The sequence below is a fragment of the Artemia sp. Qi Xiang Cuo genome, chromosome 13 (genome assembly GCF_049724085.1).
Source record: "Artemia sp. Qi Xiang Cuo chromosome 13, ASM4972408v1, whole genome shotgun sequence".
Taxonomy (NCBI): Eukaryota; Metazoa; Arthropoda; class Branchiopoda; order Anostraca; family Artemiidae; genus Artemia; species Artemia sp. Qi Xiang Cuo.
The window spans coordinates 29,378,996-29,667,353 of record NC_142806.1 but is presented as its reverse complement, the minus strand read 5'-3'; the positions used below and the strand labels follow the sequence as shown (position 1 = coordinate 29,667,353).

The following is a 288,358-nucleotide window of genomic DNA, read 5'->3' as shown; positions in this document are numbered from 1 at the left end:
GTCATAGCCTAAGGCACGCTACCAAAGTTTAATTACCTTAGGGCCAGGGTTTATCCCCTATAAAGGGAGAATAAAGGCATCTACGACTACAACCCCTAAATATCACAAATAAAACTTCACAACAACAAGATAAAACTAATGAAAAAACAACAAGAAATTACTTTAATTATTCTGTTACGAAATAATCCTTTTATTGGCTATCATTGAAGCAAATCGTTTCGGTCTAGCAGGTAAAATAGTCCCTTTGTGATTATTTAAAATCTTAACTCCCTTATTGACTGTTATCCACTCTTTACAAGATTATCATAAATCGGGTCAATATTTAAACTACCTGTGTCCATATTTATCGACAGGTTAGCAAACATATGTTTTTTTTTAAAATTTCAATGGCTTCTCTCGCCCATTGTGTGTACCCCTTATCATTAGAAAAACGTAAGGCGTCATCAAATTTTACAAAGTGATCTGGTTGAAACCAAATATGTTCTGCTAAAGCTGAAACAAAAGTTTCCGGAGGCTTGCTTAATTGTAGGTTTTTTTTTTATTGAATTTCGATGTTCAATAAATATTTCAACAATTTGTTGGTGAGTCCTACCAATATAGAACTTCCCATACGAACATAAGAATAGGTTAAAACTTAAAACGAACAGAAATTATTCCGTATATGAAAGGGGCTGTCCCCGCTTCAACACGTCGCGCTTTACGCTAAATTTTTTTTTTTTTAAAACAAATAGAGTTATGAGAAAGTCAAACTTTAGCGTAAAGAGCGAGATGTTGAGGAGGGGACAGCCCCTTTCATATACGGAATAATTTATGTTCGTTTTAAGTTTTAACGTCGTTCCTTACTCTCAGTTAAAAAACTTGTTTTTTTTATTTAATTTTTGAACGTTTTTGAATTAATGCAGGTTTTGATATTGAATCACCGCACATGAATAATTAAAACAAAATTTGTATATTAATTTTACTTTTATTTGGTTAACTGGCTTTCTCGAAACTTGTTTAATTTATTTACGAACGTTTTTATTAGTAATGAATATGCGAATTAACATACGTAACGAACGTCTATATTCATAGATTTTTAATACGTAAATTAGGGGGTTCGCCCCCAGTCAATACCTTGCTCTTTAAGCTAAAATTCGATTTTTGTTCCAATTCTTTAAAAATGACATCTTATTCACAAAGGCCGCTATTTAGAATAAATAGGTCTTATGAAAATACTAAAAAATTCATTCACTTACCGGGTGAGGTATTGACTAGGGGGTGAACCCAATCATATACGTCATATTTTCTGTTCGTTTTAAGTTTTGATGTTGCTGCTTACTTTCAGTTGAAAAACTTTTTTTATTTAATTTCTGATCTTTTTCTTTAATAATGATGGGAAATCCGGCACCCCCTTCATAGCAATGTCCCTTCCCCCATGAAAACTTCCTTTATGGAAAGATCCTTCCATATAACATTAACATCCCCCCTGAAAACGTCTGTATACTTCCCAATAACCAATACTATATGTTAACATTGGGTAAAGTTGATAACTTTCAGCCCTCGCCTTTTGGACTTCGGAGGATTACGTCATCCTGAAAGATATAGTTACCATACTTCTCGACCATTCTGAACAAAATAGCTATCTCAAAATTTTGATCTGGCGACTTTGGGAAAAAATAAGCGTTGGAGGTGGCCTAGTTGGCCTCCATTTGTTTGGTCACTTAAAAAGGGCACTAGAACTTTTCATATCCGTTCTAATGAGCCCTCCCACGATTTTCTTTGACCACTGGGTCGATACGATCACCCCTGGGAAAAAAAACAAACAAATAAACACGCATCCGTGCCGTGATCTTTCTTCTGGCAAAAAATGCAAAATTCCACATTTTTGTAGGTAGGTGCTTGAAACCTCTACAGTAGGGTTATCTTATACGCTGAATATGATGGTGTGATTTTCATTAAGTTCTATAGCTGTTAGGGGGTTTCCCCACCTTTTTTCGAAAATCAGCAAAATTTTCTCAGGCGCGTAACTTTTGATTAGTAAGACTGAACTTGATGAAACTTGTATACTTGAAATCAGCATTAAAATTTGTTTCTTTTGGTGTATCTATTGGTATCAAAATTCCGTTTTTTAGAGTTTCGGTTACCATTGAGCCGGGTTACTCCTTACTTACAGTTCGTTACCACGAACTGTTTGATCTGTAGGATCAAAATCAAGTTTTTTGTATGTAATAGTGTCAGAAATAATGGTTTACATTTGATTAATATAGTCATCAGTGTTCTTAATTACAATAGTGTTTCCTTTATCGGCTCTGGTAATAGTAAGGAATTTATCCTTTTTCAAATCTGAAAGTGTTTTAATGTTATTTTTCGTGAGATGTCTTTACCAATTACGCTCATATTAAAGGTTTTTAGTTTTCTTACGATCTTGGCTCTGGGTTTTTGAGGAGTGTCAACTTTATCCATAGAAGCCATAATTCCTGACTCCACCTTTGAAATTATTTTTGAATAGGAGATTGGTGTTGGAAAACAGAACTTAGAACCCTTCGACAAAACTTCCTCCTGTTGAATATTAAGAGGTTTAGAAGAGAAATTCTTAATTGCTGAACCCACACAAAAACGAGGATAAAAAACATCTGAATCTTGGAACTTATCAAACAAAAGTTTATTAAACTTGTCAACTGTTTTAGGATAAGTGAAAAGCAGACTCCCAAATGGGGTGGGAGTACGTCGCAAGAAAAGAATTAAGGGAAATGGGAACTTTATGGGAAGGTGAGAAGAGAAAGGCTTTAGAATAGATTGGGATCGAGGACTTGGTGTACCAAGTTAGGCAACTTGGCACTGCAGTGATTTGCTGGTAGTAGAAATATCTTCCAAGAGAAGGAATTTTAAGGTGGGAATTTATCTGCGGGGGAATTTTCCGGGGGTGGTTTTGGGGAATATTAAATGTAGGGAATTTTGTGGTGGTGATATGCCTAAGTTTTTATCCTTTTCTAAGCTATGCAAGTTCTTTAGAAAGCTTTATTGATGAAATCACTCACTTATAACAACATCTGAATTTTTTAGAATATTTAAAAGTTTACAATATTTTACGCATAGTTAGTCGTCCCAAAATGGAGGGACGTATGCCTTTCTAGTTTTCCATCGACGACTGTGAAGACTAATATCATGCATTATTAATAGGCCTTGATTCCTTGACTTTTAGCCGTCAAAGTTTTGAACCAATTACGAGTACTTATAAGACAGGTTGAATGTTGGGATTAGTCTGAGTATGCCTTACTACTGATGTTAAACATCTTTAAAGATTGGACTTTATTTTCTATGGTCATATTCAAACATTTTATCAGCCATTTCCTTGATTAGATCTGCTTTTACTTCCATCAGCGCAGATAAGTGTATGAATAATGTCTTATCAGTGCATATTTCTTTTCTTTCGTAACCACTGCTTAACAAAAAAAGCTAAGTAAAAATTTTTTCTTATAGCTAGTTATACCTTACTTTTCGACTGGTAAACTTATAAGAAATCGTTAGAAGATATATAGGAAACATTCCAACAAATGTAAGTGAAAACAATACTTACGGTACCAAGGATATCAAAGAGCTCGTGGTAACGAACTGTAAGTAAGGAGCAACCCGGACTGGTGAAGATGGGATGGGATGGAACTGGTGAAGATGGGTTGCTTTGGAATAGATTTATTCTGTTTTTATATAGGCCATGTTGAGGTTTTTTTTTTAAATACAGGGATAGAACAAATTAATTAGTAACAGAGGTGATTATGAAATAGTCAAATAAAAAATCGAAATAAAACCAAGTGTCAGAGCAAGAAATGTTTTAACAATTTTTTTGTTAGTTTTCAAACTATGCAATTAAATAACAGTGAAGAAAATAAATAAATAATAAATGTAATTGGTTTTAAGCCAATGCATGGCCTGTGAAAAACTCCTTTCTTTGGTAGATAGTAATTATCTTGTCTAATTGTGTAGGTTTCTGTCTCTTTTCAGAGTTGGTAATATGTTAGGTATATGGTGTCTGGTGAAAAAAAGGTTTAGAAGCGATTCTAACTTGGTAAGAACCCTGGTGGAAACCCAATCTTCCTTCTACGGTTATAATTTCTAGCTTCTTCTTGTCGAATTTTAATTTCCCCAAGAAGAATTCCACCTTATCTAGGCATATTTTTGTTGTACATTATAAATCGAGGTTAGTCTGTTTCACAGAATGTTTATTGTTAAAATCAATCATAGAGATAGACGATGGCTAATATTTTTTCCAAAATGATATTTAATGACAATTTTGCCTAAGTCACTGTATGTTGCAACGAAGATACAACCATTTAGTAGCATATATTTGTTTGTTTTGGGTAGAGCCTGCCTTCGTGCTCGTATTGACGTCCTTGACGTCTTGAAGATACAACCATTTGGAAGCATATATTAGTTTGTTTTGGGTAGAGCCTGCCCTCTTCCCCCTGGCGTCCATTTTTAGCATATATATTTGATATTATAAGTTATTCAGAAACATTGAATTTCTATTTTGAAATTATCTGTGATTCATCTGTGCCTTTTTGCGCAATATAGGGTGTAGTAGTAATGACCAAAGAAGATAGAAAGGTAGACAGATACAAGCTGAAATTTTTTGATTTAATCCGGGTTGCAGCGGTGGCTAGCAACCTAGTAAGAGACGATCACGGCCAATGTTAACAAATGTAAAAACCCAAAACTCATAAAAAAAGAGTCAGATCAAAACAAAAAGTACACCCTTATAACCACCTTGTTCGATACCCTGCTCTCTACGCTAAAGTTTGACTTTCTCACAACTCTCTTTTTTTAAGACAATAAAAACTTTTAGCGTAAAGAGCGATGTGTTGAGGAGTGGACAGCCCCTTTCACTTACGGAATAATTTCTGTTCGTTTTAAGTTTTAACGTCGTTATTTGCTTTCAGTTAAAAAAAACTTTTTTTTATTTAATTACAATAAAGAACGAACTCTAACCTATAATACTTACTGAAAGGTATTTATGGGTGTTTGGAGCAGTTATCCGGTTTGCAGCAGTATGTTTGTCAAAATTCAACTCTTGACAAGTCTTTTTCTATGTTGTAATTTTGATAAGAAAATAAGAATTATGGAAATGTCAAAAGATTCCACCTCCATCAAATAAACATTAGGCTGAATGTCAGTGATATCATTTGAAATTCTCTTTAAAAATGTTCTTGTGTAGATTCAATCAAGTTTTTTCAATGTTATGAATATGACGTAGCTAAAACACAATTTTTGCTTTACAGATAGTGTTTCCTCTCAAGTTAAAGAACAAATAAATAGACCAAATTTAAAAAGTGCAAATTTATTTACTCTCTCTTTAAATAGTAGCAATTTTGTCTGAAGCCAAAAATCTAGCCGTACAAAAAATTAGAGCCAATTATGTGAAGTTATTCTAATGTATCTGGAAAACTTAACTAGCTTGAAGGGTGCTGTTTGAAGGTCATAAATGTTTAAGATGATTGATAGTTACTATAGTGTTAAAGATAACAACCGTCATAGTGAGATGCCGTCAGTGGCAATCGAGATAGTTTCTGATGACGTTTCATGTTTAAAAAGTTGGGAGGACATGAATTTGAGGATAAACCTGTTGCGTGGCATTTACAATTATGGCTTTGAATCACCAACGGAGGTTCAATCACCAACGATTATGCCGTGCATAGAAGGAAAGGATGTTGTTTTCCAAGCAGAGTCTGGGACTGGAAAAACTGCAACCTACGGAATCGCCACACTTCAAATTGTAGATCCGAGCAGAAAAGCATGTCAAGCCATCATTCTTGCTACAACACATGAACTGGCCCAACAAATTTGTAAAGTTATCACAAGTTTAAGCCAGTATGAGAAAATTGAATATTGTGAATGTTGTGATATTAAAGAAGACACTAGAAATATTCAAAATTTAGGAGTACAAGTTGCTGTTGGAACTCCTGGTCGAATACTTGCCCTTATTAAGCCTAAAAGGGAGAATCCTTTCCGTGAAAGGGAGAGATACACCGGGTGTATCCCCTATAGAGATATGCGTCAAAGGGAGGATGAAAAACCAATTTTGAATACAAAGGATGTAAAGCTTATTGTCATTGATGAAGCTGATGAAATGTTTTTAACCAATTTTGCTGACACGGTTCGAGAAATATTTGCGGTTCTGGACAGAAACACTCAAGTAGTACTATCATCAGCAACCATGCCCCCTAAAATTTTTGACATTACTGATAAGATATTGCGAAAGGGTCTAACAGTTTATATTAAAAAAAGCAATGAGGAGCTGATATTACCGGGGATAAAGCAGTATTATGTTGAAGTTAGAGATGAAGAGGAAAAAGTTGAAGTTGTCGAAGACTTTTACGATACATTATCCATTGGTCAGTCTATAATTTTTGTAAATACAAAAGCGAGAGTAATAGATTTAGCTACGCGGCTTCGGGAAGACAGATTTACAGTTTCTGAAATTCATAGTGACCAGTGCCAGGATGAACGAAGAGAAGTCTTGGAAGATTTCCTGTCGGGAAAATCACGAGTGCTGATATCAAGTGCTATTTTAGGTCGTGGCATTGATATCCCGCAAGTAACGTTTGTCATCAATTACGATTTGCCAGTCAACGAAGAGAATTATCTCCATAGGATTGGCCGGGTGGGGAGGTTTGGACGCCCAGGTATCTCAATCAATTTTGTCACTTCCAGAGACAAAAGACGCATGGAAAGATTTGAAGAGTATTATGCAACTAATATTAACCCTTTCAGTCCCGAATTTTAAGAAAGTTGGTAGGTTTTTTTTTAATAGTCATTTCTGAGAGAGGAAAATGCGCTCTTTCTAGTGGTGTAACTTGCATCTTTGCATCACCGCTTGGTGGTGCAGAAAAAATATGTCCTCATATGTGGACGGTGGGAACTAAGGTTTCTAATTTTTCACAATTTCCAGCAGAATTATTTGCGAACAAAAGTATCATCTATTTATTTTCAATTACAAAAAACTGACACTTAGCGTGTGTGAAAACTCTCAAAACATTCAAGGCACAAAACCTTTAGGTAGTAGATAGTAGGCTGAAAAGATGTGGTGTTGGGAAGAGGTGCTTAATAAGATTTGAGCAGATTTAAGCAAAGGATTTGGAATGCACTTTACACTTTTTTACTTTACAAATTTTAGTGAATAAATGTAGCTAAAGAATAAAGCTAATTTTAGGGTTATTCTAAATTTGGATTGAATAGAGAGAATTTGAAGTTTTGTTTTTGGTGGGAAATAGTTTGGATTTGTGAGAGAGAAGAAAATACTTTAAGAAAGCTTAGGTTCGCGGGCAGCCTTTATTTTGGCCCGATGTGTAAATGTGTGAATGAGTCTCTTGCATCTGTGTCCGAGTGCGACAAGCTGTCTGAGCTACGGCATGAATGTCTTGGAACAGTGTTCAGGAGTAAGTAATTGAACGGATGTCTGAAAGCAACGCGTTTGCTACTAAACAATTGTGTAAGTTTCTTCCTAAGTAGAAAGGCCTTATTGACTCAAACCCCTCACTCCTGCTGCCTTCTACAATTTAGTTTAATGCCGACGGGACTCCAAATATGGGCATAGCCTCCCTAGGGGAAATTTATTTCTTAGAACTTGGTAATCGTCCAGAAAAATTGTTTCCGGGCGAAGTTTATTAATGTCTTTGGAGTTCGTCCGGGAGAATTGTTTCCGGAAGTTTATTAATGTCTGACAGGTGATGTCAAGGTTGATTGATTTGTCATGAAAGGGGAATTGTTTTCGGGCGAATGTTTTGATCTTAGAGATGAAGAGATTAACGCAGGAAGGGGTTTCCAAGTAATTTGAATGTGACAGCGCAGGGATGCTAAAAACAAAAAGAAACACGCAGAAATTACGTTTAGCAGTTATTTGAGAGAAACCGTTTTAGATATTTTAGGGAATTATTTCGGCGAAACAGTTAGAAACATTTTAAAAGATGTTTTAGAAGAGGATTTGAGGGTGAAACTCTGTGGTCGTTATAATACACAAGTTGTATTTGAACAGTGTTGTGAGGTCCTCTACCCCAGCCCCCAAGGGCTCCAGTCCCCCTACCCCGACCCCGAAGGAAGCTCCCGGACTCCCAAAAGACCACCAGGCCCCCAAGGGCCCCTCGGCCCTTGGGGGCCATTATTATATCTTTTCAGAACAAGTTATTTTCTTAATGTCCACCCTAAACCCATTTTACAAGTTGAAGTACCCATCCTTCTCACCAAAACTTTACTTTACGACTTTTTGCACACCCCAAGATCAAGCACTACTTTTCAAAAGGCATTTCAGAACAAGTTCTTTTCATAATGTCCTTCCTAAACCCATTTTAAAAATTGAAGTATCCATCCTTTTCATCCAAAACTTTACTTAACAGCTTTTTGAATGCTCCAACACCAAGCAATACTTTTCAAAAGGCATTTCACAACAAGTTCTTTTCTTAATGTCCTTCCTAAACCCATTTTACAAGTTGCAGCATCCATCCTTTTCATCCACAACTTTACTTTACAGCTTTTGAATGCCCCAACACCAAGCAATATTTTTCAAAAGGCATATAACAAGTTCTTTTCTTAATGTCCTTCCTAAATCCATTTTACAAGTTGAAGCACCCATCCTTTTCTCTGACAACTTTACTATACTGTCTTTTTGAATGCTCCAACACCAAGCAATACTTTTCAAAGGCCATTTCACAACAAGTTCTTTTTTTAATGTCCTTCCTAAACCCATTTTACAAGTTGAAGCATCCATCCTTTTCATCCGCAACTTTACTTTACAGCTTTTTGAATGCTCCAACACCAAGCAACACTTTTCAAAAGGCATTTCACAACAAGTTCTTTTCATAATGTCCTTCCTAAACCCATTTTACAAGCTGAAGCATCCATTCTTTTCATCCACAACTTTACTTTACAGCTTTTGAATGCACCAACACCAAGCAATACTTTTCTAAAGGCATTTCAGAACAAGTTCTTTTCTTAATGTCCTTCCTAAACCCATTTTACAAATTGAAGTACCCATACTTTTCACCCACAACTTTACTATACTGCCTTTTTGAATGCTCCAACACCAAGCAATACTTTCCAATGGGCATTTCACAACAAGTTCTTTTCTTGATGTCCATCCTAAACCCATTTTACAAGTTGAAGTAGTCTCCTTTTCACCCACAGCTTTAGTTTACAGCTTTTTGAATGCTCCAACACCAAGCAATACTTTTCAAAAGGCAATTCAGAACAATTTCTTTTCTTAATGTCCTTCCTAAACCCATTTTACCAGTTGAAGTACCCATCTGTTTCACCCACAACTTTACTATACTGCCTTTTTGAATGCTCCAACACCAAGTAATACTTTTCAAAGGGCTTTTCACAACAAGTTCTTTTCTTAATGTCCTTCCTAAACCCATTTTACAAGTTGAAGCATCCATCATTTTCATCCACAACTTTACTTTACAGCTTTTTGAATGCTCCAACACCAAGCAATACTTTTCAAAAGGCATTTCAGAACAAGTTCTTTTCTTAATGTCCTTCCTAAACCCATTTTACAAATTGAAGTACCCATCCTTTTTACCCAAAACTTTACTATACTGCCTTTTTGAATGGCCCAACACCAAGGAATACTTTTCAAAGGTCATTTCACAACAAGTTCTTTTCTTAATTTCCTTCCTAAACCCATTTTACAAGTGGAAGTACCCATCCTTTTCACCCGTAACTTTACTTTACATCTTTTTGAATGCTCCAACACAAAGCCATGCATTTCAAATGGCATTTCAGAAAACGTTATTTTCTTAATGTCCTTTCTAAACCCATTTTAGGAGTTGAAGTATCCATCCTTTTCACACACAACTTTACTATACAGCCTTTTTGAATGCTCCAACACCAAGCAATACATTTCAAAGGGTACTTCACAACAACTTCTTTTCTTATTGTACATCCTAAACCCATTTTACAAATTGAAGAACCCATCCTTTTCACCCACAACTTTACTTTACATCTTTTTTCAATGCTCCAACACCAAGCAATACTTTTCAAAAGGCCTTTCAGAACAATTTCTTTTCATAATGTCCTTCCTAAACCCATTTTACAAGTTGAAGTGCCCATCCTTTTCACCCACAACTTTACTATACTGCCTTTTTGAATGCTCCAACACCAAGCAATACTTTTCTAAGGGCATTTCACAACAAGTTACTTTCTTAATGTCCTTCCTAAACCCATTTTACAGTATTTTTTTAAACTTTTTTACGTATCTTAAAATGACATGAAATATGCTTACGGCTCTACCAATCGTACTCTGTGCTTGTTCATAGACACGACGCGGCTTTCCCACTGGTACTCTATGGCAGATTATCAAAACTACCATGGCAGGTTGAAAAGTATTATTAAATGTAAAATATTTTAATAGTAAAGACAATCAATTTTAGTTATTTTCAATGTAAAACTATTAATAATATTCAAAATACAAAGATTTAAATTAAACAATAGAGTTACAATGCTTACATAGGCAATGATTAATTCAGGTTTTGTAAAAAGAGCCATGGTAAGCGATGCAACTAAAGAAATAGCTCCAAAGGGTTTTAAATTATTATTTTCTGACGAGGCAATATAAATTCTATCGACATTAGAAAATGACCCTAGTAAGAAAACAACACTAAAAACGGTAATAAGATGTTTCGGCGGACATAGAAAGTGATCACAGACATTCAGGCTTGTAATTGCATAAATCGTTTGCATTAGAATTTAGAACCGTTAACGTACCCAGGCTTCAAATCAAATCCTTTATGTCTTAGGGATCATCTCGTTACCATTGTGCTACGCCAACTGTTATTAAATAAGATATTATCAAATACATCATGATTTTACAAACAAAATTATGGGTGACATCATAATCACAGGTAACAACCATCATGGTTGAAGGGGTAGCTGCAACCTAGTAAAGGACGAACCTCAGCGCTTAGTAGCAATAAAAATTGTTGTAAAGAATAAGTTCCTGCCCATAATAACTGAAATATTAAATAAAATACAATTTTTGACGAAAACGATACGGCCATAGTAACCAAAAGTCCATCTTTAAGGACATTTTTTTCTTTTTTATTGCTTTTCCAGGGTTCAAAGCTTAGGGTGCTTTGATAAGTTTATGCTCAAATTCTACCATCTATTCTTCAATACAGTTTTCTGACAACATTGTTTGAAGCAAGATAGAAATATAGAATTAATCAAGTAAATGAAATAATGAAAAGGATAGATACTAATAAAATTAAAGTTAGCAATCATTTATCTGATAAAGTCTTACTGTTTCGTGTCTTTGTATTTTTCTTAGGCGAATAAAAATTCAGCTTTCGTGTCCATATTTGAAGCAAATTTGATGATTTCACAATACAGCTTGCATTGTTACCAAGTAACATATATGAATACCAGTGGCTTTAATTGGAGGACGGGGATTTTTTCTAAAAGACGTTTTTCCTGTAATCCCCCTCTTATATTCAAAAAAATCTTTTTGCGATATTATCATTGAAAAGGGGCTTGTTTTTTTACGTTTGTGTGTTAAAGAAATTGAAAATACAACAAAATTCCCCTCCCTGGACTCTGAAGAATACTTCCCCCCCTCAGGGCCGTGTATGGAGGGAGGGGTACAAAAAAGTTAAAAAACCCATCAAAAATTTGTTTAAATGCATGGTGTTACGTTTTAACGAGCCAGACAAAAATAGGGGGGGGGGGCACTGGATCTGGCTTTGCCCCCCTAATATCCATAAATTGACGCTTTTGATCAATACTAGTGGTATGAACTGGCGGAGTGACAATTTTCATTGCAAATGAGTGTTTTCTTGGGTATTTTTGTAAAAGAAATTAAAAACACAAGAAAATTCTCCTCTCTGGATTATGTAAAATACTTTTCTCTGCCCCCCCCTGAAATACCGTGAATTAAAGTCATTCATTAATGCTAGTTTTGACTATTGTCACCTAAAGGACCAAGATCATATATCTCTGATTTAAGGCCTATCTTCTCTGATTTTGATTTTGTGGATAACTATTTTGTCCAAGTCGTAATTGGAAAATTTTCAACTTAACATTAAAATTTTGAAATAAACTTTGATATTATTGGAAATGTCTTATGCAGTTTAGGAAAATCTAGAGACAAACTGATGAGTTTATTGAATGTTATTTGAGCATTAAAACCGAAATTAAATTTGCAACAAACATTGTTACTTGTATTCTAATAAACTCTTTATCTGTTCTTATCAGCTACTAGAAAGGAGAATGTCATTGGCCATCAGACTCTTGTATTATGACATTAAAGCTAGGAATTCTAGGAAGGATAAGGACACTGGCCAGCAAAAATTTGTGTCATGACGTCACATTTTCAGGGTTTTTTAATATGTGTCCTCCATTTTCATTTTCATGGTTCCAAAATATTAAGGCTAGAAATAGCATACATGAAGCTAATCGTTCAGCATCTAAGCCACATACTTGATCAAGATTCATTTGTGTCTGTAACATCTTCCCAGCCCCAGTGTGATCCCTTAAAGACCATTACTTAAATCCCATCTTTCGTGTGTGATTGCTCTTGATCATCTTCACAGCCCAATCAATATCCAAATGCCTTTCATTCCCACGGTAAGATCAGATTTAAAACCCATGACTGCGCGTCATACTGTTTGGATTAACCAGGCTCGAAGTCCAACTAGAATCGACTCGAGATGCCGCTTACTTGGCATCTTTAAATGAACGACAAACAATTTTTGGGTTCAGTTATACTTATTTCTCTCCAGATTTCGTATTCCTTCATTGAATTTATTTTTCGTCTCTATTTCTGGGTCAACTGTTTGATGCTGTGCTTACAGGTAAATAAATGTATATGTTTTCTTTCTTCTGTCCCCTTTTGTTCGATCTTGCTCTTCTGTAACTTTTCTTGGACTATTTTCAAATCCCATCAAGATCCATCAATTTCAATGAATTGTCCAGAATTATCCTTGTCATTTTTCCATTTTGTCATTTTGTCATTTTTCCTTAGATAAAATGGAGGATGTGAAGATTGGCTGATTAGAATAAATTTGACACGTACCAAAATGAGAAGGATCTTTATTTTATTTTGATTTATCCGTTAAAAACTTTTCTGTTTTATTTCTACTTTGCTTTTTAAAACTTATTTTTTTCCTCTGTGAACTGGTAAGCTAGTTCATCTAGAGGTCAGGAGGTAGGTCGAATAAAATGCTTGGTGGAAGTTTACAAAATCAATTACAAAATTTTTTTTTCCTATTTTAGTTTTTTTCAACTTTTTCTTTTTTTCAAAAAATCTTTGTTTTAGCTATAAAAAAAAGAAATTTGGCTTTGGGTTTCTGTGAGAACACCTTAAAAAAAAAAATTTAAATCGAAAAATTTGAAATTCCTAAACATTTTGAAAACAATAGTAACTTTAGATACCAAAGGCCCAGAAGTTAATATTTAAGCACTTCTACTGTCTCTTCTCTGCTTTGCGAACTCGAGTCAATTTTGAAAGGACTCGTAGTAAGCACATATGAAATCAAATTTAAATAAGAAATTAAATGCATTTTTACAGAGGGTGGGGGGGGGGGGCACCGGTTGAAAATGCTAAACTTAAAAAGTTACTCATATCAATTCAAGTCTCCCTATGACAGGCCAATAGCTGTAACTTAAAGTTACAGGACAATTTACTTATATTCTTGGATATATTCTTGAACTATCTATCCACAAAGCTAAAACCCTTTCAAGTTCAAATTCGTATATTTACAACAAATGTAAAACAATAAAAGGAACGGAATCAAACATTCCCCACACCCCTCCCCAACAGGATCTGTGGCCCAGAAAATCGAGAAGGAGGAAAGAAAAAAAATTTACAAAAGCATATACAAATTTGATGCCACGTAACATTCATTAATCAACCAAATTCGGGGATGCAGGCTATTAGGTGATTATAGCTGTCGCTTGTTAAATGCCTTTTGCTTCAGCCATTGAGAATCATGTGTCATCTTGTATAATTCCGCATATGAATAAATAAATTCTGGCGTGAATTAAATTCCTTCTTCCTGTTTATCCTTCCCCGAACCACTCATTTTATAAAGTTTGTGTTCTCCTGGGATTCATTGTGTGTTGCTTCTGTTATATCCGCAGATTTTGTTTACGATTCGATGTGATCGTCTCTGTCACTTGTCTTCTAACCGCAGATTATGTAGTCAATCTTTTTCATCTGTAATTCGTCGTGATGCTCGCTGTCACAGGTCTTATAACAGCATATCTCGTTGTCTTTCATTTTCATTCGTCATCACTTCATATTTTTGTTTCATGGAGTTTGCTATGGCTGTTCGGATTCATTCATCAACTAGCATTATTTTGCATGACATCATAGATACCAAAAAGCCTTCTTTGTCAGCTTTTCACCAGAAACTATTGAATTGAATTATTGTTATGTAATTCAGTAACAACCGAGCATGCTCCATTGCATGTACCCTCTGAAACATCTAAATTAGGCATTAGCATAAATAGTCATATTATTGTTTAGTTTGAGTCTTAGGGTGGCAAGTCAGCGATTTCAGTTGAAATAAGAAATTCTGGCGTGAAATCAATTCCTTTGCAGACGCTAAAATAACGTCTAACCTCTAAGACGCTTCCTGTTTATCTTAAATAACGCGGTCCTTCATTCCATTGTAATATTCATTTTTCTTCTAACCACAGATTTCGTTCTGCAACATTTCCGATTGCAGCTCAATGTGATTCTCGTTGTGCTTCATTTTTGTTCATCGTTACCTTAAGCTGTTCGGATTTCAATACAATTATCATGTTATTCTTTAATTTTAAGTCATAGGATGGTAAATCAGCAAAGTTGAATGTAGAATTTCTGGCGTGAATTCAATTTCTCCTTCCTGTATATGTATCACAGGCACTGAAATATCATGCCCCTTCATTCAATCCTCAGGTTCAAGTCCATCATTTTGATTCGGCTTGTTGCTGCCTGTCTTCTAACCACAGATCTCGTTATGCTTCATTTTCGTCTAAGATGTTATACAATTAAGTAACGATATGCATCTTCCACTGCTCATATCCTCTGAAATATCTAAATTATGCATTAGCATAATTATCGTGCTATTCTTTAGTTTTAAATCACAGGGTGACAAATCAGCAATTTCAACTGAATGAAGAAATTTGGGCGTGAATTCAATTCCTCCTTCTTGTTTATCCTTCACAGTGTTGCACTTTTTTCGGGATCTGTATTCTCGCGTGATTCGTTGAGATTCCCTCTGTTGCTTCTCTTCCAGCGGCGGATATCGTTGCGAGTCATTTTTTTGCGATTTGATCAATCTTCGCTGTCTCTTGTCTTCTGACCCCAGATCAGTGTGGCCAGATCGTGAACAAAAAAGTAAGCCTCAGCCTTTGAAAAACAAGCCAAAAATAAGCCAGACAATTTTTTGCCCAAAATTTAACTTTACTTTTAATGGTGTCCAAGTTTTGACGGCCGTTTTATAGAAATATTGAAAAAAACTACGTTTTCTAAAGAGTTAAAGAGGCTGAGTTACAAGGTTGAACCTTAAAACGTACAGAGATTAGGAGGCACAGTTGGGGGGCTGCAGCCCCCCAAACCCCCGCTTTCGCAGCCTTTAAATATAAAAAAAATTCTTTAAACTGAAATTAAGGAGCGACATTAAAACTTAAAACGAACAGAAATTATTCCGTATATGAAAGGGGCTGTGCCCTCCTCAACGCCTCGCTCTTTACGCTAAAGTTTTTATTGTTTAAAAAAAAGAGTTGTGAGAAAGTCAAACTTTAGCGTAAAGAGCGAGGCGTTGAGGAGGGCACAGCCCCTTTCATATACAGAATAATTTCTGTTCGTTTTAAGTTCAATTAACTCTTTAGAAAACGTAGTTTTTTCAAATAATTTCTGCCCGTTTTTGTACAGTTTATTACTTATCAAGATAAAGTCGGAAGAGGATGAAATTTTGCAAGTTTCTTAGTTTGAGCTTGGGCTACAAAATGCAATTACCGCCGTCTCTCTGCGACCTCTAGGACCTGAAATCGCTTAACATTGTGGTGGGTCGCCTCTTTATAGAGGCACAAGTGTGCCTCCTTGACTCACCACTATTCAGGTCCTTTGATCCTGCTGGCATTATCCACCTTTCAATTCGTTCCCTGGTTTGCGGAAGTTCAGTTCCAGTGTAGAGATTATTTTGAGGCTGTATTTAGTAGAATTGCGATAAACCGCTACCCCATGTGGAACTCTAGAGACTTTACAGAAATTCCCGCGCGCTAAGTTCAGAAAATGCTCGACCGTGCTTACTTTCCTGTCCAACAGTTCGGGGAAAATTATTGACGAGGACGCCCACCGGCTCGATTTCCCCTGTGTTAGTTCAAGCACTGTCCGTGTGTGCACCGCAATATCTGTATCCCATAATTTCACTGAGTCGGACCTCCGATTACTATAATGATACTCTGTGACCCAATGCGTTTTAATGTCAACATTTCGATTCAGTCAGAGGTTCTTTTTGGCGCAATAGAGTTATTACCAGAAAAAATTGTTAAAATTGTGTCCCAGCCCTTATTTTTTGTTTGTACATAATTATGCATTCCTTAATAACGACCGTAGCCCGCAGACAAAAAAAAAAAAGATCATTATTTCATTGGTTTATTGTCACATAGATACACAAACGAAAATCAGATCATTGGATATTATCACATATAGATTCATAAAATTGTGGAAATCACTTTGCGTAAAGTCAAAGCTTTGGAATATAATCCTTTTCCCAATGCTAAATGCGAGGCTAAAACGCCCTTAAAGGGCTACGAAAGGTATACAAGGAACACAATTGTACTTTTGTCTTTATCACAAGTCCATTCCAGGGTCATAATTGGCTATCACGAACCACAATACGTCCCTGGGACCAAGAACAAATAAGACTGAGTAGAATCTCTGTCTTTGGTCCAGGAACTGACTATTGGATAACACGTAAAATCTGAGAGAAGGTGGAGCCGATTTGAGAACTGGCTGAGATATGAGTTGACAACCGTCTACTTTCCCTCATCGCCGCCTCACATTTGCAAAGATAGGACCGTAGCAGGACTCCCGGCGTGTATGATAAGTGTAATCAAACACTTTCACTTGTTCTCACTCAATTTTTCTTCTCCGGGGCTGCACTGCGAAGAGCTAGTTGTTGAGGTAACGAATTGTAATGTTCCGCGCCAGCTCCACCTCCGCTTAAATTCGCCAGGTATCAGCCGTATTTTATTCGACTCCGCATGGTTGTAGTATCGAGATAGGGAGACGAAGGTTCTTAGTCTTTATTTGTTCGTGCTGGGACGGATCTCCAGGTTCCTGTTTGATGAGCCACATTTTAACGAAGTCCGAACATTCCACCACTTTAAACATGGATGGGAAGTATCGTGGGCCAGATTGGGAATGACACGCGTTATAAATTTAGATACTTTTAAGTAAGACAAGCTAAGAATTGAATTTTGTTGCTGTGCTGCGAGAGCCAACTCACTCATCGATTTCAGAAGTTTACAACTTATCATAATTATATTGACCTTTAGCGCAAGATAGCTGTCCGAACTCTGGCTGCCAGGCGTTGAGTGTGTGCGTACCTTTTAAGGCACTTTATGACGGGAAAACTAAAAAAAGTGGCAGATTGGAAAAAAAATGCTCCAGGGTGGAATTTTTGGTGATTAAGAATATTCGTCTTTCATAGCCCTTTAAGATTGACCAAATGCCTCTAAGATGTCACTGAGTTCATCTTCTTCCCTGTCAGCGTCAGGCGCAGCAGCTCTGCTACATCATCCACTGTCAGACGCATTTTCAGCTCCATTTTTTGAAAATATGGAACTGTTGAACGGACTCATTTTGGCTGATGGTACGAATGACGAACAGCACTGGCCACTGACAGACATCCACAGTCGAAAAATCAAAATTGCGTTTAGGATTGGTAAAAGCATTCTATTCCGAAGCTTTGACTTTACACAGTACATCATAGAAAACGCTCTCTCAACGACTGCGTTGCTGATAAGCAAACTCAGCAACGACAATGCCCACTTTGCCAAATTCTGAAAGTCTGGTTCTCCAATAGGGTCGCGAAACTGAAGCACGTGGATCCAGAACTCAGAGGAGTCTTTTGGAAGTTCTCCGCCACAATGTTCATTCCAGTCAACCTCGAGCAGGCGTCTCCACTGGTTTTCTATGTCTCCAAAGTTTTTCACTGGAATAAGTATAAGTGGTAGATTGGTAAATCTGGGTCTTGTCGGGGATAAGTAGGGTCTCGGCAAGAAAAGTCTCAATTTCAGAATGTACTCAATGGCACGAGGTCATTGTTTCAGAACTGAACTCACAGCGTTCTTGAGAAAGCCATGAGAGTGAAGCTTTATTTCCTCTTTCATCTCTCTTGGAAGATCAGCTTCGCTGAGTTCAGAAAGAAACAAATGCCCAAAGTCTACGTGGTCGACAGGAAGGTAGTAAATTAGAAACTCAAGGTTGACGTTAAGGGACACTGCATAGGGTTGAAGGATCCTGTGCAGGATGCACATGACCAAATCTTTCAGCTCTTGAAACAGACGAAATTGGTCTCCATTCAAATGTTGAAATAGTATGTTCACCCTCTGAAAGTCGGCCAATAGTGGTTTCAGAAAGACAATGTATAGATGGTTGCACTTATCACTGTACATTTCGTGTAAAGTTCTTGCAGTCTAGCACCGCTCTTTTTCCTTGGCACTGCGGAAATGTGTTGTCAGTTCGAGGTATTGCTCACCAACTCTACACACTGCGGTGTATAGCGAGAACCAGCGTGTACTTGAAGGGGCCACAATTTTAAAGGGAAAGTTTCCATGATTTATCAGCCTATATATCTGGCCGTACCCTTCCCTTCGCAACGGGCTTACGCTAAACCACTTGTACTTTTTCGAGAGCATACATTCTAGGTTTCTCGGCAACTCTTCCACCGCCTCGGAAGCGCACAAGTGCAGAGAGTGGCAAAAACATTTGAAAAGCTGAAGGTGGGGTAACCCATCTGCTTTCAGCAATGTAAATAGAGAGTGATTTGCGCCACACATGTTATTTGCCCCATCAGTACCAATACCAATCAGGTTTTTGAGAGGTACTTTGCACTCTGCAAGAAATTTTGTGAGTTCTGCGTGGAGTATAATAGCTGTAGTTGATGGAACTTCAACTATTACTAACGCAGTACACACTATCTTTTTCAACTTCGGGCTGTAATATCGAATGCAAATACACATGAACTTCTTTGTAGAGACATCAGTTGACTCAACCAGTATTAGAGAGTACTCACCATCTCCAATGTCAGCCACTATCCCCTTCAGGGGTTTCAGGTCCAAGCACATTCTTAATGAGAGCGAACCATTTAGTTTTTTTTTAGCCTCACCGATTCACCAATAAGCCAAGGAAATAAGTCTTTTATGATAGTAGAAAGATGGTCGAGTTTTCTCACCGACGAGTGACAGGCTACATGAGTAGCCAAGACCAGCTCCGCTTTCCGAGAAGCCAAGTTCGTCGACGTAATATCCCTAACTGCCCCATACTGATTTTCACGTGTGCATGCATTCTGAGAAAACCCATGACCAGTTTGCTTCTTCCTTTGAGCATAATTAAACTGAAGTGATGCAAAGAAAACCTCAAATATAAATAAATGTATTGTCTTTATGAAATAAAAGTTGGCCAGTAAATTATTATTACCTTAAAGTGCATTGTCCCTAGGCTATCCTATAGGCCTAGGCTACACAAACAGTAACAAAGAAATCAGACATCAAAGCAAGGATAACTCATCTACTGATCCTGCTCCTGTCACAAGCTGATACTTATCACTGCTAAAAATGGGGGTGCAAACCAGTCATATACACCAACTATTTTTCTGTGGCATGTACCCAATTTTCTGGTAGCCAATGCATTGAGCTACGCACCTCACTGCATTGGGTACCTCCCCCCATACCAGTTAGGGATTATTTGTTTTATGTACAACCCTCAACATATAATGTACTCCTTCACCACTGTAGCAATATACAACAGGATCTGTGCCTCAGAATTTGATACCTACATCTACCCAAAGGTACTACCCCATATATAGCAAAGCAGAACCTACTCCATATATAGCGTAGTAGGACCTATGAAATGTTCAATGTAGTACTAATTGTGGGGAGTAGCACTCAAATTCTTAGGTACAGATCCTTTGGGGTACTACTGAAGGGGTGAAGTAGTACATTATGTTGATGGTAGTACATAAAACAATTAATATCCCCAACGGCCCCATAACGATTTTCACTTTTGCATGTATTCTGAGAAAACCAATGACCAATTTGCTTCTTCCTTTGAGCATATTTAAACTGAAGTGATGCAAAGAAAACCTCAAATATAAATAAATGTATTTTCTCAGACTAGGCCTAGACAAAAAGTGAAAACGGGTATGGGGGTACCCAATATATTGGGGGCAGTACCCAATGCAGTGGGCTGTGTACCCAGTCGGCTAGGCTGTGTACACAATCTGATTGGACAGAGATACAATCCACAGAAAATAGCTAGTGTGTATATGGCGACTCACATGAACTATAAATTTAAACAGGATCTGTAGATGTTACCGACATGCCTGTTATAAGTTTGATTCCCGGCGCTATTCTATATTAATAAGTAACAACTAATATACTGTACCTTCAGCTGTATTTCAACCCCATGACTTAATGGCTAATACTTTTTATGCTGTTGTTACGAAGCCACGTGTCTCTAAGGATTTGAAAACTTCACTGCATTGCCGCAGTTAGATTCGTATTTTGACCATAGAGTTAAAACGTGATTTTGACCTTTCGTGAGCATTCGTTCGTTCGAAAATCGGATGAATTGCCAGAAAATAAAAATTCTTCCCGAAAAAGTAAATCACGCCAAGAAATAAGCCAGCTCAAAATAAAAATAGCCAAGTTTTAAGCCACAAGCCAGTTCCAAAAATTTTCACGCCAGTCGCCAACAAAATAAGCCAGTTTGGCGTAAAATAAGCCAATCTGGCCACACTGCCCCAGATTTCATTTCCCATCATTTCCAATTAGATTCGTTCTGATTCTTGTTGTCGCTTGTCTTCTAACCACAGATCCTGTTGCGCTTCGTTTCTGTTCATCATTACCTTACACGTTTTTTCCATGCCTTTTGCTTTTACCGTTCGGATTCAATCATCATCTTGTTTTCAGAAACACCCATCCATCTTATTTCAGTAACACCCATCCATGTTGCATTTCACATACCATTTGAAATATCTAAATTAAACATTTGCATAATTATCCTGTTATTCTTTAGTTTTAAGTCATATGGTGACATTTCAGCAATCAATATTGAACTAAGAAATTCTGGGGTAAATTCAATTCTTCCTTCCTGTTTGTCCTTCACAGTAACACAGCTTATACAGGATTTATATTCTCCTGGGAGGCGATCATCAATCTCAGCATTAATTTTACTTACTTTTTTTGAGCGTCGCTAAAATAACACGTTCCTTTATTCTGTCGTAATTTTGATTTGTCTTCCACTGCAGTTTTCAATTTGCAACGTTTACATTTACAAATCAATGTAATTCTTATTGTCACTAGTTTCATTCCTTTTGCTTTAGCTGTTAGGATTCATTCATTATGTTGTATAATTTTCCATGCGTCTTAGACACCAAAAACGATACGATAAATCCGAATAAAAAATTCAAAATTAAGGCTTTAAAATACGTAAATTTTGGATTAGCATAATTATCGTGTAATTCTTTCACTTTAAGTCATAGGTGATAAATAAGCGATTTCAATTTAACTAAGAAATTCTGACGTGAATTCAATTCCTCCTTTCTGTTTATCTATCGCATAGCTTTTATAGGATTTATATATTTGTATTGAGACTATAAAGCAATAACATTGTCTATAATCTGTTAATCTATGATGGCAACTCTCTTTTCTTTTTTGCCTAAATGTTATCCGTTTATTACCTAAATATTTTCATTGACACCACAAACCGATAGTACCATCTATAATCAGTTAATCTATGATGGCAACTCTCTTTTTGTGTTTAAATGTTATCTTTTTATTACATAAATATATTAAATAACACAACAAATAGTTAGCACTTTCTATAATAATTTAATATTTGTTGGAAACTATCTGTTTTTTTTTTGCCTAAACTTTATATGTTGATTAAAAAAAAATTTCAATTTAAAAAACAAAAAGATATTAAATTAAATAATAAGTTAATATATGATTGCAAATATCTTTTTTGGTCTAAATGTTATCTGTTTTATTACCTAAATATTTTCACTGACACCACAAATCGTTAGTATTATCTATAATCAGTTTATTTATGATGGTAACTCTCATTTTTTTTTGTCTAAATGTTATTTGTTTATTACATAATAATGTGAAGAAGGGAGGTATTTAGACTTTTGTAGTGTTAGATTTTCCCTACCTGGTTATAGGCAGTAGTATATAATTGAATTTATGTCGTTTGATAACCAGCTGAGCAGTAAAGTTGAACATACACTAAAGGGGATGCTATAAGAGATGGAACCTTGAGAGGGTAAACCGAAATTGGCATAGCAATGTGTGATGTAAAGAAACGAAGAAATTAGTTTCGAAGTTCAACCCCACGTTGACTAAACGTCTTTGTCGATTTTAAAGATTTGAAATTTGAACGGTTATTGAAACTATTACAGGGATTGGGAACTTTTGGAATGATCTGAGTCGAATTGGAAGGGCTTATTCCCCGCTACCAAAGATATCAGGCTGGAGATATTTTATAAATTGGATTTGAAGCTGGATTTTTTTGATTTTTTTAATATTTGTCTAAGCAATGGCACCTTGTAGTCTAAGCTCCGACTATGTCTGATGAGTCCGTCGATATTTAGAATAATAGCATACACTCAAGCATCTTTCGAGAAAAAAATCTCAGGATATTAAAAATTCTTCTTTTTCTTGACCTAGTTTTATAAACACTTCACTTTTTTCGAATTGATTTTTCCCTTTACTTGCCTCAGCCAGTTTTAATGCGATTCTTGTTAAATATAATTTTATTAGACTATTTGAGTTGAACTTTTTAGGTTTATTTTTCAATTCTGTTTCAAAGCAGTCCTCATTTTTTATAGGTCAAAGTTTTATGCTTCATCAAATTCGTAAAATGATTGGAACAGTCATAGCCATTATGCGTGGCTTAGCTGCTAAAGAGGTCATAGATAAAGCGTGGTTGCAAAGCCGTATAGATATACCAATAGCGCCGGCATTAGGACTTGTATTAGAAGAGCCTCACTATGATAAGTATAATACCTGATACGGTAGTGATGGAACCCACGAACCTTTAATATGGGATAGCTATCAAGATGATATTAAAGCTTTTTTTAATGAATGGATTGTACCGACACTAGTTCGTGGTGAAGTCGAGGACAAATCAATGTTCAATTGGTTGAGTACATTAATAATACGTTCTTTTGATGTAAGGGAAGAAGTAGATTTCTCTGCGAAATCACCCTATTTTAAAGCTCTTCGAAATCTTGAAGAAAATGAAGAAATAATAGGTGATTCTGATTGATCATTTATTTATATATGTGAAATAAATCTGGACAGACTGCAGTCTAATTTTTATTTTAGTTTTGTTTTATTGGACTTTGCCTGAGTGCACGGGCTTTACGGTTTACACCTGAAGAAATATTTTTCGCTTTAAGCCAAACTCCATTAATGTAGTCATGTATCCATTTGTGAAACTTTACAACTACCTATATAAGCCCTAATTTTAGTAACTCTGAGTTACAAAAGAACCGTGTGAGTCATTGAACGGGGACCTTAAACCATACTTCGGAGTATGCATTTCTCATTATGAATGACTTTTATTAATAACTGTCTTATAATCAACAGAAAAAGACCAAACGAAAATGATAAAGAAAAACAAATACAATAACAGCCAATATGGCACACAAAAATTTGCCTTAAAAGGTGGACAGAGACTCTAGTTTTTTCTCATAGGTTAGAATGGCCTCCTCGACTGTACCAAAGACTCAACATCACCATTTTTGGTAGATAAATAGATAGATATATATTTATTGGCAAAAATACTATCACAATCCTTAGTGGGCCGAATTCACATTTCTTAAAAAAAAAAGTCTGAAAATACAAAAGTAATAAATATAGGTCATAATTAGAAAAATTTTATAGGTCATAATATGAAAAGATATAAAGAATAACAAATAAAATAACCAAATTTTCAAAAATTAAAAAAAATTTTTTTAAGCCTAGACTGTTCACTCGCCTAACAGTCTAGGCAGACAGGGCCTTTCAGGTTTTGGACGTCTATTTACCTTGTAATTCCCGGCAACTTGTTGATCCAACTTATATTGAATTAAGTTTTTGTTAGTGCAAATGTCTGAGTTTATAAATTGGGTCACTTGCCTGCCTGACACTAAAGGTAGTTAGGACCCCGCACTATTAGGCTTTAAACACTTGTTTGCCTGTCATTCCCAGTAATTTAACGGTCCTGTGTCAATTCTAAATTCTTGGTCAACCTTCCTAAGACCATAGGCGGGCGTGCCTCGTTTGCCTCTTATTACAGGCAATCTAACGGTCCTATGTTAATTTTAAATTTTTGGTCAACCTGCTTGAGACTCTAGGCAGGCGTGCCTTTCCAAAAGGCTTGAATGCTAAGCGATGGACATGGGCTAGATTCGGACCCCACGTGAAAATAAAAAATATTGTTGGTACGTGTGTAGCGCATGGTTACTGCTAGGGAAACGGTCTAACCATTCACGGCTTTAGGCATCCGTAAATAAGTTCTAAGACGAGAGATAAATTTGGGGCAATTTTTGGAGGCGCCCACCTGCCCAGTCTGGCAAATGACCCAAAACTTAAAAAATTTGTGAAAAGTTGAAAATTGCTCAGAATGCTCGACTAAGCTGAGGCATTGAATAGATACTATTTAGAAAGCGATTGGTGACGGCGGGAATCCGTGAACAATTGCTAAATTGAGAGAGGAATTTGGGACAATGTTTGGGGGCGCCCAGCCGCCGAGAGTCTCGGGCAAGTGACCCAAAAATTTGAAAAAATTGTGAACAATTGAAATTTACTCAGAATGCGGGGCTGAGCCTAGGCAATGAATAAGTACTATTTGGAAGATGAAGATGGCTTTAAATGATTGTTTGCCTGTTACTCCAAACAAATTAATGGTCCTGTGTCAATTCTAAATTCTTGGTTAACCTTCCTAAGACCAAAGGCGGGGGTGCCTTGTTTGCCTCTCATTCCAGGCAATCTAACGGTCCTATGTCAATTTTAAATTCTTGGTCAACCTGCCTGAGACTCTAGGCAGGCGTGCCTTTCCAAAAACTAACACACAAGTATTTGTCCAATAAACGAGTCATACTTACTCCCGCCATTTACCCGTACCATTTAAACATTTGCCTCTCAATTACTCGGACTATCTGTCTTGGCTTTTTTCTACAATTAGCCATGTCTTGATGCCTACTGCAAAATAAGACCGAACGGAAAAATAAAGAAAAACAAATACAAAAACAGCTAATATGGCACACAAAAATGTACCTTAAAAGGTGGACAGAGACTAGTTTTTTCTCATAGGTTGGCCTCCTCGACTTTACCAAAGGCTCAGCATCACCAGATTAAGTTGATAAATAGATAGATAGACAGATATTTATTGGCAAAAAGACTATCACATACCCTAGTGGGCCGAATTCGCATTTCTTAGTCAATAAAAAAAAATACAATAACAACATATAGTTACCACTGTAACGAAACACAACAGGTAATAGTCAGAAAATACAAAAGCAATAAATATAGGTCATAATTATAAAATATTTTATAGGTTATAATATAAAAAGATGAAAAGAATCAAAATAAAATAATCAAATTTTCAAAAATTAAAAAATAATATGGACAAAGCAATTTAAATTTTTGGCAAACTTACGGGTCATGATTTTTGTTGATTTTATTTGTAAAAAAAAGAATAAAATTTTTTTTATAATGCAAGGTCGAAAAGGGTCTGGGAGAAAGGATGGGGATGGGGTTGGGATACTATACGGGGACGGTGATATCTTATGGGTGAGTGGTGGCTAGGAAGGAGTTTTTCAGTACGGAGGCTTATTTGTGCTGACTTCCCGAAACGGATGCACAATCTTTTTCTTCTGGACTCCAGGGTATCAAGTTTTAAAGTTTTAAGGAGGTAGGATTATGGGACCTAGTCTTCTTTATAAATAATCCTTATGGGTCTTTTTTGAATATTTTCGATTTTTTGATTGCTTCAATTGAGAGGCCGGGATGCCAGACAGGACAAGCGTACTTGACCAAAGGACGTACAAAAGAAATATATACCTTTAGTAACTGAGATGGTAGGCCACTAAATTTATTCAGAAGAGAAAGTGTCAAGTTTGCTTGACGGAGGATGTTATTATTGACAAGAGGGCGATCTCCCTTATATACGTAATAATTTCTGTTCGTTTTAAGTTTTAATGTCTCTCCTTAATTTCAGTTGAAGAAACTTGTTTTGTTTTTTTCGAACTTCTATATATAAAGTGCAAATAAGTTTGTCTTGGTAGATCTGCATGACTTAGCTGTAGTGCTGTAAATGGTAAAATTAGTCACGGCAAATTCAGTATTTAACGTGTTTTACCGTAAGTTCACAGATCCCCGTAAAATTGATATTTTACCTATTTTTCCGGTAGATTACGGATATTTTACTGACACATTTTACGGTGCCTTGTAATTATCATCGTGCAAAACTACCCAAAGGCTTGGATAAACAGGTTTGGATATGATATTGCTATTTTGTATAGTTTTTTTAATTTTTACTGGAGACATAGCAGAGCAAAAAAAAAAATATAATTGTTAATTGCACTCATTAATTTCGTCATTAAGTGTGTATGATTGAGTGATGAATTGATAATTGACTAGCCTTTCTCTTACAGTGTATTACCTTATTTGCATTTGCTTACTCTCTTTTAATGAACGGTTTGCGTAATCTTTCCACTAAAATAATTATAGACAGGAATGTAATTTTGCCTGTGAGTCTGTAGCAATGTTACCCAGTTTAAAACCTAAAACAAACAGTACCTTTTTCCGGCGCCAATTTGGTGAATCGGTATCTATTTGCAAAAAAAACGGGGCCGATTTGAGCTTGAACAACTGTTCAGTTTTCGGTGCCGATTAACAAAAACAGCGATCTTTCTTCTGGCAAATGAAATACTAAACTCCACATTTTTGAAGATAGTAGCTTGAAACCTCTACAGTCGGGTTTTCCGATACGTTAAATTTGATAGTGTTTTTTTTCATAAAGATTTTTTGACGTTTAGAACGTGTTACATCCTTTTTTCGAAAATCAGGCAAATTTTCTCCGGCTTGCAGCCTTCAATTGGTAAAACTAAACTTAATAAAACTTATATATTAGAAAACAGCATAATAATCCAATTCTTTTGATGTATCTATTGATATCGTAATTCTGTTTTGTAAAGTTTTATAAAGTTTCTGTTATAATTGAGGTGGGTTACTCCTTACTTACAGTTCGTAACCACGAACTTTGGATACACTCTATCGCTCTGCTTCGCTTTGTTAAGTCAGACTCCGCGACACAATTGGGGATTTTTACCGAGCGGTTCTTAATGGTGTTTTGCGATGGACACATTGGACAAAAAAAAAAACACGCTTGGTAAAACAAACGTCGACGACAGCAATGCAGCCGTCCATGGTCAAAACAATAAACGAAGTGCAAAATAAACGATCGTTTCTTTTAACGCCTGCGCTGAAATGGAAGTGGACACACCCTGTTATCCTATTATTTTTTTTTTTGCTGATGAATGAGTGTATTTGCAGAGGGTATCAAACAGTTCATGGTAACAAACTGTAAGTAAGGACCGACCCGGCTCAATGGTTACCAAAACTCTAGAAAACGGTATTTTGATACCAATAGATACATCAAAAGAATTTGATTTCAATGTTGACTTCATATATGTAACTTTCATCAAGTTTAGTCCTACCCATCAAAAGATGCGCGCCTGAGAAAATTTGGCTGATTTTCGAAAAAAGGAAGAAAGACCCTAAAAGCTATAAAACCTTAATGAAAATCACACCATCATATTCAGCGTATCAGAGAATCCTACTGTAGAGGTTTCAAGCTCCTATCTAAAAAAAATGTGGAATTTTGCATTTTTTGCCAGAAGAAAGATCACAGATGCGTGTTTATTTGTTGTTTTTTTTCGTTTTTTTCTCCGAGGGGTGATCGTATCGTCCCAGTGGTCCTAGAATATCGTGGGGGGGGGGGGGCTCATTAGAATGAAATTAAAAGTTCTAGTGCCCTTTATAAGTGACAATAAAGATTGAAGGGCAACTATCCCCCCTCCTACGCTCATTTATTTCCCAAAGTCACCCGATCAAAATTTTGAGATAGACATTTTATGCAGCATGTTCGAAAATATGATAAGTATGTCTTTTACGATGACTTAATCCTCCGAAGTCCCCGGGGGGAGGGCTGAAAGTTATGAACTTTACCCAATGTTAACATATAGTATTGGTTATTGGGAAGTATACAGACGTTTTCAGGGGGGATATTTTCTCATAGTGGGGGGGGGGGGTCGGGGTTATGAGGGAGGATCCTTCCATGAAGGAAGTATTCATTTGGGAAGGGACATTGCTATGAAGGGGACGCCGGATTTCCCAGCATTATTTAAAAAAAGATCAGAAATTAAATTAAAAAAAACAAGTTTTTCAACTGAAAGTAAGCCGCAACATCAAAACTTAAAACGAACAGAAAATATTACATATTTGATTGGGTTCACCCCTAGTCAATAACTCGCTCTTTAAGCAAAAGATTTTTTTAGTACTTTCATTAGAGCTATTTATTCTAATTAACGGCCTTTGTAATTAAGCGGTCATTTTTAAAGAATTGGAAAAAAATTCGAACTTTAGCTTAAAGAGCAAGGTATTGACTAGGGGGTGAACCCCCTAATATACGCATTAAAAATATATGGATATAGAAGTTCGTTACGTAAGTTAATTCGTAAGTTACGTATATTTATTACAAATAAAAACGTTCGTAAATAAAATTAAACAAGTTTCGAGAACGCCATTTAACCAAATAAAAGTAAAATTAATATACAAATTTTGTTTTAATTATTCATGTACGGTGAGCCAAAATCAAAACCTGCATTAATTCGAAAACGTTCAAAAATTAAATAAAAAAAACAAGTTTTTTTTAACTGAAAGTAAGGAACGACGTTAAAACATTAAACGAACAAAAATTATTCCGTATATGAAAGGGGCTGTCCCCTCCTCAACGCCTCGCTCTTTACGCCAAAGTTTGACTTTATCACAACTCTATTTTTTTAAACAATAAAAAACTTCAGCGTAAAGAGCGAGGCGTTGAGGAGGGGACAGCCCCTTTCATATACGGAATGTCATAAAAAGAACTATATTGGAAGTCATGAATGAATTTGTTTTCCTGGGAAGGGAGAGGACGATTGTAAAAACAAACAAGATAATTGGATTTGGGAGTGTCCACAAATTCAAAAAAGTTTGAAATGCCAGGGGATTGGGCCCAAATTAGCCCCTGTTTTCGGCCCTAAGCGAATTAAAGCACATTTATTATAAATAAATGAAATGAGTATTAATCAAATTTATGTACCTTAAACTAAATACTATTATAACTAAACTTAAATTAATTTACATTAAGAAAATCTATACCTATTGATAGAAGCACGCTCGTCCATAGATTTTACTACTGTCAATTAGCTTTGCTTAGGGAAATCTAAATCTAGGAAAATCAAATTCGTTTCAAAAATTTCGTTAAAAGCTGAAAAAACATACAAAAAAAAATGCTCCATCATACAGTAATTTTACCCCATCTTTCCTAGGAAATACCTTATTTTACCAATTATACTGACCGGGATTTTATTTTATGGTAATTTTACAACAGTCCTTAGCTGAATAGCGAAGCTGGCTGAAAGTAATACAATCTATGGACAAGCATGCAGCTGCTATTTGAAGGGGAGATTGACGCAAAAGATTCAATTACTGACGGAAAGTTTTACAGGTGAAAATGAGGTGAATAATATAAAATCCTAGGACAAAAAAAAATATAAAGCAATATTGTCTACTTATAGTAATAATTTTTTCTCTTATTTTTTTTCTATCAAGTAATTAAGAAAACATCCTTTATAACGTCTTCACGTTAGACGTCTCTTTCCGTTGATCAATTTGGTCAAACATCCTTAGAATTTGGAATAATAAAACAATTATCTGAAGTGAAAATTCCCTCGATTTTCAGTCAAATTGTAAAAAAAAACAGCTTTCTTTAAAGCTTGTTACATATGGTTCAAACACAAATGTTAATAAGCATCGTTTTACTCTCTTCCAGCATAGTTTAAACACGAAACAAGTAGTTTAAATTGTAGCTTAATTGCCAAGAATTGAAATGTAAATTCTGGAAACTAAGAAACTTGCAGTAATGCAAAATATACAAAAAAAAATCATGATAATTCTAGAAAAAAAAAATACAAAAGTAAGTGGAATTACAAAGTCTAAATGGTTTAAGTCAATATTGTTAAATAGGTCGTTAGCAAAATTGGCGATGTTGAATAATGAAGCAATGTAAAACTAATGAATAAGTTGAAAAATGCTTTTATTCTGACAAACAATCACAGTATATAAATCCGCAAACTATTGAAATGTATTGAAAAAAATGCTTCAAGCTCAATGGGTTAAGCAATGGGTTTAATCCAAATCCAAATATATTGCAGGCATCAAGATATGGCTAATTGTAGAAAAAGCCAAGACAGACAGGCCAAGTGATTGAGAGGCATGTCTGGGATAAGCCCTTTTTAGGATTGTATAAAAATGATGTAATTTCATTTGTTGATAGAAAAGTCTACATTCGATGCATAGATAAGTCGTACATTATTCTAGACATCAAAATTAATGTCTAGAATAAGGTATTAGGTCACAGTCACTATGACAATCACCTTTATTTGAACGTAAAACTTCAAATTAGGTTTTTTGAGGTTGAGGTTCATTTCGAGGAGATGAAATTTGTTTTATCATATAAAGGCGTACATCAACAAAATTGATGTTTAGAATAGGGTACTAAGTCACGGTGATTATGAAAATCGCCTTTATTTGAACGTAAAATTAACACTTTCACTGAAATATTCCATCAGTATTAAACCACGCTTAATCTGAAAGTAACCGCTCTTAAAATATAGAATGACAACTATCTACCAATCTGACTTTTTAACTAACAATTAAAACATTCTTTACTTTTTCAGTTATATAATATACAAATGTGATAAAAATTGAAATATTAATATTCTTAGATCTTCATTACTTTCTATATCTTCAACTCCAAAAAATTCAGTTGTAACACAGCGCAACTTGCTCCCTTGCAAAGTCCAAAGACCCAGGTGAATTTCATGCCATTTCTTTTGTAAGTGCATCAAAAATTTGAGCATTCGGTTTCGCAGTTACAGTGAAAAACTGCAAGGAGAGTATGGGGCATCTGGGAGTTCACCAAAAATAGGGCAATACAGTCCATTCTGAATAACCCAACTGAACTGGGTAGAGTCGAGATGACATCCCAGGGTTTTCCATGATCTAACTTGCAAATAAACTCGAAACGAGTGGAGGCTGCAAGCATCACTGGTGGGAGGAAGAACTTTAGACTCAACATACGAAGCAAATTCTGTAACTTTCTCGATGAATTTGAGATGGCGCAACTGATTGAGGGTTAAATTGAGCCTGGGCTCTTATATAAAAGCATCATTGCTTTCACCCCAGTTGCTGAAATGTCGTGCTTGGTAGATAGGGGGCTCATAAAAACTATAGAGAATTCGTAAAATTCATCGTTTTTTTACATACGAAGCAAATTCTGTAACTTTCTCGATAAATTTGAGATGACGCAACTGATTGAGGGTTAAAATTGAGCATGGGCTCTTATATAAAAGCATCATTGCTTTCACCCCAGCTGCTGAAATGTCGTGCTTGGTAGATAGGGGGGTCATAAAAACTATAGAGAATTTGTAAAATTTATCGTTTTTTTTAACAGAAGCTGTAGTCCCGTTGACTTCCCAATGCCTTAGATTCGAGAAGTTGAATCACCTCCAAGGAAAGCGTGGACTTAAAGGAATATGCTAGATATACGAGATCCCAGTTTGAGTTTCATTGCATTAATATCCCAAATTCTATTCTTTGGGATTCCAGCTCGTGGCTCAGAGTAAAAGAAAATCACTTCGCTACCTGTTTGTGCGTGAAAAGACAGGAGTACAAGCAGATCTGTGTTGTCTCCAACCAGGAAAGTATGCATAAAAGAAGGAGATCATACTGCGGTTAGAACAATAAGAAGATCAGCGTCACCTTCTGCCTGGTATACCTGATACACAGCTTTTGTCAGGCACTCACTGGGCATGGCTATGATTGCTTGCTCATTCTTAAAGTTGCTTAGGAACACATTTTTCTTTGTAGAAAAGACTATATTCCTATTAAAGCTGATCTGCGGGAACGATCGTGTCCCTTTCCGTCCCAAATAAGTGATGTCTTTGATTGAAGGTGCTTGGTTGTATCCGTCGAAAACCACCGACATTCTTTGTGACACGCATGTCCGTGCAACGTAGTCAACGTACTTCTGGCCGATGTTATCAAACGTTGAGTTTTTGTTTTCTAAGAGATTCGCTGAAGCAGTGCCCCACCACCGGGAACTATATGCTTAACCCTGAAATTTTTGAAAGAGTCTTCAGTTTTTGGCTGCTGCTCTGCAACTAGACGCCACATCACATCGGTGAGTGCAGGCTTATTGGCTAATCGTGGAAGTCCGTTTGCTTCAAAAAGTGACGGAGGCGGTGAATACAATTCATACTTAAAGTATGACTCCAAATTATGGTCGCTATTTCCAGAAATTGTTACCAGCCGCTGAAACATTATTATTGGATCAACGGCAACTGACTGTTCATTAATAACTGGTGCAGCTTTATTAGGAAGCGTTCTGGCCACCCACATTTTCTTGAATGTGTACGTGTTGACGTTTTCCCCTGTCATTCTCTCCTTGATTTCTTGTCCGACGAGCCTAGCAGCGTTGACGTTGACTTTTTTATCAGCCATAACTCCAGAAGTAGTGTTACGCAACGTCAGGTCTTCTGCGAAAGGGGTATTCTCAGCAAGAAAGCAAAGAAGCTTACTAGTGTCATGGTTTTCGCGTTCAATCCTCGACTCTGTAACTTCGTTGCGCTGTTCGCTAGTCTCGTATTGGACTTTAGCAAAATTTTTTATCGACGAATTAATTGCACTGCAAGTTGGTGCTGAAAGTCCTGCTTCCGCTTGTAAGAAGAGCCTAAGTTTTCAACGGAAGGACCTACTTGTAAGAAGCGCCTAAGCACATAAGGACCTACTCAACGACCAGATCTGATGACAGAACCGCCAAAAGTTTTTCGGATCGGTGGATTATCAATCTGCCGTTCTGAAAATTGTCAAACACGTTGGAATTTGTAGTTTCCAAATATTTCATATTTTGCCAGTACACCCTGGCAGACTTCACATATAGGAAGTGGTTGGATGCTGCGAAATACGGCAACATAGTTTCAATTGCCTGAAGATGAAGATCTCAGATCCCCGTGCGGACTGCTTGGATAAACTTCATCAGTATTTCTATCATTTCCATATATTGTATCTAAAGTTTTTCTGTAAGCAACTTTTCTGAAAGTGACTGTTTAAGAGACGAAAACTTCTTGGCGACTTCTGCCTGTGACAGATTTTCCTTTATACTTTGCATGTCTATGTGTTTTTCCAATGCATCAAGATAAACAATGAAGAACTCAATAAGCTGTTCGGAGGCACTGAATATTTTTCAGTGTCTGCTGAATCAGCACCATCTTCAGTGCCGTAAAGCTCAGTGAAGGGAAGAAAGGTCGAAATGCTTGACCTTTAATTACAAAAAAAACAAGGACATTCAGGCGATCTCCACAGGAAATGTTGAGGAAAATGTTGAGCTAAATCAAAACAATTTATTTGCATTCGGATTTCCAAAAGGTCGTAATTCAGAAATTACGAAGTATATCAATTTATAACTTTAAGGAAGTGATAAGAAAGATAATCAATTGACCAAAAAGGAAATATTCGTACGCTACTACTACTACTACTACCATAATACTGCTGCTTCTGTAGCGAGCTCTACCAAGGCTAAGGATATTGAAAGGAAAATCCAAGGAAATATTGAGGGAAATTTGAACTAAATCGAAACGTACTATGTACATACAGATTGTCAAAACTGCGTATCAGCAATGTTTTTGGAACGGCTGAGCGTATCAAGATGAACATCCAGGGCATCAAGAAAGGGATGTTCAACTGACTGAAATGCGAAATATACCTACTACTTCTGCTATTAATACTGCTACTGCTTCTGTTACTACTACCACTAATACAAGACTATTACTCCAACTACTACCACTACTATTATGATAATAGTACTGTTGAGCCAAAGCGTCTGAAAGAAAAATTTGACAAAATATTGAGGAGATACTGGTTCATGCACTTTGTTAAAATATTGCTACAAAAGATATAAAACTACAGCCTCAGATACATCAACCACTATATCCCTAATTGGACCCAGGTCTGAGCAAAGACGTTTCCTTTTGAACATCGCTGACCAAGGCGGCATAAATGTTGTCACCTGAAATGTATTGACATTGAACCAACCTAGTTCAAAGCTTTTCTTGGCAAAATAATTAGAAACATACAAAGTGACAATAGCAGGAATAAAAGAAATGGATCTCAAGGGAAGCGGCGAAGTAGACATTGGAGAAGCACGGAAACATCTCTAGTGGAACTCTAAGAAGAAAGGGAGTCGGTGTTCTCAACAGCTTTGCTCGGCAAACCCTACTGTCATTCACACCTATCTTATTATGTCTACTGAGAGCAAGAATCGACGGCAAGCGCTGGAAGATAAACTATTCTTACCTCCTTTGTACTAATGAGCAATTCCACTAAAGAAAAAAGGAAAATTTCTACGCGTTAGTGCCCTCTGAGCTCTCCAAGATGCCACCACATGACTGCCTCTCAGTCCTAAGAGATTTTAACACCAGTATCAATAACAGCTCTGGTCTGTATGATGCAGTTGTTCAACCCGAGACCGTGGATACACTGAAAGATAATGGTGAAAGGCTGCTAAATTGCTACATCACCCACGCCTTATCAGTCACAAATACGTGGTTTGTGAGAAAAGAGAATGAGAATTATATATGGTAAAGCAATGATGGCACAACAAAAAAGCTTGACTTCATCAATGTTAGACGACACTGGCTCTCGTTTGTCTGGAACTGCCACGCATACGGAGGTGCTGCGATCGGCAATGCCGACCATTATCTCGTTTCTACCAGGATCAAACTTCGACTGAGGACCAACAAAAGTATCTCCTCTTCTTCCAAGAAGACAGACACCTTTCGATTGCAGCACAATCCTTCCGTTCGTGAGCGGTATATAGTTGAAGTCTTGAACCACCTTGAGGACCTCCTACAGTATTCAGAAAGCGAATCAGCATGAAACACTTTTAAGGACAATGTTCAAACAGCAGCCAGAGAAATTGTGGCCTCTAAGCAGCAAAAAAAGAAAGAGTGTATAAGCAACTAGACTTTAGAACTAATTGAGCAGAGACGACGAGAGAGACTACGAAGAGATATGACACTCTATAGACACCTCAACAAATAACGTAACTAGATACTCCACAAGGACAAGAAAGAATTTATAGTCGGCAAAGCCACTGAGCTTGAGTTAGCTATACAAAAGAAAGATGTTGGCGCAACATTCAAGATCCTGCGTGAGCTGACCAGCAGACAGACCAAGGCGTCTGCAATCCTGAAAGCAGTAAACGGAGAAACAAAAAACGATCAGTCACAATGTCTAAGTCTATGGGAGAAATACTTCGATAAGCTGCTAAAGTAGGATCCGCCATATGGCATTGACACAGGGCTCGTTGCTGCCGCTGCAGAGGCTACCCTTGTCCCTGATGACGCGGAACTTTTACCCGAGGAGAAAATATCTGATTTTAAAGAAAACTGAAAATCAACAAAGCAGCTGGCACCTGTGGCATCAATTCAAAGCTACTTAGAACAGGAGGTCTTACGATGACACATTGGCTGCAGTTGATATTCAACATCATCTGGTGCACTTAAGTAATGCCACCAGATTGGAAGAAAGGAATCCTTGTGCCAGTGTTCAAGTGAAGGGTAGCAAGAAGGACTGCAGTATCTATCGCAGCATCACTCACTATGTGTTCCTTGACTGCTGTTTGTGATACTACTGTAGAAATGCCCTACAAGTTTGCTACATGCTTTACGCAGCCCAAAACAAGGCGGATTCATGCCAGGAAGATCGACAACTGAGCAGATACACACAGTCAGACACATCTTTGAGAAGACACTGGAACACAAGAAAATAACACATTTAGCTTTCATCGACTTCTGTTCTACTTTTGACACTGCAGACAAACGATCCCTGTTGGTAATCCTGGGTGCTGAAGGACTACCTACAAAGATAGTCATACTCTTTAAAAAGCTTAATGCCAACAAAAAGTGCCGTCCTGGTAAATGGGATTCTTTCTCCTTCCTTCCCCATCAACAACAGAGTACAGCAAGTAGGCACTGCTGCACCTGAGCGGATTAACTGCGTCGTCGACCGTATTCTGAACCAGACACAGTATTTCCACCCTTTGGGCATCATTTTTGCCTCTCTGATGTTGACTTCATGGAAAATGAAGCTGTCCCTAGTCACAATCTTGACACACTCAAGTCTACACTAAAGACACTGTCCTCCGCAGCCTCTAGAGCTGGGCTGCCAATTAATTTGTAGAAAACAGAGATAACGCCCATAAATAGGACCGCTTCGACGTTACCCTTAACTGTTGAAATTAATGGCCAAGCTGTCGAATTGGTAAGGCACATATTTCGGATACATTATAACCTCAAATGGCACACTTGACGCCTATATCTTTCCCAGATCAACCAAAGCAAACTCTGTATATTGAAGAATCCAAAGGGCAGTTTTCCTAAAACCAAAAATCAGTCACAAAACCAAATCTCGAATTTACAAAGCCACAGTCTCAAACACCTTACTATATTCTTCTGAGATATGGCCGATAGCCCAAACACAGCAACGAAAAGTCGATGCCATTAATACTAGACACCAGCGTCAAATAAGAGGCTTCAAATGGTATAACAATGTCCGCAACACTGGGATCCTGACAAAATGGCAAATCCCTCTACTAAAATAGAAGCCCGTTCTCCATGACGGTACGATCACCCAACTTCACCTCCCGCCAAGCACCTCTGCAAGGATCATCACACATTTCAACCCCTCCAAAAACAACGGGTGACGTCCGAGAGGGATACCGAGCACCAGGTGGTTGATGAAATAAACCAACAACTTCTCAGCTGCATTATCAACCCAAATGAGGCCCCCCCTCACTAGCCCAAAATAGGACAACCTGGAAAAGACTGAAGACATTGTCAACTAGTTCCTTCTACGCTGGCGACCCTGCTGATCAAGGGCGCTAAGTCAAGTAAATTAAATTAATACCAATTTACCAAAAGGGAATATGAGTAAGCTTCTGCTAACACTACTACTACTACTTTTACTATAATTCCATAATTTCGTACTATAATTTCGCAAAATAGGAAGCACTTGTGCCGAATCCTAACCCATTATGGGGTACCACCTCCATGTTGAAGATGCGGTAATGAGGTGCGTGGCAGGTGGCACCGTTCCCCGTCTAATGATGCATGGCAATGGATTTACGGGCTTTGTTGGGCTAACCACCCGGCAAAGCTTCTTTTACCTGGTTATGATTAACAACAAAAAGCCTCGGACCAAACAGCCATTTTGACGACGACCTGTAGCACGTCCTCCGACCATCCAAACGAACCTGTTTACGGTAGCCCACTGCAATGTACGAGGTCTCAGATCTAAGTTTGACCAGTTCCTACATTTAGTGAACTCGGTCAAGCCATCTATCATGTGCATTACTGAGACCAATCTAAACCAAGAAATACAGAGCAGTGAGGTTGCCATACAGGAATACACGCTCCTCAGGCGGGATCGAGAGCGTACTGACGGTGCTAAATACGGAGGAGGAGGTGTCGCTGTTTATATACAGAGCCATTTACCTTATTCATGCCTGAACATACCAGATTCAGCAGGCGAAGAAGCTCTGTGGGTCAGGGTGACCCTCCCAAATAAATCCGTGATTGTCGGTATCGTGTATAACCCTCCAACTTACCAGATTACCAGCTACCTTGAAGCCTCCCTCGATTATATTCGGGGCAAGTACGCTAAGTATGCCATTATCCTTCATGGACACTTCAACGTCCATCATAGCGTGTGGCTTCGCAGCAAAAATACTGATTGGGAAGGGTAGGACCTTTATTATCTATCTCTCTCATAAGGGCTGGAACAATTAGTTGATTTTGACACGTATCACGGCCCAAACGGACCATCTCGTCTTGACCTCTTTCTTACAGGTCACCCTGACTCATTTAAGGTAGACGCTCATGCTCTCTCAAGTGACCACGTTGCCATCATTGCACGTGGAAACCTTCGTATTCCGCCTCCACTAAAGCATGAGCGAACAATCTGGCTATACAAAAGAGGTGATTGGGACGGTTTGAGAAACACTCTTTTTTCTCAGCAGTGGAGAGCCTTCCTTCTGGAAGGCCCAGAGGAAGCTGCAGATAATTACCAGCAGGCCATAGTTGACTCTGTCGAAAAGCATATCCCTTCAAAGCGGATCCAGGTGTCCAGTAAGGACAAACCTTGGTTCAACGCCCAGTGTAAGAAGACAATCCGAGCAAAGCAAAAGGCATACAAGCGATGGCTACTTTCGAAGAGCGAAGAGGACAGCATTGCATTCATAAATGCACGCAAAGATGCAGTTCGAGCGATTCGGCAGTCCCGGGTTCAGTATAAGGAGAAGTTCGCCACCAAGTTTCAACTTGCTTCTGCAAAGAGTTGGTGGAAAATAGTCAAGGAGGCTTCACCGTCGCCCAATTTGACCACAATTCCTTCTCTCCAGACTAACGAGACAGTGGTACAAGATCCAAAGGCAAAGGCTGAAGCTCTTGCTAAGGTTTTTGCCGAATTCTCAAATCTAGAGGACGACGGTAGAGAAGTGCCAAATTTCTCTGACCGAACTGACACTATTCTGGAACGCGTGAATTTTTCTGCTCCCAAGATCCTTCGCATTCTGCAGCATCTTGATGTGACCAAAACCATGGGTCCTGACAACATATCAAATTTTGTCCTCAAGTCCTGCTGTGCCGAACTAGCTGGACCCTTGTCATTGCTTTTCCGGCTGTGCTTTTGCTCCGGAACCTTCCCACGAACATGGAAGTCCGCCCATGTTATACCTACTCTAAAGCCATAAGGAGATCCAACGAGCGTGGGCTCCTACAAGCCTAGTAGCCTTCTCTCCTGTGTTGGCAAAGTCTACGAGAGCATCTCCAATAAAACACTTCATCAGTACCTGGAATCAAATGACCTTCTAGGCGACCGCCATTATGGATTCCGCCGGAAACGCTCAACATTAGACTGCCTAGTGGCCCAGTATCAGGAGTGGGCCACTATAGTAATAATATTTATTACTCCTATAATTTGGCATGTTTATAAACATACCGAAGCAATCTTGTGACCCACTTTCGGGGAGTGGTTACATGTTTGCAGTGCATGTGGGCCACCTGTCATTAAACATTGATTAAAAATGAAAACCAGAGGCTGTGTCAGAACAGAGTTCCGATCCTTAACTATAATATAAATTCGTCAGTGTCTGGTGTTTCACTTGCCTTTGGGTGAATGAGGACGTCGTCGACTTGACCTTTGTCGAAGGCAGCATCATCAAAATCAACTAATTTAGTCAGTTGATCTGACATCATTATCATGGCTAATGTTACGCAAAAATCGTTCGACGAGTTCAGAAAAGTTTTGAACGGAAAACTGGATTCTATTATTGCTACGCAGACAGAATTAAATAATAAGCTTGACGGAATTACTTCTGAGATCGCGTCGCTGAGAACGGAGGCTGCCGACCGAGATGTGAGGCTTAATAACTTTGAGAAAACTATCGACGAGTATGTCGACAAGTACCAGGCCCTGGAAAAACTGCTACTACTTATCGACGTGAAAGATCGCCGTCTGAACCTTATTGTGCATGGTTTACCGGCAGAAGAGCCTAACAAGAAAGTTGAAGATAGCGTCATTAAATTAGTTAGCGAAAAGCTGGGTGTAACTAGTGACATATCTATGACTAAGTGCTATTGGATTTCTTCACGGGCTGCAAACATCACAAATAGGCGCAGCAAGCAAAATAGCCGACGCAAGGAGTCCCCCGTATTTATTTCACTAAGCTCGGAGAGTGATGTCCAGTCGATCATGAACAATGTTAAAAAGCTAAAAGGTAGTGGGATTATAATCTCTACAGACCTGCCCCCTGCTCTCAACATGATTCGAAACTCCCTACTCTCGAAAGCACAAGAAATGAAAGAGTCGAAACATATCGTTTCATCCAGAGTGCGTCATAAGGGTATTGGAAGGATGCAAATTTAAAGGAAATGGAAACTTTTTGGAAGGGTGCAAAGATGAAGGATGAAGGGTGAAGGATGGAGGGGGAGTGTTATTGGCCTCAGGTGTCTTAGTGCTGCAGTAAGTTGTTAGTAGTGTATAACTCATAGTAATTTTTAAGAGATATCTGCAATGACGTGAATGCTTTTTGGAGATATTTCACCCACTTGCAATTTCTCAGAGATGTTCAGTGACACTAGATGGTTCTTAATTTACTTGTAATATGCGTTTCATTGATTCTACTCCACTTAGGTTTGCTTCACACTAGCTTGTTGGTAATAAGTGGGACTGCTTTTCTCAATGCCGAATAAATCTAATATTTTGTATATCATCTAGGGACTTTGTTTTTACCAAATTTTATGTTAAATTGCATTGCCGGAAGTGGGTTGGCTGTTTAATATATTGACAAGGATATGCATTGTCAGTAATATTCAAAATCTCTGATTTAAACGACGGCCTAAATGATAGTTTTCTTATGCATATTACTATTAATTTGTGGTTAGTAAGGAGCCCAAGTACAAATAGTCTATGGCTACTAGAACCCGTGCTGCTGACAAACATTTACCTCCAATCACCTTTATCAGGACTAAATAGCAACAATACGAACACTATTTATTTGAAGGGAAGGATCTTCTGTCATGTGTTACAAAAACCTATAAAACATTCTGAAATAGAAGCGTACTATGGATCTGAAATTTGAGATTACAGTACATCCGATTTGATTTGAACATACACTGGTGATATAAACACTGGAGAACTGTAAGTAGCAGCAAGCAATAAATCCCTTATATAAACTGTAATACGTTCTGAAATAAAAGCATAGAATAAGCCTACAATTTTGAAAATACTAACACCTGATTTGGTATAAGCATAAGCTTCACGCTTATAATTGGTATTGTACGCTAAACTTGAACCTGACAATCCCTGAAAATATCCTAATGAATAAGAATATTTTTTGGTAACATTTCCGTATCAACTTTAAACAGAGGATAATTTTTCTGTGAAATTATACCTATAAATTCTTTAAACCCAGGAGACAAACTGTCAGCGTTTGTGTAAAGCTTTTTGATGTTGCTAATCCATTTATGCGTCGGCCCATTTGTAGCTGCTCATTCTTTTTTCATCATGAAAACGATCAGCATAAAAAAAAATTCAGGTTCAAAACTGATTCTTATTATCCATCCCGTTTCACTTGTCTCCAGCTTACTTTGCAATTGCTCTCTCAGCCCAAGTAACATTTTCGCTGAGCAAGTGCTATTTCTGTTTAGTCATGAAAACACAGACTTGAGCCTGTATTTGTAGGATATTTGTTGTGTTTCCTAATTGATAGTAGAACAAGGATCACATTCAGTAAGACAATTAAAACACCTTTATTTGCCTCCATTTACCACTCCGGAACTTGTCAAGCCTTAAGAAGGAACCGGATTTAACAACAAGAACCTCATTTATCAGCTTTAAGTATTTTTCATTTTGTTGTTTTTGTTTTTTCAGGGTCTTATCTTCAGGGATACCGTATATTATGAGATTTTTTTGCTTTGACACAATGTCACAGACTCATTCAGTTATTCAACCAGAACAATATAATGAACTTTCATAGTTTTATCTCATATTTAACCTTTGCAAGGGGCGATTTCATAGATTCTATAATTCCAATTTATTTCTGCTCTCAGACTTTTATTATAGATGTAAAGAGATCTCTCAAAATTTTTGTCTTTTATTTAAGTTTTGAAAGGGATGACTAATAGATGCTATAATTTCATTTTAAATTAAACTTAGCTCTTGCTGTTTGAAAGGTGGACAAAAGTCAGAGTGATCCAAGCTGTCGGGTCATATCCACCCATATCAAAACAATATCCAAATCATATCCAAATATCAAACAATTCACTTGAAATCACTCATATCTAAACGAGTCGGTCGAAAACAGGATCAGCCGCTTTGTGGCATGTTTGAAACAGGTTTTATGCGGCCATGCCACATAGAAACAAAAATGAATTCTTGTCGAAAAGGGGCATGTTTAAGAGCTGACGTCACAAGACTGGTTTTGTTTCTTAAGCTAATACGAAGGTGATGACATGCCAATTCTAAACCAAAAACGACTCTATCAAAATGTGGCACGTAGAGGCATCATGTCAAAAAACTGGTTTTTGTTCTATAAGCTAATATGAAAGCAATGGCGAAAGTTCATCTGCATTAAATAATTAAGTGTTTGCTGGAATTCAGTGGTAGAGTAAGTACTTTGAAATAAAGATGGCAGTGAGAGATAAACCCCTTTTTAAAAAATGGATGTCTTTTCAACTTAGGATTTATAAATACCTACTTCTAAGGTGTAGAATGTACAAAAATAAAAGTAGACATTTCACTTGCAAATATATTTGTTTACTTTATTTATAAACTATATTTTTTTGTTTGAGATTTTATAAAACCTTTATTTAAAATTTTTTTTGTGTGTTCGTTAATATAATAACTTGCTTTTTTTACTGTGTTCACATAAGTTTGGATAATTTAAAAATTATAGTTCACTGGCAAGGTTAATGGGACAGTGTCGACTCCCACAATATAACGAGATACAAAAGGATATATTGTTTTACACTCTATCCTTTAACTATATACATTCATCTCTTTTTCTACTTATCCTTTAGTGTCATTCCTATCTAGTATTCATTCATATAGAAAAAAAAATTACAAGAAACGTTGAATCGATAAATACTTTATTTTAAATAAGAGATTATTTTATAAAATACATGGTTGTGTCTTCTTCCACTGTCAAATCCATAGACACTTTGAGTGTCTGTTTTGTCATTGTCGGGTAAACTTCGAAAGGTTAAATTTTCGTTGTTTTTTTTTCTTCTTTCTTTTTTGTTTAGAACTGAGGACAACTTGAGGGAGGTCCTTGTAGAAATATTTGCTTTTTTATTATTCATCATGGTTTGCCAGTGGCTGACAAAATTCTTGTTTTCTCACCTGTTTTGATTTTATTTTTCATTTTATTATTTTCTGATTAGAGAGCCTAAGTGTTGAAGTTTTAACTCCTATTTTCTATCTAAAATCTTGAATTTTGTACTTTTTCCTTGAAGAGATACGGTTTTATATGTTTCGTTCTCCATGCCCAATTGTAGCAAACCAAACCTAGAAGATTAGAAGAGGGCTTATTTGATCATGAATGACAAATATTACTGACCTTTGAGAATAACCAAAAATTGGAGGGTAGCTAGCAATTGTTCCACGCCTCTTTTTACCCATATAATGACATATAAAAATTTGTCATTATTAATTTGTTTTAAACAGTAGGAATGTAAAATACTGTCTTTGGGGGGAGGAAATGATCCCAGCGAGACCCAGAAGAAGAACCTGCAATTTCCGCATTTTTACCCCTGTAAACATATAGTATTTTTAATTTAAGAATAGGACACTCCTTACAAAGGGACTCGTTCTTTCTTGTTGTGAAGGGGGTCCTTGATTGGTATAAAGCCCTTCCGGGGGAATAATTTTTCATGGTAAGATTAAGGGAAATTTCTGAGCCAAATTTTACACAGAAAGCAGGAAAGGATTTCTTGTCAAAATTTGAAAAACAATCAGAAATTCCATTTATAAAACCAAGTTTTAAGCTTAAGAGAAATAAGAGCCATTTTAAATATGAGTGGAGCGGCTCCTTTCTCAACCCTTGCTCTTTAAGCTAGTCAGTTTTTGTTATCGTTCTATGACTCGTTCCTTTAGGAATGAGTCATAGAACACAAGGGCTGTTGAATTTGAAGTATTTTTACATAACTTGCTTTTCAAAAAGTTCGTGGTAACGAACTGTAAGTAAGAAGCGACCCGGCTCAATGGTAACCGAAACTCTAAAAAACGGGATTTTGATACCAATAGATACATAAACAGAATCAGATTTTAATTCTGATTTCAAATATATAAGGGTCATCAAGAGAAATGGTACTCCTCACACTATAAGCGACCGAGAAACATTGTATGATTTAAGACCATACATAAACGGACCCCCCACCTGTACCAGACACCTATTGAAATCCAATAAAAAAAACTAGTCTTTTAAACTGAAAGTAAGGAGCGACATTAAAACTTAAAACGAACAGAAATTATTCCGTATATGAAAGGGGCTGTCCCCTCCTCAACGCCTCGCTCTTTACGCTAAAGTTTTTTATTGTTTTAAAAAATAGAGTTGTGAGAAAGTCAAAGTTTTTATCGTTTTAAAAAATAAAGTTGTGTGACAGAGTCAAACTTTAGCGTAAAGAGCGTGGCGTTGAGGAGGGGACAGCCCCTTTCATATACGGAATAATTTCTGTTCGTTTTAAGTTTTAATGTCGCTCCTTACTTTCAGTTTAAAAAACTTGTTTTTTGTATTTAATTTCTGATCGTTTTTTAGTTAATACAGCTTTTATTTGCATAAAAATTTTACTTTTCTTTTGCTAAATGGATGTCTTTACAAATTAACTTACGTAGCTAGCTTCTATATTCGTAAATTTTTCTTCTGGCAAAAAAATACAAAGTTGCAGATTTTTGCAGATACGAGCTTGAAACCTATGTAATAGGGTTTTCTGATACGCTGAATCTGACGGTGTGATTTTCATTGAAATTCTTTCACTTGTAGGGGATGTTTCCCCCCTCTTTAAAAAATCGAGTAAATTTTCTCAGGCTCGTAGCCTTTGATGAGTAATACTAAACTTAATAAAATTTATATATTTAGGATCAGCATTATAAACACATTCTTTTGATACATTTATTGACATCAAAATTTCGTTTTTAAAATTTTCAATTATTATTGAGCCGTATCGCTTGTTTATTTATTGTTTTTTTTTTATTACGTATATGTTATTACTTATATGAAGGGGTTCTCCCCGTAGTCAATAACACGCTCTTTACGTTAAAAGTTAAAAAAAATTTGATTTAAAAACCCCTGAATCACAAAGGCCGTTTAATTAGAATAGATAGCTCTTTTGAAAGCACTAAAAAAAACTGTATCGTAAAGAGCGAGGTATTGACTTGGGGGAGAACCCCCTTACATACGCTATAATTTCTGTTCGTTTTAAGTTATAATATTCCTTCTTACATTTCAGTTGAAAAAACTTGTTTTTTTTTATTTAACTTCTGATCGTTTCTTAAATAATGCTTGGAAATCCGGCGCCCCCTTCATAGAAATGTCCCTTACCCCAAAGAAACATCCTCCACGGACATATTCTCCAGCGTACTCCCCTCCTCTAGCCCCCCCCCCTCCAAAAAAAATCCTTCCTGAAAATGGTTGTATACTTCCCAATAACCAATAAATAATGCTGGCAAGTCCAGCGCCCCCTTCATGGCAATTTCCCTTCCCCCATGAACTCTTCCTTCCTGGACAGATCCTTCCCTATGGCCCCCGCCCCTCGCCGTCCCCCACCTACCAGAAAAAATCTCCTCTGCAAAAGTCTGTATACGTCCCAATAACCAATACTATATGTTAACATTGAGTAAAGTTCATAACTTTCAGCCCTCCCCCTGGGGACTTTGGGGAATCAAGTCATCCTAAAAGACATTTTTATCATATTTTCGACCATGCTGTACAAAATGGCTATCTCAACATTTTGATCGGGTGACTTTGGGAAAAAAATGAGCGTGGGAGGGGGCCTAGATGCACTCTATTTTTTTTGGTCACTTAAAAAGGGCACTAGAGCTTTTAAATTCCGTTTCAATGAGCCCTCCCACGATATTCTAGGACCATTGGGTCGATACGATCACCCCTGGGAAAAAAAAAATAAATAAACACGCATCCGTGATCTTTCTTCTGGCAAAAAAATGCAAAATTCCACATTTTTGTAGATAGGAGCTTGAAACCTCTACAGTAGGGTTCTCTGATACGCTGAATATGATGGTGTGATTTTCATTAAGATTCTTTAACTTTTATAGGGTCTTTCCCCCTTTTTTTCGAAAATCAGCCAAATTTTCTCAGGCGCGTAACTGTTGATGGGTAGCACTAAACTTGATGAAAGTTATATATTTGAAATCAGCATTGAAACCTGATTCTTTTGATATATCTATTGGTATCAAAAACCCGTTTTCTAGAGTTTCGGTTACCATTGAGCCGGGTCGCTCCTTACTTACAGTTCGTTAACACGAACTGTTTGATTAACAACATCATATTTAGCGTATCAGAAAACCCTACTGTAGAGGTTTCAAGCTCCTATCTACAAAAATGTGGAATCTTGCATTTTTTGGCCAGAAGAAAGATCCCGGGTGCGTGTTTATTTGTTTTTTGTCCCCGGGGTAATCATAGTAACCCAGTGGTCCGAGAATATCTTCAGAGAGCTCATTGGAATATAAATTAACAGTTCGAGGCTCATTTGTAAGTGACCAAAAAAATGGGAGAGCAGCTATGCCCCCTCGCACGCTCATTTTTTTTCTCAGTCACCCAATAAAAATTTTGAGATAGCCATTTTGTCCAGCATAGTCAAAAATCTAATATATATATGTCTTTTACGATGAATTAATCCCCCACAGTTCCCAGGGGACGGGCTGCAAGTTATGAACTTTGCCCATTTCTTACATATTGTATTGGTTATTGGGAAGTATCCAGACAGTTTCAGGAAGAATTTTTTTCTGGTGGGGGGGGGCGGGGCGGAGGGGCAATCGAGTCTCAGTAAACGGCCTTGGTGATTCAGGGGTTTGTGAATTAAAAAATTTTTAACTTTTAACGTAAAGAGCGTGGTATTGACTAAGGGGAGAACAGCATCATATACGTAATAAAAAAAAACAAGCGATACGGCTCAATAGTAATCGAAACTTTTAAAAACGGATTTTTGGTGTCAATAAATGTATCAAAAGAATGGGCTTATAATGCTGATTCTAAATATATGAATTTTATTAAGTTTAGTATTACTCATCAAAGGCTACGAGCCTGAGAAAACTTACCTGTTTTTGTAAAGAGGGGGAAACATCCCCTAAAAGTGAAAAAAATTTAGTGAAAATCACACCGTCAGATTCAGCGTATCAGAAAACCTTATAACATAGGTTTCAAGCTCATATCTACAAAAATCTGCAACTGTGTATTTTTTGCCAGAAGAAAAATATACGAATATAGAAGTTCGTTACGTAAATTAATTTGTAAATTACGTCAGAACCAAATTTAGACAGGCATTTAGCAAAAAAAAAGTACAATTCTCTTACTTATTCAATGCCGGCGAGCCAAAATAAAAGCTGCATTACCTAAAAAAACGATCAGAAATTAAATAAAAAAAAATGACTTTTTTAAACTGAAAGCAAGGAGCGACATTAAAACTTAAAACGAACACAAAGTAGTCCTTATCTGCCCGGGGTTCTCCCCTCCAAACCGCCTCTAAAATTACGATACATAATTTTTTTATTAAAAAAAAAAGTGGTTAGACCGAAAACCTTGAGCTTGAAGTCCGAGTCGGTGAGGTGGGCCCCCCCCAGGGACTATAAGTACTCCGTTCGTGGCGTTGGTTTGGGTATTTTAGTGACTTCCTCTAATTTAGAAAAGGTTGTTTTTTTTATTTAATTAGAGTAAATAGAAAGGATTGAGAATTCTCAATGAGACAGTAATGACAAAACTTCTGTTCGTTTTAAGTTTAAACCTTGCTCTTTACTTTCAGTTGAAAAAAGTTGTCTTTTCATTTGTTGAAAAGACATTTGTTTCATTTGTTGACGAACAGAAATTATTTCGTATATGAAAGGGGCTGTGCCCTCTTCAACGCCTCGCTCTTTACGCTAAAGTTTTTATTGTTTAAAAAAAAGAGTTGTGAGAACGTCAAACCTTAGCGTAAAGAGCGAGGCGTTGAGGAGGGCACAGCCCCTTTCATATACGGAATTATTTCTGTTCGTTTTAAGGTTTAACATCGTTCCTTACTTTCAGTTAAAAAAACTTATTTTTTTTTATTTAATTTTTGAACGTTTTTGAATTAATGTAGGTTTTGATTTTGGCTCACCGTAAATGAATATAAAAAAAAATTTGCATATTAATTTTACTTTTTTTTTTATTAAATGGCTTTTTCAAAACTTGTTTGATTTTATTTACGAACGTTTTGATTAGTAATAAATATATGTAACTTACGAATTAACTTACGTAACAAACTTCTGTATTCATTGATTTTTAATACTTATATTAGGGGGTTTGCCCCCTGGTCAATACCTTGCTCTTAAAGCTAAAGTTCAAATTTTGTTCAAATTCTTTAAAAATGACTCCTTAATCTCAAAGGCCGTTAATTAGAATAAAAAGCTCTTATGAAAGTACTAAAATTCTTTGCCTTGAAGAGCGAGGTATTGACTAGGGGAAAAACTTGTTTTTTTTTTTTAAATATAATTTCTTATCTTTTTCTTTAATAATGCTTGGAAATGCGGCGCCCCCCATAGAGCAATGTCCCGTCCCCAATGAAAACTTACTTCATGGAAATATCCTCCCATATAACCCCCGACCCCCCCCCTTCCCACCTACCAGAAAAAATCCCCCTGAAAACGTCTGTATACTTACCAATAACCAATACTATATGTTAACATTTGGTAAATTTCAAAACTTTCAGCCCTCTCACCAGGGATTCCTGGGGATTAAGTCATCCTAAACGACATAGTTATCATATTTTTGACCATACTGAACAAAATGGCTATCTCAAAATTTTGGTCAGGTGACTTTGGGAAAAAATGAGCCTGGGAGGGGGCCTAGTTGCCCTCCATTTTTTGTCACTTAAGAGGTTGCTAGAACTTTTAACGTCTGTTCCAATGAGCCCTCCCATGACATTCTAGGACCAATGGGTCGATACGATTACCCCTGGAAAAAAAAAATAAACACGCACCCGTGATCTTTCTTCTGGCAAAAAATGCAAAAGTCCACATTTTTGTAGATAGGTGCTTGAAACCTCTACAGTAGTGTTTCTGATACGCAGAATATGATGTTGTGATTTTTATTAAGCTTCTATAGCTTTTAGGGGGTCTTTCTCCCTTTTTTCAAAAATCAGCCAAATTTTCTCAGACGCTTAACTTTTGATGGGTAAAACTAAACTTGATGAAACTTATATACTTGAAATCAGAATTAAATTTTGATTCTTTTGATGTATCTATTGGTACCAAAAATCCGTTTTTTAGAGTTTCGGTTATAATTGAGCCGGGTTGCTCCTTACTTACAGTTCGTTACCACGAACTGTTTGATATATTTTTTGGGTTAAGAGAATAGGATATTTGCGTCTCATATGCCATCTTCTATTCAAAGTACAAACTCTATAACTCGTAATTAGCAGACCCATATATACGATCGATATGTCTGTGTATCCTTGGCAAAAGCCAAAACAAGAGACATTCAAGTTTTGTGATAAAAACCAGTTTTTTGACATGATGCCTATACATGCCACATTTCGATAGAGTCGTTTTTGGTTTAGAATTGGCATGTCATCACCTTCGTATTAGCTTAAGAAACAAAACAAGTCTTGTGACGTCAGCTCTTAAACATGCCCCTTTTCGACAAGAATTCATTTTTGTTTCTATGTGGCATGGCCGCATAAAACCTGTTTCAAACATGCCACAAAGCGGCTGATCCTGTTTTCGACCGACCCTATCTAAACTATTAACGCACAGCAAAGTTTTGCAAGAATCGCATAACAGAACTGGACTATCCTGTTTATGTTCAAGCCAACGTCCCGCACAATGTTCTGATGTACGGAGATGTACAAAATCATTTTACTACTGTTGACACAAAATGTTTGGATTTTTTCATAAATTTGCTTGACATATGTCTAGTGTTGTAAAACTACCGTAAAATAAAAACGTGTAAGTAAAATTGGTAAAATAAGGTAAAATACTGTTAAAATGGATAAAATAAGGGACTCTCCAGGAAATATATAGCAAAATTAGTGTTTTATAGTTGCCCTGTAGCTACAAGACCAGTTGAGCCTTTCCTTTTAAACATCACTTTCAGCTTTTAGTGACATTTTTAATGATTCTGATTTTCCTGGGCTTAAAAAAGATAATACCCCATCATCTAGACTTTCATCAATTTAATTAGCAGTCTAGTTTATCCCTTTGGTTAACACATATTTTTTGATGAGTTTCTAAAAGTTTTATGCCCCCCCCTCCCAAACAAAAGTCCTGGATATGACCTCGAGGATTATATATCAATTTCCGCCTCCATCCTCCCGTTGTCTTATAATACACGTTTGAGAAATTGTATTGCGAAGATCAGTCAATAACCAGTTTTCACGGTCTTTATACCAGGCAATTAGCTTCGGCTCTGGTGGAAAAATTACATTGTAGCTATATTTTAACTAAAAATTTAGTTGGTATTTTGGTTAGGTTAGATTGCATATTTAAAATGATGCGGCTTGGCGCCCCTCTGCTTCCATAATTCTTTGTTGCAGTTTCCATAATTTTGGTACTAAACTATCATATTTTCATCATATTTGTTTTATTTCATTAACATTCACCAAACTTCTCTTCTCGAGTGTGTTCCGTATAATACGGAAGTACCTAATTATGTATTTATGCGAAGATTCTTTCAAACTAACTGCTGAAACACATGGGTCGTTAAGCTAGAATATGAATTTCCTGAAAGACACTGTAGTCGGTAACAACTCATTCGGTTGCAAATGGTTGAAAAGCAGGCTACATCTTAGAAAGGGCACTGGAACTTTCGATTTCCAATTGACTTAGCCCCCTCCAAAGTTTATTCAACCACCCTTAAACATGAAGTGTCTTTGGCAAAAAATAAATGAGCAAATATTAATACTTTGAACCCTTAGGGGTTATTACTATAGGTAAATGCTATACGATTGCCTTCAGAATTAAACAGGAGAGTAAAAATTTCCATTTCTCTTTCAATGAAGATCCAGAATTATTCAAGGGGAAAATAGGGGGAATCCGATCCCTGGCGTGGCTGGTTATTTGGTTTGGGACGTGGGTCAGTGGCGTAATTCTGCAAGCTCAGCCAGAGTCAATCCAGCTCTAAATGGGTAGCCTACGTTGAGAAATCTGGGGAAGGATGGGCGAAAAGGACCCTGGCTGAAGGACCATGAAATGGAGATAAAGCACTGCCGATTTGGACCTTGAGGGTCTAGTGCCGTCATACTTACCGACTAATGCATTCTGTCACCCGTCACTTGTCTTTGTGGCTATGAAACCGTCTTTTCTAGATCTTACATTCAGATCAAAAACTTGAGATTGTTCTGGCTAATTAGCAAAAACCGAGAATTCTTGCCCAATCTTGTTAGTCTTTCATTTAGTCTAGCTTGGTTTTCTGGTTTGTTTGACTCAGTCTTTCTTCTGCTCTGGCAGAGTTACTTAAAAAATTAATTTTATTCTTTTTTTTAGCACTGAAGACGGCTGGGCAGAAGTCTCCTATACACAAAGAAAATCAATAAATAATATTCATAACTGTTTTGTCTACCTGTTAAAGAGAGATTATTTATGCACAGTATAGCATGGTTTGAAGTTGTGAAAATTTCAAGGCGTCGTAACCTATGTCAGTAAAATATTTAAGATACCGTTAAATACGTAAAATGCCGATAAAACACGTAAAATACCGGTAAAATACATAAAATAGGTAAAATACCAATTTTAAGGAGGTCCGTAAAATAACGGTAAAATATGTAAAATACCCAATTTTACCGTGACCAATTTTACCAGTTAGGCAGTTACAATACTGCATATTTGACATGGTCTAGATTTGACAAATCATGGTTGTTAGATTTCTATGTGGTATTTGTCCGCGAACGCGTGAGCATCGAAATGCCAGGCAAATGCTATGGAGATAGGATAAATGATTTAAAAGAACTATCAGTGAGATAAACGAACCTTTGTCTTTCCTAAAAAAAAAATCACTTGAGATGAATGGCTAGGGTTCCCATCTATATTGCAAAAGGAAGTTTCCCTCTTCTTTCAAGTTATTTCAGTAAACTGTCTTCCACCACATGGACAAGCTTTGCTTCGAAATTAGATTTCTTATCATGTTTTATCGTTGATTTAAATAAAGGATTTCATAACAAATATGTCTGTCAAAGATTCGGCTATTTATGCAAGATAAATTGTCTTGCTATTTTTTTTTCAGGTGTCGGTTGTACACGTCGACGCGATATCCAAGAACGCTGCTGATGATAAACTGCGACAACTTATCCGTCGATTTGCATGGTGAAAGAGCTAAAGTTATAGTTATTACGGGTGATGTAAATTTCTCCCCTGACCTTATAGATTTAAAGAATAGGTAGGAGATACGAATTAAAAGTGCCATTTGGACTAGGATAAGCTTCAAGGGAGATTCATATTTTCTAATTAAATAGTGGGATACACTTTATAAAATAAATGAATAGTCTGTTCTGGGCTATAATTTCTAAGCCAGAACATAATTTTCACTTTACTGAATTTTTTTTATGTTTTCACTTCTATAACTTTAATAAATCAAAATTAATTAAGATTTTAAGGAATATTTAAAGGAAAATTGACAATGTACATTCATTTGTATTTTTTTCAGTAAAGTGTAAATTATGTTCTGGCTTTTAGATCAGGCCCGTATGTCGTGCTTTAAAATACATTCATCTATCTATCTATCATTGTCGAAAACTTCAAGTAACTACAGGTGGAGATGTGGATGTAAGTTTAATTAAATCCTCCCTCCTCCCTTTCTCAAAACTTATATGCCCCCAGGGCATAACTCATAACCCTTGAATACCGCTGCAACCACGAAAAGGAGATCTGAAATATATTTTTTTCATTTTTCAAAAGATATAGTCTTTAAATTTAACGACAAATGATTCGTGTGCTTAAAAGTAGGTACATTACCCAAGTGAAACATGTACAATTTCAGACGTTAAAATGAGAAAAAACCAGACATTGTTTCTCAAAAAAGCTTGCTGATAAAAAGTCAGTCACAATTTTTTCCGGTTTTTCTGTTGTAACTTTAGATATAATAGGTTGCCCTTTCTTTCTTTAATTACTTGAAAGATAGTTTCTTTAAAGCATCTTAAAAAAGGCATATTGCCACATTGATGAAAGTGTATTTATTATGCTAAAATCGGATCAGAAATCAGGCCTGGGTCCTTACAAAAGTAAAGAGATAAAAAGTTATTTACCTTCCCCAAAACCAACTTCTAATACCATATAGTTTATAAATATGTGATATTCTATCTCGGGGTTATTGGATAAAGCTCTAAAATTACCTTCCTAAAAGTCAACTGCGAGATCAGATGCAAAAAGGGTTCATGTACAAAAGTTTGGTCTCAAATAACCTTAAAATTAAATCAGAAAGACACCTTCCTTCTGAGTTGTAAACGCATTTTTATATTCCAGAAAAAAAATAAGAGATTACATCTTTTTGTGCTCGAACTTTTAAAAAAGACACAAAGACGGTCTTACCATTTATTGAAAAACTATTTAGTACACAAACACCATTAACTTTATATCAGAATTATTATCCGAAAATCCAAATTTTTAAAGGGAAAAAAAATATCAAATGTACTCAAAATAAGTAAACACATAAAATAAAGAGGAAAGATCAAAGAACAAATTAAAAAAATAAGATTGATAAAAATACGTCGTTACGTCACATGCAGGAGGCGAGGGAAAATATAATTTTTTTGCTAATTTTTTTCCTATTTCGAAAATTATTTGAAAATATCCTTTCGTTTTATTCCTCTTAGATTTTTCAGCCAAGGAAAAGACAACGTTTTCCGGGTGTAACTAAAGGTAAAGGAAAAAAAAAGAAACAAAACTCAAATTTCAATTTGCTTTGATATTTATCTTCTAAATTCCTATGTTAAGAATAGATTTCAAAATGGATTGGTCTGAACTGACCAATTTTTACTAATATTGAAGAAAAAGTAGCAAACTGAATAATTTTGAAAAAGAATTTCATGCATGAATTCACACTAATAAAGAAAAAACCTAAGTGTATTTTGAGTTCTTAGAATCTTTATAAAACTTAAACCATTCATGATCCCAAAAATTGAGGATAGGGATTATAAAAGCGTATCACCCAACCCTTAGTTTTGGTATTTAGATATAATTCATGATAGGGATTATAAAAGGGTATCACCCAACCCTTAGTTTTGATATTTAGATGTAATTCAAAGTTTTTAAAAATAATAATAATAAAAAAAAATTATGGCACCATATCAACGCCACTAACCAACTAGTGTTAAATTTATCCCATGCGCAAAATCTTTTTTTTATTTCATTTTTACCTCCTTTTTTTCTTTGTGAAATCTTAATTAAATATAGCATGCATGTCTTTGCCTATTGATAAGTCTAGCAAAATCCAGTGTTACTGTTAATTTAGGATAAACATTTAGGTTGAAATTTAAAAATGATAAAGCCTTAATATCTTGTATTTCTGTGGACGATTAAAAAAAAAAATTATTCTAGTAGCAAGCATAATATAAAATAAACCTCCCAAATGACTAAAGTAGATGTACCAAAGAATATAAAACAGAATAAAACAAGTCCCATTAAATAAATGAGTCCTTAAGCCAGGGCCAGCAAGTAAGTAGCAAAAAGGACCAGCCTTTTGAAATTTGGCCATCAATAAGTCTAATTTAGACCCATATTAAAACCAATAAATCGATTTTCGAAGTAAAGAATAACTGAATTTGTTATGGGAACCCACAGCATTGATGAAACCAGACAAATACTCCTCCCCAAACAGCGTTTTTCATACGTTTCCACTGCCTAAAAATGTTTTAAGCTTCATAAATTTTCCCCTAGAAAATGTCTGCAAAGACCCGCAGTAATTGTCATTAGGATTGTTCTATCCCTCGCTGGTCCTGTCCTAAACATATAGGTATGCGAATTTCCACTGTACAGCAACACTCAGGGGCAAACCACATGGCAGTAAGGATGGCAGTAACCAGTCAAATGAGCAGCAATTCAAATCTCTGCGAAACCGTAGAAGTAAACCGATGAAATAAAAGTCAACAAAGAATTTTTTACAAAGTTCCATGGTCGTGAAAACGTGTCACCACAGTTTCTCCTTCTACATGGATGTAGATGGCAAAACGTCTTCTGGCAAAACGATGGTTCAGATTTTTTGACGATTCCAGCCCGTTTTTCCATTTCCCTGCAAAGGAATACAATATAATAATTAGCCTTCTTAACAAGTGCAGTACTAAGTGGTCTTGTTTTTAAGTGGAATGTGAATAAGTGAATTGAATAAGAATGATTTGCGCCAGATCCGTATCACTTATTTTAGATATTGCAAATTTTTACTGTACCTTCCAACTTCATATTGTAATACACGTATTATTGAGAAGTATTGTGCTACCGACATTATCCAATCGTTTGAATTGCTGAGTACTAATTTAAAAAGAAATGCCTATGTGTCCCTAGGCCCAAACCATAATATTATCCGTGTGGTTTTGTCAGTGATTAAGGTTTAAGTTATCTTTGTTTCTGTGTATTTGATTTTTCTTCCTTTTTAGTATACTTTACTCCGCTTGTTTTGTGTAAAAGTGGGTTATATATATAAACTATTATTATTATTATATGTAAAACACAGCTTTAGATCAAAGAGGTAAAAAAGAGTTCTTTATTTTAAACATACAGGGACCATACACTTTTTCCCACTAAGATTAAAAACTCCTCAAAAATTTATAGACAAAAAAAAATTACTGAAAAAGAAGCAATAGCAAGGTTTTATTCTTTCTTTTGCAATAAAGGTTTGAGTTATTAAAAAAGTTTAATGACCTTTAAGGAGCAGAAACACATATACTATTTAAACACTAGCTGATAAAATATCAATAAAAAAAATGAAAAAAAGAAAGAAGAGAGAGTGAGAGTGAGAGAAAGAGAGAGGGACAGGTTTCAGTAGTTTACAAGAAATTATTTTCATCCCTCAAACCTAGAGGTCTGAGTTATTCTCAAACCTCTAATAACTCAAACGTAGAAACCTCTAATAACTCAAACCTAGAGGATTGAGTTATTCAGAAAGCTTCATGGCCTTTAAAGGAGCAAAAATACACATACTATTTAAACACTACTTCATGAAAGACAAATAATTAAAATGAGAAACAAACAAACAAAAAAGAGAGAGGGAGAGAGTGAGAGAAAGAGAGAGGGAAAGGTCACAGTAGGTTACAAGAAATTATGCTCATCCCTCATATCTAGAGGTTTAAGTTATTCTCAAATCACTAATAACTCAAATCTAGAAACTTCTAATAACTCAAAACCTATACTGGCAAGCAATAGCCGAGAAATTAATCAGAAACTAAAATTTCATTTACAACTCTTGAGGATGCCAAACGAGCGGCATTCTCGAACCGACTAAGATAGGTTATTTGCACTTTACTGAAAAAATGCAAATGAATATGCATTGCCAGTTTAATATACATATACTGATATTTAGTAATCATGCTGATATTTAGTCAAAACCATGGGAAGGCACAGGAGTTTTGCGCCCAACTTATGTTAATTTCTGCTCGTTTTGAGTTTGACTCAAAACGACTCAAAATTATTTATTGTAATTTCTGTTCGTCTTGGGTTTCATTTATTTATCGATGCTGATTTATGGTATTTTCGAGCTTGATAGATAATTTTATTTGATTTTTGTCACTTTTGTTTAATGAAGTTCTTTACTTTTCTTTGAAAAACTTATTTTACGGAAAAAGGTTTTTTAATTAATCAATATCAAAGTCGCCCATTACAACTATTTTAAAGGTGACAAAACATATAGGCAAAGGGCATTATGAAAAAATTAAGCTTCTAAGTTCAAACTTATATTCAAATTTTTTAGCCAGATAACTGACAAATTTTGTGATACGGTATTTGAAGTTTTGTATGCAGTAATGCTCGATGAAAAATCTACTAATTTTGATAATTATTAATGTTAAGAGTACATAGCTAACAGATACTTCAACTATTATGCAAGGGTTCTGAAACGCCTTAGCCATTTTGTTTTTATCAGATTTCTACTTCTGATGAATAACGAAGAAGACCAGTTTCCAGCCAGCGAATTGTGAAGTTTTGACCTCATGAATAGGCTCGAATTTACTGTAAATTTAAGAGTGATTTGAGAAAGACTGATGAAAACATTAATATTTTCGGTCAACATTGATGGCACTGGCGGCGCGCCGCCAACATCTTATAGGCGGCGCGGTGCGCTGTTTTTGGCCCAGCCGCCGCCAGTCGTCTCTCATCGGCGCGGCGCCGGGGTCTATTTATGTTTTAGTAAGTTCGTTGCAATGATTAAGCTTGATTGGCTTTGGGTTTTAGAATTGCTGTGGAACTCAGCTTGTTCAGGAATACCTCATGATTATGTATCAGAGGCTTTTTGTCTCGTGTCTATCCGCTATTTGTCTTTTTCTTTTTCAAGTTGTTTTCGGTAAAATGAATTCTGTTTTCATTTTCGTTTAAAGCAACTCCTGTTGTCCAACTTCCAAGCTTTGATGCAACCATTACTCCTCAGTTTGAAACACAAATTCATAAAATCACCAAGGAATTGGCAGGTGATCTTGATTTGTTAATGGATCCACAACCTGGCGATCACGTTGCGGTATTGTTCAGTGTTGATTGTCTTTACTATCGAGCTGAAATTGCCTGTTTTGTCAAAAATTCAGTGACTGTATACCTGATGGACTTGGGCCTTTATTATCAAACAGATATTAAAGATTTACGAGAAATGCCATAATGCGTACGTAATATACCACCTCAGGCGGAGAAAAAGAATCAGCACCAGTCAACTGCAACCACTCTTCCTCAGCTTGAAACACTAATTCATAAAATCACCAAGGAATTGGCAGGTGATCTTGATTTGTTAATGGATCCACAACCTGGCGATCACGTTGCGGTATTGTTCAGTGTTGATTGTCTTTACTATCGAGCTGAAATTGCCTGTTTTGTCAAAAATTCCGTGACTGTATACCTGATGGACTTGGGCCTTTATTATCAAACAGATATTAAAGATTTACGAGAAATGCCATAATGCGTACGTAATATACCACCTCAGGCGGAGAAAAAGAATCAGCACCAGTCAACTGCAACCACTCTTCCTCAGTTTGAAACACAAATTCCTAAAATCACCAAGGAATTGGCAGGTGATCTTGATTTTTTAATGGATCCACAACCTGGCGATCACGTTACGGTATTGTTCAGTGTTGATTGTCTTTACTATCGAGCTGAAATTGCCTGTTTTGTCAAAAATTCAGTGACTGTATAGCTGATGGACTTGGGCCTTTATTATCCAACAGATATTAAAGATTTACGAGAAATGCCAAAATGCTTACGTAATATTCCACCTCAGGCGGAGAAAAAGAATCAGCACCAGTCAACTGCAACCACTCTTCCTCAGCTTGAAACACTAATTCATAAAATCACCAAGGAATTGGCAGGTGATCTTGATTTGTTAATGGATCCACAACCTGGCGATCACGTTGCGGTATTGTTCAGTGTTGATTGTCTTTACTATCGAGCTGAATCTCTTGTTTTGTCAAAAATTCAGTTACTGTATACCTGATGGACTTGGGTCTTTATTATCAAACAGATATTAAAGATTTATGAGAAATGCCAAAATGCGTACGTAATATACCACCTCAGGCAGAGAAAAAGAATCAGCACCAGTCAACTGCAACCAATCTTCCTCAGATTGAAACACAAATTCCTAAAATCACCAAGGAATTGGCCGGTGATCTTGATTTGTGAATGGATCCACAACCTGGCGGTCACGTTGCGGTATTGTTCAGTGTTGATTGTCTTTACTATCGAGCTGAAATTGCCTGTTTTGTCAAAAATTCAGTGACAGTATACCTGATGGACTTGGGCCTTTATTATCAAACAGATATTAAAGATTTACGAGAAATGCCAAAATGCGTACATAATATACCACCTCAGGCGGAGAAAAAGAATCAGCACCAGTCAACTGCAACCACTCTTCCTCAGTTTGAAACACAAATTCCTAAAATCACCAAGGAATTGGCAGGTGATCTTGATTTGTTAATGGATCCACAGCCTGGCGATCACGTTGCGGTATTGTTCAGTGTTGATTGTCTTTACTATCGAGCTGAAATTGCCTGTTTTGTCAAAAATTCAGTGACTGTATACCTGATGTACTTGGGCCTTTATTATCAAACAGATATTAAAGATTTACGAGAAATGCCAAAATGCGTACGTAATATACCACCTCAGCAGATTTCCTGCTTCTCCATTCTTTTCTAAATTTGAAGGTTCTTCCTCTCCTTTACTTGGGTTCTCTTCCTCTACATCTAAAGATTCACCTAAAGACATTTTTCGATTGTTTAGACGGTGTTTACAGCCAATCCCACATATTCTCCTTTTCAGCAAAATTGTACACACGCACACAAAGAACAAAAAAACTTCAAATAAGACTTATAATATTCGAGAAAGCAAAAATTCGAGAAATATAGACTTTCTCTCTTCCACTTAAGTGATCATTTCTTTTTTTTAGCACTATTGCATAGCTTTTTTTCCCCTTTTTTTATTCAAATTCCAGGAAGATATCTCCTAATCATCTTTTTCATAAACATCCTAATAACGTTTTGAACTAAGGGCCTAATAAGTTTAAGCCCTTATTTATATATGTATAAATATATATATATATATATATATATATATATATATATATATATATATATATATATATATATATATATATATATATATATATATATATATATATATATATATATATATATATATATATATATATATATATATATATATATATATATATATATATATATATATATATATATATATATATATATATATATATATATATATATATATATATATATATACAGAAGATATATATATATACATATATACGACTCGTTTCCCTGAGGCAGTGGTGTGATTAATTGTGTGGACAATGAAGAGCCAGCAACTCCCATGGTTTCTGGTTCTTTACTTTTTGTTCCATACCCGGGCTGCTGGCAATGTGTATGCTGATTGTGAGAGGGCTAGCACATAATTCATCACCAATGAAGCGCTAATAGAAACAAAGAAAGCATTGCGGAATGTTGCAAAGTGTTCCAATCGCCCAAGTGAACGACAAAAGGCAGAGGATAATTGTGTTGATATGCTGAAAATTTGTGATAATTGTAACCTTACCGCAAACCCTTAGCGCAGTCTTTACGAACCAGAAAAAGCGTCTACGATTGCAGCGGAATAGTGCTACGTTGACTAGTGCCATCAGGACACTAGATCACTGACCAAACAACGTCGCCTAATCTGGTTTGTCCATGTTAGTCGAACAGTTGATGATTACCTAACAGAACAAGATAACCCTTATACACAGAGGAAACGTGGTGGGCAGGTAAAGACCTAGGTAAACACAGTAAGACGCACCTAGAGCCAATTGACGGCTTCCATCATCACGGTTGCAGATGGTACAAACGTTGACCGGAGATTTCCATATCTGTCACAATTGATGGAGCGGCTTGGTTCTCAAACGTATGTCACATCATAGCGCCAGAGAGAGCTGAAGAGCCTGTGTTCTGATACAAGTACAACTAAGTACAAGTATTGATAAACACAAATTGTGTTTATTGTGATAAACACAATAAACACCAAGTTACACACAAATCACAATAAATTAATTGAACATAAGCAATATCGCACTATTTTCTATACATAAAGTAAGGATCTCTAGAAGAATAGAGTCAGAGGAGCTAGGAACACAAGAGCAAAGATTTCTAAACAATGAGGCAAGGATTTTTTTTTCTCAATTTCTTTAATGAAGATACAAAAAATTATTTTTCAAACCTATGGGACGGGGGGGGGGGCAGTTCTGTTCTGTTTTTGCCAAATTGTTTTAATGAATATACCAAAAACGGTATTTTTTAAAATGTAGAGGGAGAATGAGATCTAGACTGGTAATTACTCAACAGTACAAGTCACCCAAAAGAACAGAAAATCAAGACAGAAAAAGAAATAGAACGAAAAAAAAAACAAATGAGTATAATTTTCAGCCAGTGAATTCTCATTTACTCGCTGAAAATCATCCACCTCTTTTCTTTTCTGTTTTCATATTTATTTTTCTTTCATTGTGTGTGGTCCTAGAACCTTAATGTGAATGGAAACTAGCTGATAAATGCAATTTATAAATCTTCTGAGTGAAAAAATATTCAGGAGTCGTTTTTGCTTTGCTTTTGCGTTTAGGTAAATTTTAGCTGATTTGTTCCAGTTGGTTAAAAGGAAAACATTTAGCATCCAACTAATTTTGTTTTAGCTTGTGCGTTTAGGCATATTATATCAAAAATTTCCAATCGGTTCTAAATGAAACATTTAGCATTCAACTGTTTATCATTCTTTAATTTCAGTTTACTTATGAACATACCAATTTAAGAGGGAATTTTCCTTTGGTACAGCTCAATTAACTCCTTCGGCTCAAGGACAACTCCTTCGATACGAAGTGCCCTGGTCTAAACAGCAAACACAACAAAAAATATTACTAATCACTTTCGACTATTAAAAAGGGCACTAGCCTTTGAATTTCCAATCGAATTAGCCTTTTTTGAAGTTTCTGCGACAACGCCTTCTATAAAAACCTTATATGCGCCCAGGGCATAACTTAAAACCCTTGCCCTGAGAGTTGTGGGGGAGTGTCCTTCTCAAAAATATATTTTCTATCTTTAAATCAACTAGCCTACGCTAAACAAAATGGCTATCTCAAAATTTTGATTGGATTAGTTTGGGTGAATGATGGACGTGGGAGGGGGGGCTAGTTGCCCTCCAATCAGTTTCGACTATCAAAAAGGGCACTAGCCCTTTGAATTTCCAATCAAATGAGCCCATTTTGAAGTTTCTATGACAACACCTTCTATAAAAACCTTATATACCCCGGGACATAACTCAAAACCCTTGCCCTGAGGGTTGTTGGTTAGTGTCTTCCTCAAAAATATATTTTCTATCTGGAAATCAACTACGCTGAACAAAATGACTATATCAAAATTGTGATTGGATGTGTTTGAAGGAATAATGGGCTTGGGGGAAGGGCTTGTTCCCCTCCATCACTTTCGACTATTAAGAAGGGAACTAGCCCTTTGAATTTCCAATCAAATGAGCCTGTTTTGAAGTTTCTACGACAAAACCTTCTAATAAATCCTTATATGCCCCAAGGGCATAACTTAAAACCCTTGCCCTGAGGGTTGTGGGGAGTGTCCTCTCGGCGAATGTCCTCCTAAAAAACATATTTTCTATCTGGAAATCAACTAGCCTATGCTGAACAAAATAGCTATCTCAAAATTCTGATTGGATGTGTTTGGGGGACTGATGGGCGTTGGGGGGCTAGTTGCCCTCCAATCACTTTCAACTATTAAAAAGGGCACGTACCCTTTGATTTTCCAATCGAATGAGCCTGTTTTGAAGTTTCTATGACAACGCCTTCTATAAAAACCTTATATGCCACCAGGGTGTAACTTAAAACGTTTGCCCTGAGGGTTGCGGGGGAGTGTCCTCCTCAAAAACATATTTTCTATCTGGAAATCAACTACGCTGAACAAAATGGCTATCTCAAAATTTGGCGTGGATGTGCTTGGGGGACTAATGGGCGTGAGGGGGGGGCTAGTTGCCCTCCAATCCCTTTCAACTTTTAAAAAGGGCACTAGCCCTTTGAACTTCCAATAGAATGAGCCTGTTTTGAAGTTTCTACGACAGCGCCTTCTATAAAAAACCTTACATGCCACCAGGGCGTAACTTAAAACCTTTGCCCCGAGCGTTGCGCGGGAGTGTCCTCCTCAAAAACACATTTTCTATTTGGAAATCAGCTACGCTGAACAAAATGGCTATCTCACAATTTTGATTGGATGTGTTTGGGGGAATGGTGGGTGTGGGGGGCTAGCTGCCCTCCAATCACTTTCTACTATTAAAAAGGGCAAACGCCCTTTGAATTTCCAATCAAATGAGCCTGTTTTGAAGTTTCTACGACGTAAAAAGATAAAATTGACGTTTAATATGATAAAATAATAAATGATAAAATGACGTTTAATCGTAAATAAAATGATAAAATGACGTTTAAGCTTAAAAATATATTGGAGGGTAACCAACTCCCCCCCCCCCCTAAACCCTATTTTCCCAAATACATCCAATAAAAGTTGTAAAATAGCTACTTTGTTAAAAATAGTTCAAAGATCATATAACAAAAATTCCGGTGTTGACACAACCCACCGGGACCCGGGGGCAGGCGTTGTAAGTTATGCCTTGGGGGTATATATTGGTCTTATGGAAGGGATGTTCGTATAAACTTCAAAGGGGATCATTTGATTAGAAATTGAAAGTTCTAGTTCACTTTTTAAGAGCCAAAAGAGATCGGAGGGCACCTATTCCCCCTCCCCTCCACGCCCTTTTTTCCACAAGCCCATCCAATAAGAACTTAGAGATAGCTTTTTTTTTAATAGTTCAAAGACCATATAACGAAAACTCAGGGGTCAGCGCAGGGCCTGAGGGCAGGCGTTGTAAGTTATGCCCTTGGGAAATATATGGTTCTTATTGAAAGGATGCTCGTAAAAAAATAAGAGATGGCTCATTTGATTGGAAATTGAAAGTTCTAGTTAAGTTTTTCCGAGTCAAAAGATATTGGAGGGAAACTAGCCCCCCTCACGCCCCGTTTCCCCCAAATGCATCCAATAAAAATTTTGAGATAGGTATTAAGTTAAAAATTTGTAAAAAGTCAGATAAAAAAAAACTCCAGTGTCGTCACAACCTCCAGGGCCTGGGGGCAGGACTTGTAAGTCATACCCTAGGGCATATATTGTTCGTATGAAAGAGATTCTTGTATAAACTTCAGAGATGGCTCATTTGATTGGATATTGAAAATTCGAGCTCACTTTTTAATAGTCAAAAGAGATCCACAGGCAGCTATCCCCCAACCCATCTGATGAAAATTTTGAGATGTCAAAATTAGTTCAAAATAAAGTTCAGTTAAAAATAGTTCAAAGGTCGGGTAAGAAAAAATCTGGTGTCTATATGACTCCCCAGGGCACAGGAGAAGGTTTTTTAATTAACTCCCTAAGGGCATTTATGGTTCTTATGAAAGGGATGCTCGTATAAACTTCATAGGGGGCTCCTTTGACTGGAAATTGAAAGTTCTAGTTTACTTTTTAAGAGTCAAGAGAGTTAAACTAGCCCCCCTCCTGGTCTTTTTTCCCCAAACCCGTCCCCCACAAATTTTGAGATAGCCAGTGTTTTGGAATTTTTTTTTAAAATTAGATAACAAAAACACCCCCCAGAACCCGCGGGATAGGCGTTGTAAGTGTTGTCCTGGGGTCGTATATGGTTTTTATGAAAGGGATGCTCGTATAAACTTCAGAGGGGGCTAATTTTATTGGAAATTGAAAGTTCTAGTTCAATTTTTAAGAGTCAAAAGATATCCGAGGGTAACTGCCCCCCCCCCCCCCACACACACACTCTTTTTTCCCCAAGCCCATCCGTTAAAATTTTTAGAATAGCCATTTCATTAAAAATAGTTCAAAGGTCAGATAAGAAATATTCCTGTGTCGACGGAACCCGCCAGGGCCCGGAGGCAGGCGTTATGAGTAATGCTCTACGGGCATATATAGTTCTTATGGAAGGGATGCTCGTATAAACTTTGGAAAGGGCTCATTTGATTTGAAAGTTCTTGTTCACTTTTTGCGAGTCAAAATAGATCGGAGGGCAACTAGCCCCCCCCCCTCCCCCCTCCTCCACGCCCTGAATGCATCAGATAAAAATTTTGAGATGGAAGTTTTGTTAAAAATAGTTTAAAGTTATTATAACAAAAAACTCCGGTGTCAACACAGCTCCCCAGGGCCTGGGGATAGGCGTTGTAAGTTATGCCCTGGGGATATATATGACTGTTATGGAAGGGATGCTCGAATAAAATTCCTAGAGGGCTCATTTCATTGGAAATTGAAAGTTGCAATTCACTTTTTAAGAGTCAAAAATGATTGAAGGGCAGCTAGCCTCTCCCCACACTCCATTTATTTTTTTTCCCAGAGGCACTCCATATAGAAGATGTCGTCGTAGAAACTTCAAAGGTAAATAAAAGGTAAAGGATGTGGCACTAGACCCTTAGGGTCCAAACCGGTGGTGCTGATCTTCGTTTCGTGGCCCTTCAGCCAGGAAGTGCAATCAGGGGCCAGGGGCCAGCCAACCTATGCTTTCGCAAACCCTTCCTGTTTACCTTCCTCAGATTTCTTCAGGTACCCATTTAGAGCTGGGTACCTTCAAAGGGAGCTCAGTTGATTGAAAATCGAGAGTACTAGTGTCCTTTTTAAGAGTCAAAAGTCCTTTTTCCCCAAATACATCTGATAAAAAATTTGAGTTAGCCATTTTGTTAATAATAGTTGAAAGATAATATAACAAAAACACCTTTACGTATGGTCATTTCGTTAAAAATAGTTGAAAGATCAGATAAGGAAAACTCCTGTGTCAACACACACCCCCCCTCCCCCCAGGGCCGGGGAAGGCGTTGTAAATATTGCTCGGGATACATATATGGTTCCTATGGAAGGTATGCTCGTATAAACTTCAGAGAGGGCTCATTTGAATGGACATTAAAAGTTGTAGTTCATTTTCTCAGAGTGAAAAAGATCAGAGGGCAACTACCCCTCCCATCCTCAACTCCTTTGGGCGTATCGGATGGATAAACCCATCCGATAAAAATTTCAGGTGACCATTTTATCAAAAATAGTTCAACCATCAGATATTAAAACTCCAGGGTCAGCACAACCCCCAAGGGCCCAGGGATAGGCGTTGTAAGTTATACTCTGGGACATATATGGTTCTTATATAACGGATACTCGTATAAACTTCAGAGAAAACTCATTTGATTGATGAAAGTTCTAGTTCACTTTTAAAGAATCAAAAGAGACCGAAGCTTAATCTAGTCCCCCTACGCCCTCTATCCCCAAACCCATCTGATAAGAATTTTGAGAATTTTTGTTAAAAATAGTTCAAACACCCGAAAATAAAAACTCCGAGGTTGACACAAGCCCATTTTTTTCACTTTGATATTGTTACTTTGATATCAGTTTTGATACATTGATGAATATTTGATTTTTTTTTATGTTTGATTTTGAATTTTTAAAAGCTTGAAATTTTTTGCAATCCAAAACGAACAGACATTAATTAAAAAAACTTTCCGAAAAATAAATTTTTCAAAGAAAACTGAAGGCTATTTTAAACTTATCATTCGATTGGATATTGAGAGCTCTAGCGCATTTTAAAAAATTGAAAAGTAATCGGAGAGAAACCATCCACAGTCCGAGAACCTCTTTCGATATATCGTCCTTTGTAACCCATAAAGACATCCGATCAAAATTGTAAGATTCCTATTTTGTTCAGAATAGTGTAGAATATCAATAAATTGATATGAATCATTGATATGAAATTGATATGAACACTTTCGTATAATCTCAGCACTGGAATAAATTCCGAGCCTGGGTCTTTGCTTATGTTTCGTGTAAGTTGAGGCTATTTAGATAAGTTCCAGATATCTAACATGGCAGAAGAGGAAAAGAATTGATTGGTTTTTATTCATCAAATAATTCCCATCATCAGCGCTAGAATGACAGGACATTGTTAGCTAAGAAATATCAACTATGAAAGGTAGACAAGTGAATTTCTTGGAATGGTATTCTTGTATAACTAGATTGTTTCAATATCAACAACATAAATACCTTCATCATACGTGACATTTGAAAAAGAAATATATATGTAGTTTCGTCTGCATAGTTATTAGGTTCGTGTGCATATAATTATTAAGTTATCTTCGTCTTTTAATTGCAATTGTGACAGTCATATCATACATAGGAAAAATGCTTTCTTTTTTTTCAGCTAGGACTTACAAGACAACCGGTGGGCTCTCTTTGTCCCCATCTTTCAAATTACCCGTCTCCTGTTCCGTCTTCTTACTGGTGTTATCATAAATACCATTGTTAGTCGCATCTTCTATTTTTGTCGATTCAGCATTAGATGTTTGAATCTCATTATCAGGTTCAACATTAAGGGAGCGAAATCCGAGTAGGGGTGGAGAGCTCAAGATACAAGAAGGAATTTTCTTCAATTTTGCAACAGCGACATAACCGGATTGACAATGATCTATTGAAACCAAATGCACATTTTCTTCGTCAATGAATTCGATAATTTTAGCCCTGTAAAATGGACCTCCTTCATCGAAGGCAGCTGCAACTAAATCTTTAGTCTTTGGCTTTTCTTTTAATTGCTCAAGATCTTTCTTTAAAACTCCCCTAATAATCGTTTTTCAATTTCAAAACGTTGACGAAAATCCAACTCTTCTTGTACTTCATAAGCCATTGCTCTGAGAGCAATTAAAGACCGATTAAAAACTTCAGCACGATAGCACGATAGGTCAGAATGATTGTAATCAATACTGAACAATGCCGCAACTTGATCGCCAGGTTGTGGATCCATTAACAAATCATGATTTCGTTCCAATTCCTTGTTGATTTTAGGAATTTGTGTTTCAAACTGAGGAAGAGTGGTTGCAGTTGAGCGGTGCTGATTCTTTTTCTCCGCCTGAGGTGGTATATTACGTATGCATTTTGGCATTTCTCGTAAGTCTTTAATATCTGTTTGATAATAAAGGCCCAAGTACATCAGGTATACAGTCACTGAATTTTTGACAAAACAGGCAATTTCAGCTCGATAGTAAAGACAATCAACACTGAACAATACCGCAACGTGATCGCCAGGCTGTGGATCCATTAACAAATCAAGATCACCTGCCAATTCCTTGGTGATTTAATGAATTGGTGTTTTAAGCTGAGGAGGAATGGTTGCATCAAAGCTTGGAAGTTGGACAACAGGAGTTGCTATAAAAGAAAATGAAAACAGAATTCATTTTACCGAAAACAACTTGAAAAAGAAAGAGACAAATAGTGGATAGTCACGAGAAAAAAGCCTCTGATATATAATCATCAGGCATTCTTGAACAAGCCGAGTTCCTCAGCAATTCTAAAACCGAAAGCCAATCAAGCTTAATCATTACAACGAACTTACTAAAACAGATATAGACTAAAATAGAAATAGCGGCGGCGATGCCAAAAACAGCGCACCGCACCTCCGGTAAGATGTCGGCGGTGCGCCGCCGGTGCGATCAATGTTGACCGAAAACATTAATGTTTTCATCAGTCTTTCTCAAATCACAGCTTAAATTTACAGTACATTTGAGCCTATTCATGAGGTCAAAACTTCACAAGTCGCTGGCTGGAAACTGGTCTTCTTTGTTATCCATCAAGAGAAGTAGAAATCTGATAAAAACAAAATGGCTAAGGCGTTTCAGAACCCTTGCATAATAGTTGATTTATCTATTAGCTATGTATTCTTAACATTAATAATTATCAAAACTAGTAGTTTTTTCATCGAGCATTACTGCATACAAAACTTCAAGTACCGTATCACAAAATTCGTCAGTTATCTGGCTAAAAAATTTGAATATAAGTTTGAACTTAGAAGCTTAATTTTTTCATAATGCCCTTTGCCTATATGTTTTGTCACCTTTAAAATAGTTGAAATGGGCGACTTTGATATTGATTAATTAAAAAACCTTTTTCCGTAAAATAAGTTTTTCAAAGAAAAGTAAAGAACTCCATTAAACAAAAGTGACTAAAAATCAAATCAAATAATCTACCAAGCTCGAAAATACCATAAATCGAGCATCGATAAATAAATGAAACCTAAGACGAACAGAAATTACATTAAATAACCGAGTCAAACTCAAAAAAAGCAGAAATTAACATAAGTTGGGCGCAAAACCCCTATGCCTTCCCAAGGTTATGACTAAATATCAGTATGATTACTAAATATCAGTATATGTATATTAAACTGACAATGCACATTCATTTGTATTTTTTCAGTAAAGTGCAAATAACCTACCTTAGTCGGTTCGAGAATGCCGCTCGTTTGGCATCCTCAAAAGAGTTGTAAATGAAATTTTAGTTTCTGATTGATTTCTCGGCTATTGCTTGCCGGTATAGGTTTTGAGTTATTAGAGATTTCTAAATTTGAGTTATTAGTGGTTTGAGAATAACTTGAGCCTCTAGATATGAGGGATGAGAATAACTTCTTGTAACCTACTGCGACCTTTCCCTCTCTCTTTCTCTTACTCTCTCCCTCTCTCTTTTTTGTTTTTTTGTTTCTCATTTTAATTATTTGTCTTTCATGAATTAGTGTTTAAATAGTATGCGTATTTTTGCTCCTTAAAAGGCCATGAATCTTTCTGAATAACTCAAACCTCTAGGTTTGAGTTATTAGAGGTTTCTACGTTTGAGTTATTAGAGGTTCTGCTCCTTAAAGGTCATGAAACTTTTTTAATAACTCAAACCTTTATTGCAAAAGAAAGAATAAAACCTTCCTACTGCTTCTTTTTCAGTAATTTTTTTTGTTTATATATTTTTGAGGAGTTTTTAATCTTAGTGGGGAAAAGTGTATGGTCCCTGTATGTTTAAAATAAAGAACTGTTTTTTACCACTTTGATCTAAAGCTGTATTTTACTAATAATAATAATAATAGTTTATATATAACCCACTTTTACACAAAACAAGCGGAGTAAAGTATACTAAAAAGGAAGAAAAATCAAATACACAGAAACAAAGATAACTTAAACCTCAATCACTGACAAAAGCACACGGATAATATTATGGTTTGGGCCTAGGGACACACAGGCATGTCTTTTTAAATTAGTACTCAGCAAGTCAAACGATTGGATAATATCGCCAGCACAATACTTCTCAATAATACGTGTATTACAATATGAAGTTGGAAGGTACAGTAAAAATTTGTAATATCTAAAATAAGTGATACGGATCTGGCACAAATTATTCTTATTCAATTCACTTATTCACATTCCACTTAAAAACAAGACCACTTAGTACTGCACTTGTTAAGAAGGCCTATTATTATATTGTATTCCTTTGATAGGAAATGGAAAAACGGGCTGGAATCGTCAATCACCTTTCCAAAAAAGATGATGATTTCATCTTAGAAATAGATAAAGAGCTCAACGAAATGGCAGTAAAGCCCAAAGGAATGGCAGTAACTACAGCTGAAAGATCTGAACCATCAGAAGACGTCTTGCCATCTACATCCATGCAATATATATATTCTATAATATGTTTCTAGTGTCTTTGTTATTAAAACCAGTGCATTAGTTTTTCACTGCTGATGTTTCGAAGACACTAATTCTGTTTTATTTTTAACAGCAAGCAAATGGAGCAGAGGTAAGATCAGGTCTTAGTGTTTTCAGTGTGTGTTTCTGTGTTGCATAGTTTGCAGAACGATGTCAGCTTTTTGTGTTGATTTAGCCTCTGATTGTTATTAAATCCTCACAATAGATACTTTTTAAGGGATGGTGCCGAGAAGCAACGGCTGAACGGAAAGGAGACACTGTGGTGACACGTTTTTAAGACCATGGAACTACCGCAGGTCTTTGAAGACATTTTCTAGGGGTAAATTTATGAAGCTTAAAACATTTTTAGGCAGTGGAAACGTATGAAAAACGCTGTTTGGGGAGGAGTATTTGTCTGGTTTCATCAATGCTGTGGGTTCCCATGACAAATTCAGTTATTTTTTACTTCGAAAATCGATTTATTGGTTTTAATTTGGGTCTAAATTAGACTTATTGATGGCCAAATTTCAAAAGGCTGGTCCTTTTTGCTACTTACTTGCTAGCCCTAGTTTAAGGACTCATTTATTTAATAGGACTTATTTTATTCTGTTTTATATTCTTTGGTACATCTACTTTAATCATTTGGAAGGTTTATTTTATAGTATGCTTGCTACTAGGATAATATTTTTTCTAATCGTCCACAGAAATACAAGATATTAGGCTTTATCATTTTTAAATTTCAACCTAAATACATCACGTATAGAAATCACCAAATGTGTTTCAATTGGTAATGTGCTAGTAACTTCAAACCTCAATGGCATAAAACTTGAAGTCATTCCCTAGAGGGTTTTGATTTTCACAGAAAAATTTCGTTTGTCCAAATAGAATTGAAGATTTCCTTTTTTCTCATTCTTCCTCAAAAGTACTGACTCCTAAAGGAAAAGAAAAATATTTTTATCGCTAAGAACAAGTCTTTATCAGTAAATATTTGTTGTTATTTTCCAAACTTAGCGTACGGCCAAGTTCAGACACTTCAGAAATATGGCTCTGAGTATTGAAAACTGTTTCTGTTTACCATTATTTCTAGCTGGCTGTTCTCTACTTCATTTGTAGTTTTAGGCCCCATAATCTGGAGAGGAGGCTAGTTATACCACATGAGTGTAATAATATAAATTGAAAACAATTTAATGTCAGATATCAGAAAAATTGGGGAGGGGGTGACAGATGCCCACCTCGTACCCAGGCCTAGAACCACCGCTTCTCTGGTTGCTGATTCTGTTTTTGACAGTGAGCATGTATTCAATAATGCTGGATTTTGCTAGACTTATCAATATGCAAAGACATGCATGCTATATTTAATGAAGATTTCACAAAGAAAAAAAGGAGGTAAAAATGAAATAAAAAAAAGATTTTGCGCAGGGGATAAATTTTACACTAGTTGGTTAGTGGCGTTGATATGGTGCCATAATTTTTTTTTTATTATTTTAAAAAAATTGAATTATATCTAAATACCAAAACTAAGGGTTGGGTGATACCCTTTTATAATCCCTATCCTCCATTTTTGGGATCATGAATGGTTTAAGTTTTATAAAGATTCTAAGAACTCAAAATACACTTAGGTTTTTTCTTTATTTGTGTAAATTCATGCATGAAATTCTTTTTCAAAATTATTCAGTTTGCTAATTTTACAATATTAGTAAAAATTGGTCAGTTCAGACCAATCCCTTTTGAAATCTATTCTTAACATAGGAATTTAGAAGATAAATATCAAAGCAAATTGAAATTTAAGTTTTGTCTCAGTTTTTTTTCCTTGATCTTTAGTTACACCCGGAAAACGTTGTCTTTTCCTTGGCTGAAAAATCTAAAAGGAATAAAACGAAAGGATATTTTCAAATAATTTTCGAAATAGGAAAAAAATTCGTAAAAAAATATATTTTCCCTCGCCTCCTGCGTGTGACGTGACTTGACGTAGTTTTTATCAATCTTATTTTTTTAATTTGTTCTTTGATCTCTCCTCTTTATTTTACGTGTTTACTTATTTTGAGTACATTTGATATTTTTTTTCCCCATTTCAAAATTTGGATTTTTGGATAATAAGTCTGATATAAAGTTGATGGGGTTTGTGTACTAAATAGTTTTTCAATAAATAGTATGACCGTCTTTGTGTCTTTTTTAAAAGTTCGAGCACAAAAAGATGTAATCTCTTATTTTTTTTCTGGAATATAAAATGCGTTTAAAACTCAGAAGGAAGGTGTCTTTTTGATTTAATTTTAAGGTTATTTGAGACCAAACTTTTGCACATGAACCCTTTTTACATCTGATCTCGCAGTTGACTTTTAGGAAGGTAATTTTAGAGCTTTATCCAATAACCCCGAGATAGAATATCACATATTTATAAACTATATGGTATTAGAAGTTGGTTTTGGGGAAGGTAAATAACTTTTTATCTCTTTACTTTTGTAAGGAACCAGGCCTGATTTCTGATCCGATTTTAGCATAAAAAATACACTTTCATCAATGCGGCAATATGTCTTTTTTAAGATGCTTTAAAGAAACTATCTTTCAAGTAATTAAAGAAAGAAACGGCAACCTCTTATATCTAAAGTTGCAACAGAAAAACCGGAAAAAATTGTGACTGACTTTTTATCAGCAAGCTTTTTTGAGAAACAATGTCTGGTTTTTTCTCATTTTAACGTCTGAAATTGTACATGTTTCACTTAGCTAATGTACCTATTTTTAAGTACACGAATCATTTGTCGTTAAATTTAAAGACTATATCTTTTGAAAAATGAAAAAAATATATTTCAGATCTTCTTTTCGAGGTTGCAGCGGTAGTTGCAACCTAGTACAGGACCAACTAGATCCCAAAGCAACCAAAAATTGAAAAACACATTTTATAAAACTGGCAAGCGAGAAAGGATCACCATTTCTAGCTGATCCAAGAAAGGCAACTATTATCTAAATTATTCTTAATAGTAAAATGCTATTTTGCAAACAAATTCAAGGGAGTTTCTAAAAAATAATTTGTAACCTCCTTGATTGACTTTTTGGCAGAGGTACCACCATTTAAGTGAATTAAAAAAACACTAAATACAACTTACAAGTACTTTTTTTCTTCTTACGCTGCTAGCGAGGCACTGGGACATAATAAAGAGATAAAAAAATTTTTATATCTAGTGCCTTTGCAATTAAAAAAAAACAATTTTTAAAATGAAATCATTCTTCGTATGCAAGATGATGAATGACGTAATAATCGTAGGCTACAACCACAAATGAGGCTATAGTGAAACTATATAACTAAGTCAGTTGCTATGGTGTTTTTAGAATTAGGAATGGCTAACAAGTTAGGTCAGTGATGAAAACTACTAAGAAAAATCTATGAGATTTCTGGGGTTGCAAAATATTATTTGCAATTTGTGAATATTATTGCAAAAATAAATGATATCTGTAAAAATGTTTTTGGGGTAGTAACAATGACAAACTAGTTTGTTCTTTACTAGTTTCTACTAAGAAAAAGTCGAAAACTTGTTCTGAGTGTAATATGACGGAATAGACCGCTTTTCTATCACGTTAACGATTGAAGTGCCTTCATAGAAAAGGTAGGCTAAGATACCAGGTAAGCTTTGAGGTTTCTGAATACCTCTAACTAAGGTTATTTTTCGAAAACAAGCAATAAGAAGCGAGTACACTGACATGACGTTTACATATTAAATTTTTGACGTATGACGCATTACTAACATGGCATGACGCATTAAATTCATTCAAAACTCCTAAGCTATACGTACTCTTAAGCGTAACGGAAAACACACCACTTGAAAAATATTCTTTCTTCATTTGCTAAAAGAAAAAAAGAAGAAAATTTACTAAAATTAAATTAAACTTAATCAATCTGTTGCAATATGAAAGTAAAAATTCTTCAAGACTCTTACTCTGTCTTAAATTTAAAGACTATATCTTTTGAAAAATGAAAAAAATATATTTCAGATCTTCTTTTCGTGGTTGCAGCGGTATTCAAGGGTTATGAGTTATGCCCTGGGGGCATATAAGTTTTGAGAAAGGTGGGAGGGAGGATTTAATTAAACTTACATCCACATCTCCACCTGTAGTTACTTGAAGTTTTCGACTATGATAGATAGATAGATGAATGTATTTTAAAGCACGACATACGGGCTTGATCTAAAAGCCAGAACATAACTTACACTTTACTGAAAAAAAATACAAATGAATGTACATTGTCAGTTTTCCTATAAGTTTTCCTTAAAATCTTGATTAATTCTGATTTATTAAAGTTATAAAAGTGAAAACATAAAAAAATTCAGTAAAGTGAAAATTATGTTCTGGCTTAGAAATTATAGCCCAGAACAGACTATTCATTTATTTTATAAAGTGTATCCCGCTATTTAATTAGAAAATATGAATCTCCCTTATAGCTTATCCTAGTCCAAATGGCACTTTTAATTCGTATCTCCTACCTATTCTTTAAATCCATAAGGTCAGGGGAGAAATTTACATCACCCGTAATAACTATGATTTTAGCTCTTTCACCATGCAAATCGACGGATAAGTTGTCGCAGTTTATCATCAGCAGCGTTCTTGGATATCTAATTAAGAAATCTAATTTCGAAGCAAAGCTTGTCCATGTGGTGGAAGACAGTTTACTGAAATAACTTGAAAAAAGAGCGAAACTTGCTTTTGCAATCTAGATGGGAACCCTAACCATTCATCTCAAGTGATTTTTTTTTTTTAGATAAGACAAAGGTTCGTTTATCTCACTGATAGTTCTTTTAGATCATTTATCCTATCTCCATAGCATTTGCCTGGCATTTCGATGCTCACGCGTTCACGGACAAATACCACATAGAAATCTAACAACCATGATTTGTCAAATCTAGATCATGTCACATATGCAGTATTGTAACTGCCTAACTGGTAAAATTGGTCACGGTAAAATTGGGTATTTTACATATTTTACCGTTATTTTACGGACCTCCTTAAAATTGGTATTTTACCTATTTTATGTATTTTACCGGTATTTTACGTGTTTTATCGGTATTTTACGTATTTAACGGTATCTTAAATATTTTACTGACATAGGTTACGACGCCTTGAAATTTTCACAGCTTCAAACCATGCTATACTGTGCATAAATAATCTCTCTTTAACAGGTAGACAAAACAGTTTTGAATATTATTTATTGATTTTCTTTGTGTATAGGGGACTTCTGCCCAGCCGTCTTCAGTGCTAAAAAAAAAGAATAAAACTAATTTTTTCAAGTAAGTCTGCCAGAGCAGAAGAAAGACTGAATCAAACAAACCAGAAAACCAAGCTAGACTAAATGAAAGACTAACAAGATTGGGCAAGAATTCTCGGTTTTTGTTAGAACAAACTCAAGTTTTTGATCTGAATGTAAGATCTGGAAAAAATGGTTTCATAGCCACAAAGACAAGTGACGGGTGACAGAATGTATTAGTCAGTAAGTATGACGGCACTAGACCCTCAAGGTCCAAATCGGTCATGCTTTATCTCCATTTCGTGGTCCTTCACCCAGGGTCCTTTTCGCTCATTCTTCCCCAAATTTCTCCACGTAGGCTACCCATTTAGAGCTGGGTTGACTCTGGCTGAGCTTGCAGAATCACGCCACTGACCCACGTCCCAAACCAAATAACCAGCCACGCCAGGGATCGGATTCCCCCTACTTTCCCCTTGAATAATTCTGGATCTTCATTGGAAGAGAAACTGAAATTTTACTCTCCTGTTTAATTCTGGAGGCAATCGTATAGCATTTACCTATAGTAATAACCCCTAAGGGTTCAAAGTATTAATATTTGCTCATTTATTTTTTCCCAAAGACACTTCATGCTTAAGGGTGGTTGAATAAACTTTGGAGGGAGCTAAGTCAATTGGAAATCGAAAGTTCCAGTGCCCTTTCTAAGCTTTAGCCTGCTTTTCAACCATTTGCAACCGAATGAGTTGTTACCGACTATAGTGTCTTTTAAGAAATTCTTATTCTAGCCTAACGACCCAGGTGTTTCAGCAGTTATTTTGAAAGAATCTTCCCATAAATACATAATTAGCTACTTCCACATTATACGGAACACACTCGAGAAGAGAAGTTTGGTGAATGCTAATGAAATAAAACAAATATGATGAAAATATAATAGTTTAGTACCAAAATTATGGAAACTGCAACAAAGAATTATAGAAGCAGAGGGGCGCCAAGCCGCATCATCTTAAATACGCAATCTAACCTAACCAAAATACCAACTAAATGTTTAGTTAAAATATAGCTACAATGTAGTTTTCCACCAGAGCCGAAGCTAATTGCGTGGTATAAAGACCGTGAAAACTGGTTATTGTCTGATCTTCGCAATACAATTTCTCAATACGAAAGTATCTATAATCAGTACTAAGGGAGAGACAACGGGAGGATGGAGGCGGAAATTGATGTATAATCCTCAAGGTCATATCCAGGACTTTTGCTTGGGGGGGGGGGCATAAAACTTTTAGAAACTCATCAAAAAATATGTGTTAACCAAAGGGATAAACTAGACTGCTAATTAAATTGATGAAAGTCTATATGATGGGGTATTATCTTTTTGAAGCCCAGGAAAATCAGAATCATTAAAAATGTCATTACAAACTGAAAGTGATGTTTAAAAGGAAAGGCTCAACTGGTCTTGTAGCTACAGGGCAACTATAAAACACTAATTTTGCTATATATTTCCTGGAGAGTCCCTTATTTTATCCATTTTAACAGTATTTTACCTTATTTTAACAATTTTACTTACATTTTTTTATTTTACGGTAGTTTTACAACACTAGACATATGTCAAGCAAATTTATGAAAAAATCCAAAACTTTTGTGTCAACAGTAGTAAAATGATTTTGTACATCTCCGTACATCAGAACATTGTACGGGACGTTGGCTTGAACATGAACAGGATAGTCCAGTTCTGTTATGCGATTCTTGCAAAACTTTGCCGTGCGTTAATAGTTTAGATATGAGTGATTTCAAGTGAATTGTTGGATATTTGGATATGATTTGGATATTGTTTTGATGTGGGTGTATCCACCCACATCACCCGACAGCTTGGATCACTCTGACTTTTGTCCACATTTCAAACAGCAAGAGCTAAGTATAATTCAAAATGAAATTATAGCATCTATTAGTCATCCCTTTGAAAACTTAAATAAAAGACAAAAATTTTGAGAGATCTGTTTACATCTATGATAAAAGTCTGAGAGCAGAAATAAATTGGAATTATAGAATCTATGAAATCGCTTCTTGCAAAGGTTAAATATGAGATAAAACTATGAAAGTTCATTATATCGTTCTGGTTGAAAAACTGAATGAGTCTGCGACATTGTGTCAAAGCAAAAAAATCTCATAATATACGGTATCCCTGAAGATAAGACCCTGAAAAAACAAAAACAACAAAATGAAAAATACTTAAAGCTGATAAATGAGGTTCTTGTTGTTAAATCCGGTTCCTTCTTAAGGCTTGACAAGTTCCGGAGTGGTAAATGGAGGCAAAAAAAGGTGTTTTAATTGTCTTACTGAACGTGATCCGTGTTCTACTATTAGGGGGCATCCTTTCCTCATATGCGGAATAATTTTTGTTTGTTTTAAATTTTTATATTGCTCCTTACTTCTGGTAGAAAAAAAAATCGGTTTTTAAATTAATACTCAATAAAGACCATATCTCGAAACTAATGTTCTTGACTATCCTAAAGAACTTATACAAGTCCTTACATGAGCGGATATAAAAAGCATTTAAAGAGAGGTTTACAAAAGCAAATTGAAATAAATAAACCTTTTTTTTTATCTAGAATTGATTAACGATAGGGAGGCATCCGTTTTTTGTTGGGAGGGGGGGGTTGTAAAAAACTTAAAACATCAAAAATATGTTATTATGGATTTTTATTAGGTTTCTACGAGTCGGATAAACATTTCAGGGGAGGGGGAGCTCACACATTGTAACCTCCCCTATTCCTTGGATACAGCTTTGGATACAATGCATACAGGACGCAAAGCACTCTTTCTAGGTTAATATCAGTTCACGTACACAGTGGAGTCGATTCAAATAAATGTAGGGGAGAGGGGGCAAAATGTCTCTTTCAACACCTAGGGTGGGGGTAAATTTTTCATTTTTATAAAATATTCAACATAAATACCAAATAAAATATTTTCAGTGTAAATTTCTTTTTAAAGGAAACTTCTTCTAAGAAAGTTCATAAAAAAAAACAGCTCATGTTAACACTTTGCTTGTAAGTAAATACATAATTTACAATTTACCTTTCTTAAGTAATACATATAAATAAAACAATGTCGGTCATTCTCTCACCAATCAATTAATTTTGTATTCCAAAGATGGTAAGAGCACCTAGGATATTTTGTCTATTCCCATTTCTCTGTTTTTGGCTACAGGAGAAGCAGCTGGTGTTTTTTCGTAAAAAAAAACGGTTTGAAAATCCCTTCTGCTATTTTTGGCTGCATACTATTATTTGTGTAAAAATACATTATGAAAATATGCTTAAGCTGTTATACAATTATAGATAATGGGAAAACGGTTAATTAATATATTCAATTGAGCAGCCTTCTTGCTACTATCGACTTTCTGATCATAAGAATTCGGAAAAGGTTTTTATCTTACATATTCAATATCTTCAGGAAACATGTTCTGAAATTCACTTAGGCTATTTTTTCCTACATAATATTATTTGTGTAAAAATACATTATGAAAATTGGCTTAAGTTATTATACAATTATAGATAGTGGAAAAACAGTTAATTAATGCATCCATTTGAGCAGCCTCTTAACACTATTTACTTTCTGATCAGAAGTATTTTAAAAAGGTTCTACTTATATTCAATATCTTCAGACTCAAATATCTTTTCAAGACAGTTGCTAATGTAGGTATCTGTAACGGTCACGGGTAACTGTAGTGTTTTGAATTCCTCACAGACCTGTGAAGTTGCTCCATAATTATAACAAGTGCGAGTATGCAGCATCATCCCTGAGAAAAGGTTTTCTGGCACCCCTTCTTCTTCCAATTTGATTATGAATTTGTGTAAGAATTCAGCACAGTCATTTTGCACGTTGATGGAAAACGGACCAATTTCTATAAAATGTAAACTGTTACTAAAAAAAAATTCAGTTCTTGATAATGAACTTTAAGAAATGAATGGTGTGGCTAAATAGTAACCAAAACTAAAAAAAAATACGAATTTTGATATTAATAAGCATATCAAAAAGGACATTTCTGATTTCCTGTCATTATTTAAAAAATACACTGACGAAATACTCGTTATGCATTTTTTGTTTCTAAGTTTTAGAGTGGGATTCTTTTAGCTCTTCGCTTTATTTTTTCATTATGTATAACTGTCTTCAGAATTGTGCTGTAGGCCCTACTCTCAACAAAGAGAAGCCTACTTATAAAAGCGCTTTATAGTTTTTACTCTGTAAAAAGAAACATCATAGGCAAGGGTGGATCCAGGGGGTCTGGAGGCACCCCCCAATATTTTTCAGGGGCTCTTGTTTTATTCTTTTTTCTTTACTATTTCTAAAATCAAACTTGTAAATTGTTTGTTGCATGTCAGCTAGAGGCTTGATATGTATTTAATTTTGAAACTAAGTGCAGTCGTATTTCATTCAGACTCTAAAGCTGTTTAATTAAGACATTTTTCTTCATCGACCCCTACTTTTTCTCGCCCTTTTAGGTTTCAGATGACAGCCCGCTAAGTTCAGGACGGGGATAGAAAATCTGGAAGAAATACGGACACCAGGCCTTAGACCATTGAGTCTGAGTTAAGCGGATATTTTTTTTTTTTACCACTATCGCCAGGGTTATTCAGAAATAGTAAAGAGAAAACGCAAAGTCGAGGCTCATTAGTATTCATATAACTGAAAAAAGTATAAGAAATAGCAAAACTTTCAGATACAGCATTACGTTGATAATATGTCTCTCTCGTATGTTTTTTTTTTTATGTGAGCAGCCCACTCTGATCATGCAGTAACAGTAGAAACCCAATCAAAGTGTTCTCACTCCTTGAATTCTATTCTCACACTAATAACAACTATAGCAATAATCCTTCCCTATATTCACTGCAATCATGTCCCGTTAATATTTCCGACTCCCTGATTGGCCTAGAAAGAGACACATGATCCTGTCCCGTTAGTGGATCAATACACATAGAAACATCCCGTGATTGACCGTGAAAAAGACTCATGATCTTGTCCCGTTAGTGGATCAATAACATTGTCCCGTTAGTATTCAGTGCGCATGTGCATTTTCCCCACAGCATTTCCAAGTTCCTTGATTGACCTTGAAAAAGGTACCTTTAAAGTACCAAATAGTACCTTTCTTATCTGGCAATGTTGTAAACTTAGCTTCGGAGTCAATAATGGGTTCCTAGTAACTCAGCTGTGCTGGCAGACGTGACTACTCCTTATAGTCTCTTTCTAAGGGGCTGGTCAACCGTTATTGTGTCTGCTGTAACTCCGGCTCGTTTCGTCTGAATTGTGGAAGCCAAAGTTACTGTTACCAAACGATTCTTTCTGTCTGTTTTTATTTCATTGAGTAAGCTGAACAGTCTTTCTGAAGCTACGTTCGAAAATGGCAAGAAAAATAAGTATTGTACAAACTTGGCTAATTTTGGTTTCCATGGTGGTCCCTCACACCTAAAGCCAATTTTCAGTAATCCATGGCTGTCACAGTTACTGTTTCATCACCATTGACACTATCGGAATGTTCTTGCCACTCTTTGTCAATGGGACTTCTCGACCACCCTGGCAACGAGTAGCGTCTTAAATATGGGCCACGGGTGGGTGGGTGACTTAGATTTTTGGGTTCTAATGTTTTGGGTTTAAAACTAATTTCAATTTTTTCACTGGCTGTTAATTGTCCTCGTTTTTATACTTTCTTCGCGATTTTATATTTTATAATACACTGAAGGCCCTGGCGGACTATATTCGTCAGTTTCTGCTTACCCAATCTTACTCTATCAGTAACATTCTTATGCGGCATATTTTTCAGGAATGGGATTAACTGGTCAACAAGCAAAAATGGGAAATTGTTTTCAAAATGCTGCAGTTTCGGTCTCTGTATCTTGTACTAGATCATTTGATGCAAACCCCTTCAGTTCTACAGATCAACTGCAGACAAACTCTAATATTTGTTATATTTCTTCAAATTTGTAGTAATTTTGGATCGTTTTGAACCTACTGAGTCAGCTGGACCCATATAGTGCTAGTTCCCATCTTCTTGGTGCAAGCCGACCTCTTTGGTTAGCTTATGAATTGAAAATAATTAGTTAATTACAAACCTTGAAGGTGCTTAAATGATCAAAAACAGAAAATCAATGCAATCACTCTGGAATGGCTAATGGGCAATGTTCATACATATGCCAATAAATTCAAATCGCGCTACCTCAATTGCCTGGGACGTTAAGGAAAATTCCTAAAAGACAACAGACAGCGGTCAGGTAATAAAAAAAACAAAGAATGACCACAAAGTAAAATTTCCGGGAGATTCGGTATCTTTTTTTTGTCGGGAGATGGATTAAAAATTCGGTAGATATCCCGAAAAATCGGCAGAAGTGGAAACAATACCCCTCGTATAATTAGGCAGGCCAAAACTAAGGAAACACTATCCTAGTGTTAGTCAACCGAAATAATAGTTTCAACCGAAATAAGATCAACCGAAATAATAGTTACTATTGCTAAATTAGTGTCAGATGACAATTTTGTTTCTCTCAGCAGTTTTTTTTTCTAAAAGTTTTTTTTTAACTTTTGGTTACTATGGGGTGTAGTTCGCTCTTTACTATGTTGCAGGTACCACTGCAACCATGATTTCTTGAGCAGCCATGCTAGGAAGCATGAAAAGAATACCATACAAATCTAAATGGTAAGAAATCATGAACCAGAAGTTTACAGTCCCTCTTTTAAAATTTCTCTTCTGCATTTTTGCTCTCTTGTTAGGTCACTTAGCTTACCTCTTAATCCAGTGCAAAAATCATCAGGCTTAACTACACCTCCCTTGCAGTATTCTATATAAAGTTGATGTGTCTTACAAAATACACAAAGATCATTGCAAACCTCCAATTGTGTTCCTCTTTTCGTCTCCATCCACTCCATCCACGTCTCCATCCATCCACATCCATTTTTTGGATTGAAATAACACCTAAAAGGCAAAAATTAATCACAAGATTTTTTTATTTTACGACTTTCTCTGACATATAAAAATTAGAGAAATACACACATGTAAATAATATACGTGGTGGAATATTGCGCATGTGATTTTATCCAGCATATATTACTTCCATATTAGTTAAATGGGGAATGAAATAACATGAACAGTACCTCAGATCCAAATAGTAATGAGAAAACTCGGAAATCCTTATAAATATTTTCTTAAGTCTTTTTTTTATCAACTTACTTTTGTAAATATTAATTAGTTTCATAATTGTTTTAGAGATCATGTCAAACAGCTTTTGGCAGCAAACTAAGTGTAAACAGTGATCCGTGTCGACTGTAAAAAAATATTAACTAAAACAATAACTTTTCATATAGTTCTTCGTAAAGAAGTGTAGGTAAGGAGTGACGCAGCTCAACAGTAACCGGAACTAAAAACAGGATTTAATATTAATACATATATCAAAATGAGACATATTCATGCTATATAAAATATATACAAATATTTACTTAACAAGAGTCATGCTTATAGAACAATAGTTTATCCTAACGCGTCGTAATCTTCATTTTTAGAGAGATCAAGTAAACAAAGTTTTTAAGCTGAAAGTAAGAATCCACATTAAAACTTAAAATGAGCAGCAATTATTCTGTATATGAGGAGGGCTACCCCTTCCTCAACCATCGGTCTTTACGCAAAAGTCTTAAGGTTCTTGTTAAATAGTTCTCATTAAAGACCGAATTTCCAAAGTTCATGTTAGGGTTGATGTTCTTCATTTTTCAGCAATAGTAGGTGAGACCAAGATGTTACCTGATGAATCAGTCCATTATTTTATATGCTGTTCAATTACTTTAAATTTATCATTTTTATGTCAAAGTTTTAAGATAATTTTAATTGTATACTGAAAGTTACTGATATCACATCTCCTGTGAGACTATAAAAATCGGTATAGATTGGTTTATTTTCGGGAGGCTACGTACATACTTTTGATTCCTAAATAAATATTCTTGTTTTTATCCTTGGCTTTTTTGTAAGGGGTCAGGTTTAGGAATATGAAACTTTCAGGGAAGGGTCTACAGGCTAAAGTATGTCCTGGGAAGATATTTTGAAGGGTTCTAGGCGTTTACCCCCGGGAAATACCCCTACAGTAAATACCCCTCCTCCCCCCCGGAAAATACCCCCCTCCCGTGGAAAAGAAGGCTTTCCAAATTTGAGAATTTTGTTTGACTTTAATTTTTTTATCTTTCCGTAGGGGGGAGGAATTTTGGTACTTGTGTATTATGCGCCGTACACTCAAGTTTACAATGTGTAAAATTCGAGAACGCGCCAGTTTTTATGTTAGTTTCTTCATTGCTTTAGAAATAAATTTGGGCTATATATTTGCATATTAGGGGGGAGGGTTAAAGTATAGCTGGTTTGCATGCAAAATGTGTTTGGTACAAGTATTCTGCATATTATATAGACAGATACAAAAGTGTAATTTAAAGCCAAATATACGGCTATGAAAATAATAAAATAACATAAATGAAAGGCGCAAATAACATAAACTTTGATCAGCGATCATCATAAAATACTTAAATGAAACGATACACTAACCTAATAATAGTACTTAATGCTTGGAAAAAAGCTCATTGAAAAAAAAACTTAACACTTGGAAAAAACGCTTAAATGAAACATCACATATACTTTATACTTGGATTTTCTTTTCAGTTTTATTTTTTAGTTAACCAAATTTTCAGATACCTCGCCATTCTTCTGTAATTTTTATGTGGCCATACCTAAAAAGAATTGTTTTCTGACTTCAAACTGTCCAAATACTTTACCACACACCCCCCCCCCCCTTATGCGCAAATATATAGCCCAAATTATATATTTCCCATATATTCTGTCACTTCTCTTTGTGTTGTCTCATGCTAAGCTGAAAAAATCTAACAAGAAACTGGTTTGTTCTCGAGTTTTACACAGCATAAACTGTAGTGAGGGGTGCATAATACACAAGTACTAAAATTCCTTCCCCCTACGGAAAAAAAACTTAAATAAAATTCTCAAATTAGGAAAGCCTTGTTTCCACGGGGGGTTTTCCGCGGGGGGGGGGGAGGTATGGCCCAGGGGTATTTTTCGGGGGGGCCGTGAGGGGGGGGGAGTATTCGCCGGGGGGGGGGGTTAAATGCCGGACACCATTTTGAAGTACCTACTTCTACTCCTTCTCCGTCGGTAGTGTTATGTCAATCTATTCAACGAGACAGTCCCCCCGCCATACAACAAGACAAGTACTGTGTCAATTAAAGGTAGCAGACAGTCACCCCACCATACAACAAGACAAGCATTGTCTTAATTAAAGGTATGTTATGTTCATGTTTTTATGGCTATTGTTGTTATGTTATGTTGATGTTGTTATTATTTTATTTTATTTATTTCCCTCAAAAACGAGGAGTATAAAAGATAATTAAATAACTCTTCAAAAATCCAAATAACACACCATCAAACATAGCAACAATTTACAAGTTGCCCAAAAGAAAACTTAATCAAATGCAACAAATAGTAATAATGAAATCATGCACCTTTTAAACTATAGAAAAAAAAGGAAAAAGATTATGAACATAAAGTATATTTTCAGATTTACGGTAAAAATTATTTATTTTTACCTTGGCTATTTCCAACGGCTCTTTAATTTTAAATTTTGAAACTAATTCAGAATTACTAAAGGAAATTGGAAAACCAAGTAAAAACTTACTATATTTAAAATAACAAACGCGAATTGCTGAAAAATCACAAATTTTAAAATCTCGAAGAAGAAGGGAAGGATAAAGAACATGCGGGAGGGCTACTGCATTAAAAAGAGAACCTAGAATTTCACGACGATAAACACCACGTAGCCGTATTATGGAACCAAACGCCTTTCTAATTTTTTCTTGAATATGTAAAATTAGCATCGACTTAGAATCACGAGCTGAAGCAGAATAAGGTAACCCAAGATAAACAACAGCATCAGAAACCGGAAATGATATATTTCTATCGCAAATTAATTCAGCTCGGTCATTAACATTAACGGGAAAATATTGACATTTTTTAATACTAATAGAAAGGCCACGAACATTAAGCAGACTAGAAAGGGAATTAAAATTCTTAATTAGACTAGCTTTAGAACGGCTCAATAGGATAATATCATCAGCATAAGCAAGAAAAGACACATCCCGTCCCCAAGAAATAAGGGTTGTAGATAAAGAACGAAGACACTCCGCCAGACATGCGTTAAATATATAAGGAGATAAAACCCCACCCTGTCTCACGCCCCGACCCACGGAAATTGGATTAGAAAGAGAATCAGAAGTATGTGCAAAAATTTTTATCCTAAGCCCCGAATACCAAGATCTAAGAACTCTAACCACAGAGAGGGGAATCCCACCAGAAATAAGAGCTGAAAGAGCGGAGGCATGCGAAATATTGTCAAAAGCTCCTTTTATATCAATTAATAGTGTATAAAGTGGGGAGCCAGTAGATCTTGACTCCTTAATTATAGTATCAAACTTTGCATGCGCATGGTCGCAACCCATTCCTTTTTTGAACCCTACTTGATTAAGACCAACATCCAAATAATCAAAAAGATCCTTTATACATAATTCAAAAAGTTTACCAATCATAGAACCCTTCGTTATCGGCCTATACGAATCACAAGAACGGAGATCTCTTTTACCAGATTTTAGAATAGGAGTTACCACCCCAATCCTAAAAGACGGAGTAACAATACCAAACTTGAGAATAAGATTAAAAGAAGTCAAAAGAAGAAGAAGAAAAGAAGTTGGAGCAAATTTCACATGATTTGAAAAAATCCCATCATGGTCTTTAGAGGATTGAGGCTTTAATTTACGGCATGCACCCAACAAAGAATCAAACGAAATAGAAAAATCATGCGAATTAAAAGAACTGTTTAAAATTATATCAACATGCGAAAGTTGTTCAGGATCATCACAAGAATTCGAAAGGTTTGCAAAATGAGTTTCCCACTCAACAAGAGAAGGGCCATTCTTTTTAGAAGGTTCATTAACTCTCTTTGTTGAACGTAGAGCTTTCCAAAGTTTCTTTTTATTCATATCAACTTCAGACGAAGCATCCATAAGCAAAATATTATTATGACGACGAAGCTCCGACTGGAAAATTGCCTTCTTTTTTTCATGCATAGAAAAGCCGGATGAAGATCACGCGGTTTTCCACTATTTTTCCAATGTCTAAAAGCTAATTTAGATTCATGATTAGCATGTACAAGAAACGGATTTGACGACCAAAAAGGTTTTTCAACATTGGGTTTACACTTTTTAACTACAAAAGTTTCTTTAGCACCATATTTTAAGCAATGTAATAACTGAAGATAAATGCAGTTAAGCTCAAGCTCTATGTTATCATTATGACACTTCAGAATATCAGGTACAACTACTTTTCGAGCTAAAGAATCAACTTTATCTTGGTAAGCCGGAATCAGTTTTTCATCCCAGATAATTCTCTCAAAATATTTAGGGCGAATTGGAATAAAATTAGAAGCAGAAACAGAATCATGAATTATAGAAAACGATGTCAAAAACTGAATAGGTAAATGATCACTTATCGGGAAATCCGGGATAACTTTTACTATAATAGATGGGGAAAAATTAAAAAGTACATGGTCAATATTACTCTTACTCCCACTCCATTGAGAATAAGTAAAATCAAGTGTCTTACGGCAGATATTAAAATTTGGTAAAGACGAAAATAAAATTGTGCTACGTTCATTTACACTCTCAAGATCACAGTTAAAATCACCAAAAATAAAAATACGTACACTCGAATCTAATAGGGCAATAAAGCTACTAAGTCTATGGCAAGCTGACGTAAAGGCTTCAAAAGACGAATCAACATGATAGTCAGTAGGCAAATAGCAATTGACCAAAACACAATCAAAAAGTTTGCAGGCAAGAAAAGACTCATCAGCACAAGATAAAATAGCACTAAATTCTTTAGGAACAAATGTAGCAATGCCACCCGCAAGGCGGCCTCCGGTAGGCCTCGCAGGAACGGTAAATATATCATGTAGACTTGAAAGGGAACTTAACATATTCAAAGAATGGTCCAACAAATGATGCTCTTGCTAACAAAGTATTGAACTATTTCCAGAAACAAATTCATTCAGCACTACAAATTTGCCAATGACTCCATTCGAATTAAAGGACGTAATCGTAGAACCAAAATTCATTTAAAAAGCTTTTTCATAGCAGGGCAACTGAAACTGTAAGACGGGTGGTTAGTTGAGTTGCAATTTGCACAACAAATGGGGTTAGTACATGGAGTATTCTTCGTTGATCTATGATTTCCACTGCAACGAGCACACTTCAGAGTAGTAGAATCACAGTTTTTTTCGGTGTGAGAGGGACTTTGACATGCGAAACATCGTTTTGGAAGCACCTTGTCTTTCTCAACTCTGTAGAGCTCGTAACCGAACTTAATCCCATGGACGATATAATATTTTAAAAATGCTTCGGACTCAAACGACACCTTTACTGTTCTCGACATTCCAAGGCGCCTGAACTCCAGAATCCCAGGCAAAGTGGCTGCTAGAGCTTCAATGTCGAACTCGATATCCACACCACGGATTATTCCGAAAAACTTAGGCTTTCTAGTATTGATAAGACAATCAGGGAAGGAATCCTTTAGATCACAAGAAAACTTTTTCCCAGATTCAGCCGCCACAGTGATAAAAATCAAATCATTGGTCTTTTTTATTTGCTTGATACAGCCCGAGCCGAATTTGTCCAATTAATTTTTCCTGGAAACAGGGTCACGAACCGAGGTTGGCGTATTCGCTATATTAATCGTCTCTACTTACTCTGTGCTGAGGGGGTTAGGCGGCCAAACAGTTTATATTAACGGGGAGGGGGTGGGGGAGCCCAAGTTGGCTGAACACTTCGACAGCGAGGACTGTAAGTCTTGTTCAATTCTTTCAAGAGAAGTAATGGATTTCTCTAGCTTTCTGCCATAATCACTAACAAGTCGATCCAAACGTACATTGGAATCAGATTTTAATAAAGGGCAGTCTCTGAATGAGCGAGGCACTAATACAGGCCATTTGAAACCTTTCTGGTCAAGATCCGAGATCATCTTCATAATATCTTTTGCTGTAGCAAGTTCCGCAGCGTTGCCACGTCTCGTTACTCTCTTTATAGGAATTCCAGAAAATTTCCAAAGCAGATTTTTCGCATTCACCAAAGCATCAAGGCTGTAAAAGTTCGCCACAGTTTCAATAAGCTCCGTTTCTGGAATACCATTCGCAAATGCATCGCAAATAAAAAACAGGGCAGAGTTCACAATTACATGAGAAATCCCATCTGCAATTACGAAGGTTTTTGAAAAATCACAGAATGAATCAGAAGAATCATCGCAGGCAAAATTATTCCGCTTTACCTGTTCATTTGGGCAATGATTATCAGTCGAATCGTTAATCACAGGTGCTTCCTGGCTAACAGCCAAGAGAGGGTCTTGAGACGCAGGGGTTACGGCATTCAGTGGCGTCAGCATATTTATTGAAGAATTTGGGTGCTCACTCTCTATTGGGTCACTAGAAAATTCGGTAGCGGCTTTGCAAATAGAACAGATCCAGTTAGGAGGATTCTTTCTATCGGAAACGGTGATAACTGAACAAGAGGGATGAAACAAAATGGAACACTTAGTGCATTGCAACAGCGTGCCTTTCCCCAAAGAACGTTCACAGTTAGGGCACACTTTTGGAGACATCATTGGCTTGAAAAAAAAAATATCACCCCAAAAGACAAGGGAAGCGTCAGCCCCCTTGTCTTTTGGAAGCGTTATTGTTGGTTATGTTATGTTTATTTTGTTTGATGGCTATTGTTGATATGTTATGTTGATGTTTTGTTGATGTTATGTTATGTTGATGTTATTTTATGTTTGTTATGTTATGTTGTTTGAAGGTTATGTTATGATGATATTGTTTCATGGTTATTTTGATGTTAAGTTACGTTGTTATATTATGTTTATATTATGTTATGTTGGTTATGTTATGTTAATGTTATTTGATGGTTATTGTTATTATGTTATGTTGATATTGTTTCATGGTTATTGTTGTTATGTTATGTTGATGTTGTTTCATGGTTATGTTATGTTGATGTTATGTTATGTTGGTTATGCTATGTTAATGTTATTTGATGGCTATTGTTATTATGTTATGTTGATGTTGTTTCATGGTTATGTTATGTTATGGTGATGTTATGTTAATGTTGTTTGATGGCTATTGTTGTTATGTTATGTTGATGTTATTTCATGGTTATTTTGATGTTATTATATGTTATGTAATATTTTTATTTGGGCAATTCTCAACTGTGTTCGGTATAATACACAACTACCATTTGAACAGTGTTTTAAGGTCCCCTACCCCAACCCCAAGGACCCCCTCCCCTAACTTTTTGCCCCTAACCACCCCCCTCCCCAGCCCCCTGTTCACAACCACCCTCCAACCCCCTTCCCTCCGATCCCTCCCCCCTCATACCCCCCAACTTCTTTTTTTTGATGATATATTTTTTCAATTTTTTTACATCTCTTAGAATGACAAGTAACATACTTACTACATAAAAAATCACATTTATCGTATTTAAATTTTCCGAACTCAAAATGAGAATTATATAGAAATGTTAGTCGTGACTTGTACTAATAGAAAAAAAACGTTTGTAGTGACCATTTTTTTTTGGACAGTTTTTTTTACAGTTTTCCCAACTTTTTTTTACATGACTAAAAATCAGCACTCCACATATTCCACCTACAAATTGTTTTCACGGGGAAAAAATAAAAAAATTACTGGGCAAAATTCATGAAGAAAAAAAACAACATGCAATAAGTTTCACGAATAAAAAAAATTAACATGCAACCAGTTCCATGAACAAATCCAGTTTCATTTGGATAAAAATCAGTGTATAGGTTTCACAAAGATTAAAATCAACATGTAACAAGGATCATGAAGAAAAACCAGCATGCAACAAGTTACAAATACAAAAAAAATCAGCGCGCAACATTTTTCATGGAGAAAATCAGCTTCAAGAGGAGAGAAATCAATGTGCAAGTTTCTCAATGAGAAAAGTCAACATGCAACAAGTTACACGAACCAAAAAATATACAACAAGTTCCATTAACAAAATCAGCCTGCAAATAGCCCACTGCAACACGTTTCACGAACAAAAGATCATCACTCAAGAATTTCCACGAACATAAATCAGCGTGCAACAAGCTCCATGAACAAAACCAGTTTTATCAATGAGGAAAATCATTGTAGAAGTTTCATGAACATAAAAAGCAACATTTAATATGGATCACGAAAAATGAAATATGCATGCAAGAATTTCCATGAACAAAGTTAGTTTCACTAGGTAGAAAAAAAATCAATTTACTTGTTTCACGAAGAGAAAAAATATACATGCAAGAAGTTTCAGGAATAAAAAATCAGCACGCAACAAGTTTCACGAAGAAAATCAGTTTAGCTGGGAGAAAAATTATTGTTTAAGTTTCGCGAAGAGAAAAAAAATCAGCATGCAACAAGTTTCATGAAGAAAAATCAGCACTCAACAAGTTCCACAGGCATAAATCAGCACGGTCAAGTTACATGAACAAAATTGGCTTCAAGAGAAGAAGACAAAAATCAATGAGCAGGCTCCACGAAGAGAAAAATCCACATGCAACAAGTTTCACGAATAGAAAATCATCATGCAACAAGTTCCTTGAACAAAATCAGTTTCATGAGGAGAAAAATCAGTGTACAATTTTCACGAACAGAAAAAAAGCAACATGCAACAAGTTTCACGAACGAAAAAAAAATCAGCACGCGATAAGTTCCTTGAACAAAATCAGTTTCCCGAGGAGAAAAATCAGTGTACGAGTTTCGCAAAGAGAAAAAAATCAACATAGAACAAGTTTCACGAACAAAAAAAAAACAATCAGCACACAAAAAAATCCACGATTAAAAAAATATGAATGCAGTATGTTCCATGAACAAAATTGGTTTCAGGAGGAGAAAAATAATCAATGTACATGTTTCTCGAAGAGAAAAAATCAACCTGCAACAAATTTCACGAATAAAAAACAGCAAGTAACAAGTTCCACGAACCAAAAACAATACGCAAGCAACAACTTCCATTAATGAAATCAGTTTCACGAAGAGAGAATCAATGTACAGGTTTCGAGAAGAGAATAAACAAAATCACACTGCAACAGGTTTCCCGAACAAAAGATCATCACTCAATAATTTCCAAGAACCTAAATAAGCGTGCAACAAGTTCCATGAACAAAACCAGTTTTCTTAATGAGGAAAGTTATTATGGAAGTTTCACGATGAGGAAAATCGACATTTAACATGGATCACGAACAAAGAAATATTCATACAATAAGTTCCATGAACAAAATCAGTTTCACTGGGTAGGAAAAAATCAATGTACTTGTTTCACGAAGAGAAAAAATAAAGATGCAACAAGTTTCAGGAATAAAAAAATCAGCACGCAACAAGTTCCACAAACAAAATCAGTTTAACGGGGAGAAAATCATTGTTTAAATTTCGCGAAGAGAAAAAAAATCAGCATGAATCAAGTTTCACGAAGAAAAAGCAGCACTCAACAAGTTCCACAGGCATAAATCAGCATGTTCAAGTTCCATGAACAAAATTGGCTTCAAGAAAAGAAGAAAAAATCAATGTGCAAGTTTTACGAAGAGAAAAATCAACATGAAACAAGTTTCATGAACAGAAAACCATCATGCAACAAGTTCCTTGAACAGAATCAGTTTCACGAGGAGAAAAATCAGTGTACAATTTTCGCGAAGAGAAAAAAAGCAACATGCAACAAGCTTCACGAACAAAAAACACAGCAAGCAACAAGTTCCAGAATCAGGAAAATATGCATGTAGTATGTTCCATGGACAAAATTAGTTTTATGAGGAGAAAAAAAATCAATGTATATGTTTCACGAAGAGCAAAAATCAACATGCATCAAGTTTTACGGATAAAAAATAACATGCAACAAGTTGCACTAACTGAAAAATCATTGTACTTGTTTCACGAAGAGAAAATATACATGCAACAAGTTTCAGGAATAAAAAATCAGCACGCAACGAGTTCCACGAACAAAATCAGTTTCACTATGTGAAAAAAAATCATTGTTTAAGTTTTGCGAAGAGAAAAAAAATCAGCATACATAAGTTCTCTTAACAGCAATCAGCACGCAACACGTTCCTTTAGAAAAACCAGTTTCACGAGGAGAAAAAAAAATCAATGTACTTTTTTCAAGAAGAGAAAAAAAATACACGCAACAAGTTTCAGGAATAAAAAATCAGCAAGCAAATCAGTTTCATGAGGAGAAAAATCAGTGTACAAATTTCACGAAGAAAAAAAAGCAACATACAACAAGTTCCACGAACGAAAAAAAAATCAGGACGCGATAAGTTCCTTGAATAAAATCAGGTTCACGAGGAGAAAAATCAATCCACGAGTTTAGCAAAGAGAAAAAAAAATCAACATGAAACAACTTTGACGAACGAAAAAAAACTGTCAGCACACAAAAAACTTCACGATTAAAAAAATATGCATGCGGTAAGTTCCATGAACAAAATTGGTTTCAGGAGGAGAAAAAAAAATCTATGTACATGTTTCATGAAGAGAAAATATCAACCTGCAACAAGTTTCACGAATTAAAAAACAGCAAGCAACAAGTTCCACGAACCAAAAACAACACGCAAACAACAACTTCCATTAATAAATCAGTTTCACGAAGAGAAAAATCAATGTACATGTTTCGAGAAGAGAATAAACAAAATCACACTGCAACAGGTTTCAAGAACAAAAGATCATCACTCAACAATTTCCAAGAACATAAATAAGCGTGCAACAAGTTCCGTGAACAAAACTAGTTTTCTCAACAAAGAAAGTTATTATGGAAGTTTCACGATGAGAAAAATCGACATTTAACATAGATCACGAACAAAGAAATATGCATGCAATAAGTTCCATGCACAAAATCAGTTTCACTGGGTAGAAAAAATCAATGTACTTGTTTCACGAAGAGAAAAAATAAACATGCAACAAGTTTCAGGAATAAAAAAATCAGCAGGCAACAATTTCCACGAACAAAATCAGTTTAACGGGGAGAAAATCATTGTTTAAGTTTCACAAAGAAAAACAAAATCAGTATGAAACAAGTTTCACGAAGAAAAATCAGCACTCAACAAGTTCCACAGGCATAAGTCAGCATGGTCAAGTTCCATCAACAAAATTGGCTTCAAGAGAAGAAGAAAAAAATCAATGTGCAAGTTTCACGAAGAGCAAAAATCAACATGCATCAAGTTTTACGAATAAAAAACAGCATGCAACAAGTTCCACGAACTAATAAAAACAATCAGCGGGCAACAAGTTCCATTAACAAAATCAGTTTCATGAGGCAAAAAAATCAATGTACAAGTTTCGCGAAGAGAAAAAAAAAACTGCAACAAGTTTCACAAACCAAAAATTCAACATTTAACGTGGATCACGAACAATGAAATAAGCACGCTGCAATTTCCATGAACAAAACCAGTTTTCTCAATGAGAAAAATCATTGTACTTGTTTCACGAAGAGAAAATATACATGCAACAAGTTTCAGGAATAAAAAATCAGCACGCAACAAGCTCCACGAACAAAATCAGATAGAACACAACCCTGCTTAACTCCCGATTTAATGCAAAACCAGCTGCTAACCTCATTTCCTACCTTAACCGAAGCAGTGTTATTCTCGTACATAGCACTAATCACTTTAATGTATTTGTCTGGTATACCGTACAAGGATAAACCCTTTACTAAAGCCCTTCGATCAACAAATTCGAACGCTTGCCCATAATCTATAAAACTGAGGACCAAAGGTGTTTGACAACTCAGTCACTTCTCAATTATTAGCCTAAGGGTGAAAATTTGGTCGAAACATCCTCTACCTTTTCTAAAACCGTACTGTTCTCCTCTTAAAACTGTCTACGGCATCTCTCAGTCTAAAAAGTATCATATTACTTAGTAATTTGCTACCTACAGAGACCAGACTAATGCCTCGATAATTACCACACTCACTTTTATCACCCTGCTTATAAAGTGGCTTAATTAAGGTTTTCCTAAAATCGTTAGGTACTTCCCATTTTAAAACTCATATTCATAATCTTCAATAACTTATTTCTAACCTCAGAGCCACCATATTTAAGAAACTCATTTACCACCCTATCAGCACCTGGAGCCTTATTATTCTTTAATCCTTTTAATACTGTTGCTAAATCCTCCTCACAAAACAAATCTTCCTTCACATCCAAGGTATCACAAACTTTTTCATTTTCCTCTATATTTTTTCCTGCAACTCTATCTCGTTTAAGCAAGTTCTCAAAATGTTCATCCCATCTCTCTTCAGTTTTTTCTATATCGCTAATTGCGACCCTATTTCTATCTTTAACTGGGACAAGTCCATATTGACTACTCCCTCTCAATTTGTTAACGTGCCAGTACAATATTTTAATATTGTGCCGTCTAGCTGCGTCATCCAGATCCTCGGCAACTTTATCCATGGCCTCCACTTCACACCTCCTTAGTTCATATTTTAATGTTTTCTCCACTTTCTTTACATTTCTTTTGTTTTCATACTATCTATCACTCAGATAATTCTTGTACAAGACCTTTCTCCTTTCTATTAAACATAAAGCTTTTTCACCAATATTCTTAGCTGCAGTTATAGCTTTCTTCCCTAATACGCCTTCCGCAACTTCACAAATTATTTTTCTAAAATTATTCCAACCATCTTCCACATTATCAAATTTTAAACTCTCAAGTTTAGCATTCAACTGTTCCTGGAAAGTTTCTCTCAAATTCTCATCCTGGAGTCTACCATCAACATAATTTCCCGGGAGGTAGTTACCCTTCCGATGTTTCAGTTTTAAATTAACCCTAGACACTACTAGATGGTGATCTTTACTTTTAACCTCAATAACAGCACTCCTATATACCCTAGTATCTTGTATTGATCCTGCCAGTCTTCAGTTTACTATAATATAATCAATAAGGCTTGCTGTCTTACCATCACGTGAATACCATGTTAACCTATGAGCCATTTTATGACCAAACACCGTATTGGTTATAACTAGATTGTTATACCTATAAAATTGCAAAAGTCTGTATCCATTACTGTTTTCTTTTCCTACACCAACTTTACCTAGGCTAGGATACCATCTATCCCTATTTCTACCAACCTGGATGTTAAAATTTCCCAGTAATAACATCATATTTCTACATGGGACCCTGTCTATTTGCTCTTGTAACTGTAAGTAAAATTCATCTGAGTCACTAGTATTTCCGTCAGTCGGTTCTACAGGGGCGTATGCTGCTATAACTGATACCCTGAACTTTCTAGTCATAAAATGAGCAATTAGTATTCTATTATTAATACCTTCCCAGCTTAAACAAGCCTTAGCAGCTTCGTCATTCATCATCAGGCCTACTCCCTGTCTATGTACCCCATCCTCCTTCCTGCCTGAGTAAATAAATTCTATATCACCTAATTTCATGCTTCCTACCCCTGGGATATGAGTTTCTGAAACTCCTAATAAATCCAGTTCGAATCGTCGGAATTCGTCAGTCAAAATGTCAATACGGTAGTCATTTTTTAATGTCGTAACATTCCAAGTTCCAATTTTCATGTTCTTAAATCATTGAAATTATTTTCGCCTCAGGAAAAGCAATGATCCTGGATACCAGTGCAAGACGGGGATCACATATCTTCTCAAGTCTACACCGAAGTGCTTAAGCTGGCTTAGAACCAGACAGCAAGAAGTCGCTGGGACCTCCATGAATGGAGGCTTTGTGCAATCCTGGGCCCATCTTGGTCACAGTACTTGGCGATGTATGGTTTTCAGTACTTGGCGATGCTCTTCTATCAACAAGAATTGAAATCCTGCACAGACAGCACTTACATCACTTACATCTTGTTTAAATACTTGATCGACTTCAATAGTCAAAGTCGTAGATATAGCACAGGCTAACTTATCCAAGGAACTAACTCCATTTCAAATTGAAAATAACGTAGACCAAAACTGCTAAAAAGAGAACTTGAATTTTGGGCACTGAGCATTTAAAAAGCAATGTAGCAAACTCCCCAGCATATTGCTGGAAAAACATACTATTAAATTTAACTGACACGACTTCTTTTTTCTAGTAAGAAGTACAATAAAAAGACTTAAATCTGTCAAAAACAAAATCCCCAATTGCAAAACAGGTTTTAAATCAGTCGTAGTCTGAATTTATGAGGAAACATAAAAAGAAGACGAAGAAAGAACAAAAAGAATAAGTGATGCTTAGCAGTTTTTCAGACTTTCTCAATTGATACATCAGGGCGAGTTGGTGCTATTTCATTCAAAATCACGAACAACGAAAACTAATATTTATTCGTTTCTTTCAAGAAAGATCTCACATCCACAATCACATAAAGAAAGAAAAATAAACTGAAATATTGCCCACTACCATCCTTGAGGATGAAATCCGACGAAAATTAAAAAAAAAAAAAAAAAAAAAGCGCTGGCAAAATCAAAGCAAACTATGAGCCAATAGATGGCTTTAAAAATTTTTGATAGTGCAGGGATAGACAATGGATGCAGATAATTGATCTATTAGTAACTGACAGTTCTCATGGAAAAGACGTGTCCAGAAATCTTGGATACCACAACAAGCTGTTCACCGTTTTTACTTCACCAAATACAAGTAAGACAAAATGATTTTTGCACAATGACATAGAATCTAAATTACAGTATCACTCTATTATAAATTATTTGGAAAAAAAACTGCGTTTTCTAAAGAGTTAAAGAGGCTGAGTCACAAGTTCGAACCTTAAAACGTACAGGGATTAGGAGGTACAGTTGGGGGGCTGCCATCCCCCAAACCCCCACTTCCGTATATGAAAGGGGTTGTGCCCTCCTCAACGCCTCGCTCTTTGCGCTAACGTTTTTATTGTTTAAAAAAAGAGTTGTGAGAAAGTCAAACTTTAGCGTAAAGAGCGAGGCGTTGAGGAGGGCACAGCCCCTTTCATATACGGAAGCGGGGTTTGAGGGGCGGCAGCCCCCCAACTGTACCTCTTAATCCCTGTACGTTTTGAGGTTCGAACTTATGACTCAGCCTCTTTAACTCTTTAGAAAACATAGTTTTTTTCAAATAGTTTCTGCACGTTTTTGTACAGTTTATTACCTATTATTGCTTGACTAACTGTTAGCTGATCGTGTCAGGAGTTAAAGTGGGGGGCTGTTTTCGTTTTTCGACAAAAAAACTTCTGGGAAAGAGCTGGTATTTTTGGAAGCTTGCAGTCGGTCTTGTCAGGTTAAGAGGACTATTTTGATCTAATTTAATAATGAAATACTATGCTTTTAGGAATTTCAAAAATTAACATGGGCTCTTATAGGAAAACGAGGTTTTTCGTAAATGTAAATTCGTGGGATAATTTTTTCGGTCTGAAAATATCAAAAGGCCCTAACAGGTCAATTTTCGCTTCGAATGAGCTCTCATTCACCCTGATCCGTTGCCAACTGTGGCCTGTAGGTGTGGCTAACAAAAAATAATAATTTGATGAACATTAAGTGGGTATATTTGTTTTTTGGAAAACAGGGAAAGAGTGATCGGATTGAGCTGAAATATGAGGACAAGCTCCCAGGTCCTAGGAAAGCTTATCCTCTAAATTTCAGCCCGATCGAACAACGTTAAAGGGGGGGCTGTGGTGGGAGGTTCGAAACTTCCGGCCCAGTTTCCCCCATGAAGATAAAGTCGGAGGGGGGTGAAATTTTGCATGTTTCTTAGTTCGAGCTTAGGCTACAAAATGCGATTTCCGCTGTCTCTTTGCGACCGCTAGGACTGGAAATCGCTTAACATTGTGGTGGGTCGCCTCTTTACAGAGGCACAAGTGTGCCTCCTTGATCATACAGTAATCCACGAGTGTCTTCAATTTGATAAAACAATAGCAAAAAATTAAATGAAGCATATTAAAGACGGCAAATCAAATTGAAGTAAAAACAAACCATTTCCGGATTTAGGTTGGTTGAGTTTAATATAACAAAAGAAACAATTGCAGTAACTTTAAGAAATTAAATGCCTAAGAAAGATGATTAAAAGCTTCAGTATGATCATATTAACTGATTATATCATCCTTTTAATTGCAAAAGGAAAAATACGTTAGATATGTTAGAAACGGGGTTAATGGTGGCAAACTCCTCGTGGTGCCCCTAAGAGTAACAAGTACAAATAGAGACTTTTTGCTGCTTGTTTCAACCATCGTCTAGCCACTGGCCGTTCTGCCTAATATCTGACATACGAGTAAGGCTATTTTTTGAATCACTACAAATATTGGATGGATTGAAGCCAGTAACGGATGCCAATATTATGTCCAGGAGGGGTGGGATATTCCTCCTGGAAAAATGAAGTACCGACATTAGCACAAGCAAAGATTTCTTGAGGAGGAATCCGAAGTGAAAGAACGCAGTTTTCTTGTTAGTACCTGTTCTTAGGATCCAGTACCGCTGGCTACTGACAGGTAGGGACGAGTGTTGACTGCCAGAATTAGTCAGAAGATGGCGAGTGGCATTCTCGGGATGGCAAAAAACAATGGTGGACACCTTGAAATTATCAAGGAAGGCTCTTTTACTAAAGTGAATAAAGAGATAGGCAAGCCAAATCTCAAAATGCCAGACTCAAGGGGCACCAATAGCCCAGCGACTATTTGTTGTTTGGGTAGGGAGGCAATGGGCCTTTGTCATCTGAGCCTCGACTCAGTCTTGTAAGTCCACCCGTAGTGATAATAACTATAATAAGTTAACAACGGATAGAAAGAAGCTCGTATTTGACGGGCAACGTTATTTGATAGAGAAGTATTGTAAAAAGGGAAGACACAAAGCTGCAAGACAAGACACCATGTTATGAGTAAGAGAATCAGATTATCTAAAGATATTAATTTGAGGAAATATATTCTTATCGAAAATTGTCTGAAAAACTTCAATTCTTCTAATAGTGTTATTATCTACAGATCCTGTTGAAAAAAAGAAAGAAAAACAGATCCCACTGTTAAGAAATTCAAAACTATGGCTGAAAAGAAGCTCGTATAATCAAAAACACTTTAGTCGATGGAGCCAAAAGATTAAAAAAAATATCATGAGCCAAAACCCAGCGGTAAGTATCAACCGAGTTTGACTCTTGTTCCCAAAGCGCGAAGAATTACAGAAAATTATTTAAAACCACATCTCTTAAGTTGATACTTTCTCCATCATTAAATATGTCTCAAAACCAAATACTAAAAGGACTCCCTGCAGCGACAAGAGTAAAACAGCTAATTTCACGAAAGAGGTTTATTTAAGAAAAAATGGGAAAACAAAATAAAAAAAAGAAAACAGAATCAGTATGAATGGATTTGAACAGGACGAATAGATAATATAAATTGTAGTTGTCTCGAACTTTTTTTGCAGATCTCTAGTAATTGCAAAACAATTGCTATTGAGGTAATTTTTCAATTACCTCAGCTAACTTCAAAATATGTAAAGGGTAGTCAATGAAGCTAAATGCAGGATGCAAGACAGAGAAATCCAAGCGGAGTAAGATATACTCATCAGATTCCTTTAAGGTTTCTTGCACCAGATATGGTGAGACTAATTAATTTTTAATTTAAACTCAATTTGAACTTTTGGCTTCTCTGTTTTGTCAGAATTATTCGCCAGTGGCGCACTGCTGCCGAGCGTAACTGCGTCCGCCACTGCCAAAGTTTATATCGGCGCAGTCACAGTTTCAGGATCATTGGCAAGTTTAACGTCAATTCCATTATTGAAGCTTGTTTAGAAGAAGTGAAATAAAATTGCTTTTTTATACCATTTGGAAATGTTAAGAAGAATAAAAGACACAGCCAAGAACCTGGAAAAAGATGACAAAGAAAAAATGTGAATTTATCTCAAATCTTTCGATAGTGTTTTATATCTTATGAATTATAGCCTAGTCCTGTCAGGTTATTAGCCTGGCATATCTCCAGGGTCCTTTCTAGGATTGCTGGTACTCAGGACAAAATCAATTATAATACTCCCTTCTGATTCAGTCATACACAGAAAAATCCCATCTGTGGTGCCCCCAGCCATGATGCCTGGGGCAGCTTTTCCTGGTTGCCCTCACCCATTTGAACAACCCTGCCTATCTTCTTTGAGGATAAAGTATTCTTTGGTAAAAGGTAAATATTTACCAAATCATATTTTTGAGTAAAATCTAAAGTGAATATACCATTTGATGCCTTTTTGGTAAATATTTACCAAATCATATTAGGCCTATTGACTTAAAAATAAAGTGATATAGGCCTACCATTTGATGCCTTTTTTATGCTAATTACAAATATAATCATTTCTATCAGAAATTAATTCTAGCCCCCCCCCCTATATATGTCAATTCAGGATATATTTTTGCACATTTGGGGGTGGGGGTTAGGTTAGGGGGGGGGCTAAAATTCGTTTTCCAATAGAAATGATTATTATAATTGTAATCAGCATAAAAAAGGCATTGAATGGTATACCATATTCACTTTAGTTGTTACTCAATAGGCTAATATGATTTGGTAAATATTCACCACCTTTTTTTATGCTGATTACAAATAATCATTTCTATTAGAAATGAATTTTAATTGACATATTTAGGGGATGGGGGGCTAAAATTAATTTCCAATAGAAATGATTAATATATTTGTAATCAGCATTAAAAAAGACATCAAATGGTATATACACTATTTGTAAGTCAATAATATGATTTGGTAAATATTTACCTGGTAAAATTCTACTTTTCGCTATCTTGGGAAGGAGTTAGGTTCAGAAAATGAAACTTTCAGGGATGGGTCTACATGCTAAAGTATGTCCCAGGAATGTATTTTGAAGCACCTACCTCCACTTTTTCTACCTCTAGTGGGTCCAGAAATTTGCCTACATGACAGGTCTCTACCAAAACAAAATTTTACTTTAATTTTCAGTTATCTGTTTCTTTTTCTCTGGCTTTTGTTCTGAAAATGCAATTCCTGTTATTTGAGTACAATTTTAAGCCATATCAATGTCTTTTTTTTCAAAATTTAGGAAATATATGCATATCTTTAAAACCTTATAAATTGGGACTGAACAAAGTTGTGAAGCCAAAAACAATTTTGTAGGGTAAATGTTTTGTTTTTCATATTATTGACTTAAAAATAAAGTAAACATACCACTTGATGCCTTTTTTTGTGCTCTTTCCAAATAAAATAATAATTTTTGTTAGAAATTAATTTCACCCCCACCCCTATATATACCAATTCAGGGTATATATTTGCACATTAGGGGTATGGGGGGAAAGTTTAAACTTACCTCTCATTTATATCAGAAATAAAATTTACCCCCACCCCCTAATGTGCAAATATATACCCTGAATTGGTATATATAGGGGTGGGGGTAAAATTCATTTGGAACAAAAATGATTATTATATTTAGAAAGAGCATAAAAAAGACATCAAGTGGTATGTTTACTTTATTTGTAAGTCAATAATATGAATAACAAAAAATTTACCTTTTGTTGTATTTCATTTAAGCTGAAAATCTGTTTTGCAAGGTTTCACTTTTAACACACACAGATTTTTAAAGGTCATCAAAGGTCAGGACCCTCTAGAGGGAGATGAAGTGGAGGTAGGTACTCCAAAATACCTTCCTGGGACATACTTTAGTCCTTAGGCCCATCCCTGAAAGTTCTAAACCTAACCCCTTTCCAAGATAGTCAAAAGTAGCTAAAGTAGAATTTTTCCTTCATTTTCTTTGAGCCTCTTTTTGGTTATCCTTTAAAGATTGCTTGTCTTATTTTTTTTACATGAAATAAGGACTATTAGGTAAATATTTTGCAGTTCATATTATTGACTTACAAATAAAGTAAGCATACCATTCAATGCCTTTTTTTATGCTCTTTCCAAATATACTAATCATTTTTGTCACAAATGAATTTTACCCCCAACCCCTATGTATACCAATTCAGGGTATATATTTGGACATTAGGGGGTGGGGGTAAAGTTTATTTATGATGAAAATGAGATGGGGGTAAAGTTTATTTATGATGAAAATGGATGTAAGTTTAAACTTTACCCCCCCCCTCCCTAATGTGCAAATATATACCCTGAATTGGTATATATATAGGTTGGGGTGAAATTTATTTGCAAAAAAAATGATTAGTATATCTGGAAAGAGCATAAAAAAGGCATCAAGTAATATGTTCACTTTATTTGTAAATTAATAATATGAACTGCAAAATATTTCTCAACTATTTTATAGCCTGTACTAGGCTATTCTTCAACAATGCAGAAACTTACCAATATTAGGCTAACCTAGCCTAGGCTGGTGGTTGGTTGTGGTAAATTTCAAACTTACCTCTATAGTCATAATTGCACCCTGAATCCAAATTGAATATTCATTTGCATCAGTAATGAGCTTTAAGCCAACCCACCTAATTTGGAAATGTATACCCTGAATTGGAATATATTCTAACTTGGTATATATAGGGGTGGGGGTAAAGTTCATTTCCAATGCAAATAAATGTTAAATTTGGATTCAGGGTGTAATTCTAACTATAGAGGTAAATTTTTTTCTTAGCTACTCAAATAGTCCATCAATATAAACACTACCCATATTTCCTTCTCAATAGCCCATAATTTAGACATATACCATTGCAAATCCTTTTGTTCTATTTCCACTTAGCTCCATTTAAGGTCAATACTTAGTGGTTTTATAAAATACTAGATTACTTTTAGGGCTCTTGCTGATCTAGAAAAGTGGTCAAGAAAGGTGAAAAAAACTATCAGGAATATATCCAGAGGCTCAATGATTCCCTAAGAAGACATTTGAAGTTTTTACCTCCATTCCTCCAAAGATTACCAATATTTGGTAAACTTTTACAATCAATATAGCATAATCATATTGTCAGTTGTTATATTTAGGGGGCCCTGAGCCCCTCCCCCCCACAAAAAATTAAGAGTTTGATTTCTTGCTCTCAGCAGTCCCCCTGAGTTTGTGTTTTGTGCTTTGATAATAAATTTGAAGTGCCTTTTTTTGCTTTTATGTATCTATTTAGATCCTATACTTTCAAGATATCTATCACATTCTTAGCCATGAGCTGTCACTCCCCTCAGTCCTTCCATCACTTTTCTCGAATTTCCAACAACTTTGATTTCACACTTATTGCAATTACCTTTGATCAGGGTTATGAAGCAGATTAGCCCTAAAACAGTATTGTATTGGCACTTCCAAATCAGTTTTCTACTTGGTTTAGGTAAACAGTTGTGCCATTATGAAAACCTCAACAACAGTTTAAATAACTTATTTCACTTCAAATTTCAATTGAATAGTATACTTGTAAATCCTATCCTTATTATTGCTACAACTTTCTTTAATACCTTTGAGAAGTTCAGACATTTTTAAAACTTTTGGTAGTAATGAACCAGCTGCTGTAAGTCTAGAACTGTGTTAGGAAAATCTATGCTGCACAGCAGAATAGTTTCTTTGACAGAGATTTCTTATTAACTTAGTAGTTGTATAACACAAAGACCATACAATTTGATTTAAGGTCAGTGCCCTTTGGAGGGGTAATGGGTACCTCAAATCACCCTCCCAGGGAATTAGTAGGGCACTAGACCCATTCTGTAAAGTTTCATTTGGCTAACCCAATACTTTCCAGGATCAGTAAAAGCCCTTAACACACAATTTTATCATTTCAAGTACTAGAGCTAATGAAAAACATATCAACAACCAAAATTTAGGCAAAATGGTTTTTGTTAAAGTTCAGATGTATATACACCTGCCATGTACCATATGCAATATTTTATTCCCTAAAAATAAGGAAAGGGCAGAGATAGTAGCTTGGCAACATCTTCACAGGGGTATACTTCAGGCCCTGGATTCATGTACTAAACTAAACCTAAATGTGTTTATTTTCTCCCCCCTCCCCATCTAATGGACAACTATAGTCAAAATTATATATGCTCATTTTATTTTCAATAGCACAACTCTTTTCTTCTTACTAATTTAACTGCAGTCTTTAATGGTGTGGTGGGTTTGACCTCAGCTTGGTAATACAGAACCCAGAGATCAAACCTAGCTGTAGCAACATGCTGCAGAGATTCTTGTAAATGAGATTATGTGAAAGCATCTCTATATCAATCCAAATATGAAGAAAGAAGAAGACTTCAAAAGCAAACAGTTGCAAGTGGCAGGAAGAAAAGAAATATGCAACAGAAAGTATAATGTTCATATATAGTTTGGGCAATATAATTGTCCATTAGAGGGTGGGGGTTTTAATGTGAAACAAAGTACTTTTGGGAACAATATAAATAAGTATTTTAGGATGTTTAAAGTAATTTCCAGAATTTTATAGTACTTGCTTATGGGGGTAGAATCACTTAATATTTACTGCATTTAATGTTGCCATGAGAGCAAAATGAGATTTGACTTGTCTATTTTTTCTAAACCTAATCTAACCTTGTTAAAGTTGGTTTCAAAGATCACTTTTTAATATTTACTTTGAACATGGATCTATGTATTTTTTTTAAAATGTCACACCAAATTTTCCAGCAATATTGTAAAACATGAGTAGGTCTAATGGGCAGCCTAATAGTAGATTTTATATCCTGTTTTGCTTCTGAAATAGGCCTAATTAATAGGTATCTATTTTGTTTCATTCCAATAAATTATCTTTATTATATTTTCAGGTTTACTTTCAATTTAAATGCTTCCTAGTCCTCACCCCCTGATGTTTTGCTGTTTTTATTCAGTTTGGCATTTATTTTCTTAAATCACAACATACAGTAACAAGGAAAACTTATAGATACAAGGTCCATAGATTTCTTAATGTTTGGATCATTCTGACTAACATGTCACATTGTATAACATCACATGACAAACACACACCATGTCATACATGCATAACTTTTGAGTGTGGTCTAACTTAAAGGTGTCTCAGGGATAGACATGTATATAGAATTGACGTTCAAATTTTCATGCAGTTCTTAGGTTAGAATTGTTGCAAGGAAAGTTCTCCAGACTCTTCTTATCAAGGAATCCTCCCCCCTTACATCCAATTGTTTCCAGGTAAAGCTCATTTAATGGGAGGTATTGCTAATACTTGTTGATTAGGTAATTTTCACTTTAATTGTGAAAATCTTAAAAAAAATTTAATATTAAAGAGTTTTAGAAAACATCTGTATTAAGGAAGGAGTTCTAGAAGCAAAGAAGTAATTTCTTCATCCTAATATCCTGATTTTTATGTATTGTTGTCATGCAGTTGCCCAAAATTTCCATGGAGTAAAATTAAGACTGACTTTGGGAGAGGAATGCCCAACCACTTCCTGCAGGGCATTGTGCAAGTACCATTCAAGTCAGCTCTAGATTGAATTGGATTTGCTATAACTAATGGCTCCTTTTTTTTCTTTAGTTTAAATGTCTTGGAGGAGCAGGCCAAAGCAACAGATGAAAGTGAGAGTAAAACAGCAGAAATAATCAGCTCATTAATTATGGTGGCACTGCAAGGCACAACTAAAACAGATACCATAATTTCATCAATTTTTGAGCTAAAGGTCAGTGAATTATTTTACAGCTAGTTGGTGAAGCAACTAAATTGTGTTAGCCTTGCTTGACAGCCAAATTTCTTTAAGTCCCAAGAAACCCACTTATTTTTCCAAAATCTAAGTCTAAATCATCAGAATAAACGGAAAAAACAGTTTATTGATAAGCTTCCTGAATATGTTTATGGCACTGGGGAGATGTCAAAATTAGTTCTTATTGCTTAAATAAAGTCTTTTCTTCAAAGTCTAATTAGAGGCAATGTTACAGTGTTGTCCATAGTAGGCTAAAGGCCATAAGGCTTCAATTTTCTTTCCCCAGAGGTACTTCGTATAGAAGGGTTGATTGTATAAACTTTGGAGGTGGCTCATTTGATTGAAAATTGAAAGTTCTAGTGGCCTTTTTTAAAGTGAAAAGTGATCAGAGGACAACTAATTATGCCCTGGGGGCATATAATGTTTCTTATGGAAGGAGCAGTCATATAAACTTTAGAGGGGGCTCTTCCAATTGGAAATTGAAAGTTTTAGTTCTCTTTTCAAGAATCTGAAAGGACCAGAGGGCAACTAGCCCCCCCCCCCCCCCTGTCCTGCCATGCCCTCTTTTCCACAAATATATCCAATCAAAATCTTGAGATAACAATTTTGTTTAAAATATTCCAAAGACAAATTTTGGGGTCAACACAACCCTCCAGAGCCCAGGAGCAAGTGTTTTAAGCTAAGTGCTGGGCGTCTATAACGTTTTTATGGAAGGGGAGTTTTTTAATGTTTTTTTTTTTTTTGTATAAACATATTATAACGTTCATTATTGTCATATAATCTTTAGAGGGTACTCATTTGATTAGAAATTGAATGTTTTAGTTCTCTTTTCAAGAATCTGAAAGGACCAGAGGGCAACTAGACCCCCCCCCCCCCCCTGTCCTGCCATGCCCTCTTTTCCACAAATATATCCAATCAAATTCTTGAGATAACAATTTTGTTTAAAATATTCCAAAGACAAATTTTTGGGTCAACACAACCCTTCAGAGCCCAGGAGCAAGTTTTTTAAGCTAAGTGCTGGGCGTCTATAACGTTTTTATGGAAGGGGAGTTTTTTAATGTTTTTTTTTTTTGTATAAACATATTATAACGTTCATTATTGTCATATAATCTTTAGAGGGTACTCATTTGATTAGAAATTGAATGTTTTAGTTCTATTTTAAGAGTGAATAGTGACAGGAGGGTAAATACCCTCCCCCCTCCATGCCCTTTTTCTCAAAATGAATTTGATCAAACTTTGATATACTCCTTTTATTCAGAATAGTCCATGTATTATATAACAATGCCTCTGAGGTTGACACAGCCCTGCAAAGCCTGGGGTCAAGGGCTGTAAGTTCTCCAGGGGTATATAAGGTTTTATGGAAAGGAAACATTGTATAAACTTTCAAGGATGCTCATTAGATTGGAAATTGAAAGTTCAAGTTCCCCTTTTAAAGAGTCAAAAGTAATAAGAGGGCAAATAGCTCTCCCCCCCACGCCCTCTTGTTCCAAAATACATCTGATCAAACTTTTGAGATTGCCATTTTGTTCAAAATAGTCCAAAAATCAAATAACAATGCCTTCAGGGTTGACACAATTCCCAGAGCCTATATAGATCAGTTGCATATCAGGTTTTTATGGAAGTAGTAGTCATATATATTTTGAGGAAGCTTATTTGATTGAAAATAGAAATTTCTTGTTCCCTTTTAATAGTCAAAAGTGACCAGATGGCAACTTGACCCCCCCCCACACACACACACAAACCCTCTTTTCCCCAAATGTATTGGATGAAAATTTTGGGATAGTCATTTTGCTCAAAATGGTCCAAATTTAAAAAAACTACGGTTTTGTGTTTGAACCCCCCTCCAGCCTTTTGGAAAAGGGCTATAAATTATGCTTTTTACCCATTGTTAACATATAAAAATTTTATGGAAGGCATGGTTGTATAAACTTTGGAGGTGGCTCATCATATTGGGAATCAATATTTCTTTTGCCCTTTTTAAGAGTCGAAAGTGATCAGAGGGTAACAAGCCCCCCGCCCCTCAGTTTGCCCGCTTTATTCCCAAATGCATTGCGTTAAAATTTTTAAATAGCATTTTTGTTCAAAATAGTCCCAAATTCAAATAAAGAGTCAAAATGATCAAAGGTCATCCCTCCCCCCTACCCATTTTCCCCAAAGGCATCCAGTTAAATTTTGAGATAGCCATTTTGTTCAAAATAGTCTTAAGGCCAAATGATTATGCCTCTGGGGTCGAACACCCCTCCCCCCTGCCCTCAGGGAAAGGGGTGTGAGTCATGCAAGTTGCTTATTGTTACTTTTATGTTTTGTTTACTTTGATACTTGGATTTACTGATTTACGGGTCAACTTTGATTATGGGGGCAAGGGTTGTGAGTTATGCAAGTTGCTTGTTGTTACTTTGATACTTTTTAAATTTGATATGGTTACTTTGATAATAGTTTTGATACTTTTAATTTGAAAAATGATTGATTTTGAAACAGGGAACTTTGAAAAACTTGAAACTTTGGCAGTAAAAAACAAACAGACATTAAATAAACAATCATAGCAAACAAACATACAACAGGTATCATATAAATGAACAAATAAATCTTAGAATGAGTAAAACTTGAATTGAATGTACAAATCAAGCTTAAAAAAAACAATAAATCTTTTACTTTTAAAGAATAAATTAAACCCAAAATGAACAGAAATTAAATAAACAATCATAGCAAACGAACTTACAACAAATAACAATATAAATGAATAAATAAATATTAAAACGAGTAAAACTTAAACTGAATATGAAAATCAAGCTTAAAACAAACAAAAATCACTGCAAACAAGAGTTTGGCTACTGCCCCCTTCCCTAACAGTAAAAGTATAAAGCTCTGTGTCATTGGTGCTTTACTGAAAATAAATTATATTACAAATATTTTCTTTTGTACTTATTACAACATTGAAAATAAAATGAAAATTACAGTGAAATAAAATCTTAAACCGATGAGCTTTCAGCAATTAATATCTTATGTATCAAATATTCCGTTCAATTTTATTAGTTCTTTCCTAGACTATTCAATGCACATATAGACTCAAATCATCTCCTATAGATCTGCCAACATCTTACCTGTAACAATGCAGTTGTAACAAAGTTTAAGTAGTAAGTACTATTACATAATAAAGACTAATTCTATGTTATTTGGTTATTCCCTGTATCTGAAAAATAACATCTTCAACTTGAACTATTTTTAAAAGATTTTGTCCAAATAGTTTCTTTGGTATAAAAACTGAAATAACAAAATTTAGACCAAAGGACAATGTTTTTGAAAAAAATCTTCTATTTACCATAAACTTTGTTTAATGGTAAATTAGTATAGAGTAGTGATACCAAGTGGAGATAAAATTTGAGCTTTTTTTCTCAGATGCCATGTGCCAACAGCCTGTTTTTATAATCCACCATTCAATTTATAACTGAGTTAATACATTGTAGATTATCACATATCTTGAATGTATCTTGAACTTGGGATAATTTTAAAATATTCTGGTCAATTAGCGTGTTTGATATCAAAAGAGCAATGTGAATACAATGTATTATTTGTTTATTTTTTGTCCTTTTTTTACCAAGGCACTTTGTATAGAAGGATTTGTTTTAGAAGCCTCAAAAGGAGCACATTTGATTGGAAAGTGAAATTTCTAGTGCCCTTTTTAAGAGTCAAAAGTGATTGGAGGGGAGATGTCAATCCCAACAGCCCTCAGGGCAAGGGCTGTAAATTAGGCAACTCGTCCATTGTTTACCTATAATGTGTTATTGAGAAAGGTGGGCATGTTCGACCTTTACTTTCCAAAAAGACCAAGGGTATTTAGGTGAGCCTTTCAGAGAATATTGAAGGTAGTGTTGAACTAAATCAAAACATGTTATGTGTGTACAGGTTGTTTAAAGGGCGTAATTTAGGAATGACTGAGTATATTAACTTGGAACTTTTAGGAAACGATAAGGGGAATGATCAATTGATCAAAAAGGCAGTATTTGCTAGCCACTACGACTACTACTAGCATTACTAGTGGAAGTAATACTGCATCGGTAGCGAGTGCTACCAAGGCTGAGGACACTGAAATGAACATCTGAGGAAAAGTTGAGGGGAAAGTTAAACTAAATCGAAACACACTATGTGCATAAAAATTGCTGATAAAGGCGTATCAGCAGTGCTACTACTTCTATTGCAACTATTGAAAGGCTAAGAGTATTAAGACAAAAATTTAGGAAAGTATATGAATATACAGGTTTTCAAAAGGACATATCAGCAATGTCATAGCAGTAGTTAATTGTATTAAGTTGAAACTTCCAGGACTTGATGAGAGGGATGCTCAACTGACCAAAAGGCAATGTGCTGAAACTACTACTTCTACTAATACTAGTGTTAATACTATTGATACTAGTACTAATAATCCTACTACTGTGACTACTATTACCCCTATGCCTAAGCGTATGCAGGTGACCTGCCCTGGAAATTTGGGGGGGGGGGAGGTAAACTGAATCACAACAAGCAGTTTATATGCATTTTGTCAAAAAGGCGTATCAGCAATATCTTAAGACCAGTTTGGTGTGTGAAGTTGAAATTTACAGGACAAAAAAAAACTTACAGAGGAAAATCAATTGACCAAAAGGCAATATTTTTATGCTGTTACTAATACTACTACCACTGCTACATATACTACTACTATTACTGCTCCAACTACTACTTGTAAGGTTAAGAGCATTAAGATGAAAATTTTAAGAAGTATATGAATTTAGAGGTTTTCATTGAATTTAATTTAAAAAACAAAACAAGAAATATATTAGTGTTTTACAAGTTCCACAGTGTTTTTCATATAACAACAACAAAAACAACAAACACTTCAACTTAGTCACCCCTGTAAGGCTCTATGGCCAGGAAAAAACAGGGGAGACACAAAACAAAAATTAAACAAATAGATTCTCTAAATATTTTTAAAATAATGCACTCACATCGCCAACCTAAACAATGCCAAAAAAATAAGTAAACATATTAAAGAATAAAATCCAATCTAGACAGGGAAGTAATACATTATTCCAACTACACAAATAAACAGCATACCCAATCGGGAGACATCAATTCCATGGAAAACAGGGGGAAACTTAATTATTAGCAAGAAATTCTCTAACATATTTTTTGAAGATGAAGAAATGTAATTTGTTTTCAGTAAAGCACCAATGACGCAGAGGGCTTTATACTGTTACAGTTAGGGAAGGGGGCAGTAGGGCCTAGCCAAACTCTTGTTTGTAGTGATTTTTGTTTGTTTTAAGCTTGATTTGCATATTCAATATAATTTTTACTCGTTCTAAGATTTGTTTATTCATTTATATTAGTATTTGTTGTAAGTTCGTTCGCTATGATTGTTTATTTAATTTCTATTCATTTTGGATTTAATTTATTCTTTAACAGTAAAATGTTTATTGTTTGTTTTAAGTTTGATTTAATTTTTACCCATTTTAAAATTTATTTGTTCATTTATATGGTACCCGCTGCATGTTTGTTTGCTACGATTGTTTATTTAATTTCTGTTCGTTTTTGATTGCCAAAGTTTCAAGTTTTTCAAAGTTCCCTATTTCAAAATCATTTTTTTTCTACATCAAAGCTTCATCAAAGCATCAAAACTAGTATCAAAGTAACCATATCAAATTTAAAAAGGATCAAAGTAAAGAAAGTATCAAAGTAACAACAAGCAACTTGCATAACTCAAGACCCTTGCCCCCATAATCAAAGTTGACTTGTAAATCAGTAAATCCAAGTATCGAAGTAAACAAAACATAAAAGTAACAATAAACAACTTGCAAGACTCAAATCCATTTCCCTGGGGGCTGAGGGGGGGGGGGCTGTTCAACCACAGAGTCTAAAGCCTATCAATGCAAGAACTGAGCGTTACAGAAAAAGTTTTGTGCTGGGGTTTGTTGAAATCCAAAATAAATGAAAACTTTGTTTGTTAGCGTTTTTAAATGACAGGCCAGTCGGGACCCTTGTTGTATGTTTTTATAATGTACCTGATGAAGAGGGATGACGTTTCTATAATGTTATGTGTTGATGTAACTGACAAAAAAATGATGTACTGACAATGTTTATAACATACCGACAATGATATATGTTTTCTTTTTTATAATCTACCTAACATAAAACGATAAATTAGGCAGTTTGATGTTGTTTGTAAATAAAGTATCATTCTTATACCAAGAGCGTGTTGTGTTTCAGTCGCCCCCCCCCCCCCAAAAAAAAACTAAAAAACTTCCCTGATAATTTCACCTTCATACCCTAAGGTATAGCTGTAATAGTAGTCACAGTAGTAGTGTTAGCATTACTAGTAGCAGTACTAATAGTATTAACACGAGTACTAGTAACAGCAGTAGTACTAACACATTGTCTTTTGGTTAGTTGAATATCCCTCTCATCAAGTCCTGTATATTTAAATTGCTGTGACATTGCTGATACGTCTTTTTGAAGACTCTCCCAGACCCTGCACAGAGCTGGCATCTTCAAAAAATATGTTAGAGAATTTCTTGCTAATAATTAAGTTTCCCCCTGTTTTCCATGGAATTGATGTCTCCCGATTGGGTATGCTGTTTATTTGTGCAGTTGGAATAATGTATTACTTCCCTTTCTAGATTGGATTTTATTCTTTAATATGTTTACTTATTTTTTGGCATTGATTAGGTTGGCGCTGTGAGTGCATTATTTTAAAAATATTTAGAGAATCTATTTGTTTAATTTTTGTTTTGTGTCTCCCCTGTTTTTTCCTGGCCATAGAGCCTTACAGGGGTGACTAAGTTGAAGTGTTTGTTGTTTTTGTTGTTGTTATATGAAAAACACTGTGGAACTTGTAAAACACTAATATATTTCTTGTTTTGTTTTTTAAATTAAATTCAATGAAAACCTCTAAATTCATATACTTCTTAAAATTTTCATCTTAATACTATTAACCTTACAAGTAGTAGTTGGAGCAGTAATAGTAGTAGTATATGTAGCAGTGGTAGTAGTATTAGTAACAGCATAAAAATATTGCCTTTTGGTCAATTGATTTTCCTCTGTAAGTTGTTTTTTGTCCTGTAAATTTCAACTTCACACACCAAACTGGTCTTAAGATATTGCTGATACGCCTTTTTGACAAAATGCATATAAACTGCTTGTTGTGATTCAGTTTACCTCCCCCCCAAATTTCCAGGTAAGTTCACCTTCATACGCTTAGGCATAGTTGTAATAGTAGTCACAGTAGTAGTATTATTAGTACTAGTATCAATAGTATTAACACTAGTATTAGTAGAAGTAGTAGTTTCAGCACATTGCCTTTTGGTCAGTTGAGCATCCCTCTCATCAAGTCCTGGAAGTTTCAACTTAATACAATTAACTACTGCTATGACATTGTTGATATGTCCTTTTGAAAACCTGTATATTCATATACTTTCCTAAATTTTTGTCTTAATACTCTTAGCCTTTCAATAGTTGCAATAGAAGTAGTAGTACTGCTGATACGCCTTTATCAGCAATTTTTATGCACATAGTGTGTTTCGATTTAGTTTAACTTTCCCCTCAACTTTTCCTCAGATGTTCATTTCAGTGTCCTCAGCCTTGGTAGCACTCGCTACCGATGCAGTATTACTTCCACTAGTAATGCTAGTAGTAGTCGTAGTGGCTAGCAAATACTGCCTTTTTGATCAATTGATCATTCCCCTTATCGTTTCCTAAAAGTTCCAAGTTAATATACTCAGTCATTCCTAAATTACGCCCTTTAAACAACCTGTACACACATAACATGTTTTGATTTAGTTCAACACTACTCTCAATATTCTCTGAAAGGCTCACCTAAATACCCTTGGTCTTTTTGGAAAGTAAAGGTCGAACATGCCCACCTTTCTCAATAACACATTATAGGTAAACAATGGACGAGTTGCCTAATTTACAGCCCTTGCCCTGAGGGCTGTTGGGATTGACATCTCCCCTCCAATCACTTTTGACTCTTAAAAAGGGCACTAGAAATTTCACTTTCCAATCAAATGTTCTCGATAAAAATTACTTAATAGAAAATTACAAATGTTTTCTTTTTTACATATTACAGCATTGAAAATAAAATGAAGTTAAATCTTGAACTGATGAGCTTTCAGCAATTAATATCATTATGTATCAAATTTTCTGTTTAATTTTATTAGTTCTTTCCTAGATTAAATAAAAAAACAAGTTTTTTTAACTGAAAGTAAGGAACGACGTTAAAACTTAAAACGAACAGAAATTATTCCGTATATGAAGGGGGCTGTCCCCTCCTCAACGCCTCGCTCTTTACGCTAAAGTTTTTTTATTGTTTAAAAAAATAGAGTTGTGAGAAAGTCAAACTTTAGCGTAAAGAGCGAAGCGTTGAGAAGGGAACAGTCCCCTTCATATATGGAATAATTTCTTTTCTTTTTAAGTTTTAATGTCGTTCATTACTTTCAGTTAAAAATACTTGTTTTTTTATTTAATTTTTGAACGTTTTTGAATTAATGCAGGTTTTGATTTTGGCTCACCGTACATGAATAATTAAAACAAAATTTGCATGTTATATTTGGTTAAATGGCTTTCTCGAAACTTGTTTAATTTTATTTACGAACGTTTTTATTAGTAATAAATATACGTAACTTAGAATTAACTTACGTAACGAACTTCTATATTCATAAATTTTTAATACGTATATTAGGGGGTTCGCCCCCTAGTCAATACCCTGCTCTGTAAACTATAGTTCGAATTTTTTTTCCAGTTCTTTAAAAATGACCTCTTAATCACAATCAGTTGATCAGTTGAAAAACTTGTTTTTTTTTATTTAATTCCTGATCTTTTTCTTTAATAATGCTGGGAAATCCGGCGCCCCCTTCATAGCAATGTCCCTTCCCCCATGAAAACTTCCTTCATGGAAAGATCCTTCCATATAGCCCCCGACCCTCTCTTTCCCCCACCTACCAGAAAAAATCTCCTCTGAAAAAGTCTGTATACTTCCCAATAACCAATACTATATGTTAACATTGAGTAAAGTTCATAACTTTCAGCCCTCCCCCCGGGGACTTTGGGGGATTAAGTCATCCTAAAAGACATATTTATGATATTTTCGACCATGCTGAACAAAATGGCTATCTCAAAATTTTGATCGGGTGATTTTGGGGAAAAAATGAGCGTGGGAGGGGGCCTAGTTGCCGTCCAATTTTTCTGGTCACTAAAAAAGGGCACTAGAGATTTTAATTTCCGTTCGAATTAGCCCTCCCGCGATATTCTAGGACCACTGGGTCGATACGATCACCCCTGGGGGAAAAATAAGCAAAAAAAAAAACAAATAAACACACATCCATGATCTTTCTTCTGGCAAAAAATGCAAAATTCCACATTTTTGTAAATAGGAGTTTGGAACCTCTACAGTGGGGTTCTCTGCTACGCAGAATATGATGGTGTAATCTTAATTAGGGTTCTAATGCTCTTAAGGGGTCTTTCCCCCTTTTTTCGAAAATCATCCAAATTTTCTCAAGCTCGTAACTTTTGATGGGTAATATTAAACTTAATGAAACTTATATATTTGAAATCAGAATTAAAATCTGATTCTTTTGATGTATCTATTGGTATCAAAATCCCGTTTTTTAGATTTTCGGTTACCATTGAGCCGGGTCGCTCCTTACTTACAGTTCGTTACCACGAACTGTTTGACTGTTCAACGCACATATAGACTCAAATCATCTCCTATATATCTGCCAACACCTTACTTGTAACAATGGAGTTTTAACTACGTTTAAATAGTATGTACTATTACATAATAAAGACAAATTCTATGTTATTTGGTTATTCCCTGTATCTGAAAAATAACATCTTCAACTTGAACTATTTTTAAAAGATTTTGTCCAAATAGTTTCTTTGGTATAAAAACTGAAATAACAAAATTTAGACCAAAGGACAATGTTTTTGAAAAAAATCTTCTATTTGCCATAAACTTTGTATAATGGTAAATTAGTATAAAGAGTTGTGACATCAAGTGGAGATAAAATTTGAGCTTTTTTTTCTCAGATGCCATGTCCCAACAGCCTGTTTTTAAAATGCACCATTCAATTTATAACTGAGTTAAAAAATCATAGATTATCACATATCTTGAATGTATCTTGAACTTAGGATAATTTTAAAATATTCTGGTCAATTAGCGTGTTTGGTATCAAAAGAGCAATGTGGATGCAATGTATTATTTGTTTATTTTTTGTCTTTTTTTTACCAAGGCTCTTTGTATAGAAGTATTTGTTTTAGAAGCCTCAAAAGGAGCACATTTGATTGGAAAGTGAAATTTGTAGTGCCCTTTTTAAGAGTCAAAAGTGATTGGAGGGGAGATGTCAATCCCAACAGCCCTCATAGTAAGGGCTGTAAATTCGGCAACTCGTCCATTTGTTACATATAGTGTGTTATTGAGAAAGGTGGGCATGTTTGACCTTTACTTTCCAAAAAGACCAAGGATATTTAAGTGAGCCTTTCAGAGAATATTGAAGGTAGCGTTGAACTAAATCAAAACATGTTATGTGTGTACAGGTCGTTTAAAGGGCGTAATTTAGGAATGACTGAGTATATTAACTTGGAACTTTCAGGAAACGATAGGGGGAATGATCAATTGATCAAAAAGGTAATATTTGTTCGCTACTACGACTACTACTGCCATTACTAGTGGAAGTAACACTGCATCTGTAACGAGTTCTACCAAGGCTGAGGAAACTGAAATGAACATCTGAGGAAACGTTGAGGGGAAATTTAAAGTAAATCGAAACACACTATGTGCATAAAAATTGCTGATAAAGGCGTATCAGCAGTGCTACTACTTCTATTGCAACTATTGAAAGGCTAAGAGCATTAAGACAAAAATTTCGGAAGTATATGAATATATAGGTTTTCAAAAGGACATATCAGCAATGTCATAGCAATAGTTAATTCTATGTAGTTGAAACTTCCAGGAATTGATGAGAGGGATGCTCAACTGACCAAAAGGCAATGTGCTGATACTACTACTTCTACTAATACTAGTGTTAATACTATTGATGCTAGTACTACTAATACTACTACTGTGACTACTATTACAACTATGCCTAAGGGCATGAAAGGTGAACTTACCTGGAAATGCTGAGGGGGAAGGTAAACTGAATCACAACAAGCAGTTTATATGCATTTTGTCAAAAAGGCGTATCAGCAATATCTTAAGAGCAGTTTGGTGTGTGAAGTTGAAATTTACAGGACAAAACAAAAAACTTACAGAGGAAAATCAATTGACAAAAAGGCCATATTTCTATGCTGCTACTAATACTACTACCACTGCTACATATACTACTATTATTACTGCTCCAACTATTGCTTGTAAGATTAAGAGCATTAAGATGAAAATTTTAAGAAGTATATGAATTTAGAGGTTTTCATTGAATTTAATTTAATTAAAAAAAAAACAAGAAACATATTAGTGTTTTACAAGTTCCACAGTGTTTTTCATGTAACAACAACAAAAACAACAAACACTTCAACTTAGTCTCTCCTTTAAGGCTCTATGGCCGGTAAAAAAAAGGGCAGAAACAAAACAAAAATTAAACAAATACATCCTCTAAATATTTTTAAAATAATGCACTCACATCGCCAATCTAAACAATACCAAAAAAAAATAAATAAACATATTAAAGAATAAAATCCAATCTAGACAGGGAAGTAATACATTATTCCAACTACACAAATAAACAGCAGACCCAATACAAAGACATCAATTCCATGGAAAACAGGGGGAAACTTAATTATTAGCAAGATATTCTCTAACATACTTTTTGAAGATGCCAGCTCTCTGCAGGGTCTGGGAGAGTCTTCAAAAAGACGTATTAGCAATGTCATAGCAATTGAAATTTACTGGACTTGATGAGAGGGATATTCAACTATCCAAAAGACAATGTGTTAGTACTACTGCTGCTACTAGTACTCGTGTCAATACTATTAGTACTGCGACTAGTAATGCTAACACTACTACTGTGACAACTATTACAACTATACCTTAGGGTATGAAGGTGAAATTATCTGGGAAGTTTTTTTTTTTGGGGGGGGGGGGGGGAACTGAAACACAACACGGTCTTGGTAAATGAATGATACTTTATTAACAAACATCAAACTGCCGAATTTATTGTTTTCTACCAGGTAGATTATAAAAAAGGAAACATATAACATTGTTGGTATGTTATAAACATTGTTGGTATGTTATAAACATTGTTGGTACATCATGTTTTTTGTCTGGTACATCAACACATATCATTATAGAAACGTCATCCCTCTTCATCAGGTACATTATAAAACATACAACAATGGTCCAGACTGGCCTGTCATTTAAAAACGCTAACAAACAAAGTTTTCATTTATGTTGGATTTCAACAAACCCCAGCACAAAACTCTTTCTGTAACGCTCAGTTCTTGCATTGATAGGCTTTAGACTCTGTGGTTGAACAGCCCCTCCTCAGCCCCCAGGGAAAGGGATGTGAGTCTTGCAAGTTGCTTATTGTTACTTTTATGTTTTGTTTACTTTGATGCTTGGATTTACTGATTTACAGGTCAACTTTGATTATGGGGGTAAGGGTGTGAGTTATGCAAGGTGTTTGTTGTTACTTTGATACTTTCTTTACTTTGATACTTTTTAAATTTGATACTTTGATGAAACTTTGATGTAGAAAAAAAATTGATTTTGAAATAGGGAACTTCGAAAAACTTAAAACTTTGGCAATCAAAAACGAACAGAAATTAAATAAACAATCGTAGCAAACAAACATGCAGCGGGTACCATATAAATGAACAAATAAATTTTAAAATGGGTAAAAATTAAATCAAGCTTAAAACAAACAATAAATCTTTTACTGTTAAAGAATAAATTAAACCTAAAATGAACAGAAACTAAATAAACAATCATAGCGAACGAACTTACAACAAATACTAATATAAATGAATAAACAAATCTTAGAACGAGTAAAAATTATATTGAATATGCAAATCAAGCTTAAAACAAACAAAAATCACTACAAACAAGAGTTTGGCTAGGCCCTACTGCCCCCTTCCCTAACTGTAACAGTATAAAGCCCTCTGCGTCATTGGTGCTTTACTGAAAACGAATTATATTACAAATGTTTTCTTTTGTACAAATTACAGCATTGAAAATAAAATGAAAATTAAAATGAAATTAAATCTTGAGCTTATGAGCTTTCAGCAATTAATATCATTATGTATCAAATTTTCTGTTTAATTTTATTAGTTCTTTCCAAGACTGTTCAATGTACATATAGACTTTAATCATCTCCTATATATCTGCCAACACCTTACTTGTAACAATGCAGTTGTAACTATGTTTAAATAGTATGTACTATTGCATAATAAAGACCAATTCTATGTTTTTTAATTATTCCCTGTATCTGAACAATAACATCTTCAACTTGAACTATTTTTAAAAGATTTTGTCCAAATAGTTTCTTTGGTATAAAAACGGAAATAACAAAATTTGGACCAAAGGACAATGTTTTTGAAAAAACCTCTAATTACCATAAACTTTGTTTAATGGTAAATTAGAAATCAAGCAGAGTTAAATTTTAAGCGTTTTTTTTTTTTTTTTTTTTTTTTTTTTTTTTTTTTTTTTTTAATCTCAGATGCCATGTACCAACAGCCTGTTTTTACAATGCACCATTCAATTTTAACTGAGTTAAAACAGCATAGATTATCATATATCTTGATTGTATCTTGAACTTGGGATAATTTTAAAATATTCTGGCCAATTAGCGTGTTTGGTATCAAAAGAGCAATGTGGATAAAATGTATTATTTGTTTATTTTTTTGCCTTTTTTTTACCAAGGCACTTTGTATAGAAGGATATATTTTAGAAGCATCAAAAGGAGCACATTTGATTGAAAAGTGAAAGTTCTAGTGCCCTTTTTAAGAGTCAAAAGTGATTGGAGGGGGGATGTGAATCCCAACGGCCCTCGGGGCAAGGCTGCAAATTAGGCAATTCGTCCATTGTATACATATAATGTGTTATTGAGAAAGGTGGGTATCTTTGACCTTTACTTTCCAAAAAGAACCAAGAGTATTCAGGTGAGCCTTTCAGAGAATAGTGAAGGTAGTGTTGCATTAGATCAAAACATGTAATGGTTGTCTAAAGGGCGTAATTCAGTATATTAATTTGGAACTGTCAGGAAACGATAAGGGGAATGATCAATTGACCAAAAAGGCAGTATTTGCTCGCTACTACGACTACTACTACCATTACTAGTGGTAGTAATACTGCATTTGTAGCAAGTGCTACCAAGGCTGAGGACACAGAAATGAACATCTGAGGAAACGTTGAGGGCAAAGTTGAACTAAATCGAAACATACTATGTGCATAGAAATTGCTGATACAGGCATATCAGCAATGCTACTACTTCTATTGCAACTACTAGAAAGGCTAAGAGCTTTAAGTCCCACCCGTAAGGCTCTATGGCCAGGAAAAAAACAGGGGAGATACAAAATAAAAATTAAACAAATGTATCCTCTAAATATTTTAAAACAATGCACACACGTCGCCAACTTAAGCAATACCAAAAAATAAATAAATAAACATGATAAAGAATAAAATCCAATCTAGACAGAGGAGTTGTACATTATTCCACCTACACAAATAAACAGCTGACAACAATCGGGAGACATCAATTCCATGGAAAACAGGGTAAGTAATTCTCTAACATACTTTTTGATGATGCCAGCTCCGTGCTGGCTCTGGGAGAGTCTTCAAGAAGACGTATCAGCAATGTCATAGCAGCGGCTAATTGTATCATGTTGAAATTTCCAGGACTTGATGAGAGGGATGTTCAACTGACCAAATGACAATGTGTTAATACTACTGCTGCTACTGTAGTTGTTAATACTATTAGTACTGCTAACACTACTACTGCGACTATTATTACAACTATACCTTAGGGTATGAAGGTGAAATTATCAGGGAATTTTTTTCAGAGGAAGGGGAGGGGATGAACTGAAACACAACACGCTCTTGGTGAATGAATGATACTTTATTAACAAACGAACTTTTTTTAGCATCAAACTGCCGAATTTATCATTTTCTGTCATGTACATTATAAAAAAGAAAACATATAATATTGTCGGTATGTTATAAACAATATCAGTACATCAGGTTTTTTGTCAGGTGCATCAACACATCAAGGAGGCACACTTGTGCCTCTTTAAAGAGGTGACCCACCACAATGTTAAGTGATCTCCGGTCCTAGCGGTCGCAGAGAGACGGCGGTGATTGCATTTTGTAGCCTAAGCTCAAACTAAGAAATATGTAAAATTTCACCTCCCTCCGACTTTATCTTCAGGGGGGAAATTGGACCGGAAGTTTTGACCCTCCCACCACAGCCCCCTTTAACGTTGTCCGATCGGGCTGAAATTTAGAGGATAAGCTTTCCTAGGGCCTGGGTGCTTATTCCCACTTAATGTTCATCAAATTATTTTTTTGTTAGCCACGCCTACAGGCCACAGTAGGCAACGGATCCGGGTGAATGATGACTCATTCGAAGCTGAATTCGACCTGTTAGGGCCTTTTGATATTTTCAGACCGAAAAAATTATCCCCCGAATTTACATTTACGAAAAGCCTCTTTTTCCTATAAGAGCCCATGTTAATTTTTGAAATTCCTAAAAGCATAGTATTTCATTATTAAATTAGATCAAAATAGTCCTCTTAACCTGACAAGACCGACTGCAAGCTTCCAAAAATTTCAGCTCTTTCCCAGAAGTTTTTTTTTGTCGAAAAACGAAAATCTTACTTTGTATTTGCTTGCGTCGAAAATAGATTGCAGAGACTAAAAATAAATTATCAACAGTCTCTGATGGTACAGTGGTCACTATTGTTGTCTGTTATGTGGAAGACTCGGGTTCGATTCCCCGTAGGAGTAGATTTTTATATAGAATTTAAAGCCCCCCCCCCCCACTTTAACTCATGACATGATCAGCTAACAGTTAGTCAAGCAATAATAAGTAATAAACTGTACAAAAACGTGCAGAAATTATTTGAAAAAAAACTACGTTTTCTAAAGAGTTAAAGAGGCTGAGTCACAAGTTCAAAGATTAAAACGTACTGGGATTAGGAGGTACATTTTCGGGGCTGCGGCCCCCCAAACCCCCGCTTCCGTATACGAAAGGGGCTGTGCCCTCCTCAACGCCTCGCTCTTTACGCTAAAGTTTGACTTTCTTACAACTCTTTTTTTTAACAATAAAAACTTTAGCGTAAAGAGCGAGGCGTTGAGGAGGGCACAGCCCCTTTTATATACAGAAGCGGGGGTTTGGGGGGTGGCAGCCCCCCAACTGTACCTCCTAATCCCTGTACGTTTTAAGGTTCGAACTTGTGAGTCAGCCTCTTTAACTCTTTAGAAAACGTAGTTTTTTTTTCAAATAATAACATTAAAGAAACATTATCCCTCTTCATCAGGTACATTATAAAAGCATACAACGATGGTCCCGTCTGACCTGTCATTTAAAAACGCTTACAAACAAAGTTTTCATTTATTTTGGATTTCAACAAACGCCAGCACAGAGCTCTTTCTGTAACGCTCAGTTCTTGTATTAATAGGATTTAGAAGTGGAATTTTTTGCTTTTGATCGAGGTAGACGGGGCTTGGGTGGGCAATAAGGGGCTGGGAGTAGATATTGAACTCGTGGTTTAAGACACAGATATTTTCCAAAATTAGAGCAGAGTAACACGTCAGGCTGCCAAGGTTTGGAGGTGAAATTCCTTGGGGAGGAGAATGTAAGGCACTTTGCCTTAACCGTAAATAATTCTCAGGGCTCTCTTCTGGAAAATTTCTAGCCTATTGGACTGATCCACCGTAAGGACAAAATGCCATACCGGGCAAGCCTTCTCAAGCAGTGGACGGACAAAAGATATGTAAAGGCGGATAATATGTGCTTTTAGGCATGAAACTTTAGCAAATTGCTTAAGGAGAGACAGAGGTGCACTAGCGTGTTTAATAATAGAACAAACGTGGGCCTCCCATTTCAAATCGCTCGTCAGTGTGACCCCTAAGAGTTTAGTTTTTGCTGTAATTATTTCATTACGTATTGGAGTTGTAAACGATGGCTTTGATTTAAGAAAACTAAGGGCCATAATATTATAATTTTGGGAATTCACTTTCATTTTTGACTGGGCTGCGTCACTTGCAACGTCTTCGAGAATTTCCATTGCACTGCTGTTAATATTTCTTTTGCACCTTTCGAACAATGACATATCATCCACAAACTTTTATCGATCGGCTGATTCATTAGCAAGATTGTTGATCATTACCAAAAGTAGTAAAGGACCTAAAAGTGTACCCTATGGAACTTCGCAAGAAATAGAGAGTGAATCAGAATCAACATTTTTATACTTAACAACTTGACTTCTATTCGACAGAAAATATGCAATAATATTGATTAGAAAATGAGGTCCTTTAAATTCATTCAGCAATTTTTCAACTAAAATATTATGACTTACAAGATCAAAAGCCTTTTGGAGGTCAATTAGAAGGAGATTGAGCCAGGTATCTGGCTCGTCAAGTAGTTTATATACAGTATCGAAGAGACTGGCCAGGTAATGTGTCGTTAATAAACCTTTCATGTTTCCGAATTGTTGTTCATCTACAAGTTCTAGGATCGTGTCTTTAAGCCAATCTACTGCGAAGCTTTCACACAGCTTATAGAATATTGGTGTTGAGGTAATTCGTTGGACTCAATAGAAATTCAAAATAACCCCTTTCTTCTGTATTGGTGTGACTTATCCTTTTTTTCCAACACTTAGGAAATGAACCATTTCTAGTAAGTTTGTTAAAAATATTTGACAAAGGTTTGTATGCAAGTTGTCAAATGGCGTATCAGCAGTTGTTCAGCAGCTGTTCTTAATATATTGATGATAGGCCCTTTTGACAACCTGTATACACACTGCGTGTTGTAATTCTGTTCACCCCCCCCCCACAAAAAAAAAAAAAATTATCTGATAAATTCACCTTCATACTCTTAGGAATAGTTGTAATAGTAGTCATGATAGCATTGGTATTACTAGTAGTAGTAATAAAGTAAGTAATTAAATTAAGCAATACTATTGTGTTAGGGTTAAAAATTGTTGAAAAAACCTCCAACATACAAATAGCAAGCCAAACAATGGATTCTTACAGAAAAAAAAGATGGAAAATATTTGTTTTTTTTTCCATGAAAAAGGCTATGTCAAGAAAAACGAACAGAAATTAATTTGAAAAACTTGTTCCACAAAATAATTTTTTTAAGAAAAGTAAAGAGCTCTATGAAATGAAAATTGAGCAGAAATTCAATTAATCTTCCAAACATAAATCACCATCCTTAAATCACCATCAATAAATTAATGAAGCCCAAAACGAACAGAAATTACAATAAATAACCGAGTTAAAGTCAAAACGAGCAGAAATAAATACGAGTACGGCTGACAACCCCCATGCCTTCTCAATACCAGAAGATAATTTGCACTTTACTGAAAACAGAATACATCTTAAATGTTTTGACTTTTTGACTTTAATCAATAAAACATTATTATGGCTTTAAGGAATGAATATCAGTATATGTATATGAAGATGTCAACCCACATTTTTTTTTTCAGTAAAGTGCAAGTTATATTTCAGTCTCGAGAAGGCTTGGGGGTTGTCAGCACTTCAAATATAAATAATGTGCCTTTAAAACACTTAAGAGTGATCCAAAGTTTATCCATACTGGAGTCCATACTTAAGTCCAAAAGATCAGCAGAATCGGATTAATTGTACCAAAGTCAGATAAAATTTCGAAAGAAAAATATTTGCGCCAACTTGTGTCTATGTTACATTTGTTATTCATCGGAAAAAAGAAGTAATGAAAATTCTTGCATTAAAAATATTGCAATTATAGGTTTTAATATTTGCCTACGTTTTATTCTTGAATATTTAAGAAGCAATGAAAACCACTAGCGATAATGAGACACCCTCTTTCTAAAGAGGTCTTAAATTTTCTATTATGTATAAATTTGTTTTTGTGTAACATGTTTCCATAAACTGTTTTATTAAGTTGAGCAAGACTCTCGTTAACAGTTTTGTTATTTACATTGAGTATCTTATGTTCTCTATTTTGGTGGTAAGAGAAAGCCTCGAGGATGCACTATAATACATTTATGTATTATAAAAAGATTGCTTCTGTGTATTACTGATTCAGCTTGTCCCGGTTGTGGGTAATACTACCTAATTAAGACAGATCTTTTGGGAAGATTGGACCTGCATTTTACCTTATTTAGATCTGTCTCTCATGCGAGAATTCGTGATATTACGCATTAGTAATCAGGTAATGTCATAAATGTTACAGATTTTCTTTTTTCTATAAATAATCATAAATTATTATATTTATTTTGTAGAAAAAGGATCCTGATATTGTGTCGTCATTTACTGATGCACTAAGTATTGTTGATGGTAATTTCGGTATTTCTAATTGTCTTGGCTCAAAAGAGAAGTTTTTTCAGCTGGTCAAAGAGTTTGAAAAGGTAATGTAGTTCAGCGTTATTTGTTTTAAGTTTTTTTTTGTATTTCTTTATCAGGGCTGCCACTCCTAGCTAGTTTTAGCCTTTTTTCTTGCAAGTGACTTCTGCTATGATCACTTGTGCAGATGTTTTTTTCTACTTTCTTTTTGTCTTCAATTTCTTAGTCTTCACAAATAATATCTAGCTGAAAACTCATATAGTTTATTTTGAAGTCGCTCAAAGACGGGATAAAAACACACTTTGGCAACTACGAACAAGGAACAAACAGAAATGATCAAAGGTGGGAAGACTTATGGCATTCAGTAGAGAAATCACGAATACGCTTCTCAATTAGAACATATGATATTAGAAGTGTTGAGCGGTTAAGAACTGCGAAGATTAACTGATGGGAAACCGCAAAACCGGAGTGTTTCTCTTGCAACGCTTTTATCGTTGAGCCCGACAGAAGGTTGCGGTAACACTTCACAGTGCCCAAGCAAAGTTTGTTTTAACATCTGTTCGTTTTTTATCTAAGGAAGAGTTTATTCCCCTAGATTAAACTCTAGGGGAGTTTGTCTTCTCCATTTGATTCTGTGTTCTCCCATTGCCCCTACCGTGCCCCCTAGGACAAAGCCGATCAAAAAGATCTATATCAGTGGAGATAGAACGCTACCCTGCTTAACTCCTCATTTAATATGAAACCAGTTACTAACCTCATTATGTATCGCAGCATTGTTGTTCTTGTATATAGCACTGATCAATTTAATTAATTTATCTGGTATACCATGCCAGGATAGGACCTTCGCTAAAGCTTTTCTATCAGCTGAATCAAACGCTTGCTTACAATCTATAAAACTGAGAACTGCAGGGGTTTGATTACTCAGGCACTTCTCAATTATTAATCTATGAGTGAAAATGCGGTTGATGCATCCTCTACCCTTTCTAAAACCATACTGTTCTTCTCTTAAAACTTTATCTATAGCATATCTAAGTCTAGAAAATATCATCATGCTAAGCAATTTGCTTCCTACAGAAACCGGGCTAATGCCTCTATAATTACCACACTTAATCTAATCATCTATCTTATCGAGGGGTTTAATGAGTTTTCTCAAAATCGCAGGTACTCCCTCTTTTTCAAAGGTCGCATTCACTATCTTCAGTAACTTATCTCTACCCTCACAACCATCATATTTAAACCTCGTTTACAACCCATCATTCCCTGTGGCTTTATTATTTTTTTTATCCTTGTAGTACTCTAACTAGTCTCACTAATGCTTCCTCACAAAATAGATCTTCATTGACATCCAAAGTGTCACAATTTTTTTCATTCTTTTCTATATCTTGTCCTGTAATTATCATGGTTTAGCACATTCTCAAAATGTTCTGCCCATCTCTCTAATTATTTCTTTATCACTAAATGTGACCCCGTTCCTATCTTTAACTGGGACAGGATAGACTATTTTCTCTCAATTTATTAACATCTCAGTACAAGATTTTACTAATATGCCATCTGGCTGCATCTTCCAAACTTTTGACAATTTTTTCCATAACCTCACACCTCCTTAGTTCACATTTTAATGCTTTTTCCATTTTCTTTACATTCCTCTTATCTTCATATGGTCTGTTTCTCAAACAATGCTTGTCCATGGCCTCCACTTCACACTGCCAGTTTAGTATTTAACTGTTCTTGGAAAATGTCTCAAATACTCATCCTGGAGTCTAGCACTTCTCGTTAGGTAGTTACCCTTCCTAGATTTCAGCTTTTAATTAACCCCTAAACACTACTAGAAGATTACCTTATCCATAAGGTTATCTGTCTTACCATCATGCAAGGGAATATTGACACGGGCAGTGAACGGGAATGAAAAAACCGCATTCCATCATTATCTGTGTGTTTAAACGAACTCCAGACAGCAATTTAGATTCTTTTTTTTTGGCTGCTGCAAGCGCCTTTTTGGTGCTTGTTGCAATTGCAGCAGCCAAAACTTATGGTCCATTTTATAAACAAATCTGTGTTGGTTATAAATAGATTGTTATACCTGTAAATTTGTAGCAGTCTATAACTATTACTGTTTTCTTTTCCTACACCAAATTTACTAAAGCTGGGATACCATCTATCCCTGTTTCTGCCGAATCGGGCGTTAAAATCTTCTAATAAAAACACTGTGTTTCCAACTGGAACACTAGACCCCGGTGCCGCGCCAATGAGAGAAGACCGAGGACGGCGGGGCCCAAAACAGCAGCGGCGGTGCGCCGCCGGCACGATCAATGTTGACCGCAAACATTAATGTTTTCATCAGTCTTCCTCAAATCACAGCTTAAATTTACAAATTTACTTTCTCTACTCATTGACAGTACACTTTCATAGGATACTCCAACTAGTAGCTACTGGTAGCAACCAAACTGTCATATTCTTGTAAAAATCTCACTTCCCTTCACACTCCCTTTTGTATTTTTTTTTTTAAAGCAGCCATATAATGTTCTATAAGATCCGTCTCTGCTTTAGTTAAAAAAAAATAATTTACTTTTTGGCATCCCTGCTTTCAATAAAAAAATTCAAGATATTATCATTTAAATATAATGCTTCCCTATCCCCGCCCCCCCCCTCAGGATACCACCTTGATAGGATACCGTCTCTGCTTTAAATTAAAAAAAATAATGAACTTTTTGGCATCCCTGCTTAAAAAAGTAAATAAATTTGAGATATTATCATTTAAATATAATACCTCCCTACCCCACCCCCTCTCCCCTCTGTATACCACCTTAATAGAATACCGTCTCTACTTTAAATAAAAAAAAAAAGTTTTTGGCATCCCTGTTTTCAATAAAAAAAATTCAAGGTACTATCACTTAAATGTAATAACTCCCTCTGCCCTCCCCCTCTGGATACCATCTTGATAGGATACCGTCTCTGATTTAAATTTAAAAAAAAATTAGCTTATTGGCATCCCTGCTTTAAAAAAATCGACTTATTATCATTTAAATATGATAGCTCCCTACCCCCCCCCCCCTCTGGTTACCACCATGATAGGATACCGCTCATAAATAAAAAAAATATAACTTTTTGGCATCCCTGCTTTCAAAAAAAATTATTCGAGATGCTATCATTTAAATGTAATACCTACCTACCCCCTTGCCTCTGGATACCACCTTGATAGGATACCGTCTCGGCTTTACATTAGAAAAATAATTTACTTAATAATTAACTAGGTCACTATATGGTTCAAACAAAGACGCGAAATAACGTTAAACAGCTTAGTGTTTCTTGAAAAAAAAAGTTGATGGTATGAGTAAAGGGGTACAATGACAACAACAAAAATGTCTAAATTATTCAGATATACCTCAAATTATTAGAAAACTGAGTCATAGATTCGCCGTGGCATTCAATAAGATCCAACGAATCTAATTAAAAGGGAGCACACACAAAAACTAAATTAGGCCAGTAGCCTATGAGAAATTGCAAAATACCCAAGACAATGAACAAGTCCCAATGGGGGGCCCTGTGTCTATCAAAATATTTCAATGGTTTCCCAGGGAGTTTGATATCATTTTCTTCTGTCTCCAATCTAAATGAAAAAATAATTGTCTTTTTGGCATCCCTGCTTTCAATTCAAAAAAAAAAATTTTTAAATGAGGTAATAACATTTTAAAATGATAGCCCCCCCCCCCCTATAGGCAAAAATTTACGATTTTTTATGAATCATATTTTTGGGGTAACTTCCGTTTAAATATTTAATTCCCCAACCTTTTAAATAGCTTAGTATATAGATAAATTTTGTCTCAATAGAAGTTTTTTTTTTGGGGGGGGGGGGGGTAAAATTATTTCAGAAAGAAGATTGTATTTTCTTTAATCTATCAGGCGTTCAACAATTGTGTATTAAGCATTTAGAAAATATTATCTAAAAACAGCAAAAGAAAACAAAACTCTGCAAACTTACGATTGAGCAGTAGAAACAATCTGTCGACTATCACTTTCAAAATCCAACTGAAACTGTATAATAGTGAATGCGTTCTATTCAACTTAAAAATAAAATTCTTGATTGCAAATGATGTAAGGAATAGCTACTGGGAAACTGCATTCAAAATGATTTAATCTCATTTTATAAAAACATTACTTTTTTTGTCAACATATGAAGAACTGTGTATATTGTAATTGCGTCTGTCTGGTTTTTATGCAAAGTAACAAAAGAGACAAAAATTAACGAACAAGAGAGTAGTGAAGAATTATAGTAGTGAATATCGTCGGTGTTTTAGTCGCTATTTGGTGCCATGTGTTTTAGTTGATATTTGGTGCCATGTGTTTTAGTTGCTATTTGGTTCCATGTGTTTTATATATGATGGCGCCGTATACATTTGTGTACATTTGTTTGCCATGTGGTTTAGATATGGTGCCATGTGTTTTAAATATGATGGTGCCATGTGTTTTAAATATGATGGTGCCATGTACAATTGTGTAAATGGGTGTACATTTGTTTGCCATGTGTTTTAGTTACTATTTGGTGCCATGTGTTTTAGTTGCTATTTGGTGCCATGTGTTTTAGATAATATGGTGTCATTTACACTTATGTACATTTGTTTGCTATGTGTCCCCAGGTGGCGCATAGGGGAACGTCCTACAGGCATGTAGGATTCCTCCATGGTGATGGGAGGCACGGACCAAGGGGGGGGGGTTCAGTTTCTGGGGGTCCTGAAGTTTAACTGGAATACCTTCACCCGGGGGAAATAAATACAGGTGGTGGAGGACGATGGCCACTCTGATGTGCACTGGGCAGGGCCCACCACCATGTGGACAAGTCCCGCCAGTCGAAATTCATTCCCCCAGCAATGGGTAAATTGTCGGTGATTCAGGATGTCATAAAAGCGTATTATCCGTAGGAGATATAGTCTGTCCCTGCTAGGGACAGAGAGGAGTGGCTTACCGCTGTCCTGAATTCAACCGAGAAACCCCTTTTTTCACTTTCATGATGATTATGAGCAAACAAATGAATGTGAGAACCAGTGCTACTACTACATCTACCACGTCCGGGACAGCCGACGATATTCTTCACTACTATAGTAGTGCATATACTGCGATGACTGATTGCACTTTTTAGTTGTAAAATGAGTGACTTGTATTCTATTATTAATACCTTCCCAACCTAAAGAAGACTTGGCAGCTTCCTTACTCATCATGAGCTCTAATCCCTGCTTGTTTACCCCATCCTTCCTGCCTGAGCAAATAAATTTCATATCACCTAATTTCATGTTTCCTACCCCTGGAAAATGAGTTTCTGAAACTCTTACTAAGTTCAGATCGAAGAGTCTGAATTCATCAGTCAAACTCGATACGATAGTGTTTTTTTTTGGTTTTGTTTTTTTTATTGTCGTAGTATCAATTTTCATATTCTTTGAATGATTTAAATTATTATGGCCTTAGGAAAAGCAATGGTACCAGAACTAGTGCAGAAAGAGGACTAACACAACTTCTCAACCTTACACGAAGCGTTTAAACCGGCTTGGAACCGGACAGTAAGAAGTCTGGAACCTCCAGTTCAATGGAGGTTTTGTCTTTGAATCTGTTTGTTAACGGCCACTTGTATTCTTATCCCGGTCCTTAGCATCCCACCTAGACCCCGGCGCCGCGCCGATGAGGGAAGACCGGCGGCGGTGGGGCCAAAAATAGCGACCCACGCCGCGCTGCCGTTAAGATGTCGGCGGCGCGCCGCCGGCGCGATCAATGTTGTCCGCAAACATTAATGTTTTCATCAGTCTTTCTCAAATCACAGCTTAAATTCACAACAGATTCGAGCCTATTCACGAGTTCAAAAATTGACAAGTCGCTGGCTGGAAACTGGTCTTCTTCGTTATTCATCAGAACCCTTGCATAATGCGTATACCCTTATAATGCGTATAACCCTTGCATATACGTTTCAGAACCCTTGCATAATGCGAGTAGTTGAAGTATCTATTAACTTTGTATTTTTAACATAAATAATTATCAAAATTAGTAGTTTTTTCCATCGATCATTACTGCATACAAAACTTCAAATACCGTATTACAAAATCCGTCAGTTATCTGGGTAAAAACTTTGAATATAAGTTTGAACTTAGAAGCTTAATTTTTTCATAATGCCCTTTGCCTATATCTGTTTTGTCACCTTTAAAACAATTGAAATGGGCGACTTTGATATTGATTGTTTTTTTTGCTCTTTTGGATTCCTAAAAAGTCTTCTTGTATTAAAAAGTGGTTTTTAATAACAATTAAAAAAAATGCATTTTAAAGTTTTTCTTTTGCTTCTTTATAGAATATATGTCATGTAGGCTAAGGCCGAACTGCTGCTTTTTATTGGTTTTGGCTGCTCTTTTGGATATTATTCATTTTTTCTTTTGGGGATTCATTCCAAATTATAAACAGATAAATAAATAATATCAGTCAAGTTATAAACTGCATCCAAAAGGAGTAAATTTATCAAATTGAAAAATACAGGATGAACACTTCACATGAGAACATTTCAATTACAATGAAACAAAAAACACTTGATGGTTTATTCGGTATGAAGAAAAATGAAGTGCCAGCTCTTATCTTAGGTAAAAAATGAAAAGCTCATCCGTTTTAAATGTAATTAAATAAAATAATATGCAGACTGAAGTAGCTCCAGGAAGATGTTGGGATTTTCATCCTAGTTCATCACTTTTAATCCAAGCAAAATGTTAGGACACTTAGTATCAGTTATTGAGTTTAAGCTTTGATTTCCAAATGCTCACAAAAATTACCAAATTTAAGAAAGTCGCAACAATAAGTCACATGTGGTCAAAATACTCAAAGACTCCTCTTTGATCCCCACCCAGGCTCAAAGCTTCTGCTATGGTCATTTCCATGGAAATCTCCAAAGAGTTTCCTTTTAAAATAGCTTTCAAGCGTAGTTAGGGGTATTTAGCCTTTTTTGCTTTTCTCCAAAGCTTTGAAAAAGGTGTTATAATATTCCAAATGTTACATTTGTTATATTTGTGCATATTTTTGGTAATCATTTGTGGGGTGATCGAATTTTTTAAACCACTTTAGATAGTTAAGAACGTTGCAACATCTAGTACCCTGAGGTCGTAAGACTGTCAAAGACTCCTTCTTGAACCTCTCAAATTGAAAGCTTTTATTATGACCTGGCCTTTTAATGTAACTTGGGGTCTGGACAAAGGGCGCTATTGTCACTCGAGCGCAACGTTAGGTGGGGATGTCGATATCGCTTTTGTCACACCAATTCGTTTTAGTGTGAATCTTCCTGGTACTTATGAATGAATGTTTTCAAAGTAAACCCGTTTCATCAATAAGAAAAAATGGGTTAGACGCATATGTCCCTTTCCCTTTGGACGACAAAACCATGCAAGTGCTGTATCAAGTATAACTCACGAAAATCTTGTTAATTTTTGTCAACTTTTCAACTTTTTGGCATCCCTGCTTTCAATACAAAAAAAATCAAGGTACTATCACTTAACTATAATTACTCCCTATGTCCCCCCCCTCTGGATACCATCTTGATAGGATACCGTCTCTGCTTTAAATAAGAAAAATAATTAACTTATTGGCACCCCGGCTTTAAAAAAAATCGAGGTATTATCATTTAAATATGATGGCTCACTACCCCCCCACTAGGATGCCACCAGGATAGTATGCCTTTTTTTCTATACATTAAAAAAAAATTAACTTTTTTGTATCCCGGCTTTAAATAAAAAAAAATTCTAATTTTTATGATTTAAATGTAATGCCTCCCTATCCCCCTCCCCTCTTGATACCACCCTGATAGGATACCTTCTCAGCTTTCATTAGAAAAATAATTTACTTGATAATTAACTAGGTCACTGTATGGTTCAAACACATACGCAAAATAACGTTAAACAGCTTAGTGTTCCTTGAAAAAAAAAATTTAAGGGTATGAGTAAAGGGGTACAAAGACAATAACAAAAACGTCGAAATTATTCAGATATACCTCAAATTACTGAAAAACTGAGTCAGATTCACCGCGGCATTCAATAAGATCCGAAGAATCTAATTAAAAGGGAGCACACACAAGTGTCTCTGTTTTGATTTAGGCCAGTAGCCTATGAGAAATCGCAAAATACCCAAGACAATAAATAAGTCCTATTGGGGGGCCCTGGGTCTATCAAAATATTTCAATGGTTTCCCAGGGAATTTGATATCATTTTCTTCTGTCTCGACTTTAAATGAAAAAAATAAATTATCTTTTTGGCATCCCTGCTTTCAATAAAAAATATGAGGTATTATTATTTAAAAATGATAGCCCCCTATCCCCCCCCCCTATAGGCAATAGTTTACAATTTATTTATTAATCACATTTTTGAGGTAACTTCCGGTTCAATCTTTAATTCCCCAACCTTGTACATAGCTTAGTCTATAGCTAAATTTTGTCTTAATCGAAGGTTTTTTTTTTGGGGGGGGGGGGGGTAAAAATGTTTAAGAAAGAAGATTGTATTTTCTATCAGGGTTCAAAAAATGATTATTAAAAATCAAGAACATCTTATCTAAAAACAGCCAAACAAAATCTGCAAATTTACAATTCAGCTGTAGGCTGAATCAGATGAAACAGTCTGTCGGCAGATAAAACAATCTGTCGGCTGTCAATTTCAAAATCCAACTGAAGGCTGAAGCTGTATAGTAGTGAATGTGTTCTATAATTCTATTCAACTTGAAAATAAAATTCTTGACCACGAATGATGTAAGAAATAGCGATTAGGAAACTGCATTTGAAATGGCTTCAACTCATTTCATAAAGACGATTCTTTTTTTGTCAACATGTGAAGAACTGTGTATATTACAATATTTGCAATTGCATATTGGATGTGTCTGGTTTTTATGCAAAGTAACAAAAGAGACGAATATTAACTAACAAGAGAGTAGTGAAGAATTATGGTATGCAAAGTAATATTTGGCAGAGAAAGTCACTGGTGATAAATCGCTAGGGGTGGCAGCGTGATTGCGTGATTTTCGTGGATTCGGGAACCAGGGTGACACATAGATTTTTAGGAAAATACCCGAAAATTCGGGGATAGTGCCAGCCCTGCTTGGTTTCTAAATAGGCAAATCGAAATACTAAACCACACGAGAAGAAAAAGCTCCGACTTTGCGGTTGACGCAATAAAGAATTGCAACAAAATTAATTTGAAGTCAATCAAACGCCTCTGCCGGCGGTGGTGCGCCTGCGGCACTCCGGTGGTGGTACGACACTTCGGTGGCGTTCGACCGGGCCTCTCGTCGGCGGCGTTCGGTCGATCCGTCGGCGCGGCGCCGGGGTCTAATCACACCATTGTGAAATAATGAGAATGGCTCGATAAATATATTATCTAATTTTGATTTAGTACTGTCAATCAAAATAAAAGACTACACGAAGATCTGATAAAAGGAAGTTTGTGCAAAGTATTAAGTAAGAATTTTATTAGTAGTGTTTTCCTATAGTTTTGTATATAGTCTAAGGCTAGATCTGGCCCCATTTTTTTGGGGGGAGGGGGTATTCTAATAGTGACCATTGTGTTTGGGAATTGGGCTGATCAGGGAAGCGAATGGTAACGCTGTTTTGTTATCATAGTATTTATTTCAGAAGAGTCCATAGACCAGAATGTAACCAAATTTCGAATCAACCTGACGGTAAGAAGTTGTTGTAAAAAGTAAACAACCCTATTTTTGTGACAGTGCAGTGGATGAAACTCTGTGTCCTTACATTGCTTCATTTTGGGAGCTTCACTCAGCTTACTTGTATATTCACTTTACGAAATCTTGTTGTATCTTTATTTTTCAGGTTGCATTGTTTTCTCGATATTATAGACAATTATTGAAAAAATAGCAAAAAATGCCTATTTTTGCGACGGCGCCGAGGACGAAACTGTGGCCTTTCATCGCTTCATTTTGAGAGCTCCATTCAGCTTACGGGTATATTCACTTTACGAAATGTGTATTATATTTATTTTTCAGGTTGCTGGCGAGGCTCTGTTGAAAGAAAGACTAGACTTCGAAACACTGGAGAACTCTGGAGTCTTAAAGGCCAAGGGCAGTAGAATTCTATCAGGAAAACACATTAAGCTTCGAACAAAACTCTAGTATGATTTTTTTTTTTTTACCTTGGTTTTTTTCCGTTTGTTTTGTTCAGTTTGTATAGTGCTTTACTTTTTTTTATATGATTACTATACCAGCTTGGGATCCAATGGGATAGAAAATCGGTCAAAAGAATGTCAAAACTTACTTTATTCGATAGAGCCAAGCTTAGAATAGGACCGTGTAGAATCATGGATGAGCTGAGTAAAGCTAAACGTTTGACTCAGGAATTAGTAATTGGTAGCCTACTTTTCAGACAAAAGTTTATTGAAGAAGTTTCCAATGCCAGTATTGAGCAAGTGCTGAATCTGCATTCCTTATTTCAAATACACCTTGTGTAAAGCCTTGGAATAAAAGTATATCATCCAAGACCTAAAAATTGCTACCATCTGGTGGTGAGCTCATGGCTTTCTGATCTCCATTGGTCTCTCTGCGTCGGGGTTTCATCTTTTACCTCTGATGTTCGAAATTATGCCATTCGGACATTGTTAACCAGTTTTTCTGCTACCTCTAGTCAATGATATTGGGCCTTCCTGGCTCTGTTGACCCTTTGCTGTCTCTTTTTTCCATTTGTTTAGTGATTGATGATTACTTATATTCGAAAAACCGATTTTTTTTTAGAATTGTGATGGGGAAAAATTCCAGATTCTCTAAATGATTCCACAACCACTATTTTTGCAATGAAATAAAGTGGTATCTAAGGTTTTTATTTATTGTACAAACATGTCCAATACTTGACTTTTGACTTAATAGAACAGTTTATGCGAATCCTAAGGATTAATATTCATGTAATAAGTAAGTAATTAATCGGATTAACGACGCTTCTTGGCTACTAATGTCTCTGCGTCGGCCCTGCAAGATGTGTTGCTACAGCAAGGTTTGACCTAATTACCAAGCTAACGCCAACCCACTGCGTCACTACAGGACGGATCAGTATTCATATTTTAGAAACAAATATTTTTTTAATCTTCCCTGTCTTTGTATAGAATTCGCATAAGTTGCGAATTCGGCTTCTTTCTTTCAAATCGTATAGTACCAAGGAGGGTGAGAATCAAATCTGACTGTTCCAATAGGTTAAACAGCAACTTTGTAACCATATATGTTTTAAAAAGTCAGAAAAGTCGAAAATTCGATGTCCAATGAAAAGACCTCCATGATGGCCTTCAGATGAAGTTATGGATCTTTCGTTAGTAGGAACCACAGAACTAGACAAAAAATTATGGGTGATAAATCGGCAAAAATAAGCTAAAAACATAAAGTACCAATCAGCTTAAGAAGGTGCAGCTTCCCTTAGAAGGTGGAGTTGACTTTGGGAACCGACAAATTAATAGTCTTTGTATTTATACCGTCACACTGCGCTGTCAAATTTAACTAGTTAGTTTTGCTTATTTGTTTTCATGGTTCAACTAGGTACCACTGATGAAAACCCTGAAGACTTGTTAGTTTGGAGACGACAAACAAAAAATAATAGAAAATCGCTTCCCTAATTATCAGATTAATGTCCCTTTTCTTAACTTTATTCCCTCACTAAACTTATTGTTCGCCACTGGCCCTCGCTATTGATTAAGTATTTTTTCCCATATCTCTAATCTAAATATAAATTTAATCTCGTCTTTTTTTATGCTAAATTACTCTGTTGTAAAAAGTGATTAATTAAAGTAAGGATAAAAATCCAAATAAACAGCGACTCATCGAGCCAAATGTAACGGTTAAAAGACTACGCTTTTGGCCAGGGTCCAGCTTCAAGCATGAATTCATTGATTTTCGAAATGGCACAAATATGAATTTGGGCAAAGAATGGCTATTGGTTAGAACCTCGAAGAACCCGCCCCAGAGGCAGCGGAGATTTGTATCTTTTTACTATGTTAGAGTCTCTGTTTTGACTTTTATTGATTTAATAATAAGTTTATTACCTTTTACAGTCCCTATAATTTATTATTCTTGCCTGTGTTATAGGTTTCAGGAGCTTTTAAAAAGTTCACTAAAAAAGTTAGGTTTCTGGGGCAATGTAGAGTAGCCCCTACATTATTGAGATATATTCTACGAGAGAAGATTGTTTCGATAGTACGGCTCCAAGCTCTGAACCAGCTCCTTGAATGTATAAGAATGTCCTTCGCTAATACCGGAGGGTTTTCTCCTCCACTTCAGTTCTGGAGTGTGGGGATCAGAATCGGCATGAGAATAAAGACGTTTAAGGGAGATTCACAAGAATGATATTTTTTCTCCCAATAGAGACGATTCGTTTGGTTGTAGGGACATAGCCGCACCAGGCGTAGTTTATTTAGATTATTTTACGTTTAAAGTGTACTGAGGGAGCCCTAGTACCATTCTGGTTCATCTCCTGCACCATCTAATACTGGTGGCAACCTCAGTTGCCTCTAATACTCTTGGCAGAGAACCAACGGAACCAGCAGCTCTAATAATCGCCGTTTTCAGGTACACATAGACCTAAGATGGGTCTATGGAGTAAGAAACATTATCCTTTATACTTTAAGATAATTCTATGCTACACAGAACCAATTTATAATTTGGTTTAGTTCTTTTTATCTTTGTTGCTAAGCCTTTTTATTTCATTCTAGCTTTAAGCAACACAAGTTCAACTTATTAAGAGAAGAAACAGAAGGATTTGCCAAACTTATAACAGATGTTTCTGAGAGTGAAAATCATTCAATTCAAGAAAAACTTCAAGCCCTGGGATCCCTTATTGGTATTTATTTATCCTCTTACAATTTTTTTTCAGATTTGGTGACAAGATTTTCATGATTCGCAGTATGGTTCTTTTCTTTGTGTTTGTGTGTTGGTAACCTGTGGACGATCTTTGGTCTGATTACCAGTTTTCATTGTTCGTAAAGTTTTCATTTATCTTTGAGATAATGTGTCGAAGGGGAACAAAGTATGGTTATGGGATCCGTTTTATAGTGCAGCCTTGTACAAAAAAAGGGCCTGCCACTTGGCTATTGACCCCATAGACAAACTTCTGTGTGGCTTTTGTGAGTGGTAAGGAACAAAGCATGGGGGCATTTAATTCCCCAGCCCCCTCTTGTCTCCTTTTCCTGTGGGATATTTTCTGGTAAAAAGTTTCCAAATTTTCTTTTAATTTTTTTTTGGGGAGGGGTATAAAGGATGACGATGGTGGGGTTAAATCCCCTCGGCGAAAGAAAATATTTCAATTAAAACTGTGAACTGGTTAAAAATAAATAAAAACAAGTCATGCTCATGAAATTGAAAATTAAGTTAAAGTATAAGAATTGTGCAAGCTGCCTTTACCGACGATAAAACTTAAACATATTCGAATCTCCCCTAGATGTCGGGGAGTGGCCCCAATCCCCCTGTCCTCATGAAACCCTACTATTTATGCAAAAAAGTAAAATTTACCGTGCTAGAAACAGCATACAATTGATTTTTTCAGGTATTAAAATTAGTATGCATTTCAACGGATTATTTATTAAAGATGTATTGCTTAAATAGTTGTATTTATTTATTTTTTTTTTATCCAGGGGTTCAAAAATTGGAATGGCTGTCATTCCATAGGAAACTGTGATTGCTTTTACTTTTTCTACGTAGCAATAGAAATTACACCGCAACAAAGGACTGTTTTCGGATCAGGACTCTTAATATCCCCAAGATTAAACAAATTATCGCAAATAAAAAAAAATCAAACTGACAGAATTTTTATTAATATAAATCATGGTTGTAAGGTGTAATATGAAGTCTGAGGCACGAGCATACGACATTCGTAGCAGCGCTAAAGCTCAAAAATGTACATCCTAAATGTGAGATTGGTGTCAGGTATAGCAATGTCAAAGTTAGATATCACTTAGATATCAGTCTGATACTGCCCATTGAACCACCGCTTTCTATGCTACAATTACTTGTGCTTTATAGTTAACAACACATAGTAGGCTATGTTTATTTGGTTATCAAAATTATATGTTTTTAGAAGGATTAATTTTCCCCTCGATTTGCTACTGCTATTTTCAGTCAGCAGAAACAGCAAGGGAATTCGGAACGGTAGCCGTTCTGATTTTAGGGCAATTTCTAAATTTTCTTAGTTTTACTATTGATCTTTAGTTTCACAAGAAAAAATACCTTAACTCAAGAAAAATCAGCATACAACAAGAAACTAAATTACATTGGTAGCTTGTTTAATTGCTAATTAAGTAAAATTATTGAATACAAGATGTCAGGAAGTACAATTGGACTTAGATAAAGATATATTGGGATTATTTACCTTTCTGGATTGATCCTCCCTATCTCTTTCTTCTGTCTCCATTCCTTCTCCCCCTTCTTGCTGTCCTTTATCCCTGCCCCTTCTTTTCCCACTTCAACCCACAAGGGATTGCCAACTGCTGAGTTTGTCAATCCCTTGAGTCTTTGCTGTATTTAAACCTCCGTTAATTTTAATATAGCTCAAACCCCCAGATGGCATTGCCTGCTTGACGCCAAAGCCTAGATGTAGATGTTCAGCAATTTCCTTCAGCAATCGCCGGAAAGCAATTCTTTTATTCCGTTTTGTATCATCAATCATGCTTAGTGTTTTTTATTTGTTGTCTCAATCATGCGTATTTTTTTGTAAGGAATAGCGTAATTTAGTTGAGGCTTTTGCCAATACTATAAAAGCTGTTTTAAATAAATGAATCTTGAATGTTGCAATTTATGCAAATGATCAGAAGACGGAAGATATACGTGAAGCACATGGTTGTTCAACGAAAATATAAGGCAGTATCAACTATTTACTCGAATTGACTCATTTAATGAATAAATATGTTAAATAAACTTAAAAAGAAAGAAAGAAAAACAACAAGTCGAGCAAACAGCGTTCTCTACTGGCTGATTGATTTTATTTCCAAAGCATGTTTCAGTTAACTTGCGGCTGAGTGAGCACTTGTTTTTAACTATGGCAGACTGCGTGCAGGTAAGTTCAGTTTAAGCTAAAATGTGGATGAAATTTGATAATTTTTTCACCCAGTGTTTTTTACTTTGTTATATATTAGCTTGCATCTAACAAATGACTTAAGAACCTTTCTTATTTTTAATCATGGCTTCACTTACACGTTTCTTGGGGCCTATTTTGATGAATAGCTAACTTTCACTGGATAAGCAACCCCTTAAGTGCTTAAGTTTTCTCTTTATCGTCACTGCTTTCAATGAAATCCAAAAGGTTTTACAGAAGAAATTAAGCCCAGAATTCGTCCAAGAAATTGGTAATTATTTAATCCATGTAGGAGTGGGCATGGTCTTTGACTTTTTTTTTATATTTTTTTTTCCAGGTTGTTTCAACTTGGACCCAAATCGAGTCTTGGATCTTATTCTGGAAGCGTTTGAAATGCACCCTGAACTTCACAGCACAATTTTTATTCCTCTTATTAACAGTTTCATGCCGGACTCACGTGTATTGAGCGAAATAATGGGTTTCAAATTTAAGTCATTCCACGAAAGTGATGATGTAGCACCTTCCAGTTTGTTTTTGATAGTTGTGCTTCTGTTGGAGCACAAATTAATAAAACTGGAGGACATATACTCGTGGGTAAGTTTCTTTTCCTAATGTTTAAGGGTAGTCCATCCGCCTTCTAGATGCAGTTTCATCTAATATGCTGTCAGTTGGCTGCATGATCGTACTTCTGGTTGAATGGATTAGAGCTGTTGTAACTGGCTCCAGTATGCTACACAGGGAGCGGTAACCCTGCCTAGAAAACTTTATTGTGGATGTTGCCACAAGTTATTGCAGAATTACTACCATTGTTGCTCAGGATAAGCAGAAGCTCCCTGGTAATTTCTTGTCCTTTGAAGCAAAGCTGTTTGTGAAATTTCGTGTGTGTCTTGCTATCAGCCAAAACTTTACTGCTATCTCAGACTGACATTGTTTCCATCAATGACTGTAGGGAGGGTCTCTTTTAATTTACTGGTTATTTTTAAGGTTTGTGTTGTTTTCACTCTGTCCTGAGCACTCTTATCTGAAATTTTGGCTCTTTATTGCCTTTTTTGCACTGAGGACGGTTGAGAAGAAGTCTGAATCGAAATGTTAGTATTCTATTCTTCTTTTCATCTCTGGTTAGAATTATCCTCGTTTTTTCTTCGTCGTAAAATGTTTTTCACTTTAAGGGGCACATCACGTGCGTCATGGGGAATGTTTTTTTTTTTGCTTCTGTAACCTTTTTTTTATGAACAATGGTTTTTTTTTCTTAAAAAAGAGATGAACTCTTTCAGTTGTTAAAATGGGCGCCCATAAGGGGGGGGGAGGGCGCTCCCTGGCTGAATGATGTTGCCTTATTTCTATATTTTCGTTCTTAGATTTCTATTATATAGCATTAAAAGTGCCAATTAGACGAGGTTTGCCCCCCCTTGGAATTCAGCTTTTGGGCGCCCATGGTTCTTATTATTATTTTATAAACATATATTCGCTTAAAAATAGGCTTATTTATTTTTCTGATGTGATCAAATCTAATAGAATAAGAAATTGTACTGTTTTATATGCTAACTCAAATGTCACGGTTAGAATACTCTGACAGAAAGGCATTAAAATGGCACATAACGAGTTACATGATGGATGCGAGTTTTTTTGTTTTAACATAACTTTTTTCTTAAGAAAGTAAAGAACCCTTTCGATTCTTCATTGATTGCTCTTATTTTGCAAATTTAAAGATAAAAACAATTTTTCTCAAATGAAAGTTAAGATAAAATTTGAAACTAACAGGAATTATTAGAAATTGAACAAAATGGGGTTCCCCAGCTCTTTTCGTTGAAGTTTTACTTTTTCCCCAATTCTTTAGGAACGACTGCTCAAACACAAGGGTAGTTGATGGGAATGAGAATTATCTTTTAAAGCACTGTGAAACTTTAGCGTAAATATCAGGGGGCTGAGGAGGAGGCAGCTCCCTTATATACGGAATAATTTTTATCTCTTAAGTTTTAATGTCTCTCTTTAATTCTATATGAGAAAAAATGTTTTTCTTTATATTAATTTCTATTCGTTTTTCATAGTATACCCAGGATTACCCTAAATACAAGAAAGGCAACCACCCCTCATACCCGACTCTTTAAAACAAAATTTAAATTTCATCCATTTTAATATACAATTCAACTATCTATCTTGGATTCTTATTTTGATACGATCAACCTTGGGAAGAAAAAATACTAACATGTATCCAAAATCCTTCATTTTGGAAAAAAAAATGCAGAATTCCACATTTCTGTAGATATAAGCTTGAAACGTCTTCACTGGGGTTCTGTGATATAGTGAATCCAATGCTATGATTTTCATTAAGATCCCTTGGGCTTTTGATAGTGTTTTCCCCTTTTACAAACATCACCCAAGTTTCCCTAGGCTCTTAGCTTTTGATGGACTACATTAGACTCCATGAATGTTACGTATTTGGAATCAGTAGAACAACCCAATTCTTTCGATTCATTAATTGTTATCAAAAATCCGTTTTTAAAAATTTTGGTTACTGTGACCGTAGTCGCTCCTTGCCTACAGTTGGTTGCCACGAATTGTTTGCTATGTATCCATTGAAGAAGCTGTTGCTTCATGATTTTACTGGTATTGTACATATTTTTTTTCAGTGCCTATTTAGTCTGTCTAGATTATTTTAACCACAGTTTAAATTTTGCCCAATATTTGGTTTGGTTTTTACTCTCAGATATTTGGGCATATAGTCCTTTTCTTGTGCTCTGCAGTGTTGTCTCTACCTTTCTTAAATGTTCCTCTTTGCAGATTTTGACAATCCTGAAAACGACTAAATAAAAATAAGAAATTCAAAGATTTAGAACTCAATAATAAATTCAAATAATCAAAAGGTATACAACATCATGTTTTTCATTTTGTTTTTCAGCTGTCTCCAGATGAAGCTACGTTATCTGAGTATGCTGATGAAGAAATACAGAAAGCCAAAAAAGTACTAGCAAAAATAAACAAGCTATCAATGAAGGAAGGTGAAGAAGCCGAAGAGCCTTTGTTTACGCTTGAAGATACGTTTTACGGATCGAATCAAAAGCTAGGGCTGTTAGAAGCAGCTCTTGTGGTTGGCTCCTGGAGTGTTGCTTGTGCTTTATTGGATAAAGTTTCAACTGACTGGGTGATGTCTTTCAGTCCTATTTGTAACGCGGCACTGAATTTAGTTCATGCATCTATTGAACCGATCTATAGGATGTAAGTATATTACAACTTATAACTCTTTTATTCAGTTAATTATTTGTTCTTCTATACTTTCTTCAGAACAGTATCAAATTTGTTTTGATGTTTTGTTTTGTGTATCCTTTTATGAAATGGACCGAGATATACCAAACTGTAAGTCGTAAATGCGCAACCAAATAGAAAAAAATCATCTTGCTTATACTTCCCTGTGTGTCAAGTCTGCAGGAAACCCCAGTGAAATTGGATAGCTTTGGGCCTGAAAATGCACTTTTGAGGGACCAAATGTCCTTCCCTTTTAACGGTCATGCCCTGGGTAACCTCATATTCTAATATTCTACTGTTAAATAAATAAAAGAGATAATACCGTTCTATACTTCCATGCCAAAAATTGTGCTTTAACTGACTGAATAAGTTTATTTTTGTAAATTATTTTTGTAAACCAATCATATTACGTATGTCAGAAAGGAAGGTCAATGAACTCACCTTTTTTAGTACTTGTTGTATTTAACTTTTGTTGCCAAATTTTGAACCAGTGAAAAGGACGAACAGTTTTGAGTCAAATCATTTTTAAAAGTAAACTTCTTTCTGTAGTTATAAGTAACATTGATTATTTCTATTTTCCTGATTGCCGAAAATTGTATTCAAAACCCTTGTTTTGAGCCTAGATGTCTTTTGTCAACTCAATAGATTTCTAATGGTGTCCTTGATAACGTCCAGTCCTCGTTGAATCATCCATGTTTATGACATACAATGTGAGATATATCATAATGTGTAAAAACATGTGCCCTTTCACATCTTTTTTTGTACAATTCATTTATTTGACATTTCATTTCTTTGCTCAGAGTTTTGTATAACCTTCCTGTGTCTTTTCTTTGTTGGCTTTGAATATACTGTATACAGATAAACATTTGGAGAAGAAAATTAGAGAGGCGTGACAGAATCTCAGTACACCCAATTGTATACATTTTGCTCAAAGGAAATCAAAATAATCTTGGGTTTTTGTATAATTTTTCATGACTGAATGTGAAGTAAAATGAGTTTTTTGGTAAAAGAGACGAGTCAGTTTCAGAAATTTGATGCTTGTACGTGCTCCTTACCATGTTCATGTTCCCTCCATGTCCTTCTTTTTCTTACAGAAAAATGTCCTTATTTTTTTTCTCTTGTCTTGTTTTATCATTACAGATCGTCTAATCTTATCTTATTTTACAATATTGGTAAATGTCTGTAACTCCTAGCCAATTGCTAATCTGAAAACAACTATGCTGTGTTATATAAGAGGTACCTCAAGGGTGTCCGAAGAGACAGCAACGGAACCTTAAGTGTTAGTGGGTTTCGTAATAGCTTATACGTTTTTTTTTTCGTTTTTTTTGCTCTATGTCTATTGGCAAACGAGTGTTTTTCATTTCATATATTGCATACAGTCAGTATGCTTTATTAAAAAGTAACGAATTTTGTACGTAGCTTGATAATTATACCCTGTTTTGTCTTGAAGGCTGGGGGACAAAGTTGAAACTTCCACGAAAAGTTTTTAGGGAGTGTAAAAGTTTTTAGTGGACTTAGAATTTTGTGTTTAAGGGAAGGGAGTAAAATATTCTTATCCTGTCCTAGCAAAAGAGTATACAACAAGGTGCTTTTTCTTTTTTTCTTGTGCCTCATCTGACAGACGGTTTGGCTTCTCTATTAAAGAAGGGCACAATCTTGGCTGCTTTGAATGGTGAAACTTTTAGCCACGCCATTTTTATGACAATAGTAATTCTTCAGATTTTAGTTGTAACAATAGAAATAAACATTTATCTTCTGGCATTGCCCCCCTCCCCTGCCTCATAGGAAAAAAATCTTCTTATCCATCCCCTTTAAGGATCGGACGTTTGATCACGGGTATAATCAGTGCTTGGGTATTAGAGAACTACTATATTAACGACCATTTTGCTTTCAGTCACTCTGCGTTGCCAGAAAGGTTAACGGGGAAGCAGTTTAAGAGACCGTTAGTTTTGTCTCCGCCTCCTGCTACAATATTCGACCAGTTGAAGATATGTGCCTTTCCACTTCTAAAGATGATTGGTCCTTATGGTTTCAAAGACCCAATATTGCTTCAGAAAACTATTCGTTTGTCTAAAGCCATCTTACAGGAGGTAAGATTTCTAGAGTATATACGAATTACTAATAGTAAAAGATAGGAATTAGAACTCTCCTAGGGGTGTAAGTAGATTATATTTGATAGTGGTACACCGAGTAAGTATGTCTTTTTCTTGTAGGGGGAGGGGGATTTTGAGGTGAAAAAGTTCTGTTTTTAAATGTTTCTTTCAGTACGCTCCCAGTGACTGTCTGTTTGATCACATGAATAATATATATAAACTAAGTTTTTTTTTCTCTCTCAGTACTTTCTTTGATATTTTTTTTTGTTTTTGATTATCATTGACTCAATGGTAGATTTACGACTGTTAAATGTATGTGACTGCTTTCGCTGATTAAATATATTTCATCGCTTACGGCTACATGGTATCTATCGTCGTAATATTTTAAGTTCGCTTTTTAACTCAGTAGCACTCTTGCATATTCTCTATCCTTCCCTTCCTTTTTTCAAATTTTAAAATTTGCGTCAATCCGCGGTTGCCATTTTAAACATTGTAAATTTTTTCTTGGTTTTCCACTTTTCTTTTTTTTTCTTTTTTTTTGTAACACTTAAATTTTTTTTAAGATCAAATTACAGAGCCAATGAAATCGGCTAAGATTAAGTTTCATCGTAAGTCTAAAAATATTCTCTCTATGCAGATCCTTTTCCCTTGCTATCATAATTTTAAAATGTTGAGAAGTTAATTATTTGATTTTTATTTGACGTATATTATTCAGTAATGTTCTTAAGGCCTACTTTAAATCGCTGTTTTTTTTTCATTTGTTGATGTATTTTTGTAGCTTCAGCTATGCATTTTATTTATTCATAAATTTTGAGGGAAAATAAATAAATAATGCTGCTGTTGTTTTCTAAGAAGCGACAAAGATTTTTTTTTTCGTGAAAAATTGGGTTACAAAAAACGTAACCGTTAACTCTCCTTACAATACTAACAAAAATAAACATAACCACTTACATTCAAAATAAATCCCAACGCAAATTAGCGTGTTAGGGACGAACCAAAAAACACAAATCAACTATTAATAATTTTCCCGGTAAAAAATCTTTTACTCCCCCCTCCCTATCACATCTACTGAAAATTTAATTAATACGTCTAAAATTAATATATCTGCAGAAAATTCCACATTCATACTCATTACCTTTCCATTTTGCGAAGAACAGGATGTTATGTGGAGTAAGGGCTTTTTCCGAGGATAGTTATTAACTCGAAGATTAACAATGAAGGCAGTGTAATTTTAACCACTATATTCGGAAAAAGTTCTCATTTCACATAGATTCTTGTTACGCGATGCTATGCGATTTTAGTCTCTGGTTTCAAAACAGTGCTCCTTCTGCATAACTTCTTTGTATGCTATATTGCATTACTGAAAAAATAGTTGAATGGTTAAGACGTAAAGAAAGAAGAAAAGATAATGTCTCGTTCAGGTTTGGGTACTCTTGCATAGATATCAAACAACGCATCCCCTCTGTTTTGTCTTGCAGGCAGCATGCCCAATTGGTAACTTAAGAACGAATAAATATGACGAAAATTTTATAACAAAGTAATTTTTCTGGGAATATCTCTTGAATATTTTTCTCCATATTATATGTCAGAAAGCCAACTGAATTCAAAGCAACGACATACAATAATAACATTTGTTAAAACAGTTTTTTTTTCATTTAGGAGCTACCTTCCGGGAGGAAGCACGTGGAGCCGCCTAGCGATACAAACTCAATTTATTACGATGTCCTGGAAATCATTGAAGAGTATATCCTACCCTCTTTAGCTATGTTAGAAAGTCCGTGTGCCTTTTCCGAAGAAATTTGGGGGCTAATGAAGCTTCTACCTTATAATATAAGGTATTATACATCTTTTTTCAATTTATTTTTCTCCGCGTCGTCCCTTATTTATTATTGCCATTATAATAATATATATGGTGATTTCGTTGCAAAAGTCATAACAGACTTTTTCACACCTATGAAATAATTTCGAGAATAACTGTCTTCGCCAAATCTCTATAATCAGTTGGAGATACCGTGTCAGCAACGACGAGATCCGTACCGGTACAGGCCAGCCAGATATCGCAACCATTGTACGACAACGTAGATGGCAATACCTTGGACACATCCTCTGCATGCCAGATCACAGACTTCCAAAAATGCTCCTCCACTGGCGACCGGAAGGCACCCGTCGCCGAGGAAGACCGAATAACACGTTCCGTAGGACGTATGAACGGGACAGAAGAACCTTCCAGACGAGTCTCATCCCAGAGTGGGCAGACATAAACGCAGCGGCTCACATGAGGGAAGATTGGAGGCTACTCACCGACGCCTTGTGTGCCTCTGGTGGCACTGGAGGAACTATGGTTTAAGGATGAGATAATTGCCAAAAACCGTTCGCTAAGTTTCTCTCAGGGGTGGGTCAATAGAGCAGTGTGTGTTCAATCCCACTCTAAACCTTTTAATTCACATTGTCCTGCTGATCCTCTTTCTAAAGCGGCTTAGAAAAGGGTCTTCGGCAATTATCTGAAAGGTGTGGAAAATGTCAGATGCAACCTTTGGGCGTGACAATGAGGATTTGTCTATTTAAAAAAAGGAAGAGAGAGGCCAATACAGACCAGCATTAAAGAACTTCATTCATAGATAAAACTGCCTTTTATTTAATCTTGTGTTTTAGTTTAAACCGTATCTTTTAGCTGTGCTTTTTCTAGTTGACTGCGAAACTCTGTAGATCAATCCATACAAATATGTAGATTTCATCCTTTGGGTTTGGTTAAGACTTATAAGACAAACTGTTGATTTGAATAATTTGATTCAAGAACAAAAACGGTGAAATTACCGTTTATATGTGTAGATAATATCAAAACGAGGAACAGAGTTTATCTATTCGTTTGTATTGGGCTCTTAAGATGCAAATACACAGAAGGGAGTTTTTGCTTGTTCGGTTTTGCAATATTAATAGTAGTAGAGTTGTTTATTTGAGACCATTGACAAAAAAAAAACAACAAATAGCAGAATACTAAAAGCTGAGCTTTTGAGGATAGGCTACTACACCAGGACAGGGACAAAAGAGAGACTAGGATAAATACAACGAAATGAAATTTAAAAAAAACTAGTGGGTAAAGCCATATAGCAAGAGAAACTTATACGCAACCAAAGGCATATATAATATTACATTTCACAACTTGGAGCAATAGATAGAAAATTGTTAACACCAAAAGCCTTTATAAGCCATGGCTAATGCAGAATAATCAACAAAATAAACAAAATACACATAAAAAAAAAAAAACAGAAAAAAAACGTCTAAACTAATAAATACATGAATTAAACAAAATGGTCCTTGTGTGCCATACCTTTAACCATAAACTTTCTTTACTTCTTCATCCCCAGGAAACTTCTAACACTTGATATAAATGCCACCCATTCCTGCCTAACGTACTACCCCGGAAAAATTCCCTCCTTTGGTCCATTTAACTCCTCGCAGGAACCCCAAAATTATATCGGATTGAATTTTATTGTATTTTTTAAGTAAATTCTCATAATTTTTTTTTTTTTTTTTTTTAAAGTAAAATTATGCTATCATTATATTATTTAGTATATTATTTCAGTACCTTGTTTTTATGGATCTTATTAAGTGGATTTTGGTTTATCCATCAAAGAACCTGCGCCTTAAAAATATTTAAATTCTAGACATAAAATGTTGGAAGAGACACTGATGATAGACTGTAAATAAATTTAGCATTGCCTGACCCTTCAGTAAGTTTTAAAGAACTGCAATATCTATAACCACACAGACAGAAGAGAGTTTTCCATACATTATTTGCTAATTTATATTTCTAAAACTTTAGTATATTTCTTAAATGTTAAAAATATTGCAATTCCTGTCAAAAGATCTTGGAAGTGACACTGATGATAGACTGTAAATAAATTTGGTAATGCCTGAGGCTTTTATGGTAGGAGGATTTTTAAACGAACATTGTAGAACATTTTTAATGTCATGAAAAAATTTGCTAACTAATAATTGAAATACTTAAAGAAAGTTGACTGTTTTAAAATTTGATCAGAAAGTTGACTATGTCGAAATTCCGTATCCGAAGAAGAATTGGTTGGTTTTCTTCTTTTAATTTTTCATGTATAAAATGCATATCTGAAAAAAAATGTTTCCCAATAGTTGGGGAAATTTTTTTGCTTTTCTAGCAGCTAAAGATAGTTTTTTTTCATCAACTAGCTCAAAATATCGTTTTTGACAAATAAAAAAAAGAAACATATAAACAAAGACAAGAAAACTGTGTCGAGGGTCTTTCGTCATTGTTTTCTGGCTTAGTTTTTTGTTCTTATCTTTTCCTTGGTTTTTTGTTTCGGTCTCTCTTTGATGACTTAAACTCATTTGGGCTGTAAATCCAAATCTAGGACTTAGAGTTTTACATAGCTATAATAGTTTTTATTGACCCAATGTTTTAAGTTCAAAAGTCAACTTATTTAAGTTGATTTAGGTTGAAGTAAACTTGTTTTTTTTAAATAATCTATTTTGATTTGAGTAATTTTGGAGCTTATTTCCTTCTATAATTCAATTGAAACTTATCAATCCAGGTTGTCACAAATCGCAATTTCTACTTGTTGAGTTTCCTTTCATAATTGCAAACAACATAAAAAAAGAACACCGCTTTCCTGAAAACTTTGTTCTCATGTAACATACGAATTAACTTCTTAACATACGAATTAACGTAACGAACTTCTATATTCGTATGTTTTTATTATATATATGAGGGAGTTCGCCCCCTAGTCAATACCTCACTCTTTACGCTAAAGCTCGAATTTTGTTCGAATCACAATCTCCTGAATCACAAAGGCCGGTTAATTAGAATAGATAGCTCTTTTGAAAGTAGTAAAAAAAATAACTTTAGCGTAAAGAGCGAGGTATTGACTAGGGGGCAAACCCCCTCATATACGTAAAAATTTTTGTTCATTTTAAGTTTTAATGTTGCTCCTTACTTTCAGTTGAAAAAAATTTCTTTAATTTCTTCTTTAATTTCTGATCATTTTTTAAATAATGCTGGGAAATCCGGGGCCCCCTTCATAGAAATATCCCTTCCCCCAAGGACACATCCTCCATGGAAAGATCCTCCCCCGTAACCCCCTACTCCGAAAAAAGAAAAAAGAACAAAGAAAATTTCCTATACATGGAAAAAGGAACAAAATAATAAAGATTGATCTGGTTTTGAATGCCCAGATGAGTGAGTTCTTAAAGCAAGATTTTTTGTGAGCTGCCTGACACAGAACTTGGAACTCAGCTCATACCTGGCTCGAACTACAGCTTTAAGAGAATTTGGATCGGCTTCAGTTTGAGCTGTATTCACAAGACTAGGATTGGATACATAGTGGCTTTGAGGCGGCCTAAACCTTTTTATATTTTCAATCTAGCCTGTTTTGTATTGTCTTTTTCAGGTTCGGTCGATATTCCGCTTGGAAGAATAATATTTCACACCCCCTTTTAATCCACCGAAAGGCAGAGCAATTCAAAAAAGTGAAACGTTACGCCAAAATTATCAACAAAGACAATGTCAAATATATGGGAAGAGTTCTTGGAAAATTAAGTCATAGCTCACCTGGACTTCTTTTTGATTATGTAAGTTATCCTTATCATCTGTTTTAAGTTATCCTTATCATCTGTTATAAAATTTTTATTTTGCGTTAAGAATGGATCTCCGCTAATCTTGACGAGGCAAGTACAATGATGCATCGGAATTCTTAGATCCGCTATACTTACTGAGATGTGACCTATTATCTACAGGAATAAAAACAGGTATCGCCAGTTATCTAGGGTCAAAACCTAGTAAAGACGTACTACAACACTTAGTTCTATGTACAGCAGAAGATAGTAAAGACGAGGTGAAAATGGACTTTGGGAAGCTTTGACGGAATTTGTATTTTTTTCTTTTACTTTTTCCTTTCCAAAAAGGAATATCAAATTTAAAGAGTATGGAGAACCAGTGTACCCAGCAAAATTGGAAAAAAAAAATTATTAATTTTTTTTTCATACCAAAAAAAATATCGTTATTTCGTTTTTTTTCTTGAAAACCTGAAAAATGTAGGTACTAGGTTTTGACAGAGAACAGCTGGATAGCTTTTTGAGCGGTTATGGATCATAGTCAAAAGTAAAGAGTATGGAAAACTGTTTTTTGTATCCAACAAAATTGAAAAAAATAAGAGCCATCTTAGTTTTAACTAGTTAAATTTTTGATTTCAATTAATAATCGAAGTTTATTTTTCCAATCTAAAGTTTTCTAAAAGTAGATTCACCTACTTTTGTTGATTATAAAATAGCTATGACTAAGCTAATTTGCAAAATGTTGTCGAGTTTAACCTAGATGCATAGAAATACATTGAATATGCCCTTTAGGCAAAATTGTTTCTTCATTTTCGGTCTACTGTTAAGCAAAAGCAGAAATAGAAAAAAAGAAATTTTTTTAGCAATGTGCAAAAAAAGTTTACGACAAGCACCGTATTTCATCTGCTTCTCTGACGCATGTTGGATGGACTTTAAAGTTCCAATGCGCATATACATTGGTGGTATCCTTCTAATGATCCTAACGTATGACTTATGGTTATCTATTTTTTCTCTATTTGTGACATCCGTCAGCATTTTTTAAACAATTACTTATTTTTCGTGTGCCATTTTCACGCATGTCGCTAACGCAGTTGATGCATGTCAGCGATACAGTTTGAACATCCTTTCGTGTGAAAACTCTTTTTTTTAACTTAATTTCTGTCAGTTTTTATTTCTTTTTGTTTTCCTTTTCTTCCTTTTTTGATTTCTTTTCTTATTTATTTTTTATTTCTTCCATTATTTTTGATGGTATGACATCTTGACCCTTTTGGGTCTTTATTGTTGCTTCCTGCACAAATTGGTGAAAAATGGCACTTGACGAGGCACCCCTTTTGAAGGTTATATTGCAGATCTAACCATACATAAGTGAATGGACCCTGAAGGAATCAACTGGTTCAAAGTAGGCTATGAAGTTACTGTCGTTAATAATACTTGTTCCTTATGGAACCTATTTTTAGGGAAGAAGCATGCCACGTTGTGGCTGCACTTCCTCAAAAAATTCATGTGAGAGGGAGGGGGGTTATTCCATTAGTTATGCCTGAACTCTTCCTCGAATGTATTTTGACCCTGTTTCGCCCAAAATCGTTGTTCTACGACACCAAAGGGCCGATAATTGTAACTTGCTATGGTAGTATCTCTTTTGTTAAGTAAAATGTTACTAAAAAAGGAAATTTCTTATGAATATGGTCTCTATTAATATGCTACGGCCATTAGTCCGACAAGCTCACTTTTTGGGGGAAAATAACAAAATAGTATCTCTCATTGCATCGGTTTTATCAAGAAAATTTGAATTTGGCATTTATGTTATTTGAGGGCTGAAAGTTCTGTTTTCAGGCTCCCAGCCATATTTTACCAAGTGACGTAATTTGCGCTAAGATCATATCCCTATTTGGGCGTTGTGTAAATTTGTATGCTTACATTTAAGCGTTCTGTCAGGCCCATTCATACCGAGACTCTACTAATACCAAAAAGACTACTTTACCAGACTTAACCATTCATAACGGATAGTTGAAATACTGAAACTAACTATTACCGTAACAACCCTAAGTATTTGTCGTTATCTCAGATCTCATGTACCCCTTGTTTCTCTTGCATCATAAATGTTCTTGGGCCCTGAGGAGCTCCAGTAGCTCCTCAATATTTACCTTCTTTTTTATTCCCCTTTTCAATTTATTGTTTTTTGTTTGTAGTTTTTTCTCTCTGTAGTGGTACAAGGTTTGGGTATTAGCCAATCAAAAAATTATAAATTAAATTAATTATTATTGGCTCGGCCTTTGCTAAGTTCCGATCGATTTAACTTCAGTTTTGGGTCGATCCAGTTCTGGATGCTAGCTAAACATGTATTGTGAATGGATTTGGTTTATCTGACTATTGAAATTAGTTCTAACTAAATCGCGGTATTAGAAAATCTCATTGTGAATAGGCCTTGTGCTATTAATTTTTGATAGGTAACTTCTAACTTAATAGACTTCACGCATATAGTCAGCATAAGGATTAAATTCATTTGATGCATATTTTGTTTACAAACTTAGTTCATTATGATGAACTGTTTTAAAAATTGTCTTAAATGAAGCAGGTATGAAACGAGAAGGGAGTTTGGGCCGGAGCTTAACTCAACTTCTCGTTATTATAAAATTTTCGATAATTTTCAGACAGTTTGTACACTTTATTTCTCTCGTTGGATTACACCCCCCCCCTTCCTCCCCCTTTCAAAAAAATTTCTGCACGAGTCTGCATTAAAAATTTGCTATTTTGTCTACTCTTGACTAACATTTTAAATTATTGAAGGGGAGGGGGGTTCTAGCTTGTAATATTACGGGTGTAACATTGTGCTACAACATTTATTTTATTAAGTCTCACGTAAAATTCTTTGTTTATAGATGGAAATCACTTCTGTGAGTAAAAGAATATACCATATTGTTAGTATTATATTTTTTTCTTAAGTTTTAAGCTTATTCTATACTAATTTCTAGGATTATTTGATCATTAGGAAAGTGAATCTTGATCTGATAAGCCTGAGAGCTACTGCACAGCACTTACGCTGTTAGCAAGTAAGGATTGTACACAAAAAAATATTTATGATTTTCCTTGTATTTTTGTTGACAGGCTACTTACTATAAGAAAAATCAGTTCCTGGTAGAATATTTTCTGTAATGAAACTATCATTGCGTATTTAGGATTTATTTCTGGACGTCTGTTCATGGGAACCAGCTCAGTAAAGTAGACTCAGTAAAGTGAGGTTTTTGCTTAAATCCTTAGGGAAACTATGTCGAGGTGGTGATTGAATACGGGAAATATACACTAGATACTGAAACACTACACAGTCGATTTTTTTTTTAAGTGATTTTAACATTTAAGGATACATTTAAGGGGGCAAAGGAAAAAACTTTGAACTTGGTAGTGCAGAGGAGGACGGTTCGTGTATTGCGGACACACGTCGTAACTCTGCGAAGAACGTTGCATTAAAATTGTCATAATACCGTGCAGTTACAATATGCTTGTTGTGTTTTACTTTCTTAAATTTTCTTCGATACATTTTTGTAATTGATAATTACAATTCTTTATGTAATCAATTTTTCTGTTAATTTGTAATCTTAAGTTAATATTTTCCAAATTAATCCATCACCATATTTTTTTTTTGTGCTTTTAGTCTATGCTATAGGTCAGAAGCATGTCTTATTCAGGGAGGGGGTTTGGGGGTTTGAACCCCCCCCCCCCTGAATTTTTTTTGACTTGTAAAAACGCATCGAAATAAATACAAACAAATTTTTGATACGTTTTTAAAGTTTTTTGTCACCCCTCCCCTGAAAAAATCTTTTTGTAACCCCTCTCCCCTCCCCCGAAAAAATCATGGATACGACCCTGGTCAGAAGATGTGAGGGGAAAACATTGAAGCTCTTTAAAATTATATGTGGATCAACCCCTCCCCCCACCCGAATCACCCCTCTAAATTCACTTTTTTATTATAAAGAAAGAAGTGTCATTTTCTAGTTATTCTGGGTGATCGATTCATCTTGACAGTGCTAAATTATGAGAAACCAACCATTTTTTGTGGGACACTTTTAGTCGATGGGACCCTGGAAGGCAATTAAAAATCTTATCTAGAAGGACTGTGGGTACCTCCGAGATTTCAAATGCGATTCCTTATCAAGTTGGGTGTTCGGGATCTAAATAAAAAATGTTTCTCTAAGCGAAATTTTCAAAAAAAGATCTGATCAACAGCTATAAGAAATATTCTAAAGGCCCAAAAACAAGCATTGCTTGTATAGAGCAACTGTTTTTCCAATGTCCCTAACTTTTAGGATTTAAAAACAAAAAGAAGAGACAAAATATGCTATATTTTTCAATCAGAATCCAAATAATATGAATTGTGTATAGGGTTACTTTTTCATTTAAGAGCCACCCTTGGTGGCCCATCAACGGGGCGTATTTTGCATTAACATGGTGGTCTAGGTAAGCTTATTTCTAACACATTTCAAGTACTTTCAAAATAGATATTATTTTTCTTGTAGAACACGAATATTTAGCATTTTCTAGCAGCCATCATTTCAAATATTAGAACCGAACCTGCACTCCCATGAAGGGTCGGCTGTAGCTATTTTTTATGTGCCATTTTGACTGTCTCCAACGCTTCTTGAAAAGCTATTGAAAAAAAACTGCTGTGATTTAGTGTAGTTTTGGTATCAAAAGTAATGTTCATACACTCTCTCCTAACCATAGATACAGCCTTCATTGTAGGGGATGTGGACTTGTTTTTCCCTTGTTTGTATTTTTTTATAGGTCATTTATCAGGCTCAAGTTTTTGAACTGATCACGCCAGTAGTGGACTCCCTTAAGTTCTTGACAAGCCTTTCTCAGGATATCCTTGTTTATTGTCTGATTGAAGCTCTTGCAGCTGATAAGGATCCTTTTTCTGAGGATGGGAAGTCTATAGGACGGTGGCTCAAAGCTGTGACGGCTATGGTAGCTCAAATATTTGCCAAATATAAATCAATTGAAATTGAGCCAATGCTGCATTTTGTGAAAAATCAACTGAAAGCCAAAAAAAGGTGAGTATAAATATAATTGTTCAAGGTCGAGTCCAAAAGAAGTGAAGACAAAATCAGAAACAAGATTTATTGCTGGTTTTGGGTTTAATCTTCTTGCAGAATAGGGGCGCTAATTTGGGTTGAAAGGAGGGGAAAATTGTACCCTTGCATCATTGCCCCATCTGGATTTTGAAAAATTCTTTTGTTTGGTATATTCGTTTAAAATACCTTTTATGGGCTTTTTCATAAAAAAAATGAAAAATAAAAAGAACTGCAAAAATAGTCCTCCTTAGATTGTCAAAACTAAGTCCCGCTCCCCCCCTCTCCTCCTACATTTTCATTGATTGGTACCCCTGTGATGAAAAAAAATAGTGTTAGCTTATAGACTTGAGTGTACAGGATATTCTTGTGTGGACGGAGTCAAATTAATCTCTATCAGCTGCCAAATTCCTTCGGTATCGGAAGATGCAAAATCAAGTCTCGTAAATCTTCGTTTATTTAGTCACCTGTATCCTTGTATGTATTTAATAAGTTAATAATTTCTAATCGAAAGTCGATGATTTCCTGGCCAAATTCAAAATCTCTCAGATGGAAAATTAGAATTTGAGAAGAAAATTTCAAGTTGAGAGGCGTCAGAAATCAATAGTAACATAAATTCATCGTATTTATATCCAATTGGTCGCTTTTTAGTACTGGGTAAATATTTAGTTGCTCTATTGCCAACATAACCGTCTCAATACTTGAGCTATTCAGGTATTTTTTGATTATCTGGTCATTTTTTATTTATTATGCATGATTGTTTTAGTGACAAAGGGAAAATGTCGAGCAAATATGCACTGAAACCCAGTGCAGCGCGTCACAAAAGCATAATTTAGCAAATTTTACTATAAACATAAAATTTACCAGCCCCCGTACATCATATCTATATACAAAGAAACCTTCTCAACTTCTGAATTCCCGTAAAAGTTCTATCATTAACTATAGTATCCACCCATCCTTCCCACGGCATGCTGAGTAGATATATAAACATCCTGCTATTTCTTGGAATTGAGCCCATGGTCTCGAGCGAACTTGGAAGGAGCCCGAGTTTCACTAACCCCTGAGCTTTGACAGTTCGCAAGTTTTATATAACGAACAAGGGCTATCACTTCTTCAAATTTTTCTTAAGATCTTGGCATTTCAGTGTTGAGCTTAGGATCTTGGGAATTACTTTTCTAATCACTCACTGTCTTGGGATTTTTATATTGTACATTTTTCAAGTATAAGTCTCACATTCCTGTTGCTACCAAGAAGAATCTTCAAAAACATACCGAATTATTGTAATATTGTAAGTACCCTTACATAATGTGTCTAAAACCAGTTCTGTTATATGTCCCAGTTCTATATGTCCAACTCTTGCCAGTTGCACAGTTTACCAACTCTCCATTTCTCAACTTCTTTGAACTGCTTATAAGATTTATTTGCGATGGCTTATAAAACAATGTATCAACAATTTCACTATATGTAACTGCCAGTCTGTGAATTGATTTTATTATGTATAAATCGTTATTGGGAATAAAGTTAATTCTCTTGACTAAAATGGAAATTCTACCAAAAAGAAAAGAAAAAATTAGAGGCATAATCGAATTTTTAATAGTCCTTGGCTAATTAATCTGGAATTTAACAAAAATTTAAACAAAAAAACATTAAAAACTAAAATTTTAAACGTAAAGATAAATTCAAAAGGCCTCATCAGCCGAAAAAAGATTTTTTTTTGGGGGGGCGAGGGATTAAGTGTATATTATTATTATTATTTAATATTTTTGAATTTTTGCGAATGAATTTTGAGATTTTATTAATTCTCCGAGATGGTCCAGCAAAAAGCACATTTTTTAATGTAGCTTTGCCACTCATAATAATATATGAACATATATTTAACAGTATAAAATTTATTATTGTGCATTGGGTTCAATAATACTTACCGGGGTTGGAATGCTGGGTTATAACGTATATTTGTATGTAGTTTTTCTTCTGTAGCTAAAAAGGTTTCTATGTATGGTATTTATGTCAATTTGTTACTTTGACTATTTCGTATCAGAAGAAGAGTTAGAGCATAGGAAGATATGGTAGACTTTTTTGAGGAGAGTTATTGAGTAAGATTCAATCAATAGCTGTGACGGAAATCTAATCGTAGTTTCTAATCTAATCCACGTAGAAATCTAATCCACGCAATGTAGTTACGTTGACCCCATACCATTGCGCTATTGTTACTTACTGTAGTAAGGCATATGACCTGAGAATGACACGATCAAGTCCTGAGTATGCACAAGGATCAAATCTGTTGATAGATTTGGCTGAAATAAAATTATAAAGGAGAACCCAAAATTGTTGATTTAAGTCAATAGATAAAATGATTAGATAAAGCTGTATCTGAAAGCTCTAGGAACAGCGGTATAAAAATGTCTGTCAATCAGGAAGCCTTTTTTGCTCTATATTTAGCATCTGCTCTTAAGAGTGGCGTTCACGCGTATGTCTAGCTGAACTGCTATGCTTAAGCAAGTGGATGGCCACTATGCTATGCCTAAGCAAGGCATGTAAGTTTTCTTGTACTTGCATCTGAATGCTGCTTAAGATAGTCAGGGACCGGCAACCATAGAGATAAAAATAGTCAAGAAACTAGTCTTTATTCTGCTGTATTGGCGTCAAGTGACTTTGTTTTCCGCTGAGCTGTTCTTTTTATTTAAAATCTTTGATAATTTCTAGGAGCGGGCTAAGGCTGAAGATTCAAACAGATTGGACTTGAGAAAGGGTATTTGTCGCTGTTTCAGATAAATCTATAAAACAAGAAATATTTGATTTAATCTGCTTTATTAAGGTCAATTTTGCACATGGTCAATTACTTGATAGTTACTTATTTTTGGCCCGTCACGCCAATCTAACTTTCTTAACAATTTCTTTAGTAATAATTGATGTACTTTAAAAAGCTTAAGCATTCTATTTTTAGTGTTTTTCTTCTTGTGCTAAAAGAGATCGTTCAGAAGATGTCTGGTGTTGAGCAAGGAGATGAGATTAGCACGGTTCAATTAGAAGCTATGGCTGGCGGCGAGCTCCTGCGATCTGAGGTAATGTTTGGTTATATCGTAAGTCCGTAGTTTAGTAGACTAGGGACCGTAGTTTAGCACCTCCAGCAATAATCTAGTGAAATAATGATAACAATAATTTTATTGTAAGTACAATGTTAGTAAATTCGAGAATGACGGGGGGGGAGGTGAAAAAAAGAACGAAGAAGCAAAACATACATGGAAGATGGATAGAAAACTTGAAAGTAAAATATCTGCGGACACTTTCAGCTACTCTACTGTGAGGCAGCCTTTAAAGGCTTCTGTAAAGATGATCCATAAAATTATGTGTATTTTGTCTCTAGAAAACAATTTTCTTTTTTTTTTTTTTTTTTTTGGGAAGATTAGAAATCATACATTCATTTCCTAGAGTTGAAAGCCAGGACTGAGTATCACTGGAGATCTTTTTTAAAGTACGTGAATTAATCAGTAACAGTGTCTCCTCCAGATTTCATCTCGTTGAGCACGTCATTTGACTCTTCTGAAAGGAAATTCGACACATATGAAAAAGGTTTTGAGGCATGTGCAAAGCACTTTGGTTGGGAGGGGGAGGAGGTGAGAAAATACCTCAAAACAGAAAAAAATACGTGAAACATATATACAAATAAGAAAAATTAATAAATTATTTAAATTTTAGGAGGTAAAGAAGTTGCCTCTTACGTTGGAAAAAAATTTCGAAAGTAAGGGAATCAGTTCAAGGGAATTAGCCTGGGAAGCCAATGTCTCATAGTTTGATCTACTGGACTATTGATTTTGATCCACTTCAATATAAAATCGTCAAAAGGTGACCAATAAGAATTTTCAGTCCCGATTCACAGACAGTCATAACTTGGTCTGAATTTTAGTGATTAAACCTTCAAGTTATCAACGATTCTAAATTGTAAGTAAAGTTTTGAAACGCATTTTCTTACGCCCAAAATGACGGACTTGAACACAAACCTTTTTTTTTCAGAAATGAAGGAAAACTGAGAAGGCTTCCTTGACTGAAACTATATCAACTGATATTTTACTTTTAGGCCGCTGGATTTTTCAATCAGCAAAGAAATCCAAAGAAAACTGCACAAAGACTTAAAGACGCCCTTGTCGAGTCCAAGTTGATTGTTCCTCTTTGTTCTTTGATAGCACAGCAATTAAAAATTACAGTCTATCGTGAAACACTGCATGCTGAAGCTAAGCTTGTACAAGCTCTTTATGATCAGGTAAGACTTATTTTTGTCTTATTGAATCTGTTAGTTTTCTTAAGAGGGATGGACACGAATCCTATAAGGTTGTGGGACAAATGGCCCCTCGAAATATCCGATTCTTTCGATTTTATCTATTATTTTCTAGAATTGTCATATTATTAACCATCGTCCGTTGTTCTCTCCAAGATATTGATCCCCTGAAAATTTCTTATATATGCTCTGCATGAGAGTCAATGCTTGTTCATGTAGAAATCCCCCCCTCCCCCTTTCTGCTATAGGACTGAAAAGGAATCGAAAATTTCCACTGTCATTTAAAAAAATGAAACGTTTAGACTAAAATTACGGATGGGTCAGCCCTGACTAACCCGTCTTATTCTATAATACGTTTTAACGGCGACTGGAAGATGGTATTTATAGTGGGTGCACTGGAATGGCTGACTGGCATCAGACCTGTCTCAGATACTGGCCTGGAAATATAGTAAGTATGCTTCCCACTTCTAAATACCAGTCTCTAAATATTTGTAAAACCATTAAATAAAAGTAGATGTTAGGGTTTTATACATGCACGTATTAAGAGAATCCCCCCCCCCCCCTAAAATGGTTTTACATAACCCCATCTCCCAGGAAAATTGGGACTAGTGTTCACATTCTTGATATATCTAAATATCTCCACCTTAAGATTATTTTTACCCCTCCCCTCCCTCTTAGAGACTCGTGATGTATCCGCTTATGAAGAATCACGGCTTGATAATGGGGTCTATTGTTGGCAATAGTGGAAATTTGTCATCAGTGGGATGAAAACTCGGATGGATTTGGATTAGACAGACGTCCTAACTAGCTGCCTCGCAATACCATATACAAATTCAGAACGCTTGCTTTGTATTCAGAAGATCATCGGTCCGAATCCTGCTCCTGTAGCAACGTATAGCTATGATCGTTATTATAATTAAAAGCTTATTCATGTATATTTTGTGCTCTGGATCCGGAGATGTTTGATGAAAGTATAACGCTGCGTCTGATTAAAAATACCCTTTGGCGCTCTTAAAAAAGAGTAAAAAACAAATCCTGGTTTTTCACCCAGCTTTTGCGGGCTTTTAAATTGTTTCCCGGCTTTTGAAGAATTTTTCTGTGAAAATATAAGATTGTCAAGTTTCAATCTATAACAACGATACTGTACTTAAAAATTCATAGCACGAGAATAAAGCTGCACTGTGGGAAGAAGAAAAGGAACAAAAATATTACAGAATACAGGATCAAACGCAGGAACAGAATGCAGGAACGAAGGAGCGAAGGAATACAGCAACAAAGACAGATACAAACATAAGACCAAACACTAGAGCAAGCAGCCACCAGCGCGGGATAACCATAAGAACAAGCACTGTAATGATCACAAGAAGAGAAAGAAAAGCAAAAACTACAAAACACAGGAACTAACATTGCAACGAATAACTTAGGAAAGGGCTCATTCGATTGAAAACTGAAAGTTCTAGTGCCCTTTTTAGCTCCCAAAAATATTATTTATGCTAGTTCTCTCTTTACTGTGTTACATATATGCCAGTCAAGTCTTAAATGAAAATAACAGAAACCTGATAAAAAAAAAATTGTATGCTATTAGTATCTAAATACACCTGCATAATGCTTTGAGTCAAAGAAGTAACAGTAATCAAACAGTATCTACTGCAGGCGGTATAGATGAAAAATAACCGCTGGGCTTTTCGCGCCCCTTCGGGCGAGGTATTTTGAGATAGGGCTTGCCTGTATCTTTTTTCCTTGATTCTACGCAGGTGCGATCGTGAGAACCAACAACGGCAGCAAAAACAGGAACGAATTCAAGATCAGACACAGGAAAAAAACAAGGAGCGCAAGAACAAAGCAACACAGGAGGGAAGAGCACAGGAACAAAAACAGGAAAAGATACAGGAGCAAATTCAGTAATTCCTAGTCAAGAGCGGCCCGCAGTCCACAGTAAAGAAACCAACCATTTCCCTCCCTTTGAACCAGTAGCCATGCCGAACCTGTAATCGGCTATTGTTTCAATACTAAGATAAATAAGAAAAATAGAACATTGCTGTGCTTTAGTGCTATTAGCATTACTCGCTTTATTTATGCAATCTAGGTCCAATTACTTTATAGGAGGAGGAGGAGTTTTTCAGCCCTTTTTCTGATGCTACATAGTGGGGAATTAGCAGAAAATGAGCCTTATCTTTCGTATCTCCAACAAGCTTTGATAATAAGAATTCAATCAATTTAATAATAAGTATTCAGAAGTTTTTTGACCATGTACCCCTGTGGAAAGATTTTTGAAACTAGTTTTGGCTGCATTGGTTTGTGACGCCCAAAATTGTGTTTGACTATGATAAGTTTGTTACTTACAAGGCATGTAAGTTCCTAGGTAGACTCCAAAGTATATTCCTGGTAATTTTTTGTAAAAAGTTGATTTCCTAATAAGCTTTTAGTATTGAAGTAAACCAAAATAATAGCTACCATTCCTGAATTAGCTTCAAATGAGAATTTTCTCTCACTAGACATTTTTTTATAAATTACTTTAAGTATTGATTTCAATCGAACAGAAGTTTGTAACTACGAGAGCAAATCTTTCAGAATGTCGACGAAGTTCTTGAAATGCTTATAAAATATTATAAACGTCGAATTGAAATAGAAACTACACCGCTGTCGAAAATCTCCCTTTTGAATACAAGGGAAATAATAAAAAAAAACAAGTTTTTTTCAGCTAAAAGTAATGAGCAAAATAGAAACCTGAAATGAACATCAATTATTCCCTATATGAGGGGTGCAATACCCTACTCAATCCCTCGTTCTTTGCGGTAAGGTCTTCTAAGTTCTTTAAAAATGCTTCTCATTGAAATTCAATGACCCTTGTGTTTCAGCAGTCTTTCTAAAAAAAATTGACAAAAAGTCAAACTTTAGCATAAAGAGCGAGAGATTGAGGAAGGGGCAGCCCCCCTCACGTAGAGAATAATTTCTGTTCGTTTGAAGTTTTAATATTGCTCTTTAATTTCAGTTGAAAAAAACTTGTTTGTTTTTATGGGGGATAAATAAGCTTTCAAATGGGGATAAATCTAACTAGAAAGTGAAAAAAAGGTACAAAAGTCCAGATATTTCGATCACATATCCAGCGACCGTCTTCAGTAGAAATAATTAACAAAAAAATTTTTTTTTTAGTATTTCTACTGAATGCGGTCACTGGATATGTGATCGAAATATCTGGAGTTCACTGTCTAAATAAATGGATTTATCCCAAATTGAAAGCTTATTAGTTCGTCATGGAAAGGCAATGTGGTCTAAGAAAACAACAGCTAATTAAAGGTGGTACGTCGAAAATACATTTTGGGGGATGGGGACTATGGCATCCTTGAAGGTATAGTTACTGGACCTTTCGACTACGTTGAATCAAATGGCTGTCTCAAAATTGTGTTCGGTTGTCTTTGGGAAAAAAGGGTCGGGGAGGGGGGCTAGTGGTCCTCCAATCTTTTTGGTCACTTGAAAAAGGCACTAAGACTTTTTATTTCTGTTTGAATGAGCGCTCTCCCGATCTTCTAAGACCATTGGCTCAATACGATCACCTCTGAAAAAATAAATAAAAGATAAACACGCATCCTTGATCTTTCTTCTGGCAAAAGTATAAAATTCCACGTTTTGTAGATAGGAACTTGAAACCTATATAGTAGTGTTCTCTGATATGTTGTAGCTGGTGGTGTGATTTTCATTAAAATCGCTTGACTTTTTGGGGAGTTTTGTCGCACTTTTTCGAAAATCAGACAGATTTTCTCAGGCTCGTAGCTTTTGATGGGAAACATTAAACTTAGTATATTTTATATATTTAGAATCAGCATAAAAATTCAATTCTTTCAATGTATCTATTGTTGTAACAATTACGTTTTGAAACTATTCGTTATTATTGGGCGGAGTCACTCCTTACTTAATGTTCGTTACCTCGAACTGTTTGATGTCGCTGACGTGTCTCCTTTATTTTCAAGTTTTGAAAAAGGACCATTGTAATTCGTTGTCAAAACATCTTTCAGGAGTCAAAGATTCTCAACCAAATTCCACAAAGGGTATCATATAGGATTATAATTTTGCTTTCGAGAATATAGTCCCATTGTGACCCTATGGGGGGGGGGGTTAAATTCTTGTTATCATTAACCCTACCAGGCATTTTGTCATAATCAAACTTTTTGAAAAGTAAAAGTAGCCTAATTGTCCTGGTATGGGCTTTCTAGATTCCATGCCTGATCTGAACTCTTGAGGGAGGAGGTCCCTCCATTCTTGTCAACATGACATCATCAGAACAAGATGCCATATCATGGTTTGGGTGTTGGCACAAACCTCGTAAAGAGTGACTATGACTTCCTTATAACCGACAATTAAAAAAAAAAACTTCAAAATAAATTTCTAAATATAAAGGAATATCGTTTGACAGTGATTTAGGAATGTTAATCATTACTCACTTCAAATTTAAAAGTAATATAAACAAGATTTTGTGGGAAGGAGGAACTAGTGTCTTACTTGTGCTCCTTTGGACTAATAGAGCTGATCCTACCTCTCTTTAAGAAATATTACTTAAAGGGGGAAAAGAATAATACATGGAAGCCACATCGCCCTTTAGGCCTACTCAGTGCCCCGAAGAAAGGGCACTTACCGCAAAAAGGCATTACAGCTGCATTGGAAATAGTGAATCGCGATGATTCAAGATAAAGGCTGGCGAAAATATAGCTAAGGATTACTAAGTTGTTAACAACGCACCAAGTCTATCCTTCGCTATAAGGTTCGCTCTTGAACTGTTCGCTATTTATTCGTGATAACTATTTCAACGCTATTGCGGTATTTGCATCATTTCCTAGTTAAACTTTTTTTAATATAACCTTTGTATTCTGAGTTCAGTAAATAATATATTAATTTCTAACATTAGTGTTTCTAATTTACACCTTTCTTTACTGTATTTTACAAAAACGGTTGACAAATTGAAACATATGTCCTTCTGTTTAAATCCCTAAGATATTTCATGTTGCTTCACCAGCAATTTTGTTAAAATTATTCCATCCTTCCTCTACCTTGTCGAAATTTCAGTTTCATATTCAACTGTTCTTGGAAAGTTCTTCTGAAATCCTCATTCTTGTGTCTATCAACGTCAGAACTACCCAGAAAGTGTGATAGCTACCCTTCTTTAATTTCACCTTTAAACTGACTATAGACTCTACTAGACAGTGATCTTTAGTTTAAACATTGATAACGCCATCTCTTTATTTAAGTGAAACGTTTTCTCCTTTGACATTTTTTTTCTTATTCAAAACACGTTTTCAAACTTTCGATTATTACGGGCTGTAGTTCGTTCGGTATCTACTAAATTGTAACTACTCCTGCAACCATGATGCTGGCTTAAATTTTTCGGTTCGGAACTGGGGGAGGGCATGAAAAGGGTTTCTCATCTACTGAACTAAATGAATCCTTCGGAGTTTCGAAGTATAAAATCTTGAAATATATGCATGCATATACATCCCTTACAGGAAAAAATATTCGGCTTTTTCTGAGCTGAAACATACTTAAGAGCGAACCACTATATTTGCTACGAACTGGTCATGACGTCATGACATCCCAAAATGCAGTTTTGTGGAAAAAAATTTGTTTTTACATTTATGTATCACTTGAGAATCTTTAAAAGGGTGCTAGAACTATCCATTCCGAATCGAAGTAGCCCTCTCCCAAGTTTCTAAGATATCCTCTTCTATGCGTAGTGGCGGGGAAAAAGAAGAATATGTATAAACTATATCGCTTTTTTTTATAAAGTTAGGGGGTACTGTCCCAATTTTTCTTATTTTTTAAGGCGTCACCAGCCTCTGCGTGGGTACAAGTTTATTGGGTTTTCTCTGGTGTTAGGTGCATCCAAAAAGAGTTAAGTCCCCTAGCTATTGTAGCTTATCCGGGATAGATGTATGGCATGTTTGCCAGAGCAGGGAAACAGGATAATATTAAAGTCTAGGATAGGTGTAGAAGGTCCATCGTATGATGCTTTCATTTTTCATCATATTAATAGTAAATCAAAATAGTTCAGTCACCATTTATAGAGCCATAATTAGCTCGAATCACCGTTGCTCCAACGAAAATCAGGCTCTATTCATCTCCTTGTTGCAGCATAATCACTCTGACTTTTTCAATTAATGTATATTTCGACGTCAGTTTTTATTAAAAAGTCCCCAATATGTAGGAGTGTCTTTATTACAACTCGATTTTATGTTGTTTTATATAATAACACAGGGTATTACACGATCAGTCTATGTTAATATATAACTAAACCAGAGCGTTAATAGTTAGATGGTGTGTTGATTTCAACTGTACGTACGCAAATACAAATTAATACACCTATGCTTTTGTTGTTGCAAGAAGAATATGCTAAAATATGACTTTGCTGATAGCTGGTCAAGTACTTGCTTGTAATGTCTTGTTTGCTCCGTAAGGTAAGTTTGGCTTGTAATTCTTTTTTTTTCAGTGCGTGGACACCTTCACGCAATTCGGAAACTTTCTGGTAACTGTTTTGTCACCTGAAGAATATAAGAATACGATTCCGTCTCTAGAAGAACTATGTGAAGAATACGGACTTGATTTAGGCTCTGCCTCTTTCCTATATAGGCCTGTAATATCATACTCAATAAATGTAAGTATTTTGGTTAAATTTAAAAGTAAGTAATGTCAGGCTGTGGGCGAACTTTTTTCCTTTTTTTTGCGGAGACATTCTGAAAATTTTTGGAAAACTTGCTCGTTTGTAAATCAACTTAAATGACCTACTCAAAAAGGAAAAAAAACAAATTTCCCGTGAAAGAGAGTAAAGTTCCGCATGAAAAAAATTTTTTCTTCTAGAAAAGGGCATCTTAATCTCATATTCCCCAAGGAAGGGTCATGTATGCAAGATCACATCGAAAGACATGCAAAACCATTGACTCCGTCCTGTTACCAGGATTGAAAGAAAAAATTGAATAATTTCTATGTCGTTAAAGACCCTGTCAATATTTCTTGTGTCATCTGCTGCAAATCGATGAAAAGATCTTTGGAAGAAGTTTCTGTTTATAAAATGATTTATTCACATAAGGTAGAGAACCATTGACATCGACAGCTTTTGTAGTTGACCTTGAAAACCTCTCTAGGATGTTCCAGCGCCCTACTAGTGCAGAAGAGAAATAAAGAAAGCCATGATAAAAGAAATCCATAATTGTTGCAACAATGAAAAAGAAAAAAAATAGAATAAAATAAAGTTACCATTGACCTTGAAACACCTAAATATTCATCACACATTCAACAATCACTCACAAATGAGTGGCTGTTGTCACACATGAGTAACATGTCTTGTTTTTCCAGCTGAACATCGTTTGATAATTTCTTTGTTTTCTTTTTCTTTCTTCTAGGATGATCGTAATAAACAGGTCGTCACATAAAATGTCAAGGCTAGCTAAATTTATGTTTAAATGCATTTTTTGGATCTAAAGATATAAAGTGCTACTGACTATTTAAATATCTAGTTTTTGTATTTACGACATATTTGCCAGTCAATGTATTCGTGGAACATGCGGGTCTCATCTTCGTACCTGGTAGTGAAGACTTGTGTCTGGCATGCACAGTTTTTAACAAGGTCATTTCTGGTAATGATCTAAAACACTTTAGAAAAGTATATTAAAAAAATATATCATAATTGTTTTCGTTCGACTTACTATGGTAAAAGTCTCTACGTAGAAAAAAGGCAGTTAAGAAGCGATGTTATATGTAGAAAAAAAGTACAATGCTCAATCGAATAAATAATGTAGATTTGGCCATATAAATTTGAGTATTCATTTTCCTTTTTTGTTCATTTTAACTGTTACCACAGAGTAATTTGATCTCAAATTCTTAGTTTCCAGAAGAGAGTATCATCAACATTGTACTGAGGTAACTATTATCTTACGAAGATATACTTACTTGGATCTGACTAAGGTGTGGCCAGTCTGGGATAAAAATATCGATTTTCCGGATTAATTACTGACATCATCAAATATGACATCATCTTGTATATGAAGATGCAGTTTTTTTTCAAAAATTTTATTTTATTTAATAATATTTTATTTAATCTTTTCTTAATTATAAGAACCACTAGATATAGGAATTTCCTTTCAAAGAAAGCACAAGATATAGCAATTTGCTTTGTCAAAAATTGCATTTTATTTAATAACATTTTATTTAATCTTTTGCTAATTACAACTGGCAATAGACATAACAATTTCTTTTCAAATGGGTCCTTAAACATATCTCTATGATATTTTACCGTCCCACTAGTTACAAGAATAAAAAAAGATATCACTGTTTCCCATGTGAAAAAGGAGGTTTTCTTGTTTGTCAAGATGAAGGGGGGAGGGGTAATTCTTCTAATTACGGTTTCTGGCTATGATCATTCCAATGGCACGGTTTTCATTTCAACCCGACACCATTTTTGAGAGATTTCTGGCTATTTTCCAAATTCCTGTAAAAATATTTTCACCGCAATTTTTTATAATTAAGGTTAGTCGAAATGTTGTCATTGCTGAATCAGAGACAAATAGTGATTCTTCCTGTTTTGACATTTTTGTTTGTTTAAGCGTTTTTTTTGTTTTTTTACTTCTGGTTACCATGTGATAGAACTCGTTCTTTACTTTTTTGGTCCTACGAGGGCAAGCATGATAAGAAGATTAGTCTTATTACTAGAAATTACGTCGAAATTTTTGAAATAGAAAGTTGAAGCAAGAAAATAGCGTAAGATTGTGTGCTCTTTTACCCTGGAGAAGGTTTACCAAAATAAAAAATTATTCATATTAACAAGGGGAGAGGAATAAAAAAATCAGGAATTTATTATAAATGATTGTTTATTCAAAAAGTTTCATTTGAGTATTTTTAAATGCGCTTTCAATTTTTTGTTATTTATACAAATGACAATTATTTGGTGCGAAGCTTGTCGCATGTCAGGCATAGAAAAGAAAAGCAATTGGTAGCGTGTAAAATTTTATCAGAGTTGAAGAAAACTTATATTGCCTCCCCTCAACACAAATTTCGAGTTGCCTATGATCCTCCAACACCCCCACCCCACCACCACAAGACGTGCCTTAGAATGTCAATTCGATCCTCCAGCCCAGAGACAAAAATGTGCATACTTACCGAAACTATAACTTTGCAGATGCTCATTTACGAAGAGAAAAGATCTCCCCCTCCTATAATGGAATTTGTTATCCTTTTGCGCTGGTAAGTTGTCTAATACCTGTTTTTTACCCTCCAAATGTAACTTTACTCAAAAAAGGAACATATTTTCGATTTTTTACTTTTTACTGATGGAAAGAGAAGCCTGACGTCATTCTTGATCTCGTGGTTCCTGTATTGGATGGAACTAGCATCTCCACAAGAAAATAAGACTATTAAAGGCAGCATACCAAGAGTGCTTGAGCGATAGGGGAAAAGGGTCTTGGGCTAGTCCAGTAAGATATATTTTAGAAAGTTGTGGATTAGCTAGACAGTGGAATAATAGGAAAGGATTAGGGCTCAAAAAGGAGGGGGTGTGTATCCAGACAGGTAAGAATTATTTTAGAGAACCAGGAAATCTAGAAATGGTATTGTCATATAACAGCGTCCCCGTCTCTCTGTCTGTATGCTAGGATTAAGGAAGCATGGGGGGACTTTATTTTAAGGCAATGCTTAATAAGGAGGAACTACAATGGATAATGTCAGCAAGGGAAAATTTTTACCATTTGATGACAGCAGAAAGTATCTAGGAAGGGTGAAGTCGAAGATAGGTCCTTGGTTTTGACCAATGTACCGAGGTGGAGAGGATGACACTTCATTTTACGTTTTTTTGTAAGAATTAAATGGCCTGAGGGAGGACATTTTTCCAGTGCTTTAGACAAGGGAGGAATGGGTGGATAATATATTAAGTGATAGAAGTTTTATGAAAATTAAGAAGTTGGGAAATTTTGCGGGTACAGGTATGATACATAATCTGTAATCTATCTATAATTTAGTTTAGATTTAAGGGTGTTTCTTTGTGTATAATAGTTATGTTGCTGTATTTTTATATTGACTGTGACCCATGAAGGCTTTTTGTGTTAAATATCGTATCATACTGGGAGTTTTATGCTCCATCTTCTGAACTAGCTGGTCGAATTAGGCGGTATTAGATCTGTGTTGCATTGATATATGCAAATAAACGGGTTTCCTCTAAACGAGTTTCACCTACCAATTTGGTAATTCAAGATTATTATATGAGAATTGTTTGGGTCTCCTACCCAAAAAATTGTTAGTTTCACCTACCAATTTCATAATTCAAGCTCATTATAAGAAAATGTTTTGGGTCTTTTTAAACACGCTTACAATTGTTTATAATCTGTAAAGATCATCGATCATGTGAAGATAATTTCGGACTTGGGCTTTTGCTTAAACGATTAGGATTAAAAAGTTTGTGATCTAAATAAATTGCTTACTATTTCTTGTTTCTTTTTACAGGCAACGTGGGAGAGTACTAGGAAAGCAAACAAGAGCTTTCGATCAATGTCTCAGTCTGAAAAAAATGATCTCTATCTATCGATAACTAAAGATATAATGACTCCCGTAAAACAGCAAATTCAAGCCAGACTGCCATCAAAAGTCCTCGATGAATTTAGTCCACAATTTTTAGCCACGTTTTGGACGTTGAGCTACTCTGACTTGTATGTTCCAACAGGAAGCTATTCAAGAGAAATAGAACGGGCGAAAAAAGCCGCTAATGATGTACTCCACTCTTCAGATATGACAGAGGCTAAAAGGAAAAAGGAGAGTGATCGGTTGAATTCTTTGGCAGATAGGCTAGCGGACGAGGAAGTCAAACAAAAGGAACACGTTGAACGTGTTATGGCAAGGCTGAATCACGTAAAACATAATTATTTTATTATTATTTACTTGCAAAAAACTAAAATGTTCGTAAAACATAAGTCACAAGCTAAAAGCTTACGACTTCTGGAGCTACTGAGAGTAACACTGACAGTGACGCATAATATCGATGACATTATATTATATATATGCGGCACTTTTAAATAGTTGTATATATACTGCTCTGTAGTATTTACTTAGCTAGTATTTATTAAGTGAAAAAGCATATTTAATGAGTAATAGAAAAGACATGAGCATCGCCAGGAAATTTCCCAGGATAAGGGGGGAGGACTACCTGGTGTCGTTTTGCCAGAATTTATATTTAAACTATTTGTATTTTTCTTTTTTATGCATTTTTTTAATGTCTTTTTTTTTACCCGTGGTAGGAAGCACTCCCTTGGCACTCCTCATTAGTAAAGATATCGTAAATGAAACTTGTACGAAATGATTCACGTATAAAACATTTTTTTTACTGTTTTTTTTTATCCTTTTTAAAGTCGAAAACGACCTTATTACCTTAGACCTTTGGAGTTCCCGTAACTCCTAAGGCACCATGGCATCAAGGAGGGGATGCCATTTGTCCCTTAGGTTTGTTGTTGCAATAACGTCATCCTGAATCTTTATTAAGTAAGAAATATAGCTATTTTGAATTTTTAAAATATATAAAGTTGCTGTTGTTGCGGACCATGTGTCGTATATGTTTTTTGAAAGTGAGACACATTAATAATGTTTATCTTTGAGTTTCTGGTTTCAGATAACTTGCAATATATGCCTAAGGTTTCCGAAAAAGACAAAGTGATAGCTTTGTCAAGAGGTCAATTTGATGGCTAAGTGCCTGGTTTGCCCTCCTCCCTCTGTATGTGTGCCTGCATGGAAGGATTACTGCTTACTGCTGAGATTCACGCTTCTGCTTAAAAAGCTTTTGTTAGATAATTTTATGTTGTTGTTTTTTCTGGAGGCGGGAGGGGTGGTTGGATAGACACCATTCAATATTATATGCATCATTGTTATCTGCATCGCGATGTCTTATTATGCGCCATCAAATATCTATTTGAATATGCAGTTGTACTCACTTTATATTTATTGTTAATTTTCTACTTTAATAATGTTTGCGGTCTCGGCAATAGTGCTGATACACCGTTAGTCCTGGCATTTCTTTAACGTTATAGGTTTCATTTAAAGAAGTTTAAAAACGAATCGGGGGATTCTTCCTTTAGAAATATATTACGTGTCAGCTAGTCGCTAGTGAAAAGCTTCATAGCTACCGTATCAACACACATCTGGATTGGCCAGAGTGTTTGGCACGACCATCCCCAAAGATTCATGCTAGTGGGACAATAAGTCTTTGAAAATAAAATCTACCCTAGAAAGCTGGAAAATGTTAATGAACAGCCGCAACCTTGTAAAGAGCCTATTATAATTGAAAAGTAAAACATGCTTTTTGAGAAAAAAACTGTCCATTGTGAAAAATTCATTATTTAAAGCTGATTGAGGAAGGGTAGTTATTATTTAGGTTTACTCTGATAATAAAGTTTAGTGGGTAAAGGAATTTTTTAAAATAAAAAAAGACCTCAAAAAGGCTAGTTGGGAATAGAGAGTATACCATTGGAATTTCTATGTCCTAAAAGCTTAGCCTGGAAGTTTTCAGCTCCTTCCCTTTGAAAAATCAAGAATATTTTCTTTTAGCCTGTGTATCAGTGATCTGTATTCATTCACTTTTTTTCTCCGGCGCTGGCGAGACGCTGGGTCATCGTAGGGAGCTGTTTAAAGGCTCATTTGAAAGCTAATACTTGTATCTACGGGCTTTTATTTTTTAGGGGCTATTTAATATGTATTTGCCATGTTGCTTTTTTCAGTTTTTCTTCTTTTTTTCTTATTTCTTCAGTTAGTCTGTAGAACCCAAGTCCTAAATGCGAAACCCAGAAAAGATAATTGGAAAACATTTTATCTCCCTCAAAACTTTTAGTTTTGTGTTTGTCACCTGATCATACATATGAGTGAAATGGCTATCGAAAAAAAGAAAAGAAAGCTAAAGGTACCAAGAAGTAAAAGGGTATTATAACCAGACAATCGAAGTTATTGTTCTAATATAGGAAATTGTTGTTGTTTTACTGAGTCTGGTCTTATTTTCCACATAGTGTAATCGCATAGTTATTTTATTTTTTTTTTTTTTTTTTTTTTTTTTTTTTTTTTTTTTTTTTTTTTAATGGTATAGCATAGTTAAATGTGCCATAAAATATTTGAACATTTTTTCTGCGTACCACAATTATTTGTTTATTATTGTATATATTTAATCTTTTTTATTTACTTTTTAGGAAAAACAATCTTGGTTTGATTATGGCTCACTGAACAAGTACAAAACCGAGACTGTGGTCAACATTTTAAGTCAATGTGTGATACCACGATCTTTGCTCTCTGAAACGGATGCTGCTTACTGCACCAAGCTCCTTGAACTAATTCATCAAATGAAAACTCCTAACTTTGCGTCCCTTATTTGCTTTGATAAAGTAAGACCTCTTTTAGAACTTTTATATTTTTTTTTGTATCGTCATGCCAAAGGCCAACGGGGTCAACACAGTGTACCGCTATATTAGTGGTATTTTTTTTTATCGATAAATAATATTTTGGGTTTCGGTTTAGGTTGCCAGTATCTGATTCAGTAATGATACCTTCTTTGAGGCAAATATGGCAACGTAGTTTATATAGAGAATGTAATTCTGCAAAATCTCAGGTGCTGATACTTTACAGTGAGATATGCTTTTTGAAATTTATTTGACTTTTATATATAAGAAACTATTGTGATCACAGAGAGAAACTAGACGGGAAATCCAAACAGTTATAATAGTAATAGAGAAAAACGTTGGGAAAATAGTTTACAAAATTCATATAGAAACCAATTGTTATGCTTTTTGAAGGTGCCAAACGAGTTGCATTCTCGACCCAAATCAGTAAGGGTATTCCATATAACTTGACACGTAACTAAAGAACTTAGAAACAATTGAGCATCAAGAAACATATGACTGAATGAAGCTGTGAAAGTGGATTCTTAGGGAAGGAAAAGTTAGATCTTTTGTAGAATACTTAGGTTTATGAATACCGTCATTCGATCAAATATTCAGCTCAAAAAAGAAGTTCTCTTCAAGAAGGATCAGTAAGAAACAGACATGGTCATCTTTTCATCTATTAATAGAGCCTCTGGACGGATAAGTTGGTATTGGAACATATTCACCCAACATGGATGGTTACCCGGTTTAGCCCCCTCCCCCCCCCAAAAAAAAAACTGCTTCGACTGGTAAATTAGTCGTCAAAATGCGAAAAAAGTTGTTTCTCCTGAAAACTAAAAACCAATTCTCCAACTCGTAAATTGGACTTGAAAATCCAGGTAGAATAAAACTTTATTTGAGACTGTTAGATAAAGTCCATGTGAGGTATACCCCTTCTTTTTTCATTCTTTTGATACCCCCTCATCAACAAAAGTTATTTTGGTACCTCCCTGTCCCCTCCCCCGAACAAAAATCTTTATAAGTTAAGGTATATTATGTTATGGTAATTATATTTATATCTTATGGTAATTCCAGCACGTCTCAGAGTTTTAGGGGTAATACCGTGACGAAAGGAATAAGTTTCGCTGAGTGAGAAATAATAGAAGGAAATATAAACTTAATTACATTAAGATAAGATAAGATACGATTTATTGCTGAAAAATGGCTATCACAAGCCCAAAAGGGCCGAATTCGCACTTTAGCGTCAAATACAGCGAAAAAAGAATAACAAAAACAAACAATCAAACAACAACAGCAAATTATAAAAGGGTCAATGTCAAATACGTAAAAACGTTAAAAACAAAAACAAAGTACAAAGTGAACTCATAAAATTAGAAGGCCAATGTCGTCAGCAAAAATATAACAACGTCAAATGGCAGCAAACAAAAAAAAACATAAGTTAGTTGGTGACTAACAAACATATATATAAAACCCCCAAAATTGCAAAATGGGCATTAAATTAATAACTATGAGGTAAGGAGCGAGTGAGGGGGGGGGGGGGCAGCGGAGATTTAGTGGTTGAAAATGTCAACTATGTACGGGATAAAAGTTCTTCTATATCTTTCCGTGCAAACTCTTATTGGGGCGAGAAGGGGGATTTTTGTTGACACAGAACGCGGGAGGCGGGGTCGAAGGGGTGAATATTGACCGGGGAAAAGGGGAGTTGTTCGAGGGTTATGAAGGGCATTGTTAGCAAAACGCAAGGTAATTTTTGCTCTCCTTTCCTTAAGGGTGACAAGATTAGCTCTCCTAAGAAGGGAAATATAAGGTACTATACTCTCATTGAAGATAATTCTTAGGCACCTTTTTTGTACTGCCTCTATTCTGTCCGACAATTCAATGGAAATGGCAGGATGCCAAACAGGACAGGCGTACTCAAGGGTTGGGCGTACAAATGATAAGAAAATCCTCAAACAGTGCGATTTAGGGCATTTAAATTTTTTAAGGAGTTTAAGGAGGGAAAATGCGGCATTTGCACGTTTTAAGATGTCATTAATATGACAATCTCCTTTTGGAATTAGTAATGCACAGTAATTTCACAATGATAATAGCAATTTCAGAAGAGATTAAACAGGAAAAGAAAGGAAGAGTTTTAGGGAAATTGATAGTAAGAACAGACGGCTTTAAAGGGTTGAACTTCATGCCATCTGTGAGAGCTTTGGCTGATATCGATTCCAAGTTGTACATTGGGTTGCTTTTGGAATTTTTGGAACATGTCTCTAAGACAGTTAGATCATCAATGAATTTCCATCTATCCGGGAAATAAACACCAAGGTTATTTATCATTGTAAGAAATAAAATTGGACCTAAGAGGGTTCCTTGGGGCACACCATTATAAATTGGGAGGGGATCAGAATATACATTCAGGTAGACTTGCGTTCTGTTAGAGAGGAAAGACGCAATTATTCTAATTAAATAAGGGTCAACTTGAAAGTCATTAGATATCTTTTCTAATAGTATATTGTGGTTGATTAAATCAAAAGCTTTTTGCAAGTCAACAGCGATAACATTGAGCCAGGTATTGGGGTTTTCGAGTGTTATGCATATTGTGTCCATAAGGTGAACAAAATAGTGGGTAGTAGATGTAGAGCGTAGGTTTCCAAATTGTCTTTGGTCAACATTTGGGATTATTTTTACTTTCAACCACTCAGCTAAAAAGCTTTCATATAACTTCGAAAAAACTGGAGTAAGAGTAATGGGACGGACACCATCAAAATCTTGATTTTTACCTTTCTTTTTTACGGGAGTAATAAAACCTAATTTCCAACAATTTGGAAATTTACCAGTAGAGGTAATTTCATTAAAAAATAAGGACAAAGGCTCTGAGAGGTTGTCGGCAAAGGCTTTAATTAGTACAATCGGAATGTCTAATGGACATGCACTACACTTTTTAATGTTCTTAATTTTTGCCTCTACATCCGAGGGCGAAATAAAGGGAAAATTTAGAGAGCAAAGATTATAAGGAGAGTCAGAAGAAAGGGAAGGGAGGTTTTGGATTATGGAAGAAAGAAACCTGTTCAGATCATTGGCAGCAACTAGAGTGTCTTCTTGGAAATGGAAATCTATATTATTATGTGTTTTCCCACTAATTTTCTCTATTCTATTATACCATTGTTTTGGCTTTGTATAAAATTAATACAGGACTTTGCATTTATAATATGAAGAAGCAGATTTGCCTTTTTCTTTTTTTATATTTTTAACCAGTGAGTTGGCTTCGGATGTTTTACCACTCTTTAGTGGATTCATTTTAATTCTAATTAGTTTTTTCAATTGGCTAGTAATGTATGGTTTGTCTTTAGAACATGTTTTTACTTTTTTCACAGGGAAGGAATTTATGTATTTTGTTTTAGTCAGATTTTGGAATTCAGAGACTTTAAAATTAATGTAATTTTTTCCTTTGAGAGCCAGCCAGTTTTCATTGGTAATCCAATATCCAAATGTGTAAAGGTCATCATTGGAAATTGGGCGATAAGAGAACTCAGTAACAGGAAAAGTATGATTAAAGCTATTGAGACGCTTCGTTAATAAACAAAAATGGTAACTTCCTCCTAACGGGGGCAAGGGGACAGGAGGGGCATAGAAAGACTGCAAATTGGTGCAAATCAAATTAAGGGTTGAATTTCCTTTTGTTGTTGGCATTTTTAATATTTGTTTTAAGTTTAGGGGACTACAAAAGGGATTTAACTTTAGATCATTAGCATCACCTACTAAGAAAATACCGGCGTTCGGGAATTTGCATAGGACAAAGTCGGCACTACTATGCAGTTGTTGGTAGAATTGCTGTCTTTGTGCAGCGTTTTGATTTGGGGAATTAGTAGGAATGTTATCAGGGCCAGGCGACGAGGACTTCTTCAATCTCGTGACAATGCTAGTAATTTTATATCAGATGATTGTTTTTAGACCATTGACGTAATTACAAGGTAAGACAACACAATAGTTAGCACAAGGTACTTAATATCTTGACTACAGACTTAAAACAAGAAAGTCGGATTGCGACGGAAAAGAATTAGCAGCAGAAGCGGTCCTTTTCCCAATATTTGCAAAATATGAAGTAAGTGCTACCTGAGCATTTAGCTCCCCCTTGATAAGTTTTTTATCGACTACCAGACTTAGAGACTGAAAGGAGGGGCTAATTTTGGGATTTGTCCCTTTGACACGCAGAATTACAAATATTGCCGTAGAGTTCGAATCGCTGAAGGTGAATAGCACTCTTAAGGGGCTATCAGACTTGGAAACCTTCGGGAGATTACTACTAAGAATATCTGGTATTATCCTTAAATTTTGAGGAAAGGTCCTCTGAGATTTACGACTAGTAGGCAAAGCAGACCAAATATCAAGAACAGTCTCATTAGTAGATTTAAAAAAGGGACGAAATGAATGACAAATTTAGAATTACCTCATAAATTTTCTACCAATCTTAACTTAAGAACAGTTAGTTTATCCTGACTAAATCTAGAAGACATTTAATTAAACATACGTAGTCTTCTTTGTAATCATATTGTCAAAGTAGTAGCTAGAGTAGACGAAGAAATAGTCGAAAATGTCACTTACTAAGACATAATTTTGGGTCAAAGTAGTCGTACAGAAGATACTGTCAATAAAAGACGCCTTACTCTCTTATACGAATTGGATATATACAGATTGCAAAGTACCATTGGCGAGCATAGACGAGAATATCTAAAGATGATGAAGATCTCGTACTCATCAAATTCATGTTAAAATTTCCTATTATAATTAACTGACTTGAGCATTTAACCTTTGTAGCCAGTAATTTGTTAAATATGGGCAGAAATCATGGTTAAGTCACGTCACCTCTTTGTCAATGCTTATGCTTCTGATAGGGAAACACAGCATGATGCTAATCTGGCTTTTGTTTTGAAAACCTTCCTTGCCACATCAGAGTCTTAAACATCGATAATACAGTGGGGGAGGATGTGCGTGGTTGTTTAACTTGGTATCTGTAAAAGCAAGGGACATTCTTAATATAAGCATTCGTAATTTTGGTAGCATTAATTTCAATCAGATTCATTTTATTATTGAGAGTGTGCAGGATTTTTGTACCATGCAAATTTGACGAATCAAGAATCACCTCTCGTTAAAATCCCTATTATTCCATCTCTATTCGCATAATTTATTCTTCTTGATTCATGGTTTGGTTGCGTGGGGATTTCTGTGACTGTCCGATTGTTTCAAAGTTTGGCTGGTAACAACTGTAATCACATCATAGAGCTGACTAACAAACAGTGTCCCAGGTTAAATGGCACCTGACAACTATTTCTTACCTTTTATTTTGTTATATTGTCCATTAACTCGACCTCCTCTTCTTCATAAGTCATAATCAATCTTAGAATTTTTATAAGTCAAAGCCAAGTTTTTAGGTGCCGTTATCTGGTGCATTGCCTTCGTTATTGCGTTGTCAGGTGGTCACATTTTCAGGGCGTGGGCACATCCTAGTAGGCAGGAAGCATGGGTCCCACTCCTTGGGGTTTATCCCAAGATTTTAGTATTTCACTCCTGAGCTTGTGATTTTGAAGAATGTATGAGTATTAAACATTATCCTAGAATGTTGAGTGTATATGTATGTTTTATTTGTTTTGTTTTTTTTATCAAAATGGGGGATTTTTTTGTAAATGAATACGATGAATGGCGGCCTTGGTAGAGATGACTAGCTCTGATTGGAACAATAATTATTTAGAATCTATGGCTCAAAGATTATTTGACATATTTGAATGCATTATACATACAATCAGGGACAGAGGAACGGTATCGCATATGCTTTAGAAACGTTAACAGTTCTGTTATTGCTAAATAAAAACCGGGACCTACCCTTTGCTTCTTTCTCAGTAGTGATTAGGAAGTTGGCCCACGGCAAGAAAATCTAATTTAAATCTAATACGGATTAAATTTTGTTTTGTCACCTACCAATTACCTCTGAAGAGCTGATGTGGCATTAGTTTCTTTTATAAAAATTCGGTCATGAGAAGCATCATTTTGAACTTTTAAGGAGCTGACAACTTCTTGGTTTGGCTCAAATCAGAGTGAGGCTTTATAGCTTTGTGCAAAATCGATCTAAGTCCTGATTTAGTGTAAAAACACGGGAAAGTCCTGAATCGGTGTTAAGAGAAGCCGAAGGCTCTCCTCTATAGACCCGTCCCCTCTCCCCGTGAAAATTTTAGTAGAAAGGTTGACATGTCGCATCTTATGTGAAGCACCATGAAAGAACTATCATCAGTTTGTAGTATTGAAGATGAAAAGGTACTCTGGGATGAAAAGGTGCTCCTTGAAATTTTGAATTTATAGTTCTCATAGTTTTTTTTTTAAGAAACTGATCCTTTTTTCTTGTATCAGCTCTCAAATGATTGTTTATTGGCGTTAAAAATAAAATTTTATCTGTTTTATTTTAAAAATAGATTCTACTTGCCGTGGCCAATTTTCTAAATCCACTACTAAGAAAGAAGTTTTGAAGGCATGTGTAATACCAATTTTCTGCCTCATTCCTAAATGATGCGATATACTTTAGCTAAACAGTGTTACTTTTGTATATTTAGGGGCTTTTTTCTGTTTAATTTCCTCACAAGAAGAAAGTGTCTCCTGGGAAACTCAAAAGACTTATTTTGACTCCCCAGTTAAAACATAAAAATGTTTTAATTTTTGATTTTGGTGTTTTATTTTGAGTTACGACTCTTTTTCAGCGGCACAAGTATATTGGAGTGAATTATTCTGCCCAATTCCTCACCGTCAACAGCTACTGGAAAATTTTAGAAAAAATATGAATATTCTTTATTAAATGTAATGAAAAAATGTAGTTAGATTTAGTAAAGAACAAGTATTCTTTTAAGCATTATTTGTTCATTTGTACGGTAGTTTCTGATACGAGTGGTTTTTGGAAACAATGACATCGTGCTTGTCTTTGGTATTATTTCCCATGTCTGTACAACGGCCGTTCTGCCTTATATTGTCTTAATAAGGCAGATTACACTATCACTTATTATAGATCAAGAATAGTGTTATATTTAGTAGACACTCTTACCTATTGAATGCCTTATTCCGAAATAGGTAGGTACTGAAATTTGGCCTCTAGAAAACATTCCTCAGTCTGAAATATTAAAAAGAAATCGAGCATTTCGATTTAAAAACAAATCATTCAGCAATAATTGCTGAATAGTACTGCCCTATCTTGAAGGATAATTTTGAAGACAATGCACTTTTTAACAGATAAAGTGCTGAAGGGTGAATAGTCTCTACTTTAATTGTGTAAGGCGTTCGCGCTGCCGAATATATCTTGCAAAATTTGACACCCAAAAAATGACACATCTGAAAAAAGACTAAAATTGAAATTGATTAATACGCTCATGATATTTCCGAATCCTGAATTGGTAAAAAGGATAAACTAGTCAAAAGTAGGGGAAAAATAAACGTGGTGATGTATAAAATGAAAGAAAAAATAAAAGAGAAATTAGGAGAAAAAGGGTGAAAAAGAACTAATTAATAAAAGAAGGAAAATGCGAAAATACTTTCTAACGTGCTCTCCTGAGTATCTGTGATATTTAAAGCTCGAATTTGAAAATTTTATAAAGTTGGCCACTGACACTTTCCTTGTTTTAACGGTTGAATAGAACTATTTCAACGCAGCCGTTGAACCGTTGTGACGCATCTAGTTGCAGCAAAAAAAGGAGGAAATTTGACGGATCTCGCAAAAACGGCTGTTTATGCGTGAAATCGCATCAATGGGAACCCAGGGTTAAGTGTTATTCTTTAAGACGCATCTTCTTTTTAAGACAAAACGTGAGTCATTTCTCCATTTAGTTTTATTTTTTCGTTACTCATTTTACTGATTTAGCCACTTTATATTTTTTTTTTAATCTCTACCTAGTCCTCTTTTTTGTTTCCTTTTTTTCAATAATTGTTAAAGGCCACCTCACATGCATATCATATCATTTTGAATTGCGTTGGCGCAAAAACCTTTACATTCGGTTTTCAGCTTTGAGTTGAAAGTAAAATGTTTGTTGCAGTAAAAAAAAGACAAAGAAACATTTGAAGAAAAAATTGTATTCTTTTTTGCTCTTTAAATTGCCTTGCTCGTTTCTTTTTCATTTTAGTTTTGATTCTTTGAAATAATTTATTTTTTTTAATATAAGATTGAAATAAAATTGTCGAGTTTTTTCTTATTTTTTTCCTTTTATTGTTAAGTGTTTTTTTTTTTTCATAAATTGTAACCTTAACAATGAGTGTAGTGTTTTTTTTTTCAATCATTAAACCTATTATTGTTAGTCTTTTTCGTTTTCTCTTTTATTTTTACGTCAATCATAATCTTAAATACTTGGATTTTTAGCTTAGTTTATCATATTTGGTTGTAAATAATTCTATTTGTTTGTCTCTTTTTCAGTTATTCTGTGATATTACACATACAATCAACTCCTGTAGTGAATACGAATGTCGGAGGTTTGGCCGTTTTCTATTTATGTCTCTGCAAACAGTTATGCGTTGGCATGGGGACAAGGCCGTCTATGAAAGAGAATGTGTGTCATATCCAGGATTTGTAACGAAATTTAGGGCTGGTTCACAGAGTGGCGCTGACTCTTCTAACCATATCGACTTTGAAAACTACAGACATGTTTGCCATAAATGGCACCATAAGATATTTAAGGTACTCAATGTTTCATATTACTTTTAGAATATTTTAGTATTAAAAACTTAGTAGGCGGAACATATGCAAGGTTTTTTTTTTTTTTTTTTTTTTTTTTTTTTTTTTTTTTTTTTTTTTTGTAGAATGAGAGAATAGATTAGTCATCCAGCAGAATTTGCTTAAATAGTAAAACTTCTTTTAATGTTTATGTGCCTGTTTAGTGAGTATATTGGATTTATTAAAATATATGCACTCTTTGTAAGGAAGAAGAGATTGAAAAGGCTGAGTTTCAAAACTTCGAAAAATTGTCAGTTGTCTAAATCATCGCGAATTATTTGGAATATAAGAAACTACGGAAATACTGAAAAAATATTTAGAAAGATTTTTGGAACTGTAGAAGCGACCATTTAATACTCTCCAGTCCTTTTTTCACTCTTCTTTTTTAGCAATTATGAAGAATGTAGATGAATTTAGAATTATTCTGTCAAACCTGTAGAAAATACAGCAGAAATTTAGAAGTGAATTAGGACTGAGGCCCCCCTCCCCCCGTCCTCCATACGGGCTTGCTCGTATCTATTCAAGTTAAATAGAATTTATTTTAGTTTTCTCACAGTAATTCAAATGTTTGCCTAGTAGTATGAAGTCAGATATCTATTGTCGATTTCATTGGGACTACTAAAGCTGAAATTTTGTCCAGGGTGCTTAACTGTGGTGGATCCAGATGGGGGCGCTCCCCCCTAACATAGTGGTGAATTTAGGGTTGGGTTATATTAGCAATACGACATCAAATGACTTGATACAATGTTGCGCTGAAGAAATTTTATTTACTATAAAGATAAGAATCCACGAAGCTGAAAATAAGAGTGTGATATTTGACGAAACCACAGATGTGTCACATACCTCACAAATTAGTCTTTCTCTGCGCTATGTTTGTGACAGCTGTATAGTAGTAGACTTTGTTGGATTTATGGACCTTCACGAAACGAACTAAAAGAGTATAACTGAACATGAACAAAACATTACAGGTGAAATTTTAGGCATGTCTGTGCTCAAGCTAATGGAAGCCACTCGATGAATCGTTGACAATTGTTTTGGCATAAGCTGCGCTGGATGCTGTGTCAACATTTCTGAAATGCAAGTGGCAGCATCAGGGATCCAAAAAGTTGCTAAAAGAAGCAGCTTCTGCGGATGCAAAAATCATTCTCTTAACCTATCGATTTCCGAGTGCAATAAAAGCCAATATGTTAGGAATGCTGTAGGTAGTATTAAAGAAGTTGCAATTTTTTTTAGTGCGTCGGAAAAACGAAATTTATCCTTTAAAATGTTTTAGATCATCATGTACATGGCTGCTGCGACACATGTTGGGTTGAACGTCACGAAAGTATATTACGATTCAGAGATGATGTTCCTAAAACAATTGAAACACTTAGAATTCCGCCTCATGGCTTTGCAGTTTTTCATTGACAAAAGGAAAGTGCTTGCTGTGCGCAAGTTTAACCTGCGACATTATTATTACTGTTTACTGTTTGAGTGACATAACTGACACAACCCTTGAACTAAACAGATTACTTATGACGTAAATATTAGATTTATTTTCAGCCACAGAAAAAATATCCAAAACCCTAAAGCTTTTAAATGAAAAGAGGGAGAAGTATGATGAGGTTTTCGGGATTATAGTTGAAAGTGCAGAGAAAGCTATGGAAGCTATGGACGTGACTGTTCGCATTCCAAGAATGGTAAACCAAAAACTTATCGATCAAACTACCGTCTCACAAGACGACCAAGACATGTTATTTACTAAACGTGCTCCTGCCTCAAAATTTAGGTTCCGCACTTGATCTTCAAAGTTTGAAAACTAAGATTGAGCCAATGTGTCGCAAATTCTCATGCAAAGCTTAACTCACTCACTATAGTGGTTAGAAGTGTAAAGGCTAAAAATTATACATATAATATTAAATATCATATTTTTCTATAGAGGGTGAACAGCTTTTTATATTTTTTATGGTGGGGTGGTTTTTACAAACTATTTTTCGCATCAATATTTTATATTATTTTAATTTCAACAGATTTATTAGAACTTTAACCCTCACCAGATTTTAGATTAAATTTACGACCATTTCCACTACCTACCTACGACGTATAATGTTGAGGTTCCCTTTAAATTGCTGGCATTTCTTTGTTCGCAAGTTTACCGGAGCAACCTATTATGCGCCCCCCTCTAAACAAAATTCTGGATTCGCCCCTGGCGCTTGATATGCTAAAAATCGTAATTTTTGGTAGTTGTAGGTCAAACAGTTAACGCAAGTTCTCTATATATGTTGTGTGAATGGTAGGAAATGGTATCGGTCAGTTTATTATTTTCAGTTGTCGTTTCTAATGTTAAGAAGAGAGTCAGAGGAATTTCTCCAAATAGAAACACAAATAGAACAAGAGAGAAAAGAAGCCCCGAAAATAATTTCAACAAAAGAAATTCACCTGAGATTCTTCCTTAATGTAGATTTAACTGTTACTCTTGAATTTGAATAGTTTCTAATTTTTGATTAGGCTATTATTTCTTAAATTGCCTGATTTAATAAATGGGATAGGAAGATTGAAATACACCACCAGAAAGAATTGACCTTTATTGCCCTCCCTCAAGTGGCACACTAATTTTTTTGCTAAGATATCCGAAGCACGCTATTGTTTGTGTAAGAATCAAGTAATATACTCAGAAAAGGAACTTCACCAAACAAATTGATAGCTAAGAGTAGTACCCCATTCATACTAAATCTACTATAGATGTTTTCTCGGCCCAACTTCTAAAGTTAGCAAACCTTAAATGCTAGTAATTTGTACTTTTTTTGTCTACATAGATTTTTTTTTACAAGTTCAAGCAAAAAAAGAGCAAAGAACCAGTCCCCCCCCCCAACGTTCTCAAATCAGCTTTACTCTCTGTTCAGTAACGCTTTCAGGTTTTTTACTGGGTCTTTTCGGAAAAAAAAGATATTTATGGCAAACTGGGCTAACTCCCATTAATTTGGGTAGCTATATTTTATTTCCTCTACCAAATTTTTTCAAAAGTTATTTCATAAAATTTCTTTGTACGGATATAGTTTTACCCAGAAGCTGATAGAAAATGTAGACAACTAGTTTTTTTTTTTTTTTTTTTTTTTTTTTTTTTATTTTTTTTTTTGGTTAATTTGTTTTATTTAGCTGAAAGTGGCTGGGAAGGTTGTGAGTTTTATCAGATTTTAATTTGTTATGACCGTGGTCTCAAAAGTCACCTGTTTCCAACTTTAATTTACTTTCCTTAAAACTTTTTCTTTATTTTCAGGCCATTTCACTTGGCATTGAGTCAAACATGTATGTTGCTGTCAGAAATTCACTGATCATTTTGAAAAGTATCCTGGATCAGTTTCCTGTTCAATATCCTTTTTATGTTAATCTGGAGAAAAAGGTTGAAGACCTGAAAAACAGGGAAAAAGGAAAGAGGGATGATTTATTTACCCTGAGTCAAAGTTATCTGGGACAACTGAAGCTTAGGAAGCATCTCATGATTCGTGAGGAAGCATTTCACTACAAACCTAAGGTAAAAGCAATGATGCGAAATCAATTTTCCTCCTCATTGCCAGATATTCTTTGTATGTATCTAGAATTGTATATAGAATTTTCCTGATAATCATGCTCTCCCATAAAACCCTCTCTCATCTTCACTAATTTTCATTATCTGAATTTTTTTTGACCCGTTTCGTATCCCAAATGAATGAAGGGGCTATTTTTGTAGGTGTTGCTTGAGGTTTTTTTAAATTATAGTTTTATTCTAAAAATTATCGGTATCATGGTCGGCGAAAGGCTATTGAGGGCTGTTTTTCCTGATAGTCATGCTCTACTATAAGACCCTCTGTCATCTTCACTAATTTTCGTTATCTGAAATTTTTTTTCCGTCCCGTTTCGTATCTCAAATGAATGAAGAAACTATTTTTGTAGGTCCAGTATTTGTAGGATTCTAAAAGGTAGCGCTTTTCTAAAAATGAGCTTGCTTGAGTTTTTTTTTTTTAGAGTTATAGTTTTATGCTAAAAGTTATCGATATCATGGTCGGTGAAACGCTATTGAGGGCCTTATAAGGGGTGGCTACTAATGGGATTTTCTGCTCCTAAAGCAATATGTTTTTTTTTGTTTTTTTCTTTTTTTTTTTGGGTGAAGTCCTAATTTTTACTACCACTAATTGTTCGCTATAGCACCAAGCCGCCCAAGGCCAATACAACACCCCTCCTTCACCCAAATATATTCAAAGCTTCACTCTTTACTCCCTCAATCCATTTCGGGACACTGTTCTTTCTATTTGGGCCTAGAGCCTAGATGGATCGCCGAAAAGAACTATCTTTGGCAATCTGGCATCTTTCATTCACAAAACGTGAAATTTTACAAATATTAGAAATTATCCCGAGTCCCTTTATTTGAGCTAGCTTTGTAGGTATATCTTGCGTAATCTGTTAAACAATAATTTTTGTTTGTTTTAAATTGCAACTTCACTTCTTACTTCTGTTAGAAAAATGTTGTTGCTGTTTTTTAAATTAATTCTACTAAAAGGAAAACCTATAATGTATTTTGCTTTAAAATGGGTATATATTGGGACAGCCGAACAGGGTAGCCTATTGACTATGTAAAAGATAATTTTATGCAGACTAGTTTATGGCCCTGTATTCAAAATATCTTTTTTGCTGAAGAATAGCTGTTGCATGGTCAGGTCAAAGTTTCTCGTAAAAAAATTTATCAGCGCAAGAATTAGTTTCTGGTTTGATGTCCCATCAAACTTATTGTCACTTATAAGATGACGATTGATCCATGGGCGCCCATAAGCTGAATACCAGGGGGGAGGGGCAAACCTCGTCTAATTGGCACTTTTAATGCTATATAATAGAAATCTCAGAAAAAATAGAAAAATAAGGCAGCATCATTCAGCCAGGGGGGGCGGGAGCCCTCTGCCCCCCCTTTCTAATGGGCGCCCATGGATTGATCCGCAAGATAAAGATTTATTTCAAGTATCTTTCAGAAGAGTTTTGATTAGGATGTATATTTAAATGTTTTCGCATAATTCTAGAACATCTAAATCAACATTGAGCTGTATTTTCTCCGTAACGAAAACAATATGAAAAATTAGAATTACTATACTTTGGACAACGTGAAGCGTTGCAGGAACCTGTGTTTAACTTTGCCAACAAATGTCTTGTGGGTAACACAGTGGGTTTTTTGCCAATTGATTTAAACTCTGCAGTACTCCGCCTATCGACAATTCAAAATGGTAGCCACTTTGTAAGAAGATTCCATTCAGGTTTGACAAGAAATATTTACAGTATAATCTAGGCCCATACACAAAACGTTTCTTTTGAAGAAGTATTTGAATTTTGAAGTATTTGCTAAAATAAGGAGAATCAAATATTTTGTGAAATATGTTCAAATAAATTGACTTCATGTATATACAAATATAAGTGGACGTATTTCACCCTGCCATTTTTTTAATATTTGCCCTCAAATTCAAAATAAGGGGTAATCATGGGGTAATCATGTTACCCCCATTAATTTTTAAGAAAACACTGGATTTTGTTATTATAGCTTAAGTGCTTTTTTGTTTTTGCTCCTCATATGTATTGATCGTGTTTCAGGTTGTCCCTAAAGCAGCACCAACTACTGATGTGATTACGAATGGTCATCAGTCTCCTATTACTAAAAAAGGTATTATTTTTATTATTCGCTTATTCACATGTATTTGTTAAACTGTTTTCTATTTCGTACAAGGCTGCCAAGAAAAATCATTTTGTATCCAAACTACAGGTTATACATAAGCAAGAAGCTTTAATGAAGAAAGCAAGAAATACACCTTCAGTCACTTAATCATATTACCCTTGGTAAGTTTAATTCCATCTGTTCTGACCATCCTGATCTTTACTTTTATGGGATTTATTCATTCTTTAAGAATAAAGATATTAGTGATTTTTTACCCACTGGATCTTTGGGTTTATTCTTTATCATCTTTTTTGGTATTGGAATCGAAAAAAGTGTTTTTTGCCGAAAATTATTTAGAAGCTGACTGGGCTGGACAATAGGCTATTGAAAACGGTGTCAGCGCTTGTCGCCTTGCCACGGTTAGATCCGTTTGTTCTGTTAATATTTTTGTTGATGTTCAATTGTGTTTTATGATTTTCTTCGTCTTTTTTCTTAGTTTTAATCTCCTATTTATCTTTTTTATGTAATTGGGTAATGATAAATGTCGTAATTATTGCTGTTATTTATCGACTTTAAGGAAGAACGAGATAAGTTACTGAAATAAGATCTTTGAACAAGTTATTTTCAAATGAAAGCAAAGAGCGTTGCTGAATCTTAAAAGGAATATATATTATTTTCCTACATATGGGAGAGGGCGAGTGGGGTAGCTGCTCGACAAGCTATCCGCTTTTTATGCTAAATTTAAATAATGCTTTATTGAATTATGCAAAACTACAAGTTTGAAATTATTTATTAATTCTTCTCCTATGCCCCCTCCCCCTTCTTCCCCTTTAGTTCAATTTTTTTACCCCACTGCACCAACAAAATAATCCAATATCAATTTTAGTAGAGCTATAACTTTGGACATTCTCATTTGCGACGAGAGAATATCCCCTCCCTTTCCTCTTTAATTCAACTCTTCATCCATCTTCACGGATATCCTAGTCCGATATGGATTTTAGTAGAACTATAACTTTGTACATTCTCATTTACGAAGATAAAAGATCCTGCTTCCCTTTAAATCAATTTTCATCTATCTGCACGGGTAAATTACCCTAATATCAACTTTTATTCTCCACAAATGCGACTGTTCCCAAAAAAAGAACATGTTCTAAATATTCAGTTTTTAACGACGGACAAAAAGCTTTACATCGAGCCCAAACCCACGACCCAGAGAATGGGACTTAATACTCTGCCATCTGAGGTAGCAGGGCTGCCACTTAGTCCCTGAAATCAAGTGATCCCTATTGGTCCCTTAAATTGATAAAGGTCCGTAAGTCCCTTTTCTTGCTTTGGTTTAAAACTCCATATCCTGAATGCTGCCAATACCTGTGAGTATATGGTTCTCAGTACTTTAGTTTCAATTTTGATTCTTGGAACCTGTTTTGGGTTGTCTGAAAAAGACAAAACTTGTTGTTACATAGGCTACAGCATTACTGTCTGGACAGAGCAGACAGAGCATAAGTGACCCCTCCTGCCTCTGGAGGTAATAGGCTAGGAGGCAGCAAGGTTTGGTTTGCTTTGTTAATTACTTAGAAAGCTCTTTTCTGGGTGCCACTTTGTTGCACACAAAGGAAAAAGAAATAAGAGAATTTGGATTTCAGGGAACAGGCTGAAGACGAGTTATTAAAGGAAGCTCATAACCGGCTCAAAAAAGGCTCTGAAAAGAAGCACATGGTCAAGATACAGCTAGCGCAGGTTATGATAGATGGGACTCAAAGCTCCAGCAGAGTTTTGAGTCAAAGAAACAGTTACTGACCAGTAGAAGGCAGTGCAAAAAATGGAAACAAATAGGTTGTGTGTTCTAGTCACCATACCCTTATTTCTTTTATCATATTTTTGTATTTGATTTTTTTGTATTCGAAAGTAAAGCTCCTCCCATGGCATGATGATTCTCAGGTCGTCGGTTTCTTAATTATTACTTGGCCTCTGGTCATGGAAAGATGTCAGATGATCTTTCGAATTTTTTTTTTTCCTAGTCAAGTTTTATTTGTTGTTTTCTCGCTGGTTTTTCTTTCAAAAGCTTTATGGAAAATGAGTTTTGGAGTCAATTTTGCATCCAGAATAGTCCCTAGAGAGGTCCCTTTTTCGACTAAAAAGAGGTCCCCAAGTCCCTATTTTTCACCACTTGAACCTGTGGCAGCCCTGAGGTAGCATTGTTTGTTAATTGGCTCTATACCTTTGGTGTACTAATATATAGGAAAAACAGGTTTCTCATCAACGGGTTTTCTCAGACTTACCGACATTACAATTTATATAGGCAGATATATCTGACCTCATTTATCTTTATTCGTGATCGATTTCGTGTTCATTTTCCGGGTAAAATCTTGCACAAAATTAGTTCATTTCCAGTTCATAAGTCCCGTTTGAAATTAAATTTGAATTTTGTATCTTTATTTTTTAATTTTTTTTTCTTATTTTTATTTATGTATCTGTTTCTTAAAAAAATCTGTTCAAAATTTAGGATTATGCAATAAAGATTCTTTCAAATAAGATTATTAACTATACAAGGTCAAAATAATAATTTACAAACAGCAGTGGAAGTCTAGTACAAAAACATATCATACGATTGATTTCAGAATTAACCTAGAGTATCATAATATTTATATTCTTTTTAGAACAAGAAGCACCAGCGTTAAGTGGAACCAACGGGAAAGAAGTCACTTCAAAGAAGGACGTGTAAGTTTTCTCTATTATCTACTTACTTCACGTTGCACATTGATTTCTCTTCTTTTGGCTTGGTCTAGTTTATATTCTGTTTTTAACACTGATGCCCCGTCTAAGACGGGTTTTACTGTAAAATGTGTATATTTATACCGAAAAAAAGTTGTTGGTGCTGTACGATCCTTGTATGAGGGCCATGGGTGCCCATATGGGGGGGGGGCAGAGGGGGGCTCCAGCCTCCCCTGGCTGAATGATGCTGCCTTATATTTTTATATTTTTGTATTGAGATTTCTATTATACAACATTGGAAGTGCTGATTAGATCAGGGAAGCCCCCTCTAAAATTCAGCTTATGGGCGCCTATGATGAGGGCACAGAAACTAATATAGTAAAAAAGTAAGTGTTTAGAAAAACCGACCAATTTTTTTTTGTTCCCTCCTGCAATGTACCAAAGTTCCTAAAACTTTGCGACGATAACTCTCCCCTCCCCCTCTCCTGTAGATTTTGTCTTTTTTATTTACTCAATCTTTAAAGCAAAAACAGCGTGTTAAAAATTCAGAGTTAGATATTTTAAAAGGAAAGATCATTTTGGAGCACCCAAAATTAGAGGCCATTGAAGTAGGTCTTCAATGGCCTACATTTGTAAAATATAACTGAAGATCAATTCGGATTTCTTATACCATAGTTTAGGATTGCTATTAATTTTTTTAGTCTGTTGGAAGCAAAGCTTCTTACTCTGCTACTACTACTACTAACGCCTCATTGGATCACCAAGCCAGTTAAAATCAACATATCTGTGCTTGGTCCTCCTCCACTCCAATCTATTCAAGGTTTTACTCTTTACCTTCTCCCATTGCTCGCACCCCTCTACAATTTAAACCCTTCCTTATGACTGGTTTCATCCCGTTCGGGGACGATCTGCTTTTAGTTTCGCCCCTGATGTATGGCCAAAAAGAATGATCTTCATCAATATATCATCCGTAAAACGTGCCTTGGCCATTTCATCCTTTCTTTCATTACAGCTCTACAAAGTGGGATAGGGCTGCGTTTTTCATACAGCTTGTTATTTGATATCTGATCAGTCAAACGGGTACCTTCAATTATCCATGGGCAATTCCTCTGGAAAACATTAACCAATCTTCCTCTGCCTTTTGAAGTTACTCTGCTTCAGAACCATACTTGGCCACTGTCATTACCGTACTGTCCAATATTCCAATCTTGGTTCACAGACTTATCTACCTATTCCTCCAAACTTTCTTCAATTGTGAAAAATATCCTGGGCCTTGGCTATTCTACTTTTTATATCTACACTGTATTCTCTATCATTATTAATGGTACTATCCAATTAAATGAAGCTATTCAATTGATTCTTCTTCTCGTTATCCATCATCGCCTCTTTGTCTTCATGTATTCCTAGGCTAAGTTAACATTACGTCTCCATGGTTTATTAACTAACCATGGTTTCTCTCATTTCTTAACTTATTTCAAGTATTTATTTTACCAGAATGTTTAATATCTGTTCTTAGTGTTGTCTTCACTTTTCTGAGGAGAAAAAGTAGAAACGTTTTTTTTTTTTTTAAGAAAAAGGGTTTTATTAAGAGAAATAAAACAAATTAACAACAAACCTGAAGCGTATAAACTTGTATGGGTAAACATTACCCTTTATATAACGAAACATACATACTTACTACCAGCCATCCTTACCCCCCCCCCCCAAAAAAAAAAAAATCAAATTTAGGATAACTATTCACGACCTAACTGGATGTCGAAGACACAAAACACAGAATCCTTCATTTGCTCGATCTCCTCGTCCCCTTCCTAAAAAAATACAAAATAAAAACATTATAATCAGCCGAGAAAGAAATTCATGTAGGTCGTTGACTGTCGAAACACCCTGAGGTAAACCTTCCCACATTAAAGGACCAACATATCTTATAGAAAAAAAGGGGTCGTTTCGTAATAACCTGGAATTGCCGAACTAGTGACAATGCTCTAGTCGGGTAATGACAGGACTTGCTCTACATATGTGGTTTGAAATGTGTTATACGACAAAGTCCATTTGGATTGAGTCCTAGTTGTTTTAGTATTCACTTTTAGTAGCTATTAAAGCAAAGGGCATGCACGATTTTGAATCTAGGCTGATGTCGCCTTTAAGACTGTTGGCAAGGGTAACTTCAGTGCAACCCGGATCGAATTGTCTGCGTATTTTTTTCTATCAGTGGATCCACACTAGCCTTTAGATAGAAAAAAAATGCTTATTCTATCGGTGTGAGACGGGATATGTTCACCTTTAGGTACTCTTAACTGGTAAATAATTTTTCATACGCTTTGTCTCAAGAGAATAGGCATTATTGTTCTGTTATCTCAAAAAGGTAACCTTGTATTATATTTGTTTTAGGAAAGAGTCTAAGAAATCAGACCGAAGGGATGAGAAGGACAAGTCCAACAAAACCGAGGCGCCAAAGGAGAAACGTCCAAAAGGGGAGAAGGGTGAAGAGGGGGAGATCCTTCCTTCCGGCCCCGGAGAAGGAGGTGACCAAAAGAGTAAGTAATATACTTAGTGTAATGTAATTAACCATAGTTCCATAATCGTATTTACAACTGCCGTAATGAACATTTGGCTCTCCGTGCACGGACAGTTAAATTTGTTTGTTTGTTAAAAAAAGAATGTATATACATAATATATATATTATATATATATATATATATATATATATATATATATATATATATATATATATATATATATATATATATATATATATATATATATATATATATATATATATATATATATATATACATATATATAACTAAAATTGTTTTTAGAATGGACTAAAAAGCAGAAAATAATTTTTCTCTGAATAATCTCTGATTATAAGTGAAACGATGGGTGCAAAAAGAATTGGACTTTACATAACATAGATCTCAAGTTGATCTAAGTTATAAATGCATAAACGAAAAAAGTTGGTAAGTTGAGAAAAAGCGAGTTAAAAGATCATGTCCTTAACCTAGCTAATATGGTAAGATAAGATGTCAAAATTGACTTTTTACATTTCTGCAAAAATTAAACCGCTGCTACTGGCTTCTGGTAGAACCTGCTTATACTAAAATAAGAAACAACCCAAAACCTGAATCTTTATAAAAATAAAATCAAAGTAAAAAACAAAAGTTAAAAAAAAATTATTGAATAAAGTAAAATATATCATTGTGTTCTAGATTTAATGATGAGTTCAGTGTTAAAATAAAGTATATTTTTTATTCATCTTAAATTCTTTCGATTTCTTTTATCTGGATAGTTTGAATTGAATAAAAAGGCAAGGGAACTTTCATGTTGTAATGCAAGATCATACTTAGTGCTTCCAGAAGAAAAGAGAAGAAAAAATCTTTCTTTTAAATGTTTCATTCTCATGAAAAGGGGCTGAAATAAATGCTGGGGTATGAAAACATTGTTCAAAGAACAAAATTAGACTTCTGATAAAAAATTCTATGAAGGAATATCATGTAAATACAAAATATCCTAAATACGATCTACGGTTCAAGGGAAGCTAAAACCGACAATATGACTTGTAAACCCAAGATTCAAAACAAGATCAAAGTTCGCTGGACCTGAAGACAAGCAAGAATAATAGAAAATATCTGGCTTTCATAAATAGCTTGTAAATGGTTTGAAGCTAAAGGGCTGAACAGACTTAGTGTCTGTCCAAAAAGATTTTATTTATGCAATTAGGTCTATATATCAGCTTTTTAACGATGTTTTATTTCTCGATTAACTCTCATTTTGAGTGTTTTTCTTTTTCTTTTTTTTTTTTTTTTTTTTTTGCTGAATTTTGACCTTAAGATAAGATTTGTGGAGTTACTAGTGGGCTTAGTAGGCTATTTGATGAATTGAAAAAACAAATTGTCTTCCGTCAGTGTCCATGTTTGAGAAATTTAGAATGATTCGTCAATAACACCCTCTATTCTGTAAAGAAAAAAATCAGCTTATCATTTGTGTGTTTACGCTCTTAAAGCGTACAAAAAGACGTTATGTCTATCTAACCCCTAATGAAAGCTGTAATACTGCATATAACATACACTATAGTTATTCATGCTATAGTCTTTAGTATCTCTACGTGGACTAAAAATTTATTCTTTTTTTAGGTTCGAAGCGTCGTCATGTGTTGAAGGTTAGTAAAAATTCGCTGCAGTTTATCAACTCCTGAATTTCTAATTACATTCGTATCTTCAAAATTCCAGTATTGAACTATAAAATAGTATGTCAAGTATTAATTATCTACTGAAAAGTGATAAAAAGCCAGAAGGCAAAATTTCAAATGTATAACTCGGTGTGACACATGTGTTCCGAGGATCATCCGCGAAATACACAGAAATTTCGGAAAACGTGAAACCATGAAAAATTATTGTTGGAATTTGTCATTGAAACTTACAGGCAGCATTGTTGTTTCTACGAAACCTACAGAATCATTCGGCGAAGCAATAGGGAACTGATATGATTTGGCTACAGTTTTCTAAGTCAGAATTTCAATGGTGCTACCTCTGTTATGTAACCCGAAGGAAATTTGAAGATGATCTTGAAAATTTTGGAAAACCTGAAGCCCCGAAAAATCTTCTTCGAATTTTTGAAATAATAATAGACTGCTCTGACTTGGCTGCTGAACTCGGAATCTCAATGGAGCTTCTTAAGTTGTGTAAACCGCAAGAAATCTGCAAACCATCCTGAAAATTTTGGAAAACCTGAAGCCCGGAATTTTTTTTTGCTGAATTTTGTTTTTGAAACTTGCAGTAACATTACTAGTTATACAGAAAATGCAGTTCCGTAATAGTTCTACGGAACTATTCGTCGAAGTAAGAGTGAACTGATATGATTTGGCTGCAGATCACTAAATCAAAAATCTGAATGGTGCTACGCCGGCAATGTAACTCGTTAGAAATCTGAAGACGATCCTGAAAATTTTAGAAAACCCGAAGCACAGGGAAATTATCTTTGAATTTTGTTGTTGAAACTTGCAGTAACGTTACTAGTTTTGTGAAACTAGCAGAATTATTCCTTGAAGTAATAGTAAACTCCTATGATTTGACTGCAGATGACTTAATCGAATCCCAAAGGTGCTACCTTGGCTGTGTAATGTGCAAGAAACCTTAAGACCATATTGATAATCTTGAAAAACCTGAAGCCCTGAAAAACTTTCTTTTGGATTACAATTATGAAGCTTAGAGCAACATTGCTAGTTCTACAAAACCTAAAAAATTGTTTGCCGAAGTAATAGTAAACTGGAATGATTCTGCTGCAGAAGGCTAAATTGAATCTCTATGGTGCTACATCGGCTATTCAATCTGCAAGAAGCCTGAAAACTATATTGATAGTTTTGGAAAACCTGAAGCACTGAAAAAGTTTTCAGGAATTTCAATGTTGAAACTTGGAGTAACATTACTGGTTCTACGAAACCTACAGAATTATTGTCGAAGTAATAGTAAACTCCTATGATTCCGCTGCAGAAAGCTAAATATAATCTCAGTGGTGCTATCTTGGTTATGTAATCCACAAGAAACCTGAAGACCATATTTACAATCTTGAAAAACCTGAAGCCCTGAAAAAGTTTCATTGGATTTCAATATTGAAACTTAGAGTAACATGTACTAGTTCTACAAAACCTGAAAATTTTTTTGTCGAAGTAATAGTAAACTGGTATGATTTTACTGCAGAAGGCTAAATCGAATCTCAATGGTGCTACCTCTGTTGTGTAATCCACAAGAAACCTGAAGACCATATTTATAATCTTGAAAAACCTGAAGCCCTTAAAAAGTTTCATTGGATTTCAATATTGAAACTTAGAGTAACATGTACTAGTTCTACAAAACCTGAAAAATGTTTTGTCGAAGTAATAGTAAACTTGGTATGATTTTGCTGCAGAATGCTAAATCGAATCTCAATGGTGCTACCTCGGTTATGTAATCCACCAGAAACCTGAAGACCATATTGGTAATCTTGAAAAACCCTAAGCCCTTAAAAAGTTTCTTTGGATTTCAATATTGAAACTAAGAGTAGTATTACTAGTTCTACAAAACCTACAGCATTGTTTGTCGAAGTAATAGTAAACTGCTATGATTCTGCTGCAGAAGGCTAAATTGAATCTAAAGGGTGCTACCTCAGTTATGTAATCCGCAACAAATCTGAAGATCATATTGATAATCTTGAAAAACCTGAAGCCCTGAAAAAGTTTCATTGGATTTCAATATTGAAACTTAGAGTAACATGTACTAGTTCTACAAAACCTGAAAAATGTTTGTCGAAGTAATAGTAAACTTGGTATGATTTTGCTGCAGAAAGCTAAATCGAATCTCAATGGTGCTACCTCGGTTATGTAATCCACCAGAAACCTGAAGACCATATTGGTAATCTTGAAAAACCCTAAGCCCTGAAAAAGTTTCATTGGATTTCAATATTGAAACTAAGAGTAGTATTACTAGTTTTACAAAACCTACAGCATTGTTTGTCGAAGTAATAGTAAACTGCTATGATTCTGCTGCAGAAGGCTAAATTGAATCTAAAGGGTGCTACCTCAGTTATGTAATCCGCAACAAATCTGAAGATCATATTGATAATCTTGAAAAACCTGAAGCCCTGAAAAAGTTTCATTGGATTTCAATATTGAAACTTAGAGTAGTATTACTAGTTCTACCAAACCTACAGAATTGTTTGTCGAAGTAATTGTAAACTGCTATGATTCTGCTGCAGAATACTAAATTGAATCTCAATGGTGCTACCTCGGCTATTTAATCTGCAAGAATCCTGAAAACTAAATTGATAGATTTGCAAAACCTGAAAGTTTTGAGAAAGTATTCACGGATTTCAATGTTGAAACTTGGGGTAACATTGCTAGTTCTACAACGCCTACAGAATCATTTGTTGAAGGAATAATAAACTTCTATGATTTTGTTACAAATAATTAAATTAAATCTCAATGGTGCCACCTAGGTTGTGTAATCCGCAAGAAATCTGAAGACCGTGTTGATAATCTTGGAAAACCTGAATCCCCGAAAAATTATCTCTGAATTTCGTTTTTGAAACTTGAATTAACGTTATTAGTTCTAAGGAACCTCTAGAATTATTTGTCGAAGTAAGAGTGAACTCCTAAGATTTGGCAGCAGATCACTTAATCAAAGATCTGGTACTGCCTCGGTTAGTTAATCCGCAAGAAGCCTGAAGACCATATTGGAAATTGTGATCGTTATTCAAACATGCAGTAGCATTAATTGTTCTAGGAAACCTACAGGATTATTTGTTGAAGTAATTGTAAACTGCTATGATTTGGCTGCATATCACTAAATTATAGTATCAACGGTGAAACCTCGATTAATTAACCCATATGAAATCCGAAGAACTTAAAACTTTCCATCAAAATTTCATTTTTGAGCCTTGAAGTAGCAATGTATGTTTGAACTACAGTTAAAATATATAATTCAACTTTATACTGAAGTTAAATTATAATGTTACCGCTAGCATATATTTTAACGCTGGGTTAAATTTTTGACTAAACCGACTCTGAACTCAGCCAGGCAAATTATTTAGACTAAATTTAATCGTCAATTTGTATGCCATCTCTTCATTTGCCAGCTACTAATAATTCTTAGATATTTATTGATAATTTACAATTATTTCTGACAGTTTATGGAAGAAGTCAGTATTCTTACTCGACTAGATGGATTCGTGATAAGCAGTCTTGGGAAGGATTACATCCTATTAGATTGAATGATTTTTGCATCGATTTTTGGTTGTACCGTTTTTGTTTTTCGCCTGATTTGTTTTTTTCAGACACACCTTATCAGTTAATGCTAACTATTAAGCAATTTTCCTGATTTCAAGTTTGGTTAATAGGATTTGGCGTCTTCATTTACTAGCTGTACCATCTACTACGCACATAATATAGTCAAAATATAGATGAATATATGAATAAAGTCGACGTTTTGACCGCCATTCTTTTAGCTGTATTGTAGAAGGACGCCATTGAATTTTTTAAGGAGCTGACAGTTACTCTTTTCCATCTGGAATATATGTAGCGAAGAATGTCGGTGATTTCATGCACCTTAATTAGAAACTTCTAAATTCAGTGACTGGCCAATACACCCCCACCCTAAGTAGTTCTCTGCGTGGACTCGTAGAGAATCGATTGTAGAGTATGATTGGGTATCTGAAGGAAATAGATGGTAAACTTTATCACATTAGTGGTAACTCTAAAGATTTGAGGCTGAAAGGTATTTGAGAAGAACAGCTGTTTGGTGCGAGGTTGATGCCATAGAGAAGACTTTAGAAGAGTGGTAGTCAATGAGGATATAGAGGTAGTTTCTTACCACTCCAACAAAATCAGAGCCAGTCTAAAGGAAAATATACTTATAAAAGGCTTACAGTCAATGCTCTAAAGAAACTTCAGTTATATTGCTATGACCAAATTCCTTCCAGATAAAAATGCTATCCTAGCCAGAAGTTATATTGTGAGACATGTTTTTACGTGAATTAATATGACTGAGTTTCTTCAAATACAGAGACAATTTTTAGTGTGGAAGGAATATCCTTCATCTCGTTTGATGTGATTGATAGGATTGGACGAAGGACTTGAGTTGCATGTCGTTTAGATGGCGGCTCATTTTTTAAATGAAGAAGCTCGCTCTTAAATCGTGTCTGTCCTGAAGATGCTAACCGGTAAGATTTAATTTAATTAATTATTTTAATCACTCGTTTATACATTGTCGTTACGAGTTAAGAAATTGGGATACTACTATTGTAATATTATACACAAACTTAGCTAACCAAGATAGATTCTGCTTCTTTTTTTCTTTTCTTTTTTTGTCATTCCTTTTCATAGTATCACTTCTTGAAAATAGGGAATTTCATACTTTAATTCTGTTCCATGGAATATTAAGGAATCATCAAGCACTCTTGAGAATAAATTTGTGACATTGCGACTTGTAAAATTCAAAGAAACAAATTGCCTTAAAATTCTCATTGTTCTTACCCATGATCAACAAGTGTAGTGATGTTGGCTACCATAGTGTAAACCTCTGTCTACTTCTTTATTTGTATGCCCTTTTTATATTGGCAGATGTAACGGTTTACGTAAATTCGAAGATAGTCAGTAAACGTTGGTATAAGGTCTTCATTGAATAACGTGAGAGTACACACACAAAGGAAATAAGGTAGAACAAGAACAACTAGCTAAGACGAAAGCGAAAGATGGACTGACTTTAGAAGTGTACCAAGAGTATAACTTTCCTGGAACGGAAGTTCCAGCTATTGGTTGTTCGACCATGCCTGGGAACGAGTCCTTGCCTACGACTAGCCCTAGTCCAGCGAGCCCCCCCCCCCCCCCCCTGGACCACTCTCGTTGACACATAAATGGCCAAATCTCAAGAAATGAGACACCCGGAAGAGCCTTCTCGAGTTTATGTTCCAAATACTTAACAGATTCTCCCCCCTGTTTTAAGTTAAATTTCCCAATTTTGGCTTATCCCGTTATTATTTAACCCTCTAACTTTAATTGAATTCAAAACGTTCAATACCCTTCCCAAATTATTCACTTCTCACCTACTAACATTGTACAGCATAAAATAGTAAACAATTACATAATATAAACACTACACAATACTTGCATAAGTAAACACTTACATAGTATAAACGAACCACACTAACAACAGTAGTCGGGAACTGGATATTCTAACACTTCATTTTTCTCTGTATACTTTAAAATAGACTTGTTCCCCGTACCCCTGAATTTGATGAGGACAAGGAAAGTTGGGATTATGTATAAACTTCGGATTAGGGCAAGAGGAATGACCGAGAAACGCTAAATAATCCTGAAAATACCAGTGACAAATAAATGAAATTGCATAAACTTATAAATAATGGAATAGGTATGTCAACCATTGTAGTTTGATTGGCTTACCATGCTGCAATGACGTTAAGATATTATTCCCAATACAATCCTCGGGGTTTTATTGTTGCGGAAGTCCTCGGTTTAGACCTATTTGGTTTTGCTCTACTAGCTTGTGTTTCAACAAATGGCAGTACTACTGGGGATATCTCTACATTACTATTAGTGCTACTCTCCTGGACAGTATTACTTGTAGGACTAGCATGTTTCGACAAAATAGTAGATACATTAGTCATGTCAAGGTGAGTATCCCCTGTGTTTACATCCACAAATAATGGGTTGGTGGTATTCGACTCCTGGACTGTTAGTTCCCCGTTTTGGCTTCTTGATTCTAAGCAGGTGGTGCTTGAGTTACCTGTATTTCTTAAACTTTGTTGCTGTGCTACTGGTACATCTATACATAAAAAAATTTCTTTTAAACGCTGACCTAAACGCACAACATCATTTACTGTCTTTTCTGATTCTTTAGTGACTGGTTTATTACTTACATACTCAGAGTACTCTGGATTTTTTGCAAGAAATACGGAGGGGTCTTTGACTGGTTTCATTAGTCTGATGTTTACTGTTCTTCTCGTACCCTTTCCGTCTAATTCCTGCAGTAGGAAAACTTGGTTTGGTTGTATTACTTTTATTATTATATATGGACCGCGAAATTTTAATTTTAACCCTTTGAATGTCATATCCTTAACATGGGTAATGTCTCCCTCTTTCAAACTTAGAATTTTTGTGTTGTTTTTATTATATTGTCCGGCCTGAACTTCTCTTGATTTTTGATTTCCTTGCTACAAACACTATGGAGGTAGAAAAGCTGTTGGACTTGGCTAGCTGCAAACTCTTCGTAACTGTTGAAGTCATTCCGTCGCGGTCGCAGTAACTTTAAATCAAGATAGGAAATCGGTTGTCGACCGAACATAAGTTGGAATGGTTGAAATTTTGTGGTTGATGAAATAGCGCTATTGAGTACCAGTTGAATACTTGGAATATACTCCGACCAATTAGACTCGGATTCATAACAGTAGGCCTTGCATATGTTTTTGCAAGCCTTTACTCGGTTTTCACATAAACCATTCGAAAATGGGTTATAACCACTAGAAAATCGGTGATCAATCTTGTGCTTAGTACAGAAATCCACCACTCTGTAAACCTCTGTCTACTTCTTTATTTGTATGCCCTTTTTATATTGGCAGATGTAAAGGTTTACGTAAATTCGAAGATAGTCAGTAAACGTTGGTATATGGTCTTTATTGAATAACGTGAGAGTACGCACAGAGAGGAAATAAGGTAGAACAAGAACAACTAGCTAAGACGAAAGCGAAAGATGGACTGCCTTTAGAAGTGTACCAAGAGAATAACTTTCCTGGAAACGGAAGTTCCAGCTATTGGTTGTTCGACCATGCCTGGGGACGAGCCCTTTCCCACGACTAGTCTTAGTCCCGAGAGCCCCCCCTGGACCACTCTCGTTGACACATAAATGGCCAAATCTCAAGAAATGAGACACCCGGAAGAGCCTTCTCGAATTTATGTTCCAAATACTTTACAAAAGACACGGTATTTTGAATTCTATTACATTAATTCACTGATAACATTTATTTATTTTTTTCTATTATTTCTAGACATGAAAGAGGCTTGAGCCACTTGATTTTTGACGATTTTGATAGGTATAAAACTTAATGTTCACGATAAGGCCGTCAAGATTATATAAAAGTTCAGCGATATAATCAGAGTCAAACCCTCAACTAGTCAACGTATCTCTTTTTCTGCTAAAGTAGATAACTGGTGCCTAGTTTTTGTCTTCTTTTTTTACGATAAGCCTACTCATTCTCTCATATTGACATGATCAAGTTATTTTATTCTATAGATACTTTTCACTGCGCTAAGCACCTTTGATTCCCGATTAGCTAATGAAGAAAAATATGGCTTGCGGACGATTCAGTCTGAAAAATTCTCATTATCATCCTTTGATTAGAATAAGACTTTAAACTCTAATCTGTTTCTCGATTACTCCAGTAATGCCCCCTTTCATGAAAATTATTTCCTGGAAACCAAAACACGCGGAAAAAAGCCCCTGGATTATTTTCCCGCATCATCTCAACAGGACAAATTTGGAAAAGAGAATGTAAGACAATTAAAAATAATTTCGTATACTAATTCTGTCAAATCCCCCCAATGTAACATTTTCCCTTGAATATTCACCCCCCCCCCCAGAAGTTTCCCTCCCCAAGGAAGATTATCCCCATACAAATCCACCCCAAGCACAACCTCCCCCCCCCCCAAAAAAAATATCTGTATAGTTCCCAATTACAAATTCTATACGTAACCAATGGGCGAATTTCATATCTTACAGGCCTCTCCCCACAGACTATAGGGGGCCATTTTATACCTGAAGACATAATTATTTGATCTTTCAAATATATTGAACAAAATGGTTGTCTATACATTTTTATCACATAATTTTGGTGAAAAAATGGGCGTGGGAGGGGGTCCAGGTGCCCTCCAATCTTTTTGGTCACTCAGAATGGGCATTAGAACTTTTAATTTCCGTTTGAATGCACCCTCTCCCGATCTTCTAGGACCATTATTTCGATATAATCACCCCTGGAAAAAAAATAACGCGCATCCTTGATTTGTCTTCTGGCAAAAATAGCAAAATTCCACATTTTTGCAGATAGGAGCTTGAAACTTCTACAGTAAGGTTCTCTGTTACGCTGAATCTGATGGTGTGATTTTCATCAAGATTCCTTTAATTTTAGGGTGGGTTTCCCCCCTATTTAAAAAATCAGGCCAACTTTCTCTGGCTCGTAACCTTTGATGAGTAACACTAAACTTGATTAATCTTATGTATTTTGATTTAGCATAGTAAGCTGATCCTTTTGATGTATCTATTGATATTAAAATCCCGTTTTTTTAGAGTTTCGGTTACTATTGAGCATTTCGTGTGGGTAACACTGATGTGTCTCTTTTTTCCTCTTTTTTCCTCCATGGATGATTACATCAAACCAGTGGTTGTTGAAGAATATCAGGAGAGGGCCCAGTTGAATGTAAATGACAAACTAGAATTTCACAGTCATAGGGTATATCTCAGTTATTCTTTTTCTAAATTATAAGTCAGATTGTCACGAAAAAACAAACTGCAGAGATATGTTGGATTCTCTGTTTTTTTTGGGGGGGGGGGGGGGTGGTTTAGTAGGCATGGATTGAAAGGACTTGGAACAGTTGTCTGGATTAATTGTTATTTTTACGAAAGATGAGCAAAACTAACTTAAAATTTGAAGGAAAAAGGCATGAAGATTACACAATTATCAGGATTTTTTCATAGTTCTTGATAGTAGGCTAAACCTTTTTCCAAAAAAGGAAAATACCGAGATTTTGTTATTACTTTAACAAATGCCTTGCTATCGCTGTTTTATTTTTCAAAAAATATGAATGAAAGCAGAAACTAGGGGTCAATAAACTTGTTTTACTCTTGAATGGTGTTTCTCACTGACGCAACCGTTTATTCAAGCTTAAATCTCTTTAAGGATGAATACACATCCTGCTCCTGTGATTATTTTTTCTGAAATATTGCCTGATATTTTCACTTTTGTAATCAAGAAAAGAGAATAGTGTTTAATTTACAAGCTGAAATTCAATCTTTCCGGAAGCACTCATACCGTTGTGTTGAAACCAAATGACATATTTTGCATGCTGTCTTAAGAATAATTTTTTGTGGTTTAGGCACTGTAGATAAATTTAAATTTATATACAGTGGGTTTAGGGATCCCATTTGAAGAGGAATAATTATATAGGATCCAGAAAACCGTTTGGTCAAACCGTTTGGTTTTGGGTGAATCATATTGATTTTTGTAGTTAAACTTTTTGTTAATTAAATATATCACTATCACTAAAAAAAAAAAGAAGAGCAGTCATGACTGAGGCACTTTATGCTTTCAGGGTAAACAATTGCTCTCCAGATAAACTTTTTTTTATTTTTTAAAGAATGTGATAGACTCAGGCCAGGTAAATAGAACTTGGATACATGGAAGAATTTTGCAATCCTCCTAAATCTTTCCCCATCTTTAATACTTCTGAGAAGATGCAAATAATTGTCTGTAAAAATTATATGTAGCCTACAGAAAATTTCTAAAGTTAGGTTAAAAATAGTAGATTTGAATACAATTATGTTACTGAAAAATTCTCAAACCATGAAAAAGAGTTCATGAACTTCTCCTTTTTTCAAGATTTGTTCTCTATTCATGTCCACAGCATCTTTTTTCATCTCTTGTTCCAGTAATTAGCCAAGATAATCAATTAAGGAAAGCTTCATCGTTCCTCATGACGGAACAATAATGGCACATTGAGATTTCACCGCCCTAAAAAAAACAATTGGTTGTTTCAGTTTTGATTTAGATGAATAATGGTACCATCTGCTTTTACCAAAATATTATGTAGAAATTTTTACTTTAATCAGTTCATTTAATCACCCGTATCTGCGTCAAACAAGGTTCCTTTCGAACAATCTAAATTCATGCTATTTTCCTTCTTTTTACAAATAGTCGGGGAGCCAAAGTTGAAAAAGTCGTCAAATAACGATTTGTAAAAAACATTTTGGTACATGAGTTCTGACTTTTGGAAACAATATTTTTGAACATGCTGATTCCATTTATTTCGGGAATTGCGACCACCAAAGTGCGCTTCATAGTTTAATATGAGGTCAAAGTTTCGACTCAATCATCTATGGTAAAAATTTTAAAACTTAACTTGTTTATTGTTAAGTAGATGACACTGCATCGTTCTCGTGGCTTTGTTATGGTTATGTTTACTGCCATCTGCCATGCTGGTGCAAATTGATGGTTAAAAGTCTAATTAACTCTATTATCTGATCCTCAAATGTTTGTATTTATTAGTATTTCACTTTTTATTGTTTCGCCTTGTCTTTCAGGAATCCTTGGTATATAAATTTATAATGCATAGGCTAAAAGTCTTACCAGTTTTGGGGTCAAAGGATAGTTAGAGGCTTACTTAAGTGGTTTAAAAGTAGGGTAAAGATGCAGATTAGTTCCTCCTGATAAAAGCAACTTATTTCTTACTATTTTTCAGTAAATTATAGGGGTGTCCACGGGAGGGGTTTTACGAGGAGCTTGGCTCTTTTGTGAGCTAGCCTAGGTGGTACAGGTTTTTTTCAAGCATAGTCAAGCAAAGTTGGTACACTATGACAATACTTGTCTGTATTCTCTTTCCTCTTTTGTGTGTCAAGAATCTCTCTATTTACCATTGCTCTTCAAGTCACTAACTTTATAGCACATCCAGACTATCCGCTCTCTGGAAAAATGGGATGGAAATCCGGAAAAAGGAATAGCCCTCCAGACTTAGCGGTTTTTAAAAAAATATCAGTACAAGTTTATCAGCCATCCTTATCAAATCTGTTTTTCTGAGCCAAAACCTATAGAAAACAATTTTAGAGCCTCAGTTAGACTATTTAACTTTTTTCTATTTTAAACCACATCAGACAACTAATTTTATTTATCACTTATCATGTTTAATCGTCTCCTTCTTCTGGCATTTTTTCCAGAAAAGCTGTCCACACTACAGTCTTCCATCCCATTTTTCCATTTTCGGACCCTCTGATCCTTCCTGCCCAGAAAACGGAAAAAGGGGATGGAAGACCTGTCTACATTTCCAGATTTCCGTCCCATTTTTTCAGAAAGCGGATAGTCTGGGCGTGCTATTAGGTGGCACAACAAAATTTTAGGCTAGGTGGAAGAAGGTTTAGTGGTACCTTCTTTTTGGCCAATACTATGCTGCAATGCCTAATACTATGCCACAAAGTTGTAAAATTGTTCAATGGAGCATTATTATTATTATTTAGGGCGGACTCAAATGGGTTGAGACTCAGGCCTCCAATGCCCATTGCCTCCACAATGGAGCATTAAGAATTGTCATTTTCCATCTTTTGAGGGACCAAGACTGAATATGAGTATGATTTACAGAGGCGAAAAAATTGAAATTTAGCACTAAGAAGTGTCTTTTTTCTTCCAGTTTGGACTTCTTATCACTGCTGGAGGGGGGGGGCCTTTAAGTACTGTCTGGTTTGAAGATTTTTTTTTCACCAGGTCTTTCCACTGCTTATAGGATCCTATTATAGACTATAATAGTCTGTAGATACTGGAAATGGATCGGTTATATATCATGAAGAAAATCTTGAATTTTTTTTCTAAGGTTACCATTAGTACCATACTAAGTTTCTTCTCTATTTGGGAGGATAGCATGGAATCATTTTCCAGAAAAAAATTAGATGCTCTATATAGCCCCCCCCCCCAAAAAAAAAAAATTATTATGCAAAGTGTTTAATCTGCCAAACCGATGGAAATGGACAGCTTCCCACTGTTAGTGATATAAAACGTGTCCGAGAACTTCTATTGACCAGATGCAAGTGCAATGCTAAGTACCATGCTCTAAGAAAGGAATGTCAGCAACCAAACTTCTTACAAAAAAGGCTTGCTTGACATAGAACATACTTTTGCTAACCCTGTAAGAACTAGAACCAGTTAAAAAAGTTCTGCTGAATGTTGGTGAAAATCCAGGATCACCAACTGACATGCTAAAAAAAAAAAAAACTTCAGCATGAACTCCTCCAGTATTCCCCGGCATTGTTCGAAGCGCAATCTGAGGGATTCCGATTAAGAACAGGAAAGAAATCTGATCTGATAAGCTTTATATAAGGGTTGTCTTGCCTAGATTCTAAGGCCTGCTCTTTGCCAGTGTTTGATGTCAGTTCGAGGCTATCTCTCATTCTGGGCTTTATGCCGCTCTTAAGGACTATGACTCCGTCAAGGGATGAGACATTGTCGGATTTTTCAAGAAGGTTGATGTGCAAGGTTTTTACTCAGCTCCCAGAAAATCTATGGCAACTGAATGTGGTTTCTAACCGGTATGATGGAATTTATGGAATCAAGGACCCAACCGGCTCACCAGTGTGCTTAAAAGACAGTAGTGGCTGCCATAGACGAAGGGGTGAGGTCAGTACCACATATAGTGACAGCATCAAACTCGGTGATTCCTGGCAATCAATTCTTAGAAGTTCTTCCTGCAAAGCTAACTTGGTGGCTTCTATTTATGAGTTTTGGAGCAATGTTGGAAGTAAAAGTAAGAACTTTGATATTATACTTGCTGGATGTTTCCCTGATCGTCAACATGTTGGGATATTGCCCCCCAACAGAAAAGGATCCCTGGAACCTTTGCCTCCTCTTAGTCTTGAGCTTGCAAGCACACACGAAGAAGCAGACATGCCTGTAGCAGTCCATGTTGCTTCCAGCTTTAGGAATGGAAGTTCTTCTGTTATTGTTTGGGCCAATGACACAGATATTCTGGTGATACTTTTGCAACACTCCTCTACGCTGTTAGCTACAAAAGAGAACAAAAAAGAGCTATTCCTCCAATTTCCTGACAGAATTTTCCCTGTGCACGAGCTAGCTAGATAAGATAAGATATTTATTTCAAAAAATGACTATCACAAGCCCCGAAGGGCCGAATTCGCATTTCGGGGTCATATAATAAAAAAAGACATAGAAATAGCACAATAACTAAAAACTGGCTAAACAATGCCAAAAACAACAATATCAGAAAGGCAAAGCCATTCATTAGTCTAAAAAACAAAAAGTGTCAAATGTAAGAAAGTTAAAAAGGCACAAATTATAACAAAACCAAAAAAAAAAATTGAGATAAAAATAGTGTCAAAAAGGTTTAAAAGAGAGTATATAAAAAGGGGAGGGAAATAGAAGAACCAAACGGACACAAGCAAGAGTATCACCAGTACAAAAAAAAAAAGAAAAAAAAACTAGTGGTTTATTTGATCAGTAATGAAGGGGACAAAGGTTTTTTCATACCTGGAGGTTAAACAACGGATGGGGTACAAGATAGGGACGGGTTCAGAAACAGTACGTGGCTGGCGGTGTCTGGATTGGGAGTCTCTTTTGGGAAAAATGTTTTCCGTGCGAGGGTTTATTATTGCATTTTTTGCAAAACGGAGGCACAGCGTTCCTCTCCTGTGCTCAAGAGTTTCCAGCTTGGCTTTTTTTAGAAGGAGTGAATATGGTACCAAAGTTTCTTTAAAAATTATTCTTAGGGCTCTTTTTTGAATAGATCCATTTTTTTCTGATTCATTACGGGAGATGCCAGGATGCCAAACTGGACAAATATATTGGAGATTTAAGTAGACGAATGAATCACAGATCCTTAAATACTGGGATGGGGGGACTTTAAATTTATTCAAGGACTTAAAGAGAGATATGGACGAATTAGCACTACGGAAAATATCTTTCACGTGGATATCCCACTTTAATTAGAGGAAATTGTAACCCCAAGTAATTTAAAGGAAGACACAGAAATATCTGGGGGGATAGGGTCAAGGAAGGCGGAAATAGATTTCAAGACATTTATCGTCATTATATTTGATTTAGTGGAATTTACTTTCATATTTAGGTTCTTTGCTTCATCCGAAATGTGGGTTAGAATTTCAAGGGGGTCACTTTTAATATTCCTGTGACATACTTCGAGGATCGACAAGTCATCCACATATTTCCACCTTTGGGGGAAATCCTTACCAATATCGTTAATCATGACTAGAAATAAAAGTGGTCCCAATAAGGTTCCTTGAGGAATTCCACAATATATAGGGAGGGGGTTAGAGAAAATATTTTTGTATTTAACAACTTGGGATCTATTTGAAAGAAACGATATAACAATATTTACTAACAGAGGATCAAGTTTAAAGTTAACCAGTAGTGAACGAATTATGGTGGTGTGGTCAACCAGGTCAAAAGCTTTTTGGAAATCAACAAAGACAAGGTTCAGCCAGACATTTGGTTTATCAAGGTTACTTATGATGGTATGCATTAAGTGCACAAGGTAATGGGTGGTGGAAGTTTTCTTTAAGTTACCAAACTGCCGGGTGTCAATACGTGGACCAATTTTATCCTTAAATCAGTCACAGAGGAAACCTTCATAAAGTTTGGAAACAACAGAACTGAGTGTAATGGGGCAAATGTTGGCAAAAGTCAGACTGGTGCATTTTTTAGGGACAGGTGTTATAAAACCACGTTTCCAGCAACATGGGAATTTGCCAAATTTTGTGATGTGGTTGAAAGTATTTGATAAAGGCTCAGCAATTTTGTCCGAAAAGGCTTTAATTAAGTCAACTGGGATGTCAAAGGGACAAATACTTAATTTTCTAAGCTTAAGAATTTTATTTATAACATCAGAGGGAGAAATAAAGGGGAAGGAAGTATTGGGAGGAATAATTGGACTTGAGCCAGTGAAAGGGGGGAGACTTTGCACGATGGAAGCAAGGTACAAGTTCAGATCGTTGGCAGTCTTATTAGGGGGTTCAGGGAGATGAAAATCAATTTTTGAAGAACTTTTTCCGCATATTTCTTTAATTTTTCTGTACCATTGCTTGGGCTTGTTAGAATATAGATTTTTGACTTTACTATTATAATAATTAGAAGCTACTTTTCTTAATTTTTTTTTTAGGAACTTCCTTAGACTATTAGGCTTAGTAATACGACCTGCTTTGAAAAAATTGATTTTTTTTCTTATAAGTTTTTTAAAAGACTCAGTAGCATAAGGCTTATAGCTATTTCTCTTCCACGGGACTTTATTGACAGCATTGGACTTCTACACTGCCTTAGTGGCACTGACACGACGAGCTTTGCATATTCTGTGGGGAAGAAGACATTTGTGAAAGCAGCTTTGAAATTTGATCTTGTTAGTGACATGGCAAAACTGACGAGAAAAGTCAAGATTGACCTCGTCAATATATCAAATTATGTTGAGGAAGTGACGGAGGTGGCAAAAAAAGTAACAATCGCAGCCTATGGAAAGAATCCTACTGACTTTAACTCCTTGAATGAATTGCGAGTGCACTTATTCCATAAGAAAAAATCGTTAAAAAATCTTCCGCCTACTGAAAACAGCTTTAAATATTACATCCTTAGAGTTGTATGTCAGTGGGGAATCGTTTTACAGGCTATGGAGTCTGAACCAATAGTTTTAGACCCCCTAAATTTCAGATGGGTATACAGTGACGCTTTCGGGGTTATTCCTCTGACAAATTCATTGTCGCAGTGGCCAATTTCTATAAGCCGGATTGCAGTTCATTGCAAGTGTAGAAATGTGTGTAATGGAAAGTGCTCCTGTGCTGGAATCCGCAAGTGCGACTTGCCTTGTGCTTGTGCCTGGTCATGCGATCTTTCTGAAAGTGACGACTAGTTTGACTAAATAATAACTTAAAAAACATTGCTAAACATATTTAAAAATGTTTTGGCTAGGTATAAAAGAGACAACTACAATATTCTAGTAGAAAGCTGGACTTAGTCTGAGTGAAATAGAAAAATCAACGAACTTAAATGCAAAAAACCACCAAGCGCACCTTTGGCGCTTATATTCCCGAGATATTCATAATCAGCATGGTCGATTTAGTCTAAAACCTCTCTCAAATCACTTGTCCCCCTCAGATTGCTATTTTGTCAGATTTTCAACTTTGGCTCCCCAACTAAAATGAATTTGACGATTATCTCTTTTTCCAAGATATGGTTATAAAACTTTAATTGTGCTTGAGATGTACAGTATAAGACATTCAGTCTGTTGGATGATGAGATTTTTTTTGTGTTCTTCCTCTTCTCTGTTTTACCTCTTCGTTGTTTTTTTCCCGATGACAGGTTTATTTCAGAATGGATAAATTTCTACGAAATGAATCTAGTGTCTGTGACAAAATATAACCAAAGTTCATGGGCTTTAGATCCGCATGGATATGTAAATACTAATATTAGTTGATTATGCAGCCTGTTAATTTTACATAAATATGCATAACTAATGGCTTAAGCCAGAGGATCTCAAATTGTGAGCCTCGGTTCCATGCGGAGCGGTAATGTCGACGTTAAATAGTCTTGTTAAATGTCGACATTTAAGAGCCTTGGTTCCATACGGAGCGGTAATGTCGACGTTAAATAGTCAATTAAACAGTTTGGCAAATTTTTGATATTTCCAGTTCTCGGAATTACTTGTAAAAAGATCTTGAGCTTTCGGAAAATTATTACAGCTTTGGAAAGTAGAAATTAGTAGAGACGCTATTAACGATTGTTTTCTTTGCTGCTCCAGTTTGTGACCTCCAATAAAGTTATTTTATTTTCTAATATGAAATCTCTTTGAAGATCACCAATCATAGCTGGCTTATCAAATGGTTCGGAAAATAATTTCAAGCAGATAATATCGAGATAGATTCAAGGCCCATTTAGAGCCAAGAACCCCAACTGAATTTGCTTCTTTTGGCAGAAGAACCTTTATTGAGTTGTCTTGCGACAATATATTGAAGAGAAAATTTGGTGGCATGGAACTTTCTGATCTTGGATATCGAAGATCATAAAACTCTACGCTTACTAACTTTATTTGCGAAGTCGTATTTGTGCGAAGCTGGCGTTTCGGCTGGTGCAGTAATGAAAAGTAAGAATCGCTATAAAATTAACGTTAACAAGAAATATGGGTGCTCATATTGTAACGTGAGCAAGCCGACCCTTCCCATTAACGATTTTGATAAAGTCAATAATAGATCGGTGTTCATTAGATTGTCTCTGAATTTCAGATATGTGATCAATTTATTTTGAAACTAATCTTACCGCATTGAAGTGCACCTCAATGGCGTGTTTAACCCTTATTGAATGCATTTGTCCAACAACAAGCAAGATTATGGTGGCTGCCCAGACCCTATTTTGATATCACTGAAATAGTTGAAATTACTTATTCAACTATTTCAACAAATATCTCTAGAAAGTCAAAAATTAAAAACAATCTGATATGTTAAATTAGAAGCGGGAAAATCTGATGTTATTACGTAGACGCACCTGTTCAGTCTAAGTAAAAGGATTCCATGAATTTCAACTATTCTTTTTTCGAAGTTTTGACTTTAAATTTTGAACGTGGAGAGTAATTGGAGCTTTACTAGTTGTTTTACTGGTACATGGCTTAATCTTCGAATATTCCATTTATCAATACAGTCTTGCACTCTCTCTTTCTGACTTTCACTGCGATTACATCTTACTCTTTGATTGTTTTCTGCTCTGTAATCAATTCTTCCGCACAAAAGTAAACACTGGAGTTTTTGTCATCTTTTGGATTTAGTCTAATAATGCTAACATCTGCCACTAGTAGCAAACGATAAAAACAATCCTTAGAACTTTTTTTGCTAACGACTACCTTAATAGTCATTTTATATCAGTTTACCGGACTGTCTTGAACTTTCTACATAATTTCATCCTAATTACTCTTCACATTTTAACTCTTTTTTGTTCTCTAATTTTTTTCCGGGCAAAAATGAGATAGGAATAAAGTTTATATAGTACAAAGAAAGATTTTATCTTAGACATCCTCCCTGTCTTTATTTCAGCGCTAAATAAACTTTCTTGCCTAGGTATCTTAAAATGATGCAGCAACTGGGACCCAAGGTTCACAGCTGCCGAACAAAACAAGCGACTGTGTGAATGAATTAGATCGAACCATTTAAAGGCAAAACAAAATCTTAGCTGTTAATCCCTACCGAGTTTAATTGAGATACCATAGACCATTCTTATGAATGTAGACGGTAAGAATGTAGTAATTCGCTCCCAGAGACTCGATTGAGCACGGACATTGAGACTATAACTGAAACTGTTGACCAGGCTTTGTTGAATGAATTTCACCGGCCCTTCAGGTAATTAGACTCGTAAAAAGATATTTTGATGCATTCCATCCCTCCGTCCTTCCAAACTGGTACAATTGGGATTTTGTATTTCCTTTTAGTTTATTGTTATGCCAGAAATTTGGGGACTCCCACCCTCCTCGCCATCAGAGATCAAATCCGTCCTAGGCTCTAAAGGTATAACTAGAACATTAACTGTTACTTCTGTCTAAGTAAGTTTGGGATCTAAGGACCCCTTTTAGTAGATACCCTGTTGAGTGTAGCAACCAGGTCTCACTTTAACCCAAATTTTGTTGAAATAATGCAATCCATTCTGGTAGACTTCCCGACAAAGATTTTTCTTTGTACTCAAACAATGAAAAGTAAAACTAGGACACCAGCTCTAACTTCCCAGTTGGTTTGTTTGGTATTTTTCAAAAGATGAAATCTGTTCAAAAGAATAGAAAGATAAGGCTTAGAACTAAGATTGGGGTGTTATAAGCCCCAGTAATGACTATAACAATGACTCTGAAACCTGGGACCTTTGAAAAATTCAGGAAGATGTGCTGGAATTTTTCTAAAGTAATTGCTTAAGGACGTGCTCGATCCCACTGTCATGTTTTCTGAGGACAGGGTTTCAAGCCTATGCTGTTACTAAAATTATCGTCAAGAGCTGTAATGAAAGAAAAGTCAAGATGGGAAAGTCACGGAATTTGGACACAGGATGATAGGATACATAACTTATGTTCTTGCCAAAAATACTGTCTAGGATTGTAATGGAAAGTGCTTTTTGGTACTGCAGTTAGGGCCCAAAGAAACCCAGGACGTTCTCAGGTGGGATGAAGGGGGTCAGAATTAAATATTAACTTCGTGGGAGTAGAAAAGAGTGAAGCTTAGACCAATATTGGGTGAAGCGGAGCTTGTGAGGCTGTGTTGGCCTCAGATGGCTTGGTACCCTTATCAATAATTGTAACGTAAGCCAATTATTGTCTTTTATACTCAATCAGAGGCTGGATCTGTCGAAAGCTGCTACTGAAGGTAATAGAACTAACGAAGCCGAGGAAAAAAATTTTAATGCACCTGTATTATGTCGACTCTAATGTAAAATATAATTGCTTCACTGTTTTTATGTCAGCTTGCAATTGCATCATATCAAACAGTTCGTGGTAAGTAAGGAGCGACACGGCTCAATAATTACAGTACACCCCTCCTGACTTAAATATACGCAAAAACAGCCAAATCAAACTGAAAAATTTGATCACCTGGAAAAAAAATCCAGCAGATATGTTTGTATGAGCACATCCTTTTTCAAAACAAGATTTTCAGATTACCTTCCAGTTTGTTAGCTTCCAGGCTCAAAACACAATGAATTATCTTTGGTTAAACAGCAACTGTCAAAAATAGATGCAGGAATATAAATAAAGTAATAGGAGTTATTTTATATATCAACCATTTCTCCCTTTTAATGCTTAAAATGTGATATTGCAAAAACCAAAAGTTTGGAATTAATTTCTTTTGATTCTGGGCGTTACTTTCAGCCTAACGGGAAAAAGACTTTTTTTTTATGGTGGATTTGCGTACATAAAACCGAGGATTTTCTTTTTCATTGGTAAAACTCTCTAGGAGCTCCTTATCTACGCATGTATATGTAAAATTGAGATTTCAAGGAAAACGAGATGCTCTTTTAAAGACACGAATAGACAATATCGACAGTATTTGCTATGGGCTACCTCTGCTGCTCTCTTTAGACGGTTGTTGCTATTAGCCAAGAGAAACATACCTTCTGGAAAATCATCGTGCACTGCGTAATATAAGAGAAAAGCTAGGTTTGTTGTTGTATTAATGCTGAAATATATGATCCATAGAATTAACGATGTAGGATGATTTTGTTTTGTCTTTCTTTTTTTTTACGCAAAAATAGTATTAACTTGTTGTATTATAAACTACAGAAGAGCTAGGCAATGAACATATCAGATTACTTTTGGACGACCGTTTTTTTTTTTTTTTTTTTTTTTTTTTTTTTTTTTTTGCTTTTGATTGCAAGGAAATTAGACCAATCTTAAAGTTCTTTGGAAAAAACTGAGTTTCTATTGGGTCATACCCAGGATGATCATTCGGGGATTTGGACCCAGGGGGGGGGGAGTCAACAACAAAGAAAGTATTTTTTACAAGTCATTTTACAGGGATCAAAAATAAAGAAGGTCATTAGCCTATATAATTCAAAAGTAGGTGTTTAATGTGATTTTCCGTGTCTTCAAGGGAAGTACTGCTTCAAGTCTGAACTCCGCCCCCCCCCCCCCAAGTGGGAATGATCTTGAATCCTTACTCCGTCTCTTTTTTATACCTGTCTTCTCATTCCTGGAAGAATTCGAAAAAGATGGATAGTAAAGTATTTACTAGTTTTATAATAGAGAGTCTTGAAGAGTATTTGCCTATACGAAAGCTGGGCTAGGACAGATTGGATTATGTGCTTTGCACACTGATATTTCAAAAAATTGTTAATAAATATAGTTCCTGCTCCTAAATAGCTTATTTAAATTCCTGTTATATTTTGTAAGTACCAAAGAACCTATATTAAATTAACTTTTCAAAATGAAATCGTAGCCGGTAGTGTTCTCCTCTTTTTTGGGCATGATATAGTGATTTATATAAATCACTTGCGAAAATATTTGTAGATGAAAATATCTTCTCTCGAATTATTTGGACCAAATGTTTGCTTTGAAAAATACTTTTATTAGTTTCTAACTTTTGATGTTCTATTGGGGCCGTCGCGTATGGGGGGTTGCCCCCCTCCAATGTTTTTGAGCACTCTGTAAAAAAAAAATTAGTCTGTAAAATCGTGGCGCGAAGCGCCAAAAATTTTCCCACTCCTCAAAATTTTTTTTGTTCGGTTAAATAAGGACCACGAAAATACTGACATGTCATCTACAGAAATCTCAAACTTTGTCGGTAAACACAGCAGTTTTACCGATTCCTGTAGTGATTTTACAGATGGCGCCACAATTTTCCATTTGGTCAAACAAAGACCATGAAAATAGGGACATGACATACCGTAATCTCAATCTTGGTCGGTAAATGCAGCGGTGTTACGGACTTGTGCAGTGATTTTACCTATCGTTTTCAGGACAGACATTATGCTAGTTATTGAGTAAAAATCAGTTGGTAAAAATTACCAGCCAGTCATTAAAATTCCTCCCCCCTTTCCCAACAGTTTGGCTAATAACGGCCCTGGATTCAGTTACCTTCATTCGTTAATTCAGTCTTCCTTCTATAGTGAGTCTTAAAGGGGTCTCTCACACTGTAAAGCGGTAACTTAGCTTGGAAGAATGTTTTCCTTCGCGAGGGATTTTTCATTTTCAAACTAGGGACAGTAAATAGATTTATGTAATCTGTTTTTGTTTCTGTTTCTGTTTAAGCAGTCCTTTGGTAGAAGAAAACACACCATAATTTAACCGAGTAAATTTCCAGTATCCAATCTTCCAATTGTCTTGAATGTATCTCTAGCGAAAAATGCAACTTGGCTTTCTGACAAAACCCGATTCTTAAAGTTTCATTGTAATGGGTCTTTTCCGATTTTATACCAATAGCAATACGACCGTCCTTTACCGAAACCTAATATCTATGCAAGAAGTTAATTTTGAGTTACGTATAGACTTCCCTTAACCTCGAAACATCAATTCCAATGGAACATTTAGAACTTTTTTTCTGTCATAGTGTCTGAAATACGACCTGGTTTCTGCTGCGGTACAAACAAATTTCACAGGTTTTCACGGCCAAACATATTACGAGGATACTAAAATTACTAAACCTACCATCTGTTTAAACCAGGGAAGAGAACGACAAGGACGGGAAAAACAGACTTCGGAAAGTCTGTAGACAAAATTCTGTATCTTCATTTATTTCTTGTGTTTCAAAAATAGAAATAAAATACCATTTTGCAGTTTCTGAAAAAAAAAAATGCAAATAAGATTTGGCAGAGAACAGCCCGACTCTTCCTGACTCTCATTTAAGTGTCGAGAAATAAATATTCTGCCATATATTGGTTAGTTTAAACCTCTTGGAGTTAATCTGGTTATTGTTAAAAATAGCAGTACCAAACAAAAAGAAAACATGGCGAGATTAGTTTACACATAAATACTTTGTCTGCACTTAAACTAATTCAATACATTCGTATATCTGTTTATAATATTCTGTGTACGTTTTATTCGAATAATATTTATGTGCAATTGTCTTTCCCTTTACCTTACTTTACATATCCTGCTGAATCTCATCGTTCCTTGTGTTTCTATGCCTAATTTGAGGTGACTATTGACCTTGGGAATCCTTGACGCCAATTCACGAAAATGTTGAAGTGGGGCAGATATATTTTTTCAAAATATGGAGGAGGTTACTTTTTTTCGATTTTTCCAATGAAAACACCCCCCTCCTTCCCAAAAAAGGGAGTATTTTTCAATAAAATATGCGAAACAAGTATTTTTCGAAATCTAGGAGGTGGTTAATTTCTCCCTGTTCCCCCTCTCAATTGACGCCACTGTTCAAGAATTATTCCAGTTGTTTTCATTTATAATCGGAATGTGTCCCGAGCCTCTTGTGTTTTATTTACAAGTTTTCTCGTGTTTGAAACAAAAATACTAATGTTGCCTTAGTGTGGCTGCCTCTATTTTTGCCTGGCTCTTTTAACTGGCTGGACATCGTTTTACCAGAAAACCTGTTCTTACCATGGATCTGGTGATTTTATACATTGGTCTGTAAGATTACTGCTAATACCAAAAACTTGGGATTTTACCATAATTATTCTTGTCACGTTCCTTTATTTGTATTTCATTTTATGAGAAGGTCTCAGGATGGAATTTTAAAATCTTTTACTTGGGTTGCATTTGGAACAATTGTTGTTTCGAGAGCTTTGCATTAATTTAAAAATGTGGTTCCCATGTCTAAAAGTACTTATCAATGGCACTACAAACTTGTCAAAGTGAAATCAGAGTAAAAAAAATGTTTTCAAAGAAAGAGTTTAAAGTCAGGTTTTACCATCAACTAAGCATGAGCTTTTTTTTCTTTAAAGCATCATTTTTTTTTTTACCATTCAACCATAAATGGTTATTTACATTTGACAGATAATCTACACCTATATTAAATTATGAAGTTGGTATATGAGGATTTTGGGTTCCAAGATATTGTTACTAATTTTAACGAATGTAATTGTTTTCTTGTGTTTTTATTCTGGAGGCATAAAATCATGATTGCTTATCAGCACCTAATGATTTTTTATTGTTTATTATAAATCAAATCGACAGAGCGTAAATCAGGTTAATCGTAATATTTGGAAGATAATTAATTATTGTTTTTTTTTAAATAATAATGACAGTTGATATTGGTTAATTCACAAAACACATTTTTCTATGTATTGAGGTATATCTTTGCAAATCATAATATTTTCAGACTACCCTGGTGCTATGTGTATTGAAAAATTAGTCACTTGCAGGCCCAAAAGATAGAAATTATTTGGGAGCTTGGACAGTTGTCCGAATCCCAAAAGACGGGTAATCTGTATAGAATATTGGGAATTGTGAAAAAAAAGTAAAATCGACATTTTGACGTATCTAGCTCTCTAGGAGCCTCGCGCCTGGTCACTTGTTCCATAATAGTAATGCTCCAAAATAAGTTGTGACTTTTATAAAAAAAAATTGTTTGGCTCTTTTCCAAAGTGCTACCATATTTCTATAAACCAAATATACCTTTTTGCCGGTTTTTCAGCCATTTCATTGTTGCCAAATAAAAATTTCACTTTTGTTATTGTTATTTCTTCTTGTGTTTACGGTACAACTTTTTATACTTATTAAAGAAAGTCAAATTAAAAAATTTAGATTAAAAAATTAATAAAGAAGTTGTTCAAAGAAAAGTAAAGAGCCATGTTAAAATCCAAGGCTAGCAGAAATAAAGTCGTGTAATAACTAAACCTTTAAACCAACATAAAATTACTATCAATGAATTAATGAAACCTAAAACGGGCAGAAGTTAAAAGAAAAAATCATAATGAGCATGAAAAAAACAGGTATTGCTGAACAAATGATGAATAAGGAAATCGTAAAATGAACAGAAATAAAAATGGATAATCAAGTCAAAGTTAAACGATCAGTAATTGTTCAAAACAAGAGTAGTGCTAACCCCCCTAAGCCTTCTAAAGACAAGGGTGTATTTGGAAGAATAAGTTTTTATTTATCGAATCATCAACAATAACACAACAATAAAAATAATCTTACAAGGCTAATCAAGGCTTACAAATAGGAGTGGTATCACTTCCCTCTCAAGCACTCTAAACGACGGGATTGCCGTTTGTGCTTCGTTAAAAACTATGTGTATTTTGTTCTGGTGAACGATCTCTAAAAAAATTTGGGCCAAACAAGCCATCCATTTTCCACTATAAAATTCATGCGTCAACATTAGCAATTTGCATTATTTAAGGGTCTTACCCGTGGGTTGTAGGGGCCTTGCTATTCCTGGAAGAGTGTTTATTGTACCTTTAGGCTATTTTTATTTATTTTGATCTTTCTGAAGTCTTTACGAACACCTCCTATATATGCATCATCCAGGTGGAAAAAAAGACTTACTCTTAACTTAGGCCGCGTCCGAGCGCTACCGTCGATTTCTGTTATGGAATCATAATTACTCTAGGGACAAGGATATTCTCTTGCTTTCTTGAAATTGGGTGAAATAAGGAGATAAAGTTTCATGGAAGGAGATCGGAAGATTTGCTTGTAAGAGAGAACTTGACGACACGTGCAATTTTGGCTTAAGTGTACCTATTGATCTTTGTTTGCAAGTAATTGTGCCGTATCATATGATTACTGTATCAATGTTCTTTTACAAGTAGCTTCTTTTTTTCTAGACAAGTAAGGAAGGTGCAGAGTCACCTCGATTGAAAAAGGCAAAAACTTCGCAACACGACGATGATTATGAAGAAGGTATGATTGAAGAGAAGGAGGAAAAGAAAAGAGAGCGCAAACGGGTAAGTTCTATATTATACCTTCACACAGAACTCAGAAATTAATATTTATCATCTTATATTTCAACTCGTAGAATAGAAAAAAATTACTGAAAGAAATCTGAGCAGATTCAAGATAAATAGGAAGCAACCAGAACAGTCTTGATTGAAAAGCCCGCGTTCACTGAAACAGAAGAAGAAGTTCTATCTGTGTTTCCCCAATTATGTCAGTTGGGAGACTGGTTCCTGTCTTTAACACAATTTTTTGGTATAACCTTGAAAACGTTCTTTTGCGCTTCAAGCATTGAACATTTTATAGAACAGTTGTTCTGCAACCATTTGGCATAGTGTAGTAGATTTATATTTCTTTTGGAAACATGGGTTCTGACTTAAAAACTATTAAAATTTCGATTTTCATGTATTTTTTTGCAGTTGGATTTATTTTTTAATGGTTAAATATTGTATTCGTTAGTCAATATTAATGTTTTCTATTACGTTACTAATGCAGCTTTTTATGCTGACTTCTATTATCTAATCAGAATTTATTATAAGGACAAAGTTTTTTCCTGTTCGTCGGCTTGGCAAATTTTTAAGGATTTTTCCTTTTAAGGCATTTTTTTATAAACAGTTACAGTTTTTGTCACTGAGTTAATGACTGGATTTCTCTTTTTGGCTTAACATAGGAGTTATCAAGGCCAAATAAAAATCACCCGTGTCATATATATGACGTGGTGATTTTCGCTGCTTTACTTAAGTTGCTCTAACTGAGATTGGATCCCCCACCCCTTGGTGATTTGGTGTCAAGTTGTGGCCAACCTGGCTTTGTAGCCTTTAATTTCACAAGTAGTATCACCTTGAGCTCAGGTGGTATGTCTATTCTATATCTGACCTAGTCATATTGACGACGATATGATTCATATATCGGTGGTCTTTGCAATGCTCTAATGCAAAGACATGAGCTAGAAAGTGTTTTAAGCCCGATTGCAAATAATGTAAAGCTTAAGGGGAATTTTTCCCCTTCTTAAGAAAAATGAATTAAAAAGAATCCGGATTAATTATTTTAGATTTTGTAAATTTTTGTTGTTTCTTCCACCTTGGACTAAAAACCGGGTGATTATTAACAAATTTCTTGTTCCTGATATTACTGTAAAACTCGAAGCACTACACAGAAAACTTTCAAATACTGCTTGTATCCGTTTTTCTCCGCACCATCACCTTATCAGGTTTTTTAAGTCGTAAGTTATTTTTCCTTACTTTGTTTCTTTGTTTTTCTCTCTTTGTTTTTTAGCATTGTAAAGAGTGATTAAAAGTCAAATAATGATAATAATAATGACAGCTTGTGTCCATATTTCTGTATATTACTGCTTATTAGATCCTGCAAGCTGTGAGTTTTTTTTCTCTTCTTCTTTTCCCCCTCCTTTCATGTTATTTCTCTTTTGTTTTAGTTTCTTTTAAATTTTATGTGTTACTCTCTAACTGGTAATCTTTGATTTCTATATTGATTTGCGTTGCATTTTATGTGTTTTTCTTCGTGATACTTTAAATATTGTACCTCTGTATAGGGTGGGTTAGAAATAAATAATAATAATAATAATGCCATGATTCTTGACATTATTAACAAAACTTTTTTCTGTGACACTATTTGCCATTTTTACGTGCCTTCTACCCATTATTCTTATTTTCTAATTTTTGGATCAGCTATCAGCTGTCGCTTAAAATACTTAACTTAGTATGGTGTCAGAAAAAAAATGGTGTCTCTACAATAGTACCTCATTAATTTTGTGACAAATTTTTCAAATTTTGTCTCTAAATTTGAATTGTTTGATTGGTCCTAAGTTACAAGTAATTATCTATAGTCGCCGGCTGTCCTTTTTAACCCTCCCTTTTTTTAAAATAATGTCTTACATTGCTGAATTATGTACTGAAGTGCAAAGAATGTTTAAACAAAAGTTAAAGTAAGATGTGTGCAGATCATTTCCATTCCGAATTTAAAAATGCACAATTGATTCCAAGGAGAACATGTTTTTCATCATCAATAACGACATCAATTTAACTAGAGAATAAAAACAAAGAAAAGAATACTCTTAGTGAAATAAATGGCACTTCTACTCGAGAATTTGGATCGCGAAGATATTGATTCAGTCTCCCAAGTGAAAACATCTTTTTTGGATTTCTTGAACTTTAAAGCGTGCTCTCAACCAGTATTAATTCACTTGCTTTGAACTTGATCTAGTTTCTTGATGTTCATTAATTCACTTCTTGAACTTGAATTTAATTCAGTGACTTAGTTTAGAAGAAATAACAGCCGACTTTTGGTGAATTAAATTGAACTTAACCTAGATTATTGATATTCATTAATTCACTGCTTGAGCTTGAATTTAATTCAGTGACTTGTTTGGAATAAGGATTAAGTTTGAAATAAATTACAGTAAATTAAATTTCGTGAAGGAGGATGCTATGTGAAATGAAATGAATTTTGGTGCAATCCGCGGTGATAGATTGTGAGCGTTTATGAACTGTTATTTTTGGATATAAGATCACCTTCCGTAAACAGAGATTTTTTCTGGTAATAGTTTTACTCAGGCGAAGGCGGGGTAGTGGTTTGGGGTAGCCCCCTTGCATTTCCTTAGCGCATAGTACCAAGTCAATATTTATATGCTATTATTACTAATTGATAAATGGCTGCCGTGACTTCTGAAAAGTTGCACAAGACAGGGTGCAAAGTTTGCAAAGAGAGCCTCAGCCTCGCAACCAGAGGAACAGTTATTTGCAACACATCTGCTGGGGGTTGTGGTCGCCTCTGCCATAACCGCTGTGAAATTCTTCAGAGTATTGAGAAAGACAGTATTACAATATATGAGTGCTCGGACTGCTGCAAGTAATTTGCTGATAAACCTACTCCCCCAAAGATCCCACCGCCTTAAGAGAGTCTTGTTTATTCACCAGTTTTAAGTTTTTTCCGGCACTGTCTACAGTCAGGAATTTCGTCCGCCTCCTGTATATCTTCGTGTACAAACTTCTATTCTAATGATCATCTTGATCAAGCTAGAAGCCTCCTAGCATCTCTAGCGAACCCCACACATAAACTTCTTGCACATCGCAGTACTTCTGCTAAGCAAAGTCTATCGCAGGATATTTTAGACATTCTTGTTTCTTAGGATAAAACCCCTCTCTTGCCAAATCTGAAATTCGTTACGACTGCAAGTGATGCAATACCTGAGATAGATACGGATCAAAATGCTCACTTTAGCCGTGCCATTCAAACCTGGGACAGGCATCTTTTTAGCATAATTGATAAACTTGATTACGTCACAAGTAAGGTAGCAGAGACTCCTGCTTTGGTGGAAGAGTGTTGTGACGGAGTACAGAGCGAGGTTTTGAGCTGTATAAATAAAGAAAAACTCAATGATAAATCCTGGCCTCCGCTGAATAACGAGTCAGAAACAGTGGGTCTTGTAGTAGATTCACCACCACAAGATTGTGATGATTCCTTAAAGCGTGAAGCTTTTCTGAAATCGTTGGATGGAGCTGATGGTATAGTGCGGATTTCAATTTCTAAGGAATCAGGATCCCAGCAACAGAAATGGGTCATTCATACAAAAAGACAAAACGCCGAAAACTTGAAAGCCTCTTTGAATGAAAAGGTCGGTAAAACTGAGGTTCGCAAATCGAGAATTGTCGGTTTATTATCACGAGTGGACTTTCCGATCGATCCAGTGAGTATTAGTGTTTCTAACCAAGGTATCGAAGAGAACAGCGCATAGGTGTTTCGAAATCATACCGTGTATACTTCCGTTCGGCGACGGCCAAGTCTCATTATTTGCGTCATGGGATTCACACTGGCTATGAACATTTCCGGCTTACTGATTATAAGTTTTTACCGCGAATGTGCTACAAATGCGGGTCGCTAGAGCATATATCGTCAGGCTGCTCTAGCGTGGAACGTTGTCTCAACTGCCTTGGTAGTGGACACTCTCATTCTAGGAACAACCCTTGCCAGAATGAACCTTGTTGCTTCCAGTGTGGATCTCATGAGCATACTGGATTTAGCTTTCGCTGCAAACAGTAAATCGAAAAAGTTGCAAAGAATAAAAAATTATTAGTGCAAAGATTATATCCCTGAATCTGAATGATTTTGGTAGTAAACGACTTGTATTGCATTCTATGCTGCGCGATCTGGATATTTTGTGTCTGCAAGAGCATCATCTTCTGGACCACTCTACTAGTCTTCTTTCGAGCCTGTCGCAGCAGTTTAAGTGTTTTATGTCTCCAGCTACACCTACAGGTGGACGCCCATCAGGAGGCGTTTGCATTTTTATTCGAGAGAATATTCCAGTTTCAGTGTTAGCCGTTAATCGTTATTTTGTTGCTGTTCGAATCCCAGGGATTATTGTTTTTTCGTTCTATTTACCAACAAATTGTCATACTATTGATTCGAATTTTGATTTCAATTTTGCATGTTTAGAATTATCGCGATTTGTGGCGAAAGTTCAATCAGATTTTAGTGGCTTATTTGCGGGGATTTTAACTGCAACATTGCTATCTCTCATGTCCGCTCCTCCGCTCTTTTATCTTTGTTTTCGGTTTTTACTATAGTTTCAAAAGATGCGGATTTTACGTATGTCCATAATTCTGGTTCTTGCTCTTATCTAGACCATGTGCTGGTTTCAAATGCAGCGTTATTACCACAGCCTGTTCATGTTGGGTTGGATATGCCTATTAGTGACCATTTTTACCTTTCTTTTCATTTAAATATTCAAATTCCATCTTTTAAAATTATCCATCGTTCTAGTCAAATTGTAAATAAAATGATCTGGGATCGGGAAAAAATGTGCAAATATCATGAAGAATCAGATGCACTTTTAGCTAAAATAATTGTAAATTGTTCTAAGGATGTTGATCAAATTGATATTGATCTATTTTACCTTGAAATTGTTCATAGTTTAAAAGTCGGGGCTAATAAAGCATTTAGGACTGATTCTTTCCGTCGTGGATCTCGTGTTTTAGGTTGGAACCTTAACCCGACTTTAAAGCAAAGCCAAAAGAATGCATCTCAAGCTTGTTATCTTTGGAATTGCGTGGGAAAACCGCGATCTGGACCATTTTATGATGGTATGAAATTAACTAAACGCGTTTTTCGGGCTGAGTTGCGTTTGCATAATGAAATTATAAAAGATGAAATTGGTTCAATGATTACTAGTGATAGGAATGCGCTTTGGAGTTTGGTTAATTCTAGACATCGTAATAATAACTGTTCACCAGATTCTAATAGTTCTCTGAAACTAGATGATTTGATAACTCATTATAATCAAGTTTTTTCATCCGGTGATGCGGCAGTTGAATCCCGGCTTGACTCTTTATTATCGGAAGAAATTTCAAAGCCCCGCCCAAATAGTAAAATATCTGTTTCTGTTGATGATGTAACGGTAGCAATTAAAGCTCTAAAAAGTAAGCATTCTTTTGATCATGATGGTATACATTCAAACCATATAAAATGGGCATCCCCCAAAGCAATCCTTCTCCTTGCTACTCTTTTTACTAATATTCTTTCTTCTGGAGTTCTTCCAACTAGCTTTTCTCGTGCTACCACTTCACCCCTTTCAAAAAAAGGAGGGAATACGAATTGATGTTCTGATTACAGGCCGATTACTGTTTCATGCCAGATTAGCAAAGTTTTTGAGTTAGTTTATTAAAGTATTTGGAGTCTTGTAACCAAGGCCTGAATCAAATTGGGTTCCGCAAGGGTCTAAGCATGGATGTTGCTCATACCCTCCTTTCAAGAATAATATCCTTTTGTAAACAATGGGGTAGTTTATAAACTTCTGTTAGATTTTGCAGTGGCGTATGATTCAATTATACTTTCTTAGGCTAGGACGGCTCTTCTGAAGAGTAATGTCCAACTACCAGTAATTTTGGTTTTAAAAAAGTGGTATGGCTCATTTCGTATTCGTACTAAGTGGAAGATTTAGTTTAGTGATTATAATGTTAAGTGATGTAGAGGGCTGAGACAAGGAAGCATTATTTCTCCTTGGATTTTCAATATTACTGTTTCGGGGCTATTTGATCAAATTCAGTTGACTTTTATTTATGGTAAAGGTTATGTTCTGTCGTGGACTGCTTACGCAGATGATTTACTCCTTTTGAGTCGATCGCTTCAGTCACTTCAACAAAATGTAGATTTTTTAGCAAAGGTTTTTAGCGAGCATGGACTTCGTTTTCGCAGTGAAAAGTGTCAGTTTTTAATTCTTGGTCCTAAGACTAATAATGTCGTTAATTAAGAAATTTCTGTTCTTATTTATGATAGTATTTTAAAACCTTTGGAATCTTTTTTATATCTTGGTGTGCCTTATGGACCAACTTTAGCTCTATGCCGTGCTTCTATTTCAAAAGCAGTTAAAAATAGAATAGCGTCTAGTTTCGGGGCAGTAATTTGTCTTCGCGATCTTCTTTCTCGGAAATCCCTGGCTCAGATATATAATACAGTCGCTTTGCCTCAAATTATTTGTTTTTTCATCGCTTCTCCCGTTTTTTAGAATTAGTAATTTTGCGCATGTAAAAACCACATTTTTTAATTTTGCTAAGTTCCTTTGCCGCTTTTCTAAATCTGAATCAAATACTTTTTTAATGAATACATATAAAATAAAAAACCCTGTTGATGTTTTGGAGAAAAAGCAAAAGAAATTTTTATCCAAATTAAATGTTTTTTCTCATAATTTATATAGAGCTGCGCACGAAACTTAATTTATTTTATTTGATTTAATTTTCGAATGAAGTGTTAATTTGTGTGGTAATTTTGATTGAAGGCCTTTGCGTATTTGTTGTTATATAGTTTAAAATAATTTTATAGCCTGTTGATTAGTGGTTATTATTTTTATTTATTTTTTTTTACTCTTCGTATTCGGAGGAAATAAAAAGTTTGAATTGAATTGAATAACCGGTTAGTTTGTAATGCATAGGGATAGAATGTAGTGTCTCACCATGGATGTTCAAACTAATTTTTGTGATTCTCGATACGATTCTTAAGGACATTTCTGCGTTCTGGGTACATTATTCTAAGTTGTAGTTTTCACAATTTTGCTGATAAAGTATTATATTTTCATCATATTTTGTTTTATTTTATTACCATTAACCAAACTTCACTTGTCGAGTGTTTCTCGTATAATACGAAAGTACCAAATAATTTTTTTCTTGCAGTTTCTGTGGCTTTTTCCGGATCAGCTGGGCGAAGGAGTTTTTGTAACCAGTTTTGTTTTTAGTTTTGAAATACCCAAGACTTATTTTTGTTTCTGTTTGTTTGTCTGCATCGACAGCAACCTAACAGTTGTCTTTGTTCAGGCCATTTTTATTATTTGAAAATTTAGTTACTGCTCTGTATAATCCCTTCCAGGGGCATCTTCCCGTTACTATTGTTATTTTTCCTAACTGATACGGTGAATGGAAATTTAAAGCTGGTGTAGAAGGTTTACCGCTTTTAGCTATTTAATAGTCGTAGTTTTGATTAGCTATAGCTCTATATTTGGTTCATAACACATTACTATTAGCTATAGTTTTGTTATTTCAGACATTATTCATTGAATGCCGGTTGAATGCCGGTTTTATCCTTAGCAGTGCTAACACAGCATATCTGAGTTGCAGCCTTTAAAAAAAAATCTTGATTTTGAACTGCTCAAAGTTCCTGTTCAGTCGGTATACGGTGAACATCTCTGACCAGTCTAGATTGTTTGTCTGGCTCACCAATACAAATTATAATGCACTCATATTCTTATACGCTGATGCATGGTAGCCCTGACTAGTTCAGTCTCTTTTTATTCAATTCAATCGTTTTTTTTTCCAAATTCACCTTCTTTAAGTGCTTAAAAGTTTGATTTCAATACAAAATCGACACTCTCCAAGGAACTGGGCACCCAAAAGAATGCATTAAATATATAATTCATATACATAGTTGGGATCACTTTTAAGTGCTCCTCTTGTAGTGTATCATAACCCTGATTGTAAAAAATATCTTCAGGTCATAAAAAAAACGGATTGCTAGCGTTTGCGTCTAAACGATAAAAACATGCATCGTTTCTTTACTTAAATACGTACAAAGCAGTGGTTTGTAATTATCTCTGAACAGTTTGACGTTCCTATCATACAAGGTAGGCATGTAGTAGCCGTGTTGTAATTTGACGTCTAGAAAATAAAGAAAGTTACTTGATTCAGTTTCACCCTTTTCTTTTCTCTTCTCTAGGAAAGAGAAGTGGAGGATGGTGGTGAAAGCAAGCGGAAAAAAGACGTAGAAGGGAAAAGCTCAAGTAAGTCCACCTTTTGTTTATACAATAATGCAATTTCGTCTGTACCATTCCTGTGGTTGACTTACCTAATGACAATTTTTAATTGTTCATTTTCAATGAACAGTTTCACTTGTTGTATTGTCTTCTTGTTTTGTTTATTTTGAATGCCTTCAGTTATTTTTGTTATGCACTGAATGAAAGGTACGGTTTGCGTAATTGGATCTATTGATTGCGTGTTACTGACGGTTCGGCTAATTTCTTTGAAATTGTATAGCTTTTCACTCTAGGTTTATAGATCATTAAGGATTTTCTTTATTCAAGGACATAATTAGTTTGTAGAGCAACTTAATTCATAAAATACTATTATTCTTCTGTTTTGGGAATACTGTTAACCTTATACGTTTATTTTAAAGTTTCAGTTAATGAAAATCATTTGAGTTGAAATCAGAAGCTACCACAACCGTTGCATCCTCGTAGTAATTCTTGACATCAGTTATAAATGGGAACTAGAGTTTTCTGAGGTGAAAGTTTTGAGCAGCCCTTATGTATTTATATTTGAACATCTTGCAATTTCCAAATATATATTTGATATTTTTATTTAGGTTTTAGGTTATTTAGGTTAGGTTTTATTAGGTTTTAGGTTGTTAAAATATAGCTATAAAAGTATCAATTATGACTGCAAAACTGAAATCCCCCCCCCCCCATGTCCAGATATGGTGCTCTGTATTGTACTTTTTATCTTGCAATACACTAATTTTATGGTATTCGTAAACAAAGGAAAATGGTGTTTCTTTTCTGGGCCCCCTATCCCATGCAAATTTATGTGGTTTTGCCTGTTTAATTGTCACCCTATTAAATTTTTAGGGACTTCCCCTCTAGGGAGACCACGGTTTTGTATTTGCGTGTTAAGCAGTGTTTATGCCTTGTGTAATTATCTCTAACTATTGCTCTGATTGTAAATGTCAACGTTCATGACAGTAATTATGTTGAAATAATAATAACTTTTCAACAAAAACTGGAGTAACAGTAACAGTCCGTTTATCGTGCTAGATAGTATTTGGAAGAAAAAAAGAGAATATTTTATTTGGATTATAGAAAAAGAAGCTTTGTTTGAATCTTGACTTTATTACCGAATTGTTCTCATGGGGGCTGGGGGTCATTGGAAGCCGTTCGGTAACTTCTCCAAAAGGAATTTCAAATTGTGTGTAAAATCGGAAAATCCAACTAGCGGCGTGTTTGGTTCGCTGTTTGATGGGGCCCTTAGCAACTTAGAAACTGTTCTATTTTAAAAGTAATATTCAACTATTTACGATTTATTATTCATTGAAAAATTAGAATGCATTTTTGTGTATTCTACTCAACAACGTATACATTTCTTTGCAAATTCATATTCTTTAATACTGTTTTATTAAAAGAGTGGTTCTACATTCAATTAATTTTTGGGCAAAAAAAGGCTAAGACCCTTTTCTTTTTCCTATGCCTAACGAAGGAAGGTTAATCCTTCTTGCAGAACTTTATTGAGCGATCAGCACTTTTTTTTTCTTTTAATTTATGCCATCCCTCCTTCCTTTGGAAATTAAAATGGTAAGAAAAATGTGCAGATCAGAGCAAATATTTTCTCTCGTAACTTACGTTAAAGTAAACTATAATCAATCAACCAACTTTGCTCGTTAATCTATAAAAAAAGTTGAGTTTGACGGTATAATTCAATTCCTACTGGTAGATAGTATGAGTAAAAAGAATGTATCTTTTAAAAAATCAGTACTATTTTCGAAATACTTTTAGATTATAAGAATTCATGATAAAAGAATAGTGATTACTCATGAATTGGAGAAAATCGGGAATATATCGTCTGGTGGCGCTTATTTGCGTAAGACCATTGAATATGTTCAAAAGTTGTATTTTTTAAAGGTCGTCGCTGCTCCTGAAGAAGATGATTATCAGATAGCTGCTTAAATGTTTCCTAATATGGAAAATATTAAGAAAGTATAATTTTATTGTATTTCAGCAAAAAAAAAAAGAAAAGAAAACCTGTAATCATCCTGGTTGCTGTTCAGTGTCAGAAAATATATGATTTTATGTGTAACATTATCATCATGGGATCTGCTAGACCGCAAGCATTTATCAGAGTAAGAATTGCGCAAAAAATGTAAAACCACCCGTTTAGGTTGTGATTTGAGGGAAGGCAGTACGTTTTTTTACATCTGCTCCCTTACAGAGGCGTGAATTGGAGGAGAGGGGGAATTCCAAACTCTATTTGTGTGTTTTTGTTAAAAAAATGAAAAAAAAAAACAAAACAAAAATACCCTCTCTAGATTCTGAAAAATATCGTTTTGCATCTTCTTACAAAAATGAAAATAATTACCCCACACCCCTAAATTTTGATGAATTGGCACCATTGCTTCCTTATCAAATATCCTGTGCCCACGATAACTGTCCTTTTTCTGGAAATGAGAGTTTTGGGAATAAGTGTTGAAAATAAACAATTCTTAAACGATAAGACGCCTCTACTTCAATATATATACGAAAAGGCCAGAACAGTAGCAATTGCATTGCGTATTAAATTTGTATATGACTATTTACTTCGTTGGCAAGATACTATAACTCTCAATTACATGCAACTTCAATTCAAATATGTACAGTTGGATAATCACCAGTAACGTTTCTTGATTGACAGAAAAATAACTTGAAAGAGAAAGAGAGTCGTCAAGTCGTGCACTCCTTTGGATATCCAGATGGATAATAACCAAGTAACAGAGGAAGAGCTAAAATTAGAATTCGAGCTTTCTTCCTCTTTTGAATGGATTTCGTTGAGATCTATTCATGATATATTTTATTTCTATTTTGTAGTGTCATTGTGGTGCAAAATAATTCGCATGGGTTGACTAGATAAATGATTCGGATTGATTGGTGAAGTTTCACTTTTTTTCTGAATCCTCACCAAAAAAAAGTTTCTTTAGTTCTTTTTTCTCATTCCTCTTCTAATTGTTCACGGGATAACTGAAATAGAAAAATGAATAGCAAGTCAAAATTTAGGAGAGTGGTCCAGTTGGAGTGGCGCAGTTGGATTGATCTCACCTTGGTAATACGTAACCCGGAGTTGGAACTCAGCTGCTTCAACCCCGCTGCAGGGCTCGGACTTTGATTCCGATGATGAGATTATGCGGAAGTGGCTCAGTACTATTCCAAACAAGAAGAAGACTTATGAAAGTGAGACAGATAGAGAGAAGAAATTTTTCTTTGCCAGCAAAGTTTCTTATTTTCTTTTCCTTAACTCCTTACACGGTTGTATGTAATTAAACCTGAGCTTTAGGCGACTGCTAAAATTTTCCAGAATAAACCAATTTTATTAAAAATATAGTCTTTTATATAATATTCAAATGGGATAACGATTTTTGACAATAAACAGGTAATGGCCGTTTAGCAAGAGGCTTCCATTTTTCCATCCACTTTTTTTATCGGGACCTACCTACCGCTGGCTAGCTAAGCACGCCTTTGTTCAATGTCATACTTCTTTGTTGAAGTTTTTTCTTTGATTTCAGAGTTTAGTCAATTTCTTCTCAGGACCGACGAGTGGTATATCCGAGCGGCTTCTTAAAAAAAAAAAATCCTTAAAATTCCAGACGAGGAATAGATTATGGAAATTACAATGGAATGGTTTACATACAGTTTGGGATGAAATCATGTCAAAAGAATCAATTTGTCACAGTTTTTGGCAGGTCTCGGTCGTTTTTTGTTCGGTTTTGATAGTTTTGGCTTTATTTTTAAGGTAGCTGGTGTTTGCCACACTGATGACTTGTATTTTGGGGGCGTTAAAAATTACATTGGAAATCGTTTATATAGAAGCATGAATTTTCAAAACATGCAGCGCTGCGCTTTGCAATGACGTAGGTTTCTTAAATTCTAGTTGCCTGAAAGCCATTATTTCTTTATTTAAAATCAAATAATGTTTTTATAGGCCAAAATCTGGGATCCAGCAGTTCGTGGTAACGAACTGTAAGTAAGGAACAACCCGGCTCAATAGTAGCCGAAACTGTAAAAAATTTAATCTTTATACCAAAAGATGTATCAAACGAATTGGCTTATTATGCTAATTCTAAATATATAAGTTTCATTAAGTTTAGTCATACCCATCAAAAGCTACGAGCCTGAGGAAATTTGACTGATTTTCAAAAAAGGGGAAAGACCCCGTAGAAATCATAAAATTTATAATGGAAATCACACCATCGGATTCAGAGTATCAAAGAACACTACTGTAGAGGTTTCAAGCTCCTATCTGTAAAAATGTGTAATTTTGTAATTTTTGCCAGAAGAAAGATCACGGATGCGTTTTTTTTTTTTTTTTTTTTTTTCTGTTTTTTTTTTCAGGTGTGATCGTATCGACCCAGTGGGCTTATAACTTCGGAAGAGGGCTCATTCTAACGGAAATGAAAAGTTCTAGTACCCTTTTTAAGTGACCAAAAAACTTGGAGGGCAACTAGGCCCCTCCCATGCCACTTTTTTCCCCAGAATCGTCTGATCAAAATTTCGAGATAGCTATTTTGTCCACCATAGTTGAAAGACCCAATAACTATGTCTTTGGAAATAACATGACCCCCCTACAGCCCATGGGGAAAGGTTTTTAAGTTAAAAATTTTGCCATTGTTTACGTATAGTATTTGTTATTGGGAAGTATCCATACATTTTTCGGGTTGGGAGGGGAAGACGAATTTTCTGCTGGGGGGCCTTTGCACGGGGAGAATTTTCCGTGGAGAGGGACGTTTCGAATTTTCAGGTAAAGTTTTACACCGGGTGAATTTGCCAGAATTCCAATACGAAATTTCTTTAAATGTCTTGCTTTTTCTGTTCCGATTCAATTTTGCGCGTGGAAATGTTAAGGGTAATTGTCCGGGGGAAATTTTCCCCAGGATTGAATTGTCTAGAGGATATTTCTGTGCAGAGGGGGATTTTTCCGAGGAGCTGGTTCCAGATATCCTGGCGTTTTTTAAACAACGATCAGAAGTTAAATAATAAAAAAAACTAGTTTTTTTTCAACTGAAAGTAAGGAGCAACACTAAAACTTAAAACGAACAGAAATTATTACGTATATGAGGGGGTTTGGTCCCTCCTCAGCACATCGCTCTTTACGGTAAAGTTTAAATGTTGTCCCAATTCTTTAAAAACGACTCCTGAAACACAAGGGTTGTTAATTACAACAATAAGTAACTTTTTTTAAAGTGCCGAAAAAATTCAGTGTAAAGAGTGAGGCGTTGAGGAGGGGGAAACCCCCCTCATATACATAATAATTTCTGTTCGTTTTAAGTGTTAATGCTGCTCCTTACTTTCAGTTGAAAAAAACAAGTTTTTTTATTTAATTTTTCCTCAAGGTGAGATACAAAAGACAAGAAATCCAAGTGAGTATGGATACACCAATAGCTGCACCCTTGTAAAGAGGAAACTACATCCCATAATAACTGAAAGTTTCAAAACGCATTTTGAAGTAAAAATGTGTAGTAAGGAAAGTTTTCATATAAAGAGGATTCAAGAATGATAAATATTATATAGGCTTATCGAATTAGTAACAGTTTACTGTGAAAATAAACTTTCGAGTATTTTGAAAAGAGATCGAAACTCCTTGAAATTGGGGCCGGATCGAAACGAGAAGTACACTTGTGGAATCAGTCTCGTTGGAAACCGTTTAGTGGAGGCAGGGGCGTCCCAAGACTCATTTCATTGGGGGGGGGGGTGATCTTCGTAAATTTTACCGAATCGCAACCTGATTTATGCCGAATTTTCTGCAGAAATCAAGAATTTTGCAAAATTTCGGACAATTTTGCAAAATTTCTGCCGATATTTGCGCCTTCGGCGAAAATTTCACCGAATTCCAAAAACGTTGGAGGGGCAGCGCGCCCCTTCCCCCCCTCGGGATGCCCCTTAGTGGAGGTTAAATCGCTTTTTAGCATGGGTAGCACTTATGTGTCTTTTTTTTTTTCACCAAGGCTTGTAGGCTACCATAAGGTTGTAGAGAGACGTTTAGTGGCTCATTTAAAAGCCACTACCCATATTTACGTGTTTTTTATAATTTTGTCTTAATTGCAATAAAATAAATTTTTAACAAAAACTAAATTTCTGGGGGTAGCCTACTTATCTGTTAGCCAGTACACACTCGAAAATTTGAATGACGATAACTGGTTTATAGCTCTCTGTATTCGGAGACAATTAGCTTCGGCTCAGTGGAAAACTACATTGTAGCTATATTTTAGTTAAATATTTAGTTTTTATTTTGGTTAGGTTATGTTAGGTTAGGTATGTAATATAATGCGTTCTGCTCCCCCCCCCCCTCCATAATTCTTTGTTGTAGTTGCCATAATTTGTTAATAAAGTATTATATTTTCATCATATTTTGGTATATTTCATTAGAATTAACCTAACTTCAATCCTTAAGTGTGTACTGGCTAACAGATAAGTAACTTTTTTGGTGTCTATGAAAATGAAAGATGAAGAGTCATGTATGAGCTGAGTAATAGTCTGCATCTTGTTCTAAAACAATGTGAACAGACAATAACTGCAGAAATAATCATTCGTGCATCATATTCAAGCAGTAGAGTTGAAGCTATCCCGGAATTTTGGAATAATAAAAAAGCTGAAAAGCGCTTTGCCGCAGAAAACGCTGGTCCTCCTGTACAATGCTCTTATAAAACCCCATTTGCTGTATTGTGCAATGATCTGGCAATCAACTTTAAAATCCCACCTGCAAAAACTGAATTCAATTCATCAACGATGCCTGATATTAATTGGAAAAAATGAAGAGTACTTGTCGTTGGGGTCCCTGTATCAATTATCATGCTTGACGTTTGTGTTCAAGTTTTTAGCTGGAGAGCTGCCATCTGCGTTTAAAAGATTATTTCGACCTATTTCAGACCATCATAATTTGCATACTTGATCATCATCAAACCTGCAAATATCCCTCACCTCAACCGTGTGATCAGATTTCGCTCCTAACGTAGCTTGTGCAGAGATAAGGAACCTGAGCCCAGAAGACCTAAGAGGCAGGACCTCCCTCGCATCATTTAAAAAAAGAGTAAAAAATCATTTAATAGCATTACAAATGATTAGTTAAAATGTAAGTAGTAAATTTAAATTACAAATGTATGATTTTTAATTATGACGGGGTGGTTTCCCCTGAAGGTAAGCAACGGGAAGGTAATAGTTTTAGTTATTTGGTAAATGAGGGGTATGGTTGTGTCTGAGATTAGGAGCGGTGACCATTCTGCGTATTATGTTAAATTGTAATGATTTTGGTTCTCGGCGTCCAGGAATGGACTGAGTATTTTGATTATGTGTGATTTATTATTTTCATTTGTTAATAAACCCATTGAACTTGAATAAATTTGATGATAAAAAGTCAAGGAATAAACTGCGAAAATTATGTAGACATCTTTTTTAACAGTTGCTTCTTTGATATCGCTGATTGGTAATTTATTACAGGAAAAGCGGGGACTACCAATGGTGCTGATTCTGAAAGAAGATCAGAAAAGAAGGTATGTTTCATTGTCTTTTTTTCCTTGTTATCTTAACAGCGCAACTAATGCTACTTTTACAAAAGCAGCTTTACTATTTCTTTTTCTCTTTCATGCTCGTACGGTAACAAGCATTTTTTTTATTGCTAGCGTTATTTTCTTATCTCAAGGATGTGAAGGAAATTTCCCAAATATTAGTTCGAGGGAAGGACGGTGAAAATTTAAGATTTACAAAAATTTAAAAATGCATAAAATACTAAGAAAGACCAAGAAAAAGAAATAAAGAATACAGAAAGAAAGACCCAAAGATATAAATACAAGAGCTGTAAAGAAGAAATGAAGGTAAGAAACTGACGGGAAAAGGAAATTCGAAAATGCGCAACCTAAAATACTGATGAAGCAGAAGCGCGTAAGGGTCAAAGGCCCGAGCCGCAGCAGCTAAGCTGTTCTATCTAGGAACATGTACTTTTTACAGAATATTTTTGAAACCATGAGAATACAAAATAGGGTACTAAATATTTAAACTAAATACAGAAAACAGAAACGTGATGGCATGATAACAAGCGTGCAAGGTTCGGAGGTGCGAACTGCGAACTGGAGCGGATGGCTCTGCTTCTTTTCTTTTTTTCTATTTTATTTTGTTGTAGTTATCAGTGGAGCCATACCGGGTAACTCTGCTTTGTGGAAGGTGTCTGGAAGATCCTTTTCATATTTAATTGTTGTTGAAGAAAATATTTTCATTCCTATATTATATGACTAAAACCTTGGCGTCGGCTAGCTATGTTACCTTTAACTTTACTGGTCTATTTTTACATTCCCTTGTGATCAACTTGTTCTTGTATAAAATAGAATATATATATACATATATATATATATATATATATATATATATATATATATATATATATATATATATATATATATATATATATATATATTTAAATACATATATAAAAAAATATATATGTATTTATAACGACAAAATGATAATTTAATAAGGTCGATCTCTTTTTCAGTGCTTAAGAATTTTCAAGACCTAATTGGTCACGGTAAAACGTTCGTTTGTTTATAAAATTATTAAAAAAAAAATTATTAGTTACGTTTGTAATGAAGTTATTTTTCAAGTTAAATTGCTCTATAATTTTATAACGAATGAATAATTTTCTCCATTGTAACTTAATTAGCTATGTATTTATATCCTTTGAAGATTAATTTAGATAAGGTTTTGAAATGAAGTTAATATACTCTAAAATAGTTATTAAATATGAACGCATTCGAACCCCAAAAATATTTATGACGTAAAAAAATAAAACTGAAGTTGATGAAGGTCACTGGAAATTCGCGAAACTTTGGTTGCTTCTTTATCCTCTTCGCACTAATTAATTTTGTTTCATTAAAAAGAATAAATTTCCCCGTTGAAAACGTTCCCATCGCTCATGAAAACCTGAAAAAAAAATTATGTAAATAAGTGCCATTTTATTGAAAGACTGAAATACCACATGTGACTTTCCTGTAGGTGTCAATGTCTACAGTGTAAAAATGTTGCGTCAACAAGCTGTTGAATTAGGAGAAATAGCTTTTAATTTTTTTAAAGACAGCTGAACTTTAATAGTATCTTTTTTCAGTACTTCTTTTCTTACACATCGAATCTCGACAAGGGAGTGGTGGTTTCGGCCCTCCAACACCTCTCCATTGTACGTGTGTATCCATTCCTGTTCTATATTCTATTTAAAAAACAATGTAAATTTCTAAACCCCCTAAATATACCTTCAATATCGAACTTGTATTTAAGGGGTGAATGACCAATACCAATAATAAATCTCAGAGAATGAATAACCTGAAATGTGTTTAAGGATTAGTGTTTATGGACTAAGAGAACTAGAAAGAAGTAGTATAATACGACTAAAAGAACAAGTATTTAATTGGTGAATGTCCAAAAGCAGTAAGAAATCTTGGAGATAGGATAATATAAAGTAATGTAAAAAAGGACTAGCATTTGTGAACTAAACAAACTAGAAAGAAATAGTATATAAGAACTAAAAGAACTAGTATTTAGGGGAAGAATGACTAAAATTGTTAGGAAATCTTGGAAACTGGATTATATAAAAGAATGTACTCAAGTATTAGATGTTAGATCAAAATTCTATGTAATGAATTGATTTGAATTAAATTAAACTTGATTAAAAAAACAATATACTATTTAATCATTTAACAAGTAGCCGTCCAAGAAGAAATAAAGTTCTGAGGACGAACGACTATAACAATCAATATCCATAAATTCAACTAAATAACTCAAAAAATATATAATAATAAATAAAATAAACATCAAAAATTAATCTCTTGTCAAAAAAAAATTAAAAATAGAAATAAATAAAATAAAAAACAGACCACTCAAACTATGATTTCTAATCCTCCCCTCCCATTGAGGATATTAATGAAGTTATTAATTCAAGAAAAATTGTTAAGAGAGGAAATTTGTTGCGCTGTAACAGGGATAAAACAGGAATTGCTATCCTCATTGAAAGTGCAAGAGAGGAAACTGAAGTTTGTCTCTGAAAAAAAGTAATAAAAATAAATATCGCCGTCTAGTGTTGGCCAACAACATTATTAGTTTTACTGTTCAATTCTGTATCAAAATATTTTTTTATATGTTTTTATCTATTTTGTAACTTTTGTTTAAGTCTAGGTCAACGACAAAGGAATCTCTTTTGCCAAAAGGGTGCTATAGGTGTATTTCTGTGAATTTTCTTTTTAACTAACCCTTGCTGTCCGAGTGTGCGTACTAACTTTACTCAATCATAGTAAAAAAAATAATAATAATAAAAATAAAAAAGGACAAGAGATGAGGAGAATCTGTCTACTTTCTTAAAATCTCCGATGGGCTTGATAACTTCAAATTCTTGGTCGACATGCTTGAGACTCTAGGCAGGCATGCCTTTCCAAAAACTAACAAACAAGTATGTGTCCAATAAAAGAATCATGCATACTCCTGTCATTAACTTGTGCTCCAATTATTTAAAAATTTGCCTCTCAATTACCTGCACAATCTGCCTAGGGTTTTCTCTGTCTGCAATTAGTCAAATCTTAATGCAATCTATGCAACTTACTGCAAAATACTTGATAAATCCAATTCAAAATCTCAGGTTAAGCCCTTCGACGTCTAATCGGTATCCAGATTTTGTGAAAAATATATTTAAAAACAAATATTCTATTAAACCTGAATTTTGTATAGGAGTCTAATTTCATTTGGAGCCAACCGGAAATTTTCAGAAAGTCGGCTGATTACTTTGATTTTAAGCCATTTTTGTTGATTATTTTTATCTACCCGGAAGTTAGTATTATGCATAATAGGATAGTTAAAAAGAAAATTTACAGAAATATACCTACAGTACTTTTTTGACGAAAAGACGTTCTTTTACCATCAGCATAGTATACCCCACCCCCCCTTACACACACGTACACAAAAGAAAAGATAACTGCTGGGTAGCTATAGATGAGGATGGCCAACTTTTTGTTTTTTTGTGCGAGGTTTGATCCATAAAAAAAAAACATTTTGTTTGCGGGAAACGGTTTAGAGTCAACCCTATTTTGTAATTTATAAGATTCGTCAACTTCATCAAGGAGGCACACTTGTGCCTCTATAAAGAGGCGACCCACCACAATGTTAAGCGATTTCAGGTCCTAGAGGTCGCAGAGAGACGGCGGTAATCGCATTTTGTAGCCCAAGCTCAAACTAAGAAACTTGCAAAATTTCATCCTCCTCCGACTTTATCTTCATGGGGTAAACTGGGCCGGAAGTTTGGACCCTCCCACCACAGCCCCCTTTAACGTTGTCAGATTGGGCTGAAATTTAGAGGTTAGGCTTTCCTAGGGCCCGGGAGCTTATCCTCGAAATTTCAGCTCAATCCGATCACTTCTTCCCTGTTTTCAAAAAACCAAATATAGCCACTTAAAATTCATCATCATTTCTTTTTTTTTCTTATCCACGCCTACAGGCCACAGTTGGCAACGGATCCGGTTGAATGAGGACTCATTCGAAGCAGAATTCGATCTGTTAGGGCCTTTTGATATTTTCAGACCGAAAATATTATCCCCCGAATTTACATTTACGAAAAACCTTAGTTTTTTTCAAATAATACAGATAAACAGGTTAGACATGCTTTGTTATGAAAATATCTGCGCGTCAATTTTCATAACAAAGCATATCTAACCTGTTTATGTGTATTATTTGAAAAAAACTACGTTTTCTAAAGAGTTAAAGAGGCTGAGTTACAAGATCAACCCTTAAAACGTACAGGGATTAGGAGGCACAGTTGGGGGGGCTGTTAAAGAGGCTGAGTCACAAGTTCGAACCTTAAAACGTACAGGGATTAGGAGGCACCCTGTACGACGTGATTTGAGTATTCAGGAATTAAAAGCCTTAACACAAGAATGTTCAAGAGCGGCGGGTTTGGGGGGAGGCAGCCTCCCAACTTTAACTCCTGACACGATCAGCTAACAGTTAGTCAAGCAATAATAAGTAATAAACTGTACAAAAACGTGCAGAAATTATTTGAAAAAAACTACGTTTTCTAAAGAGTTAAAGAGGCTGAGTTACAAGGTCGAACCTTAAAACGTACAGGGATTAGGAGGCACAGTTGAGGGGCTGCCGCCCCCAAACCCCCGCTTTCGCAGCCTTTAAATAAAAAAAAAATTTTCAACTGAAAGTAAGGAGCGACATTAAATCTTAAAACGAACAGAAATTATTCCGTATATGAAAGAGGCTGTGCCCTCCTCAACGCCTCGCTCTTTACGCTAAAGTTTGACTTTCTCACAACTTTTTTTAAACAATAAAAACTTTAGCGTAAAGAGCGAGGCGTTGAGGAGGGCACAGCCTCTTTCATATACGGAATAATTTCTGTTCGTTTTAAGATTTAATGTCGCTCCTTACTTTCAGTTTAAAAATTTTTTTTTTATTTAAAGGCTGCGAAAGCGGGGTTTGGGGCGGCAGCCCCCCAACTGTGCCTCCTAAGCCCTGTACGTTTTAAGGTTCGACCTTGTAACTCAGCCTCTTTAACTCTTTAGAAAACGTAGTTTTTTTCAAATAATAATAGTCTAGACCAATAAACTATAATTCATTTAGCATCCATCAACGTGCAATTGAAAATTATTGAAGCAATAAAGAATAAATTTAAAATATTTAGGAATTCCTCATTTAGTAGCAAAGTATCACCTAACTGTTGATGCGTCTTTCTCCGATTCGGGAACAATGGGCGGCGGGGGGAAATAAAGAAAGCACGGTTTTTCGTTTTTCGTGTGGCGGGGGAAGGGTATATTGTCTAAGCAGCAGAAACAGGTAATTATCAGTAAAACTCTATTGAAAATCATTAGGTTTTGCTGTGGATGGGCTCCAAGCCACCACTAACCCTGCCCTTTCTGTTCAACAATAATTGTTCTTCCATCCATAATATGACTTGTTTCGTTGAATTCCATCCTTATCCAGTTGAATTGTTCAGTTATTTTATTGTTCGTCTTTTGTTTTTCAGGAATCTCGAGAATACGACGGAGAAAAACGTGGACATAGCAAAAGATATCCTTTTTGACATTATTAAGTTGTCCCTACACACACAATACAATTGATAGGGTCCAAATAAAATCTTGCGGTATTGTTTGTTTGTTGTTGTTGTTGTTGTTTTTTTTTTGGGGGGGGGGGGGTAGAATATGAATTGGTAGGTCTACAGTTGCCATTCTATTACAGTCATTCACTAATAATCAAGTAAAATTTAAATTTATCATGTTGACAGTTGAAAACTGATTGTTGAATACAGTTTCATGAAAACTATATATATATTTATATATATATATATATAAATATCAGACTGTATTTTTTTTTTCAAATATCACTAATAATTAGAATTATTGGCAGAAAATATTACTAGAATAAATATCGTTGTTAAAAAACTCATCCATAGTCAATTTGCCTTTAATTAACCAAAAATTAAACAGCATGCAGCATCTTAAATGTCTTAACACGAAGTCTTCATGCTTGCTATAAGCACTCACAAATACTTTTCTTTTCTTTTTTAAATAATTAGAGCGGGTGAAGGGTAAAAATATTAGTTTCTTAGAATTTGGAACAAAGGTAATTTTAAGCCTTGAGTCTTTTTTGTACATTCCTAGAGGGGGAGGGGCTTGATGTTCGCTAACGTGTAGATATCATTTACACATTTTACTGTGAAAATTGAGGTTTTCTACATTGCTCTCTAATTGCTTTGGGTTTTTCAAAAAATGTTACGCTCCTGGTTTGATAAGGTAATGACAGTTATACTTTTTTGCTCTAGTTTTTTTTCAGTCGATTAATTACATAATTTACTGAATAACCTTGATGTAAGTGTTCGACAAAAACTTCAAGTCAAGGGTAATTCAATTATTTTCAATAGTCGAGCCATATATTTATTTTGTGACCACATTTGTCATTCATGGCGCTCCAGAAGATAAATTAACACTGCTAATGTTAAATGTATCAATGTCATAGTATCTCGAGTTTAATTGCATTCACGTGCCGTATACAAGTCGTGCACCTTGAAATTATACTTTTGATATTTCTACGAAAATGTAAAGTAAGGGATCACCTCTCTTGAAGTAAGTTGTAAACGTTTGTTGGTTTTGAAACATCTTCTTCAAACAAGAATGTAATGCGGCTGCTGCATCTGCGCTTTGCGCAGAAAATTAAATTGTTCAAAAGATGACAAAGCCTACTTTGTCACTTTGATACGGAAATATATATGACGGAATTCTTGGTTGCAACCAGAAGACATGTAATGAAAGACTGCATTGGATGCCTATTTTTGATTAAAACTCATTATGCGTGATTTGCAGGCGGAAACTGCCATACACACTGAAAGAAGTATTTTCAATTGTTGAAAACATTGTAAAAACTTTTTTTTTTACACTCATACATCAAGATAGGAATGTTTTTGACGCATCCCTCCTATCCCCAAATTTTTGTTGTGAGTAGGGCAAAGACAGAAATGTACTTTGGCAAAGCGGAGATTGGTATATGTTTAATCCCAAGTTTCTTAAGTTTTCATGATTTCCAATATTTTTCGAATAATTCTTTTTTTCGCGGTTTCGGAAGACGAATCCCCCCCCCCCCATCGAAATAAAGTTTTATGTATATGCCTGGTTTGAAGGTATTTCTGACGTTAGACTACACACCTTTGTCTTCTCCTTCTCTCCTGTGTGTTTTACGCACGAACTCAGTGCCACTTTTATTGATATTTAATAGACTTATTTTTGATTCTGCAGCATTGCTTTGGTAATTTTAGTCTTTCATTCGATTTTCCTATTGGATTACGCTTGGGGATGAGTTTTTTTTTAATTTTTTTTTTGTTGTTTTTGATTCTGTCGTATGCATGCTGAGTAGGGGAGAGCTGGAGGACGAAGGTAGTTTAATTAAAGTGGTAGGGAGGCTGGCTGCTGGACCCTTTCCCCAAAATGTAAGAGTTTACATAAAAATTAGTATTTAACGGTTAAATAATGATTAAGAAAGATATTTGCCATTTTTGGCATATCTAAAATATTTTAATCCCCCCCCTCCTCCTTCTAAAAATTGAAAGCCTGGATGAGCTCCAGCATATTCGATCGTGTGTCCAAAATTCAACAATTTTAAACATGGTACTGAGTGATATAGTCCGGAATATGCCTAGTATTATTCATTCTTAGGTCAATCTTTAGCAGAGCTAACCATTTCAATAACTGAAAGATAAGTACAGTATTCGATGCGCCATTCAATGCTCTTTCCAAATACAAAATTTGCGCTTCAATTTGATTGTTTTTTTCTATTCAATTTTCACTCAATAAGATGAACGAAAAGTTTTTCATTCCCAAAATTTTGCAAGTAAACTCTGTTTCTCCGTGCTAGTCTTTCAATCAATGGTCCTTGGACTTTTGTCGGTCCAGAGAGGCTTCTGTATATCAGCTATTTTGCATATAAAACTAATTGCATTGATTCTATTGATATTTATCAAGATATCCTGCTTTTTCTCGCATTTCTCATGTGTTTTCAGTGTAGAGAGATACTTGAATACAATCCAAATTGGATTTAATTAATTTATCCGTAAGCTTAGTATTATTTTGTTATCGTTCCACGGGAATATCTTTACGGAACATTTATCGATGTGGCTTCTGAACGGCTCATATGAACTCATATGAACTGTTGGTTCGACAGCCAAATTTTGCTGCTCTGCGGGTTAGAAGATTTGAAAAAAGTTCGTTTTAGTGTACTATTAGTAATGTTTTTGTCATTTATTTCCTTAACTAATCTTACTAGAAAGAGTGGAGACAAGTCGAGATGAGTCCTGATGATAGCAACCAATATCTTTTGAAGAACAAGAAGATTTATTTTATATCTTTCATCATTTTGAATTCAACATTTTTATATTGATGATTGGCAGGAAATATCTGAATTTGATTTTTGAGTTTGCCTTATAGCTATCCATGGTTACTTAACCTAAGATATTGTTATTGGATTCATTAGTGCTGGGTTGAGAAGGGGTGCCCTTAGAAATTTTTCTTCGGGATTGGGGGAGGGGCAAGTCTGCAATATTTTTCTAATAGGTAAAAAAAGCAGAAATATTTCAGTCCCTACTCTATGAGAAATACTTAGAAGTTTTCCCGGAAAAGCAATTTGTCGTGAGCGAATCTGACAAGCACTGGATCACTCCAAAAATAAAACAGCTGATTCGCGAAAAAAACCACTGTAAGGCAGTCAAGTGGTGACGCAACGTCGTTACGATTATTAAGAAACAAAATCGTTAGCCTTTGTCGCGAGGCAAGAAAGTCCTTCGGAAAATCCCTTTTGGACCCTGAAATAAAAAAGGATCCCCGTAAATGGCACCGTCTAGTGAGGCAGATTGCTGGAAAAACAGTATCATCCAGTATCCGTACTCTGAACGATGATGGGTCACTCGTGAGTGCAAATGACGTCAACAATTACTTTACTGACATTTGTACATCCTTCCTGCCCCAACTAACACTGAAATAGAGAATCTACTGTCAATATGCCCTGACGAAGGTGAAATAGAAATAGTTGAGTATCAAGTTTTCAAAGAGCTGAACAAGTTGTGTCCATCCAGTAGCTCTTTTCCTGAAGAGCTGCCTATAAGGTTAATACGAGAGTTCTCTCTTTTCCTCGCCAAGCCACTTGGACACATCATCAGCGAATGTTTCGCCCAGTCAACTTTCCCGTCGTGCTGGAAACGCGCATTTGTGCGTGTTATACCGAAGATTAAAACACCCAAATCTTGCAATGAGTTACGACTGATATCAATCACATCTATCTTTGCAAAAGTCACCGAGTCATTCATCCTGCGTGAATCGCTCAAGCAAACGTGGGCAAACATAGACCATTACCAATATGGCGGCCTCAAAGGTTGCAATACCTCGATATACCTCGTGCGCCTAGTTGACATTATCTTTAAGTGGCTTGACAAGGGCAGTACCTTCATCGACCTAGCTCTCACCGATTTCAGGAAGGCATTTGACCTGATTTGTCATCTTACGGCAGCAAAAAATATGCGAGCAATGGGCGCGCAGAAGCTGTCTCTTGCATTAGTGATGAGCTTCCTTCAGGACAGAATGCAGTGTGTATTTCCATTGTTTGAAGGTGACTTGATCTCATATTGGTCTAAACTTACCTATGGAGCCCCTCAGGGTACAAGACTTACTGGTTTCATATTTATCTCCCTCGTCAACTTCCTCCTTCATAATTTCGAAGAGCGACCCAAATTCATCGACGATTTATCAATTGTCCTCAAATACCTCGTGAGAGAAGGTGTAATCGAACTTCAGTTCAGCGAGACCCTTCTGGCATCCTTCTCTGAGGACTGTGACCGTTACAAGCTGACACTGAATGCAGATAAATCAATGATCCTCAGGTTTTGCCCCTTAAAACGTGATCTGGAATTCCCGCAAGTCCCTTTCCCTATTGTTCCATTTGCAAAAATCCTCGGAGTCACATTATCGATGGACTGCACATGCACCGAACACGTGGAGAAGGTTATTAAGGCTGGCAATGCATCACTTCAGACCCTAGTCCTGATGCGCAGGTTTGGCTGCGACACTCAAAGCCTAAAAAATGCCTATATTACGTATGTGAGACCTCTACTCGAATATGCCGTCGCTGTCTAGGGACATTTTGTCCAGAGCACCCACTACCTTTGCGATGACCTTGAATCTTTGCAGAAACGAGCTGTTAACATAATCGTTGGTAACAGAAGTGACGACTACAACAAACTCTTGCAAGAACTGAACCTTGAATCTCTCAGCGACAGACGATTATCACTGATCATGTCCCTCGGCAAGTCACTGCTATCTTCGCCCCATCACAGACTGATCCTCCCACCTGATGCTCCTGTTAACCAAAGAACCAGATCCCAGTCGAAGCTACAACCCCCTGTCTGCAGGACCAACCGCTACAAAAACACGTTTGTCCCCTTTTTCGTTGAAGCATACAACAAGACTTAGTGTTATTTGAATTCACGTGTTAGTGTTTTTATAGTGTTATTTTTATTTTTATTTTCTCATATTGTTGTAAAGACGACATAAATTAGCCATGGCTACGCTGTTCGATCTTAATAAACCTATGTCTATGTCTAATAGGTGCCAAAGTTGATTTTTTTTTCTTTTCTTTCTTTGTGAGAAAACGTCAAATTGTTAAATTTACGTTTGTCAGTATTACAAAGCTTCTTTGAAATATTTGGTCTTCCAAAGAGGGATAGGAGAGTGAGTAACCTAAGCTACTTCTGCATGGAGACTGACAAACTGAACACAGCCTCTGAAACTGACTACAGCCTCTGAAACTGACCGGCTATGTAAATGTCTTTTGATAACCGATTAGATGTCTATGAGTCGTTGCTGTATAGCACTTTTACCCTAGTCGGGTCAAAATAGCGGAAATAAGTTTTTTTAATACTTTTCACTGGTTGCTCTTTACTTGCAAATCTTTACTATTAAGTGTTACATAGCACAGACGATCTTCAACCATGACCTACAACCTAAGCAAACACCAGGCAAAGATTGTTTCTAGTGTAAGATGCAAAAAGTAGATCCGGCATAGCATGATTTCACCGTTTAGAAATGGTCTGAGAATAGATCGGATCAAAGCTTTAAGTTCAAATTCCAACCATATTTTTTGGAGCAAAAGATAATCTGATTGTTATAATCGATCTGTCGAGACATTTTTCCATAATATATCAGACGCACAGATTACGCTAAAAATGTCACCATGGGTGCTTTCACAGTTTGAAATCCAAACACTAACCCACCTCATTTTTTTCTTTTTTTTTTAAGTAGCCATAAAGTTTATTGATAACGGAAGTCTATGTTTATTTTATTTTCACAAAACACACTTGATGCTACTATACCGATGCCTACGATTAAAAGACAAATCTCGAATGAATAGATCGTCATCATTTCCTTGGTTCTCAATAATTGTCAAGATTGCCTATCGGTTATAAATTTTGCCGGCGGCAAATACAAGTCTTGCTGGGTTTTTCAATGCAATTTTACTAAATTGCTTCAATAATCTACTTCTTTTTTTTTACACATTTGTATTAATGCAAATAAAAATATACAAAATTAAACTGCATCCAAAGCCAGTGAGGACGGTCACCTCGTTGACGGCTGGTATATATGTGCGTAAAAATTGTTTAATATCAAACTTCACCAAAGCCAAGGAGAAAAACTTCATCAAAGAAATAGTCTTTGATTTCAACTTTCTTTATGTGAATACCAATTCAAATGAAATACAGACTAAGGAACAGGCCTGTAAATTAAACAGATGTTTGCAAATTCAATAAATCAGGGACGTTGGCATGACTGCCTGTTATTTTAAATATGGTTCAGCTTTGAATTACTCATACTATGATTTGTTACAAAGTTTTTTTTTAGTACAAATTAACTTCTTAAGGTTTCAGCTCTTATCACAAGTTAATTAATTAACTATGGATTAAAAGGTAAGACTTGAATTTCGGATAAGTCTGTTTTGAACTTGAGAAACGTGACAAAAGTTGGTTATTTCTCTCTTCCAGTGGCACCTGCCAAATTTTGTCCCCTTGGGGGGGGATAGAGTTTGGGAATTTTTTTTCAGAAGTGTCAGCGTTTTTTCGAAAAATACAAAAAGAGCCCTCGATATATTGCATATTCAGTATTCAGAGAGAAATGTGGAAGGGGGATTCTTAGTATGTGCTCCTACCTCAAGATCATTCATTGAGTTTATAACCAATGGCGTAATTTCGTCAAAACCCTGGGGGAATGGGACAAAGTTGGAGCCAATTTTCTCAAATGAAAGTGACAGTGAAAACTGACCCATTTCTGTGGATGCTTGAATTATGCAGACTTATCTTAGTTTTTACAAAATCTTTGAAGAAACTAAATTTCAGCTGGGGGGAGCGCAAACCAAGGTCTGGCAGGGGCAGTTGCCCCCCCCTCTTGTCCCGTAGAAAATTATTCAGTGTTTCAAAAACTATCCATAGAACGTTTTTTTTGTCCCCCTCCCCCGTGCGAACTTAGTCTCACTATATTCTTTTTTTTATTTAGCTTTGTCTGTTTATGTTCAACTGTAAAATTTTTCAATCAATTTTTCACCCACTTCCCATGGTCTAATTAAGTGGAAACTGTGTACACGCGTTGATTTTCGATTACAATAGATCAACTAAATGAAATCAATTAACATTGTTTAATTCATTTTAATTGACACTATTTTTGCGTAGCCTTCTACTAAATTAACTAATAGCTGGGAAACAGCTCAGGATATGGCTATTGGTTCTTTGGGAGGGGAAGGGGTGGTCTCGTATGATGCGACAACCGTAAACTCTGGACAGTTAAAGGTTCTTAAAAAGGTGTGAAAAATATGCATATAAAATTTGATAAACATAAAAGCCAAATATTGATAAAAAGATTTATCGAAGAGTAATCTTTGATAAGATTATTTACCGAAGATTAATCCCCAGTAATTCAGATTAATTGCTTAAGATTAATTGACCCTAATTAAGGGACACAAGTTAGCACTTTAGGAACGCATGTCCAGAAGTGTTTTAGAATATATTTTAGTCATAAAAAAGGTCTTGTTTTAGAATCTTCAGAGAATATAAAAGAACTTTCAAAAAAGTTTTGGAGCTATTTTTCCCGTTTTTATAACTCTTGCACGCACAACGCTCTTGCCTTTGAGTGTAGGTAGAATAAGACAGCTGACAAGAAGTTATAAAAATAATGCATCGCGATCGTCATATACATACCTCAAGTCTTTGAGCTCGGGCGTGATTAATGATAGAAACACGATGTAGCCCCTCTTGTTGATATAAAATGCCAAGAATTTTTAATTGCCCGGGTTTTTGTTGATTTTAATATCATCCTGTACTGCGTGGGGGGAGAATTGAAACGGTAAAAAGTTGGTTTGAAAGGCCAATATCAACACAAGAGTTGCTCGGCATACAAATAGGAAAACTGATGTTACACGCTTCCATCTTTTCTAATCTCAAAGAATTAGGCTTTAAGTCTTTATTTGAGTTGCTCAATTGTAAAATTACGGTTAAAAGTTGACTCATCAAATTAGACAGAGATATGTTATTGGCGCTTAAGCCGTGCGCGATTTAAGTGTGACTACACTGTGTCTCGAGCGTGATTTAAAAGGTTGTCTGCCCTCCACAACATTTTTCAAAAGATGTAGAATGTAGAGTTCTGCAAAAAAGGAAGAGAAATTGGAAGAGCACCAACCATCTAAATACAAAAATCTACTCAACAAAGACGTCCTGAGGCCAGAGCCGGTCCGGGGGAGGGGGAGGGGGACGAGAACCAGGTCAGCTGCCCAAGGCGCCGCAGCTGGGAAGGGGTTCCATGGGTGGGGGATCCAACTTTGATAAAAATTTTCACTTTGACCCGGGTTTTTTGCTTATATACGAGTCGGGAGGGAGGCGCTGTAATTAATTTTTCCCAGGGCACCACCAACCCTAGGAACGGCTCTGTCTGAGGCTACCAGACAAGAACGGACGTACAATTAACCTTCATCAAGGAGGGAGAATATCTCCCTTATTAAGTTATCACCTAAAAGGAAATCCCTTCTATGTATTTAATTAAAACAAATTCTTTCCAAGTGAGAGTGAAGAATGACAGAAAAAATGACCCTGCACATGAAGGGCTGACGCTCTCCTCATCCCTTCGCTCTTTACATTAAAATATGACTTATATTCAATGCTGCAGGAACGAATGTTTTAACACAAGAACAATCTTACAATTTTTGTCTGGTTTTATAATAATCACAGCGCTTCGAGAATAAAAAGAATTACTTATTACCATTTGCGTCAAACAATAACATTTCCAAATGATTTTATCAACTCCCAGCTGGCTATACCTTTTGTATCCCTCATATGCTGGATAATTTCTGTCCGTTCTGTCAAAGTTCAATATAACTTTGTTATCTCTTTCAGGGTATTCAAGATTTCACAGTTTTTGTATATTTTAATCTTTGTAATTCGAATAGCTGTTTTGTCTTCAGTCCGTTTCGTGCTATTTTTATATGTCGAAAGCATTTGATGACCAAATTCATAGTTGATAAATTTTTGTATATTTAGACCCAGCAAAAAAATAGATTATATTAATGTATTGTATATATTGTAATCAGAACTTTGTTATTCAGAGTTTCCGCTTCTATAGGCAAGCTCTATCCCTTCCTTCCCTCACAACAATTGTTTTCGAAATTCAATTTTAATTTTCGCATAAAAATGCTCCGAGAATGACAACCATCCCTAAAAAAGTGCAACCCTCAAAATATTACTCAGTCTGTGTGTGGGGGGGGGGGTATTTCAAAAAGGAATTTTAGGATCATCGTTTCCAAGGATTTCGAGGGGAGCTAAAAGATTTTTACAGGTAGCGTCCCCACTGACGCCAGCACAGAGACTAGGGGAGGGGGGCGATATCCGTCGATGAAATGAGAATACTTGGAGAAATATCTATGAACAAGAAATTGAAAAATATTCCGAGCCCAAACACCGTCCCTTCTATATTTATGATAACTGAAAGTTAGAAAATTCAGGTATGAAAGCGGAATTTTAGAGGCTTCAACCCCCCTTCCTCCCTCCCCGCTCTCTATACACCGAAATACCTTCTTCTCCATAATAACTGATGTGCAATTATACACCAAAGTACATAATTTTTGAGGGATCAAATAATTCAAATCAGATAAATGAAGCTTAAAAACAATTGTCTCTATTCATTGTTTATTTTGTATAGGCTACGTGTCTTTAGGAAGAAATGTACTCCCTCCGGCATCATGACTTCTGAAACTGGGAAGCCGAATAGATAGCTCTTGAGTAGTTCTATGATTCATAGTTTCAGAATTTTCACTAGATAGCTTTTCGGGCCAAAATGTTTGTTTTGCACAGCAAAATGGAACTAGAACTTAAATTGTTTTTTTTGAATGGGCCCTCTCTATATATTTTAGGATCACGAGTTCTTTACAATCCTACCTTAGAAACATTAAATAAAAAAAAACATGTTTCAACAGAGAGTAAGCATAAACATTAAAACTTAAAACAAACAGTAATTATGATGTATGGGGGGTTGCTCCTACGCAACACTGCGCGTTTTAAGCTAAAGTTTTTCAAATACTTTTAAAAAAAGCTTCATATTGATCTTAATTTTTTTTTTTGAAGAAAAAAATGATTTTTCCATTAACAATGAATAAAGAACAACCTGGGACAAAGCTTGTTTAGGGAAACAATCACCCCACTAGGCTTATATATTAATTATCTTATGAAAGGTGACGACAAATTGAACGAACCTTGTGTTTCAGCAGTCTTTCTTAAAGACGTGGGACAGATTTCAAACTTTAGCGTAAAGAGCGAGGTGTTGAAGAGAGCAACCCCCCTCATATAAGTAATAATTTCGGTTCGTTTTAAGTTTTAATGTTTCTCCTTACTTTCAGTTGAAAAAATTTTTTTTTTTATTTAATTTCTGATCGTTTTTCTAAATAAGACCAGGAAATCTGGCTCCACCTCCAAGGAAAAATCCCTCCTTCCCACGGATATATTCTCTAGTCAATTCAATCCTGGAGAAAATTTTCCCCGGACAATTTCCACGCGTACAATTGAGTCAGCAAAGAGAAGGCCAGGCATAAGAAGAATTTTGTATAGGAATTCTGTCAAAGTCTCCTCGTGTAAATATGTCAGGTAGAACCGGGTAAAATGAAGTTTCACGGTAAATTAGGACCAAATATATAATTAAGTATCTCATCAGTGGTTGCCGGGGTTTAACCCCCCCCCTCCCCCCGGAAGATACCCCCTCGGAAAATACTCCCCGGAAAATACCCCCCCCTTCCGTGGAAAATAAGGCTTTCCGAAGTTAAGAATTTTAGTTGAGTTTTATTTTTTTTATTTCCGGAATTTCGGTACTTGTGTATTGTGCACTACTCACTCAAGAATGCGCCGCGTAAAACTAGATACCAAGCCTGTGTCTTCGTTAGTTTTTTTTCTGATTAGCGCGAGACAACACAACGAGAAGTGACCGAATATAGGGGGAAAATATATTGTGGGCCTTATTTGCGCACATAAGGGGGGGGGGGTAAATTATTTTTACCGTTGGAATTCAGAAAACAATTATTTCTAGTTATGGCAACTAAAATAATTAAATAGTAATAGATAGGTATCTTTAAATTTTGTTAACTAAAAAAAAAAAAAAGAAGAAAATCTCAGTATAAAGTAAATGTAATGTTTCATTGAAGTGTTTTTTACGTTAAGTGTTTTTTTTTCCAATGACCGTTTTCCAAGTATTAAGTAGTATTATTAGTTTAATGTTTTGCTTAATTTAAGTGTTATGTGACTATCTCTGATCAAAGTTTGTTATTTGTGCCTTTCATTTATGTTTTTTACTATGTTCATGGCCGTATAATTAGCTTTAAAATACACTTCTCTATCTATCTATCTAATATGCAGAATACTTGTACTAAACACATTTTGCATGCAGACCTGCTATACTTTACCCCCCCCCCCCCTAATATGCCAATCTATAGCCCAAATTTATTTCTAAAGCAACGAAGAAACTAACGTAAAAACTGGCGTGTTCTCAAATTTTACACAGAGTAAATTTGAGTGAGTGGTGCATAATACACGAGTATCAAAATTCCCCCCCCCCTACTGAAATCAATAAAATAAAACTTAATCACAATTCTCAAATTTGGAAAGCCTTATTTTCCACGGGGGGGGGGGGGTAAACGCCTAGAACCCTCATAACTATCTCAAGGGAATACTAACACAAAATACAATTCACATATGATTTATTTTGAGAAAATCGTCTAATAAACAAAAAGAATGTAAACACAAAACAAATGGGACATCATCCAAATTCAGAGTTAAACTGAACAAAGTCCACAAAAATCACCATCAAAATGTCAGCTGTGAAGACAGCGTATAAAACCCATGTCATTTTATTTTTTTTAGGAACGCTTAAAATAGATTTGAGCCTAGTTTAAGCAGTTACCTCTTATTTGGAGTGGCAGGAGGCGATTGCGCCCTATATTTTTAAAAAAAACTTTTTATACAACAAAAATTTTTCTCTTTAAATCCCTTTCCACGCTCTCCCCTCCTCCCCCCATACTCCTTCTAGGATTCAGTTGGACAAGTCGACTATTTTACCAAGCAGCAAAATCACTGCCATCCCCTTTTTTAAGTATTGTTATTACATTTTTTTGTAACTTCACATGAAAGAAAAGATAATCCCTGCCCCTCCCCCTTACATTTTCTAAAAGGGCACCACTGAACTTAATTCACATAGGAATTGTTTTTATGACTATTGAGGAAATCACAGATTTAGTGCCTTTGTCTATAATGAAAATTTTCTATATGAAGTTTGCAGTTGGCGCGACTCGAACACCTGAAAATTAGGCAGAAAATATGCTTCTGAACTACGGTGCCATGAACAGCATAGCCAAGCTCAAAGTACCGCCGATCTGTTTTATCATTCAAGCTTTTTTTTTTTTTTTTTTTTTTTTTGTTTTTTTTTGCAACAGATAATTTGATTCTGCTTAATACAAACCTGTAAATTTGAACACATACTTGTTTATCTCTAGGAAATGAAAAATGAAAATCGCTGCTTGAAAATGAACGTGTAGTCATGGAGAGTCTTGAACTAGGGGAGTAGAATCAAAGAAACAGTTTCTAAAGGTAATGTCACCTTCCAAAGAAAAATTTACCTTTTTAAGGTAAAATTACATTTGTAAAGCAAAGGTAATTAATCAAATGCCAAAAGTGGAGGAAATCCGGTTTTTCTTTGTTTTTTCGCAGCAAAGCATGAATTAAAACATATGTACATATAACGCTGGAAAAAATCTAAAATAAAATAAATGTCTTACAAAAAAAAAAATCCATCTTTTTAAACCAACTTTTAAAGAAGTTTAAAATGTAATGAATTTAAATTTTAAAATGAAAAAATCTAAAGTACAAAAGCTAAGTCCAGAAGAAAATTTTTCTATTAAAACTATTTACAATAATCAGACAAACACACATAATGGTAAGTCTAATTTGAAGGACAAACTAAATGATTAACACTCTGAAAAGAAACGAAAAAAGACTCACAAAAGAAATGTTTTTAAGATTAGATCTCCGACGCTTGAGGAATAAGCTCCAATTTGTAATTAGCACTGATGCCATTCCAGACTATATTTTTACATCAGGTCATTTTACTGAAAGCGCTAGTTACCAAATAATCCCAACGCAATGCTGGGAAACATATGCACATAGTACATACCTGAACACAGGAATACTCTAACCCTAAGATTGAACTGGAGGACATCCTTAAGAGAAATTTCGACCAAGCAAATAAAATGAAAATATTGGACTTCCTTTTTATCCTGGGGACCCTTCTTCCAATAAAAGCATGGAGTGTGTTAGCCAAAGGCAGAGTATTGAGCTCACCTTTTTTTTTCTTTTTATTTTAAGAGACAGTTTAATATTTTATACAGAGTGGATTCGTAAAAAAAACAAAATTAAACAACATATCATAAACTTATATCCAATAATTTATGAACAAAACTTGAATATATCAATCACTTGGTTCAAGAGACTTTTTTTTCACAGGTTAACATTTCTGAGTATCTGTACTTTTGCATATTTAATGGAAACAAATAACAAAGATAATAAAGGACATGACCTTATAGAACACGGTGTTCAAAAATAATAGGCACAAATTGGTCAACAGCACAAATAAAACAAAAGAGAATATATCACAAGCAATGGATGATCTAAATTTCCATTATTTATCGAGGTTCTCCCTCGCACTTATCACAATGGACTAATCCAGATTCATCACACACCATACAACGTAGAGAAACCATAAGATCGTTGAACTGAGGTCGCAATCCCGATTTCTTGTACCCATGGCAAGCAGAACAAGGAACAAATCTGTAATCACCACACTTTTGACAAACTCGACAAGGAGACGAGCGCTGTAAATAAATATAAATTATTTTCTTGTAAATATCACTGAGATTGTAGACTAACTGTTCAAAGACTCGAGTCAAATTATAGCCACATTTCTTGATAAAATCAATATTACTCACAACTAAGGTGCCAAAAACCTATACTGTGCCTAATTGGTGAGTTGAGCAATGCTGAAATTAGAGGCTTAAAATTTAGATCGAACAATCCAGAGATCTTCCAATTTCCTTAATACTTTCGATTTTTCGTAAAAATAAATAAAATACTAGCAGTGCTGCTAGCACCTTAAGCGGCGTAATTTGTTTATATCTTTGGAGGTGAATTAAATTTTTGAACTGAATTGAGTGAACGTTCATCAAATGGAAATTTATTCTCCAATAAACTACATTTGGAGACATACACACATCCTAGGATGGATTTATTATAAAACTTCGAAATGTTGGCCCCATGGTATGATTCGTTGTTTTAGTCTATGTGTAGTATGTTCTTTCCTTTGTGTACTTCATTTTTTTCCATATGTAAAGGCACTAGATGTCGTTGAGTTTCTTTTTCAACAGAGTTTCATTCTTGCACAATTTTTCTATGACTTAGCACAACCGTAGTTTTATAGGTGAGACATAGAGATGTATTTTGTGAGGAGAGAGCCCAAGAATCTGTGAGGAGAAAGCCTAAGCATTTTACTTTTTTTTTTTTTTTTTACAAATTTTTGTTGTTGTCACGGTTTTTTTTTTTTTTTGTCACGGGGGTGACAACAACTATTTTGCCACCCCCAAAACTGAAAAAGATTTCTCCCGGGAGATTTCCCCCGTGGAAAACTCCTCCGCGGCCATAAATTCACCCACGGACACTCATCCCTGCTTAAATCCCTCCCTTGCGGAGAAATCGTCCATGGAAAGTCCCCCCCTAAAACAAACTCCTCCGCGGGAAATCCCCCAGAAAAATAGTTTAAGCAAAAGCAACTTTTAAATATGTGTCACGCAGACTGACCTTTAATTTCAGTCAGTGCGAAAAGTATTAAGAGGCCTTGGAAGGGGGGAGGAGAAATTGTATACCTAAGTCCTTCACAAGAGTGTGCTCAGCAACTACTGAAAGTTTCTTGGCGATCTGATGAACAGTATAATAATGCATACATGACACACGAACAGACAAACACACACAGACATACATTTGATTTTATTTGTATATATATATATATATATATATATATATATATATATATATATATATATATATATATATATATATATATATATATATATATATATATATATATATATATATATATATATATATATATATATATATATATATATATATATATATATATATATATATATATATATATATATATATATATATATATATATATATATATATATATATATATATATATATATATATATATATATATATATATATGTATATATATATATTTTTTTAGCTGTGAATATCCAAAACCTAGTTCATTTCGACATTCATTGGTGAATCTCCAAATTTTTTTTTCTCTGCTTGGATTCATTAGCTTTGCGAATCAGCTTTTTCAGTCTTATGCAAGCTTTGATGGTAAAAGTTAGGCAAGGTTAAAGTAGGTTATAAATCTCAGTAATGGTTAAAAACCTAACTCAGCCTAACCTAATCAAACCTGTCACCATTAAACCTAGTATAAAACTGAAAAAGTTAACTGGCAAAGCTGACTAAATCCAAGGAGAAAAAAATGTATTTCAGACATTCACCAGTGAATGTCGAAATTCACCAATTTCGGACATTCACGGTAACATATACATCGTTAGACAAAAGTTTTTTGAACTTATTGTCTCTGAATTATGATGCTGTGGTTTTAAGTCCCTAAATGCTATAAAATATTAATCAACTGATGACCTGTGGTTACTACTAGTCGTAAGATCAAAATCCAAACTGTGTTTTCCAGGTGATGTTGTTAAAAGCCTTGTACTGTTTCTCATCAGACGAAGCCTGAAACTAACGGGATATACCTACATACAGGAGGGGGGGGGTTACCAAAGAATTGTCGAAGGTAAGTCCTGTTGATAAGTTAATAATATATAAGTTGCATGAAAAATACACTTCCCGCGCTTTATTATTGGTGCAACAATTCAAATTTAGAAAAATTAAAATACTAAAATTAAATATAAATAAAAAAAACAAAAATGTCCCAAAAGCTGGGAAGGCATTTTTTTGAATTTGTTTAATGAAAATCTACCAAAAGTATTTTCCAAAATATATGGAGTAACTCCTCACCATTGACTCAGTAAAAAAAGCAAACGAAAGTATTTCTTACGTAACAACACCAATTAATATAATAAAGCATTGATTGAAAATGATTCGAGCAGGAGGAGATGGGTTGTGCAACGTCCACTTTGATGAAGAGTATACGACGGAAAAGATGACAGCTGCCGGATCACACATTTATTTATCAATACTACAAGAGAAGCAAAAGCGGACTTACTCATAGCATTTTTAAAATCCATCGAAGTTCACCAGTCTCGTTTAAACGGTCCACTGTTACAGTATTCTGGAATACAAAGAAATCGCAGATGTTAGAAAAGTTTTAGCCAACAGAGCTTAATGAATAACTACATATACAACATAACCTTATATAGCTTTTGCACCTTTGAAACTCCTTAGCTTAAAACAAAAATTATCATGTTTTCCTTTAGCTTCTTCGTTTTTCATTACCTGGAGTTTCGGAAATAAAAATCTCTTTTTGTTTTAGAATATTTAACTGATAAGAAATTTTGACCTTGATAGGTTATAAGCTGTGTAATAAATTGAATGTTAAAGAACATGTAGTAATAAGAAACTGATAAAAGAAGAAATTCAAGTTCCTTTAAATGAAAAAAAGGCCGGAGATATCTGATGATAGCCATAAAAATCATAAAAAACTATTTTAAAAAACTAAATACAATAGTGGGTATTTTTATACTTATTTGTTTTGCTTTTGCATTGCATTAAGTCAAACAAACAAAAAGCCACTGTTTTCCGAAATATGACAACAAGTATACTTGTTTACAATTTGTTTTATTTAGCCTACTTTCTTCACACCAACCAGAACCAAACAACTTTCTCTCTCTCTCTCTCTCTCTCTCTCTCTCTCCCCCTCTCTCTCTCTCTCTCTCTCTCTCTCTCTCTCTCTCTCTCTCTCTCTCTCTCTCTCTCTCTCTCTCTCTCTCTCTCTCTCTCTCTCTCTCTCTCTCTCTCTCTCTCTCTCTCTCTCTCTCTCTCTCTCTCTCTCTCTCTCTCTCTCTCTCTCTCTCTCTCTCTCTCTCTCTCTCTCTCTCTCTCTCTCTCTCTCTCTCTCTCTCTCTCTCTCTCTCTCTCTCTCTCTCTCTCTCTCTCTCTCTCTCTCTCTCTCTCTCTCTCTCTCTCTCTCTCTCTCTCTATCTATCTCTCTCTATATCTATATATCTCTCTCTCTATCTCTCTCTCTCCCTATCTCACCCACCCTCGCCCTATCTCTAACACTCTCACGAAATCTAACTATATCACTATCTAACACAAAAAACCTATCAAACGCTATCTCTCCATCACGCTATATCTCCATCTATATCTCTCTCTCTCTCTCTTTCTCTCTCTCTCTCTCTCAACAAAGAGTCCACAATTCCAAATTTTGTAATAGAACGGGCCAGCCAGTTATTACTGCTGTTCTAAGGAAGAAGAGGACGACGTATTTGGGATATGTCCTTCATATGCAATAAAGCCACCCTCCTTATTGGATACCAGATGGTCAAAGAAGCCAAGGCCGCCTAAAAACTCCTCACGGCTAACTTTTGACCGAGATCTAAGGACGGCTGAGATCTTGCTAGTACCGGGGTGAGAAGACGCCACCACGGCGGTACGGTTTCGCAATAAGCACAGACGATTCAGTGACGATCTAGGCGCGCCATTAAAGGCTCTGGAGGAAGCCAATAAGCTAGAAAAAGGCACTGGAGGAGGCTAAGAAGCTAGAAAAATAGGATAATCCCTAAAAAGGAGTGGGGATTTAGAAAGCCGACAATTATTCCCAGCCTCTTGTAAGACCAAAAATACACAAGTTTGCAGTAATCAGAACAAAAGTGACACTTTTCTAGCAACTAAAAAACAACCTGGGTCTCCTTCTCCAGAAACTATTTGGGCAGGTGTCCAACCTGAGAAAATATGTAGGCACACTCTTAACATGCTGTTAGTTTTGACTAAGGTTCAATATTATATTTTTCTGCTAAAAAAGGGAGTTATCGACTACGGTACTTCCGTTAAGGTCTTGCCTTTACTGCTTTTGGATATATCTTTTGTTTTATTATTGTGGAATATATTTTTTTTATATTTGTTATAAGCTATATATATTTTTATTAAAGCACCATAATCGCGTGCTATTCGTGTTTCAGAATATTTAGGACTAAATGCTGCCTATAAACACTTAAAACACAAATAAACACTAATATCAAAAATATATACAAATAGAAATATCAATAAAAGCACGCATCTAAATACCCCAAACAAATATGCCTGTAGAAAAATGCTAAGTGTACAGTTATTTATTAAAACTGATGAAAATACAACATTCTTTTTTGTCTATCTAATTCTGTTATATCAAGATCATACAAGAACTCAAATATATACAGCAAGATGCATAAGTATCTAGCCTATACCTTGTAATTAAAGAAACAACTACAACCAGTGACTGGCGATCAAGCGGATAATTTAAGAATTTTCCCCTTTCAAATATATACGATTGCCCCCCTTTAGATTCTGAAAAATATCTTTTTTGGAATTTTTATTGAAAAAAATCGAAAAAGCAAAACTGCCACCTATCCCTAGATCTTAAAAAATACATTTTTCATATCTTCTTAAAAAAAAAAAAAATAAAATACTTAGCCCCCCTCCCTAAATTTTGTGAATTGGCGCCTATTCTTGACTTAAGAACGGCGAGTAGGACGTAGGGGATCTTGAAAATGAATTTAATTCGTTGAAAGAAGTATTTTGCAGGTGATGTTTAGCAACAGCAGTATTGCACAAGTGTTTAGTCAGCAAAATTCTGGGTACAAATCATTCCTAAGACTTGTTTGACAAATAAGGAACAAAAGAAGTAAACAATAATCTATAAATAAAACAATGTGATTTGTATTCTTAAATTTACCGTTATTCTTTTTCAAGGTTATTGCACGTATTATTATATAGTATTTGTTATTACACCACCTTGCCAAGTAAACTAGATGGGTTTTTTTTTTTTTTTTCAGGAGAATATTTAATTTGTTTTAAAAAAATTATATTAATAACACCAAAATAAATTTTAAAGCTTTAACTTGCATGAATATAAAAGAACAAAAAATTACAGCAAAATATGCCATGTTCCTGTAACTAGATTTCAGATCAGCTGTGGTAAAGTTTTTTTTCTCACTGGAATTTATGGCTAGCCTTTCTAAACTTGGCATGTTTAATGGATAGGTACCCTCCTTTCCCATATCCTATTAGGTTATTAGAATAATTGGAAGTTCCCATTTTTTCTGAAATACATTGTACATTCTTTTCTCTCTTATAGAAATATTTTAAATAGGAATTTGATATCCAAATAAAATGGAGGAGAGACAGGGGGGGGGGATATTCTGAAAATAGAAGACACGGTTGATATATAAGAAAAATACAAAACGTACAAAAAAGAGAAAAAACCGTAAAAAATTTTTTAGTTTGGGGAAAGGGGCGGGGTTTAGTCAACCTTAACTAAGTTAAAATCAGTTTTGCATTGGTTTTTGATATAAACACTACTAGATCATAGCCAAATGTTTATTTTAAATGGGTTTAGATCCGATCGATTCAAAACATTTGAAATTAATTCACGCTCAGTATTAACAGACTGCCCTTGTAAATAGGAGTTTAAGAGCAAGTAAACTTGTACTACAAATATTGTCCAAAAGAAACACATACCCCAAGATGTCTGCCGTCAAGGAAAAGTTGGGGCACAGTGACCTTATCACCTCCGAGCCGTCGTTTGACCTCTTCTTGGTGTTCGATGCTTAAGTAGACATCCCTTTCCTCAAACTTAACCAACAGTGTTTTTAAAATTCTTCTAACTTTTAAACACTGAGTGAAAGTTTCTCGTATTAGTCCCATTGACGTGATTTAAAGTACAAGGCGGCCATTTTCTCTTTCTAGTGTCCCCTAAAAAAAAAAATATTGCAAATATTAAACGCTAACTAAGCTATTGTGCAGCTTGTTCTGCAGCTCGTTCATTGTGTAGCTCTTTATTGTCAAACTTTACTTCGTTTGCATAGAGCCATTCAAAAAAAAAATTAAGAGGAAAGCAGACGGCTGGAATTGTTCGGATGCAAACCAAAGCTCGTCCACGAACTGCTGGTGCAAATCAACGGTTTCTTGAACAATTTTGATGGAACAGTGTTGATCATCTGCCGCAGAGTCCTGACTTCAAACCCAACGATGTTTATCTTTTTCCTGAACTGAAGACGCGGCTTGGAGGGAAGTCAAACCAACGAGGACCTTCAAACCAACGAGGACCTTCAAACAACGTCAGGGATCATTTGAATTCATTGGCGACAAAATTCTTTGAAGTGGGTATTGAAATGCTTGTCCACACATTTGAGGAATGTCTCAATCTATTCAGTTATTATGCCGAAAAGTAACCGTAAGTACGCCAATCTTTTGGTAATACAATTATTGGTTTATACGAACTTATCTTTTATTTATAGCCTATCGGACGTTGAAACAACATTCGAATGTCATTGGAGTCATAGTTTCACATCTATTTACTCCTTGAGTCGAAATAGTGATATTGCACAGACATATTCTTAGAGAAAGATTTAAACTTGCTTAAAACAGTAAAGTTTTCATTTTCACACGTTCTTTGCCTATTTTCAGTGAGTTTTTCGATCTAAAAATAAATCAAAGCTTTTCAAAATTCAGGCTCGGTAGATGGATAAAGCTGAATATCAGCTATTGAAGGTAAAAAAAATAACCAATAAAACCACAGGACTGCATAAAAATAACAGGCCAGAAACTTCGACCGAGAACAAAAACCTTAAGAACATTCTCTGCGTTCAAGCACATAAATCACCAACAATTCTGGAAATATTTGCAAAAGTATGGATGAAATACCTTTCACTAAATTAAAAAGTATGTTAAACTAGGCAACTGAAACTTTCAGAGATGGATATACAGCCTATAGCAGAGCCTGGAGAGCGGTGGCGTCAATTCACGGAAATTTAGAGGGGGGAGGGGTGAAAAACTATATTTTTTAAATCTAGTGGGACAATTTCATTGTTTATATTTGTTACATTTCATTTTTTTTTAATGAAAATAACAAAAATATATTTTTCCAAAGCGAGAAGGTGGCAATAGATTCTCGGGGAGCCCTTCAACTCAAACCATTCCGTACTTGTAGCGTTCTCACAAAGAAAAAAAAAGTTTGGCATTGAGGCTGCTTCTCTTCGGCTATAGGTCTCGACAAGCCGATTTCCATGATTTGGGAAAAGTATATTCCAAATTGAGGGGAGGGGGGGGAGTCCAAAGTTAGGCCCATTTCTACACCTTAGTTTCAACTGAATATCCATCCATCAGGGTTTTATTCACCGACAGCTTTGGAGTCTTGGATTTGTCGATTTGCACAAATTGGTATCTGAACAAAAAAACAAAACAAAAAAACAAAACAAGGTTTTTCAAAAGAAATTAAGGAGCAACATTAAAAGTAAAAGCGAACAGAATTTCTTCCAAATATGAGAGGGGACTACCCCTTTCTCAACCCTCACTCATGACACTCCTTAAGTCTTAAAGGTCTTTAAAAATATTTACCATTCAAACTCTACGGCCCTTCTCTTTGAGGAGCCTTTCTTAAAGAATAAAGACGAAAGATCAAACTTTAGCATAAAGAGTGAGGATTGAGGAAGGGGCAGCCTCCTCATATGCGGAATAATTTCTTGTCGTTTTAAGTTTTAATGTTTCTACTTGCTTTCAGTAAAAAAAACTTGTTTTTTATTTAATTCCTTACCGTTTTTCAAACCCAGCCAGGGGATCCCCTTCCCTCCCCCTGTGTAAATTTTTCCCCTGGAAAATTTCACCTGGAAACTTCTCTCTCCAGAGAAAATTTTCCTCGTCGAAAATCCCTCCCCCCCCCAAAAAAAAATGTACCATATATTTTCCAATAAAAAATAGGTCTACTATACATAAACAATGGGTAAATCACGCAACTTACAGCCCGTCCCCAGGCACAATGGGAGGAGAGCCAAGTCATTCTCAAAGGCATTGTTGTTGGACCTTTCAACTATGCCGAACCAAATGGCTATTTCAAATTTGTGATGAGATGTCTTTGGGGGGGAGGAGAACGTGGATAAGGGGCGAGTTGCCCTCCAATCTTTTTGCTTACTTAAAAAGGCTACTAGAAGGTTTTATTTCTGTTCAAATGAGCCCTATATCGATCTTCCAGGACCATTGGTTCGATAAGATCACCCCTGATAAAACCCACATTTCTGTAGATAGGAGCTTGAAACCTCAACAGTAAGGGTTCTCTGATATGAAGAATCTGATTGTGCATTAAGATCTTTTGACTTTTTGCAGGTGTTTCCTCCCCTTTCCGAAAACCAGGCAAATTTTCTCAAGCTCTTAGCTTTTGATGGATAACATTTAACTCTGTAATCACTAAATATTCGGAATCAACATAAAAGGCAATTCTTTTGACGTATCTATAGCAAAATTCTGTTTTTAAAGTTGTGGTTATTATTGGCCCGAGTCGCTTCTTACTGACAGTTCGTTACCACAAAGTGTTTGATACGTGTTAAAACACGTTAAGGTCGGCTAGTGATTGTGGGTCTTTTCTAATTTGACAAATAATTGAATGTTTCTGATTACATTTAAAGAACATTCTTAAATAATTTCAGCAACACGAACATGGCTATTCAGTTGTAAAATGATTTAGTGGAGTTTAGGATTTTAGTAGAAAATGTGTCCGAAAAAAAAACACAATAATTTTTCTCTTAGAAATAACGACAAATCTCATCCTAAATAAGAAATAGTCCGTTCAATTTAAGAATTTTGTATGAATTATTCATAATCTTTTTTATAGATTGGAGTTATTTTCTAAATCTAGAAGAAAAAAAATGTCAATATGCATAACGTAGCAAAATTGTCTTACTGCTTAAAATTAAAAAAAAAATTGTGCACTCGTTTTAGAACGCTCTATAACCCGGTTAATAAAATTGTATCTGCCTTATTATTTGTTCGACCGTTAGATATCAAAAATTTTTTTTTTTTTTTATGGAATTGGATAATTTTCCCCCTCAGTTCACGATAGTTTACGCATTTATTAACTTTATTTTTAATTTCAGATTCCAAGTCAATTTATAGATTTATAGATTATAGATATAGATTCCAAGTCCATGTGAATCTCCAAAAGGAGATTCACACACACTCTTGGGAAATATGAAAACAATTCCTGGAAGTATGAGCGATTTCAGAAAGTATTTATATACAACCAATTACACAATATATACATAATCTAATATAAAGGTTGTACTTCAAAATACTTTTCATAAAATATATCCCTTTCGAAATATCACTACTGTTTTTTCACTTTTCCCAGTAGTTCTTATGTTTTTGATCAAACAGTTCGTAGTAAGGAATTGTTAGTAAGGAGCGACTCGGCTCAATAGTAACCGAAACTCTAAAAACTAGAATTTTGATATCAATAGATACATCAAAAGAACCAGCTTATTATGCTGATTCCATCAAGTTTAGTCTTGCCTATCAAAAGTTACGAGCCTGAAAAAATTTGCCTAATTTTTGAAATAGGGGAAGGCACTCCCTAAAATTCAAGGAATCTTGATGAAAATCCCACCATCAGATTCAGCGTACCCGAGAACCCTACTGTAGAAGTTTCAAGTTCCTATATACAAAAATATGGGAATTTTGTTATTTTTGCCAGAAGATATATCACGGATGCATGTTTATTCGTTTTTTTTTTTTTTTTTTTTTTTTTTTTTTTTTTTTCAGGAGTGATCGTATTGAAATAATGGTTCTAGAAGATCAGGAGAGGACGCATTCGAACGCAAATTAAAAGTTCTAGTGCTTTTTTTAAATGACAAAGAAGATTGGAGGGCCATTGGCCCCTCCCTCGCTAATTCATTTCCCGAAGTAATCTGATCCAAAATTTTGAGATATCCATTTTGTTCAGTATAGTTGAAAGATCAAATAACTATGTATTTAGGGTTAAAATGACTCGTACAGTCCGTATGGAGAGGCATGTAAGTTATGAAATTTGCCCATTGTTTGCGTATAGTTTTTGTTGTTGGGAAGTATACAGACATTTTTCAGGGGGGGGGGGGTGAGATTTTGTGCTTGGGGTGGATTTCCATTGAGAGAACCTTCCTTGGGGAGCGAAATTTCTGGGGGGGGGGGAGAAATTCCAGGGAAAATTTTACACTGGAAAGATTTGACAGAATTCCTATACGAAATTCTTGTCAAGTGTTTGCCGACTCAATTTTGCATGTGGAGATGTTCCGGGGGATCCGGGGGTTATTTTCCGTGTGTTTTGATTTTCGGGAAAAAATTCTACGGAAGGAAGCATTTCCGGGGTAATCGAGAAACCGATTAGACATTACAGTCTTTTTCAAATGAAAGTATGCTAAGGATAATTTTTCAGGCTGAATCCTCCGCAAGGAATTTTACGGGGGGGGGATTTTCAGCGAGGGTGGAACTGTCTGGAGGGAACTTGACAGGGAGGGGAGTGCTTTACGTTGGATGAAGTTCATGGATGAGTTTCCCGTGAGGAGGGGGGTATATTTCATGGAGGGTGAACCAGAGTTACCTGCATTATTTGAAAAACGAACAGAAATTGAATTAAAAAAACAAGATTTTTTTAACTTAAAGTAAGGAGCAGTTAAGTAAGAAGAATAGAAATTATTCCGTATATGAAGGGTTGCCCTCTCCTCAATAACTTGCTCCTTACGCTAAAGTTTGACTGTTTGTCCCAATTTTTAAGAACTGCTACTGAAGCACAGGGGCCGTTTAATTAGAATAGGAAGCATTTTTAATAGTGCTAACAGGCTTAGCGTAATAATTTCTTTTCGCGGAATAATTTCTGTTCGTTTTGAGTTTTAATGTTGCTCCTTACTTTCAGTAAAAAAAAAGCATTTTTTTATTTTCACAAAGATGGCATAAGTCACTTGTCGCTTTCATGAAACAGTGACAGATACTTTGACACGATTGCAGTAGCAAGCATGAACTCACCAATTAACCTTTGAGCAAATGATAAAAATCATGATTATTTTTAAAAGAGATTTTATATTTCTGAAAACAAATAAGAAATTGGTTTGATAATGTATTTTTGTTTTGTTATGCTTCTTATCAACACAGGAATGAATAACGTACAAATAAAAACAGTGATAAAAAGTATTCACCAAACTATTGACAGTAATATAAACAAAAAACAGCATTTTTTATTTAATTTTTGTCTATACAAAGATATTTTGCCATTAATTCCCCAAAGTAAGCTACAGTTTTCATATTCCTGATATTCTTTGCGTAAGGTTTCTTATATATGAATCTCCAAAACACTGGTGGCGGAGGTATTTGCATTTTTCTTGGGGATATGGAATTTAGAAAAATGTTTTATTATTTTTATATGCATTTGGATAGTGTTATGGGCAAAGTAGGAGCAATACAATGTTATTTGTGCAGTAATTTAGCATTTAATTGCATCAATCTGTAGCAACACTAACTAGATTGAATTGGACTAGACATGCTACTTCTTCTTATTGTACGTTAAGCTCTAGCCTTATCTTTTTAGCCCTATGCTATTTTTGACAGGAAACGTGAATTTGCTTTTCTTTTAATGCTTGTCAGAGTCAACTGTCGTTTGAGAAGGTTGCACCAAAAAAGACTGTTTCTCAAGTACTCAGTCCCAAAGGGTTGCTTCTACCAGCGATCACAGCCAGCTGTTTGCCTACATGTTTATCCTATTGCCGAGGAAAACGGCAGCACAAGGAGAGAAAGCTCCTCAGAAGAGAGTAAAAGAATGCAATTAGGCCCGAGATACGCTTGGCGTTTTTCTACCGAGCAATTCTTAGAGAATAGTATGGCGATATATTCAAATATTATTCTATGAATAGTATGGCGAAGTACACATTGGACGAAAAAAAACAAAAAAAAACGCTCGGTAAAACAAACGTCAACGGCAGGAATGTAGTCGTCCATTGTCACCACAATAAACGAATGCAAAAATAAAAGATCGTTTATTTTAACACCTACACCGAGATGGTGGCCTATGGAACTAAATGGAAGCGTACATACTCGGTTGTTTTTATCGCTGACGACTGCTGCTGAGAGATTTTGTTTGCAGAGGATACATCTTAAAAAAATAATTAGAATTTATAAATGAACTTCTTTTCCTGGGAAGCAAGAGGGCAATTATCAAAAAAGAAGAAAAAAGCTGGATAATTTGATTAGAAAGTGCTAAGAAATTCAAGGAAGTTTGAAGTGTCGGCGGGTAGGGCCCAAATTCGACGCAGAGAGAGAAGTCTGCCTCTCCTATTCGCTTCAGTTCATAGCAAGCGTTTGCGGTTCGATCGGTCTGATGTTTGCCATCGCCAGGAACTCGGACAGGCTTTTAGACCATCACTTTTTCGGTCGGCCGCGAAGTCGCTTCCAAATGACTTGTGTAGGGTCAAAGTCTAAGATCGCATTTGCCAAAGTCAAAGATCGTATTTGTCCAGACCATTGTAGGGTCAAAAACTGAGACTGCTTGGTGAGCTGCATCAACTTCTTGTTACTCACGAAGTCAAACCACCTCCGAGAAGGACTTTCGATCCTTCTCAGGTTCTTCGACTGGAAGGTACGTCGATGCCCTTTAGAATTCCAGATGGTGCATGCCATGCCTCAGCTCCGTAAAGCATCACAGAAGTAGTAAGTACATATGGAATTTGGGGACTTTACGTTCCCTGGCAGCTTTCCATGGTTGATTACCAGACTAATTAATGCTATTGATGTCAATTGCATATGGAATTATACAAAACCTACCAGACAAGTTTTTTTGACATAATTTACGTGGACTAGATTTCTATTTCATGATATACATGTTTTTTTAGGGTAAATCCGTGTCAGAAAAACCGGTGCGTCTTTTTTAGCTGCCCTAAATATTCAATTATTTTTTTGTATATATTCAGGTTTCAGATTAGAACTTTCTACAGTTTGAATAGTTCATTCAATCTACTAGTATCAATATTTTTGCAATCATTTACATAGATATGGAATATTCTAAGCGACTTCTGGTGAGTAAAATTTTCTAATTATTATAATACAAAGAAATCTATTTTTTGTCTCGCCATTAAGTTAAGGAAGAATTTCCTTACTTACGCCCTTTTTTTTCACTGTGCTGTTAGCTCTTTTAAAAAGCTTCCTTCTTTTAAATATTAAACAGTCCATGTATTTCAATTTTATTAAATATTCAAAAAAGAGAGGTAGAATAGATATCTCTTTTGAAAATGCTGAAAAAAATACTTCTAAGGCCTTCGACAGTATTGATAGGATTTTCCTGTGCTTAGAACTGTTAAAGGTAGGCTTACCAAGACTTTTCGTTAGGATACTAGCTGATATGTATAGAAAGACATTTGGTATAGTTAAAGTTTTAGGGAAGGGATTATCGTCGCCGTTTGAAATTAGAAAAGGAGTAAAACAGGGTAGTAGTAGTATTTCGCTTAGGTTGTTCACGTTGTATATAAATGATATTGTTGACCATTTTAAAAAAGGTATGGGGGCCCCTACGGTGTCACTAGGGAACCTGACATTATCTCTGTTGCTTTTTTGCTGATGATGATGCGGTGTTAATAGGCTAGTCACCAGAGGAGCTCCAAATCTTATTGAGTATACTATAAGAATATTCAGATAGAAAGAAACTAGTGTTGAATATTAAAAAGACTGAGATTGTGATTTTTAGAGGAATTCGCGTGAATAATGACGATCAAAAAGTAGAATTTTATTATAAAGGTGAAAATGTAAAAGAGACCGAAAATTTTAAATATTTGGGAGTAACACTTTCAGCAAATGGAGGATGGAAAGAGCATGTAAAAGAGATGATTAAGAGAGGAAAAGCAGTTTCAGGTGCCATTTTACGTAATTCAAGGCTTTCAAGTATAAAATATCTAAAAATGCATAACTATGTTTTTTTCAGGGGGACTTAACCCCCCCTTCCCTCCAAACTCAAAATTTTCCAAATTTTACTTTAAAAGCTTTTCCTTTTAAATATTTCTAAAGTGCTAAGAGACATAGAGCTCTACAAACACCAGAATAAACTTTAGAGGGCATTATTTCATTACTAAATTTTTTCTTCTTTTTTAAGGATGTTGAGGTGGATTCAGGCAATTACCCTCCCTCTGAAAAGAGACCAAGATGGGGTGATAACACATCGATGCAAGCTGCAAGACCATCAGTCATCAGATATGCCAGTTCCAATACAAGTCCGATGGACCAGCCAGGACCCTCTCACGCCAGTGTTAGCTCTGCGCAAACCTCTACCCAAGCTGGGAGGAAATTGAAAAGAGAGTGGGATGCCTCTCATAATGCCTCAGCCCAGTCTACTCAAGATCGTGAGGTTGACCCCCTTCATGCTTTGCCAGGGACTTCAGGTGTAGAAGCCCAGTCAGAATTGTTAAGTATATATATAATTTTTTTTCTTTCCGTATTTTCAAAAATAAGGCAAATTTTCTCAAGCGCATAACTTTTGATGAGTAAAACTTAAATTTGTTTCTAAACTATTCTATAATAATCCTATTTCATTTTCTTTTATTAACCAAATTAGCAATGATTATATAAAATAAAAGAATGATTATAACACGGAAGTAGCAAATAGCTAATCATACTTTTCTATAGATTTATAAAACCTTACCTCTAATTTCTCTTTTAAGCAAGATGTTTTCTAATGCAAAAATCCAATTATTTCTTTAAACAAATCACTATTTCACACTTGATGGTTGAACAAGCGTTCTTAAACTAAGATATGTTTTTGCACTTATCTTCGCGCATATTTAATCATTTTATCAAAATAACCCATCGGGAAAGGTTGAATATTAATCCAGCAGGTATAAATTTTAATGTTAATCGCTCGCTCGCTACAAAGTGGGAGTTTCAAATAACAGGATGTTTCTTATCTTAGATGAAACGAGAGATATAAGCACAGGAAAAATCGCATAAATTGTTTCCACAGCGCATTTCTATCTGACGCTGTTTCAGCAGCACGTTATAGGCTAATAGAATATAGGCTAAGGGGTTAGAAACGCAATTTCAACCTGTAAGAATATTTCAGCGTGTGTGTGTGTGTGTGTGTGTGTGTATCTGTTTGTTTTTATATGTGTATATGTGTGTGTGTGTGTGTGTGTGTGTGTGTGTGTGTGTGTGTGTGTGTGTGTGTGTGTGCATGCATGTGCGCATGTGTATGTGTGTTATTAACAAAATTTGTAACTTATTATGCATTTGTTTGATAAATTCGAATCCAATTAAGAAAAAAAAATTGATTGATAAAAAGAAAAAAAAGAAAAGTGTGTTATAATTGTGATAAAACTTTCGTCAAAGAAAAAAAAACTTAATCCATTCATTTTCTATTTTCAGGGGGAAGCTTTGAAAACTTCTGCCTTCCCTGGTCCGGGACTTCAAAGTATCATGGGTAATTGTCCCCTCTCACCGGATGATGGTGTTAGTGAAGGTACGTTATTTGATATCCCCCTGGATTTTCAATTTACAGCTGAAGAAATGGACAGTCTTATACAAATTGTTGGGCCTCATTTTTCCGTGGACCCTTTTAACGACAACTTTACTATTAGTGAATTGGATCCTGTACAAATGGGGACATGAAAATAGTGCTATGTCCCCGGAACTACGTGAATTTTATTTGTTAGAATCTGCTCTAAGTCACTTGCAAACATATAGGGTAGATTTTAACCCTCCCGAGGAAAACGTGATTGACGGAAGTATTATTTTAACTGATCCTGTGAATGTTATCCATAGCTAAATCGACAGAATTCGAGCGCAAATTGAGATTCAGATTCAGAAATGGGGGGGGGGGGGTCAAGGGGGAGGTAAAGCAACAGTGAAAAAAAAATTCTATTTAAAAAAGGGAACCTTCGGGGATATTTTTTATTTTCATTTTTCAAATGGCAACCAGACTTTTTAACCAGGTATAAACGAATTTGAAGACAACTTTTTCAACTGGGTAAATAAATTGATATCAGCTTTGGACACGTTTATCGAGAGTGGATGTGGGTCCACAATTTTATACATTGAATACATGGATCTGGATCTCAGTAGATTTAAAAAAAAACTTTATTTTAAGGGGAGCGGGTAATCTAAAAATAAAATGCCACCCAGATTTGTCAGCTACAGGAGAGATTCAAAGTATCAATTTTGAAATAGGACTGCAATGTTTTAAGCTCGCGTTCTTGGCGAGGGTCCATAAGAAATTGGAAAATGATTAAACAATGAAAATTATTGATGACTTTGCACACAACGGTGGAAAAAATTTTCCGTAAGTAAATTTTGACTTTGTAGAGGGAAAATATCAGGTGTCCATTAAGGAATCAGCAATATATGAAAAAGTAAATGAAAATTTGGGGGTGGGGGTGGTTGTTCTCCGGTATGACACTGAATTTGTAGATGGGGGAAAAAAACCAAATAAAAAAGGGGTTTTGTATTCAGTGAGGACACCGAAGGTTGAAAATGTTAGAAATTGGGTTTGGATTGTTTATGAGCCTTCCAAAGATGCAAGTTCCTATGATAAGTTTTTCCCCGTTACTACAATAGGTCAACTCTTATCTCAACGCGTTCAGAAATGGGAACGTTTCTATTGTCCCTTATGCCTTTCCTCCTTAAGATATGAGCAGACGTTTTCAGACACCATGGGCAACTGCAGAACTCATGGGAATCAACGAAGAGAAATGCCGGTAGAAAACAAAGACATTTTACAATTTAAAAATTTCCAAAATTCGCTGCTACAAGTTGATAAAATATCTTTAGATTGTGAAACAAGACTGGTTGAGGTATCAGACCCATCAAGGCCAAATACAGTCAAGGAACACAAACTAGTTGCGTGTTCCTACGCACACGCCCGTCGCGATTCCAACATTAAAATGCAATTGGAAGTTTTTTTTGGCTATGGATGAGGAGGGCAGCATGGAAAAGTTATTGATATCTTTAATAAAAACAGCAAACGGGACAATTTCACGATTGCGTGACATCAACTACCCAATGAAATTGTCAGATAAAGAGCAACTGGCATTGGAAAAGGGGACGATTTGCTGGGTCTTTAGGGATGCTCTTGCCCCAAAAGACACGGTGCAGGATCACAACCATCTTACTGACCCCAATTCAACGGGAAAAAGTAACTTTCGGGGGTGGGCTCACAATTCATGTAATTTAAAAATTAAACAGCAACTTTTTCTTCCGGTTTTCCTACATAACTCTAACTGCGATCTAAAGTATGTGCTACCAGCATTGGCGCTTCTTCAAAGAAACGGAACAGTGGATGATGATGCATAGGTAATAGACAGATTTTCCTACAAAATCATACCTAAATTAGGGGAAAAGTTGCTTGTTTTGGAATTTATGTGGAAATTTTTTGAAGCCGACGTTGAGTACACAAATAAAATTCACTGTTTAGATTCCTACAGTTTCTTCCCCAAATCATTGAGCGAATTAATTCATGTACAGAAAAACGATGACGGTTGCAATGCTTTCCCCCTTCTCAAGCAGCAATTTCCAAATGATTTATATTATTTGTTGACGGTCAAGGGCATATATCCTCATGATTATTATTGTTCCATGTCGAGATTCACCGAAAAAACTATTCTTTCGAATGAATCGTTTCACGACTGTCTACTCGATTGTAGGTTTACCCCCGAGGAATACAGTTTTGCTAAAAAAGTTTGGGCAGAGGGAGGGTGTAAAAATGGCTTTGACTACTGCAAGCTGTATTTGTCGAGTGACGTGTTAACTCTGTTAGACATTATGTGTAAAAACACGGACAAAATCTATGAATAATGTAATCTTGATTTGGGCTATTATTTTTCATCTCATCATCAAGTGATGGACCTCATTCAACAATTTACCTGATGCGCAATTGGACTAATCACGGACATTGATCAGCATCTGTTCATAGAAAGATCAATGAGGGGTGGTTTTGTTTTTCACGGGGATCACATCTTGGACAGCGATCCAACAGGACAGAAAACAGGTACAAAATCAGATATAGATTTCCTCGATATGATTTCTCTTTACCCCTCGGCCATGTCCCATTATACGCTACCTTGCGGTGACTATAAATGGCTCAATGGCCCTCAAGCTCCCTATTTTCACAACAGTGACGACGACAGTGTTGAGAAGAATGGACCGGTTGGATTGTTATATTAAATTGATTGAGAGATACAAGTCCAATTTTGCGATTTAGTAAAAGATTTTGTTTTCCCATGTATTATTAAACCTTCGACTAATGAATCTTTAAGCCCCCACATTAGGCGTTTAGTCGAGGTGGACAAATTGCATTGGTCATTTTCAAAAAAAAAACTTATTGCTGATCTTCTGCCAAAAAAAACATAGTTGTACATCATGTAGCTATATGGATGTGCAACAACGGTTTCAACGTCACAAACGTTCACAGAGCACTTCAGTTTAGTCAAAAACCCTATCTGAAAACGTTTGTTGACACTTTTGTCAACAAACGTTCTGCAGCGCAGACGAAAGCCGAAAAAAAAATTTATAAACTCATTTTGAATTCGGCTTTCGGAAAAATGTGTGAGAGTGTTTGCAATAGGAATCGTTGTGACGTCATGACCAATCCCAAACACTTTGCTTGAATTATTGCCGCCCCAATTTATACTTCTTTTACAATCATTGGCCCCGACATGGTACTTTTGAATAGGAAAAAAAGATGCATTGTACTGAATAAAAATATTGTTGCAGTCAGTGCCATCTTGGAGATCTCTAAAAACCTCTGTTTGAAATTCTACTACAATATGGCTAGGGTACAGTGGCCGGAAAGGGGGCAAGTAGAGGTCTGCTACGGGGATACGGATTCTCTATTGTTAAAAGTAAAAACTCCAACTCTAATGGATGATTTGATGCATGGTGAAATTAATAGGTTTATGGATATACTACAACGATTGGATTGGTCTTGACGCTTAGCTAGTGAAACGTCTGGCACCCACTCAGCTTGTACTTCTTAAATCATAAACGGGAAGCGACATGATTTCCCGCGGTATGTTTGTAAGTCCAAAGGTGTACTTTATACAGCCACACGACGAGGAAATCAAGAAACGTTGCAAAGGAGTACCCACGCGCTATGTGGATAAGAATTTCGACATGGACATTTATAGGAATTGTATTGTTGAAAATACAATTCCACGAGCCAAATTGTTGGCAATTCGTTCTCTCAAATACAGAAACTTTACTGTAAATGTAGAAAATATTACCATGAGTACCATCTCCGACAAGGTCTATGTTTGTCAAGACGGTGTGACCACCCTCCCCCTTGGTCACTATTTAACTTCAGACCGGGCCGAATGTGTTATCCATAGGGAAAGTCTCGGTTTGAATAAAGTCCTGTAAATTATTTCCTAAACCTTTGGGGGGGGGGGGGGCTCGCGGCCTTTGGGGGGGGGGGGGGGGCTCGCGGCCCGGGGGGGGGGGCGGCCGCCAGCGGGGGGCGCACCGCCACTATCAAAGTTATCTTTTTTTTTACTTAGAGCAGATTTTTTTTTGTAAATGTTTCATTAAAAAAAAAGTGCTTTAATCTAATGTTGTATTTTCTCTCTATAAATAAACAAAAAAAAAGTGAATTTATTTAAGTATTTTTTCTCAGTGTGCCTATGTAAATGATGTATTTTTTTTATAAATAAATTAAAAAAAAGTGTATTTTTTCATGTTTAATGTGCTTTTTTTTTAATGTATTGTTACTTTTTTTATGTATATAATAAAAGAAAATATGATTCTTTATTCGTCTTATTATTATTATTATTCTTGAACGGAGTAGTAGTAGGGAAATTATTTAGTCATTAGACAACTATAGTCTACGGTTAGTTGTCCAGGTGAACTGTTGAAGGGAACATGTATCAATTTAAAACACTATTAAGATCGCTTCTGTCTGGGCTCTCAATGTCAGGCTAAACAACACTCTTGACTAAAATAATTAAAAATTGCGATAAAATGTTTGCGGAAAAGCTGAAAAAAATCTACTATTGCTATAGTATTTGGCAGGAGTCATACGATAAAATAAAAGCAATTGTTACCACCACCATGGGATTGGTGCAGATACAATTCATACAGGGACTTGATGTTTTCAACATTATTGAACCAAACTCTTGACTGATTATTGACGATCTGGCTGAATCCATTGAACAATGGTCCCAGGAAATGCTTCAATTGTTCACTGATTGCTCTCATCATGAACAGATTTCCGTTACTCTGGTTCTACACAGTCTCTTTCATCAGAACAAATGTGTGCGAACACTTGCTTTGAACTGTACCTAGTATATCATCCACAGAGTTGTTCGTGATTCTAGCTCGCTAATAACCCTCAATAAACAAATCTATCCAGGTGCCCCTAAATTTCTGCTTTCAGCATTCAATCAGGCAACTAATAAACCCCACGATTATATGCTGTTAGATCTTAATCAAACTATACCCGATGATCTGCGTGTAGTCACATATATTTTTGACGGTAAAATTACAGTATATATCCCCAGGCACACCAAAAAGAACTAGTAGTTACTATGAAGACACAGAAGAAGCTACAGGAAAATTAGTATCTCTTTCCAGTTCTAAGCAGTTAAAAACATCAGCTCAGAAAAGCCATGCTCAAACACGATGATGACAATGATTTCATTAATCTAATATCCGAACTTTTTTTAAATTTGACCGAGGGTAATGTTCACCTGTCAGAAGTAGTTAAGCAACAGGAAAAGCAACATCGTTCCATTGTACGTACATTGGCCTCTAAAAAGAAAGGAAAGAATTTTAAAAAGAAACGACTTCTTCAGGCGGGCGGTAGCTTTTTCACACTTTTACTGCCAATAATTGCAAGACTTGTAAACAGTTTTCTCTAGTGTGAGAATGGCAAAACCCTATAAATTGACTCCAATAGAACTCGCTCTCTCACCAGTGGAAAACTTTGAGAACAATCTGAGTAAATTCTTTGACAATGAGAATACTGAGGATGATAAAAAACTGATTTTACTTCAAGATGCACTTTGCCGATTGAATAAACACAGGTTCTATCGATTAAAGCCCACTGCTGCTGCTGCTGATCCGAAAAAAGAATAATCTCCTCAAGAGTGTGCTGCCGGACCACAATTAAAGAAGTAGGAATTGTATTCATTTGTATTGAAAATTGGAAATCTATTCCCCCAGTCTTTTCTTGAACAATGAAAAGGACTCCTAACCTTTCTCTTGGAAAGTGGTCAAGATCACATTCAAGTTGAGAGCAACGGGAAAGGGATAATAATTCGGGGAAAGAGCCATAATCTACAGGATTTAATGTATGATATGGTTACAAATCGCAAAGGACTAATATCACTTGACGCTCATCTATACAATTTTCTAAATACATTAAACTTCCCCAAAAGTCTTATTGGCAATAGACAAATTCTAAAAAAAATAAATGAACATGCATCATCATGATCATCAACAACATTGACACCATTAAAATATGAAGAAGAAGAAGATTTTAAATCAATTTTGGAAAATACTAGCACACCACTCATAGCTAGACAAAAGCGAAGACGTATCAAGTCAACGTCACCATTACCACCACCAACAGCCAGTATACAAAAGGGTAGCGGACGTTACACAACGTTCAAAATGGTTGAAGTTCTGAAAGGTGTTTATGAAAATATTGGTGAGGCGGGGAGTTTAAGTTCCCCCACCACTCTTTCCAAAGTCACTGGTGTTCACACTAAAAGTGTACAAGACTATCTACAAAATGAATCAAGTTACACTCTACATAGAAATAGTAGACTTAGTGCCAATCAATATCGAAGAACTAAAGCCTTTTACCCGTTGCATATAATGAAAGCAGATCTCATGACTCTAGATGAGCTTCAAATACGTCGCAATACACCGTACAAGTACATTCTACTTGCAATCAGTGTTTTTAGTCGCTATGCATATGCAATTCCATTGCGATCAAAAAGAGGTGTTGAAGTTGCTCAGGCCATTGAAACTATTCTCGAACAGGATTCATATAAAAAAACTCAAACGGATCGCGGTAGTTAATATGTTAATCTTCATGTTGCAAAAGTACTAATGAAATATAGTACACTGCTCTATCACGGTCATAGTTCTATATAGGCTGCATTGGCCGGACGATTGATAAGAACTATTCAACTTTTAATTTCAAGATATTGTAAATTTAAAAATACACAGGTTTTTATTCGGGGTCTAGATAAAATCATGTTGATTTACAATCAACGCCCTCATCGATCATTCTCTAACTCTACGCCAACGGAAGTTCATCATTCTGATCATGATACAATTGATACCTTTCTTAAACAATATTCCAACGAATCAATGTCAAGAAGAAAACTAAACTCAATTTTGGTGAGATTGTCCGAATCAATAGGACAACCTATGTTTTCGAAAAGGGGAAGTAATTTTTGCCCACCGATTTTTTTAAAGTTTCAAAAACTAAAGACAATAAGCCCATATCTATTTACCTGCATCATACAAAAGCTGAAGAGACTTCCGATGGCTATTACGAATATGAATTACAAAAGTTAAAAATGCTTTTGAAATCTATCAAATTGGAAAGATATTAAAGGCAAGTAAACACAGGTTTCAGAAACAATTACGTGTTCGGTGGCTAGGATATAACTCTGATTTTGATTCTTGGATCGGTGTTGAAGATATTGACAATGCTCCATGATTTCCATGTAACTTCCATTTCCAACTTTTCCGATCTTATCTACAGTGACATGAATATGAAAAGTGATTTTCGGACAAAACTCTCCCCCACCATCAAATTCGACGGTGTATATGAAGTGGCTCTTGTCGACTGTATTCTCTAAAATACCTATGATATCCTGAGAAAGAATCGTGTGTATGATATGAAACTTATACCATTCGATTGGACTATGAATGGTTTGGGTTATGCCGACTATGAATGGGTTGAAGCACTTAAACCTAGCGAGTATCCACATGCCAAATTTAAATATATTGAATATGATAATATGGGAGATTTGTGTCGTACAATCAATCGAAAAATCTCATATCGTAGGAGTGGTACAATCACTTTTAATTATTAATTGAAGCATGATAGGATTTACATAAGCTCATCTGATGATACTGAAACAATTATTCTCATTAATAATATGAAAGACGTTCTTGGCTTTAAGCAGGATACAATCACCTGTGAAAATGCTCGCGTCGTTTACGGGACGGATCAAGTTGTTTTTGCTGATTATCCAACTGGTTTTGGCTCGGAATCCTGCTTATGTCTCTGTGTATCCTTTGTGGAAACACTGGCAGTCGGTATTTCGAATGTACCTCTCCTACGTGTTCTTGAAAGAAAAAAAGCTCATGAACTTGTTCATCACTATAATATAAAGCATCTTCAGTACGTTCCTGTAAACACTTCGTATTTGGAACTCTATCAGTTAACACTAAGAAGTAAATTGGGCGATCCTTTAGCAATAACCAAAGGCTTACCAGCGATTACATGTCACTTTTGACCCATTGTTAACAAAACCACAATAACCTAAAATGAACAATAGAAGAATTCGGATTGTTTATCCCAATTTCGAGTGTTAGGCTGGTGCTTTGAGTCTACGTCAGATCGGCAATGGATTGGACTACTACAAGGGGCGTACTACAATGTCTGGCTATGGTCTTGGTAGCTGGTTTGCTAGGCTATTTCGTTCTGCACTACCCCTTGCCAGAAAATATCTTGTCAATGCTGCATCAAATTTTGCTGCCTCCATACTACAGGACTGGGGGTCGGGCAAGAATTTCAAGGAGAGTGTTAAGGAAAATGTTAGATCTTCAGCAAGAGCCGTTCGTGAGCAACTAAAATCTCGACAAAATGGGGAGGGATTGAAAACGATGCGTTCGCGTCATTCACTCATCAGTCTCCACCCACGCAGGAAGCAAAGGACATCAACAAGGACTTTGAGGAATAAAACAAGGAAGGCCAACAAGAAGAAAAAGAAAAAGATTGTTAGATCAAAGAAGGATTTCTTCTCTTAAGAAGAATTATCTCCTCCACAAGGAATTTTATCCATCAATTAGTTCCTCATTGAATCCATTCAATGCTGAAAATGTTGATGTCAGTGTCAAGGAAAGGTACTATGAACAATTTCCCCGTCAGCAATCCCTCTCTGAAAATCCACAATTTCAGATATTTTCTAATGAAGACTGTTTCATTGATTTGCCATCAATATTTCTTGATTTAAATGTTGTAGTGAAGAAAAAGTAAGATAATACAACTCCAAATGCCGGCGAGGGTCTCCTATGAAAACTGTTTTCTACACAACCTATTCAAACAGATTAATGTATTTATTAATGAAACATTGGTGAGCACTAGCAATAATTTACCAAACTATGCAAGCTATATAAAATTTATGATGATGACGCCAAAGGCCTACACGGAGTTGAGAGGCATTTCATTAGGCTATGAATATCGATCAGGTGTTGATACTAACGAATAGTTGACTACTGCAGTGACCCAGGAGTATCTTTTAGTTGGGAAATTAAAACATGAGATAGTCAATATATCCCAATGGCTACCCCCCAATGTAAAGATTGACATAAAGTTACAGATGGCCCCATCGAATTTCATTTTGAGAAAAACACTTCCTTCAGCACCCGATGCAAATGTCATTATCACATCGGCAATTCTCCACATCCGAAAACAACGGATTATGAGCTCTGTTGCATTGGCAGTGGAAAAGCTAAGAGCCAATGGTAACAACATTAAACTTCTTGTCCCCCATACGATCACCAATCAACGTCACATTGCCACCGACTCTCGTAGCTGTAGCGATTCATCATTTATCAATGGAGAAATCCCATCAAAATTGGCTTTGGCCTTTGTGAAGAGTGGCAGTGCCGTTGGATCCTGGACTAAATCCCCCCATGATTTAATTTTTTTCGGTCTATCTAGCCTTGTGTGCAAAGTGAATGGTATTCCACTGTACACTCTATCATTTGACAAAAAATCCTATAGAACTCTGTACGAGTTGACCATGCAATCCCTAGATCATGACTCTCAACTATTTGAAAATGGAATAACCGATTCGATGTTTTCAAAAAAGCACGGGGTTTTTGTTTTGGATTTGTCTGGCATACAGGATATGAGCATAGTACGAACAGGGAATGTACGTTTAGAGTGTACATTTGCCGATGCTCTGACTGAGAGTATCACGCTAATATCACTGAGTCAATTTGAAACCTATTGGGAAATCATACCCGACGGCAGTGTTCTACTAGACCTTGCACCTTGAACACAAACCAAATAATCAATGTATTTAATATGGATCCATACATGTCCCAGTATATGTCCTATTGCATACCTTCGGACTTCATTGGAAAAATTCCAAGTATTAACAATACGTTTATCATTCTTAAAAGCAGTCCGTTAACTTTTAAGACTGTCCATTGGTTAAGCATATTTTTAACAGCAATTAACATTTAGTTTTTTTACTCTTTTAGCACATAGTATAAATTCTATATATAAAACATCAGAAACTTTATTGAAAGAAGGGGAAAAAACATTTATTAAAAATTAACTAAGAGTACAGTATTTAACGACTGATACATGTGGATTTCATGAACTACTCTTTTACATGTTAAGATGTCGTGGCTACACCTACAAGCAGTTTCTAAACATCTGCGTTGACTTACCTCAATTGAACGACTTTCTAGTGGATAATATACTTACAAATTTATTTAATATTGATTTTATTGCCCTAAGAATAAACTGTTCTAAAAATGTATGTGACATTGTTTATTAATAAAAAAAAAATTTATATACAACATAAAATGACTTTTTTTCTCTTTAGATTTTATCCACTGCTAGGTATTTATCGAGACCAACTAGTGCAGGTAGATTATCTGAATTCACAGTGTACTGATCCTGATGTACTGCAATGTCAGGGTCACATTTTCTACAGTAGAGCTTGACTTCACTCTCGTCATATCTCTTTGTATAGTGATAATGATACTATTCTCATTCATTCTATAGAATTCGCATGTTTCAATTTGTTTATTTGAAGCGATTTCACAAACAGTGTCCTCAAGTGTTGAATCACATTCCGTCACAGCCAAAAAAAAATTAGTGGGCTTATACTCGTAACACCCATTGTATTCAAAGCGGTGAAGTAGTAACTAAATTATTTTTGTGTTCCAACTGTTGAATCGCTGATCCGGCTCCTCCTCCCAGAATAATCTAAAGGCAAGACGATACCAATCTCGTAGCAATATACTAAACCCACGATTAGGATTATTTCCAATCATACCCGGATATGTATTCTCCTACTACTTACATTTATCATTGTGACAATTTCAGCATAGATGGCCTCTAAGATGAGAGACACACACCTCTTCAAGACAGGAACTACAACTTTTAATTTGTACAGCATATCCTCTATGCAATTTACACGGATTGCATAATCCACACTTTTCATCATACTCATCAATCATTGTGCAAATCTCACATGATGACCAGCTGCCCTGTGTGTACATACATAACGGACATGTATGGAACATTTTGTCATGTGTTGACACTCTCACTGCCACAATGAAACTGAGCTAGCAACAACAAAAATTGTCTGAGATAGAGAGAGAGAGAGAGAGGAGTAAGTCATCCTCGTGCACCATCTTTCTCATGAAAAAAAAGTACCAAATTTCAAAGCCAATGTTTAAAAGTATATCCACAATATCATTTTGTCGTGTCGTGATCAATAGATCAATAAATTGTGTAAATGAATTTGGACCACGACGTAGAAGCTTCTTGCAATAGTCTAATGATGGAGAATCAGTTTTCACTATATCGACAGGCATCCCCCGAGAAAATATCTTCCTTTGAATAGACAACTCTAGAAAATCGTCATCTAGAATCAAACGTTTTTCCATAAGCACTAGATTCCCCATGATTTGCTATTTCTCAAATCTATCCATTTTTTAGAGTCCTAACTCTCTCACAACCAACTTCAGACTAACCAGAATTTTTGTTTCTACTCTTAGAAAATATAAGCTAGTCTACTATAGAAAGAAAAATACTTTTGATTTAGAAACAATTTTATTGAACATAATTACAATAATAATATTTACTGATGCATTTTGTTCTCATCAATATATTTCGATAGGAAATCTAATGCAGACCGAAGTTTATTTATATGGAGAATATTCACTTTTCAAGCAAAACATATTTGCTCCTCCTGCTTAAATTTGCTTAATGATATCACATTTCTAACATACATAATGTCCCATTCAAGACATATTCTACAACTAGTGGTTATTTCCACAGCCACATTGGTTACTCAAATATCATTGCTGCTGTTGTCGGCTCCATCATTAATCTTCAATAATGTAAATGCACCGCTCATTTTTCTCTACTAATATCCTCACAAATAAACTATTCTCTTTGAATTCAAGTCTCTTACTAATATGAATTGTAAAGAAAACTATTCCTTTTATTCAAATCCCAACCATAAATCAAGTTATACTCACTCTCTTTGAAAAGGTGTAGAGCTTCTATAGTCTAGAATAGTGACATAATTTCACTTTATCGACCCTCTAATTCCATTTAGGTTGCTGGATATGGCGTACACAAAGTATTTTCATACACCTATTAGCCCAGAAACCTGTGGTTGGCCCGGAAACCTGTCTGGTAGGTTTTGTATAATTCCATATGCAATTGACATCAATAGCATTAATTAGTCTGGTAATCAACCATGGAAAGCTGCCAGGGAACGTAAAGTCCCCAAAGTCCATATGTACTTACTACTCACAGAACCAACGAGGGCGTTGAAAACTCAGTTTAGTTGAACGACTGATATTTGGTTTTGGCCAAAGCTAACGGTTCAACCTGCCCATGGCAGAAGATGCTTTGGATATCCTTGCGTGCAGCTCGGAGAGAAGCGAGCCGTCTGCAGAAATTGTGGAGTCCAGGTGGGTGAATCTTTGGATAACTTCGATACTAGCTGTTCTGTCCACGCTAACAGGAGAATGACCAGACTAACGCCTGCCTTCGACCCTAAACAAATCAAAGCCTATTTACCATGAATAAACACGACCGCTGATCAAATTTATGTGCCCTAAACTAAATACTATTTTAACAAAATTTGAATTCATTTAGATTAAGAAAATTTCTGCCTATTGGTTTTCAGAATAGCTTCCACTTTAACTAACCTCCCCCACCCAAATGCCTGAGCGTCTAACAAATTCATACAACCATAGGAGGCATGTAATGTATTTCTCAATGTCTAGGGTGTTTGGGGGTAAATTTGTCAAATTTTTACAATTACTTTCAATGAAAATTGAAAGTTTCACATCCATTTATGATCTATTTGTCAGATCTATTTATGATCTATCAGATCTATTATGGTCGACTGATGTTGCGAAGTCAGATTTTTTTACCGCCAGTGCGTACGCGCAAGGGTAGCAACGCCAAAAATAAACGCTGCGGTTTCCTAAGGTTTGTTTTTGTCATTTAAAATTCTGGTTAAGGGCAGCATAATATTTTTACCAGTGTTGCCACGTCCAATAATGAAAATAAATTAGAAAAATTATCAGTTAAATTTGACAGCGCGGTTTACAATCTTTTTATCCCAAAGACAACTACGTCTTCAAAGGGAAGCTCCATTTTCTTGAGCTGTTTGTGGCAATATATTTTTAGCTCATTTTTTTATCCCCTCCCCACGTTTCTTCTTCAAGATTTTGCGCAGGATGAAACCGTAAATACTTATGGTGATATTTTTCATTAGAAACTGCACTCCAAATTTTTTAGTTTTTTAAGACCTTTTTGTGTACAAGTTTCTTCTTAATTTAATTCAAACAATTAAATTTCATTTCCACCTTCCTTGTTACTTCAAGTCCAAAGTTGGTCTTTGGCGCTACTACAGCCTGCCCGTGTCTAGTCCTATTCTGGATCATCCACAATAACACCATGAGTACGAAGAGTTAAGAGCAACGGTGCAGAGTGATGAGGCAAATCGATCTGGACGGAAGAAAGGCTTTAGCTAAAATTGTGTGTAATGTCTCTGAGGTTACAATCATTGATATTCAGATTCTATCATCAATGAACAGCTAAATACGATTCCAACACCAATTAGAGGTCCAATCATTTTTGCAATTCAGAAAATATGGCCCTGACTTAGATGTGGTTTAGAGGTAATTGCACAAAATTGGTTCACTCTACAAACATACAAATTAGTGCAATTCAATTGAACGGAACAGCCGTCAAAACTTTTAGAAGTGCTTCTTTTACCCATACTTTCTGTCAAACAGTCTATTTATAATAGCTCGTTGCGGATTTTTTTCTAAGCAGGAATACTTTGAAATTGGCAAAAGAGTTTAAGATACTTAGTCAGAGGACCTATGTAGTTTTCCTCCAAATATCTTCTTCAGAAAATAGAAGTAGAATTTTATTGCAAAAATAAATATTCAGTGGGAGGTGGAGGGAGGTCTATAATGTCACAAAACATATATTTCATGGTGGGACGGGATTTTTTATAAATATTTCTACTCAGTCTTCCTGATGAAAGATCAAGATGTACAAGTCAGGGTACACATATCAAAGGCTGAACAGTTCCTGACGCAGCAGACCATGTTTTAGAGGAGAGCTATGAAAAAAAACAAAAAAAACTAGGAATATTTGAAAAAAAAGCTTTAAACTTGGTACAAGAGTGAAGGATTTTGTGCAGCAGTTCCTCAGCGACAGATCTTACGAAAATAAGAGTGAAGTAGAAAAGGCATTGAAGTATGATTAAGGATATATCAGATAGTGGGTATGGATAAAGCTAGCGAGACTCTGAAAAATGCAGTCAAGACATGATAATAGATTTGGTATGTTAAGCAAGTCAAGGGAAGTAGTCAGTTCAGGCACGTCGAAGTTAAAGCCTCCATTAGTGATAAAAAGGGTGCTAAGGAGAGATGATTTCGACATTTCGAGTCTGTGGTAAACTGGGACAAAGTTATAAGAAACGACTTAACAAATAATGAAACTTTTTGACAACTTCGAAAAGGGACTTAGCAAAGAATAGTTAGAAGTTGCATTAAACAGGCTTTAAAATATTAAGGCTGCATGCACTGCATGACCCCAACAAAATGAGCTCCTCAAATATTGTGCGGAGTTATAATTATGATACGAATAATATAAATCTGATCAAGGGAAAGTACCTGGTGATTCAATAAAAGCATTAATTTAGTCATTTATTAAGAATGGTGATAAGAGTGAATGCAGTATTATAGACATGAGCTTCATTTCCGTAGGAACCAAATTGCCCAGCAAGATGATATTTGGTAAATTAATAGATGCGGTAGATAATATTTGGTACTTTCCCATTAAACGGACACCTCGGGTTAAGCGCTATAGAGTAGGCAATGATAAAACTCGTTTTTGACGTGTTAACTGTTATAGAGTAGGCAATGATAGCATGGTTTTCATTGAGTATACGATATTAAACTGTGATTTTTTGGGGTTTACGGGGGAAGGTACCTAGGTTAGGTTAGGTTACGTATTTAATATATGCAATACTTTACCCCCCACACCCCTAAAGTGCAAATATATGGCCCAAATTTGTTTATAAACTATTATATATTCATGCTAGCCTATTTTGTTTTATTTCATTAGCATTAACCAAACTTGACTTTTTAGAGGTGTCCACATAATGGGAAAGTACCAAATATTTCAATGAAAAAACGAAGTGGTTTTAGGAAAGGGAGAGAGTGTGTTGGCCGAATATTCACGCTTAGATTAACAACAAAGGAGTTTAGAAATAATCAAACCTGATACAAAAGAATTACTGAAGGTCTTATCCTAGCTTGGTACACCAGATAAGCACGTGGTTGGCGCAGTGGCGTCAATTCATAAAAACTAAGGGGGCTGCAATTGTCAGTATCTAAGGGGAGGGGGAATTCGTTGTTTTATTTTTACTAACGAAAGTTAAGAAACGCTTTTCCAATAAGAAAATACCCCAAAAAGTATATTTATAAATCTAGGGGGGAGCAAAAAATCCAGGGGAGGGGTAAATAACGCTCTACCCATCTAACGAATTAAATTTTTGAAATTTGGTTTACATGGTTCTTTCTATCGAAAATCTAGAAAGACAAGTCGTTTAGTTAAAATTAGAGTCCTATGACCAGCAGTAACGACAGTTGTCAAGTATCTCTCTGAAACGTGGAGGCTTCAAAAAGTTGCTGAAGATACCTAAAATTGTCACCAGAGGAAATACCTAAGCAATAATTTTCGGTAATTGTTAGAGCGATCGTATATCAAACAATAAGCTGTACGAAAAATGAGGCGCGATCAAAGAGTATGGGACCAAGATTCTAAGAAGCATAAAGGTGACTGGTTCCTGTTTTACGGATGAAGGGCGACAGGTTCCTAGATGTCTTACTCTCTTAAAATGAAGATTTCAAGAACTAAGAAATTCATGAGAGGGAGTAAAGAGTAAAGCTCCTCTTTTTATGCTAGAAACATATTTTTACTCTGGAAGACCGACCTTTTGCGATTTGCTACAATCTGCTTTTAAATTGCAGTAGAAATGCTGCAAACCTTTGCACGCTACAAAGATATAAATGTAATATAACTATATACGGACAGAACAGGCCTATGTATGAACAGGGCTACGAAGAAAGGAAAC

General features: G+C 35.5%; 2 protein-coding genes and 2 pseudogenes across 3 annotated transcripts in view; 2 read left to right on the top strand and 2 right to left on the bottom strand.

Moving 5' to 3' along the window:
• Nucleotides 1–23,471, top strand: part of LOC148945166 (pseudouridylate synthase 1 homolog) — a 380,996-nt gene extending 357,525 nt beyond the window's left edge. The window contains exon 7 of the mRNA XM_089098564.1: nucleotides 23,070–23,471. Coding sequence (XP_088954690.1) covers nucleotides 23,070–23,251 — 182 coding nt within the window. The 3' untranslated portion in view covers nucleotides 23,252–23,471. The remainder of the gene's footprint in view (nucleotides 1–23,069) is intronic.
• A 77,168-nt stretch (nucleotides 23,472–100,639) lies between these two features.
• On the top strand, nucleotides 100,640–245,519 carry LOC148945164 (THO complex subunit 2-like). The gene is made up of 27 exons (XM_089099403.1): nucleotides 100,640–100,741; nucleotides 106,269–106,410; nucleotides 125,872–125,997; nucleotides 135,932–136,056; nucleotides 138,631–138,758; nucleotides 141,322–141,578; nucleotides 143,884–144,200; nucleotides 146,122–146,317; nucleotides 147,980–148,155; nucleotides 151,741–151,921; nucleotides 156,683–156,951; nucleotides 159,914–160,031; nucleotides 161,045–161,227; nucleotides 167,718–167,882; nucleotides 171,716–172,117; nucleotides 174,433–174,624; nucleotides 183,047–183,307; nucleotides 186,600–186,854; nucleotides 188,930–188,999; nucleotides 191,648–191,708; nucleotides 194,091–194,236; nucleotides 195,836–195,861; nucleotides 221,193–221,312; nucleotides 229,519–229,582; nucleotides 237,029–237,081; nucleotides 242,586–242,629; nucleotides 245,369–245,519. Exons 1-27 carry the CDS (start codon nucleotides 100,683–100,685, stop codon nucleotides 245,394–245,396), a joined length of 4,164 nt encoding a protein of 1,387 aa, XP_088955529.1. The 5' UTR covers nucleotides 100,640–100,682; the 3' UTR covers nucleotides 245,397–245,519.
• Nucleotides 123,256–124,086, bottom strand: LOC148945165 (uncharacterized; annotated as a pseudogene).
• Nucleotides 245,520–255,543: 10,024 nt separating the features above from the next.
• The window catches only part of LOC148945163 (glutaredoxin domain-containing cysteine-rich protein CG31559-like), a 43,081-nt pseudogene continuing 10,266 nt past the window's right edge, over nucleotides 255,544–288,358 (bottom strand). The window contains exons 2-3 of the transcript XR_016142711.1: nucleotides 262,443–262,676; nucleotides 255,544–256,666 (exon numbers count right to left, since the gene is read on the bottom strand). The product of XR_016142711.1 is annotated as a glutaredoxin domain-containing cysteine-rich protein CG31559-like (transcript). The remainder of the gene's footprint in view (nucleotides 256,667–262,442; nucleotides 262,677–288,358) is intronic.

Excerpts from the sequence above, each read along its gene's own strand:
- LOC148945164 (XM_089099403.1), top strand. The coding sequence starts at position 100,683 with ATGTTAAGAAGAATAAAAGACACAGCCAAGAACCTGGAAAAAGATGAC. Across the intron at positions 146,318-147,979 it reads CTAAAGCCATCTTACAGGAG|GAGCTACCTTCCGGGAGGAA; the intron begins GTAAGATTTCTA and ends TTTTTCATTTAG. Across the intron at positions 174,625-183,046 it reads CCCTTATTTGCTTTGATAAA|TTATTCTGTGATATTACACA; the intron begins GTAAGACCTCTT and ends TCTCTTTTTCAG.